The 208,917-nt window shown below is 39.0% G+C and overlaps 2 protein-coding genes across 4 annotated transcripts; one reads left to right on the forward strand and one right to left on the reverse strand.

The window, feature by feature from the left end:
• Nucleotides 1-19,819: 19,819 nt before the first annotated feature.
• On the forward strand, nucleotides 19,820-112,280 carry TRIM24 (tripartite motif containing 24). Of its 2 annotated transcripts, none has more exons than XM_026511684.4 (19): nucleotides 19,820-20,477; nucleotides 54,732-54,850; nucleotides 62,864-63,011; nucleotides 69,311-69,443; nucleotides 74,800-74,916; nucleotides 77,797-77,911; nucleotides 80,601-80,747; nucleotides 88,261-88,378; nucleotides 90,900-91,168; nucleotides 96,090-96,263; nucleotides 99,607-99,780; nucleotides 101,916-102,051; nucleotides 103,533-103,605; nucleotides 104,697-104,865; nucleotides 107,133-107,461; nucleotides 108,250-108,382; nucleotides 109,391-109,465; nucleotides 110,491-110,640; nucleotides 111,455-112,280. In XM_026511684.4, exons 1-19 carry the CDS (start codon nucleotides 20,114-20,116, stop codon nucleotides 111,662-111,664), a joined length of 3,153 nt encoding a protein of 1,050 aa, XP_026367469.1. In that variant the 5' UTR covers nucleotides 19,820-20,113; the 3' UTR covers nucleotides 111,665-112,280. The 2 variants fall into 2 exon arrangements, with proteins under 2 accessions (XP_026367469.1, XP_048068875.1); XM_048212918.2 differs by having other exon boundaries at nucleotides 90,900-91,066.
• Nucleotides 112,281-126,111: 13,831 nt separating this feature from the next.
• On the reverse strand, nucleotides 126,112-197,825 carry SVOPL (SVOP like). Of its 2 annotated transcripts, XM_026511692.4 has the most exons (15): nucleotides 197,740-197,825; nucleotides 196,085-196,200; nucleotides 195,812-195,903; nucleotides 192,887-192,985; nucleotides 188,046-188,117; nucleotides 186,410-186,534; nucleotides 183,738-183,801; nucleotides 181,172-181,297; nucleotides 178,541-178,669; nucleotides 163,558-163,631; nucleotides 160,266-160,483; nucleotides 159,498-159,609; nucleotides 158,689-158,770; nucleotides 149,973-150,062; nucleotides 126,112-126,573 (listed from the first exon to the last, which is right to left on the reverse strand). In XM_026511692.4, exons 2-15 carry the CDS (start codon nucleotides 196,164-196,166, stop codon nucleotides 126,436-126,438), a joined length of 1,503 nt encoding a protein of 500 aa, XP_026367477.2. In that variant the 5' UTR covers nucleotides 196,167-196,200; nucleotides 197,740-197,825; the 3' UTR covers nucleotides 126,112-126,435. The 2 variants fall into 2 exon arrangements, with proteins under 2 accessions (XP_026367477.2, XP_044244558.2); XM_044388623.3 differs by lacking the exons at nucleotides 186,410-186,534; nucleotides 192,887-192,985; nucleotides 195,812-195,903; nucleotides 196,085-196,200; nucleotides 197,740-197,825 and having other exon boundaries at nucleotides 188,046-188,059.
• Nucleotides 197,826-208,917: the final 11,092 nt, after the last annotated feature.

A 208,917-nucleotide genomic window follows, 5' to 3' on the forward strand; every position in this document is an offset into this window, starting at 1 on the left:
ATCATAGACTAAGATCAGATATTATTTTTTTCTTTATAAGTCATGCAATTTTCTTTTTAAAAGTCAAGTATTCTACAGTCTTTGATAAAAATTTGAGTTAATTTTGGTCAATTGCCAAAAAGAATCATAGTAAAATATAAGGTTTACCACGTCATTCATTTTTTTAAAAGATTTATTTATTTATTTATTTTAGAGAGGTGGGAAGGGGCAGAGGGAGAGGGAGAGAGAGTCTTAAGCAGACTCTGCACCGAGTGCAGAACCCAACGTGGGGCTCAATCTCACCACCCTGAGATCATGACCTGAGCTGAAACCAAGAGTCAGATGCTTAACCAACTGTGCTACCCAGGTGCCCCACCTTTTCATTCATTTTTAAGTATACAATTCAGGGACAACAAGTATATTCACAATGGTGTACAACCATAACTTTTAAAAAGATAATAGTGATACCATTTATTGAACTCCTTCCACATGTATTTATTTCATTCATTTTTCAAAATCCCTATGAAGTTATAATTGGTCATCTACCCCAGGTCATGTGCCTGGAAAGTGGCAGAATGGGTTCTAGCCCACATCTTTCTGAGTAGTTCAAAATCTTATTTTTTTTATTTCTTTGTGTATAAGTTTAAAATTTGTATTAATGTGGGTGATGGACATTAAGGAGGGCACTTGATATAATGAGCACTGGGTGTTGTATGCAACTGATGAATCACTAAATTCTACTCTGAAATTAATAATACACTATATGTTAACTAACTTGAATTTAAATAAAACCAATAAATAAATAAATAAATAAATAAATAAATAAATAAAATTTGTATTAATGTAATGCAGGCACACAGTTGAAAAAACAAACAGAAAACAAAATGATAAAAGTAATGGAATAAATATACAGAATATTTGTCAATAGGCTTAAAGTACGAAAGATGTTCCTCTTAAATAAGATACAAAAGCAAAGGACAAAAAAAGGTGATATATCAATAAATTTGACTACACTAAAGATTTTAAATTTCTGTATGATTAAAAAAAATACCATAAACAAAGTTAAAGAAATGGATAGAAAGATAGAAAATATTTGCCCTGTATATAACCAGCAAGGTTTATAAGCCAGAATATATATATTCATATATGTGTGTATATATGAATATGTTTATATAAATATATAATATTATATATGTATTCCTTTACATCAATAGGAAAAAGACAAACAACTTTATAGAAAGTAAGTAAATGATATGAACAAACAATTCACAGGAGACAAAATACAAATAGTCAGCGAACATATGAGAAAATGTTAAACCTCACCGGTAATCAGGGAAATAAGTGAAATTTATTCTGCACACAAGAATGAAATGTCACTCTTCAACCAACATATTGGTAAACATTACAAAGTTGACCATATCAGGTTTGGTGAGGTTATAGGAAAATAGGTGTTCTCCTACATTGATGGTGAAGGTGAAATTGGTCAGTCGACTTTGAGGATAATTTGAAAATTCATATACCGTATGACCCAGCAGTTCCACTTCTATGCATCTATGCTAGAGAAGCACTAACACACATGCAGGAAAACTCATAATAAGGCAATCATGGTGGCTGGTGGCTGGTGGCTGGTGGCTCAGTCAGTTCAGCATCTGACTCTTGATTTCAGCCCAGATCATGATCTCAGGGTTGTGAGATCGAGCCCTACGTTGGGCTCCACACTGGGTGTGGAGCCTACTTAAGATTCTCTCCTTCTGTCCCTTCCCCCACAGTCCCCTTCTTGAAAAAAAAAAAGTAATCATTGTATCATTTTTACAATGAAACATGAGAAGAAAGAAACATGTCCACTGGAAGAGGAATGACTAAATAAACTATAGCTATATTATGCAATATTATGCAGCATTTTAAAAGGAGGTAGTTTGGGAGCACCTGGGTGACTCAGTCGGTTGGGCATCTGACTCTTGTTTTTGGCTCAGGTCACGATCTCAGGGTCATGGGATCAGCCCCACATCAGGCTCCACGCTCAGCACAGAGCCTACTTGTCCCTCTCCCTCTGCTCCTCCCCCCGTCCCCCGCTCATGCTCTCTCTCTCTAAAATAAATAAGTAAAATCTTTAAAAATAAAAAGGAGGTAGTTTTATATATACTAGGTGACATTTATCCCAGTTTACCCAGAATAGCCCCAGTTTATATGGGATGTATAATTCACATTCTAAAGTGCCCCGTTGGATAGATCCCCAGCCTATTTTTGGGTGGGGGAAAAAAGCAGGAAACCTAACGACACAGAATAATGGATCGGTTTCACAACAAACTGGGTGGCTTAAAATAACAGAAATTTATTGTCTCGTAGTTCTGGGGGCTAGAAGTTCAAAATCAAGGTGTCAGCAGAGCCATGCTCCTTTTGAAAGCTATAAGGGAATCATTCTTCCTCCTAGGGAAGCTTCTGGTGGCCCCAGATGTTCTTTTGCCTAGGACAGCATTACTCCTGCCCTCCATCTTCACGTGACATTCTCCCTGTGCCTTCACATAGTCTTCCCTCTGTATGTGTCTGTCTCCATGTCCAAATTTCCCTCTTTATAAGGACACCAGTCATACTTCGATAAAAAAATAAATATTTCTACCTCTTAGTTCCATTTCCAGAGGGAACCACTTTTTAATTGTTAGCTCTTTCTCTTACTACTTACCTTTGTTGATTTAAATAACATGCTTAAGGAGATAGAATAATTTCTACCTCATAGCATCATTGAGAGAAGCAAATGAATTATTACATGTCAAGAACTTAGAACTATGCTTGGCACATTAATACTTAATATAGGTTGGCTATTAGTATTTTCATTATACCATTGTTTGGTCATTTATCAATTTTAGACATTACTTATTGACTTCAGCAGTGATAAATGAGGATGTGGGGCTTTTATACCACGCTTCTCCCCTCTCTCATCATCTCAATTGCTTAATCTTTTCAACCGCTGATTAACTCAGTTTGAAGTTCTTCCAAGTTGTTCTAATTCTCCCATTGCTTCACCTTCAAACTCACCAGTATTTAACAGGCTCTTGTCAGAATTACTGCCCTAAAATTTGGAAGAGAATCTGGTTGCCTTAATTGTGGAGAAGTGGATTTTAATTTCCTGCTGAAGCTCTCTCTTTCTTGGCTTTTTCCCTTGTAAACTGAACTAGGCTATTACTGTGCTTCTCTTCTGTTTCCCTTCAGCTTCTAGAGATTTAGTTCCAGAGTACTTACCTAAATGATACTGTCAACAATACATATTTGTTACATAGGGAATATAGTTAATAATACTGTAATAACTTTGTATGGTGATGTGTTGTAACCAGGCTTATTGTAGGGATCATGTCAAAATGTATAAAAATTTCCAATCATGATGATGTACACCTGAAACTAATAACATATTGTATGTCAATTATCCTTCAATAAAAAAATAAATATTTGTTGATGGACTGAAGGCTCTTTTATTATTGTTTTTACTATAATGATATGTTTTAGTCTTACCAAGTTAGAATTGAACTCACTGTGAAAACCTACTCACGACGCACATATCAAGTTATTACACTTCCCATGTGCAAGTTACTCTTCACAACACTGTGTGGGAAAATCTAATATTTATAAGAGCTCTTTATTGTAAAACATTTTATTGTGGTTTAAATATATACAAAATAAGAGAGCATAGTATAATCACCTGGTACCTATCATCTTGATTCAAAAGTATCAACATATAACCAGACATAGTGAAGAGAAGGGCCATATGCACCCCAATGTTCATAGCAGCATTGTCCACAATAGCTAAATCGTGGAACGAGCCGAGATGCCCTTCAACAGATGACTGGATTAAGAAGATGTGGTCCATATATACAATGGAATATTACTCAGCCATCAAAAAGAACGATTTCTCAACATTTGCTGCAACATGGACGGGACTGGAGGAGATAATGCTAAGCGAAATAAGTCAAGCAGAGAAAGACAATTATCATATGGTTTCACTCATTTATGGAACATAAGAAGTAAGAAGATCTGTAGGAGAAGAAAGGGATAAAGAAGGGGGGTACACAGAAGGGGGAATGAAACATGAGAGACTATGGACTCTGGGAAACAAACTGAGGGCTTCGGAGGGGATGCGGTGGGGGAATGGGATAGGCTGGTGATGGGTAGTAAGGAGGGCACGTATTGCATGGTGCACTGGGTGTTATACGCAACTAATGAATCATGGAACTTTACATCAAGAACTAGCGATGTACTGTATGGTGACTAACATAATAAAAAATATTATTATTAAAAAAAATAAAGTAGTCTGTCTTATAAAAAAAACAAAAGTATAAACATATAACCAATCTTATTTATATATACTCCTATGTACTCCCCCTCCCAAACTGGTTTGTTTGTTTGTTTGTTTTCCCCAACTGGATCATTTTAAAGTGAATTCCAGATTTCATCTATGGATATGTAGGATGTCAGAATATGCCATCCGAAATATGCCCCTCTTGGGATAAGGTTTATTTTGAGCTGAAGGCAATGGAGAAAAAGCAGACACAGGAGGAGCTCTCTGCCATCCCCTTATCTTCCTGAAACCCCCATAAACCCTCCTTTCAAAGGTGCATGCCCCTTTGCCATTCCAGGGAGAGAATAACAACCGTATGACCTGAGAGGAAACGGCACCAAGGAAGAGTTTACCCAAACAAGCCTTGCTACCTAGCCTTTATTTACCACTAGTTCCCCACATACACCTGCCTTCCTACAACTTGCCACCCCTTGAAGCTCAAATCCTCTTTCCTCTGTCCTGTCACTTCTCTCTTAATTTATCCTCTTTTGGCAGATTGGTACCAATGCCTCCAAGCCTACCCATTTCTTCGGGGGGTTTTCTCTTCACTCTGTGAAGTCCCCTCATGCTCCGCAAAACTTCTAACATCAAATAAATGTGTGTGCCTTTTGTCCTGTTAATCTGTCTGTTGTCAGTTTATTTTGTAGATCCAGGTGGAGAATCTAAGAGAATAGAGGGAAATTTTCCACCCGTACATAACTTGAGCTTGTATTTCTAAGATCTCTTCTCTCTCTCTCTCCCCTCTAGCATCACTAAGAAATATTTACAATTTTTCCTTAATATCATTAAATAATATATATCCAGTCAGTGTTCCAGCTTCCTCTATCGTCTCATAAATATTTGTTTTTTACAATTGTTGTGTTCTACGGGATACAAACAATGTCTTTTTCCCATTGCACATGGTTGATATATTTCTTGGGTCTCTTTTAACCTATAGTCTCCCTTTCTCTCTCTCTCTCTGTCACTTTGTTTCTGATGTTGAAGAACCTAGGTTATCTGTATTTATACAAAATTTCCCGTTTTCTGAATTTTGCCTGTTGCATCTCCTTCCCCCTTCCCCCCACCCCACACTGTTCTTCAATTCTCTGAATTCCCCATAAACTGGTAGTTAGATATAGGGCCTTGATCATTCTCAAGTCTGAATTTTTTTTCCCAAAAATAGTTTATTGGTGATAATACACTTTCTATTACACCAGGAGGCATGTAATGTACTTAATGCTCTCTCTTTGTGATGTTAGGATTGATCTTTGGTTTCTGGTGCCGTTGGCCTGATCCTTTCATTGTTAAGTTTCCCACCAACTTTTCACCTAATGATTTTCACATTCATTGATGATCATATTCTAGATCTATTATTTCATTAAAGGATGTATGGTGATGTTGCAACTGTATTAATTCTTCTATACTTCCAATCTAGAATTCTCTGTAAGGAAGAATTTTCCTACATGACTTCCCCGAGGTACAGTTCTTATGGAGAGGTGGGATAACTTTTGTTAGTGGGCAAAGGAGTTGGTTCTCTGGAATCCTCCAAAGATGTTCAGAGTGATTTAGTGTTAACTATATATGGATGCTTAAACTTTCACACTTGATGCTATGTTTAATTCATTGTGGTTATCATTCTTCTTTTTAATGTTCAAATTATCACTTTGATCAATGGGAGCCTCTTCAAGTTGGTTCCTGTATCCTTTTGATGTGACCACAGTAGTTTCTCATAGTTTCTTTGCTTTCTGGTTAGGACAAGATGTTCTAGGATCATTTTATACATTTCCTGCTCCGAATCTGAGATCAGTCATTTCTCCAAGGAGTCCTGGCTTAAAGAGCCTAATCAAAGTCTAACCGAAAATTGCTTAAAACATTTTCTTAGAAAAACCTTCTCTGAACGTGGTCTAATTATTACATCACAACAAAGATGTGTTCTACTCTACATCACATTTCTCAAATTTGAGACATTTTTATTTCCCTTAAGTAGTAACATGTTTCATAAATTATAGAGCTATATAAAATATAAACTTATAATTATGCATGGTTCCAATGTTTTAAAGAAAATGTGACTTAGTAGGAAGAGAAAAACAGGAGAGAGATGATTAACAAAATCAGAAGATTAGTTACTGAATCTACTACTTTACCCAACAGTAGTACCAATGCTTTGACTTCCTCCCTTTTATTTCCTATTTATTTATTTATACTTATTTTAATAAACTTTCATTTTTAGAGCAGTCTTAGGTTCACAACAAAACTGAGCGGAAGGTAAAGAGATATCCCTTATACTCCCTACTTTCACACATGTATAGCTTCCCCCACGAACAACATTCCCTACAAGAGTGATACATTTGTTACAACTGGTGAACATACAATGACACAGCATTCTCACCCAAAGTCCGTAGTTTACATTGGGGTATGCTCTGGGTTGTTTTGAATTTTTATTTATTAAAATCTGTTGCCTGGTATAAAAAAAAACAACTATTATTGTCTAAAATCTTGGAAAAGTAGAAATACAGTCAGAAGAGAATAAAATCACCTGCACTCTCGCTCAGGAAAAGACCCCTGAAATATAGACCTCTAATACGTAGATTTCCACGTCTTTCCTTCCTTCCTTCTTTCCTTCTTCCTCTTTTTCTTTCTGTCTTTCGAAACTTAGTTTATCACCTACTGACAAGAGAATGTTTAAAGGCTACATAGCATTTCATTACCTGGTTACAACACCATTTATTTATACGAACTTAGTACTGGTTTATAGGTTATTTCTACTTATTTGACTACCATAGTTACTGGTATGATTTTTTAAAACTGTACATATGCAATTATTTAAATTTGTGCATTCTTCTTCATAAAATAAAGTCTTAAGAGTAGAATTTGGGGGTCAAATGTATACATACAATTAAGATTTTTGCTATAAGAGCACCTGGCTGGCTCAGTTGGAAAAGTATGTGACTCTTGATCTTGGGTAATGTGTTGGAGCCCCACCCTGGGTGTAGAGATAACTTAAATGATTAATAAATAAAAACTTATAAAAAAGATTTTTTTCTACATATTTCAAGTTGAACTGATTTATACTCCCACTAGTGCATTCATACTTTTATAGTACTATGCTTTTATAAAAAGAAATGGCAGATAGCACCTTCTGGGCATGTGGTCTAGAGAAGCTAAATGGATATACTTTTCCAATTCCAAGGAATGAATGCTCACCAGTGTGATGGTCAAACTGGATTCATTCATTGTACAATTTAGAAAAAGAGTGCTCTTGGAGCTCTAAAAAGTTCTGGAATCAACTATTCTGATAGAAAGCAAGACTTCAAATTGCATATTTTATTACCAAATCTCATTTGGAGTGATTCAATTCAAATATTTATGAGCAATGAATAATGAACTGAATGTAATAAACAGTTATTTCTCTTAATGATTGATACTTAAATGAAAGAAGGAAAATATTATCAGGGGATGAAGTGTGATTGGACCTCAGGATTTCAACATTAATTTTCTTTCCCTGTGCAACAAATTATAGGAAATCGTGGTTTTGAGAGAAGTTTTGCTCTTTTTACTTTGAGGTAGGAGTGGTGTTGGGGAGGAAGTCTGAAATAATGGAAAAGTTTAACAGAGTTCTAAAAATAAAAAATTACTCCAGGTGTTGGAACATTCAACTCATAGCTATTGAGCACCTACCATGTTCAAGGTCCTATGCTAGACAAGCGGGTATAGTAAAATGATTAAGCTTAGCTTCTGACCCTTACAATCTAATGGGGAGAGAATTAATCAAAATACAAAATAAGTGACATTGGAGCTCTGAAAAGGAGAGTGAATTCTCCTTGAGAGGCAGGTATGAGAGAGGGCAGGGCTAATCAAGGAAGACCTCACAGCTTTCTAGGGCATCCTGTCATAAAGTCTGTAATAGGCAACACTTCACAATGATTAATAATGTTAAAAATAGGGCAGAGACATCGTTCCCGTGAGATTACTTTTTATGCTTGTGAGGAATTAGGAATACATATAATCACAGAGCTATGGACTGATGTTATCTTTTTAAAAATCAAGTGAATAATCTAGAAACAATTTCAGGATTGGTAATACTTTTTCCTTATAATTCTAAAGCCTTTTTCCCCATTGTCTTCTAGCTTCCCATGTGGCTGTTGAGAAGTTTAATTCCGTGTGACTCTTAGTCCTTTATATCCGACCTGTTCATCTTCTCTTCGGAAGCTCTGAGGATGTCTAGTTCCCTCGTGTTCTAAGTTGTACCTCCTTCTCTCCTGTTGCTCCATTTCAAGCATGGGCACACACACTTCCTTCCATTCCCCATGGTGACAGCTAAGATTTGGCCGGAACGTTTGACACGACTTAAATGCTTAAAGATTTCAGAATGGAATTTCAACACATCAGCCTGAATTTTTTGTATTTATCGTTCTTGACCCCTAGACACTATTCAGTACACAACTGAAGCCACTTTTCTGACAAGTCATTTTTCCAGGGCAGCATATTTTCACTCAAAAACATTAAACCAATATTCTATAAGCAGCAGTATTTTGACATTATCATTTTAAACAAAGACCCACTCGCCAATTCACTTGACACAACAATTTCTAGTTAAAGAGTATTATGTGGAACAGATCTGAATTGTGTGCTACGTTTGGCTTGTATTATGTACGATTTTTCATGTGCATTAAGTGGGAGGGATTCTTCAGTGTGTTTTGAAGTGCTTTTCTGGTTAGCCTTCATTTTGTCCTAAAGGGTTTTTTTTTATTATAACTTTATTTTTAAGAGCATGACAAGTACAAAGCAGTATGAGCCTCCAAAAGGTTCAAATACTGGTGGAAAGGAAATGGTACAGAAGGAAGAGAAGAATGAGAAACCTAGCCATTCAAAAAAGATGGGTGTGATAAGCAGAATGAAAAGGGAGAGAGAAGGCAGCTCTTTCTGCCCATGAGTCCTGTCCCCATGCTTTAATAAAACTACCTTTCTGAGGGGGAAAAAAGGAGAAAGAATAAAATACTTTGAATGTTTTTAAGGGAGAGTTCACCATATTGTGTACAGAATTTTTGCAAATTATGAGAAGATAGAGAAAAATTCTGAATCAGTCATATATTCTGAGAAATTGATTATGTCCACAAAAGAAGCTGCTTCTAGTTGTAGTCTCCAGAAAGAGAAAATTATTATTAAATGTGTCTCACTCTGATCTTGAATGTCTGGCTGAAAGTTCCTTAGAGTCCCCTGCTTCCTCCCCCTCCACCCTGACCACCAGGTCCTTAATTCATCATTTGACAAGTACAATAAACCTTCATTACATTATACTTTACATGCAAATCTTGTTCATTTACTTTCAAATTGTTGTTTGTTATTTATACAAATTTGTATTATTTAGTTGTATTTTTCTGCAAAAGTTATATAGGATCTTGGTCTGGGATTTAAGGCATCATGATTCTTCCCATTAAAATTAGTGAAAATTATTTTTTTGAAAATGGATTTTTAATTAGCACCAGTGTTTAGGGGAATGAATTAAAGATGTTCAGCAAGAAGATAGTTGTATCTGGTGTTTCTCAAACCCTGTAGGTCCAAGTCCCAACTGGGGTCTTACACTAGGAGTCCCTGAGCCTGGCCACAAGCCAGACTGCAGGGCCAGCTTACTGCTCCGTAAAGGAGTGCCCTTGAGCTAGAATAGCCAAATATTTATTGTGCAAACTAGACACTTTTCAGCAGTGAAAGGGGAGCTATTAGTATTTACATCAGGAAAATTGCAGTATAAGGAGACCGTCCCAGGCAAATGAGGGAGGTGTTTGAGTCCATCTCTTTTACCTGGAGTCAGTAATGTGCCTATAGATGTTTAACAACTAGCTCTCTAGGGGGAGAGAAGCCCAGTTCAGTGTTTGCTTCTACCTGCTAGAAAAAGGCCATTTCGATGTTTGCTTCTATCTGATAGATTTCCATAGTGTAAATACTCCCACCAGGGCCAATTTTCAGCTACTAATAATCTAACAACCAGCTTGCAAGATTCTTGAAAACTTGGCAGTAGGTTTTTGCCAGCCAAGAACCAGCACAACCCAACAAGCCAGCTCCAGGACACCAATACCTGAGTGTAGACATTAAATTATTTGCAGTTTGGAGTAGAATTCAGCTTTCCTTCCTCTATATGCTATATTCCTGGCTCCTCTCTGTGGATAGAATTCTGCCTAGCAGACTAGAAATCCTATTATCTTCAGAAGAATCCCCATCCTCAGCCATTTGTGGTCTTGCTTTTTCATCCCCCCAAACATAGTTTATTTAATCTATTCAAGAAATGTCTCATGTGTTTTCAGTATGCTAGGTGTTGAGGTATATAAGAATACAGCAACCCAATATCAGTAGTGTTATCAGAGTCCAGGATATTCTGTCTTGAATAAAACCATGTGCTATCAACAGTCTAGTCAGTAGCAAACAGCACCAAGATCAGCATAGTTCCTTGAACAATTTCTCCTGCACCGTGAAGGGATGGCCAGGCTTGCATACCGTTTCAGCGATCTTCAGGGTTTTTTGATTTCCCATGGGCAACTAATAGGATAAATGGTGTAACTACAGATATGACCCAAGAATATGCAGAAGTAGTTACATGGGGCAATTGGAATCTAGGAAGCAAACATTTCTCTAAACGAGAATCTAAAGGAAACACAATACTCAGATACACAGTTGTTTCCAGCATGAAGACAAATGTCACAGAATTATGAAGAAGACTTTAGCTCCTAGACCACCGCTCCATTGGAAAAAGCTCTTTGCATTTGCACAACTAAAGCAAGATTAGGTATACCTGGAACTCAGGGATGGTTTGCCTCCATGTGTATTAAGTCTCTCCTTCTAGGAGGCAGATGCTTGTTTACATATTTTAAGGGATGATTTTTTTCCATTTTCAGAGTCTACTCCTGCTGGGTCCCAGTCTTAATATAGCTCACCTTCTTATATATCAAAATCAACTTTTTCTCTCTCCTTAATGGTATTCCAAGCCTTGGGGCTGTATTCTTGGCACTAGGCTGCAAAGAGAAGTGAAGACAAATACTGTCCCTAGGAAGTTCACACTTCTGTTGGGGAAAGAGATACAATTATATGTACCATTAACTATAATTATAACTATAATAAAAATTAGAGAAAAATAGAGGTACAAACCAAAGACAGAATTAATGGTCATGACATAAACTAAGAACATAAGGATCATAAATTCATTCTCTACTACCCATTAGCATCGATGTGCTGTCTGCTTTGACTGCTTTCCAGTGGGCACACATTGCTTTGAATTTTGCATCAGACCCATGTATTTCTTGTTCAAAAATACTTAATTTCCTCTTTTAAAATCACAATTAGATTTTTTACAGAACTTGACAACCTGATTATAAAACGTATGTGGATAGTGATGTAGTATTTCCCTGTTTAAAGTTTACGTTATAGATCCTGACCAGCATATCGACGACTGTGAAAAAAATGTATTTGAATTCCTATTCAAATTGCTTCTGAGAAGCAAAACTCTAAATACATTATAGAAGGTAATAAGGGTACTTTGTTTCCTTGCAGAAAAAAATATATATGGAGTAGTGAACATATAAGAATAGTCTAAACAATTTGAAAAGAGAAATAAAAGGGAGAGTGGACTTACTCTTAGCAATATATATTATAGAGATATAGAAATCAAAATAGGGGCGCCTGGGTGGCGCAGTCGTTAAAGCGTCTGCCTTCGGCTCAGGGCGTGATCCCGGCGTACCGGGATCGAGTCCCACAACGGGCTCCTCCGCTATGAGCCTGCTTCTTCCACTCCCACTCCCCCTGCTGTGTTCCCTCTCTCGCTGGCTGTCTGTCACATAAATAAATAAAAATCTTTAAAAAGAAAAAAAGAAATCAAAATAGTATTCAGGAAAAGACAAATCAATCAATGAAATAGTATCTGAAGCAGATCCGTGCATATATGGAAATCTGGTATTAGCTACAGGTACTATTTCAAATTGGGAAGAGAGAGATGAACCATTTAATGATTGTAGTTGGTACCACTAGTCGTCCACATGGAAACAAGAATGAATTCGCTTTTCCTTTCCTTCCTTCCCCTAAATAACAAATGTTCATGTCACAAAACTGTTCCTATATTATGCGGTTGTTAAAAAGAATGAAGTACATTTACGTGTAAAAATACGAAATGATCTTCAGGCTGTAAAGGTAAAAAAAGCAAGTTATAGAAACAATCTACACAGCACAATCTTATTCAGGTGTGTTGTGTGGGGGGGTTGACAAATCTGAAACCCCCAAGAGACATGTATATATGAATAAACAGGTACAGAAAAAGGTCTGGAAGTATATACAACCAACTGCTACCATGGTGACCACGAAGAGGAGTGTTAGAGCAGGTTGGGGCTATATGGAGGAGTATATTAGTCTTTATTCCAAGCTTCCATAATTGCTTAATTCAGAAAGAAATAGTACTATGAAACAGTCACATGGAAAGGGCTGTCAAAATTATCAATCACTAAATAAGTATGTAATTATTTAATAAATGAATCTGTTCAGCTAGCTTTCTTGAAGTCTTCTCTCTGTTAGTAATGGATTGGCTCAGTGGTCTTCCGAATGTGGTCTGGGAACTCCTGAAGGTTTCTGATGCCATCTCAGGGGGTCCGTGAGGTCAAAACTATTTTAAAAATAATACTTTTTCCCCCCTTTACTGCTCTCACGAGTTTATAGTGGATTTTCCAGAAGAGGAAGAGGGTCATGAAGTTAATGAGATCGAAGAGGCCAGGGGTAGCAGCAAGATTTTTCACTGTGTAGTTTTATATTTTTATTTTTACACCATACAAATGTATTACCCATTAAAATATATATCTTAGAAGATAATACTTGTATAATCTCTGGATGGAAGGCATTTCTGAAAATGCCACAAAATCAAAACCCAGAAAACAAAAAAAAAAAGATAAATTTGACTACATAAAAAGTTAACAGTTTTGCCTAGCAGAATAAGAAATCTGCAAGATTAAAAGACCAATGACACGTAGGAAAAGTATTTTTTGCAAGATATGGTGTGTGAAAAAAAACAATCTGTTTCAAAACAATAAGGAAAAAAGATGAGCACCCAATGGAAAAATAGGCCAAAGCCATGATCAGGTAATCGCAAATGAAAAAGATATAAATGTCCCCATATATATGAAGATACGTTCTGTCTCAGCATTAATCAAAGAAATGAAAATGAAATCAATACTGAGTTACGTTTTTTAGACATTCAGATTAGCAAAGATTAACTAGAATAATGGCAAAGAGGTAGGGAAACTGGTATTCACACACAACATTAGTGGGCGTGTAGTATAAGTAATTTCTGAAGGGCAGTGTGGCAATGAATATAAAAATATTAATTGTGCAACGCTTGTTCTAAGAATTTCACTTCTAGGAATTCAGGGTAAGGTCACAGAGATAAGTGAAATGCTGAAAATATTCACGTGTCAGGTTACTAATTTCTGCCCCCATCTACCCGATCCAAATTTCCCTTATCCCTTTACCATTAGAATGTCTACTTCGACCAAGTTTTAGGATGTATGACTACTTCACTGAACAGGACATTTCCTAGCTTACCTTGAAGCTAGGTGTGGCCCTGTGACAATATAACGTGAGTGGAAGCAAACACCCGACTTCTGTGTTACTTGATGGAAATCTCCAGTTCCTCTCTCTTCTCAGGTGAAAACATCGCACTTGTGGGGCCAATCTGGCCATGTCGCCAAAGACAACATTTTAAGGGATGATGGAATAAGGAGCTAGAAGAACTGTTGCCTTGAATGATTGAGAAGCAGAGCTGTGGACCCACACTGGGGCATATTATATAAAAGCAAAATAAACTTGATATTGTTTGAGCTGCTGGAATTGTCATACCAGCTTAGCCCATAACTTAATTAATACAGCTTTAAATATCAGTCAATATAGTTTTTTAGACATAAATTTTGTTATAATGGAATCATAAGCAATCATTAAAAGTCATTTCATAAATCTATACCTGTCTACCTGCACTGTTGGGTTTCTTAGGCTTCTTGAGCTGTTCTAATAAAACACTACAGACTGGAGAATTTAAACAACAGAAACTTACTTCTCACAGTTCAGGAGGCTAGGAAGTCTAAGATCAAGGTTCTAACCAATTCAATTTCTGAGGAGAGCTCTCTTCCCAGCTTGTAGATGGCCATCCTTCTAGGTCTTCACATGGCCTTTCCTTGTTGCATGTGCTTGGGTGGGGGAGGAGAATGCACTCGGGTCTCTTCCTACTCTTATAAGGACACCAATCCTTCGGACTAGGTCTCTACTCTGTCGACCTCATTTAATCTTAATTAACTCCTAAGGACCGTATCTCCAAAAACACTCACATATGGTATTAGGGTTTCAACATGTGAATTTAAAGGAGGACACAATTCAGTTCATAGCATTGATTTTAAAAAAATGCTAAAATCACGTATGTTAGGACTCTGGTTACGTCAAATTATATATGTGTCGGTGTATATGTATAGAGTATGTTCACATAGATTCTGAAAGCACGCTCCCCAGGAGCAATAAATTCTGTATGTGAGGTTTAGGGAGGTTATGTCAGGTATCTTTGGACGAAGTTAAGAACAAGTTCTAGAATGAAGAGCAGGCATAGCTAAAAGGAATCCTTGATGTATATCACCACATAAAAGCAAACAAAAAGCTATGTAACAAATGAAGATTTGTTTCAAATAGGGTAAATGTTAGGGAGAAAAAACTCAAAAGAATGACACTTTTCAAAAGTACAAATGCGTAGCAGGAATTCTACTCTCAAGTGAAATAATTTCTTGGAAAGTAGAAATGGCTTCTGCTCTGGTTGTGTTTTATGTTGGGTTGTGCTAGGATAAATTTTTTATAAGTTATTTCCCGGAATAAACCATGTCATCATCTTCAGAATTCTTTCAAACCCCCACTTTGATCCACCCACTGGTTTCTCACCTATCTGCCCCTTCCCCACAGAGGGTCATGAATCTCCTCATTCTCCTTCCAGCTACTAGCTACCCCACTTTTTCTTCTCTTGTTATCTGCAAGGGTTATTCCTTTTTCCTTTTATTCCATTTGTTTTCTTTCATTTGTTCCCTTATTATCTTCCTTGTTCTCACCCTCTTTTTTTTTCTTGGTCATCTGATTGGCTTGCACTTGATCAATGAGTTTTCCATTGCTTCTTTCTTCTTTTTCCCTTCTGCAATTCCTAATCTAATAATAAAACCCAATAAAAGTGCTTCCACAGAGCAGACAGAATATTAAAATGTGGGGCTTCTCTCTGCCCTTAGATTTTCCCAGAATGTTCTGCAGAGGTATTGCTCCTAGCGCTTAAGTTGACTTGCTCCAACTGTCTGTAACATCTCTGTCCATAAAGCCTCAGGCGTCAATATTCAGTTTACAGGTCACTTCATTACTCTTGTCCTTCTGACAAGAGAATAAATATGCCCCTTTCCTGTCACTACACAGCCCTTTGGTGACTTCTATACCTCCACACTCCATGTTCTCAAACCAATTTTTACCTAGAAGAAAAAAATGACTAGAGAGGGGAGGTAATTAGGGAAAAGGGATAACACTGCAATTATCTCTCCTGGCCCTTCCTCTTCAGCAAATGGCTCACAAAAAGCAACAAACAAACAAACAAACAAACAATCAAACAAAACCATTGAGCAAAGGAGCTATAATTGAGGCAAATACTTCTAATGAAGCAAAGGGTGAAAGGAAGAAAGCAGGAGGAACCAAGCTCGGATTTTTTTGCTTCCATGCAATTTGTGAGATATTAAAGGAATACAAAAAAGAGATGGTTCTTAGCCTCAAGGAATTACAATCCACTAGGAGAAATGGCATGCCCTTTGTGTTGGCTGTCCCCAAGACCACCCTCAGTTTCAATGATTTGCTAGAAGGATTCATAAGATTTAGAAAAATAGATTCATCTGTATCCCAGTTACCAACCATTATGGCAGAAGGATACAGATGGAACATCAGTAAAGGGAAAAGGCACCTAGGCAAAGCCCAGGAGAAACCAGGAGTGAGCTTCCAGTGTCTTCTGCCAGTGGAGTCTCACCAGCAGGCTTAGTTCTCTAGCAACTTTGTGTAACGACGTGGGTAAAGTGTTGCCAGCAAGGGAAATTCACCAAGTCTTGGTGTCCAGGATTTTAACTGGGGGCCAGTCACACCGGCATAGAGTACCCAGGTGACTGACCTTAGCTACTCAGTCTCCCGCACTGAGGTCAAACACACTGTGGCCCAGAGCCTCGAGTATAAAAACACAACAGCATGAGCATAAGTCATATTGTTAGTATAAACTATGATCAAACTGATAAGAGTGTAAGGCCAAAGCCTCAGGCATACAGCGACCCTCTTATCAGGTAGGATAAAGGTTCAAAGGGCATTTCTTTGGAATGTGCAGGATTTGAGTAACCCACGCTCACTGAGTTAACCCTTTATCCTGATGGCAGAAAACTTAATCTAGCCATATTCTCAGTTACTTTAGGTTTTGTTTCCATTTTGGTTTTGGTCATCATTTTGGGTTTTAAATCCATCAATACAATATTCATTCTCCTTTCTGTCTAGGGCCAATTTGAAGATTCAAGGGTTTAGTAGGGCCATGTGATATGTGGGAGAGAACTGGATCCTAGGACGTCAGTTTATGATGGCATACACAGAATGTGCCTTGCTTGCACTGGTGCTTGACTGCGGCCACCTCTGTGGAAGCCACTGAGATAACGAGACAGTCTTTGGTCCCTGCACGAGACATCCTTGTGCTTACGATGAGGTCTCAAGTTATCCGAACCTCTCAGCTACTACTGACAGTGCAGACATCTTTTCCTTATTCCTCTATAGCTATAGGAGATTGGGTAAAGGGGGTTATCTCACACCTTCCTTGCCTAGACATGTATCGTAACCTCGAAGAGCTCTACTCAAAAATGATTTCGTTAAACTTTTCTGGAAGATCTGGAATTTCTATTCATGACTGCCTTGTAAGGGGTGGGCATGAGAAATCCTCACCAGCCTCAAATGCTCTTGCTCTCCTTGGAGAGTCCCTTCTCTTCCAGCAGAGACAAATATTACCCCCTCTCTCAGAGGGATGGTAGAGGTGGTGTTGGTGCAGTTTAGAAAACAGCAAGCCATCCAATTAGGCTGGAGCTTAGAGTGGATATGGGCAAGAAGTACGAGCAGGCAGGGAGATCAGATAGGGTTGAAATTGTGGAGAGCCTTGGATGAAGTAGGGAGTCAGAGACAGTATAGAACAAGAGGGGAGATAGATGAGAGCTATAATTAAGGAAGAATCATCTATCATAGTGTGGATCCCTGTGAAATATTTTTGCAATGCACTTGGGAAGACAATATCGAGATAAGAAAATCACATGATAAAAACACTTGAAACAATAAATTCCTTTTCTGGGATTAAAAAGACCAGAAGCCGTATATATTTGAACAAAGTCAAACACATGATTGTTTTTACTACATGAGACTAGGAGCCTAAGAATATGGAACATAATTATCTCTAAAACTGATTATCCATGATGATTTGAGAAACAAAACTAGTGGGTTGCTATCAAATTGCATGGAATTTTCCAAAAACAAGCTTCCACAATTTACCCCTTATTTTTTCCTTCTCCACCACCGTCATCAAAGGATATAAAAGGCACTTGTCTTTAGTCTGTTTGAATCCTGTATACCACCTCTGTAATGAATTATTAGCATATTAAATCATTAATTTATAATGCAGAATTTGCTTTCCTAGGATATAAAGATTTTCAAGGTGCAGCTACAAAAAGATGGGGCACAGAATGAGTACTGGGGAAGGAGTGATGAACTTTGTCTGGGGTGGTTTAGGGAAACAATTGGTAAGTCTGAATTTTGAGGGAAAAGCATTCCAAAACAAAGGGAACAGCATGTGCTAAGCAGGGAGGCGTTAAAATTGCTGGTGCATTAAGTATGAGGATAGAGGGAGCTTCGGCTTGAGGGGTATAGGATGAAAGGGTGATGAAATCATAGAGGGATGGTAGTTAGGTTAAGAAATTTGAGATGGCCCCTGTTTTTCTAAGGGCGGTCCTGGACCACCCAGATCACAATCACCAGATGCTTCTAAAATTGAATATGGGGATGAGCCCATAAACCTGCTTTTAAATTAGCTTGCCAGGTGATTCTTAAGCAAACTAAGGTTTAAGAAACGACCACTATACAAAATAAATAGCTAGCCCTTGAATCCCATTAAGGAGAACTTCCCTCTTGGAGGCCTATAGTGATTGAATTTAGTATCCATTTGGGAAAGAGGCTGGTAGGAGAAGAATAACTTGGAAAAGGTAAGGAAGGTCAGGTTGCCCAGAGTTTGCCCTCCCTCATGCCATTTTTTCCTTCCAGGATCATTCCAACTTTAACAAGGCCTTTTCTGACCCCATCCCACTTTCCTCAATGGTCCAGCACTACTTCATTCATACTTAAAAATGGCACTTCCATACAATTTTTTTACATGTGTGTACAAAAGTTTTGTTTCCCCCACCCCATTTCTGTACTTCAAGCTCCTTAAAATTTGTTTTTTTTTTAAAGTAGTCTCCTCACCCAATATGGGACTTGAACTCACAACCCCAAGATCAAGAGTCACATGCTCTACTGACTGAGCCAGCCAGGCACCCCAAAATTTGGCCAATTTTTGAGTGAAAATGTGTGTACCTTCTGACATGTCTGTGTTTTGGGGGGCAGGATGAAAAAAATTTGAAGGAATTACTTGGACATCAGTACTGAGATTTATTTTTATTTCTCAAATTGATCTCATATTTATGCAATAAAGACATTTTCAAACTATACATTTGTTTCTTGGAGGAAGAACCATTTTTACTCATTTGAAAAGCAAATCACTGACTTTAAAAATTAATTTCTCCTTTTTCACTGGGGAAATCCTTTAAAAATTTCAGACTTTGCAAGAGAACCTCCACCCTTATTCATGTTCCATCATTCATCATGGAGAAGAGTACATTCAGGTGGCAAATCCTCGCTGCCCCCACAACATCTTTTTCACACAGCATTTCATCATTTATAAAAGTCTTCCCTTGTTTGCTCTTCACAATCTTTACTTCATCATCCTTTGACCCTCCCACCATATTTACTCTTCCTACAAGACCCCCTTCTTCAGCAGTAAAACGAGAGTTTTCAAAGCAGTTACTTAATTAACCGCGTTCAGCCCACATGGTGGAGCTCCACCCCATAGGAGGAGCTAACACAGGCGAACCGAATTAGTCGGTCTGTCATTAACAAATGATCCCTTAATCTTTTCAGAGGAGCGAAACACACACAAAGGCCCAATCAGAAGCCGCGGCTCTCCGAGTTCGGTGGGGGGCGGGGCTGGGCAAGCGCCATCCCACCTCCCAGCCTCCCGCCGCGGCCGTCGGAGCCTCGCGGGCTCGGCCGGGCCCCGCCCCCTGGCCAGGCGCTGCGGCTATTGGGCGGTGCGTTCCTCGCCGTCGCCTCAGTTGCTGGGAGAGGGAGGGTGGGGGCGGGGCCTGAGGTGGGCCGGGGGCCCAGGGAGAAAGGCGGGGAGACGAGGGCGGGCTGGGCGGATTCGACGAGCGCCGCGGCGGTTGGCGAAGCGGACGGGGCGCAGCCTTCCCGGTGCGAGGAACGGTTCCCGCTGACAGATCCCCTTCTTCCGGCCGCGCCACCCGGGAGGCGGATCCCCGGGGCCTGAGGAGGCTTCCTCGGCCCGGCCCGCCCTCCCTCTCTCTCCCACGGGTCACCCAAGCGGCCTGTGAGGAGGAGGAGGAGGAGGAGGTCGTCGGGGGCGGCGGCAGGAGGAGACCGCGCTCCCCCTTTCTCGGCGGCGGCAGCGGCGGGGGCAGGACAATGGAGGTGGCTGTGGAGAAGGCGGCGACGGCGGCCGCGGCGGCATCGGCGGCAGCCGCCGGGGGGCCCTCGGCGGCGCCAAGCGGGGAGAACGAGGCCGAGAGTCGGCAGGGCCCCGACTCGGAGCGCGGAGGCGAGGCGGCCCGGCTCAACCTGTTGGACACTTGCGCCGTGTGCCACCAGAACATCCAGAGCCGGGCGCCCAAGCTGCTGCCCTGCCTGCACTCCTTCTGCCAGCGCTGCCTACCCGCGCCCCAGCGCTACCTCATGCTGCCCGCGCCCATGCTGGGTTCGGCCGAGACCCCTCCGCCCGTCCCCGCCCCCGGCTCTCCGGTCAGCGGCTCCTCGCCTTTCGCCACCCAAGGTGAGAGCCGGCCGTGGGCGCGGGGGAGCCAGGGGAGGGGCTCCGGGAGGCGAGCGCCCTTGTGCGGCGCGACCCGCTGTCATGTCGCCGCCGCCCGGGGTGCGCGGCGGGGGAGGGGCGAGGAGGAGGGTCTGTGTTGGCGGTGACATGGAGGGCCCGCGCGCTCTGCGGCGTGCCGCGCGCCCCGCGAGCAACTTCCACGGGCGCTGAGGACTTGGCGGCGCCGCTGCTGCTCCTCCTGCTGCTCAGCGTTCTCCTCCGGGGTTGGGTGGCCCGTGCGACCCGCACTTTTGAAAACCTCTGTTGGAGTGGGCTGTAGCGTGTATCTCGGATTCTTTGCCGACTGCATCTAGTTAACTGCTACCCTCTGCCTCCCCAAAGCTTTGTCCGGGTCCATATGATCCTAATCATCTCGTATATACCCACGTTATTTGAGCTGGAGCGGGGGAGGGAGGGATGAAGATGAAGTGATGGTGACTTTCTTTAGTGATTGATTACAGATCGGATGCCGTCTATTTTCTATCTTGAATGTTTCAGGTTCTTTGCCTTAACGAGTCCCCGATTTTTCTCCCTCTGCTAGGGACAAAGGAACCCAAAGAGACGATATTTTGTTGTCTTTTTCATTCGGAGATTTTATTTTGAAATGGTAAAGGGTAAAGAGAAATAGAACAAAGTGATTTGGGGTTCAGGCTTTTCTTGTATTTTGTAGACGACAGCTGGAAATGTTGAAGTTACTGTTCTCTTTGTGGTATTTGTTACGGTATAATAAGACTTTTGACAGGTAGTTCCCATTGCTAACGTTAACAGGTTTGAAACATTTAAAGTTAAAGTAAGCACAATATTCTAGTAAAATGCTTGAGGATTTTCAATTGTAATAGTGCAAATATTGGAGCACCTCTTTTTTAAAAATAGTAACTGGAAAAGGAATAATTCATTTTTAATATATACTTCCTTTTAGAGGGTCTAGTTGGTTTAAGATAAAATGCTAAATAATTGAGGCTAGGTCAAGGGGTATATGAAATTGGTGCTATAAATATCTAATAGTGTTACACTCTTCATTTGATTATATGTTACAGACAGTATCTAGTTGAGTGAGCCAATTTTCCATGGGTCTCTCAGTTTGTGCAGGTCGTGCCAGGGAGGTACTGACTGCCCTTTGTTTCTATTTTTAAAAGATGTTTGTATAAGGATCAGCCTTGGAAGATAGAGATAGTGTCTTCCACCAGAGCAAAGAGCAGGCGTGCATATGGTCCGGTATAATGTCTACTGGAGTAAAAGGCAGGCATGCTTACTGTCCATGATAAAAGATTGGGGTTCTCCAAGCTTAGGTTTCCTCTTCTGTAACACAACCCACTCACTGCCTGTGCAGGTGTCAGCTGGCCCTTTTCACCTTGCCTGGGTTCTGGGAACCAGGGCAAAAATCTTGATACTTTGGCTTATGTTATTGTGAGTAACTAATAAACTGCCCCTTGTCTCTCATCCCTGAGTCTTTGTATCTTCTGCCATGGTAAGCTAGCTTGCAAGTAGGCTGAAGTCTCAGATCTTTCACACTGTTTTCTCTGATGTGGCCCACCTGTTGGAAATTTAGTACAGGTGAAACTGAAATCTTAGTTCTTAACTTTTAGACACATTTTAAGGTTTCTTTTATTTCTATTTTAATTGGTTAAGCAGGTTAGTAGCCGATTAGGATCTGAATTTTGCATAATTCTAGAATTAAGATTTATTGTGTGCCTCGCCATGACATTTAGACCTGAATGAATGAAAACATGGGAAATAAAAGCTCTGAAACTAAACTCTGAGACGAGTTTTCAATTTCAGATTTCTCAAAATGTCCGGTGCAATTCTGGTCTCTCAATGTATTTTATCTTGGTGTTTGTATTATCAGCAAGAGTTCCAAGAAAGCATTTAAATTGGAAGGTAATGTTTTTGTTTTTATATTAAGGATAAAGTCTCTAACAAATGATAATTTAAATACAGTACAAAAAAAGAGGGTTATTTTCAATAAATTAAAAATACTGTCTATCCTGAGTCTTATAGATTTGGATATATTTTCCCTTCCTCTCTCCTTGCAAACTTATTTTAATACTAGCTGAAGTAAAACTTGAGCCAGCACATTTCATAAATATATAGGATTCATTTGGTCTCATCTGTACTTCATTCTCCTAATGAACTTGTGGGTAGAGTCATTATGGGTCAAACTAATAACTACAGGAGCTAAGCTAGCTCTCTGAGTTAGAGAACGATGAACTTGGGGGTAAAATAACAGGGAATGGGGGAAGGGAAAAGGAGGGGAAGCAAACTCAGCTCCAGCAGGTTGTCATGCAAGAGAGGGGAGGGCCAGTTTTGAATATATATATTTCTTTTTCTTTTAATGAGAAGTCTGAAACCTGGATTTTTGTGAGAGCTTTCTCTAGTATTAGATATTGGCAAGTAAATAAAAAATACACATGCACGCAGGCCCATTCTATAGGCCAAACAAAACAAGTTTTGTTGAGGCCACAATCATGTTGCAGTTATACTCTTCCTTTTAGATTTATTTTTTTTATTTATTTATTTTTTAAAGATTTTATTTATTTATTTGACAGAGATAGAGACAGCCAGCGAGAGAGGGAACACAAGCAGGGGGAGTGGGAGAGGAAGAAGCAGGCTCATAGCAGAAGAGCCTTATGTGGGGCTCGATCCCATAACGCCGGGATCACGCCCTGAGCCGAAGGCAGACGCTTAACCACTGTGCCACCCAGGCGCCCCTTCCTTTTAGATTTAGATAGTGGTTTTCAAATTTAACCTCTACTAGAGTCACTGGTATATTTATTAAAAATTTAGATTTCTAGCTGCACCTGGGTGGCTCGGTTGGTTAAGTGTCTCCCTTCAGCTCAGGTCATGATCTCAGGATCTTGGGATCCTAGCCCCCGTGGGGCCAGCTCCCTCCTCAGTGGAGAACCTCATCTGCCTCTTCCTCTGCCCCTCCTCCCTGCTTTTGTGCACGTGCTCTGCGTGCATGTGCACATGTTCTCTCTCTCTCTCTCTCTCTCTCTCAAATAAATAAATAAATAAAATCTTTTAAAAAAATTCAGATTTCTAGCTAGGCCCATCCCTCCAGAGAGCCCAACTTGGTGTAGTTTTAGAATTCTAGAGTATAATATTAAACCCTAGTGTTTCTTTAGTTCAAGCAGTATTCCAAAATAAAATTGATCATAAGAGGATTCCTTAGGAAATTAAGACTAAAATTTAAGGCATAGAATAATAGTTTTCAACATTATCAGACCTCATTTTTCTGTTAAATAATTTTTGGTGCTCCCTGTTATCCTAAATGAAATTCATAGAAAATAAATCCTTCTAAAATATTATTTATGAAAAAGAAATCCAACTTATAACGAAAAGGTATGTATTATAATTTATAAATGCTCAGACACAATTATACTAGCTCCCAAGACTTCATTGAGAACATGGGTCAAAACTGTCCTTTTGTAAGGCTGCCAGTTGGAAGGAATGAAGATGAGTGACCACATGCTGAAGTTGGATGACTACCTCAGGTGTGACAGTCATTTTCTTAGTGTGCAGTTATATCCAGGAAAGAGGGAAGAGCTTGGAAGACAGATCTTCTTTAGATACATTATAGGTACCTGAAGTCAGAATACAAACTGATCTTGGAGAAATGTTACAACATGGTGCAATATTTTGTGGTGTTGATGTAGTGTTTAGCAAAAGAGTAGCAAACTCTAAGCTATTTTTTTCTTTTTTATTTAAATTGAATTAGCCAACATATAGTACATCATTAGTTTCAGATGTAGTGTTCAATAATTTATCAGTTGCCTATAACTCCCAGTGCTCATCACATCACGTGCCCTCCTTAATGCCCATCACCCAATTACCCCATCCCCCTCACCCTAAGCTATTTTTAAAAGAATACTGAGCATACTCATGAAAAGGGTCACATTATTTGTCCAGGGAGAGTAAAAAATAAGACTCCATCAGTTTTCTTAGACTTCTTTACTAATTGGCAGTCTATAAGATGTAACTGTCAATTCTGGGATCTGATTTCTTTGGGTTCTTGGTGAGAAGTATAAATCACCTTGTGAGTACAAGATACAATGTCAGAAAATTAAGAGTATGTAAGATTGATCCATATCGCCTACCAGTTTTGTACACAAACAGTTCTATATACAGTATTCACCTGTTAATGGAAATTATACTATTGTTTTCATTTTGGGGCTATTATGAATAAAACTTATAAATATTTGTAGACAAGTCTTTATGTGGATATGTTTTCATTTCCTTGGGTGAATACTTGGGATTTCTTGTTTGCATCATAAATGTGTATTTACACTGGTTGTACTGTTTTGCATTCCCTCTAGCAACGTATGAGAGTTACAGTTGGTTCACATCCTCGCCAATTTGGGTGTTAGTCTTTAATTTTAGTCATTCTAGTATGTGCAAAGGGGAATCTCGTGGTTTTAGTTTTCATTTCCCTGATGAATAATGATGAGCATCCTTTCCTGTGCTTATTAGCTATTACAACTTTAGGTAAAAATTTCAGTTGTCTTTTGTAGATTTTTAAAATTAGGTATTTGGTTACATTATTGAAAAGTAAATATCTTTATATACATTCTGTATCCTGGTCTTTTGTTATATGTATTGCACGTATTTACTCCTGTAGCTTGCCTGTTCATTTTCTTAATGGTGTCTTTTGAAGATCTGAAGTTTTAAATTTTGATTAAGTCTGATTTATCAATTTTTTTCTTTTATAGTTAGTAATTTTTGTGTTCTATCTAGCAATTCTTTGCCTATCCTAAGTTTACTAAGATTTTGTCCTTTCAGTATTTTTATGGTTTTGGTTTTCATATTGAGATGTGTCATCTATTTTGAGCAATTTTTGTATGAGGTATAAGGGTTGAGGTTCATGTTTTCAACCATATTTTACAGTACCATTTATTGAAAAGGGTACTTTTCCCATTATATCACTTGGGGATTTTTGTAAAAAATCAGTTGAACACATATGTATGGTTCTATTTCTATACACTTTTCTGTTCTTTTGAGCTATCCATTCAGTAATAAGTGTGTGTGTGTGTGTGTGTTTATTGCTGTAGCTTTTTTTTTAAAGATTTTATTTATTTATATGAGAGCGCCAGAGAGCATGCAGGAGCATGAGCTGGTGGAGGGGCAGAGGGAAAGGGAGAGGGAGAAGCAGAAGCTGACTCCCTGCTGGGCAGGGAGCCTATTGTGGGGCTCCATCCCAGGACCCTGGGATCATGACCTGAGCCGAAATCAGACTCTTAACCGACTGAGCCACCCAGGTGCCCCTATTGCTGTAGCTTTTAAAGCAAATTTTCAGTTGGACAGTTTTGTTCTTTTTAAAAATTGTCTTGCTCTTTGAAGTCATTTACATTTCTTTATAAATTTTAGAATCAGCTTGTTAATTTCTACACAAAAGCCTGCTATGATTTTGATTAGAATTGCATTAAATCCAGATACCACTTTGGGGAGAGTGATTTAACAATATTGACTATTCCTATCTATAAACATGTTTTATCTCCTATTTAGATCTTTAATTTCTCTCAGCACTATTTTATCATAGTAGTCTTGCACAATATTTGTGAAGTTTATTCCAAAGTATTTTACGATAATGTTGTTTAATGATATTGGTGTTTTTAAAAAATATCATTTCTAATTGTTGTTAGCTAAAATACAATTGACTTTTGTATATTGATTGTATCCCATTATCTTGCTAAATTTAATGATTAAATCTTAGTAGTTTTTTTGTATATTAAGATTTTCTTGGGGCGCCTGGGTAGCGCAGTCGTTAAAGCGTCTGCCTTCGGCTCAGGGCGTGATCCTGGCGATCCGGGATCGAGTCCCACATCAGGCTCCTCCGCTGGGAGCCTGCTTCTTCCTCTCCCACTCCCCCTGCTGTGTTCCCTCTCTCGCTGGCTGTCTCTCTGTCACATAAATAAATAAAATCTTTAAAAAAAAAAAAAAAAAAAAAAAAAAAAGATTTTCTTTGTAGACTATCCTGTTGCTCACAGGTAGATAGTTTTACTTCTTTTTTTCAATTCCTAATTTCTGTCATTTTCTTTCCTTATTACACTAAGTAGGACCTCCAGTACAATATAGAAGTTTAATTTCACTATTAAATGAGAGATGACATCCTTGCCTTATTCCTGATCTTAGGATAACATTAGTTCACCATTAATATGTTAGATCTATTAGCTTTTTACAGATGCCCATTATCAAAGTTAAGACGATCCCTTATATTCGTAGTATGCTGAGGATTTTAATTGTGTTGGATAATGAATTTTGTCAAATGCATTTTCTGTATCTGTTAAAATGATCGTCTGGGTTTTCTCTTTTTTCTGTCAATGTGGTGAATTAGGTGGATTTTCAGATTCTAAACCTATCTTGCATTCTTGGGATATGCTCTACTTGGTCACCATGTATTATCCTTTTTGTGTACTTCTGGATTTGATTTGCTAATATTTTAAGGACTTTTTTATGTTCATGAGGAATATTGGTGATAGTTTTCTTGTATCTTATCTGATTTTGATATCAACGTAATAACTGGCCTCAAAATGTGTAAAGTGTTCCATCTCTAATTTTTTGAAAGAGGTTTTGTAAAATTAGTATTCTTTAAATATTTGACAGAATTCAATGAATCCATCTGGGTTTGGAGTTTTCCTTATGAGAAGGTTTTAGATTTGGAATTTAGTGTCTTTGCTTGATACAGGGCTATTCAGATTTTATATTTCTTTATGAATCCATTTTGATAAATTCAAAATTTTCTGTTTCATCTAATTGGTACATTTTTAGCATATATTTGTTTACATATTCCCTTTTCCTTTTGATGTTTTCAGGGCCTGAACAATGTCCTGGACCTCTTTTGTTTCTATTTGTAGTATTTGCTCTTTTTCTTACTTGTTATTCTTTAGGGCTTATCAACTAACTTTTGGCTTTGTTAATTTTATTTATTGTTTGTCTCTGCTTTAAAGGTATAATTTTCTCTCTAAGCATGTGTTGGCCACCTCAAACAAATGTTGTGTTTTTATTAACATTCTATTAAAACATTTTAAAATTTTTCTTGTGATTTCTTCTGTGACTGATGGGTTGCTTAGAAATGTGTTAATTTAAAGGTATACGGGGATTTTTCTGGATAGCTTATTCCATCGTAGTAAGAAAAAAAAATACTCTATAAGGCTTAAATCTTTCGAAGTTATTGAGACATTTGATGTCCTAACATACTGTCTGTCTTGGTGAATGTTCTAGGTGTATTTGAAAAGAATTTAAATTCTATCCACAGTTGTTTGGTATAGTGTTCTATAAATGTCAATTAGGTCAAGTTGGTTGATAGTATTGTAAAAATTTTTATTTGGTTTGGTTTTCTTTTTTTTTTTTTTTTTTGGTCTACTTGTTCTATCAGTTATGGAGAGAAGAATGTTAAAATCTCATGATTGTTGACCTTTTTATTCCTTTAATCCTGGTTGGTTTTTGCTGCAGATATTTTGAAGCTTTATCCTACTGATTAATTGCCTGCCCTTTTTAAAACGATGAAATGTTCTTTATCTCCTGTACTACTTTTTCATAAAGTCTACATTGTCTTAGGTTAGTACAACTACACCAGTTTTCTTACCTCTGTTTGAATGGTATATTTTTTCATTCTTTTACTTTTAACCTTTCTGTTTAAAGTAGGTCTCATGTAGATAGTGAATAGTCGTGTCTTGCTTTATCCAACCTGTAAATTTTTGCTTTTAATTGTTTAATCCATTTACATTTTAAGTAATTATTAGTGTGGTCAAGTTTAAGACTATTTTTTAAAAATTTGTTTTCTCTTTGTTTCTGCTGGGCCTCTAGTATCTTTGTTTTTCTCAATCCCTTAGCTACTATTCTCTGGTAAGCTTCCCAAAGTCTTGCCATGCATATGCATAGTAGTCTTCAGCCAAGGACTTGGAGAAACCCTGGAGAGACTACTGGCACCCTCACTCTTTACCGCTCTCTTCTCTCCAGTGTTTAATTTGTTTCAAGCTCCAAATTCTCTGGGTTTTTTAGCTATGTTCTACTTAGGCTCTAGCTCCCTGCACTATGGTTGGGAAATAGTCCCCAGGCAGAGAATCAAGCAAGACATGTTGGGGGTTCACCTCCTGAATTTCCCCTTTTTCAGGGATCACAGTCCTCATTGCCTATTGTCCAATGCCTGAAGACAGTTGCCTCATATGGTCTTCCCAGTTACATACAGTTGTTAATGGCATGCAGACTTGTCTTGGTACTGGTTACTGTGTCCTGGTGGAAAGTTGATATCAAAGTACCATTTTTAAATTGTATTACACCTCTTTAATATGCTCACAGGTGAGCAGTTTGATTCTTAGATCTCTAGATTTTTATCTTTTAAATTTTTCTTAGAGGGGTGCCTGGGTGGCTCAGTCGTTAGACGTCTGCCTTCAGCTCAGGGCGTGATCCCAGAGTCCTGGGATCGAGCCCCACATCAGGCTCCTCCACTGGGAGTCTGCTTCTTCCTCTCCCACTCCCCCTGCTTGTGTTCCCTCTCTCACTGGCTGTCTCTCTCTGTCAAATAAATAAATCTTTTAAAAAATAAATAAAAAATAATTTTTTCTTAGAGATCTCATCAAGTTAAACTGTCATCCTAGATGCACGAGCCCTACGTTTCTTCCTATGACCTTGACCCCTTTCTCAAATTTACTTCTGCATTTTCAAGTACGTACTAGACCAGTAGTCTCCAGAATGGGATGTGTGTCAGACATTATGAGATAACATAATTCATTGAGTTGAGGGAAAACATTAGAACTTCTTTAAGTTAAGCTTTAAAGTACTTGATAAGTAGAATGTCACAGTCACATGAATATGTCAAATGGCTACATTTCACATGTGGCATACAAAGTATTCTAAGGGGGGAGGAATGAGGGCTGCTGCAAGTCCAAAAGGTATCTGTATGAGTTAGGAATACATGTCCTCTTGGCATATGTAACACCAAGGACTACATGGCATGTTAAGTGGAATGCATATTAATCTCCATTTGCCCTCTTAAGTCCCTTGTGCTGTACAACCAGTCAAACTGTACACAGCTGCCCTGGAGGTAATAGGATTTCTATATTGCAGATCCTATTGTGACCCCCCCCACTCCACCCCTAGCACACACACACACATATTGTAATACAATTTACATGTTCTTGGATAAGTTGACTTATGGATGGGTTGTAGCCTCTGTTTTTAACCAAAATGACAGTCAAAAATTTAAGATCGTGATAGGCCATTACCAGGACCCTGACATAAAACCCTGTAATCTCAGCTCCTAGGGAATTCCCATATGGAGGCCACTCACAAAAGCCCCTCAGTTTCAGCAGCCTGGAGAGTCCCTAAGTTGTAGGATGTAGGGCACATGTGTAATGGCCATAAAAAGCGATTCCCAACTCCAATTAATAGCATAGAGAGTGACATTTAAGTCTATCATCAAAGATGAATGCTGATAACTTGGCTCCTCCCCAGTTTAGGAAAATACAGAAGGCTCCTCAGGACTTCCCACATTTGATGACTTCTTTAGTTATGTAGAGGGATAGATATTTGTTATTTCCTGGAACCGGAATATGCAGTCAGTGGTGGATTAGCCAACAAGGAGATCTGTATTCTATAGAAAGCTGTAATTATTGCTCCTCCATTTTGTTTTTCATTTTATCAGGTGTATGCAGTTGATGGGAGTTGTGATTTTCCACCAGCCCTAAATTATTTGAATCTTTGAAGTCTCATTTTCATCTATGATAAAAATAATATTAATTTGTAAATATAACAGCATTAGAGTGGCAGAACTGATACTTTATAGGCTCTTTTTTAGTCTTATTGTGAGGTTAACATAAGTGATTTTCTAACTGAATCTAATAATCGGGCCTAAAAGTTTCAGAATTACCGAGAAGACTCTTTGAAATTGATTGACATCCTGTATATTAATGATGAACTGTGCCTTAAGTGTATATTACATCTTGGACCATTAGAGAATAGTGGTATGAAGCTATCATGATTAGCAAGACATTTAAAAATATTTTACTCTGATTTTATTGTTTCAAAATGTCTTGTTTGTTTATTATATACAGGATACACTAGTTCTGTAGTATATATACGTAGTAGATATATACATAGGTGCATGTTCAAATACTTGTGTTTAAAACAACATGTGAACATAACTATCAGATGAATTGCCTCAGTGTTTTTCTGTGTTTACCTCATCTTTAAAAGTGGTTTTCAAATCCTCTTCTAAGTTGTAAAAATACAGGATTCCTCAAAGAACTTTGTTCTGATTTCTTCTAAAATACATAGTCCATAGGTACTCTTGTCATGATACAATACATTTGAAGGAAAACTGTCCTATATAATAATTGGGAATCATAACTACCAGAAGATCTTTATTTTACCTTGATTATGAATGAATAGTCTTTCTGGGATCTCTTGACTGTCTATATTCAGCATCAAGGAGGTAGAGCCTCTAGCATATGACATTCCTAGTATCTGTCTCTTTGTACTGGTGCATGTTGATTTATGTTTCTTCTGGTCGTCGTCAGTCTTCTATACTTGACTTGTGTGTCATGTGCCTTAACTTGCTTTTACTAATTTTTCTCAGCTCACTTTCCCACCTACCTTTTGGTATTAAGGTTTCCTCCCACTTCTCCGACCCTTCCTTTTTTGCTCTTCTGTTGTCCTCTGTTCCTTTCCCTTCTCCTCTGGAGATTAGAGTGAGGAAAATACCTAGGACAAGCCTTTAAGAATTCGGATATGTAATGGATGTAGGATGGAAACCTAGAAAGGAGACTGAGAAGAGGTATGAGAAAACCAGGAAAATGTAGTGTCATGGAAGCTAAGGAAGGAAAGTATTAACAAAGGCAGTGGTGTTTCACAGTGTGGTGTTCCTGCAAGGTCAAATAAGAGAGGCCAAAAACATTTTTTGTGTTAGAAACATGGCAGTCATGCAAAAGCATATTTTGGTGGGGAAGTAGAAGGGGAAACGCTACTGGCGTAGGTTATACAATGGCTGGGAAGTTAAGACGGCTCTGTGGAGAAGTTTAAAGGGATAAGGCAATACCTGGGGAGAAAAATGGAGTTAAGGAGGGTTTCTTGTTTATTGCCTTTTTTGTAAATAGGAAAGGCTTAGGGAAGTGGTTACACTAAAGTACCATAGGTTTGAATAGTTTTTGTGGTAACAACATAAGAGGAAGCCTTAGAACTCTGAATCTAGGAAAGCTATCTTAGTCTGTTTATAGATTCTACATAGGAAACTTAAAAGTATAAGAAAACCCATTCTACTATAATATGATTTATAGAAAGTACTGTAAGTTTATACCACTGAAAGATAGTATAAGAAAAAAGATGGCAACAGTCCTCTGAATAACAGATCTAAAGAAATGAAGATAGCAGTATACTTTGGTCTTAAAGCAGAGATATAATGAAACCTATTTTTACAAAATGAGCTGGGAAAATGAAACAGTATGTTATGAAAAAACAATATAAAATTAGAAAAGTTTAGAAATGAGCTCCTATGCTATAGGAGGTCATGAAAAGAAAAACTGACAGACTTGAGGAATGAATTAGAAATTTTTCAGAAATGAAGATGAACCAGAAAGTTCTTGAATGAATACACACTCTAGGAAGTACCATAAAAGAAATGATGGAAAAGGACAAGTGAAAACAAATCAAGTAAAGAGATAAAAGAAATTCATAAAGTGACGAGAAGATCCTGTATGCATATGCACATAAATATAGGGACATTAATAATAGCACCCGAAGACTGATTGAAAAAAGAAAGAGGAAAAAAACAAAAACAAAAAAATGTTAAACAATGAACATCTGTATTATAAGGGTTCACCGTGTGCCTAGAAAAATTAAAACAACAGCCACCACTGAAACATGTACTAGGCTTTAAAAGAAAAAAAAAATACTTTGGGCATCTACACAGAAGGACTACATCAGTTGGTGGAAAGAATGCCAGATTATCATTAGACTCTCCAACATTGGTACTTGAATCTGGAAGACCGTGGAGTAAAGATTTTTTAAGATTTTCACAGAAAAAAATGTGAATTGAGACACATACCCAGCCAACTGATGTTTAAGCATAAAGACCGCATGTAAGAACTTTGAAAGTACTGTTCCTATGAGCCCTTCCTAAGGATACTAGATTTTGCTGCATTTTCTTTATTTCTCACTTCAGTATACTTGATGTTATTTTTTCTGATTTATGTGGGAGTAGGTTGTAGACATGACCCTTGAGCCCCAAATATGTCGATGTGTCTCCGAAGTATAGATTCTCTTTTTGAAAGTTGGGTTTTTTTTTTTTTAGCTTTACTGAGGTTAGGTTAACATTCAGTAAGCTGCACATATTTAAAATGTGCAAGTTGATGAGTTTTGATATATGCAAGGATAATCCTCTATAACCACAGTATAATTACCGAATTCAGGATATTTGACATTAATACAATGCTATTATCTAATACATAATCTATATTCAAATTTTGCCAGTTGTCACAATAATGTCCTTCACAGCAGCTTCCCCTCCCCCCTTTGATGGTGGGGGAAATCCAGGACACAGATTGCCAGCATGTACCATAGAATAGATTTGTGGACAAGTTCCAGAGCGTGAATTTCCAGCAAATCCCACGGATACAGCACCGAAGTGTGAGCAATGGGTGTTACCTTTTCTAACAAGGTCTGATAACCACTCTGAAGGGAAAATTCTTCCTTGGGCACTCTGTCTTAGCCTTAGAGGTAGTGGCTATTATCATATTTATCATATCTGCTATTATACTTATATTCTTGAGCATTGTTTCAGCCTTTTACTAGCCAGTCCTTGTTATCCCAGTTCCTTGATGTAGTTAATAATTATTTATGTCAAATGTTGTTTTTTCAAACTTAATGTTTGATTTCTCTCCTTATTGTACCCAGCCTGGATGCATCATTTTTGGCAAAAGTAACATGTCCTCTTCAGTGCTTTACATTAGGAAACCATTCTGTCCCATTGTTGTTGGTGTTTGGCTTTGATCACTAGTTTGAACAGCCAGATTTCTCCACTTTACAGATGCCTTTTTTTCCCCTTTGTAATTAATAAGTAACCTCCTGTGAGGTACTTTGGGAGCTGTATGAGTGTTCTGTTCCCAAAAACCATAGAGAGCATCCACTGATGATTCTTCCCCTCATCATTTATTATTGTAATGTTACAAAATGGTGATTTTTGTGTCACTGTCTGCTTATTAGTTGATATTCTACTGTATGGATGAGATTTTCCTTTTCCATTTACTTATTACTGTGAGCTTGTGAAATTTTTTAAGTATAATATGTTATGAACCATTTCTTTCATTATTTATTTTGATAACCACATTGTTCCAGTTTGAGCAGTAGAAACCGCTTCAGGTTGAAATCTTGTCCTTTGACATGCACCTTTTGACTTTTGAGTACTTCTTACTTTCTGGCAAACCAGAGGGTTTCTAGGTTCATCTTGTACTTTTCTGTACCAGCCTTGGTTGTTTCTCTAAGGAGCCCCAATTCCTTATTTTAGTGAAATCAATTTATCTTTTATGAATTTTTCTTTTGTTTGGTATCTAAGAAATCTTTACCTAACATAAATGTTTTCCCCTTAAAGTTTCATAGTTTTAAGCTTTACATTTAGATCTATGATCCATTTTGAGTCAATTTTATATGAGATATGAGGTGTGGATCCAAGTCATTTTACATGTGGATATTTAATTTTTTCACCACTGCTGTTGAAAAAGCCATCCTTTCTCCTACTGCATTATCTTTGTCAATTATCAGTTGTCTGTGTTTATTTTTAGGCTCTCTATTCTATGGATCAGTTTGTTTTTACACCAGTACTGTGGTGTTGAGTCTTTATATTAAGCCAAGAGATCTTTTAGCAGGAAAACAATAGGTGAGATGTTCTGCAGGGAATTCTTTTTCCCCCCCTTTTTTTAATTATGTTTTCTATTTTAATTCCAGTATAGTTAGCATACCATGTTATATTAGTTTCAGGTGTACAATATAGTGATTCAACATTTCTATACATTACTTAGTGCTCATATGATAAGTATACTCTAATCTCCATCTCCTGTTTCACCTCTCCGCCCTACCCACCTCCCTTCTGGTAACCATCAGTTTGTTCTCTATAGTTAAGAGTCTGTTTTTTGGGTCGCCTGGGTGGCTCAGTTGTTAAGCTCTGCCTTCAGCTAAGGGCGTGATCCCAGGGTCCTGGGATCAAGCCCCGCATCAGGCTCCTCTGCTGGGAGCTTGCTCCTTCCTCTCCCACTCCCCCTGTTTGTGTTCCCTCTCTTGCTGACTGTCTCTCTCTGTCAAATAAATAAATTAAATCTTAAATAAAAAAAAAAAGAGTCTGTTTTCTGGCTTGTCTCTTTTTTCTTTGTTCATTTGTTTTCTTAAATTTCACATATGAGTGAAATCATATGGTATTTGTCTTCCTCTGACTTCTTTCATTTAGCATTATATTATACCCTCCAGATTCATCCATGTTACTGCAAATGGCAAGATTACATTCTTTTTTATGGCTGAGTAATTTCCCAGTGTGTGTGTGTGTGTGTACACCTTTATCCATTCATCCATTGATGGACACTTGGGCCGCTTCTGTAATTTGGTTATTGTAAATAATGCTGCAGTAAACATAGGGTTCCATAAATCTTTTCGAATTAGTGTTTTTGTATTGTTTGGGTAAACATCCAGTAGTAGAATTACTGGATCATAAGGTAATTCTGATTTTAAATTTTCAAAAAAAATCCATACTGTGTTCCACAGTGGCTGTACCAATTTGGATTCCCACCAGCAGAGCACAAATGTTCCTTTTTCTCTACATCCTCACCAGCACTTTTGTTTTTGATTTTAGCCGTTCTGACAGGTGTGAAGTGATATTGTACTGTGATTTTGATTTGCATTTCCCTGATGATGAGTGATGTTGAGCATTTTTTCACGTGTCTGTTGGTCGTACTGAATGTCTTCTTTAGAGCAATGTCTGCCCATTTAAAAAAATTTTTTTTTTGAGTATTGAGTTTTATAAGTTCTTTTATTTTGGATACTAACCCTCTGTCAGGTATGTTGTTTACAAATATCTTCTCCCATTCTGTATGTTGCCTTTCAGTTTTGTTGATCGTTTGCTGTGCAGAATCTTTTTATTTTGATATAGTCCCAATAATTTATTTTTGCTTTTGTTTTCATCGCCTCAGGAGACATATCTAAGAAAAATGTTGCTATGGGTGATGTCAGAGAAATTACTGCCTTTGCTCTCTTCTAGGAAATTTTTATGGTTTCCAGTCTGACATTTAGGTCTTTCATCCATTTTGAGTGTATGGTGTAAAAAGTGGGCCAGTTTCGTTCTTTTGCATGTAGCTGTCTAGTTTTCCCAGCACCATTTGTTAAAGAGGCAGTCTTTTTGCCACTGGATATTCTCTCCTGCTTTGTTGAAGATTAATTAACCATATAGTCGTGGGTTTATCTCTGGGTTTTCTCTTCTGTTCCATTGATCTATGTGTCTGTTTTTGTGTCAGTGCCATACTTTTATGATTACTACAGCTTTGTAATATACCTTAAAGTCTGGAATTGTGATACCTCCAGTTTTGCTTTTCATTTTCAAGATTGCTTTGGCTATTTAGGGTCTTTTGTGGTTCCATACATATTTTAGGATTTCTTATTCTAGCTCTGTGAAAAATATTGGTGTTTTTTTTTTTATTGATAGAGATTGCATTAAATCTGTAGATTGCTTTTGGTAGTATAGACATTTAACAGTATTTGTTCTTCCAACCCATGAGCATAGAGTGCCTTTCCATTTCTTTGTTTCATCTTTGATTTCTTTCATTAGTGTTTTATAGTTTTCAGAGTGCAGGGGTTTTACCTCTTCGGTTAAGTTTATTCCTAGGTATTGTTTTTGGTGCAATTGTAAATGGTATTGTTTTCTTAATTTCAGTTTCTCTGCTGTTTCATTATTACTGTATATATGCAACAAATATATATTCATTATTACTGTATAAATGCAACAAATTTCTGTATATTGATATTGTATCCTGTGACCTTACTGAATTCAGTTCTAGGAGTTTTTTGGTGGAATCTTTAGGGTTTTCTATGTATAATATCATGTCATCTGCAAATAGGGAAAGTTTGACTTCTTCCTCACCAATTTGGATGCCTTTTATTTCTTGTTGTTGTCTGATTGCTATGGCTAGGACTTCCAGTACTTTGTTGAGTTAAAATGGTGAGAGTGAACATCATTGTCTTGTTCCTGACCTTAGGAGAAAAGCTTTCAGTTTTCCCCCATTGAGTATGTTGTTCCCTGTGGGTTTTTCATTTAAGGCCTTTTATTATGTTGAAGTATGTTCCCTCTAGACTTGGTTCATTGAGGGTTTTTATGGAGAATGGATGTTATACTTTGTCAAATGCTTTTTCTGAATCTGTTGAAATGAACATATGGTTTTTATGCTTTCTCTTAGTGATGTGATTTTCACACTAATTGATTTGTGAATATTGAACTGTGCTTGCATCCCAGGAATAAGTCCCACTTGATCAAGGTGAATGATTTAAATATTGTTGGAATCTGTGCTAATATTTTGTTGAGGAGGCTTGCATCTAGTTCATCAGAGATATTGGCCTGGTAGTTCTCTTTTATTTTGTGGTATCTTTATCTGGTTTTACGAGCAGGGTAATGCTGGCCTCGAAGAATGAATTTTAAAGCTTTCCTTCCTCTTCTATTTTTTGGAATAGCTTGAGAAGAATGGGTGTTAACTCTCAAATGATCGGTAGAATTCACCTGTGAAGCCATCTGCTCCTAGACTTTGTTGAGAGTTTTTTGATTACTGAGTCAGTTTCATTGCTGGTTATTAGTCTGTTCATTTTCTTTTTCTTCCTATTTCAATTTTGGTAATTTCTGTTTATAGAAATTGATCTGTTCCTTCCAGGTTGTCCAATTTGTTGGCATATAATTTCTCATAACATTCTCTTATAATTGTATTTCTGTATGTTGGTTGTTATTTCTCCTCTCTGATTTGTGATTTTATTTATTTGGGTCCTTTCTCTTTTTGATAAGTCTGGCTAGAGGTTGATCGATTTTATTATTTCAAGAACCAGCTCCTGGTTTCATTGATTGTTTATTTTCTGTTTAGATGTCCTGTCCATTGATGTAAGTGGGATGTTAAAGTCCCCTACTATTATTGTATTATTATCGATGAGTTCCTTTATGTTTGTTACTGTTCTGTATATTTGGGTGCTCCCATGTTGGATGCATAAATATTTGTGATTATTATAACTTCTTGTTGGATTGGTCCCTTTATTATTATTATATCTTCTTGTTGGATTGGTCCCTATCTTCTTTGTCTCTTGTTACAGCCTTTGTTTTAAAGTCTAGTTTGTCCAATACAAGTATTGTTGCTCCTGCTTTCTTTTGACAACCATTTACATGATAAATGTTTCTACATCTTTCAATCTGTAGGTGTCATTACATCTAAAATAAGTGTCTTGTAGGCAGGATATTGATGGGTCTTGTTTTTTTTTAAATCCATTCTGTTACCCTATGTCTTTTTTTAAAAGATTTACTTATTTTGGGGGTGTGAGGGGCTGGAGCAGAGGAAGAGGGAGAGAGGAGTTCAAGGAGACTCTGCATGCTAAGCATGGAGCCTGACATGGGGCTCCATCTCATGACCCATGAGATCATGAACTGAGCTGAAACCAAGATTCACGCACTTAACCAACCGACTGTGCCACCAAGGTTCTCCACCCTATGTCTTTTGATTGGAGTGTTTACTCCATTTACATTCAAAGTAATTATTGATAGATAGACATTTAGCGCCATTTTATTATTTGTTTTCTAGTTGTTTCTGGAGATTTTCTCGGATTCTTTCTTGTCTTTCTTGTGTTGCTGATTTTCTTTAGTGATACGTTTGGAATTCTTTTTATTCTTTGCATGTTTATCAGTGATGTTTGATATATAGGTGCCATTAGGTTTATGTATGTAGTGTCTTTTGCACACAGCAGTCTATATTAAGTTGATGGTCGTTGAAGTTTGAACCTATTCTCTCCTCCCCGTGTTTTAGGTATATGTTGTTATACTTTATGTCCTTTTTTTGGGTGAGTTGAGTTCCTTGACTGATTTTTAGAAATATTCATTATTACTGGTTTTGTGTTTCCTGCCTTTATACTGTCACTTTTGGTCTTTCCTTTACCCTAGAAGAGTCCCCTTCAGTTATTTCTTGCAGTGCTGGTTTAGTGGTCACGAACTCCTTTAATTTTTGTTTATCTGGGAAACTCTTTATCTCCTTCTGTTCTGAATGATAGCCTTGCTGGGTAGAGAGTATTCTTGGCTGCAGATTTTTTCCAACTCAGCACTTTGAATATATCATGCCACTTCCTTCTGGCTTGCCAAGTTTCTGTTGAGAAATCTCTAGCTAGCCTTATTGGTCTTCCCTTGTAAGTTAGAACTTCTTTTGTCTTGCTGCTCTTGAGATTTTTTTCTTTGTCACTATATTTTGCAAATTCAATTACAGTATATCTTGGTGTTGGCCTGCTGTAGTTGATTTCTGTGGGAGTTCTCTGTGCCTCCTGAATCTGGATGTCTGTTTCCTTCTCCAGACTAGGGAAGTTTTCAGCTCTTATTTCTTCAGATTAATTTTCTGCCCCCTTTTCTCTTTTTTCCTCTCCTGGGATTCCTATTATACTAACGTTATCATGTTTGATGGAGTCACTGAGTTCCCTCACTCTGTTCTCATGTTCCGTAATTCTTTCTCTCTTTTGTTCAGCTTGATTAATTTCCATTACTTTGTCTTCTAGGTCATTCATTCGTTCCTCTGCTTCTTCCAGCCTGCTGTTCATTGCATTAAGCATGTTTCTAACTTCGCTTATTGCACTCTTCATCTCTGATTCTTTTTTAACTCTTTTATCTCCGTGGTAAGGGTCTCACTGACGTCTTCCATTCTTTTCTCAAGCCCGGTGAGAATCTTTATGATCATTAGTTTAAATTCTCCATCAGAGAATTTACTTACGTCTATTTCGATTAGACCTCAGGCCCTGGCCTTATCTTGTTCTCATATTTGGGATAAATTCCTCTGTTCTCTGTGTCCTTCTCTGTGTTAGAAAAGCCAATTATGTCTCCTGCTTCTGAAAGTAATGACCTTATGAGGAAGAGGTCACGTAGTGCCCAGGGCCTGGTGCTGCGGAAAGTGTCTGGTGTGTGCTGCGTGTGCTCTGCTGTTGTGTTCTGACTGCTCTATCCTTCAGGCGTGTCATCTGTAGAGGCTCTCCTTGCCTGCTATGGGCAGTGTTTGGTCCCTGGCCTGGGTGTGGCAAGGTTTAACTACGTGTGCTTTGGTCTGCCTGTGAAATGAGTCCTGTTACCACCTCCACTAGAACAGAAGCCCTTCAAAGCTCTCTGGTCAGGAGAGGTGGCACGGGCTGGGGTTTGTGTGGTCTTCTGAGGGAGGGGCCAGCCATGCTGGGGCTGAGGCAGTTGTGACTGAGAAGGGCATTTCCACTAGGAGTTGGTGCTTGGTGTAAGCAAGTTAGGCAGTCAGTGTTGGCACTGTGCTGCTTTCCCACATGTGGCCCTGTGTTTATTTGGGGGTAGGAGGAGGAGGGAAATGGTACCAGCCAGCTCCTTTGTTATTCGAGAGGTGTCTCTGTGAACTCTGCCTCTCAGGGACCCCTCTCTGAGAGGAGCAAATAAATTTCCCCAGTGTGTGCCCCAGGTGCTCTTAAGATCTCCTTTTCCACACTGTGTGCTCGTGGGTGCTTTGCCTGCCTTCTCTCTGGGAGCAGCACAGTGCCCTTGGGGCTTTAGCATAGTCAAGCCCACTGACCTTTAAGACTCCAGGCTTTAAGCCCCACTATTGCAAAAACCCGTGAAATTCAGCCCTTCTTGTTTTCTAAGCCAGTGGCTTAGCGGAAATGTTCTCCTTGTGTGTTCCCCTGTGTGTGTTCCTCCCTCTCTCCCTCTGCTTCTGCCTCTCTCTAATTCTCTCACCTTTCTCTGTGATCATGGCTCCCTCCCCTCTGCAGTAGCCATAATCTGTTTTCTCCTGTAAATCACATCTCCGCATGTCCTGCCTTCTTCATTGTTGTCTCTTCTCTCCCTTTAATTGTGGAGTTTGTTGTGTTAGTCTTCAGGTTACATTCTGGGATATTTAGGATGATTTGGTAGTTAATGAGTTGTGTTCATGGGATGAGGTGAGTCTAGGGTCCTCCTACTCCACTGCCATCTTCCTGCTCCTCTTCTGTGATCTTCCTTTTTTTTAATACTACTCTTACAAGCTTTCCCGTAGAGTTATATATGAGCTTCATAAAATGAATTGGAGAGTGCTTTTTCAATTCCCTGAAAGAGTTTGTGTAAGAATGGAATTATTTCTTTCTTGAATATATAATAACAGTAAGGGCTTGTCCTTTTCTTTGTGGGAAGATTTTTGATTCCTGATTCAGTTTTATCTATAAGACTGTTCAGGTTTTGTTTCATTTGAGAAACTATGGTAGTTAATTGATGTTCTTGTAATTTATTTGGGCTTACTGTGCCTTACCAACTCTTTGAGTATTTTTCTTATTGTGGAAAATATACATAATGTAAAATTTACCATTTAAAAAAAATTTTTTTAAAGAGAGTGTGTGTGGGGTGGGAGGCAGAGGAAGAGGGAGAATCTTAAGCAGGCTCCATGCCCAGCACGGAGCCCAACTCAGGGCTCAATGTCACAACCCTGAGATCATGACCTGAGCCCAAATCAAGAGTCAGATGTATAAGATACTGAGCCATCCAGGTGCCCTCCATTTTAATCATGTTCAAGCCTACAATTTCATGGCATTAGGTACAGTTATTATATTGTATAACCATCACCACCATTCCCGGAATGTTTTTCATCATCCTAAATAGAAACTCTGTACTCATTAAGCAATAACTCATTCCCCCTTCCCTGCCCCTGGTAACCTCTGTTTTACTTTCTGTCCTTCTGAATTTGCCTATTGTAGATACCTCATGTAAGTACAATTATATATCATTTTCCTTTCTTTGGTTACTTTTATTTAATATTTTAAAGGATTATCAGTGTTATAGCATGTATCAGAGTTTCATTTCTTTTAATGATCAGATAATATTCTATTTTACAGATACAACACATTTTATTTATTCATTCATCTGTGATGGATGCAGCCACCATTCCACTGTTGTGTATAATGCTGCTGTGGACAGCAGTGTACAAATATATGTTTGAGTCCTGTTTTCAGTTCTTTTGGGTATATACTTAGCACTGGAATTTCTAGATCATATAATTATTCTATGTTTAACTCTTTGAGGAACTAGTGAACTCTTTTCTGCATTGGCAGAATTTTATCTGCTGTATGCCACCTGCAATGTATGAGGGTCTGGTTTCTCTACATTCTCCATCCTCTGCAACACTTATATTCCTTTTTTGGATAATAGCTATTCTTTTGGTGTGAGGTGATATCTTACTGTGGTTTTGATTTACATTTCCCTAATGCCTAATGATGAGAATCACTTCATATGCTTACTTGTTGTTCGTGTATCTTTTTTGGAGATATGTCTATTCACATCTTTTGTCTGGTACTGAATTTTTGCTGTTGTTGAGTTGTAGGGCTTCTTTATATATTCTAGATATTAAAGCCTTATTAAATATGTGATTTGCGATTATTTTTCTCCCTTTGTGTGTTGTCTTTTCACTCTCTTGATAGTGCTGTTTGATGTACAATAGTTTTAAATTCTGATTAAGTCAAAGTGACATCATGCATAATGACACAGTAGGACTTTGTAGGGGTTGGTCTCTTCAGTGAAACAACCAATAAACTGGAGAAAATTACTAGAATCAACTATTTTAGAGTCTGGACCTTGGTCAAACTCTTACAAGAACCAGGAGTGTTTGATTGAAGGGAGGGGCTCTTGCTCTTTGGTGGAGAGCTCCAGAAATTTGGGGTTGTGTGTTTTGATTGGTCTGACAGACTCCTGAGGACTGGACATTGATGTTTGCTGAAATTTAAAATGACAGTACCTCCTTCACGTTTTGGAGCTAAATATTTAAGGAAATCTGTCAGGTTACCAGCTGGCCACCAGACAGCATGGAATAGAAACTTCAGTGACTACACTCAACAAGGAATATATACATACTTTGCAAAATAGTTTGCAAAAGTCACAAGTGAACTGTTCCCTCCATCAACAAGGAAAAATCAGTGATCCATGAGGAGTGGGACAGTCAGAGCTCTAGAGTTACCATAATAACCAGATCTCTTTGTGTTTACCTTGCTTGGAGTTCCCGCCCCCGCCTCAGCCCGCCTGCTTCTTAGATAGGTAGATTCATGTCTTTCATCAAATTTAGCAGGTTTTTGACCATTATTTTTTCAGATTATCCCAGAGGTCCCTCAGGTTCTTTTTAAGTTTCTTCATCATTTTCATTCTACTCTTCATACTGGATAATTTCAACTGACTTATCTTCAGGTTTGCTAATTATTTCTTCTGCCTGTTCAAATCTGCCATTTCTGTCAACTTCTTGTTTCCTATGAATGAATTATATTTCCTGATTTCTTTGAATGCTTTGTAATTTTTTTGTTGAAAACTGGGCATTTTGAGTAGCATATTGTGGTAACTGGAAATTGGGTTCTCTTCAGGAATTGATTTTGTTGCTTGTCGAGGTCTTCAGTTGTCTATTTGTATAGTGACTTTTCTAATCTGGTTCCGCATAGCCTTCCTTGTGCCTATTACTGACCTGTTATCATGGCACTCAGCCTGTAACATCTCAGAGGTTTTTTGTTTTTTTCTAACGTGTGAATTTTTGTTTTGTTTTTTGTTTTTGGTAAGTGTATATGCCTCTTTAGATGTTCTGATAGATGCCACCAAAGAGTTTCCTGGGGGTGCTAAATAAAGCCAGGGATCCTAGCTGTCCCTCAGGGAACCTCATACTACCCAAATCACACAACTCCAAAATTTTAGAGTACAGGATCTTTACTGTCCACCCTGAAACCAGACAGCCATTTGAGGCATGCAGGCTGCTGTCCCCACATTGCAACAGGATTAGGGAAGGAGGCATGGTAATTGGTTTACGCAAGCAGCTCTTTTACCAAAGTTCAGCAGCCTCTGTCTCCATTAAGCATTTCTCTGGTTGCTATAAATGTCTGAGTTCCAGAGTTCTGAAATAGTGCATTCTGGTAGTGTTTTTCCAGCTTAATGTTTGTTTTGGTGGAGAGACCAACCCTGAAAGCTGCCCTTTTTTTGACATCCTTTGCTGCCATTTTTACTATTTTTTATTTTATTTTATTTTAGGTGAATTTATTAGAGCGTGTGCACAAGCAGGGGGAGTGGGAGAGGGAGAAGCAGGCTCCCCATTAAGCAGGGAGCCTGATATGAGGCTCAATCCTAGGACCCTGAGATCATGACCTGAGCCAAAGGCAGATGTTTAACTGACTGAGCCACTGAGGCACCCCATTTTTACTGCTATTTTAAAGTAAATCACAGATTTGATTTGGCATTTCATCCTTAAATACCTTAACTTGAATCTCCCAAAGTAAGAACAATCATCTGGATAATCCCATATCATTATCATGGGTAGCTAAAATAGCTATTATTTTGTAATATTCTAAGACAAGTGCAATTTCACATTTACCATCTTGTCCTCAAAATGTCCTTTATGGCTCTTCTGTTGAAACCAGAATCTAGTCAAGGATTAACCACATTTAGTTATTATGTTTCTTAGGTCTTTCTTAATCTAGAATAGTTCCCTCTCCTATCCCTGTTTCTATTAGTTGGACTTGGTGGAAAGAACCAGTCAGTTTGATTGATAAAATACTTTGCATTCTGGATTTCTGTGGTGTTTCCTCATATGCTCTTTAAGTCATTCCTCTCAACTAGAGGTGTTCAAATTCAGGTTAAACCTTGTTAGATAATAATACTACATAGAAGATGCTATACTCTTCATATTGCATCATACCAGGAAGCAAAGAATGTCTAGTAAAGATTTGCTAGAGAATAGTATTGAGGTTGACTGGCCAGATTATATATTATAAAGTTGTTTATATCTCAAGTAGTGCATCTTAATTGATCTTTAAAGAGATTTCTGCTGGGTTTAGTGGTCTGGCAAGGCAATTATTATTGTATTTAACACTTGGAAGATGTCTTTCTACTGTCTTCTGATTTCCATTTTTGCTGATGAGAAGTAGGTGATTAGTCTTACTTTTGTCTTGTTTGATGATAATCCATCTTTTTTTCTTTGCTTTTAAGATTTTTTTCTCTTGGTAGGATTTATCACTTCTACAAAATTCTTAGTTGTATTTGCTCTGTCCTTTTTGAGACAATGATTAAGTACTTGTTTTACATTCTATATGTATATGTCTTATTTCTGGAGTCCATTCTGTTCCATTGTTTGTATTGCTGTCCTTACATAAATACCATCCTGTCTTGATTACTGTAGCTCTATAGGAAGGCTTGAAATCAGATCACATAAGTCCTCCGAATTTGTTATTTTCCAAATTGTTTTTGCTCTTCTTGGTCCTTTTGCATTTTCATAAAAATTTTAGCATCAGTTTGCCAGGTCCTACAAAAAGCCTGCTGGGATTTTAATTGGGATTGCACTGAATCTTTAGCTCAGTTCCAATGCAGGAACATGTTTAACATCTCTTTTAGGATGATGATTAATTTTTGTTTCTTAGTTTTCATTATACAGGTCTTACATATTTGTTAAAAGTATTCCTAAGTATTTCGTGTGTTGTTTTTGTTTTGTTTGTTTTTTATGTGTATGCTTTACAATTTTTTACATAGGTGATTATGTTTCCTGTGACTTGAAACCATTTTACTTCTCCCTTTCCAACCTGTTTACCCTTTATTTCTTTATCTTGACTTTTTTGCACTAACTAAAACAGCTTGGAATAGAAGTCATGAGTAGAAGTTGTTGCTTCACACCCGAAAGCATTTACTATTTCATCATTAAATATGTTTGGTGTAGGATTTTCATACATGACTTTTATCAGGTTGAGGAAGTTTCCTTCTATTCCTAGAGTGCTTTCTTTGGGATTAATTTGCAATTCTTTTTCTAGATTTTGACGTGGAAGCTTCCTAGATCATTGATTTCTTTAATGCCTTTCTTCATTAACATGGAAATCAGTTGTTCACTTTCCACAGAGCTGGGGATTTTCCAGTTCTTTCTGTTTCTAATTTCCAAGTTTATCTCACTGTGGTCATGGAACATATTTTGTGTGTTTTTAGTTCTTTTAATTTATTCATATTTATTTTGTTGCCCAGCATATGGTATATCTTGGTAAATATTCCAGTCACACTTAAAGAATATGTATTCTGCTAACATTGAGTATTCTTTAAACATCAGTTACATCAAGTTATTTGATTCTTTTGTTCAAGTCTTATATCCTTATTAAGTCTACTTCTCTTATTGATTTCTGAGAGGAAAGTTGAAATCTCTATCATGTGGATTTGTCAGTTTCTCTTTTCAGCTGTATCAGTTTTTACATTGTGTTATGAAGCTCTGTTAATTAAGTGCATGTGCATTTAGGATTATATGTCTTTGTAAGGAATTGACCCCTTTATCATTATACATTGTCCCCACATTATATCTGGTAATAGTTCTTGTTCTGTTGTGTACTCTGATATTATTATAAAGTCGTTCAGGTTTTATAGGCTTTTTGAAACTATGTGTGTATTTAATTGGGTTTCTTGTAGATAGTATTTAATTAGGTCTTTTGTTATATACATGTGTATATATGCTTAAGTAGGAAGCCATCAGTGGTATTGATAGGACCATGGACAGAGCATTATTTTGCACCATATAGATCCTCTATTTTTTAAAACTCTGATGGATGTTGGACTATAGTTTCCTGATTGATGGTGATCCATCTCATGGTCCTATCATGCAACTCACTTGTGTCTCTGATCCACAGTATTTAATAAGAGGCTTTAGTCCACATTTGTCTCTTTTGTGGAGATGAGTAGTCAGAGTTGCCAGTCGTTCCTGGTACTTAATGTCAAAGCGTAGGCGCTGCATTATGCTTAGATTTAGAAACTAAAACTTCACAAAAAGGAGGTAGCAGGATAATATTCATATCTCAGAACCCAAAAGCTGTAAACATTTAATTTGTAGAAAAAAGAATAATACCAAATCTTAGTAAGTTCATTTTAAGTCCACGTGCTTTTATAAGTGTATAATTTATGATCTGTCATTAATTTCCTATGACTCATGTTTTATCACTTTGTAATTATCCAAACATGTTTCATGATTTCGTTTAGTAAACATAGAACGTACATTTAGACGGATATGAACATATAACTTCAACAGCCCTTTTCCTTTAAAATGCAGAAAAATGTAATACTGAAGTGTTAATTGTTTCAATAAATAAGTGAGTTCCTCGTTTAGCTTCTTCCCAGGACATTCTCCATATTCATACTATTGGTGTTAGCTAAGAGAAGCAATTTATAGCATTTGTGAGATCCATTTGCTTCATTTTTTCTCTTTAATTATAAAGTTGACTCCCTGTTTGTCTTTTCGATTTCAACTTTTCCGTTTCCAGAAATGGGAGTTGATTGTTTTCAGAGTATTCCCACTCTTCCCAGGATAGTGTGTCAAAAGAATCACTTTCTTCATATAGACGTTCAGCTGTTTACTGCATGGTATGCAATGTCTGGTTTTTCTTGTACTCATAAATCGTGAGCTTAGAAAGAAGTTTGGATAGAGACACAAATTTAAGATACACCCAACATCTAGTCCCATTGTTACTTTTATTTATGTATTTGTTTGTTTTCCTGTTGTTACTTTTAGGTAGAGGTGCATTTATGACTCTGAAATCATAGCGTTCATAGATTATACTTTGAGTGTATCAGATAGATGAGGTCATGCTGATCCTTTCAGAAGGAGCCACTTATTACCTGATTTTAATTGGAAGGCACAAAGTTTAATGCACAGGTACCAGCCTGACATCATTAGGCCCTTTTTATACATTTATTCATATAATCCTTGTAACAGTCCTGCCTCAAATTTGTTCTAATGAGTGCAAAACATTTAGCACAATAACTGGAACACAGCAAATTCTCAATATGGTAACCATTATCATGATTATCATTTACTGTTTAATTTATTTATTTTTACAGAAGAGGAAATAGAGGCTCAAAAGGATTAAGGGGTTATAGAGCAATCAATAAAGAGGGGTACCTAGGTCTGTATGGTTTTAAACTCCATACTCTATCTCTTTTATTTAAATACGTTCCCTGTAGAATGTGTACAAGATGTATCATTAGGCAGGATTCAAATACCAGATTTGTTCCTTAGTAGTTTTATGACCCTGGGGAAGTGATGGTGATCAGTTTTCTTATCTGTAAGATGGGGATTATATTTATTAATTTGCTAGACTGGTTTGCTCTGAGGGTTACTAGTTATCTAGTAAGTAGTCTAGAGTTAGAAGAGAGTTCTGACAAAAGCCAGCAGGTCTTTCACTGGGCCTGAGGTCTCATTTGCCCCCATTCATCTCTCCATGCTTTTAGGCTTTTGAAGTGGTTTAGCTCAGGAACAATAGATGGGTTGAAGTCCATACTGGAGAGGAGCTGCTGCTGCTTTCCTCTTTCCTAGGCTTAGCCACTGTCCAGACTTGTGTGCTAATCATCCCCTTGGCTTTTCTTTATAGTTGATCATCTATGATTGCTTTCCTATATAATATTTTATTTGGATTGTATTTGGATTTTTGAATTTTTTTTTTTAGTATTTTTTATTATGTTAGTCACCATACAGTACATCCCTAGTTTTTGATGTAAAGTTCCATGATTCATTACTTGCGTATAACACCCAGTGCACCATGCAATACGTGCCCTCCTTAATACCCATCACCAGCCTATCCTATTCCCCCACTCCCTCCCCTCTGGGAAACAAACTGGATTTTTGAATTTAAATGGTGAATGTATTCTTCTAGGACTTCCTTTCTTCACTCAATATTTTTTGAGATTAAGTCATGTTGATATCTGTAGTTTAAGTGCATTGATTTCATTGCTGTACTTTATTATTTGAATATATCACAGTATTTTGTTTCTACTGTTGATGGATATTTGGATTGTTCCCAATTGTGAGCTTTTATGAAAAATGCTGTGATGAACGTACTTGAACATATTTCCTGATGCGGAAGTATAAGAGCTTCTTAGTGTTGGAATTGTGAATCATAGGGTATATGTATTAAGGGAGTTTATTTATCATTCACCAAATACTTAGCACTATGCCAGGTACATTTTTAGCTGCTTTGGAATATTGGTGAACTAAATAGAGAAAAATCTCTGCCCTCATGTGATTTACATTCTATTTGGGCTCGCCAGACAATAAATAATGAACATAAATAAATAGAAGGATAAACGCCAGGAGGGAAAAGAGTTAGAGCAAGACAAAGGGATCATTTTGCAGGAAGGTGGGTGGGGTGTGCAGGCTGTCATCAAAGGTTAACATTTGAAAACAGACTTAAAGGAAGTTATGTGCCACTTAAAAAATTTTCAACCTAATTAAATAACAAAAAGAAGCAACTGTGGGGGCGCCTGGGTGGCGCAGTTGTTGAGCGTCTGCCTTTGGCTCAGGGCGTGATCCCGGTTCGGGGGATCGAGTCCCACATCCGGCTCCTCCGCTGGGAGCCTGCTTCTTCCTCTCCCACTCCCCCTGCTGTGTTCCCTCTCTCGCTGGCTGTCTCTCTGTCACACAAATAAATAAAATCTTAAAAAAAAAAAAAAAAAAAGAAGAAGCAACTGTGGCCATTAAACACACAGTGATGAATCATTAAAGTAAAAATCTCCACAATTCTTAGAGAATTATTTTTTCTTTAGCTAATCAGATTTTAACCTTTCCAGTTTCTGAAAGGTTATATTCTGGATGCTAATCTCTACCAGTTTGTGCAGAGGAGCTATAAATGTACTCAGACTTGGTTGAATAGAAGTCCCATTTTCCAGGGCACCTGGCTTGCTCAGAGAGCCTGCACTTGGGTCAGTCAACCAAAGGTTCAAATCATAATTCCAATGCTGTGTAATTTTGATGAGGTTAACCAGAGTTTCTGATCTGTTTTCTCATCTTTATGAGGATAATGCAGTGCATATAAGGAGAACACTAAATAAATGTTAGTTCATTTTAGGGTGTTTTTGTTTTGTTTTGTTTTGTATTTTACTTTATATTTTGAAATAATAGATTGATGGGAATTTACAGAGAGATCTACGGTACCCAGTTTTTCTCAGTGATTATATCTTCTGTAACTAGTACAAATCAAAACTTAACATTAGTAAAATAGTGCCTGTAGTTCTTTACCACTTTATCACATGTAGATTTGTGTATCTATAATCGCAATCAAAGATACGCATGTTCTTGTTTTATTCCATCACCACCAAAGCTCTCTTTATAGTCATATCTACCCTCTCCTTTCCCCATACTCCATCATCCCTAACTTCAGGCAAAGCACTCATCTGTTTTCCATCTCTATAATCTTGTCATTTTGAGAATATTATGTAAGTGGAATCATTCATAAGTGACCTTTTAAAATTAGCTTTTTTCACTCAGAATGATGCTCTTAAGATCCATGCAGTTTGTTGCATGTATTAATAGTTATTTCCCTTTTATTGCTGACTGGCATTCCATGGTATGGATATACCAGTTTACTTAATCATTAACTCTTTTAAGGAGATTTGGGTCATTCCAAGTTTGAGGCTATTATGAATAACACTGAATTAAGTTAGTGTTCAGATTTTTTTGTGGATTTAGCTTATTCCACTGCAATGCCCAGGAGTGAGATTGTTAATTCATAAATCTTATGTTTAATTTTTAAGAAACTGCCAAACTATTTTATATTCCCACTGAGAATGTATGAGCGATCCAAAATAAAATGTAGTGGCAATAGCTTTGTACTCGTATCTCATCTTGATCTAAATTTGCGTTTACCTGATGGCTAGTGATGTGGAACATCTTATTGCATGCTTATTTTCCAATGTGTATATCCTCAGTGGTGAAATGTCTCTTCATGTGTTTTGCGCATTTTCTAATTGGACTGTTTGTTGTTTCATTGTTGAGTTTTGAGAGTTCTTTATATATTGTAGATATGAATCCTTTGCCAGATCTGTGCTCTGACAGTGTGTAGTGGGGTTGGTTTTTTTTTCCATCTTCACAAGTCTTTGCAGAGCATAGGTTTTTAATGTTGATGAAATCAAACTCATCATATTTTTCTTTAATGGCTTGTGTTTTGGGTACGTCTAAGAACTCAAAGTCCTAGGTCCCTAAGATTTTTTTCCTGCTTTCTTCTAAAGGTTTTATAGTTTTGTGTTTTTTATTTAAATCTGATCCACTTTGAGTTAATCTTATAAAAAATGTGAAGTTTAGATTGAGGCTCAATTTCTTGCCTATGAATACTCAGTTACTCCAGCGCAATTTGTTGAAAAGACTTTCCTTCCACTAAATTATTTTCACACTTTTTTTCAAAAATCAGTTGGGCTTACTTGTGTGGGTGTATTTCTGGATGCTCTATTCTGTCCTTTCATCTATGTGTCTATCCTTCTGCCAATACCACCCTGTCTCAACTACTATATCTATATAAGTCTTAAAATTGGGTAGTGATTCCTCTCACTTTTTCTTTTTCAAAACTGCTATAGCTCTTCTAGTTCCTTTCCTTTTCCACATAAATATTGGAATAACATTGTCTATACTTTAAAAAAATCTTGCTTAGGATTTTGGTAGAAATATACTGGTCTGTAGGTCAGTTTGGGGAGAATTGACATTTTTGCTGCAATAAATCTTCCAATCCATGAACGCAGTATATCTCTCATCAGCATTTTGTATTTTGAGTGCTAAGATGCTTTTACACATCTGTCAAAAATGAATTGGCCTTACTTGTGTGGATCTGTTTCAGTTCTCTCTTCTGTTTTATTCATCTTTGTCTATCCCTTGATCAGTAACAGACATTCTTGATTATAGTAGCTATATAATATCTTGAAATTAGAACAGTTCCTCTTTTTTTTCAGTATTGATTTAGTTATTATTGTACATTTGCTTTTCTATATATATTTTAAAATCTTGTCTATATCTGCAAAAAAGTGTTGCTGGGATACTAGGAATTGTGTTAAACCCACAGCTCACATTAAGGAGAATTGACATCTTTACCACACTGATTATCCCTATCCGCGAACATTCTGTGTGTCTCCATTTATTTAGATGATGTTTGATTGCTCTCATTAGCATTTTATAGTTTTCAGCATGTAAGTCCAATACATATTTTACTAGGTTTACACCTAAGTATTTTAGTTTGCTCAGAGCCAATTTCCAAATAGCTATAGGGCTATTCAAATTATTTCATACTGGATAAGTCATAGAGTTTGCACTTTTTGAGGAATGTTTCGCTTACATTGTTAAATTTCTGTGACTGTTAGTATTCCTCTATTATCCTTTTGATGTCCACATCATCTCTAGTGCTCTTCCCTTTCTCATTCTTTGTTTGGTAAATTGTGTCTTCTCCTTTGCCATCTTCAGTCTTGTTGAAGGTTTGTTAATTTTATTGGCCTTTTCAAATAACCAGCTTTTTCTTTGATTGCCTTTTCAGTTTTTAATTCCATTAGTCTCTGCTCTTATATTTATTGTTTTCTGTCTCCTGTGAGGTTGAAATTGAAGTCCATGTTCCTCACTGCCCCCCTGGACATCTGGAAGGGGAGGGCCTCCTCCTTACTACTGGTGGATGGTCTGGAGGTCTCTCGATACCTCCCTGGGTAATAGGGGTATGGGTGTCTGTTTACTGCTTCTCATTGTTCTTCATTGACCCATGTAAAGAGTGGGGACAGAGGAGGTTACTGGTGGGCAATAGTAAAGTTTCTGAGTGTCCAGTAGTCCTTTTCTAATGCCAACCCAGCATAGAGGTAGAGGAGCACCTCCTTACTTTCCTGTAGGGGCAAAATTCAGGCTTTTCCCATGGTCTCCACTAATACTGCAGGGGGCCTCATTAAACGCCCAGAAAGGACGAAAGCCCAAGCTCCCCACCAGTCTTCTCTGACAGACACAGCAGTGTGTGGTTGGGATACTTGGTTTCTGCTTGGCCAGGGTGGAAGTGTAGGCTTCCTACTGGGCCTTTGCTGGTGGGAAAAGGAGCACAGTTTTATCTGTGGTGTTCAGCTGGAGTAGAGAAGTTATTGTCTAAAAGTTTTTCCTGGTAGGCTGCCTGTTTCCTGGTCCTTTGGATAAAGAGAGGAGGTTTTTGTAGGACTTTTTTGTTTGTTTGTTTGTTTGTTTGTTTACACCTGTTGATGTTCATGGGATGGTGACTTCATGAATGCCCACTTTGGAATATATGAGGCTAAAAGAAAATCCAGTGAATTCACCACCGTGTCATTCCTTGGGTCCTGAGGACTCTAGCTGGTCGCTGCCTTCTCTCTACTTCTCAGTCTTATGATTGTTTCATATAGAACACCTAGAGTTTTTAGCTGTGTTTATCTAGAGAAATAAGGAAAAATCTGTTTACTTAATCTTACTCTTTTGTGAAATGCATTATCACATAATCTGCAGATTTTTATTAATATCTTTGTTAGCACGTATTAGGTATATCTTTCCCAGTTTAGGCCTTGCCTGGTCACTTTCTTCATGGTAATCTTTTGACTAGCTGTAGTTCTGAACTTAAATCAAATTCATTAATCTTTCCCTTAATCTCTTGCTTTTTGTTTCTTGCTTTAGAAATTTATTCCTGCTCTAAGGTTACACAGATGTTCTCTTATATTTCTTTGTGAAAGTTTTGGGTTCTTAATCTTTTAAAAGAACTGTTGTTTTTAATTGAGTAGTGATCTAATTCATCCCCCTTCTACTTTGGAGAGCTACAGTTCTCCAAAAAGTTCATCCCTTTTCCCATTGATCTCTATTGCCACATCTATCATGTATAAAATATACTTATATGTGAGCCTGTTTCTGGTATGTGTATTCTGTTCCACTTTTTTTTATCCTTATATAAATTTCACACCATTTTAATTACTATAGCTTTGGAATAACTCCTTTACTTGGTAGGCATATCCCCCCCAGCTTGTCATAATTCTATTGAAACTCCTGTTGGGATTATTAAAATTGCATTGAATCTATAGATATATTTGGGGAGAATTGATATCTTTACCATCATGAACATGATTTTTCTTTACTTAGATATATTTTAATATTTCTAAATATAGCTTAACATTTTTCTCCAAAATGGCCTTATATATTTAAAACAATTATATTTGAGTGCTTAGTATATTTTTGTTGCTATTGTAAAATGGGTTCTTTAATTTAAAAAATTTATTGCTTGTATATACAAATGAAATTGACCTTTGGACTACTTTATATTCATTCTTACGCATTTCATTTTACAAAAAGTGTACCTGGGAATCTTATCGCAGTCTCCTTGGTACAAATTATAGCATCAAGTGAATATTAGATTTTTAAAATTTTAATAAAAAATTTAGATTCATTCATAGTTATTACTTACTGTTTTACCAAGCACTATAGAATATTATTCTTTTCTCCCCCCAAAGGAATATATTTGCACTTGTTAAAGGAATCACAATAGTGTTTCTTAATCTCCCGTGGAGATTTTAAGCAAAATGAGTATGTTTGTACTCCCCTTTCAGAAATCCTGGTTCTATAGGTCCAGAGAAAACCGGAAGTCTCTATTTTTTAAAAAATTTCCATGTGGGATTTTGAAAACCGCATCCATGGGGTTATTGGAGGGGCCTCTCATTTAAAATAATGAAGTTTTCTTTATTATTAAATAAACTAGGTGTGGGATATATATATATGTGTATATACATGCGTACATATAATCCATGTATGTATATAAACTGAATTGCTTTGTGTTAAGTAACAGCAGATATGACTTTGAAGAGAGTGGGTATTGTAAAAGGACCCAGTTACAGTTTGAATGACATGTGCTCGTTTAGTGCTTAATATATTTGTATTAAAACTTAGAATGAGAGCTCATGGATATAGAGAACAAATTGGTGGTTGCCTGAGGTGTAAAGGGTCATCGGTGGGTATGAAGAGGGTCAAAAGGTACAATTTTCCAGTTGTAAAATGAATAAGTCATTGGGTTGTAATGTACAGCGTGGTGGCTGTAGTTAATGCCATATTGCATATTTGAAAGAAGTGGATCTTGAAAACTCTTACCACAAGAAGAAAACTTTTGTAACTGTGCATGGTGACAGATGTTAATAGAACTTATTGTGGTGATCATTTTGCAGTTATATACAATCAAATCATTATGCTGTGCAAACCAAAAAAACTTAGAACACAATTTTGTTTTTCCCAGTTGGAGTCATTCGATGTCCAGTTTGCAGCCAAGAATGTGCAGAGAGACACATCATAGATAATTTTTTTGTGAAGGACACTACTGAGGTTCCCAGCAGTACAGTAGAAAAGTCTAATCAGGTAAGTGTACTACTTAAGTCTTAAATGTTTTGCCTCCTCTTAACGAGGCAGCCTGAATTGCTGACAGACTCTAAAATAAAAAGTGTCTGACAATGGGGCGCCTGGGTGGCACAGCGGTTAAGCGTCTGCCTTCAGCTCAGGGCGTGATCCCAGCGTTATGGGATCGAGCCCCACATCAGGCTCTTCCGCTATGAGCCTGCTTCTTCCTCTCCCACTCCCCCTGCTTGTGTTCCCTCTCTCGCTGGCTGTCTCTCTCTCTGTCAAATAAATAAAATCTTTAAAAAAAAAAAAAGTGTCTGACATTGACCATTATGTCTATCAAATTATATAGTATTTTAAAAGGTAAGAGCAATGAATAAAACAGTGCCAGTTCAGCAGCCTTGTACCCCCACCACCTTCCCTGTCCCTTCTGAGAAAACCATTATTCTATATTTGACAGTATTTCATTTTTTGTAACTTTACTGTGTATTGACAATTACATTTTTTTATTTCAAGCCCCACCTTTTTCATTTTTTTCTGTTTTAATGATGAACTCTGTAATGATACATATGAAAAATTCCATGTCTTTGATCAGTATGATTTCTACATTTTAAGAACGTCTTCTTTTCTGCATCGTATTTCTTTGAAAGCCTCATTTGGTAACATTGTCCAGGGTGTTGGATTTAGAGACCCAGTGTTATTTTTCTTTTTTCCCCACTTCCATAACCCACATGTAGAACATTTCTATTGGCCCTTTAAATCTAAATGTCTGGTTGGTGGTGGGTAAATTGTAGTACTTTGGTGGAGGTGAGCTATGATTAATTCTGTAGTCTACTTTTGAATCGTGATTCATTGATAATTTCTGCAGGCATTTCCTTAAATTTGGAACATAAGATCTGCGAAGGAACAGAATCTGACAATGGAAAAAATGATTATTAATCTAAAATGTAAAAATAGAAAAAGTAATGTTTAGGACACTTCAGTAATCATACAGCTAAGTTTCTGTACTTTTCATTTTCAGCTTTTTGTTTCTTGGGGGAGCTATGGGAATTTAGGGTTCACTTAAAATGAATATAACCATTACTAACTAATATATCCCTTTTGGGGGCATCTGGGTAGCTCAGTTTGTTTAGGCAGCCAACTCTTTATTTCGGCTCTGGTCATGATCTCAGGGTTGTGTGATTGAGCCCCGTTATGGGCATGGAGCCTCCTTGGAATTCTCTCTCTCCCTCTCCGTCTGCCCTTCCCCCTTTCCATTGTGCACACATGCACTTCCTCTCTTTCTCTCTTAAAAAAAAAAAATTTTTTTTTTTTAAATACCCCAAACTAGGCTTCAGAGGGGAGGGGGGTGGGGGAATGGGATAAGCTGGTGATGGGTAGTAAGGAGGGCACGTATTGCATGGTGCACTGGATGTTATACGCAACTAATGAATCATCGAACTTTACATCGGAAACTGGGGATGTACTGTATTGTGACTAACATAATAAAAAATATTATTATAATAAAAATAAATAAATACCCCTTTTGTTTCGAAAGTATCCACAGTTCATCAAAGGCCAAAAGAGGGCTTGGTGCAGGGAATAAGCTTTCTAATTGTTGTGAAACCAGCTTTAAAGCATGGAAATGTAATTATTTATGTGAGCTACAGTGTCAAGTACTTAACAACTCTGAAAGTTCCCCTGTGAATACCAATGATTGTTTTGTCTAGAATTCCAAAGTGTCATGTCACTTTGCTTCATATGTGTTATACTAGATAAATTTTGTTAGTCATATTACTCACCAATTATGCTTCATCGGATGAACTCTAGTAGTGCATGTGACAGCTCAATCCAGAAAATTCAAAAGCAAAGCAGCATAAATAATCAACAGGGTGGAGTTATGATCCTCATATGAATCGATGGTGATAAGAGATGAGTGTTGAAGGGATTCTAATCTAAAGGACAAATTTAAGAGGCTGTTTTATCCCTCTATATAATCAATTAGTTTTTGTAAGTTTGTCTACTCTGTTTTTGTCACAAAATATAATAGGAAGAAGTTATAATCAGTTAAACTAGAGATAGTCCAAATTGACATCTTCATTTTAGGTAAGTGAGGAAAGGGAGGTTGTTAAACCTGGTTCAGGAATAGGGTACTTGGTTATTTTGGGAATGAAGGCAGGAGAGGTGATAATGTGGGATAAAAGAAGCACAAGGCAAGAGGTATTGAGAGCTGAACTAGCCTGGTAGCAACAATAAGAAAAGGAAGGGGGGAAGTTACAGGCCACACAGGGCTTGATACACCTGATTGGATGTGGAGGTGAGAGGGACCTCACTACCAGGATGGTGGTGTTTTTCACAGAGACAAAGGGGGCAGGGAAGTAGATAGAGAATTGGTTTTGAATGTGATTGAGTTTGCCTATAAGACTAAGGTAATGTCGTCTGTGGTCAGACTGGAGCTCTGAGGATGGTTTATAGCTGAAGATAAAGTTTTAAAAACTTTTTGTTACAGATAATTTTAAGCATTACCAAGAGAAGGGACAGTTTCACATAACAGACTTCCATGTACACATTACCTAGCTTAGTAGTCATTGACTCATTTTATGTTTAACCTGACACCCCCCCACACACAGCCTATATTATGTTGAAGTTATTCCCAGGCATTATATCATCTAATCCATAAATCTTTCAGTATTTCTATGGAAAAATGATTTTTTAAATAAATGTAACCACCATATTAATTTCATATGAAAAAGAAATTTATAGTATCATCATCAAACATCCAGTGATAATGTCTCTAATTGTTGTGGTTTCTTTTTTTAAAACTGGTTTGTTTCTGTAAGGATCCAGTAAGGCCTACACAGCGCATTTGGTTGATTTATCTCAACCCTATCTTTTAATTAATCTCACATTACCCCTTCACTTCACTAGCTTTCTTTTTCCTCCCTTTTTTACGTATTTGTTAGATAAATGACGTGTTAGTCCTATAGAGTTAGCCTTATTCTGCCTTTTGCTGACCATCTTCGTAAAGTCATTTCACATGCTTCTCTATCTCCTGTATTTTGTGTACACTGACAATAAAAATGTAGAGGCTGATGTAGTTTCAGGTTCTGTTGGGTGAGGGGATGTGAGAATACTTTTATCCAGATGTCTGTGTGTACTTCAATCAGGAGGCATAGGAGTTTGGTTGTCTTTCTTTTTCTTGATGTCAGTGGCCATTAATAATCGCTCCCATTATCCCATATTATATTACGGCCTTAGAAAAGTATGACTTCTTATTATCTCATGCCCCTATATTTTTTAACTGGAAGAGAAACAGAAGGCTTCCTTCATTTATTCTTTGGTTATAAAAGGAAGGTGGGTTAAACACTTGATTCTTTTCCCTCCGTTGCTAATTTTTAGAGTAGTAACTTACTCTTTTAGCATTCTTCAGAGGTTGACTAATGAGTGGTGTGTTTGTGTGAGTGTCATTATGAATTCAAGGATTTTTAACATAAAATGTGTTATAGTAGTTGTTATTGATGTTCCAGTTGTGCCGTCTTGGCAACGGAAGCTTCACATTGATTCCTGAGTCATTCTGATACAATCACAGTAGTCACTGCTTGTCTCCCCTGCTTTCTGTTTTGACATACTCTAGAGGTTTTGGTTCCTTATAGTCGGAAATGGCCTCTGGAGACCACAGTATGGGTGCTTAGGGATACTCTCATCACCATTGGGTTGGTCATTTTTCTAGGCCTTGCAGGAGAATGATTTAGCAAACACTTTTTATTGGAAAAAGAGAGTGACTGAACTTACCGTGTTGAACACTTCGTGATGTATAGAATTTTTGAATCACAAAATTGTACATCTGAAACTAATATAACACTATGTTAATTACACTTGAATAAAAAAGAATAAACAAGTCCATCTGGCTTGGTCTTGAATTTAGGCCACATAGTGTCTCTTGGGGCACAGGCAAGGATCCTCTCTAAGGCATCTTTTTATTAAGTTCATCAACCTCAAACACATGGAATTTTAAGGAACTACAATAGAGAGAGTCTCTGAAATCTTTATTTTAAGTGTCAGGGAAAAAGATAAGCAGAATACAAAGTAAGTGTTAGGTGATAGAGAACTGTTAATCTTACTAAGGAAACTAGTGTTTTGTTTTGTTTTAAAGAGTCTTTTTTTTTTTTTTTGTAAGATTTTATTTATTTATTTGACAGAGAGAGAGGCAGCCAGCGGGAGAGGGAACACAAGCAGGGGGAGTGGGAGAGGAAGAAGCAAGCAGGCTCCCAGCGGAGGAGCCCTATGCGGGGCTCGATCCCAGGACTCTGGGGTCACTCCCTGAGCTGAAGGCAGACGCTTAATGACTGAGCCACCCAGGCGCCCCAAGGAAACTAGTGTTTTTAAGAAGGCTAGGATTTTAGAAAAGTAATGGGTGCAAATTTTTAAAAGAAAAGCAACCAAATTTAGTATTAGTGGTCAAAATGTATTTACCAAGTGAACAAATTTCTGGAGCAAAAATGTGAGAAATGACCCCAGAAGCTGACAGCAAGTGTCTATTCTCTACACCAAAAAAACCTGAAACTGCATCCCGCTAGTGCCAAAACCACCAGATGATAGCATAAAAATTCAGTGTATAGCTAGGTATTCTATATGATACCAAATGTCCAACTATCATGTTTTTGTTGGTGTTGTATTTCCGCAGAATTGATGAATAGTTTGACCTGGTGTCCCACAGAGTATGTGAGAAATTAGGGTTGTAGCCATGCCTTTTGGGTTGTCCCATAAGATGACCAGGGTCATCTCCAGTGCAGGCAGTCTTTGAGGTTCTACCTTGACCCTGCCGAGGATCACAGAAGGCTCCCCATTTCCCTTCCCAGCCCTGTCATTTGAACAGCACCAAGACTGCTCAATTATCAGGAGAGTCATGGATCTGCTTAAAATTCAAATTCAGCAGAGGGGATAAAGTCTGTGATTACTAAATATGAATGTATTCCACCCTTAAGCAAACTGACAATCTAATACGACGCTCATGAGAAGTTGCTGAGGGAGGATATAAGATCTATCTCTAGGATTCCTGTAACTAGAAGACCTTAAGAGAAATAGATTTCATTTGGCTCAATAGTGCACTCTCCAAAGATAAAATGTGCTTCCGTTTTATCCTCACCATTGTGTGAGGTAACGGGTAACGGGTACCTAATTGTTCAAAATATACAAGCTGCAACTCTTTAGGAAGGAAATACAAATATACCACAAGTATATATTGATATTTATAAGTCTAATTTAGATTTGTAGGTTTTACGTTTTTGATTTTATGTTTATCTCACTTATCTGACATTGGAAATCTTGGTTCTTAATTACATTGACATAATTATTTTCTCCAAATACATATAATTATGTTATAGGGTCTATTGTCTTGGTTTTGGTATAATCAGGAGCCATCTTAAAATTAAGAATTGTTAACTAGATATAAACTTGTTTACTGAAAAGATAAATAAAAAATACTTAAAGTATCATAGACATAGCAACTATAAAGAAGCAGCTCAGAGAACAAAGAGAAAAGGTCGGAGTTAGTCAAAGTTAGAGGAAGGGTCTTGTGGAACATCAGTTCAGACATCTGAAGAGGCAGTGCTCTTGTCCCATGTTGCTGTCTGAGTGTTTGGCCTTGGGATCGCAGACCTCAGGAGCGCGAGTAGGCCTGTGGGGTCAGTATCTCCAAAGCTGGTTCCACGAGGACTGGAAAAACTGCCAGCTAGAGCTAAGTGCTGCTGTGGAAACGAGCTGCCGCCGCCGGGGTGAAGTAACATCGATTGGCGTGATGTTCACAGAGAACGCGAGCAATAATAGACAGCTAAGATGATGAAGTGCCTTCTCTCTCTGGCGCTGCAGTCTCCCTCCAGCACCATCTGTTGCTAGAACCTAATGTGGATCCAGCTCATAAAGCATAAATATGGTTTGCAGAGCAAGAGTATGGGAGAATAGAGTTGGTGCTGAAAGTAGAAATTATAGAGCTGTTTCTGTCAAAATAGAAAGCAAGGAAGACAGCAATTACTGCATGTATGCACTGGAGATAGTCAATCAAATCACAATTTTTTTCAAGTTTTTATTTAAATCCCGTTTAGTTAACATACACTGTAATATTTTAAAGTTACTTGAAATAAATAATTCTCTGAATAGTTCAGCCACCCACTTGATAGGCAGATTCATTTGTTTCATTTGCTTTTGGTTTTTAGGGATTTAATTTTTTAAATTTGTAGGACTACGTATAAAATATTCCTATAGTTCTAAAGTAAAATCTGTAAAACCAGTGTATTGAGAGAACTCAAACTTCTATCACTGTTTAATCTACCCATATACCTTATTTCTTCTCTACCCTATAGGTAACCATTTACTTTCCTTTATTTTTCCATTTAAAATATTTTACATATATTTTACATATAGTTATTTAAAAAATATTAGCAAATGATATTTTACCCATTCCCATGTTTCTTAGAAGAGCAGTAGCATGATACGCTTTTCCACTTCGTTTTTTTATTTTACTTCATATACTATAGATCCCTCATTCCTTCTTGTAGCATAGTGTGGAGATTAAATTTTTGGAGACATCCTTAAAGACAGGATAGTTGAAGCTAAGGGAGGATGGATGAGACAGTCCCCAGATCTAACAAGAATGTACAGAATTGGAGAAGGAAGAGTGGGGTGGGATCCAGAGGGCATTCGGGGATAAGAGGATCTGGAGGTATCAAGGAATCCAAATGATTTCTAGGAAGTAGGAGTCAATCATGTTAGAAAGGTAAAAGATGGTAAGAGCTGAGAAAAGGCTGGTTTGAACTAATGAAAACGTTATCCGGGTATTTGGAATTTGGCCAATGTAAAGCACTAACTGAGGGGGAATTTTTCCCCCCATGTTAAAAAAGATAACACGAGGATTGCTTATATGTACCTTTAATACCTTTTCTCAGAGAGTAGTGCCACCCTCTACACAGTTACCCAAGCTGGAAACAAAGGAGCTATCTCTTCTTCACCTCCCATATCCAGTTCATCCTCTGAACCAGTTTTACCATCAATCTTCCTCATTCATGCCCACTTCCACCTAAACCACTGAAAAAGCCTCTTACTTGTCTCTACTGAAAGCACTTACCCCTTTTATGATCTGTTCCCTGTATTACAGTGACAGTGATTTTTAAAATTGCAAGTCTGGCCATGACACTTACTTAAAAGCTTGTAGAAGACTTCTTCAGACAAGGACCAAAATGCCATGTGATCTTGCTTGATCCGGCCCCTCTGCCTGCCTTGCCCCTAGCTGCTTCTCTTGCCAGTCTTCCCTTGATCTCTGCACTTCAGTCATACTTTCTGTCAGTTCTTTGAACCTGCTGTACTCTTCTTGCCAGGGGCTTTTGTACATGCTGTTCTCTCTGCCTACAAGTCTTTTCATCAGTAATTGATGATTCAACTTGCATATCTTAGTGTTAATATGATCTCCTTAGAGAAAGCCTTGCCTGGGTCATCTCTCACTTTCTCCAACACTCCAACCCCACTAAAATGAGATCAGTTTCCCCTATCATGTGCTTTTATAGCTTCTCATACTTTTCCTTTTATGGCACTTCTAGTTTGTAATTATATATTGGTGTGATTGTTCCAGTAATGTTTGCGTGTCTCAAGTTTAATCTCAGCACTACTCAATAAAATCTTTTACTAAGCTCACTTTAAAGATGAGCATTCTAAGTAACCTGCCCAAGACTACCTAGCTAATAAGTGGGCAATGGGGATAGGAACCCACACTCCCATCTATGAGATTTGGTATTAGTAAGGGCAGGAACCATGTTTGCTTTTCCACGTTGGTAAATCCTCAGCACTTAGCATAGTGCCTGGAGTATTTGATATATGAATGAAGGACAATGCCATATTTCCATTTTATATGTTTATAATTTAAAACATGTCAGTTTAAATTTACAAAAACTGTTAAGATAACTGATAGAGGCAAGTTTGATTGGTATATATCATTTTTATATGACTAGTTGTTTGCCCAGCTTTTCATTTTTCTTAAAACTTGATGTGACATGTTTCTCTTATCAGGTGTGTACAAGCTGTGAGGACAACGCAGAAGCTAATGGGTTTTGTGTAGAATGTGTTGAGTGGCTCTGTAAGACATGCATCAGAGCTCATCAAAGAGTGAAGTTCACAAAAGACCACACTGTGAGACAGAAGGAGGAAGTATCTCCAGGTAATAAATTGGTTTTAATCTCTTTTTGTCTCTATCCTTCCCACTCTTTTCTCCCTTCCTGTACTGACTTTGTTTTGATGCACTTGTAAGCATTAAATATACTCTTGTTTTTTAATATAAGGAGGTCTGTATTGTAATTGAAATTTGAAGACTTAAAAATGTTGTTAAATATGAATAGATACAGAATCTTTCTGCCTGATATACTCCCAACCCCCCTTCCTGTAAATGCTTTAATTTGGTGTAAATGTATAGCAAATGAAAAAAAGAGTTACTTTTTAAACTTATCTTCTCTCATCACTTCTCTTATTTCTGAGGTATGACAAGAGGTGGGCTTAACAAAAGTTTTGTAACTCTTTCCCCTCTGATACTGTTGTGGTAAACCTGGTTCATGGTATTTGATAGGTAGATAACTAAAGAAGCTCTGCTTTTTATGTAATATATGGTTTCTCAGTTTTTATTATTGTGTTGCTTATAAAGTAAAGTTTACTAATGTATTCTTTTATTGTAGTAAAATATATGTAGCTTGAAACTTGCCATTTAAACCGTTTTTAAGTGTACAGTTCATTAAGGTACACTGCATTACATTACATGCAGTTTGTTAGTGTGTGGTGCATTAATGGCATTCACAGTGTTATGCAGCCATCACGTCTGTTTCCAAAGTTTTTTCATCATCCCAGAAAGAAACAATCCCCAGTAAATAATAATGCTTATTCCCTTCTTTCCTCTGCCCCTGTGAACTTACAATCTACTACTTGTCTTTACGAATTTGCTTACTTCTGCAAGTGGAATCATATAGCTTTGTCCTTTGGTGTCTGGCTTATTTCACTTATCACAGTATTTTCAGGGTTTATCCATGTTGTAGCATTTATCAGACTTCATTTGTTTTTATGGCTCATTAAATATATTTTTAAAAATTATTTTATTGCTTTTAATTCAAGTCAACCAGTGTTTGTATGTCTATTCAATATTCCAGGAACTTTGCTATGCATTAGAGATGTAAAGTGAATCAAACAGATACTTTTGCCCCACAGAAGTTATAAGTATGATGAAGACTACGAACAAATGAGCAATCAGTTTGGCCTCCTAAGTTCTATGGGGGCACATGAAAGAAGCACCAAACTCAGATTTGGGGATTTAAGTTGGAGGCCAAATCTGGGGCTTGAAGAAGGAATAGAAGTTCATCACAGGAAGGAGAGGGCTGGGGAAAACTGAAGTTACTTATCCAAATTTCCAGAGGGAGACAGTTGAATGTAGCTGGAGAGTAAGATTCAGGAAGAGGAGGAGGAGTAAGAGATGAGGCTAGGAGTCTGGTGACACAGGAAAGGGGGATATAATTTCTGAGGACACTAATGGGGAAAAGACAAAAGAGTAGAGGCCAGGTACAGATTCAGATAAATTGAATAGATGGTGCTAGAAAGACTTCCCTGTTTTTGTGAATTCAGTTATCTATTGAGAAAGAGAACAGAGGAAATAGGATGAAAAGGTCAGATATGTGTGGGATACTTGAAATAACTCTGGTAAAAGAGAGCTCCAGCTTCAGAAACACATTGTTTGGTAGCATCCAGGTTACATTTGATGTATAGGCCTTAAAACTTCCTCCATCGTGGAGCGCCAAGGTGGCTCAGTCGGTTAAGTGTCTGCCTTCAGATCAGGTCGTGATCCCGGGACCCTAGTCCTATGTCCGGCTCCCTGCTCCGTGGGGAGCCTGCTTCTCCCTCTGCCTCTCTCTGTGTCTCTCATGAATAAATAAATAAAATCTTTAGAAAGTATAAATAAATAAAAATAAAACTTCCTCCATCGGGCCTCAGCAGTGTGCGTGTGGGTATAGAGAAGAATTGAACTTGTTTAGGGTTGGGGTTCAGCTGCATAGGCATTGCAGAAGTTCAGTAGAGTGAGAGGTACAAATAATGGCATATACTAAAATGAAGGTTTTTTTTTTTAACTGTATAAAGGAAATGAAGTTGATAGTGTCATTTGATAGAGTGAAAGAAATTGTTAGGAACCTAGAGATTATTGAGGCACAGTGAGAATAGTTAAGAATTGGAAGGTTAGAAAGTAGAAGTTATTAGAGTGGATGTTTGAATTTATGATTAGAGAAATGGAACAGTTATGGATGATCAAAACTAGGGTGGGACCATGATGTGAGGAGCTAAAATGGAGTAAAGGTCTCTGGAGATGAAAAAGTCTGCAAGCCTTGTTTTTATGTGTTAATCTATTTGGACTTCTAAATCATCCAGAGTGATGGTGACACTGAAGACTAGGAGGATGACTGAGTCAGGATCTAAATTCTTGGATAAGTAAAGGAAGTCTATAAATGGATGATATGATATTCTAATTACCTTAATCAGAAGCTTTGTAGTTATTGTTGAAGAGCACAAACCCAGAATGTCCTAAGCCAACTAAAGATGTATGGTCACTCTATGTACTGTGATTCCTAGATGACATGCACATCAAGGAGAAGGGTACAGGGGAGCTGTGAGGATATTCACGTTACTAATACTGAGCCATTTTTGCATTGCTAGAATTAATTGCGTTTGGCCTTGATGTGCTTTTAATGGTCTTTTACTATATTGCTAATTCTCTCTAGTTATTTTCCTTCTTTTTTATGATTTTATGCATTTTTTCCTGCTTTTTGATCTGGCTAGATAGGTTATTTTTTGTTCTTATCCACAGAAACAGCTCTGAAATTTATTTATCTAATTATCCTTTATATATTTTTAGTTCATTATTTGAACTTTAATTTCTCCCAGCTTACCCTAATTTTAAAGTTCTGTTACTAACTTCTTAGTAACAGATAACTAATATAAACTTAGTTTATATAACGTAGATATAAATAATTGTTATTTTTATCTTTTGTAGAATTATAAGTGTTTAAAGCTTAATATAATGTGCCACTTAGATTTCTACTATTTGTTAAATATTCTGCATATATGGGGCCACCTGACTGGTTCAGTGGGTAGAGCGTGCGGCTCTTGATCTCAGGATCATGAGTTGAAGCCCCACGTTGGGTGTGGAATCTACTTAATTAAAAAAAAAAATTCTATTCTGCATTTTTGGTTACCATGTAGTTGAAGATTTACGAATTTTTACATTTGTTATTTTCTACTTTGGTAGATTATAAATAATGATATGGAAAGAAGGCCCTGATGTATATTAAATGCAAAAAGCAAGTTGCTTAACAGTGTGGTTATTATGAACCCAAGAATTCATTAAAAGGAGAAAGGAAAATGTTCCCATTGCTTGGATTTTTTTGTTTCCTGTTTCAACTTCATAGTTTTATTATGATCAGAAAAAAGTGAGTCTGTGGGGCGCCTGGGTGGCACAGCGGTTAAGCGCCTGCCTTCGGCTCAGGGCGTGATCCCGGCGTTATGGGATCGAGCCCCACATCAGGCTCCTCTGCTAGGAGCCTGCTTCTTCCTCTCCCACTCCCCCTTCTTGTGTTCCCTCTCTCGCTGGCTGTCTCTCTCTGTCAAATAAATAAATAAAATCTTTAAAAAAAAAAAAAAAAGAAAATGTGAGTCTGTGAACTCATTCTGTGTGCTGCCATACATGTAAGGTTTTGTAAATACTGATGGTACAACTAACCCTTGAATAACATGAGGCTTAGGGGTGCTGACCCCTGCAAAGTTGAAAATCCACGAAAATCTTTGACTCCCCAAAACTTAACAACTACTACTGGTAGCCTCCTATTGACCAGAAACCTTACTGGTAACAATTAACACACTTCAAAAAAAAATTTTATTGATTTATTTGGGAGGGGGGGAGAGTGCGAGTGCTCATACACACGCATGTGCTCACAAACGAGAAGGGCAGAGGGACAAGCAGACTCTCCGCTGAGCAGGGAGCTCAACTCAGGGCTCGATCCCAGGACCCTGAGATCATGATCTGATTTGAAGTCAGATGCTCAATCAACTGAGCCATTCAGGTGCCCCAAAACACATTTTGTAAGAAGTGTGTGTGGTTGTGTGTGTGTGTGTGTGTGTGTGTATTGTATACTGTGTTCTTACAAAGAAAGCTAGAGAAAAGAAATTGTTAGGAAAGCCATAAGGAAGAGAAAATACATTTACAGTAACTGTACTGTATTTATCAAGAAAAATCCATGTGTAAGTGGACCCTGCACTTAAAACCCATGTTGTTCAAGGGTCAACTGTGTATGAAATGTCAGATAAATACAAAATTTATATTCAAAAACGAAACCATAAAATTTCACTGTAAGAGAAAAAAGTAAACATTTTTATAATTAGGAAAAAGCTTTTCTAGAAGCAGTTCTCCAAAACTAAAGCCATAAAAAATAAAAACAGATTAATTTTTCTATGAAATGTTTTAAGGATCTTCTTGGAAAAATACCATAAACTAAGTCAGACTGGAGAAAATATTTCTAAAATCTTTGGCAAGCAATATATCAAATGTGTCTACAAATTGGTAAGAAAGACAATTAGATGGAAAAATGGCAAAGGTTATGAACAGACAGTTCTTAAAAGAAATACAAATGGTTGATGAATGTGAAAAGTTTTCTGTCTCAGTTATTAAAGAAATATGTCCAAAGATAGTGAAATTTTTTTTTCTATGATGTCGGCAAAGATTAAAAACACTGACCAAACACTGTTAGTAATGTAGGTAATAGCCACTCTACAGTGGTAAGAGTACAAATGGGTACAGGTTTTTTTGGAAGATCATGTACTTATGTTTGTATAAATCACCCTTTGACCCAATAATTCTTCTACTAGGAATTTATCTTTGGAAACATTCAATGTCTTATACATTTCATATGTTTATTTCAGCATTATCATACAATATTGAAAGATGAGAAACATTCAGATATCCACTGCAGGGGTTATATTCACTGGATGAAATACTATGCAGTTAACAAATAAGTTGATATATTTACTAGCACAGAAAGGTATCTAATAGGGGCACCTGGGTGGCTCAGTCAGTAATTTGATTTGAGCCCTGATTGATTTCAGGGCTCAGGTCATGATCTCAGGGTCGTGAGATTGAGCCCCACATCTGGCTCCACACTCAGCCTGCAGTGGGCTTGAGATTCTTTCTTTCCCTCTGCCTGTCCCCCTGCTCACATGTGTGAGCGTGCACAGGTGTGCGCGCTCTCTCTCTCAAACTAAAATAAGAAAGGTATCTAAGAGTTAAGTGAAGAAATCTTACCAGACAGTGTGTGTAATGCCGTTTTTTCAATTTTATAAAACAAAGTACCTACTAATGTATGTAATTATATACATAGGAAAACAACCAGAACACATGCCAGGTTATTAATAGTGGTTATTGCTGGAAGTGGAATTATTTCTGAAATGTTTGGATTTTACCTTTGATTATTAGTTAAGTAACTGATGTTTACTGTTTAATCAATCATTATAATTACTTGTATTCTGATTTGTTTTTATTTAACATTATAACATAAGCATTGCTCAGTTTTATTGTCACTCTGGGTAGCTATTAAGTTATATGGCTGGGGCACCTGGGTGGCTTAGTCAGTTAAGCATGGACTCTTGATTTCAGCTCAGGTTGTGGTCTCAGGGTCGTGAGATCCAGCCCCCTGTCCTTTTCCATGCTGGGCATGGAGCCTGCTTGAGATTCTCTCTCTCCCTCTCCCCGTGCCCCCACCCCCACTTGCGTGCTCTCTCAGGAAAGAAAGAAAATTGAAAAGAAGTTACATGGAGGACTATAGTATATAGTGAAAACTTCATGATTATTTCTGTGTTAATGGGTACCCTCTGTAAGGATTTTTACAAAAGTGGGAAAATAACTTTTTCATCACACTGTTTATACATTTTTATTAGATTTTCTGAATTCCATTTAAAACATTCTCCTCCCATATTTGGAGTAGAAGGCATCCAGTCGGCTCACACTCACTTACCTGGGCTATTTTCTTAAGACTTTTTAATTCCATAAAGCAAATTTTAACTATATACTTTGTTTTTCTCCTGAGTTAATTTGAATTTCTGGAAGAAAAGCTTATTTATCTTTTCCTTCTAAAGTGCTGAGAATACTTAATATTTTTTTTCTTTTTTTTAATTGAAGTATAGTTGACACACAGTGTTACATAAGTTTCAGGTGTACAACATAGTGATTTGACAAGTCTGTATATTATGCTATGCTTACCACAAGGTAGTGACCATCTGTCACCATCCAATGTTATTTTAATAAATATAAATCGTAGTAGTAGTGACGGTGTCAGAAACTGTTTACAGCTCTTTTATATCTCAATGGATTCAAATTAAAATGAATAATTATGTAGTATTCAATTACATTAATTTTCCTCTTTTTGCCTCCCATTGTTTCTACAGAGGCAGTTGGTGTGACCAGTCAGCGACCAGTGTTTTGTCCTTTTCATAAGAAGGAGCAGCTGAAGCTTTACTGTGAAACATGTGATAAACTGACATGCCGGGACTGCCAGTTATTAGAGCATAAAGAGCATAGGTACTGCCATCTTTAATTATATACTTACATTTATAATAAGCTTTTTGAGGAATAGAGAACTGCTGGCACCCCAGCCAAATGGCAGTCAGCAAATAAAGTTTTGTTTGGCCAGCAGTATGTTAGCTTGTTCCAGGGTTTTTCAACTTGGTCACTATTAATAGTTGTGGGGGGCATTTCTGGTTCATTGTATGGTGTTTAGCTGCATCTTTAACCTGTATTCGCTAGATTCCAGTAATATCCTCCGAGCTGTGACAACCAAAAATGTCTCCAGATGTTGCCAAATGCCCTACAGAACAAAATCACCCTGAGTTGAGAACCACTGGCCTACACACTGTTTGAAAATAAATGTTATTTGTTGCCAAATTATTGTTTGTAAAATGAGATTTTACATGAAGAAAAAAATTCAGATCTTTGGGTTTTTGAGAAAATGGAACCTGGTATGGCTGTGGGCCCCATATACTTGTGGGTAGAATTCATTTTAGTGTTCTGTAGAATGAGACATACCTTTCCCAATTCATCATAGTTCCTACCGAAGCTTATTTTTAAATCTGACCTCCCAAAGGTATTTGAGTCAGCAACCACTGATTTATTTAAAATAGTAAGATTCTGATTGATACAAATAAAATTGCTTAATGGTCTAGGCTCACAAACTGATGGTTATCAGAGGAGAAATGGGTGGGGGCATGGATTAATTAGGTGATGGGGATTAAGGTGTGCCCTTGTTGTCATGAGCACTGGGTGTTGTATGTAAGTGTTGAATCACTAAATTGTACACCTAACACTAATGTTATTTTACTGTATGTTAACTAGCTGGAATTTAAATAAAAACTAAAAAAAAAAAATTATCTAGGGTCACAGTAATGGTAGCTAGTCAATTTAGACCAAACCATACCAGTGACAATAACCAGAAAACCTGGACAAAATACAGAAGTCATTGATAAAAAATTTTAGAGCTTATTAGTAAAGAATTACTAGACCAGGTTGGAGGGGGGACAGAGAATGATAGGAGCTTTTTTCCCTTTGAGGCATTTACCAGGAGATAGGGGAACACTTCTGATAGGCCACAGGGCTGGGAAGGTAGGGACTGGAGTTCAGGGGTTACAGGGGTTGAAGGCTTCTCCTTGCCTTGATTTGGAATCCTGAAAGTCTACACTATTACAGTAAAGAAGAACTAGCTACTAGAAAGTTACTGACTGGGACTGAAGCCTCAGCATCAATTTTTTTCAGCACCCAGAGATGGAGTAAATTGAAATCATACTGCTGGTGCCCCAAGGTGTACCTGATAGAATCAAATGTAAATCCTTTCAGAAGAGAGAAAACATCATCTTCTCCCTTAGGTTTATTCAGTGATGAATTTTGCAAGATGGTCCAACACAGGATTAGAAGTAAACGAGTATTCTAGGAGATGTAAACAATGTGAACAAAACCTAGCAGATACAACAAGTGATATAAAAAGACCCTTAGGGCTGCATCTTTCTATATTGAAGATAAGAGACAAAATGGAAAATTTGGGTAAGGAACTGAAAACTATAAAAAAGAATGAGATGGAAAATCCAGAACTGAAAATTACCATAACTGAAATTAACTCATTAGTAGCCATAACAGATTTGACATAGCAGGAAATGAGAATTAATGAACTAGGAGAAAAGTGAGAAAATACCCAGAATGAAGCATGGTAAACAGAAGGATGGAAAGTAGAAGAAGAAGTAATACAAGGTGTAACTTGGGCCCAAGAAGGAGAGAAGATGGAGGAAATGGGAAGGAAGCAACATTTAAGGACAGAGTATAATGGCTTAGAATGTAGTAATACTGAAGAAAGATGTCTAGCCCATATTTAGGAAGCCCATAAATCCCCGGCAGGATAAATATTTTTAAAGTACAAAAAGAAAATAATTACAAACTAAAATTTTATACTCAGAGAATATTTTTTAAAATGAAAATTAATGAAAGATGCTTTCAGAAAAAATAATCTAGGATAATATATCCCCAGTAATCCCTCACTAAAGTATACCTCAGGCAAAAGAGAAATGGTTGTTAATGTATCGTGGAATGAGGAGCAATTAAAAAGGTAAGTATGAGTAAATCTAAATAAATGTTGACTTATGAAACAAAAATGTCTTATTGGTGCGTGTCATGTGTGTGTTTTGTGTATTACACAACAAACATGTTAGGAGGATATGGAGTTCATGTTCTAAGACTGAAGAGGGTAAAAAAGTACAAATTAATATTAGATGGTAAGTCCAGATCTGTATTTTGTAATGTCTAGAGTAATCACTAAAAGAATAGTGAAAGTGTCTATGATTATCAGAGTTAATAGAGAGGGGAAGTGGAATAATTAATCAGTCTAAACACAGGCCAAAAAAGACAAAGAACAGATGGGATTTAATAAGGACTTGGTAAATCTATAAGTATATTTGTAATTACAATAAGTGTAAATGGATAAAATGTTCCAAATTAAAAGATTTCATCCTGGATAAGAAAGAGAGTAGAAAATCTACTATTTGCTTTTTATAAGAAGAACAACTAAAACCTAAGTATATGGAAAGAATAATGGGGGGAAAATGCGCTACACAACATTAACCAAAGGCAAGGTGTTATATTGAAGTGCCTGATTTGAGATAGAGGGACACTTTATACAATAGAAGGCTCTCTTCATTTAAAAGATATACCGGTTTTATACACACACACACACACACACACACACACACACACACACACATATGTGCGCCCATAGGCTTAAAATGTATAACAAAAAATGACAGAACGTAGAACAAATAGACAAATACATAAAATTTCCATGGGAAATTTTAACATGCTTTTTTCAATAATTGACAAAATAAGCAAATAAAAAATCAGGATATTTCAGTAAGATTCAAATAACCTAATTAGCAAAGACTGTGTGGATATTAAGGAACACTGTACCTAATAATATATATTCTTTTCAAACATCAAAAGAAAAAATTTAATTGACCACATGTCAGGGCAGTCTTAAATTTCAGAGGGTTAAAATCATATAAAGTCTTGCATAAACTCAATGCAATTAAATCTAGAAGATAATAATAGATGAGAAAATTCTCCAAAAATTTGAAAATGAGGAAATAAAATTCGTATGAAAGCTAAATGCAGCAATGCATGATCCCATACTGCAGCCTGGACTAGAAGGGGAAAAGTGATTTAAAGGACATGGACTGAAACAAGTGATGTAACTAGAATATGATGTGTAGAGTAGGTGAAAGTATTATCTCAGTGTCCATTTTCTTACATTTAATTATTATACCGTGGTTGCATAACAATACCCGGTGTTTAGGAAATGCATACTGATTATTAAGGTGTTGAAGAGCTTTGATGAGTCAATATTTGAAAAACTAAGCTGTATAAAGGTATAGATCTCTGTACCATTGCAGATTTACTTGGAAATTATTTCAAAATAAGCAGTGAGAAATAAATGTAAATAAAGCATCAAAGAAGAAATCCCAGTGGATATTAGAAAATATTTTTATCTGAATGATAGTGGAAATAATGTCCTAAATATATTGTTAAGGCCATGATGAGAGGAAAATACGTATCATGAAATGTGTATAGTAGAAAGTAAGGATAAAAAGTAAATGCACTAAACATTTATCTCAAATTAGAAAAATGAGTATATTAAACCCAAAGTAAGTGGGGAAAAGGACATAATAAGGATAAGTGCAGACATTAATGAAGTAAAGTCAAAAATCAAATCATTCAAAGACTAGTAAATTGACAACTTCCTTTATGAGTGACTGAGAGCAGGCCCACCCAGCTGATACCAGGAGCAAAAATGGGGCATCAACACATCTGTAAAGGCATTTAAAATTATGAAAAGGATATCTTTAATAGATTTGAAAATTTTTACTTGAAAGAGGATAATTCTTAGAAAATAAAACTTAACCAAACTAGTACAAGATAAGCTAGAAAATCAGAATAGGCCTTTAATGTAAATCCATGATTTGTAACTTTCTCACAAAGAAAACTACAGACCCAGATGACTTAATTGATGCATCAACAACATAGGTGTGGTAAAAATAACACCCTGAAATACATACAACCTTGTCCAGAGAATGATGAAAGAATGAATTCTCTCCAACTTGTTTTATGGGGAATGAAAATAGAAAATGGCAGACTAGTCTAACCCATGAAATGAATATGAAAATTCTAAGACATAAAAGTAGGAAACCAAATCCAGTAGTATTGTGATTTTTGGACAATATAATTGCAACCAAGTTGGCTTTGTTTTAGGTATTCAGAGTTCATTTAACATTTGAAAATCATTAATGTAATTCGTATTAAAAGAATGAAGGGAAAACACATGATGATTTCAATAGACAGAAACAAACATTTGTTTAAAAAAAAAAAAAAATGCACCCATGGTAGAAGATCTTAGCAAACAAGGAATAAAGGAAATTTCCTAAACCTAATTAAGGTTATCTATAAAAAGAACTAGAAAACACCATAACTGGAATATTAAAAGTTTTTAGATTGAGTTTAGGAACGAGATAACAATGACCATTTTGACCATTTCATTTAATGTTACACTGTACCAGGATCCCAAGGAGTGCATTATGTACTAAGGAAATCCAACAGAATTAACTGTGTTCCCCTTTTTTTCTAATGATGGCAACCCTATTTATAATACTGATTTAAGTGTGCTTGCACTTTAAATCCTATTATGTAAAATACTGTATTTTTTGCATTTTATGAAAAATTAATAAAACTGGTTATCTTCTACATTACTGTTTCCCTGGAGTTATCTACATAGTTCATCAGAGGTTATCATGTTGACTCCCAAGTTGAATTTTTTAAAGTGCTGTGTTTTATGTTGCTTGAAGCTTTATTGCATACAAGGCATAATATCAAGAGTTTTTCTTACTCTTCCCATTTTTCCCAAAGGCATATATTTGTGACCTCTGTGGCACAACTACCTAATGTTTAAAAGTGATCTTTAACATGTATGTTTACAGCATCAAACTCTCATAATTATGAAATTGCAAAATAGTAAATAAATCTACTTAAATATCTGTGATTACTTTTTGCCAGGTCAGCCAAGTGAGCTCTCTAAGACTCTAAAACTATGAATGATAGATGTGTATCTTCCCCAATTTTCCAAAATAATTTAGAGTATCCATGAATAATATCTGTAAAGACTCCCTCTTAGGGATAATTTTGAGAGCATGAAAAACCTGCCTTATAGGGATATATTAGAGTTTGTTTTTAAGGAATATTATTATTTATGTCTTTTATAATCTTGTTATCTTAAATAGTTTCTATGTGGGGGCTTTTCCTCATTTTAGATATATTAGCTTGAAATAATTGGCTTGTTCACTTGTCTTTCCAGATACCAATTTATAGAAGAAGCTTTTCAGAATCAGAAAGTGATCATAGATACACTAATCACCAAACTGATGGAAAAAACAAAATACATAAAATTCACAGGAAATCAGATCCAAAACAGGTAAATTTACATTTGTGGTGTTATAAAAAATCATCTTTATATAACATATTAAGTATATTCACTCTTAGAACAGACATTTTACTTAGCTCATGGTGAAATAGGTCCAAGTAAGCTGTAGATGGCTCTAGTAACACATAGTTCATAAGACTTCTCCAGAAGCTTTGGGTTTCTGGAAACTGGGCTGGAAAGCATTCTTTTCAGCCATGAAATTTCAAAACTGTTATGGTAATAAACTACATTGAGTAATGTCTCGTTTATCTGACAGGTATTGATAATTTATAATTATCTGGTGTTTCAAATTTTGAAGAAATGTCAGGATTTAAAAACAAAACTATTTTTGCCTGTATTGTAAAATACTTTAATACTTGGTTATATAGATATAATTGCTTTTTTAAATGTTGGCAGATTTTGAGATGCCTTCTCTGGGCTGTCATCTTTTAACTGCAATAAAGTGGAGATCTTAGGATACCAGGAGACAGGGATCATTAAACAGTTTCACACACCTTTTATTCCTTATCAGATACAATACTTACATATGTTTCTACGTATTGTTACACTTTTTGTTTTCCATAGGAGTCCTCTTAAATGTCCAAAGGCTCGTATCTCATAATTCAGTAATTAGGGGAGTAAACCACTAACCTCCACATGAAAGAAGGAGTTTGTCTAGCCTCCGCACTTTTTTATCCCATTTGGAACCCACACTGACATTTACAACCTTTAAAACACCTATGAAATCCCCAAAATCCCATATCTCCCTTCTTTTGTTGTTTTGCATACAAAAGAAACCCATCACTACCTAAATAAATCAAGACATGCTTTTTTAGAAAGGGCCTGAATAAGAGAGTCCTCACAGGGGATTTGAATGTTACTCAAGGAGAAAAAGTCTTTTGTGGTTCATCTTCCTTAAGACCAATCATCATAATGTGTTACACTTGTCATTTTGGAGCATGGCTACAGTGGGAATTTTTTCCAAGGAATTCCCTGGTTTAACTGAATTCTTTTAAAGATATTCTTATACATAATTTACCCTCTTCTTGATGCTTCGGTATTATTATTATTATTATACCCATTTTTATTCACTGTGATAATAACAGTTCTATTGTGTGTCTTTTGTTTTTCTTCTTATCAGCTCTCATTTCATTTTACCTTTCTCTTTCACATAATAACTGTATTAACCAAGTATTGTTTCATTTACCATATTCTAATCACAATACTATTTTTGCCAAATAGAGTAAGTGATGGGTTTAAAGTTTATTATCTGAGTAGTTGAAAATTTGTAAAGGATATTTATGGAATGATGAAGAAAGATAGTTCTAGGCGTTTACCATCTAAGTGGCAAATGGTAGCAACTATAAAATAAATTTGTGTAAAAGATCCACCCTTGACAAAATGTATTCTTGACTTTTATCTTATTCTCTCATGTATATTGTGTGAGCTATAAGCCAAAGTTCACTTTTTTGTAACATACGGATGTCCATTTGGTCCTACACCCTTTGTTTAAAAGACTATATTGCTATTCAGTTGCCTTGGTTCCTTTGTAGAAAATCAGTTGACAACATATGTATAAGGTTACTTCTGAACTCTGTTCTGTTCCCTTGTGTTTTTCTTTTTTGCCAGTACCCCCACTTCCTTTATCACTGTGGCTTTTTATAGTAAGTCTTCAAATCAGGTAGTGTGAATTCTCCAAATTTGTTTTTTTTACCTTTCTGTTAGTGAATTATGCTGTTTTTACAAAGTCCTACATTATTGAATGGGAAGATTTTGGTTTTTGAATTGTGGTAAGACTCAAAGATTCCCTGGATTAGGTGCTAATTGCTCATAATCTCTATAGACTACCTGACTATAAAAGGATTACATTTACTGGGCTGGCTTACTTTGGTATTAATTCATTTTTATGCATGTGCAAACAGCATTGCTTGTCCGTTTTTCATCACGTTCAACTATCATGAGGATTTAAATTAGTTTTGGAGGGTTTATTTTGTTTTGTTTCAAGGGGTTGTTTGCTTCCCAGGTCTGTCTGAGTTGATCTTATAGCCAATATTGGTGGCAGTTAACCACCTTAAAGAATTTGCAACAGAGAATAAAATCTATGCCCTATTGGTTTTAAGTTTCAGTGGGTAACTATTGGAGAAGCAGACTGGAGAAATGAAACTTTTAATTTATCTCAAATGTTTAGTGGGTGTCCCATTATCCTCTTCTGCTTCTGTAAGATAGCCTGGTGTGATGCTATGTATTTTCTTTCTATCTCAATCTCCATGAAAAACAGCATTCCATTTTCTTAGAGGAGAAACTATACATGGTGGTTGATGAAACATAAAGTAGTATTTAGCTGTTTATTTAAAGACAAATGTGTTATTAAAAGTAGCAAACTACTATTGTTCTCTTTGCCTCTGTGCAAATATAATGAATGCTGTAGCAGTTCAGATGACTAAGGGTGACACATTTACACTTTCCTACTTCTTAGTTACAGTGGATACAATCGAACACTTTCAGAGTCATGGTTTTCTTATTTATAAATCTTTTTTTTTTTTTTTTTTTTTTTGGTCCATCCTTTTAGGCCAAGTATTGATTTTCTTGGATGATTTTCATCATGATCTTTCCAAACCATATTTTCTTAAAATGTGTTCATTCTCTTGCAATTTTATACATTTTGATTTTAAGATTGAATTAAGTGACTCTGTCTTTCAGAAGAATTACATTTCTGCTATGTCATCTTCAAGAAAGTCAATTTAAACTGAAAGACCCTTAGAAACAGCTGAGCTTTTAAGAGTTGAAAACATTTTGGCCTAAGTTAGACATTAAAAAAAATCAGTTTTAAATATTATAAAACAATCTTCTGCCTTAGATTTTAGATTTTTCCCCCTTTCATTTAATTTTCAGGATAATTGAAGTAAATCAAAATCAAAAGCAGGTGGAACAGGATATTAAAGTTGCTATATTTACATTGATGGTAGAAATAAATAAAAAAGGAAAAGCTCTACTGCATCAGCTTGAGGTAAGTTACTATTAATGGGACAGTATGTTGTAACAATTTAATACAGTATTTTCTCATGTATTTTTGAATTTGGAATCCTAGCCTTTTTCATACAGTTGTTCCCGTTTATGACTCAGTACTACTTCTCCGTTCCCAGGTTTTCTTTTGCCAGGTTCTACACTGTACCTGACAGTTTATGGCTTAGTGTGTGCTTGGTAGCACAAAGCACAATGCCATGCTTGAAGAAGGAGCTCTGTAAATGTTGAAGAGATTAATCATTTTAGATTCTTTGAAGTGAGAACTTCGGGTCCCCAAAGCGGTACAATTGAGCAAAAATTTTTAGAACGATAACAAAGCTGTATTTCATTTTCAAACATACACATTTAACCTTATGAGAAATTAGGTAAAAGGATGTGCCTACTGCTTTCAACATTTTATAGTCTTAACTGTGAAAGCAGTATGTAGCGAGGGATGCTCAAGACACTTAGGATAATTGTTTCTCACCACAGTAAGAAAGATATTATGGTCTTCATGGGCTTTATTACACTCATGAAGGTCAGGATCCAAAGTCAGTGTTTGACTCCAAGTAATAGGAAGTTACAACTTCTTCATGGTATGTTAATATAGTATTAATTGCATGGTATTTTAGTATTCTTTTAGTATATTGGTGCAGAAAGAATTCACAGTAAAGCAGCAATTTACAATGAGAAGAGAATAAGAATTCTAATGTTTAAAGATGAAAAAAACAACACTCCTAGAAATAATTTAGTTCAAACTCTTTATTTTGTAGTTGACAAAATTATAAGGTCTTTGTCAGAGAGTCCTATCCCTCCTGGGAAAGCATGGTCATTCCCATGGTTTATCAGACATACAGGAAACAAAGACTAAAATAATTCTCTGTTCTTTGGAAACAGATAGTTACTTAGCGAAGAAGTGTTCTGTCCAGGCAACCTCGCTTACGGGAACTATTTTTTCAAGGTTCTATGACTTTTTTTTTTTTTTTCAATAGAAGCATTTACACAATTTAAAAAGTTTTCCAAGCTCTGCTTAAAATCAGACATCACTTAGATTTGCTTTCTCAGAGATTAGCAGTGCATGCATTGCTGTGGCTCTTTCCAGACTTCTCTGTAAATCAGAATCTCTTGAAGATAACAAAAGATGACCAGATCCCAAATCTCTAGGAATGAACCTGGTCATCGGTATTATTTGTAATCACCTTTATTGACTTATAGTTTTTGTAGCACCTTTTAAATATGCCTCTAGTCCTCATATCCATTCTCCTGGTTCACAAAATCCTCCTAAAACAAATGTAGCCACTTTTATCTAAGAATCCAGAAATCGGCCCGAATAGTTGTTACCATAGAAGACTGTAGTAACTAGGGCTTCTTGTTATCAATATGCAACCTCTCCCAAAGTCAACACAACTTATATTCTTTCTAGTATGTCTCCAAAGAAACATTTAGGCTATTTCTGACCTCTGTAAAAAGTAAGTAATCTCTAAACTTAAATTAGACGTGACAAAGCTATTGACCCATCATTGCAGTTTTTCCCTTAATTCACTTCAGCACCTGTGTATTTTCCAAATTTGAAACTGACTAGAGACAGGATCTAGGTTCCTTTTTTTAAAATGAGAATGTAAATCCATATTGGAGTGTAGCAATTTTACTTTTAAACTTCAGAATCAGTAGAAAACTCTATTGTCTTCCCCTTTCCTTGCAGACAAAGACTTTTGGATAGAGAACTTTAAAATAACCCAAGTTCAGCGTGCTCTCTCTCTGTTTTTTTTTTTTTTAAGATTTATTTCTTTATTTTAGAGAGAACATACATGTGCAAACGGGGGGAGGGGCAGTGGGAGAGAGAAAATCCCAGGCAGACTCCCCGATGAGCACAGAGTCTGACGCAGGGCTCTATGCTAGGACCCTGAGATCATGACCTAGGCTGAAACCAAGAGTTGGACGCTTAACAGACTGAGCCACCCACCCAGGCACCCCCAGTGCTCTCTACTTTTGATTAATCTGTGTTCTTTCTTGTGTTCTTTGCTTAGAGATATTCTGTATTCTGCTTTTATGTAGTTTTTCTGAGAATGCATTGGCACCTCTACTCATTTTATCAATTGGCTGCCAAGGTAATTCTCAGTAGACAAAAATCCTATCCTTTTCTAACCACATACAAAGTATGAGTGTTGTCTACCATATGGCATGACTGGGCACAAAGTGGTTGCAGTCAAGACTAGTTAATGCCTTGAAAAGTGAAATCCTGCGATTGCACAAATTGTGTGATCTGGTAATTTTATTAGATTGCTGGATAATATATCTATTTTATTTGTGAGTATTGAATTTAACAGGCATTTACTGTATCATAATCAATCCATGGCTTTTGGCCCTTTTTGGATATTGGAAGTTGCATGAACAGACACCTAAATTCCAGAATATGTCAGACTAGACCAAGGGCCTGGGGTGAGGGTGTGCGGAGACAGTGATGGCAGTGGTGATGATGGTGGCAGCAGCAGAACATCTGCAGTGTTGGGGGCACAGTGTTTTGTGACAGTGAGAGTGATCCTTTATACTAAAGGAGAAAAAAACACTAAGGATATTTTAAGTTTCTGTCATTTGGGTTCTCACAGGTGGCAGTTATTCTAATTCGGTAATCTGAAAATGACCATTAAAATGTGTTATATACAGGACAAATTTTGAAATTTTCTTCTTTTCAGAGTCTTGCAAAGGACCATCGCATGAAACTTATGCAACAACAACAGGAAGTGGCTGGACTTTCTAAACAATTGGAACATGTCATGCATTTTTCTAAATGGGCAGTTTCCAGTGGCAGCAGTACAGCATTACTTTATAGCAAGCGACTGGTGAGATACACTGAGCAATGCACTTAACGTACCATCAAAACACAGAGAAACAGTGCAGTTATTGGAATACTTAAAATTCAGAAATGTTCATTAGTCTCTTTGTACTTCATTGCCCTTTACCTATTTCTAATTTTTTTTTTTTACCTATTTCTAGTTTTAATTGATCAAAATATTTTGGTTTTAAAAAATATATTTAACTGCCATGGTTTAGGTATAACTTCAGTTTTACTCTACCATTGTCTTTCCTGTTTGGTTCTTTTCCAGGTTTTCTCTCAGTGGCTATTGAACTTAATACTAAAAATAATGATAATAGTAAATATTTCCTGATCATCTATAGTGTGCCAGACACTAATTCTAAGCATTTTCCATGTAATATTTCTCTTAAACTTATGCATAATTTGGGGGGGTGTTGTTTGTTTGAAGTTTTTATTTAAATTCTAGTTAGTTAACATATAGTGTAATATTGGTTTCAGGAGTAGAATTCAGTGATTCATCACTTACATGTAACACCCAGTGCTCGTCAGAACAAGTGCCCTCCTTAATCTGCATCACCCATTTAGCTTATCCCCTGCCCGCCTCCCCCCCATCCACCCTCAATTTGTTCTCTATAATCACGAGTCTCTTAAGGTTTGCCTCCCTCTCTTTTTTCGCCCCTTTCCCCTGTGTTCATCTGTTTTGTTTCTCAAATTCCACATACGAGTGAAATCATATGGTATTTCTTTCTCTGACTGACTTATCTCACTTAGCATAATGCTCTCTAGTTCCTTCCATGTCATTGCAAATGGCAAGATTTCATTCTTTTTGATGTCTCGGTAATAGTCCATTGTGTATATATGCACCACATCTTTATCCATTCATCAGTCAGTGGACATTTGGACTCTTTCCATAATTTGGCTATTGTTGATAATGCTGCTATAAACATCGGGGTGCATGTGCCCCTTAGAATCAGAATTTTTGTATCCTTTGCACTACTTAGTAGTGCAATTGCTGGGTCATTTTTTTATAGCTAGGTATACCTAGGAGTGCTTGGGTGGCACATTCAGTTAAGCTTCTGACTCTTGGTTTCGACTTAGGTCATGGTCTCAGGGTCACGAGATTGAGCCTCACATCAGGCTCCACACTCAGCTCATAGTCTGCTTAAGACTCTTCCTCTGGGGGCGCCTGGGTGGCACAGCGGTTAAGCGTCTGCCTTCGGCTCAGGGCGTGATCCCGGCGTTCTGGGATCGAGCCCCACATCAGGCTCCTCCGCTGTGAGCCTGCTTCTTCCTCTCCCACTCCCCCTGCTTGTGTTCCCTGTCTCGCTGGCTGTCTCTATCTCTGTCAAATAAATAAATAAAATCTTTAAAAAAAAAAAAAAAGACTCTTCCTCTGCCTCTCCTCTCCCATCCCCCCTCATGCGCCCTCGTGCGCATCTGCGCGCTCTTTCTTTCTCTCTCTCAAATAATTTTTTTTTTAAAAAAATCTTTAAAAAAAAAAAAAAAAAAAGCTAGGTATACCTATCCACCCTTATTGTATGGATGATGAAACCAAGGCACAGAGTTAAGTCATGTGCCTAAGGTTACACAATTAAGAGGTATAACCAGAATTCTATCTTGGACACCTGAGCTTAGAGGCTGTTTCTCTTGTCCACAGTACATTGTTTACTCTGTCATTCATATATGGTACTGTATATTTCAACCCTATTTGCTACAGAAGAGTGGCTGTGTTATTAGATGAACAATTTTGATAGTAATCTATAACCTTGCTACTGAAGATATTTAGTCACTAATCACCTGAGGATTCTAGTTTAATAGTTGTGGAGTGGAGCCAGATTCTGTATTTCTCACAAGTTCCTGGGAGGTGCTAATGCCACTAGTCTGTCAACCATGCCTTTAGTAGCAAGGATCTTGAAGATACTTAGCTACTGGAAGTCAAAAACAGTTTGACTTACCTTCATTTTATTAAGGATTCCACAGAGAATTATCCTTCGAAATCAAATTAGGATGCATCCAAATCAGCTTTCTGTTCACCTGTTCCATTTCTGGAATCAAGTGGCAGAATTTTTCTGTGACCATTTTGAAATAAGGAAATGTACTTCTGGATAAACTTCTATAAACTAGGTTCAAATATTGAGTTCAAGACTTATTAAAAACTGATTTGTAACTATTTCTATAGCTATTCCTAATCATGCATTGTATTCACTCTTAGAATTTTTTTCTTTCATAATATTCAATGATGTACTCTTTCTTGAGTCTTTTTTCCTTTTTCTTTTTTAAAGTGCTATATTGATGTAATGAAAAACAGCTTATATATACTACATATCTTCTCTGTTTTCCTGAATATTTTTCTGAAAGTGAAACAGAAAAAAAGAAAATGAGAGAATTGTCCTCTTTCAGTTATGAATGAAAAATTAGGAATATTGAATATTGTTTTTACATATATGTAAGAAGACATTCATACAATCAGATACTTAATCTCTTCTGTTTAAAAATTTCTCTAATTCTATGATTTTGTTTACTATGATTATAACAAGAGGAAACAATAAAAATAGAAGATGGAATTACTTAATCTGCACGATGATTTCTTGACATAGGAGAGAGGGAGATTGTTTTATTTTATATATAGGAGAAAATGGGTTCAGCAAATTATAAGGAATCAATTATAAAGAACCAATACCTAATTGACTAAATCATTTCTTCCAAATTTTTAAAAGCCTATGGAATCCAAGTGGGTCTTTAAGGCATTATCAGTAGCCAATGTAGTTAATAAAATAATTTGCCTGTAATGCATATAGAGCTGAGGCTCATGATTATTTGTAAACACTTATAAGGGTTTCCAACCTCAAAATTTGAAAATTGCTATATTCTACAGCTCTGTTCTTCGTAGTTCTTATGCTTGGTACATATAGCCTTGTTTACTCAGGTTATCCTTTAAATGATGGCTTTTATGTGCTTAAAAAATAAGAAGAAATGCCTTGCAGGTCTGAAATTCCAAGCTTGCAGTTCTCAGTTCATTTTTTTGCTATAGGAATTATGGTCAATGAAAAACAAAACCCAGGGCAACAGTGGAATCTTTTCAGAAGTCCAGTTTTAAATATATTTTGAAAGATTTTCACAGGATTCTTCTGTCAGCCTGTTAACACTGAATTTATCCTTACATAATTTAGAAGGAAGCAAGAAATAATTCAATGGTAAGAGAGCTCTTACATCTTGACAGCAAAATACATCAGGAAAAAAAATGTTACTTAATAAGTAGAGTTTGCCCGAGTTTGATACTACTTTTAGACCTTGGCACAACTTAATTAGCAGGTAGATACTAGCTATCTGAGTTGTAAATAAATTGTGTCTTTTAGCTTCTCAACAGCAAAATAAGGGATTTACAGCTTAGTACTCGAAAGAGGGAAAGGTATGTCCCCAGGGATTTACCTCGTAGTTCCCTTTATTTAGAGCTGATTTTCTTTTAAGAAAGTGCTCACATTTCTGATTTTAACCATTTTTCTACATAAATGATAAAGAAGGGAAATGTTATGTCCTAATGTAAGTCAATAAATGTAGAAAGAATAAGTAGATATGAAGAAGCACATTTGGTCACTCTTGTAGTTAAGGAGTCATCAAAGTATACTAATCTAGTGAGTAGAGAATTGATGGAATAGAGTTTCAGTGTAATCCTAGAATACCTCTTGCAAAATACTAATCAGTTACAAAGGGGGAAACCCAGTGAATTTAAGGTGGAGAAACTGGGCACCAAAATTGCCGGGTGATGAGGATTTGTATCAGCAGTTGTGGGACAGATTGACATCCTGAGCTTCCTGATCTGATATACTAAGAAATGCACATTATCATTTGTGTGGAATTCCTGACAAGAATGCTTTACTAAGTCTGATCAGGAAGAACTACACTCAGACTTGAGTTGAAGGTCATCTTGCAGAATATAAGACCCGAACTCTTCAAAGCCATCAAGGACGTAGATGACAGGGAATGACCAAGGAACTGCAGAGACATGGCAACTAAATACAATCTGTATTCCTTGATAGCATTCTGGGAAGTGACCCTGTGGGGAGAGTTGCCATTTAAATGAGGTCTTTGGATTGGAATGTAATGTTGTGACAAACCTGCTTTTGGAATTTGGAACTTGCTGCTCATGTTAGAGGGTCTTTGTTTTAAGATACACTCACTGGAGTGTTTGAGGTAGACAGAACCTCATGTCTGCAACTCGCTGTCAAAAGGTTTAGAAAAAGACAAGTAATAATAGTGTACGTTTGCAGAAGCAGTTGGGCAGGCGCTGGAACAAATGTGCTAATACATTAACAGTTGGGAAATCTGGGTGAAGGTTTCAGTTTTCTACGATTTTAAAATTATTTCAAAATGATTAAATTTTGGGAAATGATAAAACATGAGTGTCTTTATGAAGGAAAATTCTTGGAATAATTATTTTGGTTAGCAATTTTACAGTGAGAACTGTTAGAGGATGTAAAAAAGTAAAGGGAGAAAAACTTAGGGAGAGGAACATTGTGTTGAACGCCGTTTGCTACACAGTGTGCCATGTATTCCACGTAGTCGCAAAATAAGTTCATGGTTTTTTACTCAGAATTTATTATAGCTGCTGGAAATAATTTAGCAACTAAAGCAAATTTATTTATTCAACACTTATTGAATACCTGCTATATATCAGGCAGCATTCTAAGCACTGGGAGAACAGAAAACAAAATAAAATCTTTGCCCTCAAGCAGTTGCATTTTAGTGGAGAGAGACAGTACTGAAATAAAATATGTATACTGTGACATGGTTTTAAGTGCTCTAGAGAAAAGTTAAGGAAAGGAACATTGGGAACATTGGGGTAGGGATTGTAGTGATATTTGAGCAAATACTGAAGGAAGTGAGGAAGCAAGCCCTGTGGGAAGTAAATACGCAAGGGAAGTAAATTCTCGCAGAGCAAGTGCAAAGATAGAGGTGGAAGTTTTTGTGATATGGATACAAGGAGGCCTTAGGGGCCGGAACAGAGTGAAGGAGCAGAAAGCAGAAAGTAGTACGAGTAAGATCAGAGAAATAATGCAAAGTCAGAGCGTTGTAGTTCATTATGAGGACTGTGTTTTTAATCTGAGTAAGATGGGGAACCATTGGAGAGGGGGACTTGAGGAGAAAGAGGATACTATACAATTTATATTCTAATCACTATGGCTGTTGCAAATAGAGTATAGGTAGTTGAGGGCAAGGGAGAAATAAGGGAGACCAGTTAGAATCTTACTGCAATAAGGTGGCTTTTCCAAGGTGGTAGCAGGAGAATTAGTAGAGTTGATGGGAAAACTGGTAGGTTATCCATAAGGATAGAGCCAGTAGGATTTACTGACAGGTTGAATGTAGGGCTTGAGAAAAAGAAAAGAACCAGAAACTAAGCAGTAGGAAAAGTAGTGCTGCCAATAATGGAGATGGGGAAGATTATAGGACAAGCAGACCTGAAGAGAAAGATCAGAAGTTCCCTTTCAGACATATTAAATTTGAGGTGCCTGTCAGACAACCAGGTGGAGATGCTGACTGAGCAGTTGGAAGTGCAAGTTCAAAAGAGAGATCCAGACTTGAGATACAAATTAAGGAGTCATTTAAACTGTGAGACTCTATGAGATCACTAAAACTATGTGGGTATAGGAGAAAAGAGGGCAGTTGCAAGACTGAAAGAACTAACACTGGAGGCCGTGATGGTGCATTGGAACCCAAACCTATTCTCAGTGGCCCCAAAGAGTAGCAACTGGTAAAATAAAAGAAAAACCTTGAGGAGAGTGTAGTATGCTGAAAGCCAAGTGAAGGAAATGGTTTCAGAAAGGAATGGGAGGAGGGGAACGGGGGGGAGTAAAAATAGATGAGTTTTTTAAAGAGTTTGCTGTAAAAAAAAGAGCAGAAAAATGGGGCAGTGGATGGTAGGAGAAAAGGAGTCAAGAGTTTTGTTTTTAGCTGGGAAAAGTTAAAACATGTTTATACGTTGATAAGAGTGATCCAGTAAAATGGAAGCTTACGTGGTACAGGAGAAGGAAGAAAATTGCTGAGCAGTGTCTGTGAGTAGGCAGGAAGGGTTGGGTACTGTTGCACAAATGGGAGGACTGGCTTTAGAAGCATGGCCATTTAGGGGAACCTGGGTGGCTGAGTTGATTAAGCTTAGGAGTCTTGATTTCAGCTCAGGTCATGATCTCAGGGGCCTGGGATCAAGCCCCATGTCAGGCTCCGTGCTCCGTGGGGGAGTTTGCTTGAGATTCTCTACACACCCCCATCCCCCCACTCCAGCTCCGCAGCTGTGTGTATGCACTCTCTCTCATTCACTCTCTCTCAAATAAATAAAATCTTAAAAAAAAAAAAAAGGAAACATGGCCATTTAATCCATTATAATAGGTGGGAACACTAATACTGACAAGTGGTGAGAATTTGTAGATGATCTCTGATTGTTCCTGCTTTCTCACTAAAATCATAAGCAAAATCATCAGCTGAGATTGAGAATGGGAGAGGAAGGAGGTGTTAGAGATGTGAGAGGAAAATTTGAGTAGTCATCTAGGAGAGTAGGGAAGTAAAGTACCACAAAAATGTCACGATAGCCAGTCAAGCTTAGGGGCCAACCTGAAGTAAATTGTGATGTGTTTATTAGTCCAGTTATATCTGGGCAAAAGTTGGGTTTAACCAGGGTGGTTTTGTTTTGTTTGGAGAAAGGCTGAGAGGGAAGGGAATATATCTGATGGAGTATGTGAGAGAAAGAGGTATTGAGGGTATCTGCAAGGTGGTTATGGTGATTGGCCCTGGGATTTCAGGTGGGTAAGGTTAATGGTGAGGTGAGATCAAAGGATAGGGAAAAATTATAAGAGCAAACACAGGACCCTTAAGGTTTATAGGATTATTGGTACCTGGGCACTAGAGGAAGCTGGAAAGAAGGATCAGCTGGTTGGATATTAAAATCATCAAGAATTATGACAAGAGTAATGTTAGAGATGGTGATAATGAGCCAGGAACTAAATTATTCAAGGACTGAGGGAGAATGACCAGGTATTCACTGAGGACTGCAGTGCGGAAGGAGGTGGGTGCGTGTGGTGTCATGACATGAGATTCAAAACACAGGCGCAAGGAGAACCATCCCTAGCAGGCCTGGTTTTGGGCTGAGATTAATTTGTACTTTCCATAACTCATTAGCCCCCTAATCTAAATGTTGAATTCTTTAAAAGAGTAAGTAAAATACATAAAAGAGCAAAATGTGTTAAAATTTATTTTATAAATATTTAGTTGGTGCTTCTCTGAAGTTTTCGTAATTCAAAAAACTGACTTTAACCTATCACTTTAAAATACTTCTCAGTTTTATATTCAGTAGTATAACTAATTGAATTATATCTCAGAACTTTTCACATGTTAAAAAAAAACTTATCCACATGTATAACTTAGATATGATTAGTTATTTTGTGTTAGCATTCATACCAGAGACCGTTTTTTGTGTATTTACTGGGAACTTAATAAATTATTTGCCTGATTAAAGACACCAATGTTTAGTTGTCTCTCCTTTCTTCTAGATTACATACCGGTTACGGCACCTTCTTCGAGCAAGGTGTGATGCTTCCCCAGTGACCAACAATACCATCCAGTTTCACTGTGATCCTAGTTTCTGGGCTCAAAATATTATCAATTTAGGTAGGCACATGTGTCCTTTTTCTCAAAGTGCCTTTGTTTCTGGAACTCTTAATGATTATGCTATGTTATTGAAAATGTCTTCCACCCCCAAAATGTTTTTCTTACCTTGTTTTGAAGATATGGAATTTTTGCAAGTATTTTATTAATGTTATGTATATGTGTGACACGTGCATGAATACAAATACACATATAAGTAAATGGATGATATGAACATCCTTTTTATTGACTCAGGGTATCTAGACTTTGGAATTTAGAAGTTCTTTTTTCCATAGAATCTTGTTTGTATTGTTAACTATAGGTTTATCAGAATGGGGTAATAAAACTTTTGACTCGTAACTGCCATCAAAACAGGATTTTTGGTGTTTGGAATATTTTCTGATAAAATAATATTTCTTTTATCGACTTACTTTTTTTATACTCAGTCATGAAGCGCCTAAGAGTTTATTTGCCTGATCTCGCTAGGGAAGACTTTTCATTTTTTTATTCTGCCTTTTATGTAATAACTATATATTTTTAAACTTCCTAATTAGAGTGTAACATGCACGCAGAAAAGTGCCCCAGTTTTAAGTATTGGAGCCCACTGAATTATCACAAAGGGAGACTATTATTTTGGTAAGATTAGGAGCTCAAATACCTTTGCAGGCAGTTGAGGAAGTTATTACTTTAGCTTCCCTACATTATTTGCTAATAGAAGTAGTCTTCACTTTTTGTCTCTTAATTTCTCATAGGGAATCTATAGAAACAGAAATTTAAGAATTCTCTATATATTCTTCATCAGCCACCAGTGTGGTTGACTGTGATTTTGACTATGTTTCAAAATCATCAAAGATGGTTGCTCTCTCATTCCCTAGGCTAGATTCTGGGTAGGAAAGGAAGAAATGGCCCGAAAGAGAGAGAGCCAGTGCTGTCATAATATACCAAGAAAGGAAGCAATAAGCTTATACAAATCTCTTCCGTACAACAGAAGAACAAAAAGGATGGTGATTAGGTGACCCCTGCAGCTGTTTGAAAGTGCATGCAGCAATGTATGTATTGATAGGTAGCGGGCAACTGGAATCACACACAGTCTCGCCTGTATTACTAAAAAGAAGCTTCTTAATACAAAATGTGTTTATAAGTAACTATCTTTTACCCTCCCCCACTAAACCACCACACATTCAGCTCTACAGAGAACCTATCCATATAAGTAGTCATATACAGAAATATATGTACTTATAAGCGTATTGCTTACACTATAAATCACATGATGTAGACATAGGTAAAATTAAGAATGTGTGTGTAACTATACACACATAAGTGGATATAGTTTTAGATAAATCTGTATCAGCCAAAAACAAAATAAAAACAGCATCTGTATTTGTGAAGTTTGTGAAAATCCTTAATAAAATTAAACAGTATCCTTTACTGTAAGACTTCTCAGAGCTATCATTTACAGCTGTGTTAAGTTGTCATTTACAATGAGATTTGCATTTTAAATATTCTAAGAAGGAGATAAGTTTCCCAAATTTGTTTATCTGTGGCTTCTGGGAAATTGAAGAGTGCGAGGGAAGAATATTGATCTAGATGAACATTCAGTTAATGTCTTGGTGAGTTTGGGTAAGTTGTTCAATACAACTTAGATCCCTTATCTATTAGAAGGACTGAACCCTTAGATCCCTTATCTATTAAAAGGACTTAAGGATATACATAGACTTACTATATTGCCTAACATACAGTGAGTATTTAATGAAGGATAACCATAATTTTTTGGGATGCTTATGCTTAGTAAATCAAACATTTAATTGAGTCTCCACTGTTGAAGAAGTCAAGCTTTGCCTTGTGCTTTAATCACACCTACTCAGAGGCACCTTTAGCACCTTTAAATTCTAAAAGTGTAACTGTAAGCCAAAGTATTGTCTATCAGAGAACTGACGTAGTATGCACTGTGAAGATAAAAGGAACTTGAGAGATTACGAATTGCTCATACTAAAGAATCAGAAATATGTTGCGGAAGTCTTAGAACCAATGTCAGGTTTGCTTGTTTTGCTTTAATAAACAACAACAGTTCTCAAGATGTAGTATGAGGTTCCTTTAGGAGACCACAAGGCCTCCCTTTTTCCAACTATGTGTCTGTTTGTGGCCGGTTTTCTTCAGATATTTCAATCCAAACAATATATAATGACACATAATGCAAAAACAGGAGAGTTCAACTTTTAGGTGAGACATGTAAAGAGATTTTTAACAATACTAAAACAATGCCACTCACCGCTAATTTTTTTGAAGTTATTTTTCATAAATGTGTTATGGGTTTATTTTTAAATGAATTAATAAGTAAAAAAATTTTTTAATAGTTTCTAATATAGTAAAATTTGATAGAACTTACATACACAAAAACTCTTTGGGGCCTTCTCTTTTTAAGAGTGTAGAGTGTTTCTGAGACCAAAAAATTTCTTGGCAATTTGAAGTTCAGCAAAAATAGCCTTACAAAATACAGTATTTCACTGTCCAAAACTTTAGAACTTAACTTTTTCTCTCTGATTAGGTTCTTTAGTAATTGAAGATAAAGAGAGTCAGCCACAAATGCCTAAGCAGAATCCTGTCGTGGAACAGAATTCACAGCCACCAGGTGGTTTATCTTCAAACCAGTTATCCAAGTTTCCAACACAGATCAGCCTAGCTCAATTACGACTCCAGCATATGCAGCAACAGGTAATGGCTCAGAGGCAACAGGTGCAACGGAGGCCAGCACCTGTGGGTTTACCAAACCCTAGAATGCAGGGGCCCATCCAGCAACCTTCCATCTCTCATCAGGTAAATTTGGAAGCAGGCCTGTCCTAACTTAGATAATTATAGTACAGTTGTATTCAGCATCTCTTAAAATAACCAAGACATCTGTCATCTATGATATAAATATATGAACTTATAAAAATTTATCAAAAGTATCCCTGATTTAACTGCTAGTTTTTAGTCCTTCTCAAAAAGGAATTACTGGTTTATTTAGCTGGTACAACTATTTTCATCTACTCTTTGTTGTCTTCAAATTACAACCGAGGATAAATGATTGCATTCCTAAACAACCCACGCCTGTTGCTGATGGTAAAGTTGTGTATCTGTAACTCATCATTCCTGTATTAATGCTTCAGAATGGTTCATACTTCAGTTATCTGGTCTTTGTGGGGATGCAGTGTTTAGGAAAACCGCAACATGTGTTAGAAATGAGGGTAAAACAATAGAAAAGGGTTGGGGAATGGTTCACTAGAAATCTCCCTTCTTCAGACTCTATTTCTGGGCAGGTATTCCATTAACCATTCTTATTTTTACTAGATATGAAGTATTCCATTTACTTTTAATCTGATTTTTGAAGATAAGTTTATATGCTCTGTTATAAGGGTTTCACTGTCCTGCCGGGCATACTTAATAAAAGTTTTCAGGAATGTAAAGTCTAATTAATTCACACCAACTGTTATTTACAGTTACATTTATTTATTAATTTATACTCTTCCTATTTCTGAGAAGGATTTGAAGTGGTATACTTCAAATGGATTGACACAAATGAATGAAATGGAACAGGGTTTAATAAGAATCAAAGTGTGCAGAACTAGGCTAAGAATCCTATTACTTGAGAACAAAACTTAGATCAGAATTTTTTTTCAACCAAAGAAAACAAGAAACAGATATAATATCTATATTACTTGATAAAAAGGAAACATGCCAGTTAACTAGGGAAGAAACTCTTTGCTAGTATTTTTCTAGCACTAAGAGGAATGTGTAATATGGTTCTTTATGAAAACAATTAAATGGCATAATAGTATTTTTTGTAGCAATTTTACAAAACATGGCACTAGTCTTCATAGGGCTCTTACTTCAACCCTGAATAAAGTTATGGACATGGGTAGATCCTGATTTTGTTAAGTTGCTTCTGTGAAGACCTAAAGCAATTTATTTCAGACTTATGGCTTTCTAGTAATTTGATTAAGAAGGCATGTCAAATCCAAGGGAATATTAATATACCCAGTAGATTTCACTGGAAGTAATTAACAAAGAATATAAGAGGTCTTTGGTGAGTGCTCCATGGAAAAAGACTTGTACACTTTAGATACCAGGAGCACAACTGACAGAGTTGGAATTTTAAGAAAATTGAGGAATAATTTTGTCATTACCTTTGCAGACTGATACACTGCAGGTAGACTTCAAAGAGTACCAAAAGATTTCTAAAGATAAATTTGAAAAGAAGAGAGAGTTGAGTGCTTACTGCTAAGCACTTGCATGATTAATATTTTTTTTTTAAAGATTTTATTTATTTATTTGACAGAGATAGAGACAGCCAGCGAGAGAGGGAACACAAGCAGGGGGAGTGGGAGAGGAAGAAGCAGGCTCATAGCGGAAGAGCCTGATGTGGGACTCGATCCCGGAACGCCGGGATCACGCCCTGAGCTGAAGGCAGACGCTCAACCGCTGTGCCACCCAGGCGCCCCTGCATGATTAATATTTATCTTAAGTGCCTGGGAGATAGAAAAGTGATCTTTATTTAAGTTTATTAACATGAAAAAAGGATATATTCATTATTTGCATTAATTGCCTTTTCACTAAGAAGTAAGGAACTGAGGCAGTTAGTAGATACTATGTAACTTGGTCCCTCTATCATTGTTATTTATAAGCAGTGACAAAATTATCTCTGAGCCTTTGGCCTACTTATCTCAGAAATTTGCTTTTGATCTTATTTTTCGTCTCTAGGATTTACTGCTATATGATCTGTATAATACACAGTCTCTACTATGAAACCTAATTTCCCCTCTTAGAAATAAAGTAATTTTCACATCTTTTGGTCATTTCCTCACACAGTATTGTTTTTCTGCTACTCTCAATAACTCCTGAATCTTCTTCATCCTCTCATCTCTCATTTTTATGTGTTCTTTGCCAAATACTCACTCAAACATTTTTCACTCATCAATTTGTCCTCCTCCATAAGCTTTTACACTGCTCTGCCTAGCTATCTACTTAGTTTTCTGTCAGTTTATTTATATGGAACTGTGGGAAAGTACCCATCTATAAGGAGGCTGTGTGTGCCTCTGGCTTTGTGGGTATGCTCAAATCGTACTCTACATCTGTCCATAGGACACAGGGTAAATTTAAAGGCCTACTTCTAAAAATTGCTTACATAAGAGTTCCTTATTTCTTCTTCCTCTGAGTGTTAACCATGTAGTCTGCATGGTTAAAGAGTTGTGTGATGTGGAGGTAGGATACAGAACTAAGTGCTACAAACTTGATAGACTGTGCATCTGTTTATTCAGCAATATGCAGTCTACTCCAGTGGACAGATAGCAGGTTGTTAGGGAGCAGTGTCACCTATCTTATTTTATACATAATTCACAGCAAGGGTTCTCACTCCTGAGTCAGATTTACTGCTGTGGAGATACTCTTATTCATATATATATACATTAATTTTCCTGAACAGTGGATGAATGTTAGAAGGACATCTGCTATCCTTCAGGGTTATTATGCACAGTTGGGAACTACTGACCTAGAATACAACCAAAACCTATAATCATAAAGGTCCTTAGAGTGAGAGTGAGGATAATGATGTTTATATGTCAGTTTGCTTAAATGCTCAGTTATTTCTCTAGTCTCTTTTTTCCTTCTGCATCTTCCTTGCAAATTAGTTGATTCCATTTAATTAAAGTAGCACTGCTTTTGCTTTTTTTCTTACGCTCAGAACTAGTTCCTAGCTTTAGTCTTCAAAGTTGCCTCCCCTGTCTAACACAATCAACTCTAACAGTTTAGGAGAGAGGGGAAAAATCACCTCACATCTTACCAAACTGAGCTCCTTGATGGTAGGGTTGACATCCACTCTGACACCGATTTCTCAGAGTACATTATTCTAGCATCAAGTGTCATTTCTTGACTGTATCAATGTATAAATCTCAGTCTGGGTGGGGCTGTGAGAGTGGGGTAGCAAAGGACTAATGTAAGTTCCTTTATTCTCTTTTAAGGACCCTTTTGGATGATTTCCCACTTTTTAAAAAGTTATCTCTTAGATAAATTTAGGAGTTTTTCACTCTTTCCACTGTAATTCCCCAACTATTTTCTGTTTGTGTTTCTTCGATACAAAACCCTTCAAGTCACAAAACTTTAAAAATCGAAGAGAATTGCTATGGCTTCAGGCTTATGCTTCTGTACAGTTATGACATTTTCTCTACTATTTTTCTCTTCTTCACCTACAGAATTTCCCTTGATCTTGAGACAGTATCTAAATCTATTTTTCATTGGGTCCGTAACTGTAATTGCTGGCCACTCTTGAGAGTTACTGAGGGTGAACCCAGTGCGAGCTAATTTGTAAGAGAGGCGAAGGAGAAGCATTTACCCAGGAAAGGAGAGTAAATTTCACAAATGAGAAAGGAAAAGCAAAAATAGAGGGCAGGGTTACATTTTATAGTTGTCTTCCTTCAAAGGACCGAAAGTTAAGGTGCTGCTGCTTCAGCCCTACAAATTTCACGTTTGTCCCTTTGTGAATATGGAAACTTCCCTTTCTGAGAAGTTCTAATCATATACAGTTTAGAGAGCTAAAAATAAGTACTTGCTTTGCAGTAAGTTGCCAACCATAGAATTGGTTCACCACGAGACTGCAACTGGCATATAAGGTTACCTTTTTCTAGAACACTGGTCTCAATTTCCAGGGCTAACCTTTATGCACAAAGTAAGCTTGCCTCCCCAGCCCTTGCCCTGTCATGTAATGCACCAATGTTGTTCTTGAAGGATTTCCATTTGAAATCTATTTTCTTTTAGGGAAATTCATCTTCTCAGCTCTACTTAGTACCTTAATCAACCCCCAGCTACACACCAGCAGGTGTTTTGGTGATGTACTTTGGCGGAGTAGATCTGGATTAAAGCTCTAGTGCTGCCTTTTACTAGTTGTGTGACCTTTTTCAAGTTCTCTAAACTTTCTAGTGTTTAATGTCCTCATTTGTAAAATGAGGGAAAGGTAATAATGAAGTAACACATGTAAAATGCTAATCATAATGCCTGGCATATGGTTTGACCTCAGTAAGATCTAAAACTCATTAATTTTTAAATGATATTAATAACTATTTTCATTATTCATTATTTATTGGTTAAGAGTGCAGACCTTGGAGCCAGAGTGCTTGAGTTCTAGTTCCAGCTTTATCTTTTATTATCTTCATTAATCTGGGGCAGGTTATTTAAATTCTCTATACCTCGGTTTCCTTTTCTGTAAAATGAAGAGAATCCCTACCTCATAGTATTGTTGTGAAGATTAAATGAGTTAACTCATATAAAGCCCTTAAAGCAGTACCTGGCATGTAACAGCTGCTCAGTAAATGCTACCAATTATTATTCTACCATCTCATTATTTTAGGAGATCTGAAGAGGGCGGTTCTTTGCAAAATGTAATCATCAGGGACTTAAAAGGATACCAAATACAAATTTTCCCTACTTCCTAATATGGCCTACATCTGGTCCTTTTGTAACCTACTTAAAGTTGGAAACCCCCCTCCCAAGGCTCTTTCCTAATAAAACTCTTCACATAGTTATATACATTTTGGAAGGCTGCCTCCTTCCCCCATATTTGTAGTATTAGTACTACCCATTATTGAAGTATTGATAAATTATTCATCTGTGACAGAGGTATTGTCTTTCTGTGAAAGTTACAGGGTTCTCTATAATTTGTCTTTCAAGAGATGATTGTCACTAAATTGGTTTAATTTCTTTCTTCCAGCAACCCCCTCCACGTTTGATAAATTTTCAAAATCACAGCCCCAAACCCAATGGACCAGTTCTTCCTCCACATCCTCAACAGCTGAGATATCCACCAAACCAGAACATGCCACGACAAGCAATAAAGCCCAACCCACTACAGATGGCTTTTTTGGCTCAACAGGCTATAAAACAGGTATATATATTTCCTTTCTTCAGCTTCTTGTTCTGCTTCTCTATTTTCAAATCACATTAAATTTATAGATAAAGCAGTGATAAAACAAGAGCAAGGGTTTTTGTTTTTTTTTTTTCCCTTAGGATTTATTTATTTGAGAGAGAGAAAGCCTGTGAGTGGTGGGGAGGGACAGAGGGAGAAGGAGAGAGAATCCTCAAGCAGACTGCCTGATGAGCGTGGAGCCCGACGCAGGGCTCAGTCTCAGGAGCCTGAGATCATGACCTGAGCCGAAACCAAGGGCCTGGATGCTTAACTGACTGAACCACCCAGGCATCCCCTCTTTTTTTTTAATAAATGTGAGTTACCAAGTTTATTATACACAGACTTATAGAGACAAAGCTAAGAGAAAAGGTCTTGATATGTAATTGACAAGAGAAATCAAGCCACTTAGGTTGATATTGGAGTGAAGTCCCAGAATAATCAGTGAGTCATAGGTATGACTTCTGGCAATACTGATAGGTGTAGCTTTTAGCCAAGTTCATTAAGGCAGAAGTATTGTAACAAGTACAGGTTATGAGAGAACATAAACGAATCTTTAAATTGTTACAAGGAGACTTTGTAAAAACAAATTGACAGTTTTAATATGGGGTACATGTAAATATGATTGAGTTTAATGTTTACGGTTATATTAAATCTGGTAAAGTTTAATATTTATACTCTTAATATCTTCAGGTAAAAATATTTTTTAGATACGACATTACTTTTTAACAAGTAAAAGTTCTCTCTTTGTCTTCTCAAAGAACTTATGTCAACAGTCTTCCAGCTTAACACTTGTAGATTAATTTCAGTTTTCAGCTTTTTTGCCAAGACCAAAATAAGGAATATGATGCTATTTTCACAATTCTGTGACATTCATTTAATCAAATGATCTGAAAATTCTGTTCTAAAAAATACACTGTGTGTGTGCGTGTGGTTATAATTAGTTTGGCTTTGCTGTAATATCACCAAACTTTCTTAAATAATATTTAATAAAAGTACTTTTAAATAAAAGTCATACCTCTCTCTATTTCATCAGTAGAGGGAGGTGCAAAGGGTCCAAGTGACAGTTTAGCCTTAAATTCTGTTTACTTTCCTAATAATTTTGTGACCTTGTTCAAGTTTAATCTTTTAAATGTCATTTGCCCCAACTATACATTGAGTACCTTGCAGAGTTGTGCTGAAACTGAATGCTAACATATACAGAAGCATCTAGCGCGTTCTGTCTACACAAATGTGTACTTTCTTTCTTCCTCATTTATTATTTTTAATGGGTAGATACACACTCTAAGAATGTTTTTTAAAATGTTTCCTGGTCAAAAATGTAAACATGAATGAATAAATGAACAAACTAGAAAATATAGTGGGGAATTGGTTTTCAGTTGGTTAATTTAATAAACTGTAGCATACTTGCACAATGAGAATACTTTCAGTTATTGAGAAAATGCAGTAATCTATATGTGATTATGGTATGTGGGAAAAAATATGTTCTAGAATTTTTGTGGGGTATTATCTCATTTTTCTGGTTGTGTATTTGTTTTGTCATATGTATATGGCATATAGGTGATGTGCATATATATACATAATATGTATAAACCTGGAAGGATATACATTATCTGTAACTGTGATTATTCTGTGGGAGGGAAGGAGGATTAGGGTCCATAGAAAAAGAAGAAGATGGATTGGTGGATATGAGGGGTGGGTAGGTGGTGAAGAGGACATTCACAGGTTTCTTTACACAATTTTTTCAGTAAAGCATATAAATTAGATTTTTCAAAATTGGAATGCTGCTGACACTATCACTCTATATAATATAGTCTATATATAAACAACGTGTTTGGAGATTTTTTTTTTCCCTTGCATAGTCTCGAGATACCTCTTAGTTGCTTTCCTTTTCCCCTGTATTTTATTATGAAAATTTTCAAACACAACAGATTGAAAGAGTTGTATAGGAGACAAATTGTTCTATTTGCCTGCTCAATTATTATTCCACATACCTATCTATTCATCCATCTATCATCAAGTGTTCGTATTTTTTGATTAGGTTTTGAAGTAAATTGTAGAGAGCATCATGGTTCATCTCTATACTTCTCATTCCTAGTATTCTCTTAGTTAATGTATTTATCTCAGCTTTTTTAGCATAAATGACGAAGACTTTCCTCAGATGCTTGTTGAGGTTTAATTATCGGTTCATATATAAGAAGTGAGTTAAAAAAAAATCCTGAAAGCCTTCGTCTGGAGCTAATGTTTGATGATGGAGATTTCATGCTAGATTTAAGGCTGTGAGGCAGATTTATTGGGAGAATTCCTAGTGTTGCCATCTTTAAGTCTTCTTAGGCTGGTCCAGTTCCCAGAGGATCTTCCTGCCCTGTGCCTAAAATGCGGGGCCTGGCCGCTCCTTGAAGCCAGCGTGGTTCAGAAGAGTGGTGGGGGGGCAGTCTCAGAGTGTGAGGGAAGCTCAGCATTCAGTGTGAGTATGGTTTCTTAATGTTCATTCTCAGTGCAGTACTTTTCTGCCTTCTGCTGAACCTGGTGCCTGTCAGTCAAATGACACTGTTTTACCTGTTTTAGAGAATAACCTTCCAGCCTTCATCTGTGGAGAAGGAGGAAGTCCATATTATCTTGGGGTAACTACAGGTAAAGTAGGAAAGGAACAGGAGCTTCACTGCTCCTTAAACAGACTCTCAACAGATTGTCCTGTTTTCAGCCCCAGATTCACCACTCAGGCTTCTAATTTCCAAGCCTTTGGGGTTCTGCAATATATGTTGACTTGCTTCTCTGTTTTCCCCACGGCCAGCTTAGGTTTCAGCTTTATCAAATTGACCAAGTGGTTTGCTGTTTGTCCAGCTTCTCTCCAGCTTCCACAATGGGATTTCTGTCTTCTTTCCTATGTTCTTTGAGTCAAAAGCCTTTTTAAAAAATTCCCCTTAACTATTACTTTAGTTTCAGATGTCTTGGGTAGGGACAGAAGAAAATGTGGTGTTTAGCCCTCCATCTTTACCTCAAAGTTGCTGTCTGTGTGTATATTTCTTTTCCAGTATATATAAGCTTTCCAAGATGGGGTCTTAAGGTTTTTCTGGTGCATACTGTTTTCTGGTTAAAAAAATCAGTGCTTTTTATTTTTTATTTTTGGACAGGATTAATGAAAACTATATATGTCTGTCCATCTCCTTCCCCCCCCCCCCCCGCCTTTCAATTCAAATTATAGTTGAATTCACATAGCAGAACGTGTCTTCTACTTTGTTTTGTGACAAAGGAACAGGGATTAGTTGGACATTTTATGTTTGGCCTGCTGATGGACAACCTTTCTCCTCTCTTGTTACCGTAGTGGCAGATCAGCAGTGGGCAGGCTGCCGCATCAACTGCCAACAGCACATCCTCTACTCCTTCTAGTCCTACCATTACTAGTGCAGCAGGATATGATGCAAAGGCTTTCGGTTCACCTATGATTGATTTGAGCTCACCGGTGGGAGGTTCTTATAATCTTCCTTCTCTTCCAGATGTAAGTATACACAAAATTTATACTAAGAATGTTTGGAAAATTTTAAGTGAACTTAGGTCTGGTAAAAGGCTTGAGTTAGTCAGATTATAGGTTGTGTGTTTGGTTTTAGAAGTTATTTTTATTCTTTAGAAATATAACAGCAGGAAAAATAAAAAGATGCTAAGCACTTATACTATAGAACATCTTTCACAGCACTGCAGTTAAAGGTGTCTGTAAATGAATAATTATAGTGATGGACTAGGGAAAGAAGGGAAGTAAGGATCTGGGAAAAGGTACTGGAAAGGTTATTTGCTGGAATGTGCTATATTAGAATAAGATTGGTGGAGGGAGACTAGAATCGAAGGCATTAGAAGAGGTGGAGACAAGTTTAACAATGGAAATGAAAACATTTTCTCCCAGATCATACTGGCCAGTGCAGAATTATGTCTGATTTATTTTATATTTTAATTAAATACATGTACTTGCTATCTTTGTCAATATGACTTTTTAAAAAATCTTTTCCAGAGGCAGAAAACACAACATTCTATAGACAGACTTCCAAGTATAAGTCGATACTTATTTCACCTTATCTTACCCTATAAGGTTAGGTAATTGTGACACAAACATTAAAAACTGATAAGAAATACCTTGTCAGATCGTAAAATAATTTTTTAAATTTTCATTTATTTGGTTTTTCAAGTCACTAAAATCAACTAATATTTCCTAATAGTTGCATCGTTAACATTACCAGAGTTAATTTTTAAAATAATTGCATATACTTTAAATAGGTAAAAGTACATGTATTTTTCATACATAGATAGTATATAGGAAAACTTCTTTTGTCTCATTCCTGTAATTTTATTTTAGCTTTCAGGATTACCTTGCAATGTAAATAACTTTTCTTACACTAAGATCCAGTAGATCCAGTCACATTCCAGTGTGTTTTACACTGAAAAGTATTGGCCAAGGTATTGCTAAAAGAATATTAAACATAAATGACCCTGTGTACTTACCCCCTACCCTAAAGAGGACCCACAGAAATAGAATTGTCCTTCTGTTTTCCGTGCAGTCCTCAGATACAGGTGACCCTTTGTCTCCCAGCCTCGCTCAACTGGAATTCTTTATCTGAACCATAGAATAAAGAAGCTGATTTGAGTGACCATTTTCTCAGTCCCCTCAAAGATGGTTCATAACTAGCACCATTCTAGATGGAGACTTGAAAAGTAAACTCATCATACACAGTCTGTGCCCTGGACAGTAGGACTTACATTTCTTGTAGAATCCTGGTTGAGAAAGGCTGGAACTATGTTAGAGAATTGAACTTGATTTTAATCACAAAGACATTTTGGGGAAATAAATGGTCTATTTAAGCATGAAAGGTATTTGCTTCTAAAGAATTAAAGTCTTATTCAGTAGCAATTTATCAGTATTTTAGCCAAGCAGTCAATTAAGAAAGAAGTGTTTCCTTTATACCGGTTACATTAAAGCAAGAATCTAGAAAGAATCCATTCCTCCTACCAAATAGTAGTAATGTACTTAAGTGAGGTTAAGTGTTCTAGAAATGTGATATGTGTAGGCCTACTTGATCTATGTAGTGCATACCAGAGCACCAGTTCTCAGTGTGAACCAAAGACATGGGGGTCAGAGGCTCCACAAGGTCCTTCCTTTAAAGGCCAGATTTTCTTCATATTCTTCAACCAAAACCACACGTCACAACAGATTGTGTGCAGAAGCAGATATAAGAATTCAGTTGGCTGTTAGTAAACCAGACACTAAAGAGGTTTGCTAAAATGTGAAACTGTGCTGTTTTTCTCATCAACTTTTTTTTTATTGGCTACCTTTTGTTATTTTTAAATAAGTATTTTTTTTGTTTCAATTTTTACGGCTGTGAATAACATATGATACTCCTTTATCCTTGCTCATTACTTCTGAAATAGTATGTCCTCAGCATATTTACCAAGATGGAACGTTAAGAAGAATGAAAGCCTTTTTCAAGAATGTTTATGGGGAAAATATGCATCAGAACTCCTCAATTAGGATATTTACATATTTTATTATTTGATAGTAATTAAACTACTAAAAGTTTTCTATTAAATTTAAAGTAGCTGTTAACTTGTAAAGTCAGGATGCCATGAAATAATTTCTTTTCTTATAAGATTGACTGTTCAAGTACTATTATGCTGGACAATATTGTGAGGAAAGATACTAGTATAGATCATGGCCAGCCAAGACCACCCTCAAACAGAACCGTCCAGTCACCAAATTCATCAGTGCCATCTCCAGGCCTTGCAGGTAAAGTGGGCTTCTTTTGATTTTGTGAGTGTTGTCCCATTTTTTTACTCTACTTGTAATGACTCCCCCCACCCCTTTTCGTTGTAAGATTAAAATGAATCTGAGTTTTTGGCACTATTTACAATTAGTATACTTTCAACGTGGGAAGCAAAGGTTAACCTCTGTACCTTTTCAATTTCAATAAAGCTTACAGGCATTAGAGCATTCCCAGGAGGAAATTAGTATTATACATTCTCTTTTTGATGAGTTTTCCTGTGTCGTGGTCTCTTTTGGGATGTAAGTTGCTTAGGGTCAAAGTTTATCAGTGTCAGTCACTTCTTGGTGGTTTTGTTTGGTATTAATGTTTGAAAAGTTTTAACATACCTACTCATTTCCTTTAAGAGAGAAGCACTCTACTACCTACTCCCAGAGACCTGGACAAAATAGGTGCCTTAGAACAAAATACGGAAGGAGGAGAATTTCTTAAGTCATTCACCAGTCACACAGATGTAATCAGGCAGTTACACAACTTAAAAGGAGACGCTTATTTAAAACATAAACAAACTTGAAATACAAACAAACTGGAAGAACACTGTTGACAAAATATGGCAGAGAAACTGTTTAATTATAAAACAAGTTTGTACAAATAAATAAGGAGAGTACTCAGTATTGCCAAAGGGCATGAGTAAATAAGTCCCTGAAGTGGAAATACAAATGGCCAGTAACTTGGGGGATTCAGTCTCACTAGTGGTCATTAAAAATATCAAAACAAGATATAATTTATAACTGTTGAATTAGCAAAGACTTAAATAGTGAAAATACTCATTGACAAGAATGTGATAAGAGAAGTACTCTGATACATAGCTGGCAGGAGTATAAGTTGACAAACATTTCTGGAAACCATTTTTACAGTATCACTAAAGCTGACATTTATCCATTGCTGACTCTTTGTTAGGCATTGGACAGAGGATCTTAAATACATTGCCTAGTAGAATATTTGTTTCAGTATCTGCATTCATTGGTCTGTGTGGCTTGCTTTCTTGGACTGCTTTTATATCAGCACTTATCACTTTTTATTGTCTTCTGTAGCTTTCACTGATGCTGGTGTCCTCACTGAGATTTTACCCTGGTTACTTTAACATTGGACATTTGACAGTGTTTGGAAACCTTTTTGATTGTCACACCCTGCGTGGGAAATATGGAGGGATAACATCTAATAACTAGTAGAGGCCAGGGACGCTGCTAAACATCTTAACAATGCACAGACAGCCCCCCGCCCCCAACAAAGAATTACCTAGGCTAAAATGCCAGCAGTACTGAGGTTGAGTACCCCTGCTAGTCTAAGGGAGTTACTAGACTTTGCTGGAGTCCCAACAACTGCTTATTGTTTTATATAATTTCAGTGTGTTCTAGTTTCAAGGTAGTATTAAGTGAGCACATTCAGTAGGAATTTAATACATAATTATTCATTTTATGAATGTGAATGATTTCCTCCTCTTCAGGACCTGTTACTATGACTAGTGTACACCCCCCAATACGTTCACCTAGTGCCTCCAGCGTTGGGAGCCGAGGAAGGTAAACTGACTTAAGCTTATTCTCTCATATATACAATCTCTGATTAGATTTCTCTTGACAATGCTCCAGTATGCTCTTGGTACTCAATACATTTTGAACAACTTCCTTTATTTTTAACTTTTAAATTAAAATGTTAATAATTATTATATATTAATTTGATAAACTAATGGGTCAAGTAAATAAATTGCAGTTTTGTCTTTTAAAGATACAGAAATTGGGGTGGGGAGGTAATATGTTGAAAATAAGAAAATACATTTGACTTTAGCCTAATAGCAAGGAAAATTTAAATGAAGCAGATATCACATACTGTACTATATAGGAATATGTACAAATACAAGCTGGGGGGGGGAGAAATAATAACTTTATTCAAACTTCAGTGTTCTCTGACTTTTTTAATGGCCAAACATTAATTCTGCTTTAAAATAAATAAACTCATAGTAGTTGAAATTCTGTCTTAGCTTACTGCTTTGCTCGTCTACTTCTTAGGCTTGCAAATTTCTCCTAGATAATGAACCCAGTTCTTAACTTGCCTAATCATATGGAAGAAGCATTCTCTGAAGAGAAAAAGGTTGCCTTTAATCCTATGAGAACATAGTGGCTCTCTGTAAAAGGTTTTGTCCCACTACACTTTTAAATAGCAGAACACCAATAACTTGTGTCTCTAGTTAATTGTCTTCACACTTTGTGACAGTAAATCGTTAATGTGAGCCCAGAGTCTCTTTGTCACTGACTAGAGAAGGAAATGGGAAAGCCTAAAGAGAAGATGCTAGTTCTAAGATATTGAATCTGGCTGCTCCGTCGTAGAGCCTCAGAATATTGAAGTCAGTTTTCTTTTAACTCAGGTTTTTATTTAAATGTCTTTCTAGAAGTATAATGTAGCTATTTAGATAGGCTAATATGGAAAGCATTTTTATACACGAAGCTGTTTTAGGTGTAGCAGTTGCACTTTGGTTATGTATCATTTATTGATAAGGGAGCATAGTGACCATTGCTGTGAAGATACAGCATTATTCCTGAAAGCTGTTGTTACACTTTGTCTTGAGATACTTTAGGTAGAATTCTTTGATTTTTTTTTTTTCCCTTTCTTATAGCTCTGGCTCTTCCAGCAAGCCAGCAGGAGCTGATTCTACACACAAAGTCCCAGTGGTCATGTTGGAGCCAATCCGAATAAAACAGGAAAACAGTGGACCACCTGAAAATTATGATTTTCCTGTTGTTATAGTGAAACAAGAATCAGATGAAGAATCTAGGCCTCAAAATGTAATTATATTAATTTGGGGGATACTGTGCCTATTTGGGGGATAGGATGAAAGAAACTTTAAAATAGCAGATAGGAGGTTAAAAATGTTATATTTGAAAACCAGGAAATAGTCAACTTCAAAGTTGAAAAAGTTGAGGAAATCTCTCAGTAAATTAAAAGAAAAAGATGGATGGAAAACAGGGAGAAGAGTTTGAAAAATAAGGGGCTCAAATAAGGAGGTTGGGCATTTGAGTAAAACACATGGAAGATAATTGCCCAAAAAATAATACAAGGAAACTTACTATAACTGAAAAGCATGAGCATCTGAGTTGAAAGGGCCCACCAAGTACCAGAACGTTAAATGAAAAAAGGACTTAAGTTATACTATCATCGGTTTCAGGATACCAAGATTCTAAAAGCTTCCAAATGGAAAAAAATACACCTTATACAAAGGATCAGACATCATAATGGCACCAAGTCCTCAAAAGGGAAACTTGATTCTGAAAGATAGTAGGGAAATACCAAAATTGTGAGGGAAAAATATTTTATAGCCAGAATTCTGTACCCAGGCAAATGATCAATCATGTGTAAAGATTAAGCATTTCAGACATGCGTGCAGGGTCTCAGGAATTTTAATTCTCATGCACTCATTCTCAGATATTTGAGAATATGCTTCATCAAAAATGGAGTGAACCAAGAAGGCGTAAGATCTCAGAAATGGGATCTAACACAGAAAAGAGTAGTTCCCAGTACAACAACTTCTCTAGTACACCACGTAGCAGAGGACGGAAGACTCCGTGGGGATATATGTAAGGGCAAAAATATGTTTGGCAGTATTAAGAAGCATTTTATTACCCTACTGGAGGTTGTGAGAGTGACTTTAGAGATAGTGACCTAGAAAAGTAAGCAAATGAAAGAAAGAAAGGGAGGGAGGGAGAAAGAATTGAATCATAGTAAAAACAGAAAGACAAAAAAGGCAGTGTAGTCACAGTACATTCTGTGGTTATGTAAAGAACAATATTTATAGTCCTAATGATACAAACACACACCTGTATTACACAAATTTAACTAAAATCTAGATGTAATCAGGATATAACCTGTACGGATTTAACCAAAAATTGATTTTTCAGGATACTTAACCAGTGCAGCAGTGATACTGACTTGGAATAGATGTTGGCCATAAAGTTATACTGGTACCTAACAACTTAAAAAAGTAAATAAAAGATAAATAAATCAGTGCTTAATAAAGCATTAAGAGGGTGGCATGAATGGCGTGTGTGTGGGGAGAGGATGGAGAGGCAGGAAGGAAAAATCTAATCTTCCATACTGAGGAATATATATACATATATTTAAAACTGAAAATATGTTTAAAATTGAAAATCTGGGGAGCTTCGGTGGCTTAGTTGGTTAAGCCTATGCCTTCGGCTCGGGTCATGATCTCAGGGTCCTTGGGATCCAGCCCTGCATTGGGCTTCCTGCTCAGGCTGCTTCTCCCTCTCCCTCTGATCCTCCTCCGCACTTGTGCTCTCTCTCTCTATCTCACATAAATAAATAATATCTTTTAAAAAATAAAAACTTTAAAAATAAATAAAATTGAAAGTCAGAAATTACAGCATAAGAGTATCATTTAAAAATGAATAGCAAAAGAAAAGTTAAATAATTTGAAAATAATTTACTCCAAGGAATGAGATTATATAATCATGCTTTTAACTAAATCTACATTTATTACTTTGAAAATTTTTTAAAAGTTTAAAGGAGATAACGGATTTTGTCATTGATCTAAAATTTTTTCTACCCTAGGCCCCAACATAAAATTTAGGTTCATCTTGAAGTTATTAATGGCTCCTGCAGAAGTGAAATTCTAGGATTTAAAGCACTATACTTTTCTATGAATGATAAAAATTCAACAGTAGGCATAGTTTGTGTCTGAGTATAATTTGAACTAATAGCTCAGTGTATTTACAATTCATATGGTTGATTCTCCACTGCCCACCTATTCTCCCATTTCTGTAGCTGTCAGCAAATAAAAAGATTTATCTTATATTATCCACACTCCCTTTCTGCTGATTGTCTGTTTCGATGATAGTTTTTAGTAGAGGTTCATGTCTTCTTTACCACTGGGGTCTCTTAAACAGCAGTAAACCTCTTGTTCTCTTACATATTCACAGACCCTTTTGAAGTAACCAGGTGTCTGTGAGAGAGGAGTCTACAGTCCAAAATTGCAATAGCACAAATAAAGAATATCGATTTTGAGAAATAACACATACTTAACTTCTTTCCATTGCAGACCAACTATCCAAGAAGCATACTCACCTCCCTGCTCTTAAATAGCAGTCAGAGCTCTGCCTCTGAGGAGTCTGTGCTAAGGTCAGATGCCCCTGATAGCACAGGAGATCAACCTGGGCTTCACCAGGAAAGTTCCTCAAATGGAAAGTCGGACTGGCTAGCTGCCTCCCAGAAGTCACCCCTTCATGTCGGAGAGACCAGGAAAGAGGATGACCCCAACGAGGACTGGTGTGCAGTTTGTCAGAATGGAGGGGAACTCCTGTGCTGTGAGAAGTGTCCCAAAGTATTTCATCTTTCTTGTCATGTGCCCACTTTGGCAAATTTTCCAAGGTAAGATGGTCCTTGCTTCCCTTTCCCACATTCTTTCACTATAAATAACAATCACTGATCACTGTAACATAAAACCTTAGAAACATAAAAAAAAGTCCACTTTGCACAAGTGCATACTCCAAAACCTTCAACACAGGGTTTTTAAGACTGCTTCCTATTCCGTGCACATCTCTCAAAAACCTAGTCTGTTAGAGAAGAAAAAAAAATAGCCAGCTACCCCAAAGAACAGTGATCCTTATGCATAATAATTGCCACAGTTATTGCATCCTGTTTGCTAGGCACTGAACTGTATCATTTACAAATATCTCAAGTCCATTTTCAAACCAACCCTGTGAGATGCCGCTGCCGCTGAACAGCAGCCATTGGGTTGATCTCTTTAGTTCTTCAAAAGCTGTACTTTTTACATTTTAATTTCACATTTAAAGTTGCAAGAATAGTACCAAGAGCATTTCTTTTTCGTGAATCATTTTGGGGAAAATGCCAGTTTTGCCTCACATCTGCCATAAATTAATTTGTGTGTTTGTTTTAAGTGTTTATTTCGCATATGCGTTTCATGCCTCTTTGGACTAATATTTACCACTTTGACCCTCGCGTTGTATTCCTGCTGTTAAGCTCTCCCAGCGTGGTGCCGTGTACAAGTAGTTACGCATGCAGTAAATCCTCAGTGATTAAAATTCATGCCAAACAGATCTCTATGATAGATGGAGTGGAGGAGGTGGGAGACGGAGATGTTCAGCGAAGAGAGAAACAATGCATTAGGAATTCAGAAATACTTTATCCCCCAACAGCGGAGAATGGATTTGCACTTTCTGCAGAGACTTATCTAAACCAGAAGTTGAGTATGATTGTGATGCTCCCAGTCACAACTCAGAAAAAAAGAAAACCGAAGGCCTTGTTAAATTAACACCAATAGATAAAAGGGTAAGTTTTTTTTGAACATTTCTAACCTAGACTGTTAGGGGTTTTTTTGTTAAATGGGTATTATTGTAATATAGGCGTGCCTTTCATTAATCAAACTTTATACTGACCTCTTTTTTCTTTAGTTTTTCCACAAGAGTATAGGAATCTTAAATACTATAACTTGTAACTTTTTTGGTTAAAAAAAAAATCACAGTACTGTCTATACATTTTCTAGAAGCTTTAAAGGACTGTACTTGAACGAGGTGAAACATGTATCCTCTATGTGGTCTAGAATTTTAGTCTATCTTTAGTAAATTGGTTTTATTTCTACTGTAAATAAGTTTTCTTGCTAATTTGTTGAGAACTGTCACCAAAGAGATGGGCTTTTCTATTTTTCTGGAAATAATTCCATTCTTTTACCAGATGGTACTGGGTTTATACCTCAAAGCCAGCTAATAAAGTTAACTGTAATTGACATTTAAAGCTACTACGTCAACACTTCTTTAGTAGTAAAGAAGTTCTTTGCTAAATTATTAAAACAATCAGTATGAAAGTTACTGTGCAAGAGGGGGCCAAAACACACACTGCCAGTGCTACACAACCCCTCAGCAGAGAAGTAGCCAAATGCATGGATCGCACCATGTGCATTCAGAGAGGCAGCCTGAGGACTGGACACACCATAGAAATGGGTCCCTCTCTGGATCTCTTAACATACATATACTCTTCTTCGTTGACTATTAATAATCCAATATGTAAATTGGAGAGATAAGTGGAAATTTGTTTTTAAAGAGCTTCAGATAGGTTTCTCATGATACTGCTTTTTGTTCCTGTAAGAACTGCTCTCATATATCACATACCCCCCATGTGACCAGTAAGTGACTGAAGAGATCAAAACTCTTAAGTATTGATATTTTTCTGGTATTCATCTGGTTTTAATTTTTATTGTATTTTGAGACCTTTGACATTGGTATTAAAAATAAGCTGTGACTTCATTACCTTATTAATATTTTTATTTATTTTTTTGCTTAGAAGTGTGAACGCCTACTTTTATTTCTTTACTGCCATGAAATGAGCCTGGCTTTTCAAGATCCAGTTCCTCTAACTGTAAGTATTAACATCATTTTAACATTTAACATTAACATTTAACATCATTTAACATTTTAACATTGCATTTTTACGTAGTAGGATGATTTTTGTTGTTTTTTAGAGCATGACAAGTAGGGGTTAGGAGGTGGTATAGAGAATCTTTTTTTTTTTTTTAAGATTTTATTTATTTATTTGACAGAGACAGCCAGCAAGAGAGGGAACACAAGCAGGGGGAGTGGGAGAGGAAGAAGCAGGCTTCCAGCGGAGGAGCCTGATGTGGGGCTCGATCCCATAACGCCGGGATCACGCCCTGAGCCGAAGGCAGACGCTTAACGACTGCGCTACCCAGGCGTCCCTGGTATAGAGAATCTTAAGCAGACTTCATGCCTGGTGCAGGGCTCAGTCTCATGACCCTGAGATCATGACCTGAGCCAAAATCAAGAGTTGGACACGCAACTCACCCAGCCACCCAGGCGCCCCACACGGGATGATTTTTTTAAACTTGATTTATGAGAATGTAGTTTCTCTACCATTCTTTAATAGTCAGTTTCCTATATCTAAATCAAATCTTAAAGCTTTATTTACACCAATGGAATGCTTTGATCTTGAATACACTTTGATGTTCACAAATTGGCCCCAAACTTGTATTCATTTCTCATATATTCTTCTCATCTCATGTATTTTACGTACTATTCTCTGGAATGATTTCTATTAATTGTTTCTCTCTCAGGAGACTTTAGGCATATATCCTAAGCTATTGGGGAAAAACTTATAATTTGAGATAAAGACTCCTGAAATTCTTTGTACATATTTTGATTTATATAGGTACAGACTTCAAGTATTAAGTAAACTTGTAACAATAGAGGAAGGTAGGTGTGTGTGTGTGTGTACCACAGGTTTGCTGTAGGTTTCTTTATCAGTAACAAAATAGTACACGGAAAAGCAGTGAGAACAATCTGAATTTTATTATCCTGCTTGTAGAATTTATTTAGGACAGGTAGAATTTAGTCATTTTTATTATAGCATCTCATTTATTTTGAAAGGTGCCTGATTATTACAGAATAATAAAAAATCCAATGGACTTGTCAACTATCAAGAAGAGACTACAAGAAGATTATTCCATGTACACAAAGCCTGAAGATTTTGTAGCTGATTTTAGACTGATCTTTCAAAACTGTGCTGAATTCAATGAGGTAAGAGGAAAAAGCAAAAAAAGAGAGAGAGAGAAAAAAACAGCAATGGGAAAGTAATATTAAACCAAACACTTTATCAACAAAAGAGATGAAGATCTATGATAGCATAAATTTCTAGAAGTTGCAAGTTTGTCAGGGAATGAAAGGTAATTAAAAAGATTGTATCCACATTCCTATTCAAAGGTTTATTATATGATAAGTGGAAATGCTGACAACTTGAAAACAATTCTAGAAAATATTTTTATCTAGAAGCATCCTTTGTCATTCCTATCTTTATTTCTTAAAATATGGCACTTCCAGACTAAAGTATTCTTGATGTTGATCTTGAAATATTAAGGATGTGGTCTAAATAGCTCTGATGTTTAAATTTTCTCTGTTTTTGATCTGTCAGTTTATCTAAACATCTGTCAGACTTACAGCCTTTTATTGATGGCTTGTTCTCTGTACTGGTTACTTGTTCCAGAGATCCACATTTCATTTAATTTTCTTTAAAAAAAAAACACCTGTTCCATGATTCTATGATTATGGCATCTCTTCGATAATCTCAATTTGGTAATACAGTCATATGGCTATCACTACCTTATAGAAAAATCCAGATGATTCCAAGCCTTTTATTTACTTTCCTGACCTTCTCTAGACTTTGTCTAGCCCCAGACTATTATTTACTTTATATCGGTGATGATGCATAAACATTTTCCCAAAACTTGAGTTAAAAGAGAACAAAATGTGAGAAATTTACTTTTTTTTATTGACTGCTGACTGTTTAAAATATTGGTGTTTGTTTTTAATTCATATTTTTATTTTTATCCAACAGCCTGATTCAGAAGTAGCCAACGCTGGTATAAAACTTGAAAGCTATTTTGAAGAACTTCTAAAGAACCTTTATCCAGAGAAAAGGTTTCCTAAACTAGAATTCAGGAATGAATCAGAAGATAATAAATTTAGTGATGACTCAGATGATGACTTTGTACAGCCCCGGAAGAAACGCCTCAAAAGCATAGAGGAACGCCAGTTGCTTAAATAAGCAACACCATTGGCGTGTGCTGGTTTTTAGATTTTTTGTTTTTGTTTTTAAAAAACATTTTGTTGGTAATTTTAACATCATTACAAAAAAAGAGTTTGTGACCACTCTGATCTGTAAGTTTTTGATGTTTACTAGATTTTGATTTCCTTAATAAACCATTTCTTTTAATCTTCTTATTAAGAAAGAAAAAGGGAAGGAAGGAAAGGAGTAAAAGGAAGGGAGAAGAGAGGGAGGAAGGAGAAAGGAAGAAAGAAGCATCAACAACAAAAAGACATTCTTCCCACTTCTTGGATTTCAAAACTACAATTTGGAGTGATAGCAACTATAGAAAGGAAATAGAGTATGTATGAACTCTGAAGTTGAACATTTAATGTGGTTTGGGTGTGTGCATTAATCCATTTTTAGAAAATACCACTGCCCATTAATAATGGCCCAACTGTGAGTTTAGGTGTTTGGTACTTAAGAACAGTACTCCATGAACAAGAGTGGTAATAAGAGTTCTATCCTAGAAAGCTGACTGGTGCAACAAAAAAGTAGATTAGATGCTATTAAGAAGGCACCTAACAGTATATCATGTAAGATGGCAACTGTATTAAAGAAAAAGCAGGAAAACAAATGTTTGATTTTTGTTTTGTTTTTTCCTTGTCTGTAGAGGTGTTTGGTATAGCAGGTGTTCAAAGCCATTTTTCGTACATTTCTAAATATACCTTCTTCCACTGAGGAAGTAAGTGTACACTTGTTTGGTTTGCTGTGTGTCTCTGTGTGGTTTGTTGTTTGCTTTTTAACTGTGCAGGTGATCCTTTTATAACAAGATTCATTGTTTGCAGTATGGCTGTTAGTGGAACTACCCAGAACATGAAATACAGCAGTGTGCGCCATGTTTGATGTGAGGATTCTTCAACACATACCCTAATGGGCATTAAATATAAGTTCCCCTGAAAGGGACTAGTTTTGTCGTTTTCATCTTTCTTTATAATTTGGAATAAAAATGTGTTGTGGAATTTGGGAGCAGGAAGTTGGAGGGAATTACAATGAAAATTTAATTTTTTCCGAAGCTTCTGTTTCCTGTTTTTAAAAGTCAGAACCTGAAATCGAATCTTTTATCTGACTTGATTTTGAATTTCATTTTCATTCTCCTGATAAAGGTACAAAAGACCCATCTTCTGAGAGTAAGCATAATGTTATTAATGAGCCATACCTCACTAGTTAAACTGAATTCATTTATTCCTTTTGCTTGTTCAGTGTCAAAGAAGGAAACTAAGATGGAAGGAAAAATTGTGCCATTTGCTAATCTAACATTTGACAAAATATTTACACATGAAGTTTTTCAAAGTAACCTTTATAAAACATTCATTGAGGAAATTTTTAGGTTGATAGAATAAAAATAAGGCTGGGCTGAAAGAACCTTAGTCGTCTTTGGATGGTATCATCTCCCATGAATTACACGTAGAGGACTTGCTTTTTTCCAGAAGGCGTTACTTTTTTAAATGGCCAGTTTGAAAATATCCTGTGGCTAATTCATTGGGTTTTCATATATTGCTAAAGATAAAATATGAGAAAATTTAGGAACAGTAGCTTCTCATCGTAGATTTAGGCCTTGTCTATAATATGTCACTTATTAATAGTTAAAAAGTCTTAATCACTTTTCCAAATATGTGTTTCAGAATAGTTGTATTATTGTGGATATGCGTTTGACATTTATTCTCCAAAGGCTGAACAAATTTGGTAACAGTGCATATACCATTTAATTGTCTTTTTTTTTTTTTTTTTTTTGCTCTAGCATTTTTAGCACAGCAGCTGTGGAGATTTTGCTAGTAAGTTTATTGTTGGTATCTCAGAATGCTGTTCTTCTGACCATTTGTTCTTCCATACTTATAAAACAGCAACACAGATAAATTTTGAAGAGGATCACAAAGGGAAATAGCACTTAAAGGAGAAAAAATATATAATTTCTTAAATGCATCTGAGCCAGAATTTCTAGTATCATGCCCAAAACTTTCAGTTATATTTAGTCATAATAATCTTTAAAAAACAGTATTTCGCTTTTACCATTTTTTGCTGATTGAAAAGGTAGTTAAGAACCATCTTTCCTATAATCATACATAATGTAAATTACACTAAAACTAGGTGTTTCTCTCTCCAAAACAGCCTTTTCATTATGGTCTTTAAGATTAAAGTCCTGTGACCTTATTAACAAGCACCTGTGTGCCTGGGTGGAGCCCAGCTAAGTAGTTCTTAAATTCTAATAGATAAGGTATAAGGTGAGCCTCACTGTATCCCATGCTCATTTAGAGAGCATCCTCCAAAAAATTCAGTGTGATTCAAGCAACCTTGACCTAACTTAAAACACTCCAGTGTTTACCTGTGATCAAAAACTCCAGATTTCCTTCTGGATTTGGAACCACAGCCCAGTGTCATAGATGCAAGACCCTGTAATGCTAAATGTGATCACCTGATGACGTCTTTGGCCAGGGCTTGTGAATTGAACAGACCATGTGGGAGCTAGGATTTACCTAATTTTGGCTTATCAAAAGCTTTCCCATGTATCAAGCATCTGATCTTTCTGACATAAGGCAATAATAATATATTCAGAATACACTTGTACACGAGCATCTGGCAATGCAATTATGTTGTCCTTTCAATTAACAGGCCTTGCTTATCTGTTCTGAATGAAGGGGAAAGAAGTTGGATGTGCTAAAAGGAAAATGTCCTCTTCCCTTGGTAGTTTTACTTGCTTTTCCAAGCTAAAGAACAGGCTCCACATTTTACCCCTACACCATAGTATAAATGCAATATAACTTAGGAAAACTTTCACACAGATTCACTCCACAATCAGAAGGGTGAGTATGCAGTTGATTGATTGCTCCATTTATGAATTTGCATTTCAAATTCCTATGTTGTTACGGTGCTTAAACTTTTAAATTTCGGTTCCATGGACAGACTAGTTAGACAATTAAAAGAACTCTTTCTTTTGCTGAGGCCTGATCCATAAATTAATGTGAATCCCTAAAGTTGTTACATGTGAGCAAAAGGTTTTTAGATGTAAATAGAAGATGTGCTTATTTTCTATTATGAATGAGAGAAATTGAGTGATCTGATTGGTTATTATGGACATGACCATGAGTTCAACCATCCAATTTCTTATGGAAGCCCTCCTTTTAAATAATATGTACATATTTTTTAAAGTATTTTATAACTCATGTAAATTAATGGTTGATATCTTTTTGCATATATTGCCCTTTCATCTTGGGTGTGAATTTAGTAAGTCATAATTCACGTGGTGGTAGCTCAAGTTCCTTAGAATAATGCGGGCCAATCAGACCACTGATTACTCTCCCTGCAAAGATTTGCTTGTTGTGAAGGACATCATAGGCAGTAGTCTTTGCTGTTGTTTGGTCTCTGTTTTCTAAAATGGGGGGGGGGGGCAACTGGTGCTTTGATTTTTAATAAAAATTAGCTTTGATGGATTTTTACTGTGAATGTTTTACCACAAGGAATTTTAATGGAAAAATTATTGTGTGTCATTTAGTAGAGTCTTACCTAGTTTGAATTTCTCTTCATTACTACCTTTGTGTGTTCCTCTAAAAAAGTGTTACATATAGGGATGAGCTACTAGTCTGTAAATAATAGGAAAACTTTCTTAAAAATTCTAACATAATGCATTTCACCAGCCTTATAAGCAAAAAATAATTTACAAACAGGAAGGGGGTGATAACTTTAGTTGCTGGTTCCCATCCCCCTCAAAGTAGGAAAACCAAAAATGTCATGAAAAATTCTCCTTGTCTAAAACCTGTTGGAAGAGGAGGAGAAGACGGAGTAGGGACTTTTACAGATCACTTTGAAAGTTTACCTATGTTAATTTCACATATAAACTTTAGAAAGTTTTGATTCTCAGAAATTACAGCTGTTTTTAAAACTCACTATTAGATGTGGCACCTGGGTGGCTCAGTAGGTTGGGCAACCGGCTCTTGGCTCTTGATTTTGGCTCAGGTCATGATCTCAGGGTCCTGGGATCGGGCTCTGCACTCAGTGGGGAGTCTGCTTGAGGATTTTTTCTCTCCCTCTGCCCCCCCCTCACTCACACGTGCTCCCTCCCTCAAATCTTTAAAACTCACTATTGGATATTTAATAGATCTTACTTTGATAGGGCTGGGAATAGCCTTCTGTTTGATTCTTGAGTTTTTATGTAAAATAATTAAGGGCTGTTTTTAAAAGGGTTCAAATTAGGACTTACCTAAAAATTGCAAGCTAAACATTTAGCAAAACTCTCTTTCCCATATTTTCAAATGTAGAGGTGGAAGAAAGTCTAACGTTCTCTGCCATGTATCAGGATACATGAATTCCTTACCCATGTTCTCTAATGCCTTTAAGCCTAAGACAAATGCAACAGAAAATTCAGTCTGGAATCTTTTCATTACTAATGGTTAAAGCCAAGTTATTGTTTTGGGGGGAGTGGATAGAATATATAGATCAACCAGGGTTATGCATTTCTCACCCTTGGAATGGGAATGTATGGGCCTGAGAGGTGGCATTTCTGCAAAGAAAATCAGGGTGTTAGGAGCAAAGAGGAAGAATGGCAACAAGAATGAGGCACCATGCTTTAACAATAATGCTGGTTCTCTAATTGGGGATTTATCGATGAAGGTATATGCTAAGAAAGCCCAAAATACAGAAAGTCTAAAATAAAGGTTTCAGCATTCATATTATAGGATGAGTTTTTGCCATTGTAGATGATGCTTTAAAGAGACTTAAATCTGGGGCGCCTGGGTGGCTCAGTCGGTTAAGTATCTGCCTTCGGCTCAGGTCATGATTCTGGGGTTCTGGATCAAGCCCTGCTTCGGGCTCCCTACTCAGCAGGAAATCTGCTTCTCCCTAATATCTTTAAAAAAAAATTTTTTTTAAAGAGATGTAAATCCATTTCTATGTATAGAACTATTAGGTTCAGGGTGACGTGAAATTTGTTAACTTCCATTTCTACTAGTGACTGATACTAACTAGGAAGGAGGGTAAGCAATACACATGAGTTTATAAAGGATCTCTTGAATTTAGTATTCAATTAAAATCACATTAATAAAATTTGCTGTAGACTAATTTTGTCTTCCAGGGACCCTGGGCTAGACTGGTGGACAACAATGTCAAGTTCTTTAAGCCTGGATACCTCCTCAGGTACTGAGCGTCCCTGAAATTCTTGAGATGCTTGCGCATCAGCTTTGTCATCGTTGACTGTGATTGTCAATCACTGCTATCCTTTGGTTTCAATTATAAATTGCTGCTAACATCAGCTTCAGGATTTTCAGTTATGATTGGGGGTAAGTTGTTTGGCTGACTGTCCATGTGTAGCCAAAACATCTTTGCATCAGAAATATTTGGGCCTAAAATTTTTAATAGCTTTACCAAGGTGAGTTTGTAAAACTTTTAAAAATGACTGAAGAAAACAAATGAGGTGATTCAAACACTTTTTGAAGTAGGCAGTCTCCATTTTCAAGGGTCCAGGGAACTGCAAAATGCGGTAGAAGGCAAGAAGCTTTCATAGGATGAAGAATAAGGAACAAGTAAGTATCAGAGCCCTGAGCTGGCTTGGCACGTAGGGAGTGGCTGACTGGATATATTGGGTTTCTGGCTGAGTGGAACATTTGTAGGGACCCAGACATGAGGTTTTGGTTTGCTGATGAGGCACACACCCTGAGCAGAGCGCTTGCATCTTGGACCTAGAAATGTATTTCAGTAGCCTTCTGCCCCTATTTTTGATCATCGTCTTGACCATTCAAGAAGTTTGATAAAAAATAATGTGACTCTGTTACCACCGGCTCTTCAGGTCTCAGTGTAGTATTCAGAAAAGATGTCAGGCCTGTCTTCTTGGGGCTGGTAATGTTCTTGCATTCTCTTTTGTTCTGTGCGGACAGATGATCTGTTAGCTAGTCAGTGGTTGCTCACATGCATTTAAAACTTCTGAGAGAACACAGCATATTAGGGAGACACTAATTCTTACCAACATCATGCCTATGGTTTGCAGAATGCTCCAGGGTCAAGGGTTCTATTGATGTGGGGTGGCAAGCAGTCAAGAAAAAATTTTTGAGATGATTTTTGGTGCAAAAAGGTGTTTTTATTATAGCAGGACCTGTGTGCAAAAAGAGGTATCCTTTTGCTGGGAGTTACATGCCCAGTGCTTAAGGGGGAGGGGATGTGCAGGCGGTGTTAGATCATCCAAGTCTTTGAATTTCTATCTGTGAAACTACTTCCACAAGATTTCTCTGGTGCTCCGTGTTAACTGTCGGTGAGATAATACAGGCAATCATGAGACCCTTTAAGAATGTAGCAACTAGTACATATTTGATCCTTATCAAAACCATGCAGGCTATAGGTCAGTCTTGTGGGCTAAAGGTGAGCATTTTTCTGCTGCTTATGCTCATCACTATGTCCCAAACCAACTAGAAATCAAGGAATGATCTCATAGAGGGGGCTGTTTCTTAAAGCCAGTTGGCCTGCTAATGTATTCCATCTCATTGTCTACTTCCCTAGAAGTGTTTATCCAGTGAGGCACTGGAAATTGGGGAGAAGTTTGTGACAAGTATAAAGAATTACAAAATCACCAGCCTCCCAACAAATCCAGTAGTTGGTTGGAGGTTGTATTACCCTCCTTTGTAATGGCCTGAGGTGTGTATATATGTACATATATATGTATTATATGTAAATAATAGTATCCTCCTTGCTGGCCAGGATGAAGCAAAAGGTAGACAAAAGAATCAAAGACCTTCGTGGTATAACAATCGGAAAAAGGATGGTCAGAGAGGGAGGGAGGAATAGTTCTTGGTGTGGTGTCCTGGGAGGAAGCACTTTGTCTCAATGTCTGCTTTTCTTCCTAGTCAATTTGATTTTGAATCTAAGGTGTTTACATAGGACCAGACGCCAGATGGAATCTTCCTTAGTTGTGGAATATGTACCCAAGGTTTAACCCTTTGAAATTTGGTAGCAGTGTCCATGGTCAAGAGTATTTGGTAGGGCCCTTTCAATGAATCTCACTTTTGCAAAAAATACTAGAGTAAAACAATAATATTGTTAATGACTATTCATTATAATGGAATTGTTATTTCTGTGATAAAACATTTTAAAATAACAGGAATTATGACTGGTAACATATCAGTACATATCAGATTTTTAGGAATTTAATGTGATTTCTGAAACATTTACAGTAATAACATATACCCATACAGATATAGCCCAAGGTTAACATAACTTATTTGACAATGTTTCCTGTATAATTTAACATAAATAAGCCTAATTAGGCTTAACATTTGTTCTGTCTCCTTACTAGAAAAAAATCTTTTGAGATGTGCTAGGGACCCTCTAGAAAATGTCTGTTAGTTCAAAGTCAAAAAGACTTCATCTTTGTCGAAGATACCCATTTAACCAGTGACTTAAAAGGCAAATATCAGGAAGTTACATAGTTATTTTTTAAAAACCTTAGTTCTTGTATTAATGAAAAGACTGGGTTAAATACTTGAAAACCTGTTAAAGACAACATGAAGCAGGGTCAGTTATTTTGGTAAGACACAAATTCTTTCATCTGCCTAGAAAGCAAAGAAAAATGTTTGTTTACACTAAGAAAACTGTCCTTTGAACAGAAAACCAAATTCTGATTTTGTACCAGTGTACTTTTGAGATCAAAACTCATTTTTTAAAAACCTAACAGACTGAGCCACCCCTATTTAAGCGTCTGCCTTCAGCTCAGGATCTAGGTTCCTTGCTCAGCAGGGAACACCCTACCCTCTGTTTGTGCTCTAAGTAAGTAAGTAAATTCTTGGGGGGGGGGGGCGGAAATTATATCCATGACAGTCTTAGCCTTTTCCACAGACCAACAGCTTTTTTAATATTCATTCAGGTTTTGCCCCCTTTTTTTCCCCCTCTTATTCTGGAACAATCCATTGTTTCTCTTTGGACAAATTATTTTTCCTTTAATAAAGGAAAAATCTCCTTATCTGATAACTTTTCTTACCCAAAACACATCCTACTCTTATTGCAGAGATGTTTCATTTATGTATGTTATTTAGAATTATTAGCCCCTTAGAATTATTAATCCTTTAACAGTAAGCAGTTGGGGACTGTTATGCTAGCATTTTGTGGATTGGCAAATATATAATTTCTACAAGTATATTCCTCATAGGAAATTTTTCAGTATGGCACAAAACATGTTTACTAATACACCAAAGTATTTTTCTTTCCTCTGTAAAAGGAAGCCAAACATGGATAAACTTAAGGTCTCCGTATTTTATCTTACTTGTAAATGATCTAGATATTCAGTGAATTTCCATCATTTAATTTACATCAGTATAACTTTAAGGTTTCAGGTCACACAAAAATTTTTGGAAACAGTTTTTAAAGAAACCTACCATCAAGCATAATTACTGTTGAAAAGATTATTTGTAAACTTTTTATTCTTTAGATTACTCATGAGACATTTAAACCGCTAACCATTACCTTATTTGACTTTCAGTAAACCCTAGGGAGAATAAAAGTCCTATGTCTATATTATATTTAATACTGATAACTCTAAAGACCTGCCTGTTTTAATTAAGCCAAGAAACTTAAAATAGCTTTATTTTTTTTTAATGATTTTTTATTATATTATGTTAGTCACCATACAGTACATCCCTGGTTTCCGATGTAAGGCTCGGTGATTCATTAGTTGTGTATAACACCCAGTGCACCATGCAATACGTGCCCTCCTTACTACCCATCACCAGTCTATCCCATTCCCCCACCCCCCTCCCCTCTGAGGCCCTCAGTTTGTTTCTCATAGTCCATAGTCTCTCATGTTTCATTCCCCCTTCTGATTACCCCCCCTTTCTTTATCCCTTTCTTCCCCTACTGATCATCCTAGTTCTTATGTTCCATAGATGAGAGAAATCATATGACAATTGTCTTTCTCTGCTTGACTTATTTCACTTAGCATTATCTCCTCCAGTGCCGTCCATGTTGTAGCAAATGTTGAGAACTCGTTCTGATAGCTGAGTAATATTCCATTGTATATATGGACCACAACTTCTTAATCCAGTCATCTGTTGAAGGGCATCTCGGCTCCTTCCACGATTTAGCTATTGTGGACATTGCTGCTATGAACATTGGGGTGCATATGGCCCTTCTCTTCACTACGTCTGTATCTTTGGGGTAAACACCCAGTAGTGCAATGGCTGGATCATAGGGTAGCTCAATTTTTAACTTTTTAAGGGACCTCCACACTGTTTTCCAGAGTGGCTGTACCAACTTGCATTCCCACCAACAATGTAGGAGGGATCCCCTTTCTCCACATCCTCTCCAACAATTGTTGTTTCTTGCCTTGTCTATTTTTGCCATTCTAACTGGCGTAAGGTGGTATCTCAGTGTGGTTTTGATTTGAATTTCCTTGATGGCTAATGATTTTGAACATTTTTTCATGTGTCTGTTAGCCATTTGTATGTCTTCATTGGAAAAGTGTCTGTTCATATCTTCTGCCCATTTTTTGATTTGTTTGTTTCTCGTATATTGAGTTTGAGAAGTTCTTTGGGTACCAGTCCTTTATCTGTAGTGTCATTTGCAAATATATTCTCCCATTCCGTGGGCTGCCTCTTAGTTTTTCTGTTTCCTTGGCTGTGCAGAAACTTTTAATCTTGATGAAGTCCCATAAATTCATTTTATCTTTTGTTTCTCTTGCCTTTGGAGATGTGTCATGAAAAAGGTTGCTTTGGCCGACGTCGTAGAGGTTGCTTAGCTTTATTTTTTAAACCAAAGATTATCTTAGATCACTTGAACTTGAAAGACATTTGAGTTAGTTTCTATATTTCTGAGAGTATACTTGATTTACATAAACATGTGTTTGTCTTTAAGCCACTTAAATAGAGCTCTTTACAAATTAATTTTGGCAATACCATCTGAAGGTAGAAAAAAATCCTGTCTATAACATACATAAACATACAGATGCAAACAGGTATCTTAAAGCTTTTGTTTTAAAATTTTAGCCATAAGATGGATACAATAATATATTAAACTCACTAGTTTGTCAAGAATAACTGGATCCAGATTGTTTCTGGCAGATAAAATATCTGCTCAGATGGCTCAAATTTCTTACTAAAGTTTGTGGAGAAGGCTTAAAAAATTTTCACTTACCTGATTTCTAAATAGCCTTAAAGTAACAATTGCCTCCCCAGGTTTGCATTCCAAAAAAATGGCCCTTAATGGTTCCTAGAAAAGACTGGTTATAATATTCACATCTCAAAGGCACAGAAAAAGAATGCAAGTTCCTCCAAGAAGAATCTTTGTTTCCTAAGTCCAGAATTTTTATAATACCTGCAAGCCTTTTGAGATGAATAGGGGAGGTAAGAAGGACCGGTGGCCTTTTTCTGTTCTTGTAAAGACTCAATTTGTAAGACAAGGACATTTGTTTTTTTAATTCCTCAAAAGAACTGGGTTGCACCCTGAATGATACCAAGGGGCTGACCCACCCATCCAACTACTTTATCTGCAATTTGCTTTCTTATATCTGGAGGAGTGTGTTCAACTAAGAAATCAAGAGATTCCTGTGTTATAGATTGAGAGTTGTGTTTGGCATTCCCCCCCGCCCCTTTGTATAAATTTCATTGTATCTTAAGGGAGAAGGCCTAAAAAGTTCTATCAGGCTCTGAATATTTGCTTGCTGTTTGGCCAACTTCTGGCCATAGGGTACCATAGAATTACTTTTTTAAAAAATCCTTGCAACTACCTTGCCAAGTTTCAGCCACCACAAACAGTAAATATTCCTGGCAATATTGCACACCCCAAAGGATTTTACCCTGCCAACATCCATAACCCCTCCCAAAGACAACCAAAAGAAAAAACAATTCCCTGAGAGCTAGCAAGACTTGGTAGGCCCCTAGCCACAAATGGGGTGCGACCCACATTTCTGTGCAGCCATCTTTTGGGGCCCCCAACGTGACAGTTGAGCTGCCTACAGACACAAGAATAAACAACCTACAAGCCCCAGCAGACAAAGAGTCTTAGGAAACAAAATGAGACAAGTAATTGCCATCCCTGGGAGAGAAAGGATCAATAACCAATGGGTTCCCTAAAACCAAATTCCCAAGAATCTGACTTGGAAAAGGACAGTGTGCAGTTTTCCTTGACCAGGTATGACAGTGTTCTGAAAGAGCTGACTTCGGTAAGATTTCTCACTCTTCACCAGCTTCTGCCAGTTTTACAAGGATCCGTCGACAAGCTCCACTGAGTGCAGTTTAAAATCAAGTGTAGCTCTCAAGATTTGGTAAGGTTTTCCATTAATTTTAGTTTCGCCTTGGCTGTTGAAGGAATAACTGGTAGTTTATAGGAGAATCCCTCAGAGTTTCATCAACCCTAGTCTTGTGGAAGGGGGTAGAGGTCCTTCCTTTCAGAGTAGATACAGGGACATTCAAATTTGGTAAAATCTTTGAGGACAATTTTTTCCAGTGTCCCAGTTAATTGCACCATGTTGTGGGCCAGTGTTTTCATGATGGAGCCCCTAGGATGGGGGCAACAGGAGAGACCCAGCTGTTGTCTTAGGTTTCTGGCCTTGGAACTGTTGCCATTTTAAGGCCACTAACTTCTAGGACCTTTGGCCTGGGCCTTGTGGTCTCTTCAGAGTGGAAAGGCAATGCAGGCAATGGATGAGTGGACTGTGATGACTCAAAGGAAGGTAAGAGGGGAGTTGAAGGTGTCCCATGATCTTACAGTCTTGTTTCAGGTATCTCTTGTGTCTTAAACTTTATTAGCCTTTTGCACTGAATCAAACTATTTTGGAATTTTGAAACCGCTTAGAAACTTCTACATACCAATTAAAATAGGGACCCCCCCCCCCCCGCGTCCCCCGGTTGTTGATTTGCAAACCCTGACTTCTACGTGCGCTTCTTGCCAGTAGATACAGCTTCCAAGACCACAATTCTTGGACAGGAAGTAGGCGTGCTGGAGGGGTGGGGCACTCTATTCTTTGAAACTTGAAGATCTTGTTTAAGTCTTGGGTCTCTCAGGGCTTGGGGATTTTGTGACGTTTTCCGTGTACTTTGTTGCACACGATTTTTCTTGCGGTTGCTAAGTGATCGCGTCAGTCTACCTTGTTCTGTGACCGTTTCCTTGCAGCGGGGTCTTAGATTTAGGTGGCAACCCGTGCTCAGCAACTTTGCATCTTTGGATTCCAAGGTTCCAGTTAGCAATGGCTCGTAATAGTCCAACTTGTGCCCATTTAGATTTTGTCGTGCCATGGGTTAGAGCAGTTCAAATTTCTTATTTCCCCAAGTCTCCCAGCGGTTTATGCAAAGGCTGTCCCTCAAGGCTTTAGGAGTTGCTGGCTGCTGCCACCCCTTGCAGACTCCCAGTATAATTGCTGTGGTTCCTTTCTGGGAACTATATTTTGTGTGTGTGTATATATACGTATATATATACGTACATATATATACATATATACGTACATATATATATGTAAAACTATATATATGTAGTTATATATAACTGTATATATTTCTAACACATAGTTTATTTAGATCAGAGAGCTGCACAGGAGAGAGCGAAGCTCAAAGCCTAGAGTAACTTACCCACGGCCCTTGGTTTTGATGAGCGGAACAGTGAACTCAAAGGGTTCAGCAGGCTTCTTGCCTGTGTGTCTTATTGTTCCACAGGCCATTAGCAGTCTGCTTCAGGTGCTCATCCTTGTTGACAAAACCAGTTAAATGACTTAGGTGACCCAAACAAACCTTATTTGACACTTTATGGAGCAGGCAATGTCCATTCCCAAGAGTCCAGAGAACTGCAAGCTGGGGCAGAAGGCAGGAAGCTTTTATAGGATAAAAAATAAGAGGCCCGAGCTGGCTTGGTGATTGGCACACTGAACACACTCTTTCTGGCCCAGTGGAACATTTACAGGGACATGAAGGTTATTTCAGTTTGCTGGAGCACCTGGGTGGCTCAGTCAGTTAAGTGTCTGACTCCTGATTCCGGCTCAGGTCATGATCTCAGAGTGAGGTGAGCCCTGCATTGGGTTTTGCAGGGAGTCTGCTTGAGATTCCCTCTCTCTCTGCCCCCAGCTCTTGCACTCTCTAAAAATAAATTTCAGTTTGCTGATAAGGCATTCTGGACAGGAGCTATTCCCTCTTGGGCCTAAAAATTTATTTCAACAAAACTATGGCCTGTTAGCCAAATTTAACCTCTGGCCTCCTTTCATACAGTCTAAGAGATAGTGTTTTTTTACATTTTTTTAGGCGGAAAGGGTGGTGGAGGTGTGGGATAGAGACCGTATTTAGCTCACAAAGTGAAATATTTACTGTCTGGCCCTTTACAGAGAAAGTTCCCTGACTTTTTAAGCCATTTGCACCTCTGGTTCAAATACGAATGATTTGCACCCGTATTGAAGCAGACATCTAAATCCTCTCATACACAGAGTTTCCTAATACCTAATACTTAATTGTAGTTGCAGTGAGTTCTTTTTCCACTGCAAAGTGCGGATGGGAGGAGTAGATGAACAAGCCGTGGGGTACCCAGTTTTAGAGGTGTTCACAGTAAGCCTAAATAGCAATAAAAGACTACATCTCAATGTAAAAGCCTTAGGTATTTTTTTTTCTACACCACACCTATCCTAGCAGAGTGGTACGCACAGGTGTGATGTCCTACGTGCAGACAGTTGCTCAACAAAGGGCAGGTAAGTAATTGCATCATGTAGGCAAGCTTGCTGCACTCTAATTTTTTATCACATAATGGGACTCAAAGTAATAAAATTAGAATAAAAACAGGATCTGGGAAGATTTGTTTATTCCCAGCTTTTTTGTGATTATAAGCAAGATTCATGCTAATTTAAGCATACTTTATAAATAAGCAATTTTCATCAATATGGAGGCCACAATTTAAATAAATGCAAATTTTAATTGTGAATTTGACAGTTTTGAAAGGCTTAATGATACAACCCCAAGTTCATGCCTTAGCTACCAAATTTCAGGCCAACTTTTGCTACAAACCTCATGGAAAAATACCAAGTACATATGCATTTTCTCTAAGAAACTCTTACCAGACTTGATGTCAAATGAGAAAAGCTACCTTTCCCCTACCCATCTCCCATAGAAACCTTTCTAATCTTCATATTTTTATAGAAGTTCTCTATAGTCTCCCAAGAACGACATCAATATAAAGTTTACCCACCTCTTTCTCATGTGCCTTATTTTTCAAAAATACATCATCAGTTTCTTAATTACCAAGTAGTATATAGAAATTAAGCCAAATTTTAAAAAATGTGCCGCAGCTCTTTGTAAAGATAAAATGCATTTTTCTTCTCTGGTAGACATTGGTTTACAGGTCTTCATTTAATTTGCTGGAATAAGAAGTGATTGAGTAGATCAATACATTTAATAAAAAGAAAGTCTATTCATCCTTAGTGTCTGGCACTCGAAACTAGTAATAGAAGATTTCTTAATAAACTTGTAAGGAATTAAGACTGTAGCATTTACCCTGTGTACCTGACAATGGCAATGGTAGCTTTATAGTTAATTCTAGTGTGATAAAGACATCATTCAGAAAAATCACACTACAAACATCTTCCTTCAGGAATTGAGCCAAGATTTAGTGAATACTTCACTACTTTACTTTAGTTTCAGTGCTGCTCAAAGTTACATGTAAGCAAAAATGGATACCTTTTTTTTTATTATTGGAACCCCTTAAACAAATACCATTGTGTTAGCACACACCTGGATGTCACATCTGCTTCAAAGTTTTCATGCTCCAAGTTCATTTCCTTTGGTAGTTGAGAATACTTAAGAAATTTCCGTATCACTTACCTGCAGGGCCCGTCCTTTTGTCTCAATGGGGAGAGTAAATGCAGAAATGGCACATACAACACAGACCGATGAGAAAAGACACAGGGCCCCCAAGAAAGATGCACTCATAAGAACCTGCAAGTCACAAGGAATGACTCAATCTATTGTGCCCCAGTCACTTCTAAAAGGATTTTTATGTCAAAGGCGAAATCATCTCTCTGCACACATGAATGAATGTCCTTTGCAGCCATTCTGTAAATTGTGCGTTCCTGACAGTTTAGGTCCATTACATGGGTGCAGCTACTGTAGGCATTTTGTAGACCCTGTGAGTTAGGACTGACATTAACACGTACTGGCCAGGTCAGACCTCTCTGGGCTACCACTTCTTGGGTATCCAGAGCAAACCAGTATCTAGGCAAGGTAAGAGATCTGGTTTTCCCACACTTTCACACCAGTTTCATTTGCTCAACTTCTGAATCTCATTTTATGCAGGACTCCCTCTGTCAGATATCCACTTGTCCCCCTTCAGTTCTGACAGGATGAATTAGGAGGAAGGTTTTTTGGGAGTTTTTTTTTTTTGGAGATACAATCTAATGGTCTCTTAAAAGATAACCCACCTTATCTGTGTTCACGATGCTTCATGTGTGACAGTACTTTGTTTGGTGTCCACATTCAGAGTGGATTTCTGCCAGTTTATATACAACCTTTGGCCAAGACCATGCTCTGGGTAAACAAAGTGACTAAGGAAGAACAAGGCTCTCTACAGTCACAGAATACTGCAATTTGGACAGACCTAGAAATTATCGGGTCTGGTCCAACCTAATGTTACAAATGAGCCTAAAGTAAGGGCTGAGTGATTACTTGTAGATCCCTCACACAATCTAGTGCTATTAAAACCACTTAGGTTCCCCTAAGATACACAGTTTGAGAGCCCATCCTGTGTATAAGGCCTGTTGCCTTCCAAAAGAGTAAATAATTCCACTTGCCATGCAAACAACCCATGATATTAATTTCCTAATTATTGTGTAGTTGACCTAGCAAGTATTAAGTATTATTTTCTAATTTATCTCCCAAAATAAAATAAGTTATAGTTTTCCCCAAAAAGGAATTTGGGAAACCAGTATCAGAAAAAGGAAGAAGTAGGAACCAAAAGAGACCAGGCAGTTGAACCATGACCACAGCATGCCATAGTTAAACACGTGTCTAGATACATCTACTAATCCTGCCTTTTCTGTCCTTTAAAACCATGATTCACACCACCCCCAGCCACAAATTCTAAGCTATTCCTACCTATCCTTTACAACAGATTTAAAGTCCTAGGTGGTGTGAGACCTGATGGTTTCAGTTTAGATTAGTTACATAACTGCTCTAATATCTAGGATCAGAGAGAGCAACTGCTGCCCCCCCCCCCTTTTTTTTTGGCTTCCCTATGGAGATACCGAGCCAGCTTCATAGCAGGGACTCTAGAAATGCAGTAGATGTTATGGGATATTCTTCCAGTAAGTTCCTTTCTGTCTAAGTTAACCAAAGTCAATTTCTATTGTTTGTAAGGAAGAACTCTATTGCCTGATTATAAAAATCATCTGAGAATTTTGTTACAACGTAGATTCCCAGGCCCTTCTTTGATTCACTGTATTCAGAAGATTGATCTGTTTCTCTCTACTTCTAAAAATCAGCGCAGACCAGGGACAAAGAGGGGCATTACACAACAATAAAAGGCTTAGCCACCCAGACACAATAATTCTCAAGGTTTACAAAGCTTCAAAATATATTCAGTAAAAACAAAGAAGATCTAGATAATTCCACATACAGTCGGAGACTTCAGTACCCCTCTCTCAATAATTGATAGAAGAACTTTATATGCCATCAACCAATAGGCTCTAATGGACATTTATAGAACACGTTACCCAACAGCAGCAGAATATATGTTCATCTCTACTGCCCATGGAACATTCACCAAGACAGACCATGTTCTGGGGGCATAAAATGAGCCTTAAAAGGCACCTAGGGGTGCCTGGCTACCTCAGTCAGTAGAGCATGTGACTCTTGATCTCAGGGTTACAAGTCGAGCCCCACGTTGGGTGTACAGATTACTTAAATCTTTAAAAAATATATTTAAAATCCTAGAATGTGTTCTAAAAGAATATCAAACTAGAAATAACAGATAAAAACAATGAAAATACAGAACATTAAATGTGTGGGACACAGCTGATAGGGACAAAAATTAAATAGGAATAACAGGAAATGTATAAGATGTATAAAGAAAATTATAACTAAAGAATATGTGAAATTGAATAAGTCTATTTAGTTCTTAGAAAAATGTATTGTGAAAGTATATTTCTCAAAATAGTCTGTAGTTCTAATGGATTCTCGATCAAAATCCCAGTGGGATTTTTGAGTCAATTTTGGGGGGAAAAACTGATTCTAAGGTTAATTTGAAAGAACTAATGTAAGAAAAATCAGGGAATTTCTGGAAATGTGCAGGTGAGAGAATCTGAGGGAAGTTATTAGCCTAAGTGGCAGTAAAGTTCTAATCATTAGCAGTGTGATGCTGTTGCCAAAATAGATCTGTAAAACAGTGAAACGCAAACTAGATCTAGTATGGAAATTGGGCTCATGATAACAGTGGCATGGAAAATGGACTGAGAGGAGCCAGACAAAAGGGTGATTGATGGCTTGGGAACAAACAGCTAGGCAGTGTTTTCTTGCTTTTTAAAGCTGAATTCTTACCTCAGGCCTTAAGCATAAACAAATTGTGAAAAGATCAAAGAATTTAATGTTTTAGATGAAACACAGAAAGCCTTTGAACTTGCAATGTCTTATTTTTAGAAATAATGGATGCATGAATGATGAAGGTGAGTAAGCATGACACAAAACACTAAATTCTTAAGTGAAAATGGGAAATTGATGAAATAATTTTAAATTTTGAATGCCAAAAAATTTGATAGTAAAATCAAAAGACAAACCACAAACATTGAAAAAAATCTATAATAATGGCTAATGGCCTGTAGGAGAGTTGCTAATCAATAAATAAGCAATTTGCCAAAAAAAAAAAAATACAAATGTATAATAAACAGATGAAAGATGTTCAGCTTTAATAATGAACAAAGTACAAATTAAGATACAGTTTATTATCTACCATATCAAAAAAGACTAAAAACAAAAAGGTTACCATCCTTTTGATGAAGAAGTTAAGAACACAGATGCTTGCTTAAGCATATGGGCACCTGGCTTTTGCAGTCAGTTAAAGCACCTGGACCCTAGGTTTTGGCTCAGGTCATCATCTCAGTGTCATGAGATCGAGCCCCACATGGGGCTCTGAGCCCCGAGTCAGGCTCCACACTCGGCACAGAGTCTGCTTGGGATTCTCCACCTCTCCCTCTGCCTCCGCCCCTCCCCTCATGTTTGCTCACTCCCTCTCTAAAAATGAATAAATCTTTTTTAAAAAGAAGTGTTAATATGTTATATCAAGGAGTGCATATTTTTTTTAGAGAAGACAATTTGACAAGATCCATCGTAATTTAAGATACATACATGTTTGACTTAAAAATTATCCAACAGACTTTTCCTACAAAATAATGCTTTTTCACTCAGACATATTCCATAGTCATTCCCACATCTCTCTGCCCTATTGCGGGGAGGGGAGGGTTCCCTAACCACCCTAGTTAGCAGAGCACCCCCATCACTATCTCTCCTCTGTTTTCTATGTTTAGATAGCATTAATTATACTAACATATTAGTAAGCCATTTGTCCCTTGTCCATTCTCCCCTGGAATGTAACTTCAAAGAATGTGGGACCTTGATTTGTACGTTATAACATGAAAGATCTCAGTGCTATTGAATGGCGAATATAGTTGCCCATGTACAAAGGTGTAGTGTGCATGATGGTCTGTGTCCCATTGTTTGTAAAAGCAGAACACAGAAATGATTTATTCATCTACCAAGTAACAGCTAATTATGGCACATCCATGCAATGGAAATCCGTGCACTTACTTGAAAGAATGAGGTTAATGTACATGTACGAACATAAAAAGATGATTAATATGAGAGCAGTTGCAATATGTAGATATGTGTGGAGAGATGGACAGTTTGTGTGTTTAATACAGGCCTAGCTACATGTATACTCACACAGATGTACATAAGTAGTATAAAGAAGAGTCGGACTCCATTTGATGACGCTGCCAGCCAGCCCTTAAGCCTCACCCTTCCCTCCTCTTCTTCTGCCCCAACTTCTGAACTGGTAAGAGAGCCTGGGTGCCAACAAAACATCCAAATGACACGAGTGGCTGCCCTAGCGTGGGAACCCTCACCCCGGCCACAATAAAACTCAGCCAATCTCCTTGCCTTGCCCTCAAGGTCAACTAGGATCTGCTTGAGAGGGCTGTCCTCTCCCAGGGACCTCAACTATGTAATTAAGTAAAAACCTTCTCATACCCCGTTGATGTGTGCATCTATCAGTCCGGACTTAACAATGCGAATATGCGGGTGAGGGTTGGGGGGGCACTCCATCCTTCTCCACAGGTGACTACAACGTGGATACAGATAGATGTAGATAGATAACGCACATTCATGGAAGTATGTGTATCTACATATATACATGCATCTATATAATAAACATATTACTGGTACATACATACCCAGAGAGACATACATAGAAAAGCATCTGGAAGAATATGCCCCAAACTATTAAGACATACAGTGGTTAGTTCTGGTGATAAAGAATTTTCACTTTCTCGGTTATGCATTTCTGTATTTGGAATTATATAACAAGCATATTTTGATCTTTAGAAAAATATCTAGGGGCACCTGGGTGGCTCAGTCAGTTAAGCATGTCCCTTCGGCTGAGGTCATGATCCCAGGGTCCTGGGATGGAGCCCCACAGTGGGCTCCCTGCTCAGCGGGGAGTCTGTTTCCCTCTGCCCCTCCCCCTGCTGTACACTCTCCCCCCCTCCCTCTCTCTCTCAAAATCTTTTAAAAATATATATATTTTAAAATGACTATAAGCCTTGTTAGAAAAACCCCAAACTATACTTCCGACGCAAGAACTACCTGAGAAACTAGTGTTAAAAAATTAATAAAAGCAAGCCTAAATGAATAAGTTGCAAATCAGAAACAAATGGACTTGATAAATTATGAATTATAGTGGAAATACATAAATGTATGGAATTAAGAATGTAAAAGAGGAAATAATCACTAAAACAAAATGAAAAAAACCAGAGCATACTCCGAGTTCTGTAACAATAAATTTGCATAAATATTCAATAAAAATGTTTCCTGACATTTACTCAAGAGAAGATTTTAAAAAAACCAAGAGAACCAAAACACCAGAATAACATGGTGGCCAAAAAATGCATCCTCGAAAGTGAAGAATTCAGGGAAAGAAAAGCTTCCAATTTCTTTCTTATGAAACCAGGATGACAGTGACTGCAAAACTTAACAAAAATAAAATACATACACACAAAACCCCAACTGCCCTCACGTGTGAGTGTTGATTCAAAAATTATAAATAAAATACCGGTATATAAAACCTAATGGTTCACTAACAAAGTAACACACTGTGGCTAACCAGCCCCTCACTGCTGTCACCTGCACCATGGCTGGGAGGTTTTCCTTGCCCACTCCTATTCCCTCTTGCATTCACTCTGCCAGCTGTTTCCCAACTAATCTCTTGCATGTGCAATTGTTAGCATCTGCTTTTTCAAGGACTCAAACTGACTCAAGCTATTTCAGTAAAATAGTTAGATACAAAATCAAGATAAAAAAATTCAGAGGTGCCTAGCTGGCTCAGAAGAGTGTGTGACTCTTGATCTTGGGGTCATGAGTTCCAAGTCCTACACCGGGTGTAGAGATTACTTAAAAAATAAATTCATTTTCTATCTAGGGGGAAAAAAAAGCATTCACCAAATGTTTTGATGCCCACTACATGCCAGGTACTGGAGAAGGAGAAATAGAAAAATTAGCAAAACATGCCCATGTCCTTGTCCTCACAGGGCTTCAAGTACTGGAAGAGAGATTTTTGAATACCCTGGCACACAAACCAGCAACTACAGTCTGGTAATCAACATGAAGGAAAAGTTCAACGTGGCACAAGAGCTCACACCAAGGAGACTGGGCTTAGATTAAGGCATCAGGAGGACTTTCCTGAGCAGAGAATTAATCATAGCTAACTGGAGATGGAGACGGGGTCAAAGGGGAGAGGGTTTCCAGTCCAAGGGAAAAGCAAGTGAGAGAATCCCAGAAGGAAGTACCTGGGGTAATCAACTACAAGAACCAGGCTGCTTATAACACATAAACGGGTAAGAGCACAAGGTGGGAGCCTCATTGCTGGAGCCCTACAAACCAAGTTGAGAATTAGGGTTTTCACCTACAAGGAAGGGCAAGGGCAAGACAACCAAGGATTATAAGCATGACAACAACATAGATCTGCATGGATACAGGGAGGAGGAGAAGTCGAAGGAGAATAAGAGCTTGCCGAAGCAAAGTCGTCAGGATGTTCTCCTGACAGCCCAGTGAGAGGCAAGGGTAAATTGAACCAGAGTGGTGCCAGTGGTGAGAAAGGAGGGGAGGTGGATGATGCAGGACCTACACTTAAATCTGTGTGGTTGGGGACTGAATAGGATGAGGAGGGAGAAGAGTGGAGGACAACCCTAGGTTGGATAGTGATGCCATTCACTGATGGGAACTGTGCAAGAGGAATGGGTCCGGGGAAAGTACAATATTGAACATGTTGAATTTAAGATGATTTTGAGACATTTGAGTGGAAATGCCAAGGAGGTAACTAGACACATGAATCTGGAACTAAATAAGGCCTAGTCCAGAGATACAAAGTTGAGAGTTGTGAGCATATGATGGGTAATTAAAATCATAAAAATGGATGAAATCACCTACATGAAGACTAATGTATAAAAAAATGAGAGTCTAAAATTGAGCACTAAGAATCCCCAACAATAGAAAAAAAGGAGAGGAAGATAAACCACAAGGTGATGGAGAAGGAACAGCCAGAGATGCAGGAGGAAACCCACAAGTAAGCCAGGTGACGGATGCCCCGGGGAGGTGATAGGAAGTGAGGACATGACCACCAGTCCTTACAGTAAGGGAGAGGTCGACATGAGAGATTAAAACAAGGTTTAGATGTAGAGGCATGGAGGTCCTCAGAGATGCCATCAAGCATCATTTTGATGGAGGGGGGATGGCTGCATCTAGGTTTGGGGGGTGGAGGAGTCAGCTGGGGGGAAGAAGTGAGGACGTGTGGGGAAGGAACCTGGTTAAGTAGTTGGGCTGGGAAGAAGAGAAAGGAAAGTCAAAGGGGGTGAGTTTACCACTTGTAAGCTATGGAATCTTAAGCACATGAAAACGTTGACTGTAAGGGTTCCACCTGTAAGGATGGATTGAAATCACAAGACAAATGTGATTATAAATCTGAAAAACTCAAAAGGCTCAGATGAAAAACCATCAGGAATGAGGAATGAGTTCGATAAGCTGGATGGCTGTTGGCAAATCAACAGCCCAACACTCACTAGCCTTTCCAAATACAGCTCACTCAGACTGTGAGACTAGAATTTATAATGAAAAAAAAAAAATCTATTCACAACAACAATGAAAAGCCTTAAAATGCCTAAGAATAGACTTAACAACATACTCAGGATCTCTTAGAAGAAAACAGTAAAATGTCAGCAAAGAGCACAGAACACACATCGAACAATTGGAGACAAACTCTGCTCGTAGGAAGATATACTAGGAAAAAAAGTCACCTTTTCCTAAATAAACGGACACAATGAATTAATAATTAAAATCTTAATAGGATTGGGGCAGACAGATGGGAGGCTCTGAGGCTTATCTGAGAAAGAAGAACAATGAGGTGGGGCTTAGGCAGCCAGTTTTGAAAATGTACTATAAATATCATTCAACTAAAGAGAAAAATATGACAATGACGAAACCAGACAGATCAATGGACTAAAATAGCGAGGCTAGAAATAGACCAAGTAATTGTGGAAATGTAAGCAAACACATTTCTAACCCAGGAATAAAAAATGGGTTATTAAATCAAGTGTGTAGGGACCACAGGCCCATCAGTTAAGAAATCACATTAGGCTTTCTACTTCAGTATTCCAATGGCCTGGAAGAGGACAGATCAGAGATTTCTGGGTCAGAATCTGGGATGCATTAACTTCGTGAAGGTTAAGTTGTATACTTGGGATTTTTATGCTTCTTTATGTTATACTTCAATAAAACGCTGGTATATCCTCTCCCCCCAAAAAAGAGAAGGCCACAAAGGACTGAAGAAGGAGGTAGTATTTCCATAATCCGAATCAGACCTCAGAAATTGTAAAGAGAACATTGACAAACATGAGTGTCTATGGACTTACAGTTTCTGTACAAAGCAAGGAGAACAGAAACAGTGAAAGACAGATGGAAAATTGGGGGAATATTTGCAATATGTCAGAAAAATGGTTGAAATCCTGTATACATACGAAGGATTCTCACAAATCAGTGTTTTAAAGACTGAATTGAAAAATGGGAAGGACCCTGAATGGACACACTAAAAAAGATAAAATACCCAATTAAAATGTGAAAAGAACATTCAGTTTCATTACTCACCAAAGAAAGACTAATGACAATGACAAAGAGATAGCATTTGTTGCCAGTGAGATTTGCAAATACAACAAAGACTAACAAAACCAGTTGACAAATATGTGAAGCAGCAGGACCTTCCTCGCTGGTACAACCTTCCCAAAAAGAGTATTAGCACAATGTATCAAAATGGAAAATGAGCAGACCCCTTGACCTCCCTACCAATCCAATTTCTAGGAATTTATCCTAAAGAGATAATTGCATAGTTGGATAAAAATGTAAGTGCAAGGATGCTCATTACTGTTATTTATGATAGAAAAATATCAAGTAGTCTAGACATTTAATACAAAACTGACAAAGTAACTGAAAAGTTACTTTGGAGTATACATACAAGGATGTATTTTTCAGCATGAATGGAGGGCTTGACTTTTATTGATAGGAAAAACGTCTGCAGCATATTGTTGCATGAGGAAAGCAGGCTATAAAAAGCATTAAAGTTTCTGTTCCAGGTGGCAACATAGGAGGGTCTTAAACTCACCTCCTTTCATTCACAGACTGAATCTACAGCTATATATGAAATAATTTCCTCTGAAAGAAATCCAAAAACCAGCTGAGCAACTCCTACAGATAGATAGGGCAAACAAGAAAAATCTCAAATCAAAACAGTACGAGAGGCTGAGACACAGTCTTGCCCTAAACCGCACTCCTGCTGCAGCGATCACAAGCAGGAAGGAGCTTAGCACTCCAAGCTACTCCCTGAGGAGCTATGGGTTCGAATCCCACATCTGACACCCAACTTCTAAGACGTGCACCTGAGAGATGAGCCCCCCCAACATCTAGCTTTGAAAACCAATGGGTTTGTATCCATGAGATCCTCACAGCCACAGAAACAGAAACAGCTCTTAAAGGGCTCACATGAACTCACTTTGCCAGCTACTACCCCTCCCAACCCCTTATATACGGCCCTCCCCAGCCAGGGCCCAGTGCAGAGACAGCCCAGTGAAACACAACACAGTCTTTTTATGAAAGAGGCCTATTTGCTTCTCTTAAAGCATTGCCCTAGTAGGGAAGCATCTGCTTGAAGACACAACTAGGAATCTACTGACATACCCTCCAAAGATGGCAGCCAGCAGGTCCCAACTCTACACTCTCCCTCAGCCTTGCTCCAGGTATCTGGTATCTCCAAGCAAGGAACTTGTGCACATGTCTGATGCCCTAGTTTTTGTGGCTACTACTGCGGGGACACCTCCTGATCACCTGGCTCTGACGGCCAGCAGGGCTGACGTCCCACAGGGCTGCAACAAAGAATTCTTAACCAGCTACACTGCAGGAACAGCAGTGGAGAGCCAGCAGACTGAAACTCCATCCTCCTGGAAAAGAGGGCTATTAGCTTCTCTTCACAGCTTCAGCATGAAGGTAGGCTCCTAGGGGCCAACTGTGATCCTCTCCAGATACTTCAGGGGGTGGGTGCTATCTTCTCCCTCTCCCTCTCCCTCTGGCTCACTCCAGGTCACCAGTATCTCCTGATGCTTAATCATATGTCTGCTCAGCCAGGGGGCACCCCTGGATCACCTGGTTCTGGTGGCCAACAGAACTTATATTCATGGGTCCCATTGGACTGCAACCAACAGAAACAGTTCTGAACTGGCTCTCTGCCCCCCGCCCCCACCCAGGGCACAGCACAACACAGCAGACTGAAACACAATTCCAGTCTTTCTGTGAAAGAGGCCTATTCATTTGTCTTCAAGCTGTGGCCTGGTGGGCAGGCTTCTACTTCAACAAACATTTAGGGGCTGACGACAATACTCTCCAGAGATGGAGACCAGCAGACGCAAGCTTCACCCTCGCCCTGTGCCCCACTGCAAAAGTAGTAAAAGCCACTACAGCAATTTGTTCATGGATACTCAACATAAAAAGACGTTACCTGGGACATCAAAAACAGAATGCGGAGGGGAGTAAAAAATGTATAGCCTGTGAAGGAGTTCAAATTTAAATTGTTATCAAACTCTTAGGTTCATTGATCTTTTCTATTGTTTTCTTAGTCTATTTCCATTTTGACCTTTGTTATTTCCTTCCTTCTACTAACTTTCTGGTATATCTGTAAGAAGACTTACATAAGCCTCATAAGCCACAAAGCAAGGACCTAGAGTAGATAGACAAAAGATAAAGAATCCAAGCCTACCACTACAGATAATGATCAAATCACAAAGGGAGAGCAAGAGAAGAAGAAGAAGGAACAAAGCCAGAAAACAATAAATGAAATGGCAATAAACGCATACACATCAATCATTACTTTAAATGCATGGATAAGAAAACAAGACCCCTCTGTATGTTGTCTAAAAGAGACTCATTTCAGATGTAAAGACACACACAAACTCAAAGTGAAGGGATGGAAAAAGATATTCCATGAAAATAGAAACAAAAAGAAAGCTGTGGGACCTATATTTTATCGGACAAAATAGACTAAGAAAAAGACTATGATAAGAGACAAGGAGACATAATCACATAACAATAAAGGGATCAATCCAACAAAAGGAGGTAACATTTGTAAATATTTACACACTACCTACCGTAGGAGCGAGCGCCTAAATATACAAAGTAATAACAGACCAAAGGATGAAACAGACAGCAATCCAATAATAGTAGGAGACTTTAAAACCCCATTTTCAATGATGGATAGATAGTCTAGACAAAAAATCAATAAGGAAATATTGGCCTTAAATGACACATTAGACCAGATGAACTTAACATATATGCAGAAGATTCCATCCAAAAGCACAGAATACATGTTTTTCTCAAGCATACATGGAATATTCTCCAGGAGAGAGAATGTGTTAAGCCACAAAACAGGTCTTAATAAATTTAAGAAGATTGCAATCCTGTCAAGCACCTTCTCCAACCCAAATAGTATAAAACTAGAAATCAATTACAAGAAGAAAATTTGAAAATTTACAAATATGTTGAGATTGAACAACACGCTACTTAACAGCCAACAGGTCAAAGAACAAATCAAAGGAGAAATAAAGTTCCTTGAGACAAATGAAAATGGAAATACAACATACCAAAACTCATGGTTACAGCAAAAGCAGTTCTAAGAAGGAAGTTAATAGTGATAAATGCCTACATCAAGAAACAAGAAAGGTCTCAACTAAGAAACTTAACTTTATACCTCAAGGAACTAGAAAAAAGAACAAACCAAAGCCAACGTTAGTAGAAGGAAGGAAATAACAAAGATCAAAGTGGAAATAAATGAAACAGAAACTAAAAAGACAGGGCGCCTGGGTGGCTCAGTCGGTTAAGCATCTGCCTTCGGCTCAGGTTATGATCCCAGAGTCTTGGGATCGAGTCCTGCATTGGGCTCCCTGCTCAGCGGAGAGCCTACTTCTCCCTCTGCCTGCCACGCCTTCTGCTTGTGCGCATGCGCACTCACACTCTCTGACAAATCTTAAAAAAAAAAAAAACTATAAAGACAATAGAAAAGATCAATGAAACTAAGAGCAATTAAAAAAAATTGACAAACTTTTAGCTAGACTCACCAAGAAAAGAAGAAAGAGGGTTCAAATTAAATCAGAAATGAAAGAGGAAATGTTACAAATAAAATCTTTTTTTAAAAGGTGGGGGGGGGGTGCCTGCATGGCTCAGTCAGTTAAGCATCTGCCTTCAGCTCAGGTCATGATCTCAGGGTCCTGGGATCAAGCCCCGAGCTGGCTTAGGGAGAAGCAGGCTCCCTGCTTCTCCCTTTCCCTCTGCTGCCACCGTGCCTGTGCTCTTTCCCTCTCTGTCAAATAAATAAATAAAATCTTAAAAAAAAAAAAAGAGGAAATGTTATAATTGATACCACAGAAATACAAATGATCATGAGACTACTATGAACAATTATATGCCAACAACTTGGACAACCTAGAAGAAATGGATAAATTCCTACATACGATCTACTAAGACTGAATCATGAAGAAGTACAAATCTGAACAGACCAAATACTAGTAAGGAGATTGAATCAATAATCAAAAAATTTCCAGCAAACCCACATCAAGGACCAGACAACTTCACTGGTGAATTCTACCAAACATTTAAAGAATACCAATCCTTAAATTCCTTCAAGACACAGAAGAAGAGGGAACATTTCCAACTCATTTTACAAGGCCAGCATTACCCTGATACCAGAACCAGACAAGGATGTCCCAAAAAAAGAAAACAATAGGCCAATACCTCTGATGGACATAGATCCAAAAATCCTCAACAAAATATTAACAAACCAAATTCAATAATATGTTTAAAAGATCACACATTATAATCAAGCGATACTTACGCTAGGGATGCAGGGATGGTTTAACATCCACAAACCAATGTGATAATACTACGTTAAACAAAATGAACAATAAAAATCCTGATCATCTCAAAAGACGTATAAAAAGCATTTGACAAAATTCAACATCCATTTACGATAAACTCTCAACAAAGGGAGTAGAACAGAAACAAACTTCTACATAATAAATCCTGTATTTGACAAGCTTGCAACTAACATTATACTCAAAAGCTAAAAAGCTTTTCCTTTCAGATCAGGAATAAGACAAAGATACCAACTCTCCCCATTTTTATTCAACACAGTATTGGAAATCCTAGGCAGAGCAATTAAGCTTTAAGAAATGAAATAACAAATTTAAAATCTTTGTTGTACACCTAGGTTGATATTGAAAGTAACACTCCAAAGGCTCATGCATTTCTAAAATCCACTTGATTGGGGGGGGGGGGCGGCAGGGATGGGGATCCTTAGGCATCTTTTGTTTTCAACATTAGCCTTCACAGAAATGCTTTGTAGTTATATCTAATATTTTTATTTATGTTATGTTGGTCACCATACAGTACATCCTTAGTTTTTGATGTAGTGATCCATGATTCATTGTTTGCGTATAATACCCAGTGCTCCACGCAGTACGTGCCCTCCTTAATACCCATCACCGGCCTAGCCCAATCCCCCACCCCCCCTCCCCTCTGAAACTCAGTTTGTTTCCCAGAGTCCATAGTCTCTCATGGTTCATTTCCCCCTTTCCCCCCCTTCATTTTCCCTTCCTTCTCCTAATGTCCTCCGTGCTATTCCTTATGTTCCACATACAGGTGAAACCATATGATAATTGTCTTTTTTTTTTAATAAAGATTTTATTTATTTATTTGACAGAGAGAGAGACAGGCAGCAAGAGAGGGAACACAAGTAGGGAGAGTGGGAGAGGAAGCAGCAGGCTTCCAGCAGAAAAGCCCTACGTGGGGCTCAATCTCAGAACTCCAGGATCACTCCCTGAGCCGAAGGCAGACACTTAATGACTGAGCCACCCAGGCACCCCTCTTTCTCTGCTTGACTTCTTTCACTTAGTATAATCCCCTCGAGTTCCATCCATGTCGATGCAAATGGAGGGTATTCATCCTTTCTGATGGCTAATATTCCATTGTATATGTGGACCACGTCTTCTCTATCCATTTCTCTGTTGAAGGGCATCTCAGCTCCTTCCACAGTTTGGCTATTGTGAACATTGCTGCTATGAACATTGGGGTGCATATGGCCCTTCTCTTCACTACGTCTGTATCTTTGGGGTAAATATGCAGTAGTGTAATTGCTGGGTCATAAGATACTTCCATTTTTAACTTTTTGAGGAACCTCCATACTATTTTCCAAAGTGGCTGTACCAACTTGTATTCCCACCAACAGTGTAAGAGGGATCCCCTTTCTCCACATCCTATCCAACATTTGTTTCCTGCCTTGTCAATTTTTGCCATTCTAACTGGCATAAGGTGGTATCTCAATGTGGTTTTGATTTGAATTTCCCTGATGGCTAATGATGTTGAACATTTGTTCATGTGTCAGCCATTTGTGTGTCTTCTTTGGGGAAGTGTCTGTTCATAACTTCTGCCCATTTTTTAACTTGATCATTTGTTTCTTTGGGTGTTGAGTTTGAGAAGTTCTTTATAGATCTTGGATACCAGTCTTTTATCTGTAGTGTCATTTGCAAATTTCTTCTCCCATTCCATGGGTTGCCTCTTTGTTTTGATGACTGTTTCCTTGGCTGTGCAGAAGCTTTTTGTCTTGATGAAGTCCCAAAAGTTCATTTTTTCTTTTGTTTCTCTTGCCTTTGGAAATGTGTCATGAAAGAAGTTGCTGTGGCCAATGTCGAAGAGGTTACAGCTTATGTTCTCCTCTATGATTTTGATGGATTCCTGTCTCACATCGAGGTCTTTCATCCATTTGGAGTTTATATTTGTGTATGGTGTGAGAGAGTGGTCAAGTTTCATTCTTCTGTATATAGCTGTCCAATTTTCCCAACACCATGTATTGAAGAGACTATCTTTTTTCCACTGGATGTTTTTTCCTGCTTTGTCAAGGATTAGTTGACCACAGAGTCAAGGGTCCATTTCTGGAGTCTGTATTCTGTTCCATCGATCCATGTGTCTGTTTTTGTGCCAGTACCATGCTGTCTTGGTGATCATAGCTTTGTAATATAGCTTGAAATCAGGCAACATGATGGCCCCAGCTTTGTTTTTCTTTTTCAACATTTCCTGGGCCATTCAGGGTCTTTTCTGGTTCCATACAAATTTTAGGATTGTTTGTTCCAGTACTCTGAAAAATGCCATTGGTATTTTGATCTGGATAGCACTTAAAGTGTAGATTGCTCTGGGCAGCATAGACATTTTAACAATGTTTATTCTTCTGATCCATGAGCATGGAATATTTTTCCATCTTTTTGTGTCTTCTTCAATTTCTTTCATAAGTGTTATTTTCTAGAGTATAGATCCTTTACCTCTTTGGTTAGGTTTATTCCAAGGTATCTTATGGTTTTTGGTGCTATTATAAATGGAATTGATTCCCTAATTTCTCTTTCTACAGTTACATTCCTATATACCTATAGGTGTCTAGGAAAGCGACTGATTTCTGTGCATAGATTTTGTATCCTCATATTACTGAATTGCTGCATGAGTTCTAGTAATCTGCGGGTGGAGTCTTTTGGGTTTGCCACAGTATGTCATCTGTGTTGAATAATAGTGGCTAGAGTGGGTATCCTTGTCATGTTCCTGATTTTAAGGGGAAAAGCCTTTTCCCCATTGAGGATGATATTTGCTGTGGGCTTTTCATAGATGGTTTTTATGAAATTGAGGAATATTCCCTCTATTCCTACACTCTGAAGAGTTTTAATCAGAAAGGATGCTGTATTTCGGCAAATGCTTTTTCTGCATCAATTGAGAGGACCATATGGTTCTTGTCTCTTATTAATGTGATCTACCACATTGATTTGTGGATGTTGAACCATCCTTGCAGCCCAGGAATAAATCCCACCTGGTCATGATGGATAATCCTTTTAATGTACTGTTGGATCCTATTGCCTAGGATCTTGTTGAGAATTTTGGCGTCCATATTCATCAGGGATATCGGTCTGTTATTCTCCTTTTTGATGGGGTCTTTGCCTGGTTTTGGGATCAAGGTAATGCTGGACTCATAGAATGAGTTTGGAAGTTTTCCTTCCGTTTCTATTTTTTAAAACGGCTTCAGGAGAATAGGTATAATTTCTTCTTTGAATGTTTGGTAGAATTCCTCTGGGAATCCGTCAGGCCCTGGACTCTTGTTTTTTGGGTGGTTTTTGATCACTGCTTCAATTTCCTTACTGGCTATTGGTCAGTTCAGATTGTCAATTTCTTCCCGTTTCAGTCTTGGTAGTTTTATTGTATTTTGTTCAAAATCAATTTTTATAAAATTCTAGTCAAAATATTCAATTAAAAGGGCCAGAAAAATAATCCTATGAAGGTTATAGCTAATTGATTAAAAACAATGCTTGCAAGCAGCAAGGCATACAAATTTAATCCAGAAAAGCAAGGTTAAATTAAACTAAACAGTGAAAGCTCAAATAATACACTGGACTCAATTTTGGTAATGTACTTTGAAGCATCTTGAATTGTAGAATTATTTAGGGTTGCTATTTTTAATTGGATACATTTATATTACCCTAATGGAACACAATTGAGAACATCTGAATATTACATCTAAATGTGTGTGTGTGTGTGTGTGTGTGTGTGTGTGTGTGTACACATAATAAAATACTCAGCCATAAAAATCTTGCCATTTGTGACAACATGGATGGAACTAGAGTACTGTGCTAAGTTGGAGAAAGACATGTACGGCGTGATTTCATTTATATGTGGAATCTAAAAAGTAACAAGAGAATCTAGACTTACAGAACAGATTAGTGGTTGCTAGAAGGGAGTAGAATTTGGGGATAAACTGGATGAAGGAGATTAAGAAGTACAAACTTCCAATTATAAAACAAGGCATGGGGATCTAATATACAGCATGGGGAATATTAATCATTTTGTAAGGTGACAAATTGTAACTAGACTTATTGTGGTGACTGGCAATATACACAAATGTCAATTCATAATGTTATACCTCAAATTTAAAAACTCACACAAAAAAATGAAGGCATCAAAATATGAAAGCAAGATGCAAAACTGTCCCTGTTTGCAGAAACATGATCTGATCTACAGAAAATGTTAAAGATGCCACCCAAAACTGCTGGAATAAATGAATTCAGTGAAGTTGCAGGATACAAAATCAATATATAAAAATATGTTGTGTTTCTATTCACTACTAACAGACTTTTAAGAAAAATTAAGATAATGACCCCATTTATAATCGCATTGAAAAAATACCTAGGAATGAATTTAACCAAGGAGGTGAATTATGAGACACTGATGAAAGAAATTGAAGTTATAAATAAATGGAAAGATATTCCATGCTCATGAATTGGAAGAATTAACATTTTTAAATGTCCACACTGCCCAAAGTAATCTACAGATTCAGTACAATCCCTAAAAAAATTCAAATGGAAATTTTTTTCACAGAAATAGAACAATCCTAAAACTTGGATATCTTTTATAAAACCATAAAAGATCCTAAATAGCAAAAGCAATCTTAAGAAAAGCAAAGCTGGAGGCATCATCGTATTTGCTGATTTCAAACTATATTACAAAGCTATAAGAATCGAGACAGTATGGTATTGGCATAAGAACAGGAACACAGATCAATAAAACAGAATAGAGAGCCCAGAAATAAACCCATGTATATGTAGTCAATTAATTTACAGCAAAGGAGCCAAGAATATATAATGGAGAAAGGAGAGTCTCTTCAATAAGGTGTTGGGGAAATTGGACTACTATCTTAAATCATACATAAATATCAACTCAAAATTGATAAAAGGCTTCAACATTAAGACCCCAAATCATAAAACTCCTAGAAGAAACCAGAGGCAGACTTGATGATTTCTTTGGACTTGATACCAAGAGGAAAGGAAACAAAAACAAAAATAACAAGTGGGACTACAAACTAAAAACCTTCTGCACAGCAAAGGAAAACCATCAACAAAATGAAAAGACAACCGACAGAAGGGGAGAAAATATTTTTAAATCATGTATTCGGTAAGGGGCTAATATCCAAAATATATAAGGAATTCATACAACTCCGTAACAAAACAAAACAAAAACCCTAAAAATCTCATTGAAAAATGGGTAGAGGAACTGTATTTTTCAAGGACACTCGGTTGGCCAATAGGTGCACGAAAACATACTCAACATCAGTCATCATCAGGAACATGCAAATCACAATTTCAATGAGCTATCACCTCACACCTGTCTGGATGGCTATTATCAAAAAGACAAGTAATGAGGGGTTGGCAATGATATGGAGAAACGGGAACACCTGTTTCCTGTTGGTGGGAATGTAAGTTGGGATAGCCACTATAAAAACCAGCAGAGAGGTTCCTCAAAACAGGAAAAATAGAACTATGCTGTTATCCAGCAATTCCACTTCTGGGTATTTATCTGAAAGAACTGAAAACACAAATTTGAAGAAAAATATATACTCCCTTGCACATTGAAGCATTATTTACAATAGCGAAGACATGGAAACAACACATGTCCATTGATGGATGAATGGACATAAAGAGTACAGTATACGGAGACAGCGGAACATTATTCAGCCAAAGAAGAAATCCCGGCAGTTGTGACAGCAGGGATGGACCCTGAGGGCATTATGTTAAGTGAAATAAGCCGGACAGAAAAAGACAAATACCATATGATGTCACTTACGCACGGAATCTGAAAAAAAACAAACCCAAACTCACAGACACGGAGAACAGATTGGTGGTGGCCAGAAGCAGGGGGTCTGGGGGGAGGGGCGTGTGCAAAATGGGTGAAGGGTATCAAAAGGTACCAACTTCCAGTTATAAAATAATTCCTGAGGATACAATGTACGGCATGGTGACTGTACTAATACTCTATTGTATGTACAAAAGTAGCTGAATCTTAATTCTCATCACAAGAAAAATTTGTGATGGATATTAACTATGATGATTATGGTGATCATTTAATATACACATATCTCCAATCATTACTTTATACACCAGAAACGAGCATGTTATGTGTCAATTATATCTCAATTCTAAAAAGTATATGAATTACCACATTTGGGTACAATGAATATACATGTTCATACATACATACAGTTAGAGATAGTGAAAGAGCTTCATTAAAGTATTTGTGTTTGTGGGACACCTGGGTGGCTCAGTCAGTTAAGCACCCAGCTCTTGATTTTGGCTCGGGTCATGATCTCAGCGTTGTGAGATCGAGCCCCACATCAGACTCCAGGCTCAATGGGAGTCTGCCCCTGCCTCTCTCTCACGCTGTCTCTCTGCCCCTCTCCCAGCTTATACTCTCTCTTAAATAAGTCTTAAAAATAAATTTAAAAAATTTATATGTTATCTTAGATAAAATATTAGGTAGTGAAGTTGTAATTCAGATTTGTAATTTTGTGTTTTTAGTGTAGAACAAAATCACATGGAAACCAAATTACTGAAAATGCAATAAACACAAGCCTATTTATGACCCACAAAACATAAAGACCCTTTCCTAGACCAAACTCTAGCCAGACTGCTCTATGCCTCCTCTCACCGGGACCCCAACCTTGGTCTGTAAAAGACCGGAACAAACACTAGTCCTGTTTCTCACAGCTGAAGGCCACATCCCCAAGATCACCCTCAGTTCCCTTTCATGGGCCTGCATGAGAAACTCAAGTCTGTCCCCCAAATTTACTGTTCGTTCCCGTCAACACCTAAAGATAGGACCTTTGTCTGGGTTTCACATGGGCCAAACCCCTCCTTTCCAATTTTTATAATTTTTCACTTCCCTCACTCTACTAGCCCACCCCCCGCTTTCTCCCTGTAAAACGCCAAAGCTGAATTGTTTGCCCTGGGCTCTTTTTCCCTATTGTAATAGTTATTACTGACCAAAATCTGTCCTTGCCCCTTTAGCGTCCAGCTTTACCTTTGACAATATACATGTACAGTTTCTCAGTAAACATATTGCTTATCAGGGGGGCGCCTGGGTGGCTCAGTCAGTTAAGCATCTGCCTGCAGCTCAGGTCATGATCCCGGGGTCCTGGGATCGAGTCCCATGTTGGGCTCCCTGCTCAGCGGCGAGTCTGCTTCGCCTTCTCCACCTCCCACCCCCACTTATGCTCTCTCGCACTCAAAATTTTTTAAAAATATTATTAAAAATGACTTATGAAAATATGAAATGGGTATTTTTTCCATTCCCATTAACTTGGGAAGTGCTGTATACAATTTTATTCATTGATTCATTGGGTTTCCATGGAGCTGGTCAGGTATTTGACAGGACAACAAAATCATTGCTTAGCTGGGACAATGCAAGTCAGGCTTTTTGAGACCCCTGAAAAATATGTGTTTGGCTTTCGTCCTTATTTATGGTAGACTTTTTTTCTAGGCAGAAATTTAAATTTTTTATGTAGTTTCTTCCTTTTTCTTTCTGAGGGAAACATTTTCCAGAATTCTAAAATCTCTTTTCACAGGAGTAGACCACAGAAACGTGAGATTAAAGTCTTAGCATAAGCTTGTTCTACCCTGGTCCCACCCACCCCCACAATTCACTGTATAGCAACCAGAGTGCTCTTTTCCAAATGCAGAACTGATCATGTCACTTATCTGCTTAAAACCCTTAAATTATTTCCCTCCAGTCTTCAGGAAAAACTCCCAAGTCTTCACAGTGCCTATAAGGCACCTTCTCTCCCTGCACTCGGCTCCGTTCTGCTCATCACAGCTAGTTTCTGTTCCTGGAGCACACCCATCTCTGTGGCATCTCCAGGCCCCTGTACCAGCAGCCATCCTACTTGAAATGCAATTTCTCTTTCTTAATTGTCAACTTCCTATATTTCAGGTTTCACCTCCCTTGTCATCTTCCCAGAGAGGTTTTGCCTAAAAAGACCTGTTACCGCTTTCACTTTCATATTACCTCCAAAGCACTTACATAATGTGAAATTATCTTAATTATTTGCATACTGGTAAATTCCCAACTTGAACATCAGTCTCTGGAGAGCGAGAATCTTGTGGTGGTGTGCTGCCCAAAGCTTAAACAATAGGCTTTCCCCAAAAAAGTCCTTGCTGATATCCTCGGTACAAATTACCATGGGTAATTTCAAGGTATGGTGTGACATCAACCAGCTTGCAAAATTGCTTGACAATTTAACAGCTCATTTTCATAAACCAGTGCAGGCCAGCTCCGACCCACCACTGGAACCTCGTCTGGCTTCTTAACTACCAAGAAATTAAACTGAATCAATCAAGGCACAGAGTAAGGGGGCAATAAATGGTGATGAAATGTTGAATTGGAATCAAAGAATTCTCAATTCTATTCCATCAGATAGAGATTGGAGCTAGTCGAGTCCTTTTTCTGCTGTTCTAACTGCCAAACTGTATGTAGCATTTGCAGACAAGTACTTTGAAGTCGACTTGTTGAATGGGTCATTGTAAGAGGTTCCTAAATGAAGGGCGAAAAGAGGAGAAAGAGGGAGGGAAGGAGGACCAGGAAGAATTAAGCGAAAGTAAAGCTTATCTCCCAGTTGGGGTTTTCCCTGTGGATGGCATGGCCTCTCAGAAGGCTGTCCGCAGGCCAGGTCTGCGGAGTCCTTGCTAGAACTACACTCGTGGCCCCGCACGCAGCTTCAGCCTCTGGGTGGAATCCCGCAATCTTGTTATCCAGTTACGCCTTGTAATCCTGATACACGCTCAAGTTTGAGAACCACGTCCAAGGAAGGCGGACGGATTATCAGCTCACAAGAGTGACACCAAGACCTTCCTGTCTGCTTGGAGCAGCTCACCCCACCCCAAACCCAATCAAATATCCTGGGAGGGAACAGATCTCAGATTCTGACCTCCCGTTCCAAATCTGTTAAGAAAGCAAAATACCCCCATTGCACCATGATTGAAATACTGGACTTAGAAGTACTTTTGTTATTGAGAAATATTTGAATATTTAGCATTTGGCCTTCATTATTAGTGATCACTGCTATTAGGTAACATTTATTGAGTGTTTATTACGTGTCAAATGTTGGGCTAAGTGCTTCCCGCGTATTAATGCGCAGAACAAACCCGTGTGGTGGGTGCTATTATTGATCTTTATCTTACAAATGAAGGGGACAGACAGAGAGGAGTGATGAACTGTAAGAGGTTATATCCTGGCTGCAGGGTGCTAAGCAGATCAGAGCCTCTGGCCCCAGAAGGTCTGGACCCAGTGGGTGATCTTCCCTGATCCACAAAACCACCAAAAGCTGTGTGGCCTCTAGGTTAAATACCCACGAATACCCAAAAAGCATGTTTCACGTGGTGGAAAAACAGAGAGGCAATTTCTACTTAAAGCTCAGAAAATAAACTATACCGTAGCCGGATTATCCAGAAATAGGATTAATATTTTACTTCTGTCTTTCATCACTATGTTCTTCTCAGCACATGGTGAAATCAGTACAAAAAAACTTTGAAAATCACTAGACAAAAGCTGCCCTCTTTTTTCCTTGAGTGGGGGAAAACGTTCCCAAAATAGTTAAAAACAAATGAGTAACAGCCTAGTAGTAGCAAAATGTGTTAAATTATAGGAAATACATGTGACAGTCGGCTCAGCCCACGACAACCCCCTTCCTTTGGAAACTGCAGTTCCCCAGCTGCATTTGTAGGTAACCTCGACTCCCGGCCACAGCCGAGTGAGCTCAGGGATGAACATCCAACCAGACCCGGCTAGTGGGAGCCCCTTTTCAGGGATGCAGAGAGAGTGTAACCATGTCTTCTGGCGGCTAGATGTAGGGATCTACGTTTGGGATTCCTGGGATGGCCATGTATACAGGCGAGCACAGCACACTGGTCTGCAGGGAGAGGAGGGGAACGCCGGAATGCTCAGAAAGGGGAAGGAGTGAGCACAGACCCAGACAGACATGAGGAAGAAAGGGCCTGGGTCCCTATCACCCCCACTGCTTGGATGAGACCTTGCCAGGGCCTACCCTCACTCCATCTCTTTAAGTGCAGCCAGCTCAGGTGGATTTCCATTTCTGTGCCCAGTGAAGACAGTGTTCAGCCCCTCCGAGGATAAAGGACCACATAGGTCACCATATCTGCCTCTATTTCCCTCCAGAATCAAGGGTCCAACTGGGAGTCCAGGCCATCCCTGGACTTTATCCCAGCCCGTACTGGTTTGCCCTAGCACTAGACTTATCCTCCCTGCAAGTCCATACTCTGTTTCTCAGTTGCACCCCTAGACAGGATCAGGGTTCAAATCCTCTCATTCAACTGCTCAAGCTCCTTGTGTCCTCCATTTTTTTTCCATCTTACTGCAACAATGCCCAGCAAAATCCAAACCCTGCACGCCATGAGATACATGCTATTGACCAACGACAAGCCTGGAAACATTTACTTAGCCTCTTGCCCTACCCAAATTCACCAAACAATGGGAAAACAACCCCTCAAAAACAAAAAACAAACTCATTACATAAACAGAAATCCCCAGTTATATGCTTAATTTGAAGGAACCCAGTGCCTGCTTTTCCCCATCTCCTTTAAACTCATCCCCCTATAGAGACTTGTGGGCTGTACCTGGGATATAAATGGTGCCACCATTGCTCCAATCCGACACAGGGAGCCACTGGTCCCCATCCCCAAAGCACGCATCATCGTGGGGTAGACCTGGAGGGAGGAGCATAGGACGCATCAGTCAGCTTGGGCTCCTACTCTCCCGAGTCCCCTGCCCCTCCTCCCCCAGCCAGGTTTGCCATATATCAAATACCAGATATGCTATACAGGTATGTAGGATATGAAATAGAGGACATCGTGCTCTCAGGCACAGAACTTTGAATTTTTAAGTATCAGAAAAAGAATAAACACTTAGAAATTATCCTTTAAATGACCAAATTCCAAAAGATGTTTAATTGAATATTCGAACTATAATTTCAAAGATGTAAGCTCTGGAATCAAACAGAAGACTTCCTTTTTAGAGCTATAAATGAATAAAGTGGTCCTACTGAAAGTAAAGAAAATCCTCCCCAAGGGACGCCTGGGTGGTTCAGTCAGTTAAGCATCCAACCCTTGATTTTGGCCCAGGTCTTGATCTCAGGGTCGTGACACCAGTGTGCAGTCTGCTTAATACTCTCTCTCCCAAGGGGCACCTGGGTGGCTCAGTCGGTTAAGCGTCTTGTCTTCGGCACAGGTCATGATCTCAGGCTCCTGGGATGGAGCCCCAGGTCAGGCTTTCTGCTCACCGGGGAGTCTGCTTCTCCCTCTCCCTCTGTGCACACACGCTCCCATACGCACTCTAATAAAATCTTTACAAAAAAAAAAAAAAAAAGATCCTCCCTCTCGCTCTGGCCCTCCCACTCATGCTCACACATTCTAATAAATTTTTTAAAAAATTAAAAATAAAAAAGAAAAAAGAAAATCCTCCCCAAATAATGATTCAGTGAAACTTTTAATGCAGTGAAAAGAATTGACAAGCATTCTGGGTACATGCAATATCATTCATGACATTCTTGTTTCAGAATCTTATGACATAGGGACACCTGGCTGGCTTAGTCAGGATAGCACGGGACTCATAATCTCAGAGTACTGAGTTCAAGCCCCATATTGAGTGCAGAGCATGATTTTTAAAAAACAGAATTTTATGACATAATGTACTTTTTAAAAAAGATTTTATTTGAGAGAGAGACAGAGAGAGAGAGAGAGAGCAGGAGCTGGGAGGAGGTGCAGAGGGAGAAGGAGAAGCAGGTTCCCCGCTGAGCAGGGAGATGGATATGGGAGCTTGGATCCCAGGATCCTGAGATCATGACCTGAGCAGAAGGCAGACACTGCACCGACTGAGCCACCCAGGCGCCCCCACAATCTACTTTCTTTTTTTTTTATTTTATTTTATTTTATTTATTTATTTGACAGAGAGAGACAGCCAGCGAGAGAGGGAACACAGGCAGTGGGAGCAGGAGAGGAAGAAGCAGGCTCCCAGTGCATGAGCCCGATGTGGGGCTCGATCCCAGGACTCCGGGATCACGCCCTGAGCCAAAGGCAGACGCCCAACAACTGAGCCAACCAGGCGCCCCCACAATCTACTTTCTTGATGCAACATTCTTACACTTATTATGAGACTTCATTGATCTGTACTTCCTTAATTCTAATTTCTTCTAGGAACTGGCATAATTTTCCCAAGTAAGCAAATAGTACTTAATTTATAGGGAGGATGCTTTACAAAAGAATGGTTTTTCAAAACTTGAGAATTCTCTTAAAGCTATACAATACTTATAGTTTTTAATCCATTCACTAAAGCAAAGCACACAGCCTCTTTACTCGGTCACAATTTGTTAAGCACCATCTGTCAAATGCAAAGTCAAGAGGCTGTCCGGCCTCGGCGGACATAGCTGTATTTTTAAGAGAAGGTCTGGGAGTGGAGTGCCTTTTTCAGGAGTTTTTCTTCTGGAAAATGAGCCTGCTGGCTATAACTGAAAACAATGGATTCAGATGCATGGTGATGACAGCAGAGCAAAGAAAATAAGTCTTTGTTCATGTTTTGACAATTCTGAGTGGCATAATAAAAGAATCATCTTTAGGTACACACCTTTGATTTTTTTTTTAGACAATTATCAAAAAATTACTTAAAAATGAGCTTTTAAATTAATTTATTCCAAAGTATGTGGAGTATTTCAAATGTAACTTAAGCACACTGCATTACACAGATCAAATACGTCGATTCTGTATTTTTTTTATCTTTATGAGGAGAAAAGAATATTTTTCTCTGTGGCTTCAATGGTTTGGACAGGCCATATCTGTAAGCCGAACAGACTTCTAGGTTTCCTGAGATGAAGACAAATGCAGCATCCCCTGCGCTCTGCTGGGACTGCCCTCTTTGGGCAAGTGTGCCCCAGGCCCAATGCAGTGGGACCCTTCCCCAGAAGACGAGTGGAAACCCCCACCCACACCCCATCTCCTGACCAGAGAGTTCTGCAAGGCGTCAGTTCTAGTGGCAACAGCACCAGGTCTCATTTGACAGGCAGACCTGAGCACACCGTTAAAACCCACCACACTCTCGCCAAGGACCAAACACAGCCCACTGCAGGCAAGGAGCCAGCCCAGACGACTGGCCTGAGGGACAGAGTAGCCAGAACACAGCAGCAGAGTGCACGCACCACATCCCAGAGACACCTGAAGCGCCAGCCCCGGATGCCATCTGAGCACTTCTTCATAGAGCCCTTACTCTCAGGAGTAGGAAACCACCAGGCTCTTCTACCACAGAAGAGGACAGAGAGTTAGACAACAAACTAAGATGGAGGAATTCCTCCCAAATGAAACAACAAGATAAGCTCAGGGCCACAAATCTAAGTGAAACAGATACATGCAACATGCCTGACGGAGAATCTGAAACAACGATTGTTAAGAATACTCACTGGGCTTTAGAAAAGAATGCAAGACTTCAAGGAGGCCTTACCACAGAGAAAGAGTTAAAGAATCAGTTGGAAATGAAAAATGCAGTAACTGATAATAGAAACAGACTGAATGCACTGAACAAGGCTGGAGAAACAGAGGAATGAAGAAGTGATACAGAGATAAAATAGAAAATAGTGAAGCCGAACAAATGAGAAAAAGAATTATGGACGACAATAGACTTAGGAAACTCAGTGACTCCATCAAATGTTGTAACATCAGTATCCTAGGAGTCCCAGAAGAGGAAGAGAGAGGAAAGTTGGTGAAAATTTACTTGAGGAATTAATAGCTGAAAATTTCCCTGATCTGGGGAGGGAAACAGGCATCCAGATCCAGGAGGCACAGAGAACTCACATCAAAATCAGCAGCCGGCGAACACCAAGACATACTGCAGTTAACTTTGCAAATACAATGACCAAGAAAAACTCCTAAAAGCAGCAACACAAAAGAAGTCCCTAACTTACAAGGTAAGACCCATAAATCTAGCTGCAGATCTCTCAACAGAAACTTGGCAAGCCAGAAGAGAATGGCATGATATAGTCTAAGTGCTGAATGGGAAAAATCTGCAGCCAAGAATACTGGGTCCTGCAAGGCTGTCATTCAGAATAGAAAGAGAGATAAAGTGTTTCCCAGACGGACAAAAACTAAAGTTCGTGACCACTAAACCAGCCTTCCAAGAAATATTAAAGGGGACTCTGAGTGAAGAGACCAAAAGTAACACAGAAAGCAACAGAGGAAAAACTCCAGAAACAACCAAAAAACAATTAATAAAACGGTACTAAATGTACGTCAAAAATTACTCTGAATGTAAATGGACTGAATCATCCAATCAAAAGACAGGGTGTCAGAATGGATACAAAAACCCCCCCATCTATATGTTGCCTACAAGAGACATATTTTAGACCTCAAGACACCTGCAGATTCGAAGTGGGGGAATGGAGGAACATTTATCACGCCAATGAGTGGCAAAAGAAGGAGTAGCAATACTTATGTCGGACAAACTAGATTTTAAACCACAGACTGTAACAAGAGATGACGGGCACTCTGTCATAATAAAGGGGTCTAACCAACAAGAAGATCTAACAATTGAAAATATTTATGCCCCCAAGTGGGAGCACCCAAATATATAAAACAACTACAAGCAAAGGAACTCATTGATAACACAGTAATAGCAGGGGACTCGAACACCTCACTTACATCAAAGGACACGTCATCTAAGAAGAAAATCAACAAGGAAACAATGGCTTTGAATGACACACTGGACCAGATGGACTTAACAGATATATTCAGAACATTCCATCCTAAAGCAGAATACACAGTTTTTTTCAAATGCACGTGGGACATTCTCCAGAATAGATCACATACTACGTCACAATCAGGCCTCAACAAGTTCAAAAAGACTGAGATCATACCATGCGTATTTTCTGGTCCCAATGCTACGAAACTTGAAGTCAACCACAGAAAAAGTATGGGAAGACCACAAATATGTGCAGATTAAACAACAAGCTAGTAAACAATGAATGGGTTAAGCAAGAAATCAAAGAAGGAATTAAAAAAATACATAGAAACAAATGAAAATGAAAAAAAAAAAAAAGTCCAAAACCTTTGGGATACAGCAAAGGCGATCCTGAGAGAGAGATATAGGAATACAGACCTACCTCAAGCGGTAAGAAAACTCTCAATACACAACCTAACCTTCTACCTAAAGGAGCTAGAAGAAGAAAAATGAAGCCTAGGGCAAGCAGAAGGAGGGAAATAATAAAGATTAGAGTAGAAATAAATGATAAACTAAAAAACAGAACAGGTCGGGGTGCCTGGGTGGCACAGCAGTTGAGTGTCTGCCTTCGGCTTAGGGCGTGATCCCAGCGTTATGGGATCGAGCCCCACATCAGGCTCCTCCGCTATGAGCCTGCTTCTTCCTCTCCCACTCCCCCTGCTTGTGTTCCCTCTCTCGCTGGCTGTCTCTCTCTCTGTTGAATGAATAAAATCTTAAAAAAAAATAAAAATAAAAAAAATAAATAAAAAATAGAACAGGTCAATGAAACAAGCAGCCGGTTCTTTATCGAAAGAGAAGGGACCCAAATAAATAAAATCACAAATGAGAGAGGAGAAATAACAAGCAATACCACAGAAGTACAATCACAAGAGAATATTATGAAAAACTATATGCTAACAAATTGGACAACCAAGAAGAAATGGATAAATTCCTAGAAACATAAAAACTACCAAAATTGAAACAGAAAGAAACAGAAAACTCGAACAGACCAATAGTTCGCAAAGAAATTGAATCAGTAAACAAGTATCTCCCAACAAGCCAACGTCCAGGGCCAGATGGCTTCACGGGTGAATTCTACCATTTAAAGAAGAGCTAATACCTATTCTTCTCAAACCATTCCAAAAAACAGAAATGGAAGGAAAGCTTCCAATTTCATTCCATGAGACCAACATTATCCTGATAGCAAAACTGGATAAAGACTCCACTAAAAAACTAAACTATAGGCCAATATCCCTGATGAACACGGGTGCAAAAATTCTCAATAAAATACTAGCAAATGGAATCCAGCAACACATTAAAAGAATCATCCACCACTATCAAGTGGGATTTATTCCTGGGCTGCAGGGGTGGTTCAGTATTTGCAAATCAATCAACAGGATACATACACCACGTTAATAAAAGAGTAAGAACCATATGATCCTTTCGACATCCATTCATGATAAAAAAAAAAAAAAACCCTCAACAAAGCAGGGTTAGAGGGAACATACCTCAACATAATAAAGGCCATATATGAAAACCTGCAGCTAGTATCATTCTCAATGAGGAAAATTGGAAGCTTTTCCTCTACAGTCAGGAACCAGACAGGAATGTGCACTCTCACACTGTTAGTTAACATAGCACTGGAAGACCTGTGCAATCAGACAACAAAAAGAAATACAAGGCCTCCAAATTGGCAAGGAATAAGTCAAACTTTCACTATCTGCAGATGACATGATACGCTTTATAGAAAACCCACAAGACTCCACACACACACACACAAAAAACAGGCTAGAACTGTTACACAAATTCAGTAAAGTGGTAGGATACAAAATCAATATAGAGAAGTATGTTGCATTTCTATACACCAATAATGAAGCAGCAGAAAGGGAAATCAAGGAATTGATCCCATTTTCAATTGCACCAAAAACCATTAGATACCTAGGAATAAACCTAACCAAAGAGGTGGAAGGCCTGTACTCTGAAAACTATAAAACACTGGCCAAAGAAATTGAAGATGACACAAAGAAATGGAAAAATATTTCATGCTCATGGATTAGAAGAACAAATATTGTTGAAATGCCTATATTACCCAAAGCAATCTACACATTTAATGCAATCCCTATTAAAATACCACAAGTATTTTTCACAAAGCTAGACGAAATAATCCTAAAATTTGTATGGAACCACAAACCCTAAATAGCCAAAGCAATCTTGAAAAAGAAAACCAAAGCTGGAGGCATCACAATTGTGGACTTCAAGCTTTATTACAAAGCTGTAGTGATCAAGACAGTATGGTGCTGGCACAAAAAAAGACACATAGAGCCATGGAACAGAATAGAGAGCCCGGAAATGAACCTACAACTATATGATCAATTAATCTTTGATGAAGCAGAAGAGACTATACGTTTGAAAAAAAAGATCATCTCTTCAACAAATAGCGTAGGGAAAACTGGACAGCAACATGCACAAGAGTGAAACTGGACCACTTTCTTACACCATACACAAAAATAAATTCAGGGGCGCCTGGGTAGTGCAGTCGTTAAGCGTCTGCCTTCGGCTTAGGGCGTGATCCCGGCGTTAAGGGATCGAGTCCCACATCGGGCTCCTCCGCTGGGAGCCTGCTTCTTCCTCTCCCACTCCCCCTGCTTGTGTTCCCTCTCTCGCTGGCTGTCTCTCTGTCACATAAATAAATAAAATCTTTAAAAAAAATAAATAAATTCAACGTGTGAGACAGGAAACCATTAAAATCCTGAAGAACACAGGCAGTCACTACTCTGACATCGACCATATCAACTTCTTGCTAGATATGTCCCCTGAGGCAAGGGAACCAAAAGCAAAAATAAAATATTGGGACTACATCAAAATAAAAAGCTTCTGCACAGCAAAGGAAACAACTGACCAAACTAAAAGGCAACCTTTGGAATGGGAGAAGACATTTGCCAATGACGTACCTGATAAAGACTTAGTATCCAAAAGATACAAAGAATTTACCAAGCTCTACACCCAAAACAAAATAATCCAGTTAAAAATGGGGAGAATAGACATTTTTCCAAAGACATGCAGATGGCCAACAGATACATGAAAAGATGCTTAACAACAGTCGTCAGTGAAATGCAAATCATGACCACAGCAGATCCCACCTCACACCTGACAAAACGGCTAAAATTAACACAGGAAACGACAGATGTTGGGGAGGATGCAGATAAAGGGGAACCCTCCTACAGTGTTGTTGGGAACGCAAACTGGTGCAGCCATTCTGGAAACTTCCGGCAAGTATGGAGATTCCTCAAAACTATGACCCAGCAATTGCACTGCTAGATATTTACCCAAAGAATACAAAAATACTAATTTGAAGGGACACGTGCACCCCAATGTTTATAGCAGCAATGTCCACAATAGCCAAATTATGGAAGGAGCCCAAAGGTCCGGTGACTAATGAATAAAGAAGGTGTGGTATAGATCTATAATGGAAAATTATTCAGCCATGAAGAAGAATGAAATCTTGCCATCTGCAGGGACGTGGATGGAGCTATAAAGATTACGCTAAACGAAATCAGTCAGAGAAAGAAATACTGTATGATTTCACTCATATATGGAATTTAAGAAACACAACAAATGAACATGGGGGCGGGGGAAGAGGCAAACCAAGAAATAGACTCTTAACTATAGAGGACACGCTGAAGGTTCCAGAGGGGAGGGGTGGGGGGATGAGGGAAACAGGTGATGGGAATGAAGAAGGGCACTTGTTGTGATGAGCACTGGGTGCTGCATGGAAGTGTGGAATCTATTATACACCTGAAACTAATAGTAGATGGCATGTTAAGTAGAATTTAAATAAAAACTTGGGAAACAAAAGGAAAATGAGAGCAGCTTTACCTGTCTCTGTAGGGCCACTTTCCCTAGCTCAATGAAGGACAAAACCAATTAAAATACTGTCAAGTTTTCTGTTCACACACTACTTCTAGGAAAACTAGCCCTTTAAGGTGGGTGTCTAGGAGGAAATTCTGTAGCTCCTTCAGGCAGTGCCTTGCATACAGGTGTACCGATTCCATAAATTCATAGAGTATCATTCAAATTTAGGCTATTAGATTCAAACTTAAGCTACATGTGGCAAGTCTCAGATGCAGGGGAACAGCATGGTGCTGGGACAAGGAGTTGGATTTTTACATGCACGCCTGTGTCCGAGACAAGCAGGGCTTCGACTTCTGCTCAGACGCTGGCTTTCACTAGACTCTATGGAGCAGAGGAAACCGCCAAAGCTCCTGGCATCCTTTTCTTGGGGTATTTTTATTTTTTTGAAAAGATTTTATTTGACAGAGAGAGACAGCGAGAGAGGGAACACAAGCCGGGGGAGTGGGTGAGGGAGAAGCAGGCTTCCAGCGGAGGAGCCGGATGTGGGGCTCGATCCCAGGACCCTGGGATCATGCCCTGAGCCAAAGGCAGACGCTTAACGACTGAGCCACCCAGGAGCCCCTTTTCTTGGGGCATTTTTAGAAAATCGTCAGAAGTCAGCAGAAGCTAGGGATGCACTGTCAATGGACAGACACCCTAAGCGGCTGGCCCTGCACCTCCCGGCGTGACCAGCCCACCACGGACCTCAGCAGTGTAAACGTAGATGGTGTTGAAGTTGGCCGCCACCAAAGCCCGCAGCATGAAGAGAAAGCCAGTCAGGCCCGCGCTGCGGAAGGAGAGGCACAGAAGTCAGGAAGGGCAGCCTGGAGGCCCTTCCACGGCCTAGACAGCTGCTCCCGTCACACAGCTTCGCATCGCAGACCCTAACACGCGCCCACAGATAACCAGGTCCCGGGGAGGTGCTGCTTCTCACCCGGCCTGACTGTGGGGTCCTGAAGTAAATGCTGGACCCCAACCTTCCTCCCAACTCCCTGTCTGTCCTTCCCGCTCCCCCAAGTGTCCCATTCCAGCCTGGTCCCCCAGATGAGCACACCTTCTAATACCACCCTCCAAAAATGACGCAGTTTGCAGAATGATATTACAATGGAGGGCATTCTCGGATCCCAAGTGAAGAGTGAAATGAATTTGTACACCACAGGTGGGTTACCTATTTCCCTGAACTATCTTAACAACCATCCAGATAATTTGGTAAACAACTAGAGTCCCGACGTTCCTCGAAGCTTTGCATAAAGGTCCCAAATAGCTTGGTGGGTGGGGCGTGCGGGCCGGCGCCTGCGTCCTGGGAGAGCGGAGGCGGGGCCAGGTCAGGAGAAGATGGAAGGGGAGTGGTGGGTACCGGGAAAGACCACTCCAGTCACACCAGCAGCCCCTTCACTGCTCCCCTGGTGAAAGGGACTTGCTCCGATGCCCACTGAACACTATGGGTCAGGAAACCGCAACTTCAATCCACTGCACAAACCTCGATTATTTTGAAGCAACCAGAGAGAAAATACCTTGATGTGCAAATGTTGAGGAGAAGGAAGAATAAGGCCGTGCAGCCCATGGTGATGGAAAGGCTCAGCCGTCTTCCCAGGAAATTAATGCCCAGGATATTGAAAGGATTCACTAGAAAACAAGCGACAATGACAATTTCTGAAACCTTGAAAGCAAGTGGCATTTACCAATATTGGCCAGGATTCCTCATTGTCGTTTCAGAAAAGGCAACTATGCAAACCCCATGAGGATTCCAGCCAAAACCCGGGCCCATGGTCCTCCACCTCATGACTCCCCATGCTTCTTCCTCGGGGGTCCAAGAACGACAAGCACCGGTGTGTATATAAAGGCTCTTTTATGCCCAAGATGATTGTAACATGCAGGTCTGTTGTCAATTGCAAACCCGCTAGCTCTGTATTTTAAATGGTATATACTGTTTGTCATCAAATTCACAGGGCCACTGATTTTTAAGTACTATTATTTTATGTCTACTAAAATGCAAACTGTGCTGCAAATTGAAATCTAAGGAGCCATTGTAAGACACCTCTCAATTTCAGAGGCGTCCAAGGGGGGGGGTGTGTGTGTGCATCTTAGAATTGATAGAATATAGTAATTCAAAGATCTACCCCTCCAGACTCTGTCCCACACCGATCTGCATTGCAGACGCGTGAGCGAGGAAGGTGTGGGGACTTGGTCCGCACTACCTGTCTAGGACGCACTAGCCTGTCTAGGACAGGCTCCCCCACCCCAAACAGACAGGGACCCAAAACACCGAGGTGGACATTTACGAGCAATTTCGCCAATGGTGCTGATGATCATGGTCCGGTAGTCGGAGGGAGCAAACATGTGGCAGTGGCAGGGACTGTGGCTCTCCTCCGTGTCCGGCAGGGTTACGGCCACCTCGGACTCGGCTTCGGACTCCGACCGGGAGCCGCACACCAGGTCCCGCTCCAGCAGCTCGGCGCTGGCCAGGATGACCCCGTAGTAGGCGAAAGAGATTCCCAGCCTGCAGGGGAACGAAGCCGCTCATTAGCACAGCTGCCGCCAGCGTGAAGGAGGGGCAGAGCCAGCAGAGGTGGGGAGGAGCGGGGAGAAGGGGGACAGTGGTGGGGTGGGAGGCACGAGGTGGGGAGGGCGCCAAAGGCTGGGCGCACCGATCCTAGGGAGCCCGGGTGGAAAAGGGATTTGCAAGTGCAGCCTGGGGCCGGATCCGGGAGGACCCCGCAGCCGGTGAAGGCAATCTGAAGCTTGGACTCACTTTCTATTTCCGCTCTAACCAAGTAGCACAAGCTCGGTGGCTTCAAACAACACACATTTATTTTCTCCGTGTTGTAGGCCAGAAGTTGTGTGTGTCTGGCTGATTTCTCTGCTGGGAGGCTCCCCAGGCAGAAATACAAGCGTAGGCAGGGCCGCCAGCCTTGCTGGGGGAGGCGGCAGAATCTTTCCAGATCCCGGGCAGAATTCAGCTCCGTGGGGCTGGACAATGCATCTCCATCCCCTTGCTACTGTTGACCAGTGGCTCTCAGTTTCTACAGGCTTCCTTCCTTCTGTCTTCACAGCCAGGGACGCTGCAGCCGGTCCTTCTGCTCCGGAATTTCTCCTCCCCGCCTCACCTCGCGCTTTCCCTTCTGCCCCGTCTCTTTCCCAGCTGGAGCAGTCTCTCTACTTTTAAAGACTCAGTGATTGGATTGGGCCCACCTGCTTAACCCAGGATACCCTCTGCATTTTAAGGCCCAGAACCTTAATTACATCTAAACAGTCCCTTCACACCAGCACCCAAGTTAGTGTGTGATTAAATCAACAGGAGTTGGTAATCTTGGCGGGGCGGGGCGGGGCGGGGGGGGGGGAGGGTCATCGTTAGAATTCTGCCTATCCCAAAGTGTCTTTAGTGGGCCCCAGGAGCCGCGGGAGTTTTTGCTTTTGCTTTATATCTACTTCCTGTCTTTTTTCTGTTTATTCTTTAATAAATATTTGTGTTGAGATAAAATTAGAATAACTTACAGAAAAGTTCATGTGTCAAAGTCAAGGAAAGAAATATCAGCTCCCAGAAATTCCACTGGTGCCCTTCTTAGTTTCACAGAACCGGTTGCAGAAGCCAGCTGTAACCGGGTTTAGGGAAAACCCCGGCAAATCGACAATGTTCTGGGTATCAGCTGGTACTGGTGAGATGATTGTTAAACTTGTCTATTAATTATAGGAGTGAGATCATCTAAGAAAATGTCCTCAAGTACTTGAGACTCTTAATGAAGTATCTGGGGATGAAATGTCACGGAGCCTGGGCTTGCTTGAACATATGTCAGCACAGGAAAACGCAGCCGAAGCAAATATGAGCGACTATCAGTGACTGTCAGATGTGGGTGATGGACCAATCAGAGGTCATCATAGCATCCTCTACTTTTGTGTGCATTTGAAAATTTTCATAACAAAGTATCAAAAAAACCCCAATAATTACAATACTTCCCCTTGTTGTTAAAGTAACTTTAGTTCCGTGCGCCTGGGTGGCTCAGTCTGTTAAGTGTCTGCCTTCAGCTCAGGTCATGATCTCAGGGTCCTGGGATCAAGCCCTGCATGGGGGGGGGGGGAGTCCTTGCTCTGAGGGGGGTTCCTTCCTGCGGGGGGAGTCCTTGCTCAGCGGGGAGCCTACTTCTCCCCCTCCCACTGCTGCTCTCCCTGCTTGTGCTCTCTCTCTCTCAAATAAATAAGTAAAATCTTTTTTAAAAAATAAAGTAGCTTTAGTTCAGTTTCCAAATATTAAGAGTATTTTAAAAATTAAAGTCTTAAGAGGCAACATACCAGCCTATTAATAGTGATTTTATCTGAGAAAGGCAGATAGACACTTTCCTGAGTTTAAACACTATAGATAAGTTTGGCTTGCTTTCTATCTTTATATAAATGGAATCACGTAACATGTATCTGTGTGTCCGGCTCCCTTTGCTCATTATGATGTTTGTAAGATTCAACCATGTTGATGTAGGTAACTAGTTTTCTCCTTCCCATCATTGTATAGTATCCCATTTCGTGAAGGCAATACAATGTATCCATCATACTGCGAATGGACATGAGGGTGGTTTAGAGTTTGGGGCTGTTACAAATAAAATAATGCTTTGGACATTCGTGCAAATGTGTTTTGGTAAACATACGTATGCGTTTGTGTTGGGTCTAAATCTACAAACGGAATCACTGAGTCATAGGCTATGCGTATTTTCAACTGTGATAAATACCTCTAAACAGTTTTCCAAAGTGGTTTTAATTTGAACTCCGGTCAGCAGTGAGTGAGACTTCCGGTGACTTTACATTCTGCCTAACACTTGGTATAGTTAATCTAATTGGTTAGTTAATTGGTATAATTTAATTTTACCCATTCCAGTGGATTTTTAACAGTGTCTCATTGGTCTTAATTTGCATTTCCCTGGTGACTTTAAGGTTGAACATGTTTTCATATATTTATTTGATACAATTTTTGGTCAAGTGCCAGTTCAAGTCTCTTGCCTGTTTCTCTACTGGTTTGTGTATCCTTTTCTTGTTGGAAAAAAATCATATATATAATTTTATATATATCTATAGCTGCATATATATAAAAATTTATTGGGTTTGTATTCTAGAAATTTCTTCTCCCGGTTGGTAACCTTACATTTCGGATTCTTCATGATACCTCATGGCACAGATTTCCTAATTTAATGTAGTAGCACTTTTTGTATCTTGTTTAGAATATCTGTGTGTACTCAAAGTCGCAGCTGCAGAGAAGTGGGACACAAAGAAAACCAGCAGAGTCTATTCCATTGAATTTGATTATTGGTGGCTTCAAAGGCTCCCTTTCTGTCACATGGTAGGGGGAAAAGGCCAGACTACAAAAGGTTAGAAAGTGAGCTCACGTGAAAAATAAAAACCTAGTCCTAGATAATTTCTTTCTCCTTTAAAAAAAAAAATGGTTTATTTATTGGTTGGTTGGTGCAGGTAGCAGAAAGATAAGACATATCTGGAGTCGGCCTTGTGGTTTTACTCCCCACTGGCATGAAATGGATTTACTTAAGTCGGCTCTGTGTTTATTGAAAAGTCATTTTGAAATATTTACATTCTTACCATATGACCCAGATCTGTAACGTGGTCCGTAAATATTTAGCATCCAATAGGTCTGCAAATCTTCCTCTTTTCTCCTGGGGTAGTGAAAAGGGACAAGCAGATTAGATTTAGTGGCTTACGGACTCGCAGAGGTTTCTGTAGTATGTTAGAGAACAGAAAATAAGAACAGTGTGGGAATGTAATGGGGCATGTAATGGGGCTTCCACGAGTGCACCTCACCCAGCCCACAGATCACTGCTTCTACTCATCCATCTCGGCCAGTCAGTCTTTGCATGCTTTTAATTATCATTGGCAAGGACCAGGCCATTGAATTGAAGATTCTAATGCTTTCTCTCTTCCTCTTCTCACCAGTGCTGGTGAGCAGTGGGGTGAAGCACAGAAAATAGGAGGATACAAAAAAAGCATAACCATAAAACTGATGGGAGATTCACTTAAACTTCATATTAAAATGGAAACCCTAGTATTGGAAAAGACATGAGAATTGTGTAACGAGAAGAACGGCATACACTGGAAAGAGGACAGAATGCCTGATTTCTTTTTGTGTCTTTAGGGTAATTAGCAAAAGCTCTTTTCCATAGTCAGTGTTTATTTAATATTTTGGAGAAACATAAATAAGGATGGGTTATATATGATTGAGCAGTGATGGATTTTTATTTAAAGCTAGGAACGTAAAAAAATAAATAAAGCCAAGAACACTTTTTGTGTGTGTCGGGGTGGGGGTGCTCAGTTGAAATCCAGCTATTCTTTTCTCACAAATAGACCTGGAATTACATTTTCCCTCTAAATAGACCAGGAGTATGATCCTAGGTGTCCTGGATTTTGTTGTCACAAAAAGTTAAGGCTTGAAGAAACTTGCTCCAGTGACTTTGTTTTTAAGTGATCTCTACACCTAAGGTGGGGTTCGAATTTACAACCCCTAGATCAAGAGTCGCAGGCTCCACCAACTGAACCAGCCAGGCACCCTGCTGATCTAATGACTTTTAGGCTCAGCTCCTAGAGGTCACTTTGGGCAGAGGGTAGCAACGGACAGTCCCCTGTCATTGCTTTCCATATTGGGGCTCTGGCTTGTCATCCCTGGAAAACGTCTGAACTAGTCCTAGCCTCCCACTTTCCGATACAGATTACATGACCCAGAGTGGTTAAGTGACTTGCCCAGGGTCCCACAGCTGTTTGGAGGCACAGCCAGCCTGGTGTCAAGTCTCTTACACACTAGTCCTGAGTCTTGCCCATCTACCTCCCTGACATGCCCCCTGAGTTTAGATGTGACCATGGTCCTCCTCAGCACCCCGAGTGTAACTGGAGATTCAGAGCACTGAGTCTGCAGTGAATCACAATGAATCATAAATTATATTCAAAGAAATGATGCGGTCATGAACTTTGACTACAATCCAAATTGGTGGACTCATTAGTCATCCGCGGTGTGGCCCGTCCTCCATCGGTCCCCAGAGCCTCTCCTCTCCGTGTCTGCGCAGTGACCCCGCAGAGGCTGCTCCGTGCGTCCACCTTGTCCAGCCTGTCGCCGTGGCACTCTGATGGCGCCAGCGTGACCAAATGCACTGCACATTCCTGCTTCTGCTCTCAGCTCGCACCACTCCTCCTCCTTCCTCCCCTGAGGCTGCCTCTCCTTTTAGTGCTCAATCAGCGCCTCAACCATCCCCTCAAGGCGACTCCACAGCCCTGGCGCGTGCTCAGCTCTCTTGTCTGATCCTACACGCTGTTGCCTGCGCCACACCTGCTCTACCATCTGGCTGCTTTGTTAGGGCTTCTCTGCTGTGTGAGCCTCGTCTCACTAAGCCGACCGCAGAAATCTTGATCATCGATCAAGAAACTTGAAGCCAGAGTCTATGGCTTGTAGGTCTGGATTCACAGGGCCTCGCGCAAGAGACAATCGTGGAGAAGGACAAGACCATGCGATGGGCATGTGGATGGAAGCTGCAAGCTGAAGGCGACGGGAGGAACGCAGGACGAAGAGGAAGGGGGAGAAAGGAGAAGGATGCAAGAGGGAGGATGGGGATTGCGGAGAGAAGATGGAGACTAGACGGGGGTGGAGGAGGGAGGGTGGTTGTTATGGGAATTGAGTCTCCCTGATTTAGCACAGTAACAATACTTCATAATATATTTGAAAGTTGTTAAGAGAGTCCCTCTTAGGGGCGCTTGGGTGGCGCAGCGGTTGGGCGTCTGCCTTCGGCTCAGGGCGTGATCCCGGCGTTCTGGGATCGAGCCCCACATCAGGCTCCTCGGCTGTGAGCCTGCTTCTTCCTCTCCCACTCCCCCTGCTGTGTTCCCTCTCTCGCTGGCTGTCTCTATCTCTGTCGAATAAATAAATAAAATCTTAAAAAAAAAAAAAAAGAGAGTCCCTCTTAAATGTTCTCACCACACACACAAAGAAATGGTAATTATGTAATAAGATGGAGGTGTTAACTAACTCTACGGCAGCCATCATTTTGCTCTACAGAAGCGGATCGCTTCAATACCCTGTACACCTTAGACTTACACAATGTCGTACGTCAATTACAGCTCAGTAAAGCTGGGCGAGGGAAAAACAGAAGAACAGCCTCTCCCACAGGCATGCCAGCCCTGGTGAGAACCTACAGCGTTTCTCTGTACTGCGGGGGTCCCTACTTTGTGTCACTCCCCACCTCTCCGGCGATGCCTTTTGCTCTGTCATATGTCCAGCATCCTTGTACTCGGTCAATCCTCCTCTTATCAAAAGCTGCACTTAGCCATGGATCTAAGGATGCAAAGTCTGACTGATAAAAGTCATGGAAGACCTTAAATGCCAGGACGAGGATTCTGGGCTGAGGGGGCAGCGTGGGGGAGGCACCGAAGGCTCCTGAACAGAAGGGGTGGAATTGGTATTTGAAGAATGCTTGTCTGACAGTGTTGTGCTGGAAGACATCACGGGGCATGGGGCAGGAGGTGGCAGTGTGAAAGAAAGAGACGGGATGGAAAAGCCACTGTTGTAGAAGCCCCAGTGGGATGGTCAGCTGATCAGGGTCGGTGGTGCAGAGGTTTGCAATGACTCAAAGGGGGGCACCACAGTGAGATGAGCATGAGTGAACCCCTGTTTCAGGCTGCAGTGTGAAAGAAACCAGACACTGTACTGTAAATTCCCCTTACATGAAATAGAGGCAAGGCAAACTCATAGAAACAGAAAGTCGAAGTTACCAGGGCTTGGGGGTGGGTAGGAGTGAGGATTTACTGCCTCACAGAGTGTCCGTTCAGGATGATGACAAAATTCTGAATGTATTTGATGCCACTGAATTGTATACTTCAAAAATGATGACACAAGCAAATGGAAGATAATCCATGCCCATGGATTAGGAGAACAAATATTATTAAGATGTCTATATTACCCAAAGCAATCTACAGACTTATTATAATCCCTATGAAAAATCAACAGCATTTTTCAAAGAACTAGACAAATAATCCTAAAATTTGTATGGAACCACAAAAGACCCCGAATAGTCAAAGCGATCTTGAAAAAGAACAAAACCAGAGGTCTCATAATCCCAGATTTCAAGATATGCTACAAAGCTGTAATAGTCAAAACAGTATGGACCTGGCACAAAAAAAAAAGATACATAGATCAACAGAACAGAATAGAGAGCCCAGAAATAAACTCCCAATTATATGGCCAATCAATCTTTGACAAAGGAAGCAAGAATATGCAATGGGAAAAAGTCTCTTCAACAAATGATGTTGGGAAAAATGAACAGCTACATGCAAGAGAATGAAACTGGACCACTTTCTTATACCATATACAAAAATAAGCTCAAAATGGATTAAAGACCTAAGTGTGAGATAAGAAGCTGTAAAAATCTAGAAAAGAGCACAAGCAATAATTTCTCTGACATCAGCCATAGTAACATTTTTCTAGATGTGTCTTCTAAGGCAAGGAAAACAAAAGTGCAAATAAACAGTGGGGACTACATTAAAATAAAAAGCTTCTACACAGCGAAGGAAACAATCAACAAAACTAAAAAACGACCTACTGAATGAAAGAAGATATTTGCAAATGACATATTCAATGTCATTTGAATTCAACTAACAATTCAACTAACTTTGGGTTAGTATCCAAAATACATAAAGCACTTATACAAGTCAACACCAAAAGAGCAAATAACCCAACTAAAATATGGTCAGAAGACATGAACAGACATTTCTCCAAAGAAGACATCCAGATGGCCAACAGACACATGAAAAGATGCTCAACATCACTCATCATCAGGGAAATGCAAATTAAAACCACAATGAGATACCACTTCACATACCTGTCAGAATGACTAAAATAAAAAACACAAAAAACAACAAGTATTGACGAGGATGTGGAGAAAAAGGAACCTTCCTGTACTGTTGGTGGGAATGGAAACTGGTGCAGCCACTGTGGAAAACAGTATGGAGGGTCCTCAAAATATTAAAAATAGAATTACCATATGATCCAGCAATCACACTATTCAGTATTTAGCCAAAGAATATAAAAGCACTAATTTGAAAAGGTATATACACCCCTATGTTTATTGTAGCATTATTTACAAAAGCCAAATTATGGAAGCAACCCAAGTATCTACCCATAGATGAATGGATAAAGACGAGGTGGCATAAATATATGGTGGAATGTTACTCAGCCATAAAAAAGAGTGAAATCTTGTCATTTGCAATGACATGGATAGATCTAGAGGGTATAATGCTAAGTGAAATAAGTCAGTCAGAGAAAGACAAATACCATACTTCACTCAAACGTGGCATTTAAGAAATAAAACACATAAAGAAAAAACAGACAAATACAAAAATACTCTAACTATGAAGAACAAACTGATGATTACCAGAGGGGAGGTGGGGGTAGGGGGTGAATCTCCTTCAAACAGGTGAAAGAAATTAAAAGTGCACTTATCAGGATGAGAAATGAGTAACGTATAAAATTGCTGAATCACTATATTTTATACCTGAAAATAATGTAATACTGTACACTAATTATGCTGGAATTAAAATTTTTAAAAATCCTTCCCTGAAAAAAAAAGATTATAGCTGACCCTTAAACAACATGGATTTGAACTGTGCAGGTCCACTTAAATGTGGATTTTTTTAAATATATATAAATACAGTACTGTAAATGCATTATCTCTTCCTTACAATTTTCTTAATAACATTTTCTTTTTTCTAGGTTACTTTATTGTGAGAATACAGTATATAATACATATTACATACAAAATATACGTTTTTGTTTTATTTTGCTTAGAGAGAGAGAGAGTGGGGGAGAGGGGCCAAGGGAGGGGGAGAGAGAGAATCTTAAGCAGGCTCCATGCCAAGCACAGAGCTCTATCTCACGACCCTGAGGTCATGACCTGAGCCAAAATCAAGAGTCAGTTCCTTAACCAACTTAGCCACCCAGGTGCTCCCCATACAAAATATATATTAACCAACTATTTATCTCATCAGGAAGGCCTCTGGTCAACAGAGGTTATTAGTAAAGTTTTTGAGGAGTCAAAAGTTACTCATGGAATTTCAACTGCACGGGAGGGTCAGCACCCTTAATGCCTGTGCTGTTCAAGAGTCAACTGTACTCACTTTAGAATCTTGGATTCCTCCCTATTCTTTTCTGAGATCAGTTTCTTAATTTGACAAATGAAAGTAATAATATTTGCCAACCTCATAGGGTTTTCTCTAAGTATCAAATAAAAAATGTACATAAAAAAAGAGAACAAAAATGGAGATAAAAAACATATAAGGAGAACTCTCCCCTCAGGAAGTTCAGTCCTCCAATAAGAGTTTTTTGTCTTGGAGAGGAGTTAAGCTGGTGGAGAAGTAGGGGGTGCCCTTTTTCAGCTGGTCCCCCGAGTCCAGCTGGATATCTACCAAACCATCCAGAACACCCATGGAATCAGCCTGAGATGCAGGAAGATACATCTGGATCTCTACAAATGAACATCTCCAGCGCTGAGTATTGAGGTACGAAGTGGGGAGTCATGAAACCGCACACAGATATGGGAAGATAAACAGAAGGGGGAGGGAGCCGCCATGCTCGGGTGCTGGTAAGCGGTAGCTACCTGCACTGGGGAGTGGGCAGACTCGGGGACCGGCAGCCACGGAGAAAGGAGACTGAGACCGGGAGCCCGGGAACGCGTGCGATCAGTCTGAAAACCGGAGCTCCGGAGTGCTCACTGGAACCGGACTAAGACCGGGAGCTCGGGAGCACGCACACAACCAGACTGAAAACCGGAGCCCCAGAGTGCTCACTGGAACTGGACTGAGACCAGGAGCTCGGGAGCGCGCGTGCGTCTAGACTGACAACCAGCGATCCAGAGCACCCATGAACCACACTGAAACAGGGAGCTCGGGAGCGCGCAGGAACTGGGGCGGCTGGCGGTGTTAGAAGCACAAAGGACAGAGACGCGCCGGCCCTGGAAGTGCGGGCTGGGACGCCGGGTGGGGGACGCATATCCCCGGACGCTGTAGGGTTTCGCAGCACCGACAGAAACAGAGTTAAAGAGGCCAGGAGAGCTCAGTGGAGAGCGGACTGCGATCTCTCTGTTCTGAGACAGAGGCTGGGATTCGGCCACTGTGGCTCTGACTCTCAGAAGAGCCATAGAAAACTACCAGGGAACAAAAGCCTGGAAATACCAGCTCACATTGTGCCCATCCCCATCCCCCCTCGCAGGGGACACGGAGACTCTACCGAAACAGGGTTGCCTGAGTATCAGCGCGGCAGGCCCCTCCCCCAGAAGGCAGGCTGAAAAATCAAGAAGCCCACATCCCTAAGGTCCCTATAAAACAAGTGCACACTGCCTGGGTCCTGGTCAATAATTTGCGCTCTGGGCAACCCCACAACCTCTCCTCATCAGAATGAGGAGAAGGAGAAATCCCCCACAGCAAAGAAAAGATAATGAGTCAGTGGCCTCTGCCACAGAACTGATGGATATGGAAATAACCAAATTATCAGAAATGGAGTTCAGAGTAACAATGGTCAAGATGATGTGTAGACTTGAAAAATATATTAACGAGAATGTAGAATCTCGAAGGGCGGAAATGAGAGCGAATCAGGCAGAAATTAAAAATGCTATGAATCAAATGCTGTCAAAACTAGATGCTCTGATGACCAGGGTAAATGAGGCAGAAGAAGGAATTAGTGAATTGGAGGATGGGATGGTAGAAGAGACAGTTAAAACAGAAACTTGCCTCAAAAACATCCAATCTCAAGAATGCAGGTTACGGGAGATTACTGACTCAATGAAACGTTCCAATGTCAGAATCATCGCATCCCCGAGAGGGTGGAGAAAGAAAGAGGTCTAGAAGAGCTATTTGAAAAAATTGTAGCTGAAAACTTCCCTAATCTAGCAAAGGAAACAAGCATTCATGTCCAAGAGACAGAGAGGACCCCTCCCAAGTTCAACCACAACAAACCTACGCCACGTCACGTCATAGGGCAATTCGCAAATATTAGATCCAAGGATACAGTATTGAAAGTGGCCAGGGCGAAAAAATTTCTCACGTACAGAGTCAAAAATATCAGAATTACATCAGACCTGTCTACACAGACCTGGAATGAGAGAAAGGGTTGGGGGGCATTTTTAAAGCTCTATCTGAGAAAAACATGCAGCCAAGGATCCTTTATCCAGCAAGGCTCTCATTCAGAATTGATGGAGAAATAAGGAACTTCCAAGATCGCCAGACACTGACCAATTTAGTAACCACGCAACCAGCCCTACAGGAGATATTAAGGGGGGTTCTATAAAAGTAAAAAGGCCCCAAGAGTGATACAGAACAGAAATTTACAATCTATAGAAACAAAGACTTTACAGGCAACATGACATCATTAAAATCACATCTCTCAATAATCACTCTCAGTGTGAATGGCCTAAATGCTCCCATAAAACGCCACAGGGCTGCAGGTTGGATAAAAAGACATGACCCATCCATTTGCTGTCTACAAGAGACTCATCTTGAACCTAAAGATACATCCAGACTGAAAGTGAAGGGATGGAAAACCATTTTTCATGCCAATGGACCTCAAAAGAAAGCTGGGGTAGCAATTCTCATATCAGACAGATTAGATTTTAAAGTAAACTATAGTTAGAGATACAAAAGGACACTATATTATTCTTAAAGGATGTATCCAACAAGTGGATATGACAATTATAAATATCTACGCCCCCAACAGGGGAGCAGCAAGATACACAAGCCAACTCTTAACCAGAATAAAGAGACATACAAATAAATATATGTTAATAGTAGGGGACCTCAACACTCCACTATCAGCAATAGATCACTTAAGCAGAAAATCAACAAAGAAACAAGAGCTTTGAATGACACACTGGACCATCAGATGGACCTCATAGATATATACAGAACACTACACCCCAGAACAACAGAACTCATTCTTCTTGAATGCACATGGAACGTTCTCCAGAATAGACCATATACTGGGTCACAAAACAGGTCTCAACTGATACCAAAAGTCTGAAATTATTCCCTGCATATTCTCAGACCACAATGCTTTGAAATTGGAACTCAATCACAAGGAAAAATTTGGAAGAAACTCAAACACTTGGAAACTAAGAACCATCCTGCTCAAGAATGGTTGGATAAACCAGGAGATTAAAAATCAATTTAAACAATTTATGGAGACCAACGAGAATGAAACACAATGGTCCAAAACCTACGGGACAAAGGTAGTCCTAAGGGGGAAATACATACCCATCTAAGCCTCACTCAAAAGAATAGAAAGATCTAAAATGCAGTTTTTATATTCTCACCTCAAGACGCTGGAGCTGGAACAGAAGAATAGGCCTAACCCACGCACAAGAAAGCAGTTGATCAAGATTAGAGCAGAGATCAATGATTTAGAAACCAGGAGCACAGTAGAGCAGATCAACAGAACTAGAAGCTGGTTCTTTGAAAGAATAAATAAGATTGATAAGCCACTGGCCAGACTTATTCAAAAGAATAGAGAAAGGACCCAAATTAAAAAATTATGAATGAAAAGGGAGAAGTCACAACCAACACCAAGGAAATAGGAAGGATCATTAGAAACTTTTATCAACGGCTTTATGCCAATAAATTAAACAACCTGGAAAAAATGGATGCCTTCCTGGAAATCTATAAACTACCAAGATTGAAACAGGAAGAAACTGATTTTTTTAAAAAGATTTTATTTATTAATTTGACATAGAGAGACAGCCAGCGAGAGAGGGAACACAAGCAGGGGGAGTGGGAGAGGGAGAGGCAGGCTTCCTGCTGAGCAGGGAGCCCATGCAGGGCTTGATCCCAGAACGCTGGGATCACGCCCTGAATGGAAGGCAGACACTTAACGACTGAGCCACCCAGGCGCCCCAGAAATTGATTTTTTAAACAGACCGATTAATTATGAAGAGATTGAAGCAGTGTTCCAAAACCTCCCGAAAAACAAGAGTCCAGGGCCTGATGAATTCCCCGGGGAATTCTACCAAACATTCAAAGAAGAAATAATACCTATTCTCCTGAAGTTGTTTCAAACAATAGAAACAGAAGGAAAACTACCAAACTCATTCTATGAGGCCAGTATTACCTTGATTCCCAAACCAGGCAAAGACCCCATCTAAAAGTAGAATTATAGACTGATATCCCTGATGAATATGGATGCCAAAATTCTCAACAAGATCCTAGCTAATAGGATACAACAGTATATTAAAAGGATTATCCATCATGACGAAGTGGGATTCTTCCCTGAGATGCAAGGGTGGTTCAACATTCGCAAATCGATCAGTGTGATAGATCATATCAGCAAGAAAAGAGTCAAGAACCATATGATCCTCTCAATAGATGCAGAAAAAGCATTTGACAAAATACAGCATCCTTTCCTGATTAAAACTCTTCAGAGTGTAGGGATAGAGGGTACATTCCTCAATTTCATAAAAACCATCTATGAAAAGCCTACAGCAAATATCATTCTCAATGGGGAAAAGCGGGAAGCCTTTCCCTTAAGATCAGGAACACGACAAGGATGCCCACTCTCGCCATTATTATTCAACATAGTACTAGAAGTCCTTGCAACAGCAATCAGACAACAAAAAGGGATAAAAGGTATCTAAATCGGCAAAGAAGAAGTCAAACTGTCTCTCTTCGCAGATGACATGATACTCTATATGGAAAACCCAAAAGAATCCACCCCCAAACTACTAGAAGTTATAGAGCAATTCAGTAATGTGGCAGGATACAAAATCAATGCTCAGAAATCAGTTGCATTTCAATACACAATGAGACTGAAGAAAGAGAAATTAGGGAATCCATTCTATTTACAATAGCACCAAAAATCATATGCTATCTCAGAATTAACTTAACCAGAGACGTAAAGGATCTATATTCTAGAAACTATAAATCACTCTTGAAAGACATTGAGGAAGACACAAAAAGATGGAAAAATATTCCATGCTCATGGATCAGAAGAATAAACATAGTTAAAATGTCTATGCTACCCAGAGCAATCTACACTTTCAATGCCATCCCGATCAAAATACCGAGGACATTTTTAAAGAACTGGAACAAACATCCCTTAAATTTGTGTGGAAGCAGAAAAGGCCCTGAATCACCGAGGAATTGTTGAAAAGGAAAAACAAAGCTGGGGGCATCACAATGCTGGATTTCGAGCTGTACTACAAAGCTGTGATCACAAAGACAGCATGGTACTGGCACAAAAACAGACACACAGACCAATGGAACAGAATAGAGAACCCAGAAATGGACCCTCGGCTCTATGGGCAACTAATCTTTGACAAAGCAGGAAAAAACATCCGGTGGAAAAAAGACAGTCTCTTCAATAAATGGTGCTGGGAAAATTGGACAGCTATATGCAAAAGAATGAAACTTGACCACTCTCTCACACCATACACAAAGATAAACTTCAAATGGATGAAAGACCTCGATGTGAAACAGGAATCCATCAAAATCCTAGAGGAGAACATAGGCAGCAACCTCTTTGACATTAGCCACAGCAACTTTTTTCATGACACATCTCCAAAGGCAAGAGAAACAAAAGATAAAATGAATTTATGGGGGCTTCATCAAGATAAAAAGCTTCCGCACAGCCAAGGAAACAGTGAAAAAAACTAAGAGGCAGCCCACAGAATGGGAGAATATATTTGCAAATGACACTACAGATAAAAGACTGGTATCCAAGATCTACAAAGAACTTCTCAAACTCAATACACAAGAAACGAATAAACAAATCAAAAAATGGGCAGAAGATATGAACAGACACTTTTCCAATGAAGACATACAAATGGCTAACAGACACATGAAAAAGTGTTCAAAATCATTAGCCATCAGGGAAATTCAAATCAAAACCACTTTGAGATACCACCTTATGCCAGTTAGAATGGCAAAAATTGACAAGGCAGGAAACAACAAATGTTGGAGAGGATGTGGAGAAAGGGGATCCCTCCTACATTGTTGGTGGGAATGCAAGTTGGTACAGCCACTCTGGAAAACAGTGTGGAGGTCCCTTAAAAAGTTAAAAATTGAGCTACCCTATGATCCAGCCACATTGCACTACTGGGTATTTACCCCAAAGATATAGACGTAGTGAAGAGAAGGGCCATATGCACCCCAATGTTCATAGCAGCATTGTCCATAATAGCTAAATCGTGGAAGGAGCCGAGATGCCCTTCAACAGATGACTGGATTAAGAAGATGTGGTCCATATATACCATGGAATATTACTCAGCTATCAAAAAGAACGATTTCTCAACATTTGCTGCAACATGGATGGCACTGGAGGAGATAATGCTAAGTGAAATAAGTCAAGCAGAGAAAGACAATTATCATGTGGTTTCATTTATTTATGGAATATAAGAACTAGGAAGATCAGAGGAGAAGAAAGGGAAGAAGAGGGGGGTAAACAGAACGGTGAATGAACCATGAGAGACTATGGACTCTGGGAAACAAACTGAGGGCCTCAGAGGGGAGGGGGGTGGCGAAATAGGATAGGCTGGTGATGGGTAGTAAGGAGGGCACGTATTGCATGGTGCACTGGGTGTTATACGCAACTAATAAATCATCGAACTTTACATCAAAAACTAGGGTTGTACTGTATGGTGACTAACATAATATAATAAAAAAAATTATTAAAAAGAAGAGTTTTTTGTCTTTTTTTTTTTTAATGTTGCCGAGGAATATAAAAAGACTTGAATAGTGGGAACATATACTGTTATCAAAATAAAAATATTTAATATTATAAAAGTGTCAATTCTCCTTATGTATTAACTAATAATTTCACACTATCCCAATTAAACTCTCCTAGGTTTTGGGGGGATATTAGGAAAAGATCGTAATAAAGTGACTTCAAAGTTGTTCTAGAAAAATAGTACTGAGAAAATAACTTGGAAAATTCTGAAGAAGAATTTTGACAAGGGGGACTTACCCTACTAGATATGAAAAATACTGTAATTAAAAGTGTCACTTTGGACCAACAATTAACCTGTATCCTTTTCCCAACAACATGAAATGCCCTCTTTATTATATAATAAGTCCCTATATATCCTTGAATCTACAAATCTAGCATTAGAACACAACAGAGAATTCAAAAATTGACTTAAGAATACAAAAGATGGATTATTCAATAAAAATATATGAGTGCAAATGGTTAGCCATTTAGATATGACAAAGCTAGACCTGTACTATGTTTCTTATATTCAATTAAACCCAGACAGATCCAACATTTAAATAGTAAGTATAAAACCAAATTAACCCAATAGAAAGGAGAAGGATACCAGAATATGGGGGTAAAAGGTAAGTTTGAAACCACTGAAAAAAGACAGCAGTAAAAACATTAATAAATCTAAATAGATACCTGCTTAGAGAATAATGTCTAATTAAGGGAAACTTATGAACAACATGAAACAAAAACACAGACGCACATAATTTGGACAATGAGACTGGGGCAGATCAGAATTTACATCTTCAAGGTCCTTGTATTGTTCAGACAGCAAATAAGGATACTAAACAACATAGATATTGTGGGTACACGTTTTCAATATTTAAGGGCTACCTCTATAATAAAGAAGGGAATGCACAAATTCCAAGCTAGTAGAAAGCAGCACAGGGGGGAGAAAAGCAAACTGAATCACTCTAATAAAAGGTAGGAAAGGAGAAAATGAAAGACACGGTTAAGAGGAAATATTAAATAAAATGGTAGAAGTTAAGTCCAAATATGTGCATAATCACAATAGATATAAATGGATCAAAGTCATTACTAAAAGATACAGAATACCAGACTGAGTGAAAAAAAAAAATAAAGATCAGCTATATATTTACAAAAGTTACTTTTCAAGCAAAGCAACACAGAAAAGTTAAAAGTGAAGTCTGGAAAAAAGACACATCAGGAAAAAAAGCTAACTTAAGCTAGTTTTGATATATTAATATGAGAGAAAATAAAATTTAAGGCCCAAACCAGTATAAAATAACAACATAATAAGGTTAATCCATGAGACTAAGCCAATCGTATGTTAGGAAGAAACAAGATATTTTCAAAATATATGAAGTGAACCGTCAGGACTATAAGGAGAAAGGAATAAAGCCATCATCTTATTGGAAAACTGTTACTCAGCCGGGCAAAATCCGGCCCAATTAACAATATACAACAAAATGCGTATACTCAGTGAGAACACGCGCTCTTTTCAAGCACACATGGGACAACAATGAAAAGCCACTATGCAGAGAACAACAGAGAAATCTCCAGTATTCCAAATAATTGATAATATCCTCTGACCAAAATGCAATTAAATTAGAAACAAAGAATAAAAAAGAGCATTAACAGATAACTCACTGGTTAAAGAGAAACTCAGAGCAGTTACAAAATAGACATAAAAATAAAATTCCTCTGTAACAAAACTTGCTAAATGCAGCTAAATACTTCATTAAAAATCAAAAAGACTGACCATGAATGAGCTAAGTATTGAACTCAAGAAGCTAGAAAAACATAAAAAGCTATAGGAGAAAACAAAGAGTAGAAATTAACCAGACTACCAAAAAAAATCAATAAAGAGAACAACAACAACAAAAAAAATCCTTGTTCTTTGAAGTTAATACGCAAACCTCTAGTAAGAGGACCAAGAAAAAAGAGAAAGGCACAAATATACAGCATTAAAATGAAAGAGGGGACACATGAAGTAGATTTTCGAAACTTCTAAGAGAACACTGGGAACAATTTTATATCAATAAATTTGAAAACCTAGATGAGCTGGACCATTTTCTAAAATATATACACTACCAAAATCGCCTCAATCAAAAGTCTTAAACCAAAGTAGACTCTAACCTTTACATGAATTAAATCATAGTTTTAAAAACTCTTCCATGTAACACCCCATTATTATCCCCCACTGCTCCCCTCAAAATAAATATTAGGCATAAACGACTTTAGAGGCAAGTTGCAGCAAGCATTCCATAACCATATTCCAACCACAAGCAAGAGGCTAATTCTCTCTTACATAGAGTGTTGCTGAGTTGACGGGACAGGTGAGGAAGGTACCACTGGTACCTGTGTCCCCAGGTGGGTGGTGGACGCTGGTGTGAGAAATGATTTCAGACTGACCTTAAGGGTTCCTGGAACCATTAGGATGTAAATGCCAAGTTTTGTTTTAAGAAATCATTTAATGAGGTTTATAAGTTTGATATCACTTCCCATTTATATCATTTATATCATTTATAAGGCCAGTGCAAGAACATAAAATGATAAAACAATCTCTCAGCCATAAACAAAGACGCCAAGTCATGTGACTTGCTCTGCAAAATAGAGGTTATTATGCCCATTTCATGGATGAGGAAAGCGAAGGTAGGTAACTTGTTAGGGCCACCTGGCTCTCCACGGAGCCGGGTCTAGGCTGGGTCTACTCTGCTCTTTTCCCTCATCCCTCCAGGGCGAGGCTAGAGAGCGGAGGTCCCCTCCCCTCTACCCTTCCAGGACTGCCGGGATCTCTGGTGGGGGGAGAAGACCTCCCCGCCGGGAACTTACCAGGATGGGCTCCACGAGCTTCCCCTCCGGCATGACCGAGCGGTTCATCTTGGCGATGCACTGCAGGGTGGCGAGGGCAGCCTGAGTGTTCCCAGTGGAGACATTGAAACGAGCGGACTCGGGAATAAACTGGGCACAGAAGGAAAGAGCATCAGAGTTCAACTGCTGTGGACCCCGGGGCTTCCATGATGACTCTTATACAGTCACACATCCCGGTGCGTGTGCAAGCATAAAGCCACACAGTAGAGCAGGCGGCTTCGGCATTCCAAGTTGACCTAGAACAAATAGGGTCATGTCCCCCTTTTATAGTCCCAACTTGAGGACAGCGGGCCGATAGGGAGCCCAGCCTACTCGTTAAGGCAGGGAAAGGCTTACATCCATTTGGTGAACAGCTGCCCCACGGCCCCTGTACTGCCCTGTCACCCCAGCCTCGCCCCAGGAACCCTGCGATCTCCCACACGCAACAGGGCACAGCATGACTACAGCAGGGACCTCTCGCACCCACGAGGGGAAGAAACCCACTGATCCTTGAATGCCATACTCAGAAAACACTACAGGCTGGGGCGCCTGGCTGGCTCAGTCAGTTCAGCCACTGATGTCGGCTCAGGTCAAGATCTTGGGGTCCTGGGACCAGGCCCCACGTCAGGCTCCACCCTGAGCGGGGTCTGTTTGTCCCTCTCCCTCTGCCCCTCCCACCCGTTCATGCTTTCGTGCTCTCTCAAATAAATAAATAAATATAAATACATACATACATACATAACAAGACAGGCCTCCATGGAGGCTGGGACCTTGAGAATCACCCGGAACCACTCCCTGCCCTTTATGCCTCACAACCAATCGAGGCGGGCTGGTTCTTCCTCAGAAAAGCACCTCCCCCAGCAGCTCCCTGCTCCCCGTCCGTGGCCAGCAGGCAGCACAGATCCTCCTCGTCTCCCACCAGGAGGATTCTGACTGCTTTCCTGGCGTTTTCATGTTCCCTCCCACCCAGGCTCCATGCAGCCGTGAACCAGCTCCCCAGCACACAACCCCTTCCATGCCACCGGCGCCCCTTGCCTTGAAGGCCCTCGTCATCCGGACACAGGCCTGTCCTGGCGCCCCGCCTCCCACCAGCACCCTTCATTCCAGCCTACCTGCTCTCCCCCAGACATATTCTGCCTTTCACACCTTCATGACTGGACTGACCTATCGGCTCTGCCCAAATGCCCTTGAGCCACTCTCCGGCCCTCCCGATGCAGGCTCTCCGGCCCTCAAGGCCAAATTCAACAGCACCACCCCACTGGGACAAATCACTCTGTCCCCTGAGCACCCACAGAATGAAAGCTGTGCCAGCGCTTACCACATCCCGCTGGTACAATCACGTTTTGCATTCAGGTCTTTCTCACTGACCGGCTGGCACTCCTTGACGGCAAGAACTGAATCCTATGCGTGTTTTTAGCCTTGGAACCTAATGCGGAGCCTGGTATATGCTCCGTGTGAGTGTGATCGACCCACAGACAAGATCAAGATTCAAACTGATAATTTTAAAAAGCCATGCTAATGCATGTTGAACACTGTTCATGTTCCAGGCTCACGAAGAGAGTCTTAACGCGTCACCTTGTTCAATCCTCCCCGCGGGCCGAGCGGATACAACTTGCCCGCAGGGTGGGGCCAGGACAGTCCGTTTCCTTCTACACCAACCAAGGCAGGCAGGCTGCTCACGGGAGGCCCCGGGCCCACTAAGCCCCTGGGCCGTGGCACTTGCCGCTCTGTGTAGGATGTCAAGCAACAGTTCACTGCAGAGAAGACACCGACCAACGGGCTCGTCCGGAAAAAACATGGACAGGGCTCTGGGATCAGGATCGGGAGAAAGAACTGAAGGTAATGGAACTGTTTCATTCAAAGAAGGAAAGCTCTGATTGGGCTAGATTTCTGAACTCTTTGGAGGGATGTCATGCAGAAGATAGACCTTGGGATTTTCAGAGGGAAGTACGAAGACCGCAGGTAAATTCATAAGGAGGCACGGTCCCCCAGCTTTGGAAAGAACTCCCTAAGAACTAGGGCCGCCTGCGGGTGAACATACTGATGTCGTCTATAAAGTCTCGAGTCTGAAAGTGCCCAAAGCCGGGAGCGTTCTGGCCGTGACAGGGTGTGTGCTTGTGGTTGGGGTACGAAATAAATGCCCTGCGAGGACCCTTGTGAAATCTGAAATTCCTTGATTCCACAGTGTTAGGTAAGACACACACACACACACACACACACACACACACACACACCCCACATCCCAGTTCCGCTGAGCTGCCAGCCCCGTCTTTGAACAATGAGCATAATTCTGCTAGAACCTAAGGAAGAGGGTGATTCTGTGGGTTAGAGGGAGAGCAGAAGGACAAACCAGCTGGTCTGAACTGGCCTGAGAATGTGTACCAGGCACCCGACTCCAAGCACTAAAGGTTAGACAGGGGTCAGCCCAAATAGGGTGCAGCCGTCAGACGGAACTTCTAGCAATAAATGACCATAAGGCAGGCTAACGGAGCGGAGGGATGAAGCGGATTGAGACGGTCTTGAGTGAAGGAAAGAGGCTAACACTTGCAGGGCAAAAGGACCTCTGGGTCAGCTGGAGGGGAGGACCTGAGGGAGCCCGGTGAGCGTCCTCACCTTGAAGGCCAAGATGAGGATGATGCCGGGGATGGAGGCGATGCGGATAAGCCACCGCCACCCGATGGTGGGGATGACCACAGAGGCCAGGCCGATGATGAGCAGGGAGCCAGCCAGCCAGAAAACCTGGGGACAGAGCGGGAGGTTAAAATTCCTCCTATCCAGGCGCCCGGCTGCCTCTGTCGGTGGAGCGTGTGACTCTTGATCTTGGGGTCGTAAGTTCAAGCCCCATGCTGGGTATAGAAATTACTTGAAAATAAAATCTTTGCAATTTCTCCTATCAAGTGTGCTCAACCCTGCCTCTCTCGGAAGCATTTCGATATAAGAGGGTGAGGTGGAAGAGGGCCTTTAAGGAGCCCAGCTCTGGGTTCTACTCCCAGCACCACCTCCAGGACCTGGATGAATGGGGAACATCGCTTCTCTTCTCCGCGGCTCAGTTTGCTTGTCTATAAATGGCAGGCTCAGCTAGACAGGGGGGCAGTACTCTCACCAAAGTTTTAAAAATCAGAGGCATTGACATTTTCCCCCATTGAATAAATAATACATTTACTAGTTTGTAACTCAAAAGGCACACAGGAAAACACTGAAAATACTCTCTTCCTCTCCTACTTCCCTGCCATCCAGTTCTCTTTTAAGACGGAACCCCAATATTACCAATTTCTTGTGTCCTTCCAAAGCTATTCTAAGCATATACATGCTGATAAGGATATATCTCGTTCTCTTTTCTCACAAATGGTATCATAGTATATGTATTGCATTTTGTACTGAAGAGTGTATCTTGAAGATCATTTTATATCAACAAACAACATGGCAGCCCATTATGGCCAGGCCCCACGAGTTTGGGAACCAGAACTATTCCAAGTGTTAGCCTGAGCATTCTCACCCCACTGGAAGATGGAGAGTAGATGACAATGCCATTCCGCCTCACAGGATGGAGAGAAGACAATAGAACAAAAGACCCTTTGCAGGAGACTAATTAAGGGTTGACTAAGGGGTGACTATTTTATCACTAAAGAATTCAGTTACAAAAACCAAACGGCATTATTTCAGAAAGCGCTAAGGGCTATGAAAAAAGAGTAATGTCATGGGGAGTGATCAGGGATGCACTTTCTGAAGAGACAGCAAATTCAAAGACCAGCAGTAAGCCATTGTGAGGGACCAGATAGCAGGTGATGTGTCACTGACAAGAGTTTTAGTGGTGAAGTGGCCAAAAATTTCAAAACTGATAATTTAGCACAGATGTTAGACGTAAAAGTGACAGTGTTTCCCAATGGACACTGCAATTGGGGGCCCCTCAATAAGGGATGAATCAGCAGGACTTGGTGAAGGATTAAATGGGGGTGAGGGAAGGCACAGAAGGGGTCTGGGACGGCTCTTGAGTTTGTGGCCCAGATGACCGAGGGGACAATGTTTACTACTAGCTGAGAGTGGAAACGTGGAAATAAGACGTTTCAGGGGAAGATGAACAGATGAACTCCATCCATGTCATATTTGTGAAGCGATAGTCAAGTGACTCTCAAGTAGTCTATTGGCTACCGCATCTGAAACTCAAGGAGATGCTCTTGGTTGTAGATAAAGATATTCGGGTTTACAGATCCAGGTAACTAAAACCGTTGGAACTAATTAGATGACCCAAGGAGAGGAGGAAAATAAGACTAGCCAGGAGAAGACACAACCAGGAAGCATGCCAAGGAATGCGTGGCACGTGGAAGAGAAAATGTCCACAGATGAGCTTAGGCAGGACCACGCCCAAGAAACACTGTTAAGGATAAAATCCAAATGCTACGTATGAACAGTGTGTGCGTCTATCTTCACAAAAATCAGAAGAAAACTGGGAGAAATGGAAGAGTTAGCAGGCAGTGTCTGTTGGGTTCTTTGTCATTTTTTGTTGCCTACATTGCGTATTAGAAAAATGTAAAATAAATCTTAAAATATTCTCCTACTGCTTTAATGCCAAATAGATGTTTCAGTGAGAAGAGCCTTCTCTTTCCTGGTCCCCTGATTTGGATAATGATGGCATCAGAGATGGTACAAGGACGCCTCGATTGATCAACATAGCTTCTAACACGAAACTTCTCCTCAGCGGCCAGTGGGGCCTGGGGCAGGCTTGGGAACATCGTAATCTCCTCACCTGGGTAAATGCCTCAGCTGGACAAGGCACCTAGGGCATGTCCCCACAGGCAGGAGCCAGTTATGGCCTTGCAGATACTAGTAACCCGGGAGGGGAGATGGGCTGCCCTAAAAAAGGTTAGGAACTGTGTCCCCCTACTGAAGACTCACAGGGAAGAGAAAGTCCATCCCACATGCATTCCTGGGCTTCCATCATTCCACGGACACCAGTCATTGGAATGTTTCCTGGAAGGGGCTACTATATTCTAAATGTGACTATTGGGTGACAAAAGTCCTGGCTGAGGGAACCTTGAAATGGGACCTCTGGCATCCAGCCTTCCCAGTGCTCTTTAGTTAACACCAAGAAATAGGCAGTGTGCTCATCCAACAATCAACCAGCCAAAAGCAAAACCGTGTGCATCATACCCTCTAGGATAGAATTCCTATTTTATCTTACCTGAGACAACGGGAGCATGTAGCCTCGATATTTTGTAGGCAAAAATTCAGTCTTTATGATTAGCCTTAAACAGGAAGGGAGGGGGAACAGAATAATTTCATTTTTATCAAAGCAAATAACTTAGAAAAAATCATAACTTTTCTTGTCACAGAGCTAAAGAATGAAAAACATAGACTTCATCATTGTGAAATACAGATATACCGCTCTCAGCCCCCAGTTCCTGCTAATCTTTGGGCTTTGACTCCAGTCTCTGACATAGAACACCTAGAATCCTTGGAATTCCCTCTCCGAAGGAGCATCATTTGTTCTAATGAGGTGGCTCTTGGTGAGCTCCTGGTTGGGGCCTGGTCTTAAAAGACCAAGCCATGATTAGAATCTTGGAACATCCAGCCCTGTCCCCCACCCCCTGGAGAGAGGAGAGGGGTTGGCAAATGAGTCGATGCCTACATGCCTCATGCCTCCATGGTGGGGCCTCCCTAAAGATCGCTAACGCACAAGGTTTGGCGAGCTTCCAGGCTGGCGAACACATCTATGTGCCGGGAGGGCGATGTGGCACAAACTCCACGGGACAGAAGCTCCTGCTCTCAGGACCCTTCCAGACCTTGTCCTGTGTCCATCTCTTCACCTGGCCATTCATCTGTCTCCTCTAAAATATCCTTTGTATTGCATCTGCAGTAGTAAGTAGACTCCTGGCCTGGGTTCTGGGAGCTGCTCTGGCAATTTATTGAGCCCTTGGAGGGATCTGTGGCAACTTCCAATTTGTAGCAAGTCAGACAGAAGGTGTGGATAACCTGGGGACCTCCTGCTTGTGATTGGTGTCTGAGGGGGGGTGAGAGCCTCGTGGGACTGAGCCCTAAACCTGCGGGGTCTAAGCAAACTCCATTTAGGGTCAGAATTGAACCAAACTGTAGAACACCCAGCTGGTGTTGGAGAATTGGCCGGTGTGTAAATAACCCACACACTTAGTGTCGGAAGTGAAGATTTGTCGGGGCGCCTGGGTGGCTCAGTCGCTCAGTCGGTTAAGCAACTGACTCTTGATTTTGGCTCAGGTCATGATCTCAGGGTCATGAGATCGAACCCCGCCTCGGGCTCCAAGTGGAGCCTGCTCCAGATTCTCCCTCTCCCTCTGCCCCTCCTCCCACCACCCCCTGCTTACGTGCACCTTCTCTCTCTTAAAAAAAAAAAAAAAAAAAGATTTGTCAGAAGTACTGAGTGCAAGCGTGTAAAGGAAAACAGAAGTTTTTCCTAAATAATTACGTTTTGCTGCATAATTCTGAACAGCTAATATCCTCATAAGAGAACAATAAGAAACTTGCAACGGCTTTTTTGTTTACATGTTTCTTCCCAGAGTTATTTTCAACCTTCTACCATTTAAGAAATATTTTCTTCCCCCCAAAATTGGCAAAATGTTGTTGCCAACCCTGATTCCCTTTCTAAAACATACTTGGAAAATTAAAATACACCTAAAAGGAAGTAAATACTTGGCCACAGCAAATGGTGACAGTCAAAGCATAGGTTTCTAATTAATTTTGTGAATAGACAAATATAATCATACTCCCTTCAGTTTTCTAATTGCTCTTCCCTGTTGCAATTTTTAACCAGGGTTTGGGCTTTCTTAACGTATTTATTGGGCTGATTCCCGAGGGATGTTGTAAATGTCAAGCTAACTTCTACTCCTGTAGGGCTCCGAAGCTCAGAGCAGGGCTTAATTTATGCCCCAGAGAGGTACAGTCTTTCTGCAACACATTAAGGTAATAATTGGGTGCTCTGATATCCTCTAATACATTCTAAGGGTAACCCGCTCCAAGGCTCCCAGGAGAGAGTAGCCTGAGGCGCTCTGTGAATTTAGGGGAGGCTTCCGAGTTGCTGAATGGTTAACAGAACACCTCTCCAGGCACAAGAAGACACCGCGCACTTATCCCAGGGCAGAGAAGGGCAAGCAGCCACCGTCTCTCTCAGTAGTCTCCCCCCGCTTTGCAAATGCACTTAGACACAATATTTAGTCACAGGGCAATGGCATTTTAACATAGTTACTCCTTGGGTGCCTGGGTGGCTCAGTCTGTTAAGTGTCTGCCTTCAGCTCAGGTCATGATCTCAGGGTCCTGGGATCGGGTCCTGCCTTGGGCTCCGTGCTCAGCGAGGAGTCTGCTTCTCCCTCTGCCTCTGCTTCTGCCCCTTCTCCTGCTCATGCTTGCTCTCTGTCTCTCTCTCTCTCTCAAAAATAAATAAAATCTTAAATAAAAAATAAAATGGTTACTCTTCAGGGTTAAAGGTGCTTCTGATCAAACTAAACTCTTCCAACAAATTCTCAAGCAACAAACAGACTGCATTACCTACCTCACACGGCACTTTTGCTTAGCATTTAGTCTAATAAAATAAAGATCAGCCTTAGGGACAAAAAAATTTAAATGCATTCAGTCCAGTGCACTCTGCTAGCCTCATCATCAAACATTATTTTGATGAGTAAATAACTCCTAGAGGAATTAGCAGCCCTCACTTCAAGAAAAATTAAAAATAAATAAATAAATAAAAAGCTAAAAAATAATTAGCACAATGAAGTCTTATACATTTACAACGTGTGGATGCTATCGGCCCAGGAACCACAGCGTATGTGTAAGAATGTGGGGGTGTGCACATCTCTCTCTGAAGCGTCCTCTACGTGAAGTCTTTACCCTTGTGCGTGGCCCGACACACCACAGCCCACCATTGTCCGCAGGAAGACAAACCAGATGTAGGACGGAGAGAAAGAGGTCAGCAAGGAGAAGTAGGCTCCCCACAGGAACGAGATGAGCAAAATCTGAAGCAACAAAAGGAGACTTGTTAATGGGACCTGCCTCAGTGGAAGAAATTAATGGAAGAAAATTAACTTCCGAAGGTGATTTTTAATTTCCTTCCAGATGTTTGTTTCTCTGAGGAGTTAATTCTACAGGGAGCTCACGGATCCCTCACGATCGTCAAATAACACCATCTATGCCATTGTATTGCCTGAAAGCCCAGACATTTCAAATTTAGACTGTTCCTCAAAACTGCCCGACTGCGTCCACCCTAACAGGTGACAGGAGCTGAAACTCGTAAATCTGGGAGCAAAAACCTGCCCTCGTGAGGAGCACAGGGAAGTATTGGAATGGGGATGAGGAGAAAATTTAAGGTATTTGCTTTTTCCGTAGTTATAAGAATAATAAAAATTCACAGTAGAGAATATGGAAGAAAAAGAGAAAAACAAAAATATTTAAATCTTGCTTGACTTCCCAACCCCCCCCCAAAAAGGGGAAACATATTTTTAATGGCTGCAAAAGATTCCAGTGGAAAGATGTACTGTAATGCAGGTAATATAATGCATAAACGCTTCCCCTGTGGTTGAATGCTGAGAGTGAGGTTACAGTTAGCTGTGACAATGTCCGTACAGAAATCTCTGTGGTTCTCTGATGATCTAATTGGGCTAGATTTCTGGAATGAAAATGATCGGACTAGAACAGGTATTCTCAAGGTTCTTGATTCATCCTACCAAACCGATGGTCAGAAAAACTATACCAATATGACGGGAAGGTGTCTGTGCCCTTGCAGCTTTCTCGAAAACAAGAAAAAATCCGTATGGATTTGATACCCAAAAAATCATACCTTCTAGTATTTTTCCTTTTGATTACTCCCACAATTGAATGTTTTTCAAGATATGTTGACCAGTTTTATTTTTTTGTAAAATGTCTTCTTGTGCTTTTTACATTTTTTTTGAGCTACTTGTGTTTTCAGATTCATTTATGAATGTCTATGATATTTACTTCGTGCACTTCGAAACATACAGCAAATTCTGTAATTATTTTCCTTTGGGACTTGTCCCCCTGGGCTTATGCTTAAAGAGGCCTTCCCTACCAGAAATCAAACACGGAAAAAAGAGAGAGAGAGAGAGAGAGACCTAGGCTTCTAATCAGAAGACATAGATTCAGATCTTACTGTTTAACCCTAGCAGGTACATGGCCTTGAGCAAGTGGCTGAGTTTCAAAGCTATAACCAAAGTTAACTTGCGTGAAGCTGCTTATGTTTCTATGTGTCAACTTCTACATTCTAATATTTTCTAACTGTGCACACGCATCAGTTCCATTCCCGGATGACAGGGGCCAGGTATGAGGACAGGTACCCCAGGAAAAGATGAGAAAGCGAGAAGACAAGCCCGGAATTCTGGCATGTGGTGTCAGAGAAGGAATTTCCGCCCATTCTATCCGGGTTATTGACAAAAGAAATGTCTGCTACAGAGAAGCAGGGGTGACATCAGCACAAAAGAAAATTCCAAATCATTCTTCAAGGCCAACCTACCTTCCAGCGGCCATATCTGTCAGCCAGGAGGCCAAAGAGGATGCTGAATACCATGTAGCCAAAAAACACCATCTGGAGGTGGAGTGAGAAAAAAATTATCCTGTAGGCAGGCTTTCTAGAATATATTGATTTGCTGCATTTCCCATTCATTCATCTTCATGAAAAGTCGACTGGAAATGTGCAAGGGGTAGAAGGTGAAGAACAGGTTTTCACAAAGCTCTCCTGTCTCTGGTCACCATATTCAGGGCTTCAGAGGCTGATGCTTCCCATCAGCTCATGCCACACCTGGAGATGCTGCCCCCAGGTGGAAATGGGTGGGAGGAACATGTGGTTGCTCTCCCTCTGATCCAAGATGATGGCCTTAGGGGCGCCTTCGGCTCAGGGCATGATCCCGGCGTTATGGGATCGAGCCCCACATCAGGCTCTTCCGCTATGAGCCTGCTTCTTCCTCTCCCACTCCCCCTGCTTGTGTTCCCTCTCTTGCTGGCTGTCTCTATCTCTGTCGAATAAATAAATAAAATCTTTAAAAAAAAAAGATGATGGCCCTGGCCTCATTCTGTTCAGATGTATAATTGTGCATTTCCATTTTAAGAATTAAAAACAAGCTCTATTCATTCATGACCTGCCTTATTCCACACACAAGTTGAGGCTTCTAGAAGCAATTTTCATTTATGTTTTTATAGGTAAACATAAACTTTAAATAAAGACCAAAACCAATCACCCATACAGAACCACTCTTCAAAACTAATATACATCTCTTTCTTTTCCATACTCGTTCTCATGATGGCTTATCCTACACTGATAAAATTCAAGAAACTGGGTATGATACCAGCATTTTAACTCAGTCTGAGCTGTGATCTGATGTCTATGCCTTTAGGCGACTTATTTTTCTTCTTTCAAGCAGTTCCAAGCTTCACTTGCTTTCCTTTCTAGTAAGATCTCTGACTGATTGACTCTAGGGTAATCAAAGGAAAGGTGTTAGCTTGCATTTCTAAGACTTTTTCAATAAGAGAACTGTTTCTCTCTGCTGCCTGCTTTACTTTCTCTTTTTTCCCCCCTTCCTTACTCTTCATAAGGAAAACTCAAACGCATTTCTTCCACAGGGAACTATAAAAAAAAAAAAAAAATCGTATCTGTTCTTGAACAACAAAGCCATGCTTTTTCTCTGCACTGTGCTTTCCAGGATAGAAGGGGAGGGGGAGAGAAGCCAATGCTTTCTAAATGCCAGTCTTGGGACAGACGCTGCCCTATCATGAAATCTAATCAGTCCTGAGAAAAACAGTGAAAATAAGGTCAATGTATACATTTTGAATAAACCTAAATTTATCGAATATTAAGGGCTCTTTTTATTCTAGAATCATTTTCTTTCTGATTGTTGATATGAATGTGCCCTCCTTTTTCTTTTTTTTTTGAAAGATGACGGCAGTCAGTGGCAAGATTTTTTACCTCTTTCTCGTCTTCTAACAGCCTTAATTATCAAATATACATATTTTTAATGTCAACCCTGTGTCAGCCGCTCAATTAAAAAAAAAATATCAGGGTGCCTGCATGGCTCAGTGGACTAAGGCGTCTGCCTTCAGCTCAGGTCATGATCCCAGGGTCCTGGGATCGAGTCCCGCATAAGGCTCCCTGCTCCATGGAGAGTCTGCTTCTCCCTCTGCCCCTCTACCCCAGGCCCCACTTGTCCTCTTTCTCTCAAGTGAATAAATAAAAATCTTAAAATAGAATTAAAAAATCATATCAGTTGGTGAATCTCAAAATTTGGGCACCTCTGAAATTAAGCAATTTCTATTATGGAATTATCAAACTCCCTCCAAGAAGGAAGAAGTAAACTAATTCTTTTTTTTTTTCTTTTTGACCAGACTTGAAAAAAAGGAAGTAATCACAGACTGCCCAGGGCAGGGAGGAAAGTGGCTCTTTGGATTTAAAGTACTTTTGTTGATTGAGATGTTACATTGGGTTAATAGACTTAATTGCACCTGGATTAAGTTTAATTAAAGGATTAATGAAGGTGAAGCAAATAGTCAAATAAGATCAAATTTAAAATTTACTCTGTTCTTGCCCATAAGATTTTTTTTTTCTTTCTCATTTTCTTCCCACTCAGTGTAAAGACAGGACTTTCCTAAGGCTGAGTTGTTTATTACCAAGTCTGTCTAGAACACAAACCTTGACCCAATGCCTGTGTGAACCCCAAAGCTTGTGAATGCTAACCCTCTTGGGGAAATCGCACAAAGGTGAAGACATAAACTTTCTCTCTCTCTCTCTCTCTCTCTCTCTCTCCCCCCCCCTTCCTTTGGAGGGTCTGCTTTTTCTGCAGGTACTTATTTTTAGCATAAAAATTACTCTTCTATTTCTGTTTTATGCACCACGTGAAGTTTTGTTTCTTCAGCACTAACTCTTAGTCACAAAATGTGACTGTAATTCATCCACAGTCCTCAAGGTTAACTGCTCGGGCCAGGTTGTCCTGAAGGTGGCAGGTGGCAGGTGGAGTTGGGGCTGAGGAATGGGGAGCCTGGGAGTTGGTCAAAATGTGGTCTCTTAGTTGAATCAGTCTGAGCCCCTCCTGTTGGCAAGGTCATTGAGGTCAGTGAGCCCAGGGCACAGTTGCCAAAGCCAGATGGGACTCACAGCCAGGATGAAGGACACTAAAGGACAGCAGCCAGCCAGGAATTCAGAGCAAGAAATGGGCACCCATGGGGTGACTTGAATTCCCTAGAGAAAAGTCTCCTGAGCCGTGAGCCACCTGACAAGGAAGTCATGTTACAGCTGACGTGAGGGAAACTTCTTAGATGACACCGAGAACAACACAACACAACCAATGAAATGTCAGTTGTAAATATAGAATGTGTACCATATAATACAGTTTCATGGCAGTGACAGATGCAAAATCCACAGCTGGATGGCCCAGCGTCCTCAGGGATAGAGACGTGCATAGCCACAAGCCAGCTGGGGTGTGGTGCAGTTATAATTACACGGAACGTTACAGCAGTCACTCCAAAGGACAGGATTGACAAGGAATGCCTTCCAGATGGCAACTGCATTTTATGTGGAGAAGAAAATGAAAAATGGCTGAGTCACTTAATTACAAGCCCAGGCAAGGTCTTTAGCTATTTTTATTTATACCCCTTCCCTCTTTTAAAGGTGTTAGAACTTTTTAAAAAAGGAACAAGTGCGACAAAATTATTAAAGAATTTTAAAGAGAGAAATAGATGTCAGGCAAGAAGCAGATTTGTACATTTGCTGCTGGGATTGAGAACGACACCGGGCTCCACATTTCCTGGCCTCCGAGACACGGAGAGAAACACAGCTGGGCGGATAATACACGTCACCTGAGAGGAGAACTCAGATCGGTTCCTTAGGTGAGGAGGAGGTTCCTGGTTCCCGGTTCCCAAACAGATGAGAATTCCCAGGTCAGGTTTGGTTAAGGCAGTGAGTGAGAGGCGGGGACACTTCTTCCCCTCTGCCCATAACCCCCAGAAGGGTAGGGGGCTGGGGAAAACTTCCAGCATTCTCCACGGCCAGTTTCAGACCACAACTCTCAGTCTCCTATAAAGCCTCACCGTCTTTCAAGGCCTCCGCCAACTGACTCTGCATCCTATACCCATCGGCACCTGTCTCCCGACACTCCCCTCTCCGTCCGTGAGGGGATTGGCACCTGTCTCATCGTAATTTCTCTACGTAGTCCTGCCTTCATGAACACCAGCTTCAATACCCAAGCCAATCAATTCTCCACTCCTCACCTCGTCTTTCTTTCATCTCCTTGGCTGATGTGACCTCTTAAATACTTCCAGAACACACTCCCTCCCCTCTATGCGCTCTGCCACTTTACCACGGCTAATGTATCTACCTTCCAACCTTATCTCCTCGGGGTGCTTGGAAAGCTGACCATGTCCCTCCTTAAAGCCCCTTAATGGCTCCCTGTCATCCACTGTGTAGCCTCCAACACTTTTCGGCATGAAGAGCCTCTTCTAAGATTTAAAAAAAAGATTTACCTGAGCTCCGCATGATAGGAAGTGTATTTGAATATCCATTTAATGAGAAATACATAATAACTATGAAGTCAATGATGTGTTTAGGTAAAATTGATCTTTGTTAGGTAAAAGAGTAATTTGGAAGAACTGTCATATAGACCCGTGTCAACTATATTTTACTTGGAGGGCTTGCACATGTTGACTGAAGTTGGGGTACAGGGGCCTAGAGTGATCTCCAGAATGGAGTCCATACACAGACTCCAAGATGTGTCTGATCTCCACCTCTCTGCAGCCTTGTCTCCCATTGTTCCCTCTTCCTGACTTTCTATTCAAGCAACATGGAGCTGCTTGTACTCCTGACAACAGACACACGTGCACACATGGGCTGCTGGCAATTCATGGGTACTTAATAAATACCTTTTGAAAGAATGCTGTAGAGTATCCTTAATTCCACTCTGTAGCAAAACTTGATGTGCCATTCATAAGGCTATTCATAACGCTCTTTGGGAAACGTTGAATGCATGCCACAATATTATTCTTGCGAGCATGATTTGGTGATTGCGTAAGTTGCTATGGTCCAAATAATTTGCAGTCTGACTCAAACCATAACTAATCCATGACTTAAGGGCTACTCTCTCTGATTTGCATTTGTCTCTTCTAGCCTCTTGCTAGGGGCTAGAAAATAAGCAGTTTAAGGTTGTGCTCCTTACAGGAAATGGTAGTTTGGGCCTGCAACTCCATGAGCTTTGGAAGCCAACACACCAAACAGTGAGGTAGACTTTGGCTCTTAGCCCTGTGGGATGGGGGATGGGGAGCAGAAGCCCTGGCTTTACAGCTGGTTCATTCAAAGCACCCGAAGCTGGCACTCACCGTGGTCACTAATGCCACCTGCCAATTCTCCAGCTGCCATTCACAGCGAATGACAGGAGACACGACTGCTATTAACATGATCTCCATGGCCTCGACAACCTTAAAGAAGGAGGGAAAACACCGAGTCTTAGTGCTGGTTTCTCATCAATTCTTTCCACGTGTGCCTGTCCGTCATCCTTCTAATTCTAACCTCCTCCTTCCCCTCCCCCATGGAGGGAGCACCTATAGTGAGCACTACTCAACACTGCTAAGTTGGGTAAAGACCATAGTAGCACGTTGGCTTTCGTGGATGTAATGTTTACGGTTCGAATGACTTGAGAGGACTCCCACAGACTTATGACCTATATTTATTTGCGATGTTGCTGATCCACGCACTTGCACTATAGCCCTATGAGGGTGTCGTGTGTGTGTGTATGCAGGGGAATCACTTAGGTAGTGGGTGACCCACGTCAACCTGGCTCTGTTGTTTCATACTCATCATTGTGAAGGTCTCAGGACCTTGCAAATGGATTTGTGAAAGAGTCTCTGATCTCAAGAAGTTGAGCTGGAAGGCAAGCTTCATGAAAGCTAGGGGAGAGTAAAGCAGCAAGTACAGAACAATGAGTTCACCAGCAGGGAAGAAGGTCTATTGGCAAACCTAGTGTAAGTTGTGCTAGTAAATATTTCTTCCAATAGGAAGTTTGAATATCATCCTCTGTCCGTATCTTGCAATCCATTGTAGGGTAAGTTTATCTCCCAGGGAAAGGAAGAAGTAGATGCTAGAAAAGAATTGATATTTGTGTGGATTATGTATTATAGTACTATCTGCGTATTTATAACTTGAAGGTCTGGGATGAAAAAAGTATAGCGGTGTTAGCTACTATAGGGGAATCGGAAAGATATCGTAAAGGTTTGTCTCTTTTTGGAAAGTACTTTAGTCATGTTTAGAGTTCAGATAGTTAGTATGTTTTAGCCCAAATAGTATAGTGAATAAGAGACGGCATGACAACCTCAGAAGGATATTTGATTTATTAAACATATCTCTCTCAGTAATATAAAGCAGTTGGATCAATATTAATCCGGACTCTACTCCTCCAAGCTGTCTTAAGAGCAAATAAGCCAATAAGGGATAAGACTCTGCCCCACTCTGATATAACAGCCTTAGGGGAGAGGGACCCAGAGGAGCAGCACGGTATATGAAGATCTTAGAAGACCTCAGAGAACACCAGGGTTCAGGATGCCTGGTCACAGACTGAGGCCGTGTTGCTGCTGTGATGTTATTACATATACCCTGGTCACATGGGGCCCTGAAACCCAGCTATTGCTCCTACTGCCTCTGACCAAGAACCTTAAGAGACCATGGCCAGGAGGAGCCATGCCCATCACTGTTAACACACTTATTCTGATGAGAAGATCCATCCAATGCAGCTCATCCTAAAACCAGGGAAGGGATTTGGTTACCACACCTAATTAAACAGTGTGTGTGTGTGTGTGTCCGTGTGTGTGTGTGTGTGTGTGTGCAGGGGGGAGGAAGCCTGGTAAATAGCGCTTTCTACCTGATGGGTTGGGAAGAACTGAAGCAGCTTATAAAACACTTAAAGAAGACCAGAAGCTATTTCACAGCAAAATCTAGTGTAAATGTGCAATAGACATACAATCTCCATGAACATGGATCTGGATATGGACATCATATCACCTATACAGAGGTGATACCTATCCTTTGGGAAGAGGGTACAATAGCACCATCTTTCTAATACAAATAATAACAATAAAGATACGCTCCCTTTGTATAGGTGATTTGATTGATTTGGGAAGGTAAAAGAAATTCTACATTTTCTTTTCACTTGCCAGAGGGCTATAATGGAAGAAAAGACAGGGCTCCCAACAGATTTGAAGGTAAAAGATGCAAAGAGTTTAACAGTGTGTAAGCTAAGGGGACCATGTAACAGAACCATACTGGAAACCAAATATGTAAAACAGAAGTGGAGATGTTCTGGTTGAAAGTAGAGGAAAGTTATGATAAAACCCTCCCCAGTCACACCCACTTGCACCTTGAAACATGGAATCTTAACATTTTGGAGCCTCGATGAGACATTATAGATGAAGAAATGTTCTAAATTGTATTGTTGGTTAATATAAAAGTAGGGCCAGAACATGCCTTGCCTTTCTCTCTGTTCCTGGACTGCCTCCTGAGAGCATAAGGCTTTGGAGCCCTGCATCAGAACTTGCCAAGTGCTCCCTCCAGCTCACATCACTCTGTTTCTTATACCATTTAGCTGAGGGCGAGGGTCAGGGCTCTCTACTATTTACTCACTAGTGTCCTCTTAGCTATCTTTATGTCCCACGTTAAACCATTGTCGTGTTGACCATTTCTCTCAGCTTATCACTATCATATTCCTAACATATTCTTACTGCACCTACGACAAAAGGAAGAAGCAGTAGTGGTCTCTTGGGACAGTCCCACTATTGGTCAAAGCCCTGGGGCTGAGCTGTCACTCTTCTTTTCTCAAAATAGCTGATGGTAAATAGCAAAACTTCATCAGTGCCTCCTAAAGATTCTGGAAATCTGTAATGACAACAGGTGTCCTGTATGACTCTTATACACAAAATATTTGAGGACCATGTGTATAATTTTACTTAGAGTGATAATGGTTTTCTCCTCTCTTCCCAGAGAAGGAAGAGATATAAACCATTTTTTAAATGAATATTGAATTCCCAGAACATAAAAACACAGATATTTATTTGCTCATAACCAAACACCTGCCAAAGGTAGATGAAAATTATTTTTGAATTAACCCCCTCACAGGGTTCCTGCTCCCTTTCACTCCCCTCCCTGAATGGACATCCCAGAGATGGAGGTCAGTGGAAGAAATGTGGAAGAACATTTCTAAGCATCCAATAATGAATTTGCTTTAGAGATTCAAATGATCTCCAAGGAGCACTCACCCCAGTGCTGCCCATGATCAGAAACAGGGCAATATGGAAACGTCCAAATCCGATAGTCTCCACGGCATCTTCCACGGTGAATGTCTTTGACTCTAACAAGGAAGGGCAGAGTGAGAGGAATAGCCTCTGTGGGAAGGGAATGTATGTGGATGATAGCTCATTAATAATGAGGAGGAAGGTGTTGGGAAACCAATTCATTATTATAAAAATCAGTAAATACGTGGGGAAATTAAGCCGCAGCTTGAGGGTCCAAAACTTCCATGATCATCTTACCTTTTGGCTGTGTCTCTGGGGTCTCCAGGCTCAGTTTCCGGAGGCTAATGATGGTGACCGGCTCTGTCTGCTTGGTCTCCATCTTCTAAATGGCCCCAGTTCCCCACACGGTTTCCCTGATGGAAGCGGGAGAGGGAAGAAGAAAAATATTTAATAGAGTGCACATTTTCCTTTGATCTTCACAGCAAATCTGTGAGCTCGGTATTCTAATTCATCACCATCTTACATATAAGGAACCTGAGACATGGAGCGGTCAAATGGCCAAATGAGATGATGGGGCCCCAGTGGCTAGTAATCAACCCTGAGTCAGGGGCCAGGTGAGATCTGGCCAATTTGGCCAATAGCATCCTCTAACTGGGAGTGAAGATGGCCTTTGCTACAGAGAAATAATCGCAGCAGCTGGCATTTTACATTGCTGTAGGTCTTGTGGTTTATAATGTGCTTTCTATGTAACATTTTCATTTCATTCTGACAGAAACCCAGGAGCACTTCTTTTTATTGGCTCCCTCCCCCTTCATGTATTTAGCTCAAAGAAGGATTCTTAACTCTTGAAGTCAAAAGAAAAATAAAACAAAGAAAGCTGAGTATGAATTTAGCGAAGTTTTTCCCAAATGACTTGAAGACATGGTCATTTAACTCTACATCCCTGGTGGGATAAATAGAAATCATAGCCTGTTCTCAGTAACTAGATTGTTAGTATCAACATTGGTATCATTATTTTGATACTAGTACATATTGTAGGATAAAGTGAGTAGTAATTACATTGATATGATTAAGAATCAAGCTTTTGGGTGTAAAAGAAAAAACATACAAAAATCAGAGAAGTTATATAAAAATCTTACAATCCTAACTTTGAATTGGAAATATCACTATGAATTCACTATGTATTTCATACACACATATCCTAATATTATCCACTGGATGAGTCTGGAAAAAATGACTAATGAGCCCTCCTAGAGCCCAGGTTGTTTTCTTTCCTATTTCCCATTAAAAGAAACACCGGTGCCTTAGATAAATGGCTAATTCTGGATCTGGGACAGGAAATGTAAATGGAGCCTGGAACGTCTTGTCATACCAGAAGCAAGGAAGATATCAAACACTCCTGGGGTTGTGACAAAAGATTACAAGACTCAACTTGAAAAGGCTCCCATCGGCCAAAGATGGGACCATTTAAGCATCGAGAAGAATAATGACGGCAAAGAACTGAAACACATCAAAGATATCAAAATCCATTGTTCATAGCAACACTGAAATGAAAATCTCACTGATCATCTTTGGAGAATACTAAGAAATCAATTCATTATTCTGAAAACTAGTGAATATCTTGTCTTTCTTGTACAAATTCTTTGTACTTCAGGGTAACCAAATAGTTGGTGAAAGACAATTGTTTTTTAATTTCTTCTAATACATGCAGGAAAAAAAGGATGAATGGGATTAAATTACCATGACTTTGCAACTCGATGAAATAATGGATCTAGGCGATGATTACCAATGGCTGATAAACTACAAGATGAAAGGCTGATGAAGAAATGGGTAAGAGATGGATAAGACTGATAACACCTGCAGCCATCAACAAATCTTAATACCACCAAAAGAGAGACAATCAGCTATCACGTGGTCCTGAGGAGCGGTACTAAGACAGGAGTATACGTTACCTGCGATGTATTCTCTTAAGAAGAAGTTCAAGCAGAGTCTGGTCCTCTAGCTCTCCCAATTTACACAGGAATGAAGAAGAAACTCATTAAACCGTACCATGTGGCTGCAATAAGAAAAAAAATCCAGAATGTGAGAAGTCGTATAAGATAAACGACCCAACTTCTTCAATGAATAAATGGCAAGGTGAAAAGAGGAAAGGGGAACTTACAGACTAAAGGCAAAGAGACAAATTTACCAAACAAATGAGTTGATCTTATTTGGATACTCACTCAAATAAACCAACGGTAAAACAACAACATCCAAAAGAATCAGATGAAAAAGAGAGGAGAGGAACGTCAGGGAAATGTGAACAAATGCATACCTTTGATGCTGTTAAGGAATTTCTGATGACATCATTAGGTGTGATAATGGTATTGTGGCTACTGCAGAAAAAAAGAATCCTTATAGAGTAGAGATACATACTAAAATATTTAGAAACGATATGATATGATGTCTGGGATTCATTTTGAATTAATTCAGTGGGAGGGTGTCTGGGTGGCTCAGTCGGTTAAGTGTCTGGCTCTTGATTTCGGCTCAGGTCGTGATCTCAGGGTCGTGGGTTCCAGCCCTGCATCCAGCTCTGCGCTCAGTGGGGAGTCTGCTGGAGATTCTTTCTTTCCCTCTCCCTCTGCTTCTCTTCCCACCAACTCCCTCAAATAAACAAATAAATAAATTTTGAAAACAATTCAACGGTAGTGTGGAATACGGTGCATAAGAAATAGATGGGCATATAGAAGAAAAAAGAATGGCCGTATGTTGAAAATTATTGAGGATGATAGGTGTATTTGGGATTCATTTTACCATCTGCTTTTGGAGATGTGTAATATTTTTCAAAATCAATAGTTCAAAAGATTTTAAAATAACTTTCCCAATGCCAGACCACTAGTAAACAGCAGAATCAGAACTCAGAGGCATTTTTTTCCCCAGAATGTAGAGATAGCCACAAACCAGTCTATAGCAGCATGTCAAGGTCATTAATGTTTGCTAAGGGCCAGCTCTGTATGTTGTATTGTGTGGGCTCTTGTGAAGACTTCGAAGGAAGGTCTGACATGTTCTCTGCCCTGAGAGTTTTTATTCTAGTTGGGGACATAAAAGACACACATCAAAACAACTATCCTGTAATCTTGATATTATTTGTTTTCTTAAAACACTGTCACAGAGACACAAATATTCCCAGATGAGAGATAGATCAGTAATACTCAGAAGTAAGTCCGTGAAATCCTCTTTCCCAAGGGAGAACATGAAAAGTGCAAAAAGCTGTTATTTTCCCAGAGTGGAAAAAGTAAAAAATAATTGGCCTCTCAGCCCATCTGAGAGCCTGAAAATCATGACGACAGACTTTTCCAGAACTACCACTCCCTTTCCAGACACTGTCCAAACACCCCTTGGAGAGGTGTTCTTTAGTAACTATTTTTAATGAAGTAGTTAGCAGAAAAATCCCCTTCTTTTGATTATAAAAAGGACTTCTGGACACATTAAAAATTGGCTATGACAGGGGCGCCTGGGTGGCTCAGTCACTTAAGCGTCTGACTCAATTTCTGCTCAGGTCATGATCTCAGGGTCATGAGACAGCCCCATGTCGGGCTCCATGCTCAGCTAGGAGTCTGCTGGAGATTCTCTGTCTCCCTCTCCCTCTGCCCTTCCCCCCATACATGCTCTTTCTCTCCCTAAAATAAATAAATAAATCTTTAAAAAAACTTGGCTATGACCGACCATCACATTTCTAGATGGGAAGATGAACCAGTAACGAATTTAACTTAATCGAAATTTGAAAACAAGACCATTCAGTGAGAATTAGATAATGGTGAGGATTGTACAACCTTGCACTAAAGTTGTACTAAAATTCACCATATTACATACTTTAAAATGGCAAATTTTATTGTATGCAAATGACATCCAAAATTATTTTTTTCTAAAAAGTAGTAATGCAAATTACAGCAGCAGACTTAACAACCGAAAGTTGATTCTGGTCGTTTAGAGGCTTAGAGAATAAAACCATTTAGTTGGGTGGGAAAGTAATTTTTAAAATCCCAGTAAATTCATTTTGAGTTCAGTTACAAATAAAATGCTCACCGATAAGCTCAATCCTCGATCTTTAATCAACACTTAATCTCTCCTATAGTCAAGTTTTACAACCTCTTATAGCAATCAAAACATGTTTTAAAATTTTAACAATCACCAAGGCTTATGTTTAGAGGAGTAATGAAACAACCTCCAGCCAGTCTCCCTTTTGTAGTGAGTGGCAAAAAAAGAAACCCAGGAAACCTGCCATTTACTATTGAGCAGAGCAAGTTTTAATTTGTATGTTTTAACCCAAATGGTAGTTCCATGGGTCATAAATATCCTACATTCCTCCTTCTCTTATCAGCAAAGAGAAGCTACTCATCACAGAGGGCCTGGCAGAAAGGATTGGGTCCGAGATAATTACTTCACAGCTTTCTTGAGTGCAAGCTGATCCCAGTAAGGGAGATTCACATTTGTGATTTCTGTTTTTTAAGTTTCTGTTTTTAAGTAATCTCTACACTCAGCATGGGGCTCTCATTTACAATCCTGAGATCAAGAGTCACTCTACCGACTGAGCCAGCAAGACGCCCCATATGATTTCACATTTTTCTTGACTGATACTATTTTATTTCTATAATATGAATGAAACTAAAATGTGGCGTGTTTTTAGGCAACCGATGAGATAAAGAAGAGAGAATTCCTTTTGGTCATGACACTGGACTTCAAAAAGTAAATATAATCTTCACATACAACGCTTGGTCCTACAGTGAGCAATATTTGTATGGTCGTTAAAAAATGCTTATTCACTTTCAGGTTTCACGTCAACATTTGAATAAAATACACAGACTTGATTGTCGTTTCAGAACTGAATGGAAATGTTAATACTCTCAACAATGAGTAAAATTATCCACGACAAGCAAGAGCTGGAAGTCGGGAAAGATGGAGGGATGGGCAGGCATCCCACCTGAAGGATCCACGTAAGAACTAGTGCTATGAAGGTACTATTTATAATCACAAAAATAACTAAGAGAGTAACTACAAATAAGAGCAAGAAAAAGAACAAGAACAATATAATAGCTTCTGTAAAATGGAAATCCGTACCCCACAACTGTACATTTTATATTTTACGTAGATACATGAGAATTCCATGACTGACCACCTACAAGGCAAAAGGAATGAGAGCTTGGGGTGTGGGTGAACAGTAATGAAAAATACATACATATATACATACACATAAGAGACAGGACGATATGCATGCCAGGTATTATGGTGCTATGTTGGAGACAGCTCCCACCAGCTTTTGAGGGCGGATTGCACACATCTCTTTCCACCTCTGTATTCAATAACAACACGTTGGTAATTTAAAACCAGCCCCGGTGGGAATAGTTACACCAGGGAAATCAGCAAACACTACAAATCAGGTACCATCCCCCCACCCCTGTTATTAAACACACCACACCTCAAAGCCCCTTTTCTTCCTTCCTTACCAGTGACTCTTGACCTCAAGAAGGAGGTGGTATGTGATGTGCAGAACAGAGGCAAAAAAGAAAAAAATTAAATTTCCTTACAACTTACAGGTCATTGACAAGTACTTGGGACAGGCAGGGTGACCTTCCTCAAGGAACTCAACTGCTACAATGTTAATACTTCTCTAGAGCACTGGGTATTACATAAGACTGATGAATCACTGAACTCTACCTCTGAAACTAATAATACATTATATGTCAATTTAAATTTAAAAAGTAAAATCTAAATAAAATAAAATCTAAAAACAACAACAACAACAACAACAACAACAACAAAAAATTACTTTGCTAGAGGCAAAACTAGTTGGACCTCCAGGATCCTACGTCTTCTTTAACATATAAAAATCCCTTTGGAAACTTCCTTTATCTCTACCCCCTCCACCCCACCCCACCCCCCACCAATATATATGTTATCAATCAGCCTCCAAGCATATGGCCCATGGATAATACATCTGAAGGGTCTCATGACTAAGATTTTACTAGACATCAGTAAATGACCTTTTCCTAACAGCTAGCTTCTCAAGGTCCTTGAAACCTTGCTTCCAAATTCCTTAGGGAGTTACGCTATCCCTAACCCCCTCCCAACTTCAAAGTATATAATCAGTCACTCCTCACAACCCCGGTGCAGCTCTTTCTGCCCCCGGATCCTGCCCCCGAGCTTTAATAAAACCACCCTTTTTTGCACCAAAGACGTCTCAAGAATTCTTTCTTGGCCGTTCACTCCCAGACCCCAACATTTCAACATCAGTACGGAGTGACACAGATGGCTTGAAAAATTTTTCCAGGTGATCCTGATACAGTGAGCCCTACCTAGCCCCCACCTGAAAACCATTATTCTATGCCTTTCGAATAGTTCGTGCCAATTTGGCAATGTATCAAAAGCTTTAAAAACTAGTTTCATCTGAAAAGGTAATCCCAGCTCTAACAATTTGTCCCAGGGACGTTATCTTAAATGTGGGAAAAGCTCTCTATACAAAGAAGTTTACGCAGAAAAAAAAATTTTTTTAAGTTTATTCAAGTCTATTTTAACCATAACAAATTGGAAACAACCTAAGTGTAAAGAGGGAATGATTATATAAACTGATAATACATCCACCATTTAAAAATTATATTTATGTAGTGTTTTAATAACATGAAAAACACTTGCTACTGGTTTTTTTTTAAAGATACATATAAAATATTGGGAGAATGGCAAAGAGGAAATAATGACCTAAATCATCATCTTCTAAGTAGTGAATAATGGATTAATACGGTCTTAAGTTGATAAACTAAGAAATAAAATACAATTTTGTTGCTTTAACTCTAATCACCAGAAAACCTAAAAAATAAAAAAACAATTAAAGACATTTTTCTGGGGATGGGGAAATCAAGCCAGGAGATTGTTTATTTCTGTTATAAACTCATCTGGCAATTTGATTTGTTGCCATGGGCACTGACTACTTCAATACAATAATTATAAAACCCAATAAATGTAAACAAACACAGACTATCTGCAACATACGTGTTTAACGAAGGCTCGTGTAGGTCAGGAAGGAAGCCATGGAGGGGTCAAAACGTGAGGGACGAACACAGAAAAATAAATACAGTGGCTGATAAATGGAATGATATTCAGCCTAGCTAGTAACCACGTCATCCAATTAAAAAGAGCTATCCTTTTCCTTTATCAGATTTGCAAAAATCTCAAAGATTGATTATACCCTGTGAAAGGGAAATAAGCACTCAAATTATCGCTGGGAGTGTACATTGCTACAACCTTTCCAGGAGGCGATTAGGCAGAGATGAAAGAATACTGACTAAGCAATTTCACTCCTAGGATTCACCCTAATGGGGTGGTCAAAAGACAGACAAAGATACACACAAGGAAGGTCACCACTCCATTGTTTTAACAACAAAAGAATTGGAAACAACCAATGCCCACCAGCAGAGAAGTGGCTAAACAGAATACCACTTAAAACCTCTTCGTGAAAGGCTATTTAGTGTTGAAGAGCATTTTCCAAGAGGTATCTCCGTGATGCATGTGTATCCATAATGCATAGGTATGTATACATTGATCCCAATTTATAAAATTTCATTTAAATATGTACCTACGTGGAGATTTCAGGAGAGATGTCCGAAACTGTGTTTTGTCTTTCAGCAAATATTTGTGGAGCACTACTATGTATTAGGCAATAGACTCTAATGAAGGGGTCCCTGGCCCCAAAGGACCAACAGTCTTATGGGAACAAAAGTATGGAGTCAGGCGGGAGCAGTGTGTTCCCAGGGGTAGGGGGAGGTGGTGCTGGTGCATGAGGGAGGGCCCCTTTATCTAGTCCTGAGACCTGGGGAGGCTTCTGTGGGCAATGCTGAGTGGAGGCCTGAAGAATGAGCAGGTGCCAGCCAGAGAGATGAGGGAGAAGAGAACAAGGAGATTGTAGGGTTTGTTTTTTTTTTCCCATTCTTTCTTCTGTATGCTTATCTCATTGTTTGAATTTTTAGAAAGTCTAGTTCTTTTACCATAAAAATTCTCTTTTGGAAAAGTGAACCAATGGAGCGCTGACATGTTGCTCACGGTGCTGACCAGGCCCCTGCCCTAAGCAGGCCTGGGCCACATGCTCCCGCTGCCGTCCATTACCGTTCATGACTTGTTGGGTCAGTGGGAGGCACTTAACCCAAACACAGTCAAATCACTGACTGGCTGGGAGTCCACAAGCTGGCCTGGAGCAGGAGGCCCTGGTAGATGGTAGTGGTGGTTGCACAACATTGTAAATCAGACAACTGAATGCCCCTGGGTCGCCTGTGTGGCTCAGTTGAGCGTCCAGCTCTTAATTTCGGCTCAGGTCATGATCTCAGGGTCATGGGATTCAGCTCCATGGTCAGCAGGGAGTCTGCTGAAGATTCTCCCTCTCCCTCTGCCCCTCCCCACACTTGCACACACGTGCACACACACACTCCCTCTCTCTCTCAAATAAATAAATAAATCTTAAAAAAAAAAAAGCACCACTGAATTGTTCACTTTAAAACTGGTATAATGCTAAGCTTTATGTTATGGATGTTTTACCACAATTTCAAAAGTTTCAAAAGGAACAAGACAAACGATTTGCAAACGTGTGCGTGGGTGTGTGTGTGGGTGCGTGTGTATGTGTGTGTAGGCACGGCACCCAGCAAATACATGTTGGTAGTACATATTAACCACAAATTACAAGAAAAATATTAGATTCAAATAGATTGATGGGCAAATTATATGAACAAGCAATTCACAAGAGAATATATACATTGTAAGCAAAACTGGAAAATTGCTCATCTTCTGTAATAACAGACAAAATTACAGTCACAAAAAAAATCCTTAAGTATCATTTAATACCTACTAAATTAACAAGTATAAGAAGGAAGAAAGGACAGAGGGAGGGAGGAATAAGAGAAGAGGGATTAGAGGTGGCAAGGAGGGAAGAAGAGGGACAAAGGGAGGGAGAAAAAGGAAGAAAGTCAGTAGCCATGGTAAGACTGAGACTGGATGGATTCCATTTCTTCTATCTCAGTTCCTTCTCTGAAAATAGAAATAATACCTAGCTACCTGTGGCAGAAGTAGCTTGCTGCCTTCCCAGTAACGTCCTCCTTTGTACCTTGCTGATGAGGGGGGCCATCCAGAGGCAGGTGGAGGCTAGGGGGGCGAGGGGAGTGGTGCTTCTGAGAAAGCCCTTTTGCCCCTCCCCCCTTCCTCCTGTGCGTTGGCTGGTGCTTCATCAGGCTTCTCGGGTCATGATGCAAATATGGAAACTTTGGGCCAAGTCTGGCACAGCAGAAGGTAGGAAGAGCCTGGAACTTCTCCTACAGCTGTAGACTACTTACCTCCAGACATCTACGTGGGAAAAAAATTAAGCTCTCTGTTTAAGACACTGTTATTTCTGGTTTCTGTTCCTTGAAATTGTGTGCAATTTTTTTTTTTGGGGGGGGGCTAGTCAAGGGTAGCAGTGTGAGAGAAGGAACAAAGAACTCTGTAGTTGGCTGTGATCAATGAATTGTAAACACCACTGCACTCAGACCAGCCAACTGTGTGTAATTCTTAACTGATAAACTTCCTTCTTCAGGATTAAATGGGACGATGTTTGTATAACAGGGCACAGTGCCCATTGCAACATCAACACCATGGGAGTATTGTTTCTCATCTCTGAATAAAGGTAGCAACTAAATGTCTAAAATGTCACCATAATCACAAATCTAATACAGGGTAAGTTTTTAAGTATTATCAGAGTTATCAAACGTGTATCTCTCCAAAAACATTTATTGCTAATATTCCGCTAATGTTAGAACACATTGGGTTCAAATAAAAACTACCCAAATAGGGGGGAAAACTATTCCTTTTCTGAAATAGATTGACTTTATTTCAAGGGTAAAGAAGCTTAAGTGGTGTTAGGAAGCCATCACATGTGCTGTATACCTATTGGAAAATAAGTCTCAAAACTTCTCCATCCAGATGTATGACACTGATACCATCCAAGTCAGTCATCTTACCTTACTTATGAAGGGCACAACAAAATGGAAAACTTCTACCAAAAACAGTCTGCTGGTCTACATTACTTTTTTTTTTTTTTTAAACTCCACACCCAGCATGGAGCCCAACATGGGGCTCAAATTCATGACCCTGAGATCAAGACTTGAGTTGAGATCAAGAGTTGGACGCTTAATGGGCGGAGCCACCCAGGTGCCCCTGCTCTACATTGCTTTAAATGGCAAAATCAGTATATTTTACAGAAAAAATAAATCCTTCCAAACTCCAGTTCAGAAAGGCCTAGTGGGTGCAGGGGTGAAGTATGTGTGGAGGAAAGGGGCATCAGTGATGCGTGACTCCCTCAAACTCCACTCAGAGAGCAAGCCTGGCCCTCACCCAGCCACAGCAAAGTGTTCCTGGTCTCCAGCTGTAACACTGATCTTTCTAATGCCCAGCCCCTGAAGATGGGTCAAGGCCCGGGTGGGTTTCCAATGTCAGGGGACGTTGCCAAGGGATGAAAGAAACGAATGTACAAATTACCCACAGCAGAGAAAGTTCCTATTCCTGCCCTGTTAGGTTATTACAGGGTCTTCTACAACAGGATGTCCTTGGTGGGGTGCGTAGGGGGAGGAGCTGCAGGGGTGTTGATAGGAGACTATCAGATTTGGGCATTCACATCTGTGCATTATAAATGAACTTACATTCCAAGTCATTAAGAAGACACTTAAAATACTAACTCAAAGTTAACCCACAGGGGAGTATTCTCTCAGTATTTTCTAGAATTTCAGCCAAAAGTTTCATAAAGAAAAATTTTTTATAAAAAAGAGGACAGGGGCACCTGGGTGGCTCAGTCGTTTAAGCATCCAACTCTTAGTTTCGGCCCAGCTGGTGATCTCACAGTCGTGGGATCGAGCCCCACGTGGGGCTATGTGCTCAGCATGGCAGTCTGCTTCGGATTCTTTCTCCCACTCACTCTCTCTCTCAAATAAATAAATAAATAAATAAATAAAAATCTTTAAAAAAAAACAAAACAGAAGCAGAAACAAATAAACAAAAAAGAGGACAAAATGTTCCACAGAGACGGGTATGAGGAACATTGAAGATAGAGCTTGTAATCTCAGCTCTGGAAAGGAGTGCTGGAAAAGCTGAGTTGGCATCTTCTGTTGTCTCCCTAAACCATTCTAAATCCCTTCTAACTCACGAAGAGGATGGATGGATGGTGGATGGATCATCAGTCAGACCAACTCAAGAAAAAAAGGAGTAACATGGGGAAGAATGTTTCCAACCTCTCACCATCAGTTTCCTAAAAACTACAATAGGAAAGTAACCCATGAACTAGCTTCAAAGAATCTGTAAGAACTGACATATTGGGGGTCTACTCTGAAACTCGAAAGGCTCCCATGGCACTCAAGCTTCATTAAAACAAATTGTAAAGCACTGATGGGCTTTTCATTCTATTGCATTTTGCTATACTAAGTATTTTAGCCGGAAATAATTGAGCCGTGGTAGAGCTTTTTAAAACTGAACATGCTTGTGTGTGTGTATGATGCAATTTGTTTTGCAAAATCATCAGTAAGAAGAGTGAACTTTTCATATATTCCATGTGCCTTCAACCAAGTTCGAATGGTCAAACCCCTATCCCTATCCCCACCCCCGCACCCCACTCCAAAGCAGGAGAAGTAAATCCAGATCCACATTGCCAGAGTTTTCTTACCTCTGTATATTCCTTGGAAAGCTTTCCAGTTTCAGCTCTTTTGTTCACGAAGCAGTTAGACCACTGGTGGCCCCTGGAGGGGCTTCTGGACCAACCTGCTCAAGAAGCCCGGCCCCCAGGTCTTCTCCTCCCCTTTTGGCTCAGTTCTGCGAACCGGATTCCTTAAAGAGCAACCTTGCATCTTGTGCATGTGAGTGACATCCAGGTCACACCCCCTTTCCTGTAGCCCTTCACCCGATCCCTTTTTAAAGGGGAAATTACATTTCTCATTGAGACTGACGGAGGCTGTCAAAACTTGGAGAAAACTGACAATTCTCAGGAAGGCCACAGAGATTTCTGGGAGATCGGGGTTCTAGGCAAGGGGCAGAAGGAAGCTTTGCCCTTTCAAACCTTTTCTCGCAGCCATCACTGCTTAGAATTTAAGGGCAGAAGGCTGGTGATCTATGTAAGCAGAGCATATTTTTAGATAGTTGTTGAGAAGGGCAGGATGAGCTGAGAACCTTGAAATTGCCCAGTGACCTTGGCTTCTACAGACTTAAAACTAACCTTGACATGCTGTTTTCGTCTGTTCTTCCCTTTAGGCAACGTCACTGGCTGAGTACCTGGTCCATGCCTGCTGCTTGACACCCGCCTTCCACAACCCAGAGAGGTGGAGATCACCATCCCCACCTCCTGCCTGAGGACACACGTGATAAAGTGTCAGAGCTGGAACTCAAAGATATCAACTCTCTTGAGATATCTTCTTAGGCTCAACTTGCTTTAATCACTGAATATTTGTGGAGCAGCCCATTGTGCCTTAAGTTGTGCTAGACAAGTCACGACGTTGACATAGAAGGTGACACGGAAGCTTCCTTGGGTATGAGCAATGACACTTCCATGAGCACCAGTCAACCCCGCTCCATGGAGGGGCAGGAGGCAGCTGAAAAAAATAGAGATCGGTCCAAAAGTAAGTTTGGATTTGGTCAAATCTTCTGGAATCTTAAGAACTAGATACTATGTAGAAAGTGCCCTCTGGGGCACCTGGCTGACCCAGTCGTAAGAGCATGTGACTCTGGATCTTGGGGTTGTGAGTTTGATCCCCACGTTGAGGGCAGGGTTTACTTAAAAAAAAAATTAATAATTTTTTAGGTGCCTTGCAAACTGTAAAGTGTTGTACCAATGTTAACAATGCTTAATTCTACTGGTACAGTTACCATGAAGACTATAATTAACCTGGGTAATGGTCACCCAGAGTAAGTAGTTGACGACACATATATTACTCTACACCCAGCTCTTAGCAGTTTGCCAATCCAGGAGCCTTAGAAATGACTTCAGGGCCAACAGACCCAGAGGGTAAGACTGTCTGGCGTTCTCCTTTCTGGCAAGCTGTTTTCTAGAACTTTCTCAAGGCTTCAAATCTCTTTCTCCAGCTCCTGCAACATAATGTATA

The sequence above is a fragment of the Ursus arctos genome, unplaced genomic scaffold (genome assembly GCF_023065955.2).
Source record: "Ursus arctos isolate Adak ecotype North America unplaced genomic scaffold, UrsArc2.0 scaffold_3, whole genome shotgun sequence".
NCBI lineage: Eukaryota > Metazoa > Chordata > Mammalia > Carnivora > Ursidae > Ursus > Ursus arctos.

What these genes read in the sequence shown, in the direction of transcription:
- SVOPL (XM_026511692.4), bottom strand. Translation starts at nt 196,166, where the DNA reads ATGGAGACCAAGCAGACAGAGCCGGTCACCATCATTAGCCTCCGGAAA. An exon ending in TCCTCATCTTGGCCTTCAAG is followed by an intron (nt 178,670 to 181,171) that starts GTGAGGACGCTC and finishes TTCTGTGCCCAG; the next exon opens with TTTATTCCCGAGTCCGCTCG. An exon ending in AGCTCGTGGAGCCCATCCTG is followed by an intron (nt 163,632 to 178,540) that starts GTAAGTTCCCGG and finishes TCACTACCCCAG; the next exon opens with GAGAAAAGAGGAAGATTTGC.
- TRIM24 (XM_026511684.4), top strand. Translation starts at nt 20,114, where the DNA reads ATGGAGGTGGCTGTGGAGAAGGCGGCGACGGCGGCCGCGGCGGCATCG. An exon ending in GAAGGAGGAAGTATCTCCAG is followed by an intron (nt 63,012 to 69,310) that starts GTAATAAATTGG and finishes TTGTTTCTACAG; the next exon opens with AGGCAGTTGGTGTGACCAGT. An exon ending in AAGATCCAGTTCCTCTAACT is followed by an intron (nt 109,466 to 110,490) that starts GTAAGTATTAAC and finishes TTATTTTGAAAG; the next exon opens with GTGCCTGATTATTACAGAAT.